A 244,552-nucleotide genomic window follows, 5' to 3' on the forward strand; every position below is an offset into this window, starting at 1 on the left:
CTGGCAATGCTTGGAGGGTACAGCAGAGCTGTCCCCCTCACCTCCAAATCTGGCGTCACCTCTATCGCCCCAGCCACATAAATAGCAGTGTTGTGCCAGCAGAGGAGGACCCCTTTTTCTTTTCCCCGGCCAAAATTAATAAATCGGAAAGTGCCTCCAACAGAGACATCGGAGGCTAAATTTTGAAAAAGAATAAATTTGCACAAATGGTGCCCATCACAGAGGGCCACCACTGTATTACAGTGGGAGGCCCCAGCCTCCACCGTGCCATCCTCTTTCAGAGCCCATCGTGAATATTTTGTCGTGGTTTTTAGGGCCACCACTTTGGCCGTGACCGCTGCTGGCAGTTGGTGGAGCGTCCACAGGTTTTCCATTCTGAAAAAAAAAAGAAAATAATAACTGATCATCAGAGACATAATTACTACAGCACTTATATATGGTTTAATTAGTCTACATGATGACAGAAATTGGTTATAAAATAGCAGCCCTACCCCTTTAGAAGGACTATGGCATCCCATCTTGTGGTATCTTTGGGGGCTGGCTGAAAGTTTTTTGCCAGATCTCAAGCTTGATGCTTGTCACTTCGCCCGAATCAGACACAACCTCCACCACCTCTTCCCCATAGAGGATACCACAGACGGTTAGGATGAGGCTGGAGTTGCAGGCCTGTTGAAAAAAATAAAAATCTAATTAGTTTTTATGAATGGAAAACAACGTTTACCAAAGGCTAATCATGCCTCCAAATAAAGCAAGTGGGAGCAGTAAAGCCACCCTAAAACACAAAGACGTTCTTAAAGCAATGCGACAGTGAGCGCCCGGCGCGCTGCGGGCGGTTGCGCGATCGGACCAAATTAAGCTCCCTGCGCACTGAGGTACACTTCAATTTTGGAAAGTACATCAGGACGTTACAAATATTTTCTAAATTTCAGCGACGGCTCTGTCACAATAATGCGACCAGCGCGGAGCAGTTGCGCGGTCGGCAGCGCGCTACGGTTGCGCGCTGCGCTGGGCGGACGCTGCAATTGCGCGATCGGACAAAAATGAGCAAATAAAGAAAATAAATCTTAAAAAAGGGATTTTTTTAGTCTTGGAACGGATTAATTTGTTTTCCATTGTTTGTAATGGGAAAAATAGATTGGGAACCTTAACCCAGTTGATCTTGGAAAAGGGAATAATAAGCAATAAGCAAGCACCATTTAAATTCCACTGCTATGAAGCCATTTACTAACCTTTATATCTGTGAAAGTCGTAGAGTGGAGCATTACTCCCGAATCGTTCACCCGGGCACTCAGGTGGGTGAACACGAAGGAACCCCCTACCTTCAACTCAATGAGGTTAGCCTCCCGCCAAAGGCCAATTTTGACAGCGGCTTCATCCTGCGGTAGTTTAAAAAAAGTATGTGTGCAAGGTGCTACAACAGGGGAAGTACAAATGGCTACTTACTTTTTTAAGTGTCAAAGTCCGAAATGGCGCAAGGTTGTTCCCTCTCTGGCGCACCATGCGGATTGGACGCATCTAAAGTGGAGCAAATTGAGATGACAAAAAAAAAAAAAAAAAACATTTGGTACCTTAGTACTAAACAGAGGATTTCAATGATATTGTGTGTGTGTGTGTGTGTGTGTGTGTGTGTGTGTGTGTGTGTGTGTCGGTTGGTGGGTGGGTGGTTGGCTTTGCATGCGCATGCATGTACATTATTGCACATGCATCATGTCTTCACAGGTGTACACAAATACATGTGTGTATATGTGCATTTGTGGGTGCAGGTAACTTACATCGGTTATTACGCCATCCAGTGACACCATCTCCTCAGGTAGTTTATTCACTACCTCCTGAGGAGATGATGCCACTGACTTGGGGTAGACCAGGGCCCTGACCTCTTCTTCCAGCTGTGGGCTGGTTTGCACTTCCGCCGCCATGAAAATTTTTGAGCCGGGTTTGGTGAGGAGCCCTTGGCCCCGTTCGTCCACACCAAAGTTTAAAAAAATGTAACTGTGTCCCTCTGTGACGAGGGCTGCCAAGTGTTCAAACAGAACTATTTTATAGGCTTTCTCGTCGTCACAGAGGGCAACAGTTACATTATTGTGCTGGCCGTGCATGGACAAGGTGCCATCAGCTGCATAAATCCAGCTCTTCGCACGCAGAGCACTCCTCATTGCGACTACTTTCGCGCAAATCATATTTGTCGCCATTCTGAAAGAGAAAAAAAAGAGAGAAATTGACTTGTTTCGTTTGTAGATGACAAATGGCAAATTATTCATTTAATAATAACTATTATAATACATCTGACTGACTTTGCGATTAATTTATTAACTACACAAGATATCATTGCCATATTAAAATAGGATAAAAATAAATGAATGCCACGTACAATAAAAAAACACACAATTATTTAAATGTTACACTGAAAAGAAAGAGTTTCCCAGCAATGATTTTTAACATCCACCAGATGTCAGTGCAGAGTGACAAAGTCAATAGTTCATGGGTGTGTAGCATATCAAGACTGCTCCAAATTAACACTGGGCAATGATTCAATACTACTGATCTTACTCGGTCAGTACATATCAGTGCTTACAGTTACAATGTCATCTGCTATATAAATTTGGAAGCACATTTCATAATGGCGCCTGTGCATTTTTTTTGGGGGGCTAACCTAAATCAAAGATTTTAATAAAAGAACACTGTAAAACATTTTTATCCATTTACGTGTGGCGACTACGAGGTGTCGTCTGAAATAAATGAATTACGCGTCGTGTATCTTTCCAGAAATGTCGTTAAAGTGAATACATAATGGGTGTGGCGCGTCCATCTTGTTAGATGGCGGCAAATGCACACGGCGGACGATAGTGTATAATACTTAAACGCAAGAGCAATAAAATGGGGAATCCTCCGTCATAAATAGGAACGCCAAACAAACATGTATTTTCGACTGACTAATTAATTACTAATTACAAGTTCATTTGCTATATGCGCATTTCGTAATGGCGGCCGTTTTTTTTTTTGTTTTTGTTTTTTTGCTCCACGGAAACCGAAGATGTGAATGCACGAACTCCTTAAAAGTCCGTCCTGAGAACAGGAGACTATTTTTTCTATATGTACAGTAATAACATTTAATAGTACAGTAATTGAACTGTGACGATCGTAATTAACTTCAGTTTGAAGTGAGGAAGTGCTACTTTCCGCATTATCGCAACAATCCTGGTTAAAATTTAAGCATATACTCAGGGTCTTTAATAAAGTTGTGAGAAAATCTCGGTTTGGGGGTGAGATTTCTGAAAAGCCACTTACCTTTCTCGTCTTCAAGCTGATAATGAGACCGTGTGCATCAATTATTCCCCACCCACTTTTCGGCGGCGCGAAAGTTCTTTGCGAAGTCTGAAAAGGGAGTGTAACTTTGTCGTAGCGTCAAAACTTTATTACACACAGAAGAAAAACACAGAGCGGAACACCGCTCTAAATTCGTGTGAAATATGATTACACAATTGAGTGAACATGTGCATGTTTATATTTACGTGAACTCAATGCTTTTAGACCCCCCCTCCTTAAAACGTGAAAAATGGTAGCGTCCACTTTAAGTAAAGACGGAAAAAAGACGAATAGGTAAACACGCGTAAAATCACGCGATACGCGACGATACGATTGAGTGGCGATGTTTCAGAATCTTTAGAATAAGGTCATGATAGTAATAAAATAGTTGTACAGTAATGGTAATAACTAATCGCCATCGGTTTATGAGATTTCCGAATATTTTTCAAAGTATTTCAATGCAACATGATCAGTACAGTTGCGAAGATAAAATAATATACAGTATATCAAGTTAGTGAGTAGTGTGAAAGTAATGAATGAACATGCAGAGTTTAAATAAAAAATAAGTATTTAATTACAGTTTCATATCAACACGGAAAAGACCTATTTTCTATTAAAGAAGGAAATCAATAAATGTAAATTATGAATAATGTCATTCAAAACAGGTTCTTTTATACGACAAATCACAACATAAGTTGTCAACATACACTTTACACGTTTCTTTCTAAACAAGAATGGAAAAAAAACAGTTGCATGGTGCTTTTTGGAACAAAAATACAGTATGATATTTGTTGTTTTGGGCAAATAACTCTTCAAAACGAAAAAAATAATAAAAAAATATATAAAATGTTTTAGTGACTCAATAAATACTAAACATAAAAAATGACAAACAAGAACGTATACATTGGACTTGACTTGTATGTGTTGAAATTAACATGTAAATATTGGAAACACAAAACATAATAAACATAATTTAAGGCAAAGAAATATAGAAAGGCCAACAATTGTGCAACTCAAAACAGTGAAAACTTCTAAGTTCAAAGCAGTGTCTATAGACAAATAAATGAATCAACAACAAATAAATAAATAAATAAATGAGAACAGAAAACAGACTGTATACTATGAGGCCTCGCAGAGGGACAGCTTCCGACAGTTAAAGGCTAAGGTGTTATTTGTCTGCATGACTGGATGCTTGTAGAACCACAGGCAAGACCCATGAACATAGTAGAAAAACATGAAGGAGGTGTTGAGGAGAAGCGGTAAGATTAAAGAGTGCTTCCTGACAAATTTCCTTCTTGGCTACTCACAGAAGAATCAGGAGAAGTCATGTGTGTTTGGGAGTTTGTGTTCCATGATGCAGGCCTCCCTTGTACAAGTCTTCTTGAAATGCGTGGCTCTCGCTGTGCTACAACATAATATCATAATCAATTCATGTTGAGGAGAAGCGGTAAAATTAAAGAGTGCTTCCTGACAAATTTCCTTCTTGGCTACTCACAGAAGAATCAGGAGAAGTCATGTGTGTTTGGGAGTTTGTGTTCCATGATGCAGGCCTCCCTTGTACAAGTCTTCTTGAAATGCGTGGCTCTCGCTGTGCTACAACATAATATCATAATCAATTCATGTTGAGGAGAAGCGGTAAAATTAAAGAGTGCTTCCTGACAAATTTCCTTTTTGGCTACTCGGAAGAATCAGGAGAAGTCATGTGTGTTTGGGAGTTTGTGTTCCATGATGCAGGCCTCCCTTGTACAAGTCTTCTTGAAATGCGTGGCTCTCGCTGTGCTGCAACATAATATCATAATCAATTCATGTTGAGGAGAAGCGGTAAAATTAAAGAGTGCTTCCTGACAAATTTCCTTTTTGGCTACTCACAGAAGAATCAGGAGAAGTCATGTGTGTTTGGGAGTTTGTGTTCCATGATGCAGGCCTCCCTTGTACAAGTCTTCTTGAAATGCGTGGCTCTCGCTGTGCTGCAACATAATATCATAATCAATTCATGTTGAGGAGAGGCGGTAAAATTAAAGAGTGCTTCCTGACAAATTACCTTCTTGGCTACTCACAGAAGAATCAGGAGAAGTCATGTGTGTTTGGGAGTTTGTGTTCCATGATGCAGGCCTCCCTTGTACAAGTCTTCTTGAAATGCATGCAATGATGCAATGATGCAACTGTTGCCCTCTGTGACGACAAGAAAGCCTATAAAGTAGTTCTGTTTGGTCTGTTAGGTGGGTTCTCATCAAGGTTGATTCCCAGGGTGGCCGAGCTCCTGTCGAGACAAACGGAGCACGTGGAGCCACAGGCAACATGAAAAACTAAAAAAACAAACATTGAGTTTCTACACTTACATTACAATAAAGTAATATGTCATGCCTACCTCTGGCCTCGATTCTGGGGATGAGCTTCTTCTTATCGTGGCTACAAGGCAGTTAGTTACAGGCTTGGCTAGATGTGGTTCAGCCACAGCTGAACACATTTCTGTCCCTTCTCGTTAAACTCTGCTAAATCCGATGCTGTGCAGGGATGTTCCAGCAGGGGGCACATGAGGAGGTGTTGCATGGTCTGCGGTTCAGTGCCACAGTCACACTCGGTGTTCCGATCATCCAGATGTCCCCATTTGGCGAGAGTGACTTTTGCACATCCAACACCAGATCTTAGTCTATTTAGGCATTTCCACGTTGCATAGTTGGTGTCTGCTCCTGGGGGCATTGCCTCGCTTGCCTTAAGCTCCATTGTAGTTTCTGGTGGAAGATTGTCAAGTCTTTCTTCCCACCGAGTGACTCTTTCACTGCCTAACTCGGTGTTCTGAGGGGTGGGACACTTTTCAGAAAACTTTTCCTGGACTTAAGGCGGCTTTTGGCTGGTACATGGCCGAAGAGAGGAAGTCTTTGGTCAGTGGACTGTGGATGAGCCGCTTTCGCCAGATAAAAGAAACTGTTAAAATACAGAAGAGTGAAATAGCAGCATTTACTGTCTTTTGAAAGAAAGATAAAACATGTCTCATGATGAGAAACTTACCTAGTCTGTTTTCTGTTCTCGCCTCATGATTATGACGTAGAAAAAATATAATACATAAATAACTGAAATAAGTAATGTGAAAAACAAATAAAAATAAATAAAGTTTAAAAGGCCTTCCTAGAACTTATCTTTAAAATGTGATTGTAAAATCAGAAATCTAAAAATGTAAAAAGTTAAAAAGTCTCCCCTTAACTCGTCTAAGATAGTTTAAAAAAATGTAAAAGTTGCAAGTTAAAAATTTAGAAAGTTAAACATTTTAAGTTAAAACTTTAAAAAGTTAAAATGTTACAAGTTAAAAAGTTAAATCAACTTGAGTTAAGGGAAGGCTTTTTGAAAGCTAATTTAAAAAGTTTAAAATTTTAAAAAGTTACATCGAGTTAAGGGAAGGCTTGTAGAAATTTTCAAAAGCCTTGGCCTTCCCTTAACTGAACTTGAGTCCACACCAACCCCCACTCCATCTCAACATACAGGCCCATCCTCAACTTACCACCACAGACATGAGTTCAGCTACATCAACTGTCCTTGTCTTTACATGTATGACCACCTTTACTCATGATACTTTTTAATCACAGTTTCATGTATGGCTTTACTCACAGTTTGTTTCCATTTATCACTCATATGATTTGCCTGGGACCATTTAAAAATGATAAAAGTGAATCCAAGTTAAAAAGGCCACTCCTCTCCGTCTCCCCTGCACTCACTCTGAAGCATGCTTCTCGTGTCAAGCCAAACCTTTGCCATCGATAACTATTTTCCAATTCAATGTTTTCTCCATTTGTAATGCCAGCCAAGCAACAGGTTTATTGCTAGCACCAAGCAGAAACCTCAGTGTACAAAATTGGGGTGGATTTCATTATGTTTGCCACCAATTTATATTATCAGTATAAAGCTGCTTTTGCAGCTATCGCTATCCACATGGGTCGGTAGTTATTTTCTATGTGGAAATTGTGAGGCTTCTGCCTAATGCCAACATTACGTTTACCATTCTGAGCCACCTTGGCCCCAGATCCCATTTCATCTCAAATCAACAAATCACCCACCACATCCCACCACTAATATTATACACTTACGCCATTCAATGTCTGTCCTCGTTGTTTTTCCAACTACTGAAACACATGATTTAGATTTGACTTACCTTTCACTGGTCAAAACACAGAAAACCGGATTGCGATAGCTGTTGTATGTTCGCACGACACCTGAATAAAGAGCACAGAGGTCGAGAGAAAGAAAAAGAGGTCAAGTAATGAGCACTTCCACTCCGGATCCCATCTCTCCTCAAGTCAACAAATCACCCACCGCATCCCACCACTATTATTATACACTTACGACACCATTCACGTTTCGATTTCCATCCTTGTTGTTTTTGAAAATGCTGAACCGCACGATTTAGCTGTGACTTACCTTTCACTGGTCAAAACACAGAAAATAGGATTGTGATAGCTGTAGTACGTTTGCAGGACACCTGAATGAAGAGCACACTGAGGTCGAGAGACAAAAATGAGGTCAAGCAATGTGTTTTTGTCAGTGGTAGCAGCGGTTATGAGTTGCGTGTAACCTTTTGAGCGAAACAAATCAAGAATGGGCTTGAATGAGGCAGATAGCATATCTTCATTAAAATCTCCACATACCAAGATCTGATGATGGTCCATTACTTCAAGGTACCGCAAGAGATTTCCCAAGCTTGGCAGAAAGGTGCGCAGACTGTTGCGTGGAGGCCTGTAAACGGCAGCAATCAACACATTGAGGGGAGCTTCAAGTTTCACCACAACAAATTCAATGTCAGTCACACCCTGAATGTATTTCTTTTCCTGGGCTGCGATGTGACTTTTGACACAAATACCTACGCCGCCACCAAGTTTTGTTGCCAAGTCAGGACAGTTTGTGTAAGAATCACTTCGGTTCCTGTGAAACATCGTGTAGCCTTCCAAGCAAGCACGTCCATCGGCCACTGATCCTTGGAGGTGTGTCTCTGTGAAGCACAGAACATCAGCAAAAAGCAGTTCGTGATGAGACACGATATCTTGCACGTGACAAGACAGCCCTTCGGTGTTATGATGGAGGACAACCAGGTGATTTGCCCGACCTACCGACGGCATCACGTGAAGGAGGGGCATGACGCTCTCCAAAGAATCCTCTGCCATCTCAGCAAGAGCAGCAGTGATTAGTGGATTTGCATGAAGTCTTCTCTCATCCATATGCAGAATATGCAGACCACTGAGCGAAGTCACTCTACTCAGAGCTACGTACCCCATGCCGTGTTCGAAAACACCTTTCAGCGAAACTGCAGCCTCTGATGTTGTCATGCCTTGTACCTTATGGATCGTGCAGGCAAAAGCAAGCTTAATGGGAAACTGTCGGCGCACCGCTGCACCCTTCTTCAGCTTGTCCTCCTGTCTGTCAATGTACACAGGGTTAGCAGCACGTGCTGTCTTACTCACATCAAGTTCCAACCCAAGTTTCTGGACACGTGCTTCGTTTGGATAGTTCACCAATTTGACAACTTTTGCAAACATCCCATTGCACAGACCTGATTGAACATCAACGTTGCGTGTGATCATAACACGAGCACCCAAGGCAACTTTGATTGAGTCCGGGAGCTCATTCTTAGCGCCTTGCACAGGGGAAGCTTGCCTTGCCATTCTGCCAGTTCCTTTGTCTTTCTTGTAGTCATCTGCGTCAATTTGCACAATGTCCTTATGAAGCAGATTCAGCATCGCAGAGTTATGGCCATCCACCTGTTTATTGGTGGCAAAAACATGCAGAATATGCTTTGGACACATTTCTGGGGAAGTGTACCTCGTCGCAAGGAGAGCTCTGTCCAGTTCCGACAGTTCATCAGACTTTTCTTTGACGCGGAGTCGGTTCAGCAGTTCAGCAAAGGCGACATCGTCTTTCTGCCTCATGATGTCGCTGAGTGTGATCTTTGTGAAGTTGTCACGCCAGTGGTCCAGCCGCGTGGGATCGTACACGCACAGAGGTTTGGACTGTCCCACAGGAGGGAGCTGAAAGAAATCTCCAACAGCAAGAACAGACATGCCACCAAAAGGTAAATTAATTCCTTAGATTTGTTTCAACCTGGCATTCACGTAGGCAAAGAGGTCTTTTGACACCATGGAAATCTCATCGATGATGAGTATTTCGGCGATCGACAGGTCGGCTCTGACTTTGTCCAGTTTATTGCCCAGGCCATGGTACGGGGGTTTGAGACTTCTCGGCAGTTTGAGTAGGCAATGCAAAGTTGTCCCGGAAATGTTGAATGCCGCCGTGCCAGTGAAAGCCGCGAGAACAACCGTTTGCTTGGAAATGTCGGCCTCCTCAGCCAGTCGTGGTAGTCTCTGCAGTATTTTGGTAGCCTCTGCGTGGATACACTTGATCAGATGCGATTTGCCGGTCCCGGCGCCACCGTTGATGTGGTAGAAGAACTGCTCAGTCGGCTTTGGGCTACACACACGTTTTATGCACCAATCTCTGACCTTGTAGAAAACGGACGCTTGCTTTTGGTTCAGGTTACGATACATGTCGCGTAACACTGCGGGATCGATGGCAGCAGCCTCTGTCACGATGGACATTTGTGTTCTTTTGGACCTGACGTTATAGTCCGGGACATTTTCCTCCACGTTGTCATTCGGGTCCTGTCTCGCGTTGATTTCCTCAACGCATTCGAGTCTTTGCAACTCACTCTCGGGAGCCAGGTGGCACCATTCGTTTATGACGAGCCCACTGTCCTCCACCTCTTGGATGGCATTGTCAATGTCTCGACTGTATTTCTCATACCTTTCTCTGTTCCTTCTGACAATTTCGCACACACGCTCCACAGAGTCGTTATATGGTAACTGTACACAGGCGTGATCGTGAAACAACTGATACGCGGGACAGCGTTCAGATTTTAACTGGCAATCAGCAAGCACGATGAGGCAGGTACAGCTTGAGCAAGGAGCAGTAATATTCCTCCGGATCCTTTTGTTCAGAGTATTTGCAGTATTTGATGACCGCATGTTTTTCTGTTCTTTTCTGGACAAACCCCATGTCGTTCAGCAGAGGCAAAACATTCTTACCTTTGACTTGTTTGCCATAAACAATTCTGCACGTTGATGCAAAATCAGCCAAGCACATTACTTCAAATTCCTCTGTTTGAGGTCTGCGTTTGTATTTGTCTGGCAGCCCAGTCATCCACACTTCATGAGATTCCTGCGTTTTGCCCTCAAGGAGTGAGAGAGGATAACTCATTTTCAGCGCATTGTCACTCGGTTGTACAAATACCACACTGCGGGAGGACTGTTTCATATGCAAGCCGCATGCGCGTGCGACACATTCCTGAGCACTCACTTCTCTTTTCTTGCAGTACGCTTGCATAATTTGCTTCATTTCATCGCTCTCGTTGACATTTTCGCTGCGGGAGTTTTCAATAACCGATTTCAGGTATTGGCTCAGACCGTGTTCAGCTTTGCTGATGTAGCTGCAGATGTAGGCGATGCAAGAGTAGGCATTCAGGATGTATTGGATGTCCAGGTTTCCATCCCACGCAAGAAGCAAATGGCGGTTGTAGTTGTTGACCCAGCAGTCCTTCGGTTCTCGCTTAAGCACGACAGAACTCGACGAGGCCGTCATGTGCAAACAGTTCATGTACTCGTCACCGGTGAGCTTACATTTAGCCAGTAGCTGAGGCAAAGTCAGGGATGACGTTTCAGGCTCATTCAGCAGACTTAGCACGGGAACAAGCTTGGCATTTGACGCCAACCGATTCTCCTTGTGTTGATCTCGATTGTCGTCGTCGACGGGCGCAGGTCTGACGATCATCGTTTCATCGCACGGTTGTTTGGGGAATCCAAAGCGGCAATTCGCACCTTGGTGTTTGACACACGTTTTGGAGTGACTTTTGCTGTGCATCTGAACCTCTGTGACCTTTTTGTACAATTCCGGTTCCTTCTGCGGGTCCGGCAGCTCAGCCGAGATGTAGCGAGACACAAAATGACAGATGGCTCCATCTGTGGCTTCCTCAAATACAGGGGCACCTCGAACCCAGATGAGGCAATGAATGTGAGGACTTCCTCTGTGTTGAAACTCCAGTCGGTAAAAGTAGTCGACGACCTCACCAATCGGTCGCGCCGGAGAGAGGATCAAATCTCTGAACAGAGCTTCCACACGCTTGTCAAACATGCGCATCGTCGTCACAGGATTGCTGCGTAGAATCTCACACTTGGTTGCCCAGTCAAGTTGGGCGAAATTCACTACTTCACCTTGTTGCGCTTTGATGGCAGTGATGACCTCTTCCCAACGCATTTCGGCAGCAGAAAATGTGCAGAAGAACGTGGGTGTGCCCAGCTGCCGGATCATAGCAAAAAGATCTTTGGTGGTTCTCTCCCAATAGGCTGGCGTACCTCTCAGTGGTGTCATGAATCGGACAGCATGTTTGCTGCGCACCAATTTCTCAACTTCACGTTTGTCCTGAAGCATGGCATTGTTTATCCTTCGACCATCCCTGGTAAAAGGCTTACCTTTGCGTAGCTGTATTGTCATGCTCGACGTTGCCTGGGAAATTTCAGTCACAAACTGGGCAAAAAACAAGTAGTTGGTATCTCGAGCAAAACGTTCATCCACACATCACAGACGCGTTTTGAAATATTTGCTTGGTGTGAGTTTTATTGCTCTCTGTTCATCAAGGGTGTTTTGACCAGTGGGAAACTGCACTGGAAAAGCCATGGCCTCAAGTTTGGGAGTCTTGAAAAAGCTTACTGGGTTGTTTCTTTCTGCAGGAGCAACACAATAAATGCCCTCTGTAAAACTCATAATTTCCTCTGACACATCATTTGGTCGGAGACATGATTCAAGTATCACTCCACCATTTGGTTGATCACCGTCTTCCGCATTTTCTGGTTGCTGTTTGTTACCACTGTTGTCATCTTGTGAGTCACTGTTCATCCCACACAGAGCATCACTCTCAAATCTGTATATCTCCTCCAGAGCTTCCTCATTGTACTCACTGTCGCTCATTTCCGCTTCATCGGAGCTGCTCTCATCGTCAGTGAGGGTTGGGTCGCAAAGGTCCGCATCGTCGCGAATAGTTATGTTTCTGTACTGTGGATGAAGTTGTTTCAGTTTCATCAGAGCACTCATTAGCTTGGACCAAGTGACAGTTTGAAAAAACTGATGGCCTTTGTAGCAAAGCCGTCTCTTCAGTTTCACTCTCAACATCTGTGACTTACTTCTTAGTCTCGGCAAGACATTGACCGTCTCTTGTACTTCGGATGGCACGCACACCACATTTCCACGAATGGCTCGTTGTTGACCTTTGGGAAGAGGTACGATTTTGGCAAATGATATGCATTTTGAAATGAGGTGTCTCTCCAGTATGTTCAATCCACACAGTTCCTTTGGAATATCAGAGAGTGTGAGATTGTTCGCAACAGCAAATGCAGGCATTTTACCATCTTTGAGGTGAGGACAGCAAGTGTGACATATCCACTCCAGTTTTCTTTCAGCTGGTACGCTGCACGAGGCCTGACATTCATCATCACAAATATGGACAAATTGTCCCGTGAGACAACTTGCAACAACATGTCTGTTTTTCTTATAAAAGCTACGTCGACAAGGGCGTACTTGGTTCGGAAACAATGCTCTGTGGCAAACAGTGCAGACAAATGTGGGGCCATTCTTAATCTGGGCTTTGAATAGCTCAACAGCTTTCATAATCACACAGTCATTTCGCTCCCTACATAGTTGGTTTATGACTTTGTATTTTTGTAAAAGCGTACTTACTCTGCGTATTGTTTTAGTCCTCAGTGAATCAGATTTTGTTTTCATTATGCGCCTCATGATTTCCTGATGTTTGAATCGGAATTCAGGGTTGTTTAAATAACGGCGTGTAATGTAATAGCGCTGCCTGTTTCGAAACCCAACATCGTCACGGTAACGTTCTGTGATGTACGAACGCTGTCTGTTCTTAAACCCAACATCGTCACGGTAACGTTCTGTGATGTACGAACGCTGTCTGTTCTTAAACCCAACATCGTCACGGTAACGTTCTGTAATGTAAGCGCGTCGTCTCATCGTAAAACACTCATCTGTCCTATAACGACGTGAGAAACGGGAACGGTTTTTCTTCTTAAACTCATGATCCGTCTGACAACGTTGTGTAAAATAGGACTTTTGTTTGGAACAAAAACGCTTGTCCTGTTGATCACGGGTCCTAATATAACCCAATTTCCTTTGTCTTACCTCTGCATTTTGACTGTACTGTTCCTTCTCTTTAGAGTTCTTCATCATTCTCTTTAGTTCCTGTTTTTTACGTCTCACTTCAGATTTTTCTTTTAACTTTTCCTGTGCTTTTATTTGTCGTTGGAACTTTGCCCTACGAGATTTTGGAATTTTTGACACATTTGGCAGCTGTTTACCTGTTGTTGGGAAAACCGCTTCACTGTCGTTATCGATAAATTTTTGGTAGTGACGTTCACCTGAACACGGTGTAGTCTCGCTCGTCTCAACACATGAGAGAATCTCAGCAACAGGTCTGCTTCATCGATGTTCATCACGGGAGGTAACTGTGTACATGGCGCCATCTCATGGTTACTTACGGGAACTTCAACAGGTTCAAAGCAGATCGGTACAAGCTCATACGGCTAATTACCAAAGCATCTCAAGCTTGTATAAACCTCCGTCAACTTATCGATCAGGTCGGACACACGTGAAGAGCATCATGACCGCTGTCCCATTGTCAGCATGGAGGCCATCTCGTCCTCTAGAGTGGGGATCAAAAAATCCATACCTGCCTTGGTGGTCTCGGAAAACAGCAATGCACGTTAACCGCATAATCAGAAGCGCATAATTGACCTCTGAGGTCAAGCACTGGAGTCTGTCACGAAGGTTCAGAAACAGCTCATCTCCGTAGAAAGAGGTGAACAAACCACCCATTGACTGACTCTTTATTAAGACATGCTGCTTAGAAAAACCACGCACAATCCCTGGAAGTTCATCAGCCGTCAGCAATCTGTCCAAGAAGCATCCTTGGGCTTTCAATGCAGCAACAGTACATGTATACAGTTCATTGCCAACATTAAGAACAGCATCAAGGTCAGAGCTGGTCAGGTGATTGAACTCCTGGAAGAAAGCCAGAAATCTAACAGAGTTAGCCACACATTGACTGTTTCTGAATTCTCCATATCTCGGATGAGCTTGGCTGTGAGATGCCAACACATACGTTACCAAATGAGGTTGCACAGAAGCCGTGGCTGCAGCGGGAATGTCAGGCCCAGTGTCACAGGAATCAGTCTCAAATTGTGCAATATTGGCACGGTGATGAACAATCTCAAAATGTGCATCAAGGGCACGTTCAGCAGTTTGACAAAGTGGATCATGGCCACGTTCGTCAGTTTCAAAGTGCGGATCATGACCACGTTCAGTTTGACAAAGTGGATCATGGCCACGTTCGTCAGTTTCAGAGTGTGGATCATGACCGCGTTCAGTTTCAAAATGTGGCTCAAGGCCATGTTCAGGTTCAAAAAGTGCAGTATTGGCACATGTGTCAGGAGTTTCAAAAAGTGCAGTATTTGCACGTTCGAAGTCATTATGCCGGGTAGGTAAGGTTGGATCACTGCATGTAACTGGTGGCGGGGAGCATCGACGTTTGGCACGTCGCTCCCAGCTCAACTTTACAGCCTGGGATCGCCTTCCTTTCCTCGGCATGTCAAGTTCTCAAGGATGTGAGATAGAAGGAAGACAGAAGACAAAAGATAGAGCAGCCACAAGAGAGGCTATAGGGGGTCAGCCACAGGTCCCTGGAGCGTCACAGAATACAGGTCCACGGAGCGTCGCAGAAATACAGGTCCACGGAGCGTCGCAGAAATACAGGTCCACGGAGCGTCGCAGAACCACAGGTCACGGAGCTCTGCAGGAAAAAAAAACATATATCAATAAGCTACAATGTAATTAGTCATGCTTTCAATTTACAACTAACTCAAAGCAAAATTACATTATAATTGATTAATTTATTTATTAAAAGAAGACATTACATAACATTGGAAAAATCAGACGCAAAACTGTTTTAGCTGTAGTTTTAACTTGTATACAAGAGGCTTATTAGTGAGAAGAATGTGGTACAAATGAATTTGTGGGTGGTATAGCACATCTTGAAAATATTATGGCACAACGTAATGATGTACAGTGACGGTTTCTGTCGCACTAGAGTTTATGAGATGGAGAAAATGAAACTTTGATTATGGCGGAAGCATGTCTAACTTACAGTATACAATGTTACCGCAATGTACAAATGTAAACGGTACAGTGACCCCAATTATAACATAAAAGAATGCTAAACTAATAATTTGCTCCTGGATGCTTCTTTTGTATCGGATCAGGTATAAGTAATTTTGTCATCCAACACCTAGGTTTTGAACTTCAGTGTTCACTACTTAACCAAAAGCACAATAACAATACATAAGCATAGTAATCAAAATTAAACAAACCATTGACTAAAATACAGAAACAGTGGCCAAATTTAATCGCGATTTCAAAACTATCATCACAGGAACTTGAAATACAAGCACTTTATAATGATGATAACATAAAATTGACTGACTGAATCATGCCTCACCTTGGAAGTAGAGTTATGTCCTGCAGGGAAAGAAATAACAGAAAGGGGAAGAAAATAATTAAGTGACATTTCCACAATGCTTTGAATGTCTTTTATGATTACAAATACTGAGTTGAAAATACCAAGATGGAAAAAATGAAGCATTGATCAAGGTGTTAGCATTGCTAACATACAGGGAGACAGTGGTAGCTCAATATACAAATGTAATCGGTTCATACTTTTACAATGACATACTAGGATAATCGAGCAAGAAGGAAAAAAAATGACAAGACTGGGATGAGATTTCAACATCATCACGAACAGATTAAGTCACGGTGCCGAAATTGAAAGTCAATATTTCTTAACTAGTCAAAAACAGCTTTTAATTATACAGTAGTCACAATGCACAACTGTAGTACTAATGATAATTCATCATCATATTTTTTAATGTTATTTAACTTTATTCCAAACTTCAACACTACAAAATTCGACTACAAATGCGTTTCAGACATTAACTGATACGTTTGGTTTTACGCAAGCCGTACAGGCAGCAACGCATAAGAATGGGAATACCTTAGATCTGATATTATCCCGAGGACTTGCAACCTCAAATATAGCAGTACTGCCATACACTAGTGTTCTGTCTGATCATTACTTAATAAAATTAGAAATTTTAGTTCCTTGTCAAAGACAAGAGAGCAATCAGAATTATAGGAGCCGTAATTTTAACTCCATGATTGCAACTGCGCTATCTGAGTTACTGTCGCCAGCAACCGCCATATTTCCCGCATACATCGGCTCTATTGATAATCTTACAAATGAATTCAATGCGACATTGTTAAATGCCATCGACTCTGTGGCGCCGCTACGTCTGAAAACTCGCCGTAGATTGCCTACTCCGTGGTTCACAGATGAAACACGTACGCTTAAGCAATTATGTAGAAAGCATGAGCGCAGATGGGGTTTAACCAAACTTGAGGTTTTCCATCAGGCATGGCAGGACAGCCTCCTGAAATATAAAGATGCGCTTATCTTAGCAAAAACTCGTTATTTTTCGCAAGTTATTAATCTCAATAAAAACAATCCTAAACACCTATTTGATACAGTGGCTAAGCTGACACTACGCCAGCCGACCCCCGATAGTTCCTTCCACTCAGCTGATGAGTTTATGAAATTTTTTGCTCAAAAGACTGAATCCATTAGGGACGAGATCAAGAATACCATTCCAATCGATCAGTCGAGACCGCCGTTTACCAGCGCTGATGATCATGTAATAACCCTCTCAAATTTTAAAAGCGTGTCCCTTGAAAGGCTTACACAATTGGTTAGTGAGGCTAAACAAACAACATGTTTACTCGACCCTCTTCCAGCCAAACTACTTAAAGAATGATTTCAAATTTTAGGACCGTCCGTCTTAAATATAATCAATCTGTCTGTCTCCTCTGGTATAGTGCCAACAGCCTTTAAAACGGCTATCATTAAACCGTTACTTAAGCGACCAAATCTTGACCCGGACTGTCTCAGTAATTATAGGCCAGTTTCAAACCTCGAATTTATAGCAAAACTTCTTGAAAAAGTAGTAGCGCAGCAGCTTATTGATTACATGGTCGCCAATAATCGATATGACTCTTTTCAGTCTGGTTTTAGAGCTAATCATTCCACTGAGACAGCACTTGCTAAAGTGACTAACGATCTTCTCATAGCTATGGATTCAAACACTTCATCTGTATTGTTACTACTCGATCTTAGTGCTGCCTTCGACACTGTAGACTTCGATATTTTATCAGGGCGTCTTAAAAGTTGTGTTGTTATTTCAGGGTCAGCACTAGGCTGGTTCCATTCCTATCTATCAGACAGGACGCACCGAGTGGTCCATGGCAATACGTCCTCTGAGCTCTATAATGTTACGTGTGGTGTCCCACAAGGATCGGTACTCGGACCAATTCTATTTAATATTTATATGATTCCGCTTGGGGACATAATACGTAAATATAATATTAGTTTTCAATGCTACGTGGATGACACCTAATTATATATGCCGTTATCGATGAAAGGTTCCGCGGGATTGTTGTAATCTTGAGGCGTGCCTTGCGGAGATCAAGCAATGGATGTCTCTCAACTTCCTTCGTCTTAACCCAGATAAAACTGAGATGTTGATAATTGGTCCAAGTCGTTATCAACACTTATTTAAGGAAACCACTATAACTATAGATAACCGTATTATCACTCTGAGCGATACTGTAACTAATCTCGGGGTAATATTTGACCAAACGCTCTCCTTTCAAAAGCACATTAAGAATATAACCAGAATTGCGTTTTTTCACCTTCGTAATATTGCAAAGATTCGTCCGATCCTCTCGACCGGTGATGCGGAAACTATTATACATGCGTTCGTCACATCGCGCCTGGACTACTGTAATGTATAATTCGCTGGTCTTCCTAAGTCCCGCATCAAAAGTCTACAGCTAGTACAAAATGCTGCTGCAAGGCTGCTCTCACGGACAAGAAAAGTTGATCACATTACCCCAATATTAGCCAACTTACATTGGCTCCCAGTCCATTTAAGATGTGACTTCAAGGTTCTTCTATTAACCTATAAATCACTGCATGGCTTAGCGCCTTCATATCTCGTCGACCTAGTTGTTCCTTATGTTCCGTCTCGTAACCTTCGTTCGCAAAACGCTAGTCTTTTAGCGACACCGAGGGCCAAGGGTCTAGAGCATTTTCTATTCGGGCTCCAAAGCTTTGGAATGCCCTACCAATGGATATTAGAACTGCTACCTCAGTAGAAACATTTAAGACACGTTTAAAGACACATTTCTATGATATGGCCTTTAGTTAACCTGTAGTGGCCGATTCGGCTGGAGTTTGTTTTCTCTCCCGAAACATGCAACTGCATATTGGCCATAATACAGCATTGAGGCCGCTGCAACCCCGGTTTCAATCTGGTTAATAGCAGAATAAACTTGTTGCAGTTATTTTTTATTCACCCTCAACAGTCTTACGTTGGACCATGACAAATTTACATACACGCAAGCTTACAGAAAATGACAACTTCCCGTGGGGCTAGTGGCTTGTTCCTTGCTCTGAACAGACAGCCAACTAATCAAGTCCTAACCAATTCCTGTGTGTGTAGGGGGGGGGGGGGGCAAAGGAACCAATCAGATGGCCCGAATCCATGCATGGCCGATGACGGCAGTGATCAACACAGTGATATTTGAGAAGTGAAATGAAGTTTATAGGATTTGCAGACTGTGCAATCGTTATTTAAACAAAAGTAGGCAGGTGCATACATTTGGAAACCCCAACAGAAAAATGACATCAATATTTAGTAGTTCCTCCTTTTGCAGAAACAACAGTCTCTAAACCAGTGGTTCTTAACCTGGATTCGGTCAAACTCTAGGGGTTCGGTGAGTCGGTCTGGTTCAGCAGAGCCTCCACTGCGGAGGTCCGAACACACCTGATTTATAAATTCGTGATAACGCATATCTGAACTGGTCTCGCAAAGGCAACAGCAGAAGTCCTACTGATTTGCTGGTATGTCATTTGTCGTGAATTCATGCATTGTGTTGGTTTTATTTTTTCTTCAAGATTCAAGAGTTTTTTTATTCGCCATGTTTGAGCGTGCCAAACAAGGAATCTGACTTCGGTAAATCACACCCGCTGTTCAACATTTTAACAACACTCAGGACATGTGAAAAATGGCAAATATTCTCAAACATCCCCTGATCTTAAACTCCCAAAAGGGCAAGGAAAAACTCAAAACTGTCATGTCTCGTCCCCAGTTTTGTGATGTCAAAGTCAAAGTCAAAGTCAGCTTTATTGTCAATCCCTTCATATGTCAAGACACACAAAGAAACCGAAATTCCGTTTCCTCCATCCCACGGTGACGAGACATACAAGCAGACGACACAAAATAAAAACAAGAAGGCACAAACAATAAATAATAAATAAAAAATAACAAATAAATAAAATGAGCGATGAATAAATAATAAACCAATAACCCAATAAATAAGAGGAGCAAAACTGAGCCAGTGTGCATACAGCAGACAGTAAGCATAGCGCAAAGAACAGGACGCTACGCAGAAAGGGGGAGCGAGTTCAGGATCCTAACAGCCTGGAGTATGAAGCTGTTGGAGAGTCTGGTGGTGCGGGAGCGCAGGCTCCTGTACCGCCTCCCAGAGGGCAGAAGATCAAACAAAGAGTGAGCGGGGTGACTCACATCACTCACAATCGCGGTCGCCTTGCGGGTGAGATGGGAGGTGTAAATGTCCTTCAGGGAGGGGAGTGAAGCACCAATAATCTTACCAGCCGTGTTCACTATGCGCTGCAGGGCCTTCAAGTCGTAGTCAGTGCAGCTGCCACCCCAATCAGCAATACAGCTGGAGAGGACGCTCTCAATGGTGCCGCGGTAAAATGTAGTCATGACGGCCGGAGAAGCGCCCGCTCGCCTGAGTTTCCGAAGGAAGTACAGGCGGCGCTGGGCCTTCTTCGCCAGTGATGCGGTGTTGGTGGACCAGGAGAGATCCTCACTGATGTGCACCCCCAGGAACCTGGCGCTGCTCACTCTCTCCACCACAGCACCGTCGATGGTCAGCGGCAGGTGTTGGGCGTGACCCTTCCGGAAGTCAACAACAATCTCCTTGGTCTTGTCGACGTTCAGCAGGAGGTTGTTGTCCCTGCACCACGTGGTCAGAAGGTCAACCTCCAGCCTGTATTGAGTCTCGTCTCCCTTGGTGATGAGACCCACCAGAGTCGTGTCGTCAGCAAACTTCACTATGCGGTTGTCGCTGTAGGTGGCAGTGCAGTCATGCGTCAGGAGGGTGAAGAGCAGCGGACTGAGCACGCAGCCTTGGGGGGCCCCTGTGCTCAGCGTGATGCTGGCGGAGATTTTGTCGCCAACACGCACCACCTGTGGCCTCTGACAGAGGAAGTCCAGTAGCCAGTTGCAGAGGCAGGTACTGAGGCCCAGCTTGTCAAGTTTGCTGATGAGACGTTGTGGCACAATGGTGTTGAAGGCAGAACTGAAGTCCACAAACAGCAACCTCACATACGAGTCCCTCCCCTCCAGGTGGGTGAGGGCCGAGTGGAGGGCAGAGCAGATGGCATCCTCAGAGGACCGTTTGGCTCGGTACGCAAACTGGAAGGGGTCAATGGTGGGGGGGAGAACGGATCGGATGTGCTCCATGACAAGCCGCTCAAAGCACTTCATGATGATGGGCGTAAGTGCCACGGGGCGGTAGTCATTGAAGCAGGACGGAGCAGGTTTCTTCGGCACAGGTACGATGGTGGCAGCTTTGAAACACGACGGGACGATGGCCTGCTGCAGGGAAGTGTTAAAGATGTCCGTGAAGACACCCGTCAGCTCACCAGCGCAGTCCTTCAGCGCTCGACCCGGGATGTTGTCCGGTTGTGTATAGGTTGTCGTAGTTTCTGTGTGTCTGTGTGCTCGACCCTCCCTTCCTGTGTGCCCTTGATTAGTGGAATCACACGCACCTGCCTCTCGTTACCTGTGTTGTATTTAAGTTCTGTTTGCGTGTCACTCGCCGTCGGAGCATTGCATGTGTTGTGCGGACAATGCACGTGTCACTGTCATGAGGTTGTTTGGTTCCTGTCTTTTGTTTCACGTCTTTGGCGGTCAGTCCTTTTGGTTTTGTTGTTTAGACACGTTAGTCTGCCGGGTCTGTCCTTTGAGTTTGCTACATTAAACCCTGGTCCAAGCTGCATTTGGTCGTCCTCGCTCCATTCCTCTCCGTTCGTGACAAAAACTCCAGCTAGGGGAAATGAGAAACCTTGAGAAGAGACCACAGATGGGAAGGTCCCTCTTCCAGGATGACCAGGCTGCAATGGATGCAGAGAGGACACATAGTACAAACAGTGTAGACAAATTCAAAAAAGGTGTGGAGAGCAGGATGTTATTGCACAGTAATGACTCTGAGACTCTAAGAGTGGTGTGAGTTCATCAGAGCAACAGCTGTCTCTGTGTCTGCTGGTTTTGGCGTACCGAGCTCTGTAATGCCGTCCGGAGGGGAGTAGTTCAAACAGACTGCAACCTGGGTGAGAAGGGTCTGTAGAGATGTTCCTTGCACGTTTCCTGGTCCTGGACAGGTACAAGTCTTGGATAGATGGGAGGTTGATTTCAATGATCTTTTCTGCAGTCCTGATTGTCCGTTGCAGTCTGTGCTTGTCTTGTTTGGAGGCCGATCCAAACCAGACAGTGATGGAGGTGCAGAGGACAGACTGGATGATGGCAGTGTAGAAGGTCTTCAGAAGCTCTCGCGGCAGGTTGAACTTCTTGAGCTGTCTCAGGAAGTACAGCCTCTGCTGGGCCTTCTTCCGGACAGAGTCTATGTGGCCGGTCCATTTCAGATCCCGAGAGATTGTGGTTCCCAGGAACTTGAAGGTGTCTGTGGAGAGAATAGTATTACTGCGGATAGTGAGGGGTAAAAGTGGTGAAGGGTCTCGCCTGAAATCCACTGTCATCTCCACGGTCTTGAGCGGGTTCAGCTCCAGATGGTTTTGGCTGCACCAGTGGACCAGCCGCTCCACCTCCTGTCTGTACGCAGTCTCATCACCGTCCTGGATCATTCCGATGAGAGTGGTGTCGTCTGCATACTTCAGGAGCTTCACAGGAGAGTCACCTGAGGAGAAATCATTGGTGTAGAGAGAGAAGAGCAGTGGGGAGAGGACGCACCCCTGAGGGGCTCCAGTATTGGTGGTCCGGGTGTCAGATGTGATGCCCCCCAGCCTCACACGCTGTCTCCTGTTGGTCAGGAAGCTGGTGATCCACTGACAGGTGGAGGCAGGCACCGCAAGCTGGATGAGCTTCTGTTGGAGGATGTCAGGAGCGATGGTGTTGAACGCCGAGCTGAAGTCCACGAACAGGATCCTGGCGTACGTTCCTGGGGTGTCCAGGTGGTGCAGGATGTAGTGCAGTCCCATGTTGACCGCATCATCCACTGACCTGTTTGCCCGGTAGGCAAACTGGAGGGGGTCAAGCAGGGGGCCCATGACCTCCTTCAGGTGGTTCAGCACTAACCTCTCGAAAGATTTCATGACCACAGATGTCAGTGCGACAGGTCTGTAGTCATTCAAACCTGTGATGGCGGGCTTCTTGGCCACTGGAACGATGGTGGAGCTCTTGAAGCACGAGGGCACCTCACACAGCTCCAGAGAACGGTTGAAGATCCGTGCAAAGGTGGGCGCCAGCTGCTCAGCGCAGACTTTCAAGCAGGAAGGTGACACGCCGTCTGGGCCCGGTGCCTTCCTGGTCTTTTGTCTCCGGAACATCTGGCGCACTTCCTCCTCGCGGATCTGGAGTGCGGGCGCGGCCTCTGCAAGAGAGAGAGTGGGTGACAACGATGATAGAGGTGTGGACAGGGCCGTTGTGGGGAGAGGTGAGTATGTAGATTGTGCTGCAGGAAGTCCCGTTTTGTGGGAGAACCGATCAAACCTGCAGTAGAACTCGTTTAGCTGGTTAGCAAGCCTTGGGCTCTCCACAGGACGGGGGGTTCGTTTCTTGTAGCCCGTGATGCTCTGCAGACCTTTCCACACTGTTGAGGGATCAGGATTGGCAGAGAGGTGTCTCTTCAGGTTCTCCCCGTAACACCTCCTGGCTTTCCTGACCTCTCGGTTCAGTGTGTTTCTGGTCTGCCTGAACAGGTCGCGGTCGCCGCTCCTGTAGGCCTCCTCCTTGACTTTGCGCAGCCTCCTGAGGTTCGGTGTAAACCAGTGCTTCTCAAATAGTGGGGCGCCCCAAGGGGGGCGCGGTGCAATACCTGGGGGGGCGCGTGTGACCCTGGGGAACAGGCTTTTTTTTTGGCAGTACTAGAATAAAGTGTAATTGCGCATTTACTACAATAGGCGGCAGTGGCGCTCTCATTGTTACTTCTGTCACGTTTGCGACAGTGCAACATTTTACGACTTACAAGACAACAGGTTTGCCTTGGTTAGCAGTGTTGAGTCAACAGAAAGCTCCGACTGCGTCCCGTCTATAGCCTCCGTTATTCAACATAACCACCAACATGAAAAAGTTTTTAACAGGGATGAAAAGAAAAGCGGAGAGAAACAAAGATAATGAAACAAAAGAAAGTCAGCCGAAAGCTAAGACGAGGAAATACGACGAAGCGTATTTAGCGCTTGGCTTCACTGTGAGTACAGTTGGAGACGAGGAAAGACCGATGTGTCTGCTGTGTCTAAAAATGCTCGCAGCGGACAGCATGAAGCCAAATAAATTGGCGCGTCACTTAAATACGTTACACCCCGATCACGCCGATAAGCCACTTGAGTTTTTTCAGCGAAAACGTGCTGAATATGGCCAACAGTCATCCCGTTTTGTGAAGGCTACTTCAGTAAACCATCGAGCGCTGTTAGCATCATATAAGGTGGCGTACCAAATCGCGCAGTGCAAAAAGCCCCACACCATAGCAGAGGAGCTAATACTGCCTGCAGCATTAGACATGGTCTCTGTCATGCTGGACGACGCCAGTGCAGCAAAACTAAAAACTATCCCTCTGTCCAATGACACTGTCGCCAGACGTATAGATGACATCGCTAACGATCTTCAAGAACAGCTGGTAGATAAACTCAAAGACAAACGTTTTGCCTTACAGTTTGATGAAGCAACTGACAGCAACAAAGACTGTCTGTTTATTGCTTATGTACGTTTTGACTTGTCAAACTCCCTGTGTGAGGATCTACTTCTTTGTAAATATGTCCGAGACAGAGCCACAGCTGAAGAGCTCTTCAAAATTCTGGACTCCTTTTTGACTGAGAATGGGCTAAAGTGGGAGAACTGCATTGGTGTTTGCAGTGATGGTGCACAAACCATGGCAGGGAAGAGAAAAGGACTTCGGGCACTCATCAAGACAGCCTCACCTCATGCTGAGTGGACACACTGTATTATACACAGAGAAGCACTTGCAACCAGGCAACTTTCCCCTGAATTAAGTGAGGTTATGACTGACATCATAGGTGTAGTCAATTTTATAAAGACCAGACCACTAAAAACAAGAGTCTTCTCTGCCATCTGTGAGGAGATGGGAGCTGAACATCAAGCTGTGCTCTATCACAGTGAAGCAAGGTGGTTGTCACGAGGAAAAGTCTTGTCCCGAGTTTTTGAGCTCAGAGAGCAAATAAGAGTGTTTTTGGAGCAGGAGCACAAGTATGAAGTGGCAGAAAGATTTTGTGATGAGAAGTTCCTGGGAAAACTGGCCTACCTGAGTGACATATTTGAAAAGCTAAATGAACTGAATCTGCAGCTTCAGGGGAAAGATAAACACCTCCCTCAGGTCACAGACAAGATTAGCTCTTTCACCCGAAAGCTTGCAATGTGGGGCAGGCAACTTGATGAAGGAAACACCGATTCATTTGAGAACCTGCATGAATTTGTGGACACCAATGACTATGATGCTACCTCAGTGATTCCACACATTAAGCAGCACATTTCTTCACTGATGGGATTCTTTAAAAAGTACTTCCCTGAAAACAGTTCCCAGTATGACTGGGTGAGAGACCCTTTCAGTGCACCAGCTCCAACTGGTTTCAGCTCTGCAGAAGAGGAGCAGTTCATTGACATGACGTCTGACTCCACATTGAGACTGAGGTTTACATCACAGACACTCTGTGCATTCTGGCTGAGTGTAGAGAGGCAGTATCCACTCTTAGGGGAGAAAGCTATGAGCATTCTGCTTCCTTTTGCAACATCTTACCTTTGTGAGATTGGCTTCTCTGCTGTTGCTGCACTGAAGACCAAGTACAGGTCCCAGCTAAACATTGAGCAGGAGCTGAGAGTTGCACTATCATGCTTCGAACCTCGCTTCGAAAAGCTGTGCACTGCAAAACGTGCTCATTGTAGCCATTAAACCTGACTTCCTCCTCATTTTGATGAAAAAAAGAAAGAAAAAAAGAGCACAAATTGTTTAATTCACCTTGTTTTGTAGGTTCAAGTGTTTTATATATTGTGCTCCTGAGTTAATGTTGCTGAACTGAATATAAATAAGTTATTATTTTTTTAGTTTTTGTAGTTTATTAGTTATTATAATTATTAAATATTATTTATTGATTTGATTTAATTTTGCAATGGTGCAATTAGTTGGTCAAACATGTTTACAGTTTAAACAAGGATTTATTTATTCTTAATTTCAGGCATTGATGCACTTAAAATCTTTTCTGTTGCAGACTTAAAACACGATTTGATAAAGTTATTCTTTGTAAGTTTGACCATATGTCTTTCTTTTTTTCTTTAATGTTAATAAGGATAAAATGTTATGCAGAGATGGATAGTCACGGTGGGGAGTGGGGGGCGCGAATAGTTTTCTTCTTGCTAGGGGGGGCGTAACAGAAAATAATTGAGAAGCACTGGACTATAGTAATCTCAACACAGTATTATACCGGAAATTAATTGTAATCCACTTATCAAAAGCTTACCTTCGCGAATGCCTCTGGGTGCTTCCTCTTGAGATGGCGCTTCAGGTTGGCCTGCTGATTTGCGCCAACAGAACCCATCGATAACCATGCATTACATGTATCGTTTACGATGCACACGGCCTTCTCTTCTTGCACATCAAAATACGTCCACACATGACTCTTTCTGGATGCCATGATTATCCGAGGGACAAAATAGCTAATTATATATGCACAACGAACGCAACTGCTTTCACACTGGCTGGTTCGGCTTATATAGGATCCCTTGCTGAGAGCGCGGACGTAAAAGTGAGGCGACGTTCCAATTGAACGTCGGATCGCTAACATTTTCCCTGAGTTGTGCTAGTTCATAACGTAGCAGGGCTGTGGACAGTATTCCTACGCGCATTCTCAGCAGCATGATGAAAATAAAATTGAACGTATTTTTTTTATTGTCGGACTCGGTGGACTCGGTCAAAATCAGCACCGAGTCCGAGTCCGGCAAAAATGACCGAGTCCGTCCGAGTCCCCGAGTCCACAGCCCTGGATACTATTTATAGTTACTGAACAGAGTAGAGTAGGCTATTAATTCTGCTGCTGCTGCTTCTTCTTCTTCTTCGATGACTTGCTTGGAGGGCGCCTTTGTAGAGTTTCTCCACCGGCAGCCTGTGGCTTCGATGAGGGACTTTTGCCTGGGGCAAGCATCGGGCTCGGGTTGGCCACGACCTTGGGGACTGACACGACGGGGATGGTAGGAGTCGGTGAGGCAATTGGAAAATGCGCTGTGGGCATTTTGCACATGAAGCTGTTGACTTGGGCGCAGGACATTAGCTTCCATCTTCCAGTCTGAAAGAAAACAATCCATTTCAGTGGGACGCAAAGCTCTTCTTCTTCCAAATGCTGATTTGTGCACGCACCTGCCGTAGCACAGCCACGCAGTGTTTGCCGAGGCCGACGCGCTGGCTGGGTTCTCCTGGGGCCCAGTGGGTGAAGGTCACCTCGTGGCGGTCCAACCACACCAACGTGCCGGCAAGCGCCAGGTCGTTCAGTCCGGTCCACATGTCGCTGGTTTCTGCAGAGGACGGATGGGAGGGAACAGAGCTCTCACTCGGTTCTCAGATATTGCACCCATCGAGTCGTTCTACGGGGACTGTTGGGAATTTAAGGTTGGGGTGCGCACCGAGGTTGGAGACGTTTTTCACCGACGCCTGCTCCACCTCTGAGCGGATGGACACCAGATCGGCACCGAGACTACGGCAGACGAGTTGCGCATCATCCCATTTCTTTTTGCCCTCAAAGGTTTTGTAGCAGAAACCGGCAAACTCCTCCCAGTCAGGCGCTGAGCATCTGGGCTCTGCAGGTGAGATGCCGCCACGTGGCGTTTAGTTGCCATCAACAGTTGGGGAAATAGTTTTTCAACTCACCTCCGTCTCCAAACGTGTGCGACACGCCCAGTGGGTCGACCAAACTGCAAATAGTAAAGCGATAATTAGCCGGTGGCTCTTCATGGGACTTTTCCGTGAAGGTCGCCCACTCACTGTCTGGAGGTGATCCCGTTCCCGGTGGAGCCCGTGTAGACTTGCTGTTTGGGAGCTCTCATCACGATACAATCTCCTCCGATGTCGCTCCGGATGACTCCGGCGTGAATAGCGGCCGCGCAGATGTGCGAGCCCTGCATTTACACAAAGTTGCAGTCACAGACAAGAAGTAGACCGACCGACCGACCGGTGGGGTCAGGCAATCCCGTACCGCAGAGTAGACCATCAATCCAAAGACAAAGTGTTCCTCTTTGTCACAGCCCGGGGGACAGTAGAACCTGCAGAAGACGCACATGTCGTGAAATTGACGACAGGCGCTCATGAAACATTGTGTCAAGCGTGACTCACGTCATCGAATCGGTCACGTGGAGGCTGTTGAACGTTCTGGCGCAGGTCGTCTCATCTGTCGGACAAAAGGCGAGAGTTTGTGGCACGTTTGGGGTTGTTGTTTTGGGCAACCAAAGCGGCCGCGGATTGCGTTGCTCACCGTCATGTGCGCATCCCAAGATGTCGAAGCGGAGGCCAAATTGGGGAAGATTCTCCAGCGGCAGGATGCGGACGTACTGAGCGAACGCGGGCGTCTCAAGCAGGTGAGTTCCACTGCCGATGAACTAGAAATACAATGTTTCCTGGTTTGTTGTGACAAGTTTGGAGGTTGAGGTCGACTCGATTGTCCCTCGCGCTCACCTTCCCGTTTGGGTGCTCGGTCCACTTCCTCCACTTAACGCTCAGCTTCATCTCAAGATGGATGTTCCAGGAGCTAGTACTAGCGCCATCACAGCCCTGGGTCACGATCCCCGTCACCTTTCTCGTGTTACCGAGGTTCACCTGGATCCAACTGCCGATGGCTGGAGGGGGGGGGGGGCATACATGAGAACGCTCAGGAGACCCAAGTGCCAAGCTGTCAATTTTCCACATACGAGCTTTTGACGGCTTCCAGCAGGACTCTCCATTGAGGCGGGCTTTTTCTGGGGTGGCGTCTTCCATTGAGGAGGAGGCTATGAAGGAAGAGTCTGCGACGCTCCCGTCGGCGATGACCAGACTGTCGAGACATACTTAGGACAGCCAAAAGTCAGTTGAATTTGACACAGATGCTTAAAGGCCAAATAAAATACAAATCTGGCCACCGAGGTACTCCTTGCATGGGAATTTGAAGAGTCCTAGATTCAGTGCAGAGTGGAAGATCACGAGACGTGAAACCCACCTTTCTGTTCACAGCTATAGACCATCTGCAGATATTTGGAGGAGGAGGCAGGGCAGGACTCGTCCTCCAAAAGCTCAATGTGGCATTTTTGCTGGCTGTTGCACATTTTCCTGTAGCGAGGGAGGATGCCTTCCACTGCGCAGTACTCTGAAAGTTACAACACATCAGCAAGTCTGTGTGGGGGCCTGACGAGCATTGATGCAGCTTGAATTTGGATTTGAGAATTTGAAATTGAGTTCAACAAGACAAAGTCGAACCAAACTAGCATCTGTCTCTTTCTGCATACAGTCCCATTCTGGCATCTGGACGATTTGCAAGCATTGGATCATTTTCAACAGCAGGAAACCAAGCAAAGCACGCTGAGTGGGCCTTCAGAGGTAGGCGGACAAATGACTCAATTGGAATCATCAAAATGATGGATTCTCAGCTCGTACCGTCATTGTATGAGTCGCCGTCCGCCAAGCAAATATCCCAGCTCCGCCGACCGTAAAAGGCAGACTGGATGCTGATGCGACCTTGCTTCTGACCCTCAGCCTCACATACCAGGTCAGCAGAACGGTCGTTGCAGAGAAGGGTCTCCTTAAATCCTGCAAAAGCATCGTCGTGTCATTTTTTTTGTCTCGCATCCTTCGAAGCCACCGTTCAAGGATACGTACCGTCATGAGGCCGCGGCGGTTTGGCCGTGTTTCCTGCAAGACAAAAGTCAAAAATGCGAGTCGGCACGTTGTGAAAATCGGCCGAGCGTCGCCACGTCTTACCTCTTTTCTTGCAGACATAGCCTTTCTTCTTCCGGCAATCGTCAAACTTCCAGCGGCTGTTGCTTGTGAGTAAGGAAAGACAGGACGCACCAGAGAGGTCACCGGGGTCATCTGGAAGGAGACGACAGATGCTCAGCTCCGTACCTCCGCAACGTCGCAGACAAACGTTGGTTGGGTTTTGGACCCACCTCCGTCCATGACGATGTAACCGAACGGGGATCCGTCAGTCCACCCGCTGCCGTCTTTCGTGACGTTGTTGTTGACGCCCAACCACAGAGAGGGAGCGCTCGGCAGAGAAGTGTACAGATCTTTGGAGGTAAATGATCAGATGTGGAACAAGAGATTGAAACATTCCACGTTGGGGGAATTCAACAGCCCTCATCGCGACCGGACAGACGGACAGACCTACATTGTATGAATGCCTGTTCTTGTGAGTCGGTGATGCTGAGCAGGTCGCCTCCGCGGCGGAGGCAGTCGTCTCGCGCCTCCTTCCAGGCCTTGATGAGCCTGCGTTGGATCAGGTAGCAGAAGTCGGAGGAGGTCCGCTCCCGCCACCAGCCGCACTTTGCGCTCCGGCCTGCAAACGAGAGTGGAGTCACTCGAGGGCAAACGAACGACAAGAGACCACACGTCGACTGCCGAGTGGGACGCCCACCTGGCGGCGGAGGAAGAGGAAAGTTCTGGACCTTGGCTGCAAGGAAAAGAGAGGACATATTAGCGCTCTTAGATTTGCCTTAAAATGTAAAGTGCATTATAAATTAAATGTATGATTTATTTATTTATTTATATTTATTTATATATTTATATATTTATTTATTTATTTATCCTTTAATTTATTATTAGTTGTTTACTATATTTATCATCATTATCATTATATTTATCATCATTCTCATTCTCATTATCTTTGTTATCATTATTATAATTATTATTATTTATTGAAGTGCAAAGTGAGTGATTGTCTTTTGCGGACCTTTTTTACAGATGAATGGCCGAATATTGGTGCAGGGCCAGTCTTCAAGTTGTCCAGTCAGCGACAGCACACAGCAGTCACCACGTCCTGCCGGCCCATTTGGGACCCACGCGATGTTGTTCTGCGAACGAGAAGCCAGAAGGTTTTCCAGTTTTCCCTGGCCGGGTCATACCAAAGACTATAAAAATGGGACCCATTGCCTCCCTGCTTGGCACTCAGCATTAAGGGTTGGAATTGGGGGGTTAGATCACCAAATGATTCCCGAGCGCGGCACCGCTGCTGCTCACTGCTCCCCTCTCCCCCAGGGGATGGATTAAAATCACATGGGGATGGGTTAAATGCAGAGGACAAATTTCACCACACCCAGATGTGTGTGTGACGATCATTGGGACTTTAACTTTAATTAATTACCGTTTTTTGCCATGTATAATGCGCAAAATTTAACTAGTTTATTGTCCTACAATCTGGGGTGCGCATTATACATGGGTACAATTTAAAAAATTTTTTTTTTTTTTTACACGTCAGCTATATAAAGAGCGAGAGTTCAGTTCTCTACCTAAATGCGTATTACAGGTAATATTTCATTTCACAACACTTTGCCTTGTTCCTTTCTTCTCTGCTGTTCACTTCAAACACGCTCCATACGAACACAATGCTCTCGTATCAGACGCTTGCTCAATCACCTGCTCGTTTGCTGTCACAATGTACCCTACACAAATCCGAAACATTTGTTGCGGCTCCGAGTCACGACGAGGGGCAAGTTTTGGTTTCCAAGGGTGTTTTTATTCCTCTTCAACTTCTCTCCCATACAGAGCCGCCTTTTTCACATGTCCGCACGTCACTTTCCTCTCTTTTCATTTTCAACCTAACTGATCGCGGTGGTGCCTTTCTGGGCAGTCGGAGAAATCAACGCCAACAAAAAAAATACATCCAGCCTAGTTAAGAAATCACCAGAAAGATCACCATGACAATTGTGAATAATAAATAAATAATTATTATATATATTATTATAATAATAAATAATTGTGATAAATAACTGGAACATCACTCAAATATTGGTGATCCCGTTGAGAGTCTCACATATTTCTTCGCTATCGAGTTTGCTACTGCATGCGCAGTGATACTGACCGGCAGAATAACATCCGGTTGTTCCCAAAGATGATCTTTTTTCTGAAATAATTTTACGTTTACGGACTTAAGTAACCCGGCCGGGTCATACCACAGACTATAAAAATGGGACCCATTGCCTCCCTGCTTGGCACTCAGCATTAAGGGTTGGAATTGGGGGGTAAGATCACCAAATGATTCCCGAGCGCGGCGCCGCTGCTGCTCACTGCTGCTCACTGCTGCTCACTGCTCCCCTCTCCCCCAGGGGATGGATCAAAATCACACGGGGATGCGTCAAATGCAGAGGACAAATTTCACCACACTCAGATGCGTGTGTGACGATCATTGGGACTTAAAAAAAAAAACAAAGAAAAATTGGGTGCGTATTATACATGGGTACAGGCTTTTTTTCCAGCATCAACATGCCATTTTTAGGGTGCGTATTATACATGGGGGCGCATTATACATGGAAAAAAACGGTAAAGCACAATTTTAGTTTCAGACTCAAACTTTCCCAGTCATTTTATTCTCCCAAAAGTCCAACTTTGACCTGTGAAATTCTGCACTTTGATCATTTATGATTTCATTCAAGTTTTCCAGTAAATGACAATCTTAGAATCCCACAACGTTGTCCTCGTTAATGCTCCAGCTGATTGACACCTTCAACATTGTTCTCTTTGTGTAAGAGGAACATTCTGGTCCAAATTCTAAATCTATCAAACTTTGCTCTGCTAAAATTTGTCCTCACTTGGACCTTTTGCCCTCCGATACGACACCTTCATTCTGGGCCAGTGACAACTTTTGCAGACTGCTCTATAAACCTTTCACTTACTGCAGGTGTTGAGTCGCTCCACTCAAAGTTGCCCTTGTTCTTCTTGAGTCCCACCCAAGATTGCAAACCTTCTACATATGGCGCGTGAGCTTGAGGAAATCAGAAGAAGCCATTTAGCACAAGAAGAGCATGTCAGACGCTGTGAAGCGCTGGCTGGCGGACGATTATTGCTGGCCAGGTCAGTGTGTCCTGGCGCTCGCTCACCAGCCAAGAATTGGCGCTCGTCCCATGAGAGGACGCTGGTCAGGTGACCATTCCATTCTTGGCAGAAGTCCTCGGCCTCCTTCCAAGTGCTCTCGCTCCCCTCAAAGTGATAGCAAGAGTCCTTGTGCAGGAAGTCGCCATTGTCGCAGTAGGAAGCTGAAGCCGGCAAGAAACATGGATTACAAAACCACAAGGGGACACTGCAGGTGTGAAAAGAAAGAAGAAACGTCGCTGCCACTCACTCTCCACTCGATTGTAGCCTAATCCGTAGTCTTTGTAGGAACACAGCCGTCCCTCCGGGCAGGCTGCAGGAGAATGAGGTGATTGTGTTTTTCTCCTTTGAGCGTCAACATGGCAAGGGACGTGCACACTTACCGTCGAGCGGCCGCTCGCACATGTACGCCAAGGAGGATCCGCACGAGCCATGTCTCCACTTGCCAGGCTGACTGCCTCCGTGTGCACCTTGGTTGACGTACGCGCAGGAACCAACGTCGGCGCTGTCGGGAGAAGTCGTGAAAAGCCAGAGACACATCCGACAAACGTGCTGCCAATTTGAAGGCGGCGGCGGCGGCGATATGTGCGCTCTCTCGAATTCTGCAGACGGGTTCCATAATCTCGCTATGTGTGTCCCGCCTGGCAATAAAAGGATGCAAAGAGGTGACCCTTCTTACATTCTTCCTTGACGCGAGTCCCAGTTGGCATAGGTCGGCGTCGCAGCGGTGTCGTCGAACAAAGACAGGCTTTTTTCTCCCGCTTCAAAAAACTGACACCAGGCCTGGTTGCATTTCTGCAGAGTCCAAACTTGTCAACAATGGCGTACCAATAGCGAGTCAACAGTTGCTTTCCTGCGCTTCCGTCTCACCAGATTGGAGCGTCCGATCCAGAACGGCTTGTCGCCCATTTGCTCCTTCACAAAGATTTCCTCGTATGGCGAGGTGATGGAGATCAGGTCGCCGCCCTCCAAGACGCAGTCGTAACGAGCCCCCAGCCAACCGTTGGTGGTCGCCATCTTCTTGTAGCAGTTGGAGCCCAAGCGGCACCACCCTTTGTTCCTTTCACATCTCTGAACGACTGAGGACACACATATTGGGATTATTCTGACGTCATAGCGCCATGTTTTTTGTATTCTTCGGCATTTGGCGAAATTAAGATATGCGACAAAGTAGCGGACCACGCCTTCATTCAGTTTCAGGATGTCACTGACATCAGACAAAAAAAACTAACAATCGCCATTTTGGTCTTCTGATCTGATGACACCCATTTGGCAGAATCACCCGAGCACCTTGTCTTACCTCTTCTCTTGCAGACGTAGCCGCGCTTCTTCTCGCAATCGCCAACTTCCCGGCCGCCCTTGCCACCGAGTAAGGAGTTGCAGCGCCGGCCGGAGGGGTCACCAGGGTTACCTGCAGGAGACCACAGACTTCTCCGTTCCTCCCCGGAAATGGACATTTTTCGGCCAGGTTTTAGACCCACCTGCGGCGGCCAACTGGACGTAACTCGGTGAGGAGTGGTCAAACTTCTTGCTGCCGTCTTCGACAATGGTGTCGCTGGCATCCAACCACATAGAGGAAGCGTTTGGCAGAAGACCTTTGGGTCAAAGGTAAACACGGTTGAAACATCTTACAGGCGCACGTGCAAAACGCTTCACCGCAATGAAGTGCGGGAGACGTCTGGCTCGTGTCCTTGTCGGTGGGGGCTGGCCACAAGCTTATTTTTGGTCTTTTCTTTGGAACGAAAGAAACTTGGCAAAAAGTGAGTCGGTGGTCCCTCGATGTGACTTTCTTCCGCATGGATTCTTTCATCAAGCACACTAGACAGCCTACCTTGGACGAAGGTGTGATCCTGCGAGTTGGAGATGCCGAGCAGGTTGCCTCTGAGGAGGGCGCACTTGTCTCGTGCCTCCTTCCAGGTCTTGGTGGGCTTGGAGTTGATCAGGTAGCAGAAGTTGTCAGCGGGGTTTTCCTGCCACCAGCCGCACTTTGCGCTCTTGCCTGCAAGCGAGACTCGAGTCACTTGAGGGCAAACAGGATTTTGCACGTGGGCTGCAGGGTGGGACGCCCGGCCACCTGATGCTGAAGTCAGCAGCGCCAGAAGAGACTCTCTGGCCTTGCCTGTAAGGACGTGAGAGGGATCAAGCATGAGAGAGCAACCAGAAGACAAAGGGCAAATGAGAGGTTGTGACTTTCCGACCTTTTTGACAGATGGATGGACGAAGGCCAGTGCAAACTTGGGTCTCAACTTCTTCTTTACCATTCATTTGTGGGCAGTCGTCTGAATATTGAGTGAGGATCCATGTGACGTTGTCCTGCAGAGGACACAGCGTGCGTGTTTGGTTTCGCCGCAGTTGCTCAGATGAGCTCCCGCTAAATTTCCTTCAAAGTCACCTCTCACTGATTCAAATCTGTTTCCCCCCCATCATTCCCAACGTTTCCACAACCAATAGAAATTGTTGCAGTATTCCAACCTGAAGCTTTCCAAACCCCTAAACTGTTGATTTTTACTCCCCTGTAATATGAATGGCGCACCTTTTGTTTTTTTTTCTTTTTCCTTGTATATCACAACTAAGAGCTTCAGATCAGGGGATGCTTTGAGAAAAATGGTCAATTCAGACTGCTTGTGATTTAGAGCTATATAAATAAACTGGACTTGACCTGACTTGGCAATTCTACGTACGCCACTAAGCTAAAAGACATTTGTCACTCCTTGCAACAAATTCAAATCTATTTGACAGGGAGAGCACTCTTGTCAGGTTTTCTTCACTCCTTATTCATTCAACTCGGTTCTACTGAAATGACACTTTTTAAACGTTTTGCCCTCTCACATGACAGCTTCATTCTGGCCAATTAACAGATTTTTGGACCTCGATCTGTTGCACCCGTGTCACTTACTGTAGATGATCCGTCGCGCCACTCCAATTGGGCTGTGCTATTCTTGAGTCCCACCCAAGAATGAAATCCTTCTCGCTCGTGAGCTTGAGGAAAGCAGAACAAACACTGGTGGTGAAACGTTGCGGGTGGATTGCTGGCCTGCTCAGTTTGTCTTGGCGCTCGCTCACCAGACAAAAATTGTCCGTCAACCAGGGAGTGGACGCTGGCCAAGAGACCTTTCTTTTCTTTGCACAAATCCTCAGCCGCTTCCCAAGTCAGGTTCCTGCCCTCAAAAAGATAACAAGAGTCCCTGTACAGGAACTCACCAGCGTCGCAGAAGGAAGCTGAAACCCAAAAGAACCTCATTAGAAAAGCACAAGGAGACAGTGCGGGTGCGAGTGTAGAAAGAAGGGTCGCTGCCACTCACTCTCAACTCGACTGTAACTGTAACCCAAATCTCTGAAGGAACACGGCCATCCGTCCGGGCAGTCTGCGGTAAGATGACGTGGGAGGGTTGCACATTCGTCCCTGCTTTCAGCGTCAACATGATAACGGACGTGTGGACCTACCGTCGGGCGACCGCTCGCACATGTACACCAAGGAGGATTGGCACGATCCACGTCTCCACTTTCCAGGCTGACTGGAGAGGTGCACACCTTGGTTGACGTACGCGCAGGAACCAACGTCGGCGCTGTCGGGAAAAGTCGTAAAAAGCGAGACACACATCCGACAAACGTGGTGCCAATTTGGAGGTTTGACCCTTTTTTTCTGATGAATACTCACCAAAACCCTGTTGTATTTTTGACCTGCTCGTCACATGCTCACACATATTTTGGAAAGGGACCCCTCCAAAATGTTCCTCCTGTGCATCTTGCCTGACACCGAACGCAAAGAGGCGACCTTCTTACCTTCCGTCTTGACGCGAGTCCCAGTTGGCGTAGGTCGGCGTCACAGCGGTGTCGGACCAAGTCAGCCTCTTTTCTCCCGCTTCCAAAAACTCACACACGTCCTCGTCGCAGTTCTGCCGAAACCAATCCCGGTTGTCAATTAGTAGCGAGCCAACAGCCGCTAGCACTTTGGTCTTACCAGATTGGAGAGTCCGATCCAGAACGGCTTGTTGCCCATTTGCTCCTTTACAAAGATTTCCTCGTCCTGGGAGGTGATGGAGACAAGGTCGGCGCCCTCCCAGAGGCAGTTGTGACGAGCCCCCAGCCAACCGTTGGGGGTCTCCATCTTCTTGTAGCAGTTGGAGCCGTGAGCACTCCAACCATTGACTGCGTCACATGTTGTCTTGGGATTGATTAATCCTGATGAAACAGCAAAGCTGCCTTGGTCATTTTCCAGCATTTGGTGAAAAGCAGAAATTGAGCAAACCGACAAGAATGAAGTTGGCCGAATTCACTTTTTGCTAAATTGCGTCGTCACCTGCATGACTTGACTTGGGCATTAAAGGCCATTAGCCCGAGAGCATATAGTCACAAGAGGTAAACAAGGCTTTTTCTTTTTTTTTTACACGAGATACCGTGTTTTACCATGCATAATGCGCAAAATTTAACTAATCTATTGTCCTAAAATCTGGGGTGCGCATTATGCATGGGTACAACAATTTTTGAAGAAAATCTCCCTCGAAATAAAAGTTCAAATCACACCTTTCTTCTTGTTTGTTGTCAATCGCGCATCGCATTCAGCCATCCTGCCCAACACACTTAGTCAGTAAAATTCATAATTGCCGACACATCGTTTGATGCAATGGTGAAATCCTTGATGGTGTGTTATTGTCAAATATTGTTTGTTTTTTAATCTCCATCGCAGACCGGATATCATATGGAGGCCGCCATTATAGTATGCACAGAACGGATGCGCAAGCGCAAGACACGTCAGCTATATAAAGTCAAAGTCAAAGTCAAAGTCAGCTTTATTGTCAATCCCTTCATATGTCAAGACACACAAAGAAACCGAAATTCCGTTTCCTCCATCCCACGGTGACGAGACATACAAGTAGGCGACACAAAACAAAAACAAGAAGGCACAAACCATAAATAATAAATAATAAATAAAATAAAATAAAATGAGCGATGAATAAAAACAGACCAATAACCCATTGAATATGAGGGGCAAAACCGAGCCAGTGAGCATACAGCAAGAACAGGACGCTACGCTGAAAGGGGGAGCGAGTTCAGGATCCTAACAGCCTGGAGTACGAAGCTGTTGGAAAGTCTGGTGGTGCGGGAGCGCAGGCTCCTGTACCGCCTCCCAGAGGGCAGAAGTTCAAACAAAGAGTGAGCGGGGTGACTCACATCACTCACAATCTTGGTCGCCTTGCGAGTGAGATGGGAGGTGTAAATGTCCTTCAAGGAGGGGAGAGAAGCACCAATAGTCTCACTAGCCGTTTTCACAATGCGCTGCAGGGCCTTCAAGTCTTGGTCAGTGCAGCTGCCACCCCAGACAGCAATACAGCTGGAGAGGACGCTCTCAATGGTGCCGCGGTAAAAAGTAGTCATGACGGCCGGAGGAGTCCCCGCTCGCCTGAGTTTCCGAAGGAAGTACAGGCGGCGCTGGGCCTTCTTCGCCAGCGACGCGGTGTTGGTGGACCAGGAGAGATCCTCACTGATGTGCACCCCCAGGAACCTGGCGCTGCTCACTCTCTCCACCACAGAGAGTAGAGAGTTCAGTTCTCTACCTATTAGTTTCAATTCACAGTTTAATTAACAGTTTCAATCAGCAAATAACAAAATGCGTATTATAGGTAATATTTTATTTCACAACACTTTGCCTTGTTCCTTTCTTCTCTGCTGTTCATTTCAAACACGCTCCATACTAACACAATGCTCTCGTATCAGACGCTTGCTCGATCACCTGCTCGTCTGCTGTCACAATGTACCCTACACAAATCCAAAACATTTCTTCGCTATCGAGTTTGCTAGCGCATGCGCAGTGATACTGACCGGCAGAATAACATCCGGTTGTTCCCAAAGATGATCTTTTTTCTGAAATAATTTTACGTTTACGGACTTAAGTAAGAGTCAAAATTTGGGTGCGTATTATACATGGGTACAGGCTTTTTTCCAGCATCGACATGCCATTTTTAGGGCGCGTATTATGCACGGGGGCGCATTATGCATGGAAAAACACGGTAATCATCAAACAGTTTCAATATCTTATATACTTTCAAGGACTTTTGCACATGTGGAAAAACGGAGGAAATTCAGTCCACTTCTGTTACTCGGACCCTCGGACAGAGACAAGTTTGTTTGTTTGTTTTTAACTCAAGTGCTGCCCACAGGGTGGCGCTACACGTCAAAAGACGCAAAGGAAGACGTCTTGACAAGTCGCGCCTCTTTTTTTTTAACAGAGGTACTGGACAATTCAAGATGACTCTTTTTTTCTGGTCCCTACCCCAAAAATATTTCATGCCCAGTTGCACATTTTGTAACGCAGGGTAGGCTAGTTAGTCAACATTTCAGAGAAAAAAAAAAAACTGGCTGCAATGATGCTCCTATTTCAATGCCTTCAATGTTTTCACATTTCAGTGGCGCAAAGTGACAACATTTCAATGGGGAAAATGCACTATATGCAGCGTATGGGGCGCTGCGCCAGAGGGGGCCTCCAAAGCGATAGGAAACACGTTGTTTCGACTCTGTATTCTATTCGAGTATGTTTTCGAAAAAAATCCGGTGCAGAGCAGAAGCATTCGAGATCCAAGCCCCAGTGTCAGCTGTGACAGTGATCAACTTGCAGTAAGGAGCAAGTTATTTTGGCAAATAAAACCATTCCATCCATTTTCTATACCGCTTGTGAGTGATTGAGATTGACCATCAACCCCCACCCCCACGTCCCTGCTCCTCATTTGGCCGCCCCAGCTGATAATAAAAAACTGCATTCAACATTGGCAAACATATTCTTCTTCAACAAGAGCCAACATATTGGGCCGTTAAAATTAGCTGATCACTTCTGATTACGTGTGTCAAATGAGCAGGCTGACACGCCATGTTTTGGGCTGTGGAGCCAAATGCAGGCAAGCAGGGCTACTCCCCAAACCACTGGCGGTCCGAGACGCATTTCCCGAGGGGGTATCTCAGGACTTGGCAGGTTAACACGCAGCCACATTTCTGCATTCAACGCATGTCAAATGTTTCTGCATTGCGCAGAAATATACTTATAGTTGACTCTGAGTGCAACTCAGGCTGCTATAAATCATTATTTAGCTAATGGAGTAGTCACCTATGGCTTTAGTCGCTATTAAATGGCAGCATAGCTCAACCGCCGGCAGCTGATCTTACATAAGCCTCATTAGCTCACAGCCTCAATTCTTTACGCGATGAAAGTAAAAAAAAAAAATCGTCATGTCATTTTCGTCTCGCATCGTTGGAAGTCACCGTTCGAGGAGACTTACCGTCATGAGGCTGCTGCGAAGGTTTCGGAACGTTTCCTGCAAGACAAAAGCCAACGAAGCGAGTCAGCACGTTGCGAGAATCGGCCGAGTGTCGCCACGTCTTACCTCTTTTCTTGCAGACGTAGCCTTTCCTCTTTCGACAATCGTCAAACTTCCAGCGGTCGTTGCTTGTGCGCAGGGAAAGACAGGACGCACCAGAGAGATCGCCGGGGTCATCTGGAAGGAGACGATTGATGCTCAGCGCCGTTGGTCCGCAACGTCGCAGACAGACATCGCTTGGGTTTTGGACCCACCTGCGTTCATGTGGATGTAACCGAACAAGGATCCGTCAGTCCACTCGCTGCCGTCTTTCGTGATGTTGTTGTTGACGCCCAACCACAGAGAGGGAGCGCTCGGCAGAGAAGCGTATAGACCTTTGGAGGTAAATGGTCAAATGTGCAACAAGAGTTGGAAACATTCCACGTTGGGGGAATTCAACAGCCCTGATTGCCACCGGACAGACAAGACAGACAGGCAGACAAGACAGACAGGCAGGCAGGCAGGCAGGCAGGCAGGCAGGCAGGCAGGCAGGCAGGCAGGCAGGCAGGCAGGCAGGCAGGCAGGCAGGCAGGCAGGCAGACAGACAGAGACAGACAGACAGCCCACTTTGTATGAAGTCCTGTTCTTGTGAGTCGGTGATACTGAGCAGGTCGCCTCCGCGGCGGAGGCAATCGTCTCGTGCCTCCTTCCAGACCTTGGTTGGCCTGCGTTGGATCAGGTAGCAGAAGTCGGAGGAGGTCCGCTCCCGCCACCAGCCGCACTTTGCGCTCCGGCCTGCAAACGAGAGTGGAGTCACTCGAGGGCAAACCTGCGACAAGAGACCACACGTCGACTGCCGAGTGGGATGCCCACCTGGTGGCGGCAGAGAAAGAAGAAAGTCTTGGACCTTGGCTGCAAGGAAGGAAGAGGGATGATTATGAGCGAGCACATAAAAGTGGAGTGAGTGCTCGTCATTTGCGGACCTTTTTTACAGATGAATGGCTGGTTTTTGGTGCATGGCCAGTCCTCAAGTTTCCCAGTCTGCGACAAGGCAGCACAGTTACCACGTCCTATCGGCCCGTTTGGAACCCACTCGGTGTTGCCCTGCGGACGACACGCCAGACGTGACTTTGGCGCGTTTGGTCTTGCTTGCCACCACATTTGAGTCCTTTGTTCTCCCACTAATCAATATTTTCCTCAAAACCTTTCTCACCATATAGCCGATTTTTCGAGCCGCTTTGTGGTCGTTTGACAATTTTCTTGCAATTGAATCACAGCTTGAGTTTCAGACTCAAGTTTTTACAGTCATTTTATTCTCAGAAATGTGCAACTTGGACCTGTGCAACTTCTGCATCGATGACTTGTTTTTTCACTTCTTTCAAGTTTTCCTGAAGATTACAATTTTGTTCTTATAATTCCACCACTTTGTCCTTGTTCTTGCTCCAGCTGATTAACACCTTCAATGTTGATCTCTTTTTGTAACAACATGATGAGCATACTTGCTCCAAAGTCGAACTTTTGTTCCTCCTAGTTCATTGTTCTGCTAAAATATGCCTTTTGTCCTCACTTGGACCTTTCGCCTTCCAATCTGACACCTTCATTCTGGACCAGTGACAACTTTTGCAGACCGCTCTAAACCTTTCACTTACTGCAGGTGTTGAGTCGCTCCACTCAAAGTTGCCCTTGTTCTTCTTGAGTCCCACCCAAGATTGCAAACCTTCTACATATGGTGCGTGAGCTTGAGGAAATCAGAAAAAGCCATTTAGCACAAGAAGAGCATTCAAACGTGACAGACATTGCGAAGCGCCGGGGGACAATTGCTGGCACAGGCAGTTTGACTCACCAGCCAAGAATTGGCGCTCTTCCCATGAGAGGACGCTGGTCAGGTGACTGTTCCATTCTTGGCAGAACCTCTCGGCTCCCGCCCAAGGGCGCGCCATTCCCTCAAAATGATAGCAAGAGTCCTTGTACAGGAAGTCGCCATTGTCGCAGTAGGAAGCTGAAGCCGGCAAGAAACATGGATTACAAACCCACAAGGGGACGCTGCAGGTGTGAAAAGAAAGAAGAAGCGTCGTTGCCACTCACTCTCCACTCGATTGTAGCCCAATCCGTAGTCTTTGTAGGAACACAGCCGTCCCTCCGGGCAGGCTGCAGGAGAATGAGGTGATTGTGTTTTTCTCCTTTGAGCGTCAACATGGCAAGGGACGTGCACACTTACCGTCGAGCGGCCGCTCGCACATGTACGCCAAGGAGGATCCGCACGAGCCATGTCTCCACTTGCCAGGCTGACTGCCTCCGTGCGCACCTTGGTTGACGTACGCGCAGGAACCAACGTCGGCGCTGTCGGGAGAAGTCGTGAAAAGCCATAGACACATCCGACAAACGTGCTGCCAATTTGAAGGCGTCGGCGATATGTGCGCTCTCTCAAATTCTGCAGACGGGTTCCATAATCTCGCTATGTGTGTCCCGCCTGGCAATGAAAGGACGCAAAGAGGTGACCCTTCTCACCTGTCTTGACGCGAGTCCCAGTTGGCATAGGTCGGAGTCACAGCGGTGTCGTCGGACCCAGTCAGCCTCTTTTCTCCCGCTTCCGAAAGCTGACACCAGGCCTCGTTGCATTTCTGCAGAGTCCAAACTTGTCAACAATGGCGTACCAATAGCGAGTCAACAGTTGCTTTCCTGCGCTTCCGTCTCACCAGATTGGAGCGTCCGATCCAGAACGGCTTGTCGCCCATTTGCTCCTTCACAAAGATTTCCTCGTATGGCGATGTGATCGAGATCAGGTCGCCGCCTTCTAAGACGCAGTCGTAACGAGCCCCCAGCCAACCGTTGGTGGTCGCCATCTTCTTGTAGCACTTGGAGCCCAAGCGGCGCCACCCTTTGGTCCTATCACATGTCTGAATGACTGAGGAGACACATATTGGGATTATTCTGACGTCATAGAGCCATGTTTTTTGTATTCTTCGGCATTTGGCGAAATTAAGATATGCGACAAAGTAGCGGACCACGCCTTCATTCAGTTTCAGCCTGTCACTGACATCAGACAAAAAAAACTAACAATCGCCATTTTGGTCTTCTGATCTGATGACACCCATTTGGCAGAATCACCCGAGCACCTTGTCTTACCTCTTCTCTTGCAGACGTAGCCGCGCTTCTTCTCGCAATCGCCAACTTCCCGGCCGCCCTTGTCACCGAGTAAGGAGTTGCAGCGCCGGCTGGACGGGTCACCAGGGTTACCTGCAAGGAGACCACAGATGCTCAGTGTTCCTCCGTTCCTCCACACCGACCAGGTTTTAGACCCACCTGCGGCGGCCAACTGGACGGAACTCGATGAGGACTGCTCAGACTTCTTGCTGCCGTCTTCGACCATGGTGTCGTTGGCGTCCAACCACAAAGAGGAGGAAGCGTTTAGCAGAAGATCTATGGGTCAAAGGTAAACAAACACGTTTGAAACATCTTACAGGCAAAACGCTTCACCGCAATGAAGTGCGGGAGACGTCTGGCTCGTGTCCTTGTGGGTGGGGGCTGGCCACAAGCTTATTTTTGGTCTTTTCTTTGGAACGAAAGAAACTTGGCAAAAAGTGAGTCGGTGGTCCCTCGATGTGACTTTCTTCCGCATGGATTCTTTCATCAAGCACACGAGACAGCCTACCTTGGACGAAGGTGTGATCCTGCGAGTCGGAGATGCCGAGCAGGTTGCCTCTGAGGCGGGCGCACTTGTCTCGCGCCTCCTTCCAGGTCTTGGTGGGCTTGGAGTTGATCGGGTAGCAGAAGTCGTCGTTGCCGGGGTTTTCCTGCCACCAGCCGCACTTTGCGCTCTTGCCTGCAAGCGAGACTCGAGTCACTTGAGGGGAAACAGGATTTTGCACGTGGGCTGCAGGGTGGGACGCCCGCCCACCTGATGCTGATGTCGGCACCGGGAGAAGCGGAAGAGAATCTCTGGCCTTGCCTGTAAGTACGTGAGAGGGATCAAATATGAGAGAGCAACCAGAAGACAAAGGGCAAATGAGAGGTCGTGCCTTTTTGACAGATGGATGGACGAAGGGTTTCGCAAGTGTCCATGTAAACTTCACCGTCACTCGACAATTTGGAGCAGGTATATGGTGTTGTAGGAAGATACAATGGGACGTCATCCTGCGGCGGGAGGGAGGGAGGGAGGGAGGGAGGGCTAGGAGGGAGGAAGCAGCGGGTGGGCGTGACTTGAGCGTGTTAGGTGTTGCAGTTGTTCAGATGGCCTCCCAGCAAATTCCTCCAAAGTCACTGTACTGATTCAAATCTCTCCAATTCCTTTCCATCACCTCTTTGTCACAATCACAATTGTTGCCATATTCAGATTGAAACTTTTCAATGAGAAAATGTTACCCTGTAAAATGAACGGTGGTGCACTTTGATTCGACTGATTACTTTGTTGTTTTTTTCCTTCTAAATTATCATTTGAATCCTCATCAAATGAAAAAAAAACTTTTTCTTGTAACATGACTCAAGTCACAATCAAATCTATTTGACAGGGAGAGCATTCTTGTCACGTTTTTCCTCCTAAATCAGCACAACTTTGTTCTGACCAGCTCAGTGGCCTTGTGGTAGAGTGTCCGCCCTGAGACTGGAAGGTTGTGGATTCAAACCCCGGCCGGGTCATACCAAAGACTATAAAAATGGGACCCATTGCCTCCCTGCATGGCACTCAGCATTAAGGGTTGGAATTGGGGGGTTAGATCACCAAATGATTCCCGAGCGCGGCACCGCTGCTGCTCACTGCTCCCCTCTCCCCCAGGGGATGGATTAAAATCACATGGGGATGGGTTAAATGCAGAGGACAAATTTCACCACACCCAGATGTGTGTGTGACGATCATTGGGACTTCTTCTTCTTCTTCTGCTCAAATGACACTTTTGCCCTCTCACATGACAGCTTCATTCTGGCCAATTAACAACTTTTTGGACCTCGATCTGTTGCACACGTGTCACTTACTGTAGCTGATCCGTCGCACCACTCCAAGTTGCCATTGTTCCGGCTGAGTCCCAGCCAAGAATACCATCCTAGTGGCCGGTGAGCTTGCAGAAATCAAAACAAACACTTGTTGTGAAACATTGCGGGTGGATGGCTGGCCTGGTCAGTTTGTCTTGGCGCTCGCTCACCAGCCAAAAATTGTCCGTTAACCAGTGAGTGGACGCTGGCCAGGTGACCTCCCTTGTTCTTGCACAAATTCTCAGCCGCTTCCCGGTTTGTATGTGTCCCCTCAAAATGGTAACACGAGTCCTTGTACAGGAACTCGCCAGAGTCGCAGAAGGAAGCTGAAACCCAAAAGAAAAATTCGATCATAAATCGTTGGAAAAGCACAAGGAGATAGTGCGGGTGCTGGTGTAGAAAGAAGCGTCGCTGCCACTCACTCTCAACTCGTCTGTAACCGTAACCCAAGTCTTTGTAGGAACACGGCCATCCGTCCGGGCAGTCTGCAGGAGGACGACGTGATTGCAATTCCTCCTACTTTCAGCGTCGTCAACGTCCCAAGAACGGTTCAGACTCACCATCCGGGGACCACTTGCACATGTACGCCAAGGAGGATTGGCACGATCCATGTCTCCACTTTCCAGGCTGACTGGAGAGGTGCACACCTTGGTTGACGTACGCGCAGGAGCCAACGTTGGCGCTGACGGGGAAAAGTGGGGAAAAACGAGACACACATCTGACAAAGGAGCTGCCAATTTGGAGTTTATTTTCCTCTTTTCTGTTCAAAAGAAAACAAAGGCTGCTTTCTAACCTGCTCACACATTTGTGCAAAGGGGTTCCAAAATGTTCCTGAGCATCTTGCTCGGCCGACACTGGTGACCTTCTTACCTTCCGTCTTGACGCGAGTCCCAGTTGGCATAGGTCGGCGTCACAGCGGTGTCGGACCAAGTCAGCCTCTTTTCTCCCGCTTCCGAAAACTCACACACGTCCTCGTCGCAGTTCTGCCGAAACCAATCCCGGTTGTCCATTAGTAGCGAGCCAACAGCCGCTAGCACTTTGGTCTTACCAGATTGGAGAGTCCGATCCAGAACGGCTTGTCGCCCATTTGCTCCTTCACAAAGTCTTCCTCGTCCTTGGAGGTGATGGAAACAAGGTCGCCGCCCTCCCAGAGGCAGTCGTAACGAGCCCCCAGCCAACCGTTGGGGGTCTCCATCTTCTTGTAGCAGTGGGAGCCGTGAAGAGTCCATCCGATTTTTGTGTCACATGTCTTGATTGATCCTGATGAAACAGCAAAGTTGCCTTGGTCATTTTTCAGCGTTTGGTGAAAAGCACAAATTCCGCAAAGAGACAAGCATGCAGTCGGCCGAACTCAGTTTTTGCCAAAATGCGTCTCACCTGCATGACTGACAAGAATATAATATGAAATCAATAAAGTGAAACTTCAATGTTGTCCAGAGGCTGATATCAACCGGAGTAAAATTCCCTGTTTAGCGTGCAAAAACGTTTTGGGTCAAATTGGCCAATTTGATTCTGAAATAATCTATCCACAAAGAAATCAACAAAGCACATTTCCCTCATCAACCATTTGCAAGATGCTGAATCATTTCAAGGACTCTTGCACATGTCAAAGAAGGCAGGAAATTCAGTCCGACCGACACGCTTTCATCGCAAACAGCATCTAGTAATGCGGCCATAACCTAGTGCGTGCACTGTCCCTTTTTTTTCCATTGGGTTTTTATTTTTGGTGTGTACATTTTTCACACAACCCAATCGATTACACATGGATCGGTAGTATTATAACTTTTACGAATGAAACCATTGATTTGGAAGCAGTTGTGTGGCCTTGCAATCCCTTGCCACCCTCCCCCTCTGCTGTCCCTCCTCTTGCCTGCTGGGAGCAGGCAAGAGAGAGGCGGCGAGGGAGGGGCGGGCCTGAGCAGAGCAGAGCAGAGCAGAGGGCTGCTCTTCTGGCAGGCACGCAGGCACAATTAACGAAAGAAAGAACCCCGACCTGACCCGACACGCCTCTCAGCAGCAAATAGACATCACGTGACAATAACGGCGCCCCAGTACCCATTGAATAGATTTGAGATGGAAGTGATGGAGCTAGAAAACGGGAGATTCTTTTTTTTTTTTTTTCTTGAGAGTGCTCGTGCGCCCCCACGTGTATTGTGTGCCCTGAGGGGTCGCCCATATTGCCCATAGCAAAAAGCGGCCCTGCGTGGGACTCCCACCTCACCTGATGCCGATGCCGGCGCCGGAAGAACCGAAAGAGAATCTCTGGCCTTGCCTGGAAGGATGGGATCAAATATGTGAGCGCAACCAGAAGACAAAGGGCAAATGAGAGGTCGTGACTTTCCGACCTTTTTGACAGATGGATGGACGAAGGCTATTGCAAGTGTCCATGTCAATTTTACCATCCCTTGCCAAGTTGGAGCAGTCATATTGTACTGTAGAAAAAGACGACGGGACGTCATCCTGCGGAGGGAGGGAGGACACAGCGGACGTGACTTGAGCGTTAAAGGGAAATGTACTTTCGGCAGTTTGCAAACATATTTGATTAAGGCTGCATTAGACATATATAATCATATCAATATAATTTCTAGTGTGCTCGTGTGGTGATTAATAAGTGGAAAGGAATGTGCAGGCTACAATGAATTTGTTCTCTACAAAGTATTGTGGAACAGGATGTCCAGACAGGGAGGATATCTCAAGGCCGGTGAGGAACAACTCGTCTTTGTGGTCCAGACACCTGTGCTGAGCAGGGGAAAAACCCAAACGAGGAGGAGACGACCATCGACCATCGACCAATCACCACACAATATTTTGCATGCTTGAATATTCATATTGTGTTTCTTTAAAACTGGGCAACCCGGAAGAATGTGTTGTCTTTTGATGGTCACAGAAGGCACACTAGTTTTTGTGTTAAGGACCCGAGACCCAGGCGCCTGTATTAGTTTGCTTTGTCAGGATTAAACAATTGGTAAATTCGGCCTAATTGATTTATTGGTCTTCTCTTTGACAGAACGAACTCGCAAAATTGTTAGGTGTACCAGTGTGTGGATTAGGACGTAACGATTCATGTGTTAAGTGTTGATCGTAATTTGGAGTCAGATCAATAACTAAAATCCGTAGCCTAACAGCGTGTTAGGCGTTGCAATTGCTCAGATGGCTTCCCATCAAATTCCTTCTGTTGGATTTTGGTCCACAATTTAGGGAGCGCTATCTGCGCCTCACGGCAAAAGCCATTGCCAATCACCTGTTATCCAATTCACTCACTGCGTGCTCGTTTAATTTCTTCAGATTTAGGAAAATGCAAAGACACTGAAGCAGAAATTAGACTTACACAGGTTGGTTGAGTTCAATCATAATTCTTGTTAAGAAAGCTCTGTTTTCAGGAAAGTACAATACAGCGCTGGGCCTTTCAAGAGCAGAAAGTCTCCATTCAGAAAAGGCAACGTTCAAGGTTCTTTGGTCAGCTTATATTCAGTTGGTGTGGGGCGCGTTTGATGGGTGATGAGTCGTTGGGGTGGGGCGAGTTCGCAGTAGAGTTTGATTCCATGGGAGTGGGTGCTGGTTATGGAAGATTCGGTGTGTGTGTCTTTCGGCCTTGGTGATCATCTTTGGCCGAGTCCTTGGCTGTCTCCTTCTGGCACCAGCTGGTTTTTTATCTCCGAGTGACCTTCCTGTAAACATTCTTCTCCATCCTTGCACATATGCTGTCGTACCTCATTCTTTCACTTATCGAAAAGCTGGCGTCCCGCATGAGGCGACATATGACGTTTAGTCAAAACACAAGATATAATCAAGTACTGAACGGTCAAGACGACTCTGGCCGTGTCCATGATGTAGAGAACAAACATCAGGCATGCATTACACAGTTCCTTAAGGGTCATTAAGCTATTTAAGCAACATATCAAAAGACATTTATGTTGCAGTGCACAGAAATACATATTGAATCATGAAGTTGTAGCAACCTCTGTTATTATCTTATATCAAAGAATGTCTAGTTATGTCTGCTTTATTGGTTGATTCCATGAATATACTTGTCTGCTTGTATACTTTATCCAAAGAGATGTGAGCGTATCTGGTATTGTGGCTAGGCGGGTTTTGTGTCTTTTGCCCCTATTCCTTCACTTCAAAGTCACTTTATTGATTCAAATCTCTCCAATTCATTTTCATAATCTCTTTCTCACAATCAGAATTGTTGCCATCTTCCAAACGTTTCCCTGTAAAATGAACGGTGCACTTTGATTCTACTGATCACTTGATTGCTTTTTCCCTCTAAATTATAATTTGAATCCTCATAAAATAGATAAATAAATAAAAAACTGTTTGTCTTGTAACATGACTCAAGTCAAATTCAAATCTATTTGACAGGGAGAGCATTCTTATCACATTTTTCCTCCTAATTCAGCACAACTTTGTTCTGCTCAAATGACACTTTTGCCCTCTCACATGACAGCTTCATTCTGGCCAATTGACAACTTTTTGGACCTCGATCTGTTGCACACGTGTCACTTACTGTAGCTGATCCATCGCTCCACTCCAACTTGCCATTGTTCCGGCGGAGTCCCAGCCAAGAATACGATCCTCCTTTCATGAGAACTTGAAGAAAGCAAAACAAACACTTGTGAAACATTGCGGGTCGATTGCTGGCCTGGTCAGTTTGCCTTGGTGCTCGCTCACCAGCCAAAAATTGTCCGTCAACCAGTGAGTGGACGCTGGCCAGGTGACCTCCCTTGTTCTTGCACAAATTCTCAGCCGCTTCCCGGTTTACTTCTCTCCTCTCAAAATGGTAACACGAGTCCTTGTACGAGAACTCGCCAGAGTCGCAGAAGGAAGCTGAAAACCAAAAGAACCTCATTAGAAAAGCACAAGGAGACAGTGCGGGTGCGAGTGTAGAAAGAAGGGTCGCTGCCACTCACTCTCAACTCGACTGTAATTGTAACCGAAGTCTTTGAAGGAACACGGCCATCCGTCCGGGCAGTCTGCAGAAAGATAACATGGTTGCGCTTTTCTGTTTTCATCAACATCCCGAGAAGAGACAGACTCACCATTCGGCGACCGCTTGCACATGTATGCCAAGGAGGATCGGCACGATCCATGTCTCCACTTTCCAGGCTGAATGAACCCATGTTGGTTGACGAAGGCGCAGGACTCAACGTTGGCGCTGTCGGGGAAAAGTGGGGGAAAATGAGACACACATCTGACAAACGAGCCAATTTGGAGTTTATTTTGCTTTTTTCTGATAAAAAGAAAACAAAAGCTGCTTTTTAACCTGCTCACACATTTTTGGAAAGGGGTTCCAAAGTTGCTGTGTATCTTGCCTGACACAGAACGCAAAGAGGTGACCTTCTTACCTTCCGTCTTGACGCGTGTCTCAGTTGGCGTAGGTCAGCGCCACAGCGGTGTCGGACCAAGTCAGGTTCTTTTCTCCCGAAAAGTCACACCAGTCCGCATTGCATTTCTGCCCAAACCAATCCCGGTTGTCAATCAACTACTTGTAGCGAGCCAACAGCCGCTAGCACTTTGGTCTTACCAGATTGGAGAGTCCGATCCAGAACGGCTTGTCGCCCATTTGCTCCTTCACAAAGATTTCTTCGTCCTCGGTGGTGATGGAGACAAGGTCGGCGCGCTCCAAGAGGCAGTCGTAACGAGCCCCCAGCCAACCGTTGGTTGTCGTCATCTTCTTGTAGCAGTGGGAGCTGTGAGGACTCCATCCGTTGGTCGTGTCACATGTTGTCTTGGGATTGATTAATCCTGATGAAACAGCAAAGTTGCCTTGGTCATTTTTCAGCATTTGGTGAAAAGCAGAAATTGAGCAAACCGACAAGAATGAAGTTGGCCGAATTCACTTTTTGCTAAATTGCGTCGTCACCTGCATGACTTGACTTGGGCATTAAAGGCCATTAGCCAGAGAGCATACAAGAGATAAACAAGGCAATTTTTTTTCATGAGATAATCATCAAACAGTTTCAAGGTGCTGAATAATTTCAGGGACTATTGCACGTGTCTAAAAATGGAGGAATTTCAGTTCAATTGTTTCATTCTGACCCTCAGACAGAGAAAAGTTTGTATATTATTCAAGTGCTGCCCACGTCAAGAGTCCACATCCAACTTTTTATTGTTTACATCTATCGCCAAAAGATACGTTTGCAATCTATATGCAAAGGAAGACGTCTTGACCAGTCACGCCTCTTTTTCTTAACACAGGTACCTAACAATTCAAGCTTCCTGTTTTTTCTGGTCGTTACAAAAAAAAGATTTCATGCCCAGTTGCAAGTTTTTTTCAAATTGCGCCATCTGCATGACTGACTAACATAACATTAAATTGTCACGGACGGAATGAGTGGAGCAAGGGCGACCAAATGCAGTTTGATCCAGGGTTTATTGAAGTGAAAAGGGGGGGGGGGGGGGGGGGGTGAACAAGACACAGGCGGGATGGAGATTCACGGCCAGCAGACAGACAGACAGACAGACAGACAGACAGACGTGAGAAATAACATTCACAAAAAAATCAACAAGGCACATTTTTCACAAGATAATCATCAACCAGTTTCAAGATGGTGAATATTTTCAAGGACTGTTGCACATGTCTAAAAACGGAGGAAATTCAGTCCACCTCTGTCATTCTGCTACTCGGGGAGAGAAGAGAAAAGCTCTCTCTCTCTCTCTTGCTCTCATTTTCTGCCCACAGGATGGCGCTAGAGGCCAACAAATTCCACATCGAACTTTTTATTTTTTATTGTCATCAATTACCAAAAGATACTTTGGCAATCTATGCAAAGGAGGACGTGTTGGAATTTCATGCCTCTTGTAACTTGGCTACAGAATAACCTCCGTGACTATCACTTCCTCTAAACGCCCCACCCGCCCACACACGCTCCAGTGCAAAGGCGCCTCGCCTCCTCGAGAGCGCGCTGGAGCGCGATTTTTTCCATTTGCCGCACACTTGACACACGTTCAAATGTATTAAAGCCAATAGTGGTGCTATTGTGTCGCTATATACGTAGACAGACTGTAGCCCGAATGACGTTTTTGTTGATTTTGTTTCGAGGGATAAACAAACAAGTGCCACGTTAACATCAAAGTGGATCAAATGATATATTCTCTCCTCTAATTGTGTCCGTTGGATCAATATTGCATGTCCTATTCGATATAAAACCTTGTTTGGTGGTAAAAAGAGAGCAGGGGGGGGGCTCTGGATACACTCCATTACTATTAAAATGATTATTTGATCACTTATGCTTATCGTCTCATTGAAAAGCACACTGATAAACGACTTTTTTTTTGCAGACCGGACATGGTGATTCCCATTAAGTACAAAATCGGCTTATTTCCAATGCAGTATGTGAGGAGAAAAACGGAGGTTGCCTTTCAAGAGAAATGAAATTGTGTCGTCACTGGGGCTCTTTTACTCCCCAAACTCACAACATATTTCTCAAATGTCTATGCTGAGGACAGAGGCGTAGCCAAGCCGGGGCGGCGCCCCGGTTAGGACTCCCTGCGCCCCGGTTGAAAAAAAAAAAAAAAAAAAAAATCAAGCTTTTTCGATTCTTCATTTTCTTGCCGTTTTTTTCTTTCGGTCATGCGCGAATGTGCTTGCGCTATTCTATGTGCGCGATGTTATCCATTCACCGTTTGCCTCCCGGACCCGGATGTTGTTTTAGCGATCAGCGAACGTCGTGGGTGATGTTCGATTTTTTTTCCTGTGGGCGTGCGCCCCTACTGGAAAAATTCCTGGCTACGCCTCTGGCTGAGGAGTTGCTGTATCAAAAGATATCATCCTCCCTGTGATATTGGGGTTCTCGCATGTTCATATTTATCAATTACAATCATTTTCTTCTGCTCTGTCACTTCAGTTAAGGAATCATTTTAAGATTCGGTTTCCTCGCAAACTTCTTTCTCTAGAATTGCCGTGCGCATTTGAGGGAGGGAGGGAGGGGGGAGTCGGGTTGGAATGCGCCATTGTGTCTCGCAATCAATGTCAGCTTGTTAAAGAGGTATAGAAACAGGTCAAATGAAAAGAAAGAAGACTGAGATAACTCCAGGGGAAACACAAGGACAAGCGCTATGTTACATCCATTTTAAAACAACTCCATTTGGGTCCAAAAAGTGGACCGAAGTTGGGCCACAAAACCAAAGCAAACTCTTTTGCGCAGAACAGTCCATTTTGTAGAAAACTGTTAAAATGCCAAAACAAGTCATAGTTGAGACCAATTCAGCCATTTTTTTAACCCAGCAGCGGATCCGCACTGCCACCCGAACCATTCATGCGTCCTTCCAAAGTTACAATTAGAGCAGAACAATCGCACAGTTGGACATTTTCTTTGGCGTACTCACCGACGGTGCAGCTGTACAACATCCATATAACGCAAGATAGGACCAGCGCCAGGCGGACGGCCGGCGGGGTCATCGTGGCTTCGGAAGCCCACCAGAGATCTCAGGGCTATTGAACGCACGAATGTCGATGTGGTGCACGCACTGGCTCCGCTCAAAACAAGAGACGGCCGCTCCGCTCCCTCGCTCTCTCGCTCGGCTGCCTACTGCTGCTGCCGCTGCTGCTGATGCTGATGCTTGTCGGCCCCCACCTTCTTGACTTACGCACCTTGAAGAGCGCGTTCCTGCGGAGACGTTCTATTCTTGTGCACGTCTTTGACTGAGGGAACGCGATATCATTTTCTTTCGTCCAGACTTTATGACACCACTATAGTTTCATTCGGGATGAGAAAACAGGGGAAGCAAGCAAAAAAAGAGGGACATACTTTGTGGTCATTTAAACCTACGTTTTGAAGTGAAGCCAAGTAAGGTGGAAACGTATTTTACTCGACATCGGTCAAAGTGGGTTCAGCTCATAACAACGTTGGCTGACTGAAAGATCAAAAACATTGGTTCACTCAATCAGCTGACATTTTCTCATCACTTGTGTCACATCAGGGCTGCTTGCAAAAAAGTCAAATGAGCAGCAGGTTGACATGTCATGTTTTGGGCTATGGAGCCAAATGCAGGCAAGCAGGTCTATATGGCTTCCGAAAAGGCACTGGAGGTTTTAGACAGTTTTAGACAGTTCGGATTCTCTGTCACGATCAGTCTCCGTTCGTTTCCTTGTTTTAAAGTTAAGTTAAAGTTAACGTCCCAATGATCGTCACACACACATCTGGGTGTGGTGAAATTTGTCCTCTGCATTTAACCTATCCCCGTGTGATTTTGATCCATCCCCTGGGGGAGAGGGGAGCAGTGAGCAGCAGCGGTGCCGCGCTCGGGAATCATTTGGTGATCTCAACCCCCAATTCCAACCCTTAATGCTGAGTGCCAAGCAGGGAGGCAATGGGTCCCATTTTTATAGTCTTTGGTATGACCCGGCCGGGGTATGAACCAACAACCTTCCAGTCTCCGGGCGGACACTCTACCGCTAGGCCACTGAGCTGAGTTTTATTGTTGCCATGGTTTCTGTTCGCGTCGCCCCTACCCTCCTGTGTCTGCTCACAATCTATGTCATTGCCGTCACCCGCCTCTCGTTACCTGTCTTGTATTTAAGTCCTGTCTGCGTGTCACTCCCGGTCGGATTGTTCTCGTCTCATGTTTGCTTGTTTCTAGTCTCCACTCCATTCTGTTCTGTTCTAGTGTCGTCGTGTCCTGTCCCTAGTCGAACCTCTAGTCTATCGTTTGAGTTCTTCAATAAAGCCTGGTCCAACCTGCTTTTGGTCGCCCAGCTCCAATCACTTCATGACATTCTCTCTTTTTCTGCATTCCCCACATGTCAGGTTTTATGCATATCGCATGAAACACATATCTTAATGCGAGTTTCAATTCAGGCAGCCACCAATGATTCTTTGACTAGTCAACCATGGTAGTCACTATTAAGTTATCCCATCTCACAGCAGCCAGCAGCTGCTCTTGCATAACCGTTATTACAAAGTGCTCAAAGTCTTTACGAGATGTGCAAAAATCAAATAGAAAAGTGCATTCAGCTTTGATGGAACTGTACAGTTTGTACTCGCGTTCCTGACACGCTTTCTAAATGATGGCGCTGTGGTCTGAACGTCTTGAGCACTAAATGCATTTGAACATGCAACCAACAACGACTGTACACACTTGCACTGTTGGCAACGTTCATTTTCGACACAAACAGGTTGAAAGGTTGGTTTTCAAACGAATTTGGTCAGTTCATAGTTCATAATTGAAATTTTATCAACTAAGGTCATCATTCCCAAAATAGAAACGTCCTCACTCTTTTCTTCCCGCCTTCCCAACTTGCTCCCACATCTGCAAATGACACAAATGACATGCAGGTTGGGACACGTTCAGAAGGTCTCGTTTTCTTTTCTCTACCACCGCTCTTATCCTGGAGCCTGAATTTGTTCCAGAAATATTTCCAATAAGATGCTGCTGATAACAAATGCTTCCAGCACAGTGATGCTCAGGCTGTCTTGCTTTCATTCAATTCCAAAGCTACTTTGCCACCAGGCAAAAAAAACTAGCAGCAAGTATTCATTTTGCAACAAACGTTTCCATTTTGCAACAAATGTTTCCTTAATATGGATAGGTGTGTCTGTGAGTTAGGTTTCGTTTCCTTTTCTCTGCCTCTTCCCTTGTTTCCAGCAAAGTGATACCCAGGCCGTCTTGGTTTCATCCAAGGTCATTCATTGGTGCACCGTAGCTGCTGTGCGTCTGGAGCGGATGGCGCGCTATCGGGCGGACCGGGCCATTGTACGAGGGGGAACATCGCGTGGAGGTGGACTGTGCGTCTACATCCGTGAAGAATGGTGCCGGGACTTTGTTGTGGGGTGCCAGCACTGCTCGCCACTGGCGAAGCTTGTGATCTCCGGGCTGTTGGGGTCCTGAACTCTCTCCCCGTTGTTTTACTTGTGTGTTAATCGTGTGCTGTGTCTCGTCACCGTGGGATAGGGGGAACGGTATTTCGGTTTCTTTGTGTGTCCTAGCATGAAGGAATTGACAATAAAGCTGACTCTGACTCTCTGACTCCTTGCCGTCCTGAATCATGCTGCCTTGGTGGGGGTCCTTTCAATGCCTGGGAGGGGAGCGCTCATGGTGTGTGTGTGTGTGTGTGTTGCTCGTGTGCACGTGTGCGCGCGTGCGTAAATTTGTAAATTTTGTAATATTTCTGACGAGATGCTGCTGGTAACAAAAGTCAAAGTCCGCTTTATTGTCAATTTCTTCACATGCCAAGACACAAAGAAATCGAAATAACGTTCCCACTATCCCACGGTGACAAGACATAGTACACAATATACATACAAGTAGACTACACAAAAAAAATAAAAACAAGAAGGCACAAACAATGAATAAATAAGAGTGATGAATAAATAATAAATAAACAAATAACACAATAAACAAGAGGAGCAAAAATGGAGCATGCGTGCATACAGCAGACAGTCAGAATATAGCGCATAAAGTACAGGACGCTACGCAGAAGGGGGGAGAGAGTTCAGGATCCTAACAGCCTGGAGAATGAAGCTGTTGGAGAGTCTGGTGGTGCGGGAGCGCAGGCTCCCGTACCTCCTCCCAGAGGGCAGAAGATCGAACAAAGAGTGAGCGGGGTGACTCACATCACTCACAATCGTGGTCGCCTTGCGGGTGAGATGGGAGGTGTAAATGTCCTTCAAGGAGGGGAGTGAAGCACCAATAACCTTACCAGTCGTGTTCACTATGCGCTGCAGGGCCTTCATGTTGTATTCAGCGCAGCTACCACCCCAAACAGCGATACAACTGGAGAGGACGCTCTCAATGGTGCCACGGTAAAATGTAGTCATGACGGCCGGAGGAGCACTTGCTCGCCTGAGTTTCCGCAGGAAGTACAGGCGGCGCTGGGCCTTCTTCGCCAGTGATGCGGTGTTGGTGGACCAGGAGAGATCCTCACTGATGTGCACCCCCAGGAACCTGGTGCTGCTCACCCTCTCCACCACAGCACCATCGATGGTCAGCGGCAGGTGCTGGGTGTGACCCTTCCGGAAGTCAACAACAATCTCCTTGGTCTTGTTGACGTTCAGCAGGAGGTTGTTGTCCTTGCACCACGTGGTCAGAAGGTCAACCTCCAACCTGTATTGAGTCTCGTCGCCCTTGGTGATGAGACCCACCAGAGTCGTGTCGTCAGCAAATTTCCCCATGCGGTTGGTGCTGTAGGTTGCAGCGCAGTCATGCGTCAGCAAATGTGTCTATTTCCAGCACTCTCGGGTTGTCTTGGTTTCATTCAAGATTATTCAATGATGCCTTCATCGATTGACTCTCTGTGATTCCACAATTGTCATTTTCAGTGACATACACTCACTCGTGCACGAGAGCACCGAAATGACCGTCCGGGTCACTTTTACGTGGCACCTGCATGATGGCATCAGTTGGCAACAAGCAAATACCAAAGCTACTTTGCCACCAGGGACAAAACAAGTATTAATTTGGGAACAGACGTTTCCTGAGTAGATTTCAATTTTTTGGTTTCTTTTTGTGCCAGAATGCAATGAGGAGTGCCCAGCTCAGCTGCTGTTTAATTGCAAAGTCCTTTATTTGCCTTTAAAATTAACAACATCAACAAAAATACACACACACATTTCCACTGCATTTCAGCCCTGCCACAAAAGGTCAGAAGGTCTATGGCAAACAGGCGTTGCACTGGAGATCAAGAGGTGGAATTAAACCCGCAACCCTCCTAACCGTGAGGCGGACGTGCTAACCAGTGCTCCACCCTGGATTTGAAATAAACCTTACCATTCAGATTTTTGTTTTTTGTTTTTTTTACTAAAAAGCCTCTATACATCAGTGTTTCCCAACCAGTTTCCCAACTGGTGTGCCGTGAGAGATGTTCAGCTGTGCCGTGGGAAATTGTCCAACATTAAATACCGAGCGCATTGTAAACAGGATTGCCAAACCACAGGTCAGTCCGCGCAAGGCCTGGTCAGCCACTTGCTAATCGTGCATGCGCGGCAAATCGGAGAATCTTGAGATTTCATGTTGTGGCATCAGCACATACTCTGTTTATGTGTGTGTTGCTGTTAGTGTTGGCTCGTGAGTGAACGATTCGTTCAAAAGAACGATTTGGTTTTCAGTGAACGAGAGCGAACGAATCACTTCCTAAAGTGAAGTGGCCTGTGATTAGGTACACCTGAAAATGGCGGTGTACCTAATAGAGTGTCTGAATGACGTCAGACCAAACTGCCAATCAGAAAGTGGGGGTGAGGGCGGCTGTGGCACGTTTCACTTTCATTTAAACTTTGACCATGATTTTTCCCTAATGAAGTGGCCTGTGATTAGGTACACCTGAAAATGGCGGTGTACTTAATAGAATGTCCGAATGACGTCACAGATCAAACAGCCAATCAGAACGTGGGGGTGAGGGCGGGTGTGGCACTTTTCACTTTCACTTAAGCTTTTTCCCTAATGAAGTGGCCTGTGATTAGGTACACCTCATAGACACTTCAATAAATAAATAAATAAGTGTAGCGAACGATTCGGTGAACGATTCCTTTGAACAAATCTTTTGAGTGAACCGATTCTAAAGATCCAGTTCACTTAAGAACTGGAATGCACATCACTAGTACAAAAAAGTGCAGACGGCCAAGGGCTGCCAGGTCGAAATAGTTGACTTGTTAGTGACACGGGCTCTCGCTCGGAAAGAACTTGGTTCGATCCCAGGTGTGAGCATATACCTAAATGCGCTTTTAGAATTGGAACCTCGCTACGTACGCATATGCAAACAAATGTAAGCATTTATGTGTAAATACATAAGGTGGCCCGCTGGAGCAAACCAATGGATCACGCCCACTACGTAGGGGGTGGGGTGGAATCCAGTAGTGTAAGGGGCGGGGTGAAGAGAGTTAGGGTTCCAAAGTGGGGTTTAAAGCTAGGATTAGGGGCGGGCCACATTATGTATGCCCTTGGCCGTCTGCACTCATTTGTTCTAGTGATGTGCATTCCATTCTTTTAAGTGAAGTGAATCTTTAGAATCGGTTCACTCAAAAGATTCGTTCAAACGAATCGTTCAACAAATCGTCCCCCCCCCCACACACACACACACTGATCCTTTTTCTTTTTTTTTTTTATAAATCAAATAATCAAAAATCATGGTCAAAGCTTCACGGAGAGTGAAAAGTGCCACACCCGCCCTCACCGCCACTTTCTGATAGGCTGTTTGATCTGTGACGTCACTCGGACATTCCATTAGGTACACCGCCATTTTCAAGTGTACCTAATAACAGGCCACTTTATTAGGGAAATATCATGGTCAAAGGTCACAGGTGTCAAGCTGATCACCAAATGATTCCCGAGCGCGGCACCGCTGCTGCTCACTGCTCCCCTCTCCCCCAGGGGATGGATCAAAATCACATGGGGATGGGTTAAATGCAGAGGACAAATTTCACCACACCCAGATGTGTGTGTGACGAATGACGATCATTGGGACTTTAACTTTAACTCTAGTCCTCGGGGCCGCATTCCAACATGTTTTCCAAGATTCCCTCGTTAAGTGCACCTGCGTGAAAAGTTTTAGCTCCTGCAAAACATGAAAATGACCAAAATCTTTTCACGCAGGTGTGTTTAACGAGGGTAACTTGGAAAACATATCGGAACGCGGCCCCGAGGACTAGAGCTTGACACCTGTGACCTTTGACCATGATATTTCCCGAATAAAGTGGCTTGTTATTAGGTACACTTGAAAATGGCGGTGTACCTAATGGAGTGTCCGTGTGATTCCCTCGTCAAGTGCACCTGCGTGAAAAGTTTTAGCTCCTGCAGAACGTGAAAATGACCAAAATCTTTTCACGCAGGTGTGTTTAACGAGGGTAACTTGGAAAACATATTGGAACGCGGCCCCTCGAGGACTGGAGGTCGTGTCGACCTTTTCACTGGTTTAAGTGAAAAGTGCCACACCCGCCCTCACCCCCACTTTCTGATTGGCTGGTTGATCTGTGACATCACTCGGACACTCCATTAGGTACACCGCCATTTTCAGATGTACCTAATAACAGGCCAGTTCATTAGGGAAAAATCATGGCCAAAGCCGAACTGAAAGTGAAAAGTGCCACAGCCGCCCTCACCCCCACTCTCTGATTGGCTGTTTGATCTGTGACGTCATTCGGACACTCTATTAGGTACACCGCCATTTTCAGGTTTGTTCGCGAAGATTCACGAGTGAGTGACAGACAGCGTTGCTGCTATAACAGCCGACACACGTTATGCCGACATTGAGATTTAATTTTGTATTTGTTGGATTGTAGTTGATGGTACAGCCCGAAAAGGAAACGTGGGTCCCCCTTCTCATGGGCTCACCACCTGTGGAAGGGGCCAAAGGGGTCGGGTGCAGTGTGAGCTGGGCGGCGGCCAAAGGCAGGGACCTTGGCGGTCTGATCCCTGGCTGCAGAAGCTGGCTCTTGGGACATGGAATGTCACCTCTCTGGCTGGAAAGGAGCCCGAGCTGGTGTGCGAGGCAGAAAAGTTCCGACTAGATATAGTCGGACTTGCCTCCACGTACAGTTTGGGTTCCGGTACAAGCCCTCTCGAGAGGGGCTGGACTCTCTTCCACTCTGGAGTTGTCCACGGTGAGAGGCGTCGAGCAGGTGTGGGTATACTTATTGCCCCCCGGCTGGGCGCCTGTACATTGGGGTTCACCCCGGTGAACGAGAGGGTAGCCTCCCTCCGCCTTTGGGTGGGGGGACGGGTCCTGACTGTTATTTGTGTCTATGCACCAAACGGCAGCGCAGAGTACCCACCCTTCTTGGAGTCCCTGGAGGAAGTGCTGGAGAGCGCTCCTTCTGGGGACTCCATCGTTCTACTGGGTGACTTCAATGCTCACGTGGGCAATGACAGTGAGACCTGGAAGGGCGTGATTGGGAGGAACGGCCCCCCCGATCTGAACCCGAGCGGTGTTCTATTATTGGACTTCTGTGCTCGACACGGATTTTCTATAATGAACACCATGTTCAAGCATAAGGGTGGCCATGTGTGCACTTGGCACCAGGACACCCTAGGCCGCAGTTCGATGATCCACTTTGTAGTCGTGTCATCGGATTTGCGGCCGCATGTTTTGGACACTCGGGCGAAGAGAGGGGCGGAGCTGTCAACTGATCACCACCTGGTGGTGGGTTGGCTCCGATGGTGGGGGAAGATGCCGGTCCGACCTGGCAGACCCAAACGCTCTGTGAGGGTCTGCTGGGAACGTCTGGTAGAATCCCCTGTCAGGAAGAGCTTCAACTCCCACCTCCGGCAGAGCTTTTCCCACGTCCCGGGGGAGGCGGGGGAAATTGAGTCCGAGTGGACCTTGTTCCGCGCCTCCATTGTTGAGGCGGCCGACCGGAGCTGTGGCCGTAAGGTCATTGGTGCCTGTCGTGGCGGCAATCCCCGAACCCGCTGGTGGACACCGGCGGTAAGGGATGCCGTCAAGCTGAAGAAGGAGTCCTATCGGGCCGTTTTGGCCTGCGGGACTCCGGAGGCAGCTGACAGGTACCGGGTGGCCAAGCGGAACGCGGCTTCGACGGTTGCTGAGGCAAAAACCCGGGCGTGGGAGGAGTTTGGCGAGGCCATGGAGAATGACTTCCGGACGGCTTCGAGGAAATTCTGGTCCACCATCCGACGTCTCAGGAGGGGGAAGCAGTGCAACGTCAACACTGTTTACAGTGGAGATGGAGTGCTGCTGACCTCGACTCGGGACGTCGTGTGTTGGTGGGGAGAATACTTGTCCGGGCTCTCCCTGAGAGATAGGGTGAGAAGTTCGGTCATCCGGGAGAGACTCGGAGTAGAGTCGCTACTCCTCCACGTTGAGAGGAGCCAGATGAGGTGGCTCGGGCATCTCATCAGGATGCCTCCTGGACGCCTCCCTGGGGAGGTGTTCCGGGCATGTCCCACCGGAAGGAGACCCCGGGGACGACTCAGGACGCGCTGGAGAGACTATGTCTCTCGGCTGGCCTGGGAACGCCTTGGGATCCCCCGGGAGGAGCTGGATGAAGTGGCTGGGGAGAGGGAAGTCTGGGAGTCCCTCCTGAAGCTGCTGCCCCCGCGACCCGACCCCGGATAAGCGGAAGAAGATGGATGGATGGATGGCTGGATAGTTGATGGTGTTATTATACCGAATGTGTTTGAATAAAAGGTTGAAAAAAAAATCCGTTATGCCGACATGTTATTTTGGGGGACACCAACTCATATAACAACGTGTGGCGGCTGTGGCTCAGGCAGTAGAGTGGGTCGTTTAGTAACTGGAGGGTTGGCGGTGCGATTCCAGCTCTGTCACATGTCGTTGTGTCCTTGGGCAAGACACTTCACACACCTTGCCTCCAGGTCGCCATTGTAAACGAGGAAGTGTTCTCAATTGGCTTACCTATTAAAACATTTAATAAAAAAAACAAAAACTAAAAAAAACACATTGTCATATAAAGCAGTTAACCAAATGTCTAATTTTTATGTTTTAATTGGCGAATAAAAAAAACAAGAAATAAAACACCAGACAAGTTTTAACATAAATGTTTATTTGAAAATAATAATTATACTAAAAGTAAATTTCAAACCAGCAATCTAATGTGAATTTGCAGTAGATATATTGGATAACAATATTTAGGCGTATATATGCATACACGTTATTTAAAAACTACTACAAGTGTTATAAAATCAAGATTACCCAAAGAGAAGCATAATCTCCCCGTTGTTGCATAGCGGCACATCCCTTCATGCAATAAAGTTAGCCGTTAGCTTGGAGAAAACGTGCATAAAAGAAGTGGTGTTTTAGTGAGTGGTTCTTTCTTTCCTTGGCATTCTGGTTTACATAGTTCACGCCAGGAGACGCAACACATTCACTGACTGATCCGTTGATGCACGGGAAGGCAGTTCACCCATTAACTCGTTCGCGAACGGGAAAGTCAGGATTCGTTCCCTCACTGATCCGTTCACGCGATGAACTGGAAATGCAAATCACTCACTCACTGACTCGTTCACTCACAGATCCGTTCAGTTGGTGAATGGGAAATGCAATTCACGACTCGTTCGTGAACGGGAAGTTACGTCGTTTTCTTCTTCGTTTTAATTTACGGCGTGGTGGCACCAGCTTCAATGCGCATTACTGACACCTACTGGTTGAAGTCATATGAACTGAAAAAAGAACGAATCACTTTAGGAAGTGATTCGTTCACTAACCCTAACACTTGTATTTATATTCGCCAATCAAAACATAAAAATCTGATATTTGGTTAACTGCATTATATGACAATATATATATATATATATATATACAGTGCCTTGCGAAAGTATTCGGCCCTCTTGAACCTTTCAACATTTCGCCACATTTCAGGCTTCAAACATAAAGATATAAAATTTTAATTTTTTGTCAAGAATCAACAACAAGTGGGACACAATTGTGAAGTGGAACGTAATTTATTGGATAATTTAAACTTTTTTAACAAAGAAAAAACTGAAAAGTGGGGCGTGCAATATTATTCGGCCCCTTTACTTTCAGTGCAGCAAACTCACTCCAGAAGTTCAGTGAGGATCTTTGAATGATCCAATGTTGTCCTAAATGACTGATGATGATAAATAGAATGCTCCTGTGTGTAATCAGGTCTCCGTATAAATGCACCTGCTCTTTGATAGTCTCAGGGTTCTGTTTAAAGCGCAGAGAGAACCATGAAGACAAAGGAACACACCAGGCAGGTGCGAGATACTGTTGTGGAGAAGTTTAAAGCCGGATTTGGATACAAAAAGATTTCCCAAGCTTTAAACATCTCAAGGAGCACTGTGCAAGCAATTATATTGAAATGGAAGGAGTATCAGACCACTGCAAATCTACCAAGACCCGGCCGTCCCTCCAAACTTTCATCTCAAACAAGGAGAAGACTGATCAGAGATGCAGCCAAGAGGCCCATGATCACTCTGGATGAACTGCAGATAACTACAGCTGAGGTGGGAGAGTCTATCCATAGGACAACAATCAGTCGTGCACTGCACAAATCTGGCCTTTATGGAAGAGTGGCAAGAAGAAAGCCATTTCTCAAAGATATCCATAAAAAGTCTCGTTTAAAGTTTGCCACAAGCCACCTGGGAGAGACACCAAACGTGGAAGAAGGTGCTCTGGTCAGATGAAACCAAAATCGAACTTTTTGGCCACAATGCAAAACGATATGTTTGGCGTAAAAGCAACACAGCTCATCACCCTGAACACACCATCCCCACTGTCAAACATGGTGGTGGCAGCATCATGGTTTGGGCCTGCTTTTCTTCAGCAGGGACAGGGAAGATGGCTAAAATTGATGGGAAGATGGATGGAGCCAAATACAGGACCATTCTGGAAGAAAACCTGTTGGAGTCTGCAAAAGACCTGAGACTGGGTCGGAGATTTATCTTCCAACAGGACAATGATCCAAAACATAAAGCCAAATCTACAATGGAATGGTTCACAAATAGACGTATCCAGGTGTTAGAATGGCCAAGTCAAAGTCCAGACCTGAATCCAATCGAGAATCTGTGGAAAGAGCTGAAGACTGCTGTTCACAAACGCTCTCCATCCAACCTCACTGAGCTCGAGCTGTTTTGCAAGGAAGAATGGGCAAGAATTCCAGTCTCTCGATGTGCAAAACTGATAGAGACATACCCCAAGCGACTTGCAGCTGTAATTGCAGCAAAAGGTGGCGCTACAAAGTATTAGCGCAAGGGGGCCGAATAATATTGCACGACCCACTTTTCAGTTTTTTATTTGTTAAAAAAGTTTAAATTATCCAATAAATTTTGTTCGACTTCACGATTGTGTCCCACCTGTTGTTGATTCTTGACAAAAAATTAAACTTTTATATCTTTATGTTTGAAGCCTGAAATGTCGCGAAATGTTGAAAGGTTCAAGGGGGCCGAATACTTTCGCAAGGCACAGTATATATATATATACATATATATATGTATATATATATATATACATATATACCGTATTTTCCGCCCTAAAAGGCGCACCGGATTATAAGGCGCACCTTCAATGAACGGCCCATTTTAAAACTTTGTCCATATATAAGGCGCACCGGACTATAAGGCGCATAAAATAGAAGCTATACTGCAACAAACTGAGGTTGACTAGGGTTGCGGTATGCATCCACTAGCCAATAACCAACGAGCCCTCTGTAAACAATCGCGTTTCTCAAACGATCTCCTATAAAATGATCGGAACTGACTAAAGTTCGATCTAACGCATTGGTACTACTTACCTATGTTTCCCTTCCATATCGATCCGTAGATTTACTCGAAACATTAACAGAGCAGCCTATTTTCACATGAAATAGCCTGGTACGTATAGCAGCTATCGTTATAGCATTAGCCATCCGCAAAGTCCCACGAGCCTCAGCTCGCAATCTCCCATGAGCCTCAGCAAAGTGTAAACAATCGCGTTTCTCAAACGATCTCCTATAAAATGATCGGAACTGACTAAAGTTCGATCTAACACATTGGTACTGCTTACCTATGTTTCCCTTCCATATCAATCTGTAAATTTACTCGAAACATTAACGGAGCAGCCTATTTTGAAATGAAATAGCCTCGCGGGTACAACAGCTATTCGGTGACGCCCCCTGACTACAGTTACCGTAATGTTGGGAAGCGATGCGACCTTGTAATTTACTAGTCGTACTAAAACGTACTGAAACATTTTGGCAGAGCACTGTGTACAACCAATATGGATCAACAAATTCATCAATTGATCCATATATAAGGCGCACTGGACTATAAGGCGCACTGTCGGCTTTTGAGAAAATTTTACGTTTTTAGGTGCGCCTTTTAGGGCGGAAAATACGGTGTATATATACGTATGTGTGTGTTTTACGTTGTTATATGAGTTGGTGTCCCCCAAAATAACAAATGTCGGCATAACGTTTTTTTTTTATCAACCTTTTATTCAAACACATTCGGAAAATAATAACACCATCAACTATAACCCAACAAATACAAAATTAAAACATCAATGTCGGCATAACGTGTGTTGGCTGGTATAGCAGCAATGCTGTCTGTCACTCACTCGTGAATCTTCGCGAATGACTAATCAGCAGCGAGCGATAGATGGAGGAGGGACTATACGAGTCAGTGACGTAATTTCACGTTCACGAACGAGACGAGTCAGTGACGCAACTTCCTGTTCAGTGTGTGCGTGTGTGTGTGGGGGGGGGGGGGACGATTTGTTGAAGGATTCGTTCAAACGAATCTTTTGAATGAATGTGATTTTAATCCATCCCCTGGGGGAGAGGGGAGCAGTGAGCAGCAGCGGTGCCGCGCTCGGAACCTTTTGGTGATATAACCCCCCAATTCCAACCCTTAATGCTGAGTGCCAAGCAGGGAGGCAATGGGTCCCATTTTTATAGTCTTTGGTATGACCCGGCCGGGGTTTGAACCCACAACCTTCCAGTCTCAGGGCGGACACTCTACCACTAGCCCACTGAACTAGTTGCTGTGTGCTTTTACTAACAGTGACACTATGACGGCTGTGGTGCGTTTTCGGTCCGATGGAAATCAGAGCATGTAGTTCAACGGGAGAACATGGATTGTTCATTTTTCACCAACGTAAAATACACAGTCAAGTCGAGACACCTCGACTGTGATAGCCACTCAGCCGCTGTTAGAACAGCAGAGCAGGGCCGGTTCTAGGAATGCACATAAGAGGGGGCAGTCAGAAATGTGAAGGGGGAATGTTCTTTTTTTTTTTTTTTTTTACACATTTTTAACACTGTTAGTGTTTTCTTCACGGCAGTTGTTAGCTGTGTGTCCAGATCTCAACCTGGAGAAGTGGATTGCACTCTGTCAGGCCTCTACACTAAGACCTGTCCAGCTTGGGTGTCCCACCTGAAGATTAAAGCTTCTGCTGGTATTGCTCTTAGGGTCACTGAGGCACGCAAACCCCCTGACCACAATAAGGTGGCAATCTCTCAGAGGGGGGAACATATAATATGAATGTTATATTAACTATTATTTGAGTTGTCGTTAATTATTAGTTATATCACGGGTCATTACGACGAGTTTGGTGGAGTTTTTACTGCTTCTTCCAACTCCTACCGCACTGACTGTAACTTGACACTCTCTGGCTGCGTCTTGCCTCATTTGCATACTCGCAGTGATTGGATGTTTACAGAGGGGCGCGGAGTCCTGACAGCAGGCTGTGTGAGGACACACACTGCACCGACATGAGAGAAGAGAGGGGGCTGATTAACGTGTGTTTCTATCACTTCTAAAAGTTTGATTCGAGGGGGCAGGACATTTTTTTTAGGGGGCGTTGCCCCTTCTTGCCCCTGCGTAGAGCCGGCACTGTCTCCAACTCTTCCTCTGCCCCTTTGAGAACTTTGGAAGAATATCGTTGTATCTTCATTTAGATCATTATGAAATACATCAGAACATCTGCCTTTCTCAATCGTCGCAACACAAGCAGTGTCTGATTCCACCAAGTGTTTCCTCACCCAGTTGCCTAAGTCGGGGGGGGGAACCAGTGAGGAGTGCATTTTTAAGATGTTGCTGATAAGCACTCTCAGCTGCATCATCGAATGGGATGCCACTGTGCACCCAGAATTCTTCTTCAAATCTCAATTGAATGGCAGCCTCATCACTTTTTATCTTTCTATTTTTTGTCTTTTGAATTTGTTCCCTTCTCTCTTGTGAAGCTTTCAACCACATTCTAGCACAATTCAACTCTCTCTCTTTTCTTTTCTTTTTCAGTCCCTTTGTCGTCCTATCTACACTTGTGGTGAATGGTCTTTGTTGTTTCGCTGGTCTCCAAAAAACACTCGGTGGACGATGGCTGGCCCAGGGAAGCACTCCAGTGACACACGGCTGATTGGGAAAAGATTTTATTCAACCGATGTCAGAGTGATGTCTCTCCAAACGTTTGAGTGGCCCCAAAAGCAAAGATGTTTCAGCCCTCAACAGCAAAGATGTTCGTCCCAAAAAGCCCTTCGCCTCTCTTCCTCCTGCTCTCTTGTTCTCCCCCCTCTCATTTGTACCTCGTAAGACAACAGCTGCGGTTCGAGTCTGACTCTACTGGTTACTTCCGATGCCCTTAAAAGGGCATGGACAAAGGTCTTCCTGGTCACGGACGAATGGCCCTTCCATATTCTAAGTACCGTTTTTTTCCGTGTATAATGCGCCCCCATGTATAATACGCACCCTAAAAATGGCATGTTGATGCTGGAAAAAAGCCTGTACCCATGTATAATACGCACCCAATTTTTTTTTTTTTTTTTTTTTTTTTTTAAGTCCCAATGATCGTCACACACGCAGGGAGGCAATGGGTCCCATTTTTATAGTCTTTGGTATGGTCTTAACTAGGCTGGATGTATTTTTTTTTGTTGGCGTTGATTTCTCCGACTGCCCGTAAAGGCACCACCGCGATCAGATGAAAAGAGAGGAAAGTGACGTGCGGACGTGAAAAAGGCGGCTCTGTATGGGAGAGACGTTGAAGAGGAATAAAAACACCCTTGGAAACCAAAACTTGCCCCTCGTCGTGACTCGGAGCCGCAACAAATGTTTCGGATTTGTGTAGGGTACATTGTGACAGCAAACGAGCAGGTGATCGAGCAAGCGTCTGATACGAGAGCATTGCGTTCGTATGGAGCGTGTTTGAAGTGAACAGCAGAGACGAAAGGAACATGGCAAAGTGTTGTGAAGTAAAATATTACCTGTAATACGCATTTTGTTATTTGCTGATTGTATTAAACTATCACATTCATTGTCAGTCAAGAAGAGAAGAGGACTATTATCCCTTCTTTGACGAAATGACCAGTGCACAGTACAAACACACTATTGTCGGTCAGTCCTGTTGTTGGTTTTGTTGTACCATGATTTTCTTAAAAAAAAAAAATAAATAAATAAATAAATTTAAAAAAAAAAAATTAAAAAAAATTTGTACCCATGTATAATGCGCACCCCAGATTTTAGGACAATAAATTAGTTAAATTTTGCGCATTATACACGGAAAAAAACGGTACCTACACATTACTGAAACTAGAGCTTCTCTGTACCGCAAAAATAGCTTAGGGTCTTCTCACTGCTGCTAGGTCGCCATTTAAGGGGACATACAGAGACGCATAGAATCCAAATTACACTACACACTCTCCTCCAAAACATCAACCACTATCTTCCACACTTCAACTTCCAACTTCCCTTCTACTCCATACTTTTTCTTCCACTTCGGCATGTATTGCATACAATTAAGAAATTTACTCGCCATGTACTTCTCATCTCCTTCAAGAGTTAGGGATTTACCGTTTTTATTTCCCATCTTAATTTGGTATTTTAGGTTTATACAATTTTTTTCAAACATTTTTCTTTTCCTTTTCTTTCTTTGAGGATCCTCAATGCAGGTTTAAATTGACCTTTCAACAAATTACTAGCCTGTGTTATTGCCGTGGATCAATGCTCGAACTGCTTTTTAGTCAATTTGTTCTACCAGTCACACTCTAAACCACACAACTTCCAGCGCTTTTTATTTTTAGGCCTATCCAGGATGGGTGTAAAACCCTCCCAAAATCTACGCCCTTCTTCAAGTAGGAAAAAGAAACTCTGTCTTTTTTTTCTTAGCCCGTTCCTTCCACTGGGACTTGAACCCAAGCTGTTCTTTGGCCGGAAAAACGCACAAAGAAAAATCTACGCTCTTCTTTGATTAACAAAAAACAAGCTCCGTGTTTCTTAGCACGTTCCTTCCACTGGGACTCTAACCCAAGCCCGATCCCTCAGCTTGGAAAAACAGACAAAGAAGAATCTACGCACTTCTTCGATGAACGAAAAAGAAGCTCTGCTTTTCTTAGCCTGTTTCTTCCCCTGGGACTTGAACCCAAGCTATATCCCGTGCACCTTTAATTATTTATTTATTTATTTATTTTTTACGCGTAACTTTAGGGCTTTAACTTACCTGTCCCCTGGTTCGTTGCACTGCCGGATCCCGTCAATCCACCTCTGTCAGACCTAAGATGCTGGCCCAGCGAAGAAATTCTCTTCCCAGGACTTTCTTTTCCAGGTCCTCCTAAAGGACGCTGGCTTGTCGACAATGCAGCACGTTCTGCTCCGTCAGCCAGATGGCGGGTATGAGGATCAAAATGTTAGGGTGGTGCTCACTCTAACTTATTTTGCAAGAACCACACAGGAGACCAAGTCCTTTTTGACACCTGCAGGTGGAGAGTCCATTCGTCGCTGTGTGTACAGCGATGATCGAATGGAGGTCTGACTCTGGCGTCATGCAGGAGCATTTTTATTGAGAGAAACAGAGTAGGGTTGAGAGTGGGGGTGTGGGGTTGAAGACCCTGGCCTGCTGATCAAAGCATAGCAGGGGGTCTTTTACGACGTTGTGTAAACAAGGCAACTTTGATTGCTTCCTCTGCAGCGAGTCAATCAACTGAAAAGATCTTAGCACTTTGTTCTACTACTTTTGTTAAGACAGGACAAGCTAGGTAAATTATTACAGGTTACATTCCAACATAATCATACGATGAAGATAATCTGTAAACCCTAACAGTTCCTGTGCGTACATCAACCAAGGTGTGCACTACAATCGTCATTGGCGTACATTTGCGAGCGGTCGCGGTGTATCTTTGCTTCCCCACCCCCCCCCCCCCCCTCGGAAGAAGCCGGCAGTGAGTAGAGCACCAACAAGAATGTTTCAAACTCTTGTTGCACATTGTACCATTTACTTGCAAAGGTCTGTACATTTTTCATCCGAGCGCTCCCTCTCTGTGGTTGGACGTCAACAAAAACAACACGAAAGACGGCAGCGGGTGGACTGACGGATCCCCGTTTGGTTACATCGTCATGGACGGAGGTGGCTCAAAAACCCAACCGATGTTTGTCTGCTACGTTGCGGATGCACGGAGCTGAGCATCTGTCGTCTCCTTCCAGATGACCCCGGTGACCTCGCTGGTGCGTCCTGTCTTTCCTTACTCACAAGCAACGGCCGCTGGAAGTTTGACGATTGCCGGAAGAAGAGAGGCTACATCTGCAAGAAAAGAGGTAAGACATGGCGACGCTCGGCCGATTCTTACAACGGGCCGACTCGCGTCTTTTGCTTTTGTCTTGCAGGAAACACATTTAAGGAGATCCTTGTCTGCAAAAAACCTTCTGCTGACCTCGTATGTGAGGCTGAGAGTGAGAAGCAAAGCCGCATCAGCATCCAGCCCGCCTTTTACGGTCGGCGGAGTGACGACGTTTGCCAGGAGGACAGCGACTCATACGACGACTACTCATTCGACGACGACTCATTCGACGACAGTAAGAGCTGAGAATCCACCATTTTGATGGTTCCAATTAAGGCCTACCTCTGAAGGCTCATTCAGCGTGTCTCCAAACAATTTCGGCATGCTACGGAACGTAATGAAAATGAAGCAATGCTTACAAGCCGTTCAGATGCCAGAATGGCTCTGTATGCAGAAACAGAAAGATGCTAGTTTGGTCAACTATGTCTTGTTGAGTATAGAGGAGTATACTGACTCTGTTTCCTCTTACGTCGCGAAGTGCATTGATGATGTGACCCACTCGAAATACATCGTCACTCGGGCTAACTGGAAGCTGTGGCTGACTGGGGCTGTCCTCAGGCTGCTGAGGGCCAGGGACAAAGCCTTCAGAGCGGGGGATGAGGCTGGCTTGAGGACAGCGAGGGCCGACCTGTCCCGGGGCATCAAGGAGGCGAAAAGGGCGTTCTCTGGCAGGATTACCGCCCACTTCAAGGACAGCAAGGACGCACGGAGCCTTTGGCAGGGCATTCAGACCATCACGGACTACAAGCCCGCGCCGCAGAGCTGTGAGGGCGACATCCGTCTGCTCAACGATCTCAATCGCTTCTTTGCTCGCTTCGACGCTCAGAACAGCACTTGCCCGCTGAAGGCCCCTCCTCCTCCACAAGAGCAGCCCCTGTGCCTCTCTGCTGATAGCGTGAGGAGGGCGCTTGCCGCTATCAACACTCGTAAGGCGGCGGGCCCTGACAACATCCCGGGTCGAGCGCTGAAGGACTGCGCTGGGGAGCTGACGGGTGTCTTCACGGACATCTTCAACATTTCCCTGCAGCAAGCCGTCGTCCCTTCGTGTTTCAAGGCTGCCACCATCGTACCTGTGCCGAAGAAACCTGCCCCGTCCTGCTTCAATGACTACCGCCCCGTGGCACTGACGCCCATCATCATGAAGTGCTTTGAGCGGCTTGTCATGGAGCAAATCAGAGCCATTCTACCCCCCACCATAGACCCCTTCCAGTTTGCGTACCGAGCCAAACGGTCCTCTGAGGATGCCATCTGCTCGGCCCTCCACTCGGCCCTCACCCACCTGGAGAGTAGGGACTCGTATGTGAGATTGCTGTTTGTGGACTTCCGTTCTGCCTTCAACACCATTGTGCCACAACGACTCATCTGCAAACTCGCCAAGCTGGGCCTCAGTACCTACCTCTGCAACTGGCTACTAGACTTCCTCAGTCAGAGACCTCAGGTGGTACGTGTTGGCGACAAGATCTCCGCCAGCATCACGCTGAGCACGGGGGCCCCCCAAGGCTGCGTGCTCAGTCCGCTGCTCTTCACCCTGCTGACGCATGATTGCGCTGCAACCTACAGCGCCAACCGCATGGTGAAATTTGCTGACGACACGACTCTGGTGGGTCTCATCACCAAGGACGACGAGACTCAATACAGGTTGGAGGTTGACCTTCTGACCACGTGGTGCAAGGACAACAACCTCCTGCTGAACGTCAACAAGACCAAGGAGATTGTTGTTGACTTCCGGAAGGGTCACACCCGACACCTGCCGCTGACCATCGACGGTGCTGTGGTGGAGAGAGTGAGCAGCACCAGGTTCCTGGGGGTGCACATCAGTGAGGATGTCTCCTGGTCCACCAACACCGCATCACTGGCGAAGAAGGCCCAGCGCCGCCTGTACTTCCTGCGGAAACTCAGGCGAGCGTGTGCTCCTCCGGCCGTCATGACTACATTTTACCGTGGCACCATTGAGAGCGTCCTCTCCAGTTGTATTGCTGTTTGGGGTGGTAGCTGCACTGACTACAACATGAAGGCCCTCCAGCGCATACTGAACACGGCTGGTAAGATTATTGGTGCTTCACTCCCCTCCTTGAAGGACATTTACACCTCCCATCTCACCCGCAAGGCGACCACGATTGTGAGTGATGTGAGTCACCCCGCTCACTCTTTGTTCGATCTTCTGCCCTCTGGGAAGAGGTACAGGAGCCTGCGCTCCCGCACCACCAGACTCACCAACAGCTTCGTTCTCCAGGCTAGGATCCTGAACTCTCTCCCCCCTTCTGCGTAGCGTCCTGTACTTTTGCGCTATATTCTGACTGTCTGACGCCACCCCAGAAAAAGCCCGCCTCAACAGGGAGTCCTGCTGGAAGCCGTCAAGAAATCGTACGTAGAAAATTGACCTCTTGGCACTTTGGTCTCCTGAGCTTTGGAATGTCTGCCTCCTCCAGCCGTCGGCAGCTGGATCCTGGTGAACCTCGGCTACAAGAGAAAGGTGACGGCGATCGTGACCCAGGGGTGTGATAGCAACAATACTCGCTCCTGGGACATCAAACTTGAGATGAGACTGAGCGTTGATAGGAGGAAGGGGACCAAACACCCAGACGGGAAGGTGAGCGCGGGGGGGCCAATCAAGTCGACTGTGACCGCATCCTTCAATCTTGTCACAACAAACAAGGAAACATTCCATTTCTAGTTCATCGGCGGTGGGACTCATCTGCTTGAGACGCCCGCAATTGCTCAGTACGTCTGCATCCTGCCGCTGGAAAATTGTCCAGAATTTGGCCTCCGCTTCGACATCTTGGGATGCGCACATGAGGGTGAGCAACACAATCTGCCGCTTTGGTTGCCGAAAACAACAATCCCAAAACATGCCACGAACTCTCGCCTTTTGTCCGACAGATGAGACGACCTGTGCCGGAAAGTTCAACATCCTCCGCTTCACCGATTGGATGACGTGAGCCACGCTTGACACAATGTTTCATGACCGCCTGTCGTCAATTTCACAACATGTGCGTCTTCTGCAGGTTCTACTGTCCGCCCGGGTGTGACAAAGAGGAACACTTTGTCTTCGGAACGATGGTCTACTCTGCGGTACGGGATTGCCTGACCCCACCGGTTGACTTCTTGTCTGTGACTGCAACTATGTGTAAATGCAGGACTCGCACATCTGCGCGGCCGCTATTCACGCTGGAGTCATTCAGAACAACATCGGAGGAGACTGCATTGTGATGAGCGCTCCCAAGCAACACGTTTACTTGGGCTCCACCGGGAACGGGAGCACCTCCAGACAGTGAGTGGCCAACTTTCACATAGAAGTCCCATGAAGAGCCACCGACTAATTATCACTTTACTATTTGCAGTTTGAACGACCCACTGGGTGTGTCTTTTATGTTTGCGGACAGGGGTGAGTTAAAAAACTATCTGTTTAGGTCACGCCAACTGTCGTGACGACTAAAACTCACACAGGGTCTCGCCTGCAGAGCCCAGATGCTCGGCACCTGACTGGGAGGAGTTTGCGGGGTTCTGCTACAAACATTTTGACGACGAAATGAACTGGTCTGATGCTCAACGGGTCTGCCGTGGTATTGGTGCCAAACTGGTGTCCATCCGCACCGAGGTGGAGCAGGCGTGGGGGAAAGTGCCTCTAACCTTGGTGCGCATCCCAACCTTAAATTTCCAACAGTCTCCGTAGAACGACTCGATGGGTGCAATATCTGAGAACCGGATGAGAGCTCTGTTCCCATCCGTTCCTGCAGAAACCAGCGACATGTGGACCGAACTGAACGACCTGGTGCTTCCCGGCACGTTCGTGTGGTCGGACCGCCACGAGGTGACCTTCACCCACTGGGCCAGCGCGTCAGCCTCGGCAAACTCTCTGTGGCTGTGTTACGGCAGGTGCGTGCTCAAATCAGCATTTGGAAGATGAATAGCTTTGCCCTCCACTGAAATTGATTGTTTTCTTTCAGACTGGAAGATGGAAGCTAATGTCTTGCGCCCAAGTCAACAGCTTCATGTGCAAAATGCCCACAGAGCATTTTCCAATTGCCTCTTCGAAGCCACAGGTGGCGTCGTAGAGTCCACCTCGCTGTGTCAGTTCCAAACATCCCGAGACCAATCGAAGTCCATGGAGAAAATTGACAATACAAGCAAGACATCGAAGACGAAAATTGAATGCCCTTCCTACTCTGCTCAAAATAAATAGTATCACCATTTTAACAAAAAAACACGAAAACAAAATAAATGTCACTGACTAAGATCGACAACATAGCTGTACAGCTGCTGCGAGAAGGCCTGGAGAGCGAACTTATCTTATCATAAGTGTTTTTGGCATTTAGCTTAGCTGTTATTAGCCAACTAGATGTCGTGTCCAGATGCAATGTGAACAAGAGTGCTATGTTCACTAAGACTCGACTCTACTTGGTTTGTCCTTTTCTCTTTTTTTGCGCGCTTGACAACTTTGACTGCCTTTTTGTAACGTTACTGACTCAAAGAGCAAAACACATTGTACAGAAATTCCAGTGCTTTCAAAGAGCCCAACAAAGACAACATATTTAATGCTTAAACTCATAAACTTTATTTTATTTTTCAAATAATAATTAACTTAGAATTTCATGGCTGCAACACGTGCAGTAGAAGTTAGGAAAGAGCATGTTTACCACTACGTTACATCACCTTTCCTTTTTATAACACTCAATAAACATTTTTGGAAGAGAGGAGACTACCGTAATTTTCGGACTATAAGTCGCACCGGAGTATAAGTCGCACCAGCCATAAAATGCCCAAAAAAGTGAAAAAAAAAACATATATATGTATATAAATCGCTCCTGAGTATAAGTCGCCCCCCCCACCCAAACTATGAAAAAAAACCGCGACTTATAGTCCGAAAATTACGGTAATTCTCTTAGCTTCTCATGTGTAATTATTTCCCATTCTTGCTTGGTGAACCGCATCAGTTGTTCAACAGTCCGGGGTCTTCCCTGTCGTAATTTATGCTTCATAATGCGCCACACATATTCAATAGGAGACAGGTCTGGACTGCAAGCGGGCCAGGGAAGAACCTGGACTCTTTTACTTCGCAGCAGCTCTGTTGTAACACGTGCAGAATGTGGCTTGGCATTAAATAAGCAGCGGCATCCATGAAAAAGACGTCGCTTGGACGGCAGCATATGTTGCTCCAAAATCTGTATGTACCGTAATTTTCGGACTATAAATCGCTCCGGAGTATAAGTCGCACCAGCCATAAAATGCCCAAAAATGTGAAAAAAAACATATATAAGTCGCTCCGGAGTATAAGTCGCATTTTGGGGGGCAATTTATTCGACAAAATCCAACACCAAGAACAGACATGAACGAGCAACAACAGGCTAAACGATACGGTATGCTAACGTGACAAACACAAACGAGGAGCTGAGAACGGGCCTGACGTAACATTCAGTTATTTAAAAAAAACTATTACATAAATAACACGTTTATAAAACCATCTGTGTCACTCCAATTCATCAAATCCATCGATCGTCCTTTGTCAACAATGCCGTGTGCAATCAGCATCGTGCACACTCTGTGCACAGCTCCCCACTAGCTGCAGCCGCCGAAAACCTCCCCTTCTCTATAAAAGTGCACAAAGTCCGACCGATGAAGCCGAAAATAGTCAAGCCGAACGCGTGGAGGTGCACTCGGGTGTCACGCTGCTGTTACCCGGCCCGCCCCGGCCCCCTACCCCGCATCCCCCTGCCAATAGGCCGAACCAACCGCTAAAGGTTTTAGCCCGTCTGCTCGTGATGAATTCAAACTTAGGTTTGTGCGCTGTTGTTAAATGATTTCTCTTTGTCCCCCGTGCTGCTTTTTTGTCAAGTTTGGGGGTCTTCAGGAGCACCATGCACCACGGGGGCCGCCACTGCCGGGAGACGACATGTGGGCTCAGGTGCATCAGGTGAGCGCTCTAATTGGCTGCGATCATGTTTCATCACGAAACCCGCACGGCAGCAACGGCAATCGTCACGACACGCTCGCTTAAGTGCGACTTGAAATCCCCTCTTAGCAGCAGAGGGGACACGCTGGCAAGATGCTTGCCAGTCAGCTAAAGCGACCGCGCCATCCGCTCGGCGAACACTCTGTCATCCAGCACACTGCCGCGTCGTCGTCCGTGCACCTGCCCAACCGCTCGTCCAGCGAAGACTGGCCCAGCCCCAGTAAGAGGAAGAAAAGTTCCGATCAGGTAACACAGAACTTCACATTTTGCGTCTTTGCTCTTTCACACTCACATTTCCACCTGTGCAGGTTTTGCATCCTGGCCAGCAGCGCTTCCCTGGACCGGGCCAGGCTTTGCTATCTCAGCCCCATCACCCCAAACCGGCCTTCTGGAACCCACTTCAAAAGGACAACAGTACTTGGCAGCCTCCGAGCTGCGGTCGCAAGGCATCTTTGGAGTTCCAAGGCCGAATTGTGAGAGCGTTTGCGCCGATTGCTGCTCTCATTGATCTGAACATGACACCAAATATGAATCTCGCCTTCTTTCTCATTCAGGAGGCCCACAAACAAGCACTAAGCGGCTACCCCCAAAAGACGCCCCCGGCCACCTCCTCTCCTTCCACCGTGTCACCTCCCGTCAACTCGCCGCCGGGCTACAACCCGGCTTGTGTGCCTCCTCTTCCTCGAGACTGCTTTCAACCTCAGGCTGTCAACCAGCAGTCCCCCCACTCCTCCTATCGCAGCCCCTCTTCCAAACCAGCTCCCCTCTGTCACACCAGGGAGGCCCACGGCCACAGAGGCCATCTCACTGGGGCGCCGGCCCCCAGCAGAGGGGACGGGGATCAACATCGGCACGCTCAGTCTTCACCAGCAAAACCCCCAGCCGGCGGCGGCGGTGTGCCTTACAGCCACTTTCAGCCTCACCCAGTTCTGGGGCAACGTGTGCCTCCCCCACCTCCCACCAGCACCACCACAGTACCTCAGCAGAGTGGGCTCTATGATGTGTGGAGGTACCAGAGTAGGTCCAGCAGCCACCCCGTGGTAAGTTGTGGTAACACCAAAAGTGAATCGACTCGGTTCCTACAAATGCAAAATGGTTGAAATTTTGCATTGCAGTGGCTGATTTTGTGTCGATAAATACTGAAATTGTGAAACCAAGATTGTATTGTTTCATCCGATCCAAATTCTGACGTTTTCTTGAGCCAATCACAAAAAGGAGTCATGTCACCTATGACAAAGATCTGCAATCGTATTTTGCGCTTGCGGCTCTCTCCCAAAATGTTCAATGGTGAAAACCATCAGAAGCGCAAAATCCGGAAAAAACTGATGTGCTGAAATTGTGATTTTGATAGTGTTGATGTCGTCCCCCAGGACGCTGGCATCCCCAGACCTCCAGGACCGATACCTCATCACCAGCAGAGCCACAATCAGGGTCCAGACAGTCAGCATCAACTTCACGTCGGCCCGGCCCGTCAGCTCGACCCGCACCTCTGTCATCACCGCCAATCGCTCCTCCTGCCACGTCGGTGGCTATGGTAACAGCAGTGTCTCAGACGGCAGTTGCCAGGTGAACGGCGCCAGCAGGAACTGGCAGAGGAGTAACGAGCCGGCGCCCCAAAGCTCCATCGGAGGTCCCCATGGATGTCCCCCCGGCCCTCAGTTGAGTGCCAGCCAGTTTCACCACGAGGTACGAGGAAGACTTCAAGAAAATGGACCCTCCAGTGGGAAGACCTCCTTCTACACGCAGGCGACGCACGTTCCGATGTGTTCCACATCGTCGTCTTTGTTCTCCTCAGGGCTCCCCAGGACGGGGGACAGCGTCATTACGAGCAGAGCCTCCAAGGCTGTTCCCATTTCTCCTCCCGTGTATTTCCCATCTTCCGGCCACCGGCAGGTCTCCTCCCAGGCGTACTGCCAGCGGCAGAACCATCCGGTTCCCGCTTCGAACCCCCAGTCCATCGTGGAGGCGCTGGACAAACTGGACGCGGAGCTCGAGGGCCACATGCAAGCTGAAGAGAGGAGGAGGAAGGAGAGAGAAGACGGAGAGCGGCGCAAGAGAGACTTGGAGATGAAGCAAAAGCAGGAGGAGGAGAAAAAGAAGGAGGAGGAGAGGAAGAAGAGAGAGCTGGAGAAACGCTCTCTGCCCGCGCTCCGAGAGCCCCCCAAACTCTATCAGGCGTTTCCTCGGGAGAAGCGCTCGGACAGTTCTCCGTTCGAGGAAGAGCCGTCGGAGTTGTCCACGCTGCTCCCCGATGGCCTGGCCAACATCATGGCCATGCTGGACGAATCCATCAAAAAGGAGGAGGAGATGTACACCGAGGGTCTCCTGGGTACGTTTGCGCCGAGCGCCCCCCACCCCGTCAAGGCTTACCTCTGCGCTCCTGACCTCCTCCCGGTGCTCAAGCGTCAGCCAAATCAGGAAGACTTTGGGGCTAACCCCCACGCCAGCCCGCCCGTGCTCAACCGCCAAGGCTCACTGGCTTCCCCGTGCAGCCGGACGTCTTCTCTCAACGAGGAACTGGAGGAGGAGGAGGATTACCTGAAAACATCTCTGCAAAACACACTGGGAGTCAGGAACAGCACCTACCGCCACAGCGACCTGGCCAAACTTTACGGTCTTCCCGAGCAGGAGAAAAGCGAGGCGGATGACGATGAAGACGAGGAGGAGGAGGAGGCCCCGTCGTGCTCCCCGCCACCTCAAAGACCCCACCTCCACCAGACAGGCGTCAACAGCACGTTCAAGTCCATGAATACGGCCCTGGAGAGACAGAAGTACGCGTACCGAGGCGGACCTTTCGGGAGACCCCCGCCGTCAATACCGAGTCAAATATTCCTCGTCGCTCTCGCTGGGTTCCGACATTTGCCGCCAACAGCACGGCGGCTCACCCACGTCCGATTCCACTAATGCTCCTTTCAGTCCAGCCGTAGCTCCTCCAAAGTCCTCCCCGGCGCGTCCGCTCGAAGACGTCAAGGTGGAGCTCGTTGATGAAACCATCACAGTGGAAAGTGTTGCCCGAAAGGAGATCTGCCGTAGCGCGTTACCGCGCCATCAAAGAGGAGCATCGTCTGACCACCATCTCCGAGTCGTCGCTGGCAGAGCTGACCGACGGAGCCAAGGTGACGCTCTCTCGCGAGTCGGACAAGCTTGCGCGTCACGCCAAAACTGAGGACAGACACAAGCCGGAAAAAGCGAAGGAGCACGGCGAGAAGGAGCGACACAAGGACAGAGAGCGGGAGAAGAAGAGGAAACACGGCCACAGCCACAAGCAGGAAGACACAAAGGAGAGGAAGAAGCACTGAGACAAGAGGGAAGAGGCGGTCTTCTCCTCCTCCTCGTCTTCGTCGTCCTCCAGCAGCGACCGCAGGCGGCACAAGGAGGGCAAGAGCCACAAGGACAAGAAGGACCGGCGAATCCTCTGCGACCTCAACCTCCAGAGCAAGGAGGGAAAAACTTGCAGACACCACGACTCCGAGAAGAAGAAACGCAAAGACGCGTCCGGCGCCGGCGAGGGCGAGCACACCGAGTGGAGGTCAAAGAAAAGCGAAGATTCGTCGCCGGACTTGCTAAAGCTGAAGGCTCTGTCGGACGGACCCCCCAAGGAGCTGAAGATCCGACTCATCAAAGTGGAGAGCGGCGACCGGGAGACCTTCATCGCCTCCGAAGTGGAGGACGAGAGGATTCCCCTGGAGCAGATAAGCATCAAGAACACAGCCGCTGAAATCATCCGATCTTGCAAGTCAGTACTCCACATGGGACCCACAAGTTGCAAAAATCGGCACACCCTCAATAACGCTCTTTTATTCTCTCAGGGGAGCCCGAGTAAAGGGGAAGTTCAGGGAGTCTTTCTTGCTGCTTTCTCCGTCAAGCCCATCATGACCTCGGAGGAGCCCATTCCCAGAGAGAAACTCAACCCCCCCACACCTAGCATTTATGTAAAACCATTGCCCAGCCATTTGACTACACGATTGATTACACAATTCTAGCAAATTGCAGTCACTCATTCTTTTTCTGGTTCCATGTAGCTGGAGAAAAAGAGGGACGCCTTCTCTCCCGTGCTGCTGCAGTTCTGTACAGACCCAAAGAATCCCGTCACGGTCATCCGAGGACTGGCCAGATCTTTACGGATCAGTAAGTTTGCACTCGTGCGGGTCCCCCCCCCCCCCCTTCTCGTAACGCTCCTCGTCTCGTTTGACAGACTTGGGTCTGTTTTCCACCAAGTCTCTGGTGGAGGCCAACGCGGAGCAGGCGGTGGAGGTGCGGACTCAGGTGCAGCAGCCGGCGGATGAGAACTGGGACCCCAGCGGGACGGGTCAGACGTGGCCATGCGAGAGCAGCCGCTCGCACACCACCATCGCTAAGTATGCGCAGTACCAGGCGTCCAGCTTCCAGGAGAGTCTGCAGGTAAGGCGGCGCCGGTTTGGCTGGCGATGGAGCCGCCGCTTGGACGCAATGTCACAACGCCGTGTGTTAGGAGGAGAAAGGGAGCGATGAAGAGGAGGACGGCGACGATGACGAAGAAGAAGCCGCTCAGCAATTCGGAAACCCCAAATAAGGACAACAACAACGCCAAAGAAACTAGCAGGTATGTTTTGCTTTTCATGACCAAGCGCAACTGGGTCGAAGAATTTAGAGAATTCAAGTAGACATTGCAGTGTAGTAGAATCCAATTTTCAAATTGATAAACCCACAATGAGTGGGAAAAAAAACAAGTTTTTTTTTTTTCTCTCAATTGTTTAACATGTAAAAAATGCAGTTCATGTATTTATATATTGTTGTTTGATTTTGACTTTATGGTTTACTGAATTATGTTTGCTCCACGCTTGTTCGGTAGAAATGCTTAAAAGAAGGTTTGTTTGACAATTTAACAGTAATTGAAGTGCATAATAATAATTTAATTAGTTTAATTGGATTTTTTAAATCAAATTACGGATTAATTTGCCTTTAATTGTAGCATTAACAAGACCAAAAGGTTTCTATATAATACATTTTTATGATTCGGATTTATTGCTTGTGTTTCCTAAAAAGTATGCACCAAGAGGCTCTTTAACCAAAAATAATAATAAATCACAATGTTAATTTGTTTATTTTTCCCTCCCCCCTTCTCACTGTCCACACAATACTTAACGGCGTTCTTCTCCACAGCGGCGAGCAGGAGCCAGTGGGGAAGATCATAAAATTTGGCACCAATATTGACCTGTCGGATCCCAAGAGGTGAGTTCTGCGTGCTGCTGGAGCTTCCCTCCTCTCGGACGACGACAACAAAAACAACATCAATGGTCTTTCAGATGGAAACCGCAGCTGCAAGAGCTCCAAAAGCTGCCTGCCTTCATGTGCGTGGCATCCAGCGGCAACATGCTGAGCCATGTTGGACACACCATCCTGGGCATGAACACCTCCAGCTCTACATGAAGGTCCCGGGGAGCCGAACGGCAGGTGAGCCCTCGCTCGCCCATCTTGACCGTCTCGCTGACCAAATATGTCGCCGCAGGCCACCAAGAGAACAACAACTTTTGCTCGGTGAACATCAACATCGGCCCCGGAAAGTGCGAGTGGTTTTCCGTGCACGAGAACTACTGGCAGGCCATCAGTGACTTTTGTGAGAAGTGAGTCGCTGAGAAGATGACAAACAAATTCCGGAATTGGAATCCAAATAGTAATTCGGTCTTGGTCGTGGTTGCCGCAGGCACGGGGTGGACTACCTGACGGGGTCCTGGTGGCCCGTGTTGGAGGACCTCTACAACGCCAACATCCCAGTGTACCGTTTCATCCAGAGGCCGGGCGACTTGGTGTGGATCAACGTCGGGACCGTTCACTGGGTTCAGGCCATGGGCTGGTGCAACAACATTGCCTGGAACGTGGGACCTCTGAACGGTAAGAGAAACGCGGCAAAGCTGATGGAGGTGAAACCGGGCCTGCTCAGCGCTTTGGGCTCTCTGTGCAGCGTACCAGTACCAGCTGGCCCTGGAAAGGTTCGAGTGGAACGAAGTCAAGAAGGTCAAGTCCATCGTACCCATGATTCACGTGTCGTGGAACGTGGCCCGCACACTCAAAATCACCAACCCGGACACCTACAAGATGATCAGGTGAGGATTACTTTAGGATTTTAATGTTGACTGCACTGAGTGGGAAAAAATGAAGGAGGCAAAGTCTCAACGCCTTTTTCTCTTCCCATTGTTCCATGGTCAGACATTGTCTGCTGCAGTCCATGAAGCACATCCAAATCCTGCGTGACCAACTGGTGGCTCAAGGCAAGAAGATCTCCTACCAGGGCCGCGTCAAGGACGAGCCGGCTTACTACTGCAACGAGTGTGACGTGAGTACCCTCCAAGTTACACCCTCCTCCTCTGTGTAGCTCAAATAAATAAATATACAAGTAAATAAATTAAATTAGAACACCATAATGAATGAATAAATAAATAAACCAATACATAAACCAATAAATAAATAATGGATAAATATAAACGAACAACTAACTGAATAAATGAATAAATGAATGAATAAACCAATACATAAATCGATACATAAACAAATAAATAAATAGATGGATACATGAACAAACAAATAAATCAATAAATTCATTATTTTAATCATTAAATAAATGAATGACTAAATAAAACATAAAAATAACATTTTATATATATTCAAATAGTCCTGTGTAGCCTTGTTGTGTTTATGCCCTCTAGAGGCCACCACTGCAAACTACAAACACAAAAATGACCAGCTCCCCCATTCCATCATGTGGCGTATTATTTTTCTTATCATCTTTTTGCTTCCATTCCAGGTGGAAGTGTTCAATTTGCTGTTTGTGACAAGCGAGAGCAGCAGCAGGAAGACCTATGTGGTGCACTGTGAGGACTGCGGCCGCGAGCGCACCCCCAACCTCAACAACGTGGTGGTGCTGTAGCAGTACTCCATGGAGGAGCTCACCGGTACGTACGATTCCTTCAGCCTGGTACGCCGACTCACGCACACCGCCTCGGTCGCTCGTTTGCCTTTTTCCTCTCTTCTAGGCCTCCTCTTCCTCCTCGTCATCGTCGTCACGGTGACAGGAGCCCCCCCCAGCCGCAACCAAAACTCCTGCGAGTCAGGACAAAAGAGAAAAACACTTTCAATGTTGATTCTTGGAGATCGTCGAATGGGTTTGTTTACTCCTTTTTTACTGTTTACAAATCAAGACGCAGCAGTTTACGCCTCTCAGATGGTGCTTTGATTCTTTTGCTTCTCTCCTTGTCTTGAATACATTTGTACATGTTGGGTTTGAAAATAAAAATAATTTATTTGTTTTCTTAAACTAGATTCACCTAGATATATATACCACATTGGCCTTGTCACTTGTATTTAGGAAAGAAAATGAAAAAAAATACTAATAATAGAGAATATGGAAGGTTTTTCTCGAAAGCATTAAGAATTTTGAAAAGTAAAATCGTTCGGGATGCTTCAAGACATACGGGTTTTCATTAAAAAAAAATTAGGGGCGGGGTTTAATTTTATTCTTGTGTTCTTCTATTTTTTATTTTTAATGAATTGTACATTTACCGCTCCTGGAAATGATGAATATTCAAAGTTGTTTTTTCTTTCTTCATTTGGTTGATGCTGACCTACTTGTTTTGTTCCAGTGTGTCCTCTTGAAGAGGGGAAATTGTACATTTAATTTAAAAACATTCCCTCTATTTATTGGATAACAGAATTTCACAGCCTTTTTTACTTCAAAAAACAAAACAGGGCTTTCCGGCATTTTAATGCTGTCCTTTGATGATGATGATGCAGTTTTTTTGTTCCCACTTCCGATGTGTATGAAACGATATTACGTCACATTATTTGTAGACTAAAGACACTGCTTACGTAGAATTTGTACGATCTTTTTTGGGGAACTTTTCAATGACACTTCAGTGATTTTTGTTTTGGTTTTTATTCTACAATCTGGCAAAGATGTCAATGGGCTAGATCAGGGGTGGGCAAACTACGGCCCGCGGGCCACATCCGGCCCACGGGACCGTTTAATCCGGCCCGCCAACCCTGAATTAATTGTATTATTAAACTTTTTTTTTTGTCATTTTGCCTGCAATGACTGCGTTTCCCCAGTAGATGGGGAACCGCTCGCCTGCGCATTTACTACCGGAAGCCGTGTCAGAAAGCTCGGTGCACACTCACAAGTGCGTGTACGTACGTACTCAGTAGTACGGACATGGCGCACTCGCGCTCTATTTGTATCAGTCCCGAATTTAGAGCGTGGGCTGTTACGACAGCATTCTTGTAATTCGCTCGCTGAGCTTTCAGATACAATTTTACGCTAATGCCACCCACAAACCTTCCCCTGGAATCCTTCCATTAAAATGAGTGGCCCGAAGAAAAGAAGTGAGTGCCGAATGTTAAAAGAGTGGCCAATTTGGCTCGACGTACGCGACGTGACGTTCAGCCACATCAACCCGTCACAGATCGAGGTAAACGGATCTCTCCTAAGAATTGCCACAACAAATTTTACTCCAGACTATGATGCACTAGCAAAAAAGGGAGACCAACAACACTGTTCCCACTGAAAATGAAGGGGAGGCTCTCAAGTTTGTTGTAAAAAAATGCATTTTGAATATGATTTGTACACATAGCAGGGATTGAAACTAGCGACCATTCTCATTTTCAAACAATGCAGGATGCTCAAGGACATTGATGCACCACCTGTTTGCGACTAATCTTAACCTGTAAAGTTCTTAAGGCTTACTTTAAGGAAGTGTTTCCCGTTTCCTCACCTCTGTTATCAGGTGAGTTAAAACTGCTCTGATTTTCAGATACCCCTCACCGTGTTGCCGTTTTGATTACTTTATTTGGATGTATGCTTTCACCGATTCTTCAAGATGATATATTTGGTCAGAATGTTTGCTGTTTGATGTGATCTCATAAGATAAACATTTTTCATTAATCTGACCTGCAGGCACTGAAGTGATGGAGACTGTTATTCATAATAATAGTGTCGTATTTTATGAGAATCACTGATAGCAGTTTTTTAGTGATTTTGTTTTTTTTAATGCTGTTAATAAATGCATTTGTTTTCAAAAAACTTGTTTGGAATATCCATGCTTTACTACCTACTAAAGGCCAAAATCTTTTATGCAATGACCTTTACAGGTCGCTTATATTACTTCACACAAACACTACGTCCATCTGCTCCTGGTTCGGCCCTCCGGTCCAAATTTAGAACCCAGTTCGGCCCGCGAGTCAAAAGGTTTGCCCACCCCTGGGCTAGATGGTGCTAAAAATTCTCTTTTTGTGTTCTTGAGAATTCTATTTTTCCTGTTGCAATATTACACTTTTCCTTCTTCTTTGTGCTCATTAATTTATAACTGCACTGTGTAGAAAGTTTGTGCACACACACACACACACCAAACTGAGCCAGACTTGTCTTGAAACACTTTGTGAACTTGTGTGACATCATGACTATTAATAAACCGAGACGAATTGTATAACCCACCTGGTTACCTCTCACAAAATGGAATGATTGCAACATGCACTTAGTGAGATAGCGTTCCCTCCACTCTGAAAAGTGATCTTCACTTTGGATGATCGTCTGCTGGGATGGCAGCTTTAGAGTGCCTCATTGTCTGCAGACATTGCAGGGAGGCAATGGGTCCCATTTTTATAGTCTTTGATATGACCCGGCCGGGGTTTGAACCCATAAGCTTCCAGTCTCAGGGCAGACACGCTACCACTAGGCCACTGAGCTAGTTGATGGTGTTATTATTCCGAATGTGTTTGAATAAAAGGTTGATTAAAAAAAAAGTGATGCCGACATTTGTTATTTTGGGGGACACCAACTCATATAACAACGTAAAACACATTGTCATATAAAGCAGTTAACCAAATGTCAGATTTTTATGTTTTGATTGGCGAATATAAATACAAGTGTTAGGGTTAGTGAACGAATCACTTCCTAAAGTGATTCGTTCTTTTTTCAGTTCATATGACTTCAACCAGTAGGTGTCAGTAATGCGCATTGAAGCTGGTGCCACCACGCCGTAAATTAAAACGAAGAAGAAAACGACGTAACTTCCCGTTCACGAACGAGTCGTGAATTGCATTTCCCGTTCACCAACTGAACGGATCTGTGAGTGAACGAGTTAGTGAGTGAGTGATTTGCATTTCCAGTTCATCGCGTGAACGGATCAGTGAGGGAACGAATCCTGACTTTCCCGTTCGCGAACGAGTGAATGGGTGAACTGCCTTCCCGTGCATCAACGGATCAGTCAGTGAATGTGTTTCGTCTCCTGGCGTGAACTATGTAAGCCAGAATGTAGATTTACGATTTGCCAAGGAAAGAAAGAACCACTCACTGAAACACCACTTCTTTTATGCACGTTTTCTCCAAGCTAACGGCTAACTTTATTGCATGAAGGGATGCGCCGCTATGCAACAACGGGGAGATTATGCTTCTCTTTGGGTAATCTTGATTTTATAACACTTGTAGTAGTTGTTAGGTTTAATTCGCTTACTGAATAACTGTTAAGAGAAGAGCAACAGCAAACAAACCACAAGTGAGACAGAATATTAAGTATTTTCTCGTGAGGAGTGCAGTACAGATAGCTTACAACAATCTCACTACACTAAATATCTGTGTGCACTCCCGCTCTTTTTATTGGGATTTGCCCTACCCACAATCGTGAGACAAAAGCCCCTAAAGGGGAGGGGGAAAGCATGTGGGCTTTGCCTCGTAAGGAAAAATCACTAGGTGTTTACATACTGATAAGAACATGTGGAAAAAGGAATTTGAGTGGACTGGATAGAGAAGAAAACCTTTGACCTCTAGTCAAAACATAGCAAGGGATGCTTTACGACATTGTGTAGAATGGGACAAGCTAGGTTATTTATTACTGGATACTAGGGGTGTAACGATTCATCGATACACATCGATTCATCGATATAATGCTCTACGATTTATTGGCATCGATGCTAAACGTAAACATCGATTTATATCGCCGTGTTTGACCTCGGACATTAGACGCGACTTTATTTTGAAATCCAGTTCATTGTTGCTTGCTTCCTCTTTCCGGGAGCAGTACGCGGCGTGTTGTGTTGTGAGCAGAGCAGGCACGTGAAAGGGGAGCCGACAACTACGCGGCTCCTGGGCTGGTGCTATGGCTAGTGTCCAAGAAGACGAGGAAATTCGCTCCCCTTTGGGCTTCAAGTCATTCGTTTGGAAGCACTTTGGATTCCAAAGAAAAGATGGCTCAACGGACAATTAAAATTATTGGAAATAAATAGTTCAGTAATGCACTTTAAAGTTAATGGTATTACAAAAAAAGAAAGAATATTCATTTTTCTTTACTTATATGAGAAAAAATATAGGAATTTGATCAAGTTCAGTGTTAAAATAAGCACTTTGTATACTACAATACTCTTGTAATTTCCTAAATAAAGAGTTTGCAGTACCTTGTTGATTTTGCGTATGAATTGTTATAAATCAGGATATTGTTCTATATTTGTTATTTAAAAAAAATAAAATTAATAAAAATATCGATCGTGGAGCACTATATCGTGATGTATCGTGAATGAATCACAGCAGGCTTTAAGATATCGGCAAATATCGTATCGTGGTTCTTTGTATCGATATGATATCGTATCGTGACAAAACCCGCGATTTACACCCCTACTGTTCCCTCCTGTTTATCATAAGTTCTCAGAGACCATTTTATCACCTAAAAGCGGCCACTTCAAAAAGATTTTCAGCCGTAGGATCACAATTCATAAGAACAAATTTACACTCGGGAGGAGATTGAGCCTTAATAATCAATGTCAGAGTCGGGAAACAAATAGGACAGGTTTACCACAGGAGCTTCAAAGATGGAGCCATCGCTAGAGCGACAACCCTCGTCAGTCGCAAAGTCGTCCCCTTGGAGCAACGGAAAAGTCTCAGCTGCTGGAGAGATAGCAGTTGTAATTAATCTGTTAATTAGAGACCGGAGACACGGAATACAACAACATCCACACAAGGTCAAAACAGCAGAAAAAACGGCAAGGGAGACTAGGACCGAGGAAACCAGGGCACGGTACTTTCCGAACACATTTAGCCAGTCGTTCCAAACCTCCGTGTTCACCCCACTGTGTTCCTTCATCTTCCCATTCAAAGTCCTCAGGCCCTCAAGAGCCTGGGACAGGCTTCCATCAGCGGCAGTATTATTTGGAATAAACGTGCAGCATTGCTCACCAAACATGGCGCAGACACCGCCCTCTTTTGAGAGTAGCATGTCAAGGGCCATTCGGTTTTGGAAAGCCATGAGGGAAGTAGCGGCCAGTTGGGAGTGGACCGCCTTGAAACCCGCCTCGGTCCAATTTCCAAGCCTCTGCACGTTGTAATGGATGTAGTTGATCCTGTCGACATTTTTGTTAAGAGTACACCACCAACACAGGGCGGATTCAAAACCAGCTGCTATCTGATTCACCAGCTTATACTCATCCGGTACTCCTCTGGGAACACCAATGGCATCTATGTATGTTGGATCTGTCGCGCCCTGCCATTCGGCGCTTCGCTTCGTTCTTAACCAGAATTTGGGTACCATAGACTTAACAAAAGATCCCAGATCATAAGGAGTCATGGGTATCAATTGAACAGGAAGCAAAAGGGTCACCAAAGCGCAAACTCCAGAGCTATTCAAAGGCAACCTATCATAAAGTTTGTTACTATTACACCAAAACCAAATATCACTACTAGAGATGCACCGATCCGACTTTTTCAGTTTCGATACCGATACCGATGCCGTGGCTTTGCGTATCGGTCGATACCCGATACCGATCCGATATTATGGTTGACTTAACAAGCTACATACCTCTACATGTGGAACAGAAAAGACTAAAGACAATGGCATCAGGCATGACTACACAGTTCATTCCTAAGACAAAATGTAACAAGATAAAGCAGATTCATGCAATGAACTATTTATTTGTAACAAAAATTGTGCAACAGCAGCAATAAAGTGTATCAGCATTTAAATTCAAGTAAATTAGGATACAAACTTCTTAAAAAAAAATAAAAAATACAAATGTTGCAGCTGAAACTGCACTGGGCAAATATAGAAAGGGTGATCAAGCACACAGTAACCAAATATTAAAATAAATAGTAAACATGTAAACATTAGGTGCCGTTCCACATCACTCATGACCTGTTGATGCTCTAAATGCTCATTTAAGCAGCAATGAGAAGTGCTCCCTGAAAACAAGCTCCGCTTAGTACTAGTACTATAACTGGCAGTACTACCACCACAGCTGGCAACATTAGCTTTGCGGACATTACAAACTGCCGGCGAGCTAGTTGGCGTGTTCAGTTTAAAGTACCTCCACACAGCTGACTCTTTCGTTCGCTCCATGTTTGCGTTTGTTTAGAAAACTCTCGTGGCATGCGGCACACGTGCTGCTGACGTATGACGTAGCCCGCGTCCCACGGCACACGTGCTGCTGACGTATGACGTAGCCCGCGTCCCAATAGATTAAGGAAAGGATCGGCTCACAGATCGGCTGCATTTTCCGATACCCGATCCATCAATTCTGTTGATATCGGGGCCGATATCCGATCCAGATATCGGATCGGTGCATCTCTAATCACTACGAGCAATGGGCAAAAAAGGGGCAGTATAATTTATCAGGGAAGAACACATTGGTGCAGCTAGAGCACCCAGCTTCACACCTGTACCAGGCAGCTTGATGCACGTGAAATTACCCTTAGCTACAGTGGAAGAAAAAAGGGGTTTATTTATCGTCATGGGAGAAACAGGATAAATCCTATCCCATATAAAACAATCATGAGTAGGTGGTATGGATGAGTTCAACATTAAAACAACAGCACACTTTGGAACAACGTTTGCAGGTATAATTTTTAAAAGGGGTCTTGGTCCCATACACACGACGCAACTGGTGTTAGCCATCTTCGCGGCTTGTTCAGTCATAAGGAGCCAGTTGTTAGTCTGACCACTTATTCCTGTGGAGGCCATGAAATAGGTATCTATATCAGTGAGGAGCACACTCGTGATCTTCACTCCAGCTGTTTTAGTATAATCATTCATACCGGGACGGTCGGCCACCGACATAGTTTTGTTAATGCAGATTACGACAGGGAAATGAGGATCAACACCGGAGGACCAAGCCCACAACTGAAACCCCCAACAGGAAGTGTTAAACAAAGTGGCATTTGGAGGCCGAATTTGGCCATCAGGGAGTGCAAAGGTCAAAAGGAGGCTTGTGCCTTGGTTCTTTAAAGTTACTCGCTTAGCAAAAAACACAGCCTCTTTACTGGATCCAGAGGGCCAATATTCTAGCGCTTGTGTGGTGACAAGGGTGCTCCAGTCAGTGCTAACTGGGTGACCAGTTAAATACCACCAATATCCGAGCCATTTGTCCCCAGTAGTGGGGTGGCCATTTTGAAAACCCTTCATAGGTAAGGTAATAGTGGAAGATGTATTAGGAGCCACAGTGAACATTAATGAGTTATTGTAAGTCCAAGACAAAAGCCACGGTACGCAAGTCGGAGCGTGGATAATGTTCGGTGTGCAGACAACATGATCAAAAGGGGATTGGGTGTCACGCTTACGTCTAGCAGTCTCATCCCATGAACTATATTGGTTAGTATGAGTGCTAGCCAGGTCATTGTTTTTCTGATGAAAAGAGGCTAGAGGCTCATAGCACACAACCCATGCTACTACAGCAACACACGTGAGAACAGTCATCCAGAAGGACTATAAAAGGAGTCAGGTCCAACGTGAGTCCAATCAGAAGCCGCCAATGCATCTCTGGCCATAAATCCCAAACTTTGCCATGTGGCCGTGAAAGGCCGAAACAATGAGATGTGGAGCGGAGTGGGAGACATGTGCAATTTCTGTATCTCAGAGGGAGCCGGCCCTATGACTACACAGGCACGGCTTTCACCATCATGCAGGAGGAAAGATGTCTTCAAGGAGGCAGGCGTAACAGCCTCAAGCATGTTTTCGTAGTTGTGATCAGGACCAGGCGTGTCTTTATGCCACATGGTTACGTGCAGGTTGGTTGGGTCCATCGCCTGTTCAGGGCAGCGCAAAAGGGTGCCTGCTTGGGCTAGAAGAGGGGTTCCAAACTGCACAACTTCTGCATCAGTCAAATCCAATGAATAGAAATAATAGCAATGAAACTGGCCAAATATCTGTAATTGGTGTCGCCTTTTGACAACGATTTTGTCATTAAGGGGCACAAGGGAAAGACTAAGTGCAGTGAGAGCATCTCTTCCTAGTAAATTAACAGGGCAATTGGGCATCAGCAAAATGGGAATGCAACAACTTCCCCCTTCTGGGTCCCGTATCCAGACTAGACGAGACTGGGGTACTGGGGTTGTCAAACCATTCGCTGCTCTCACCCAGAAAGTCTTTCCTCCTTCTCGCACATCCGCAGGTATGTCGCGACACGTGGTCACACACGCGCCTGAGTCACACAAAAACGTTATGGGAGTCCCATTTACCATTAAAGTTATCACAGGTTTCTCTACATTGTTCATCAACAAGTCCTGAATGTTCAAATCTACATCAGCAGGGGGAGCTGTCGTCAGGACAGTCTTGTCAATTTTCTGTTGACCATCGGTTAGTCATAAGGGAGGATTAGCCTGACCCTTATGGGGATTCGGACAGTCTTTTGCTATATGGCCCTCTTTGCCACAAGACCAACAAATAGGAAGTCGGGAGCCATATCGCTTTGACTGACCCTGGGCGGGCTGGCCGCTTGGGTCATAATCGAGAGCACCACGATTATACCCTCCTCTGCCACGGAAATTCCCACGACCGCGCCCTCTCTGGCGTGGTTCGAAGGTTCTGTTTTGATAAAACACGTCAGATGAATCATCATTTGCAAAAAAGATGGTGGCCACTTTCCCTTTTTCTTTTCCCTTTTTTAAATTGACAACTTTTTCAGCGTGTATAGCATGATCAATAAATTGTGGCAATGTAGAGGTTGGGAAAGTAATCATATGTTTAGCAACCCAGCTCTGGATTGCTGGCCGTGAATTTGCATGTAGAGCATTTTTGAGCTGTTGGTTATAGACATCAGTTCCAGGCTCCAAACCACTATTGGCTTTGAACACCTTCTCCAATCTGTGTCTATAATCTTCAAACAACTCATCCTCTTTTTGTTTGGTTCGGCCAATATCTGTATAATTTGCTCTACGTTGAAATTTTATTTTGATCCTACCCAATAGTTGGTCAATTTGAGTTTTCAATGGCACCCCATTATATTCTAATGGTCGGCCTTGGTCATCAAAAGGATTCCACCCGCCCTTGACACTGGCCCAATCTTTGGTCAAGGTTGCCATAAAAACCTGCTGCACCTCATCACCTCTCAAGTTATAGGAAGCAATGAGTTGTATTATGTCGGTGCAGTATTGTTCAACGTCTTCAGAAGGCAATGGTATTCCCTCTGTAGCTGATTTTACATCAGCTTGTGTCCATGTTCTGTATACTAAACTTGTGGGTCCCCCGTCATCATGAGGATTTGCTACTTGAATCATTGGGTAGGCGTCAGCTACTTCCGCTCCCATGTAGCTTGGGCCGCACCTTGCCGCGGGGGCCGAGGGAGAGGAAGCTCCTGACTTCACGCGGCTCCGCGTCACCATGGCATGAGCAGAATCACTATACTTTGGAGGATCATCTGCGCTTGGCAATTTGGGGTACAAAGCCGGAAAGGATGGTTCGCTTTGGCGTCCCACAACATCTTTCTTTGTAATTTGATCATCCTTCTCATCTTCATTTATCACACCCTCAGCCACGGCCCTCAAGCGAGGCCGCGCTGATGTCGTTTCATCATCTTCCTGCCTATGCAACAACAAGCTCTCTTTGGATTTGTCGTCACTTCCCTTATTCTTCAATTTTCCTTTCATTTGTCCACATTTTCTTTTCTCAGCTTCCAATTCCCATTGTACTATTAAATGATACCCATCTTTATTCTTTTTATTCGCGCCACACTTGGCTTTAATTGATTGCTTGAGGTTGTTTAATGATTTTGAGCTCAACTGACCATCAAAGTTGTAAGCGGTTATCCATTTGTCAAGATAGTTTACATTTTCTGGGTCGACCCATTCCATTAATTTCCAATCCTTGCATTTTAATTCATGTCGGGGTAGAGACTTTCGCTTACTATTTAAGTTTCCCATGGTTTATTTTTCTAAATTTTGGAGTTGGTAGTTTGAATGGCACCTACAGTGTCCTAAAACCAACTTTATTCACAGGACAGTGGTTAAATATTCGATGTGTGGTAAGTCTCCTTTCACCTCCCCGAAGGGAGCGGAGAGTTCTTGCCTCTGCACCCACACAAAGCCACTGTTTACAATCCTGTGTGTTTATATAGAGGAGCGCTCAAATGAGATCACTCTCAGTCAAACCGTACACAAACACACCACGCGCGTTTTTTTAAAAAAAAATTTTAGGAATAACAGAGGAGTCCGCATTCCCACTGTGGAATTTAATTAACGTGTAAGTTAGGGGGCTCCACAACGCCCCTGCGGAATTTAACTGCTCCTATTTGCCTGTACTTCAATAGAAAAACAGAGGAGTCCGCCCCTCCCACTGCGGAATTTAACTAACTTGTAAGTTAGGGGGCTCCACAACACCCCAGCGGAATTTAACTGTTTCTAATTGCACTTGATAGGGTCTAGAATTCTCAAGGTTTTAAGTGACCTCTTGTCACTGCTCATTCATTCCTTTTTAGTAGAATTAATATTCCTACTCACGGTCTGCTGATTCTCCTCCTCGGATGATCTCGTCAACCCTCCCGGTGTCCAGCCGGACTGATCGAGACAGTCCCGTCAAAGGGCTTTTGTTTAGCTCGGCCGAGGATTTTTGCCTGCGTCGAAGAGTCCGCTGGACCCGCCAGGTGTGTCGAGACCCCGGAACGAGCCCCCAATTTCTGTTAGGTTTAATTCGCTTACTGAATAACTGTTAAGAGAAGAGCAACAGCAAACAAACCACAAGTGAGACAGAATATTAAGTCTTTTCTCGCGAGGAGTGCAGTACAGATAGCTTAAGAAGCCCGCCATCACAGGTTTGAATGACTATAGACCCGTCGCACTGACATCTGTGGTCATGAAATCTTTCGAGAGGTTAGTGCTGAACCACCTGAAGGAGGTCACGGGCCCCCTGCTTGACCCCCTCCAGTTTGCCTACCGGGCAAACAGGTCAGTGGATGATGCGGTCAACATGGGACTGCACTACATCCTGCACCACCTGTACGCCAGGATCCTGTTCGTGGACTTCAGCTCGGCGTTCAACACCATCGCTCCTGACATCCTCCAACAGAAGCTCATCCAGCTTGCGGTGCCTGCCCCCACCTGTCAGTGGATCACCAGCTTCCTGACCAACAGGAGACAGCGTGTGAGGCTGGGGGGCATCACATCTGACACCCGGACCACCAATACTGGAGCCCCTCAGGGGTGCGTCCTCTCCCCACTGCTCTTCTCTCTCTACACCAATGATTTCTCCTCAGAGGTCTCTTCTGTGAAGCTCCTGAAGTATGCAGACGACACCACTCTCATCGGACTGATCCAGGACGGTGATGAGACTGCGTACAGACAGGAGGTGGAGCGGCTGGTCCACTGGTGCAACCAAAACCATCTGGAGCTGAACCCGCTCAAGACCGTGGAGATGACAGTGGATTTCAGGCGAGACCATTCACCACTTTCACCCCTCACTATCCGCAGTGATACTATTCTCTCCACAGACACCTTCAAGTTCCTGGGAACCACATTCTCTCGGGACCTGAAATGGACCGGCCACATAGACTCTGTCCGGAAGAAGGCCCAGCAGAGGCTGTACTTCCTGAGACAGCTCAAGAAGTTCAACCTGCCGTGGGAGCTGCTGAAGACCTTCTATACTCCCATCATCCAGTCTGTCCTCTGCCCCTCCATCACTGTCTGGTTTGGATCAGCCTCCAAACAAGACAAGCACAGACTGCAACGGACAATCAGGACTGCAGAAAAGATCATTGGAATCAACCTCCCAGCTATCCAAGACTTGTACCTGTCCAGGACCAGGAAACGTGCAAGTAACATCTCTACAGACCCTTCTCACCCAGGTTGCAGTCTGTTTGAACTACTCCCCTCCGGACGGCGTTATAGAGCTCGGTACGCCAAAACCAGCAGACACCGAGACAGCTTCTTCCCCCAGGCTGTTGCTCTGATGAACTCACACCACTCATAGAGTCTCAGAGGCATTACTGTGCAATAACATCCTGCTCTTCACACCTTTTGAATTTGTCTACACTGTTTTTGCCATTATTCACATGTCCTGAGTGTTGTTAGTCACCTATATGTTGAACAGAGGGTGTGTTTTACCGAAGTCAAATTCCTTGTTTGGCACGCTCAAACATGGCGAATAAAAACTCTTGAATCTTGAATCTGAATCTTACAACAATCTCACTACACTAAATATCTGTGTGCACTCCCGCTCTTTTTATTGGGATTTGCCCTACCCACAATCGTGAGACAAAAGCCCCTAAAGGGGAGGGGGAAAGCATGTGGGCTTTGCCTCGTAAGGAAAAATCACTAGGTGTTTACATACTGATAAGAACATGTGGAAAAAGGAATTTGAGTGGACTGGATAGAGAAGAAAACCTTTGACCTCTAGTCAAAACCAGCTCAGTGGCCTAGTGGTAGAGTGTCCGCCCTGAGACTGGAAGGTTGTGGGTTCAAACCCCGGCCGGGTCATACCAAAGACTATAAAAATGGGACCCATTGCCTCCCTGCTTGGCACTCAGCATTAAGGGTTGGAATTGGGGGGTTAGATCACCAACTGATTCCCGAGCGCGCCACCGCTGCTGCTCACTGCTCCCCTCTCCCCCAGGGGATGGATTAAAATCACATGGGGATGGGTTAAATGCAGAGGACAAATTTCACCACACCCAGGTGTGTGTGTGACGATCATTGGGACTTTAACTTAACTTTAACTTTAACATAGCAAGGGATGCTTTACGACATTGTGTAGAATGGGACAAGCTAGGTTATTTATTACTGGATACATACATTCCAACATAATCTAACGATCAAGATAGTTTGGAAAACCCTGACAATGATGGTCACTTGTAGGTTCATCTGAGGTGCAAGACAGCAATGAGGCATGTTGTTTAACAAAGTGGTCTTTGTTAGAAAGGAACTGTCTCGGTAGATGTCTTCTTTTTGCTGAGTTGTCAGCTGCGTCCTGTCTGACCCAGCCGCAACCTCTCTCCTGACCCAGCCGTAACTTTTCTCTTCTGTGGTACATCATAAAAACAGCAAGGCCAAACAGCAAGCATATATTGCAGTAATATTGCGGTAAAGCATTGATTAGAGAACGCATGATAACATATATATACATTTTTCTAACAGTAGTTTTTAAATAACGTGTATGCATATATACTCCTAAATATTGTTATCCAGTATATCTACTGCAATTTCACATTAGATTGGTGGTTTGAAATTTACTTTTAGTATAATTATTATTTTCAAATAAACATTTATGTTAAAACTTGTCTGGTGTTTTATTCCTTGTTTTTTTTATTCACCAATTAAAACGTAAAAATTAGACATTTGGTTAACTGCTTTATATGACAATATGTGTTTTTTTTTCATTTATTTTTTTATTAAATGTTTTACCAGGTAAGCCAATTGAGAACACTTCCTCGTTTACAATGGCGACCTGGAGGCAAGGTGTGTGAAGTGTCTTGCCCAAGGACACAACGACATGTGACAGAGCTGGAATCGCACCGCGAACCCTCCAGTTACTAAACGACCCACTCTACTGCCTGAGCCACAGCCGCCACACGTTGTTATATGAGTTGGTGTCCCCCAAAATAACATGTCGGCATAACGGATTTTTTTTTCAACCTTTTATTCAAACACATTCGGTATAATAACACCATCAACTACAATCCAACAAATACAAAATTAAATCTCAATGTCGGCATAACGTGTGTCGGCTGGCATAGCAGCAACGCTGTCTGTCACTCACTCGTGAATCTTCGCGAACAAACCTGAAAATGGCGGTGTACCTAATAGAGTGTCCGAATGACGTCACAGATCAAACAGCCAATCAGAGAGTGGGGGTGAGGACGGGTGTGGCACTTTTCACTTTCAGTTCGGCTTTGGCCATGATTTTTCCCTAATGAACTGGCCTGTTATTAGGTACATCTGAAAATGGCGGTGTACCTAATGGAGTGTCCGAGTGATGTCACAGATCAACCAGCCAATCAGAAAGTGGGGGTGAGGGCGGGTGTGGCACTTTTCACTTAAACCAGTGGTGTCGATCTCCAGTCCTCGAGGGGCCGCGTTCCAATATGTTCTCCAAGTTACTCTCGTTAAACACACCTGCGTGAAAAGATTTTGGTCATTTTCACGTTCTGCAGGAGCTAAAACTTTTCACGCAGGTGCACTTAACGAGGGAATCACACGGACACTCCATTAGGTACACCGCCATTTTCAAGTGTACCTAATAACAAGCCACTTTATGAGGGAAATATCATGGTCAAAGGTCACAGGTGTCAAGCTCTAGTCCTCGGGCCGCGTTCCAATATGTTTTCCAAGTTACCCTCGTTAAACACACCTGCGTGAAAAGATTTTGGTCATTTTCATGTTCTGCAGGAGCTAAAACTTTTCACGCAGGTGCACTTAACGAGGAAATCTTGGAAAACATGTTGGAATGCGGCCCCGAGGACTAGACTTTACACCTGTGACCTTTGACCATGATATTTCCCTAATAAAGTGGCCTATTAGGTACCGTAATTTTCGGACTATAAGTCGCACCGGAGTATAAGTCGCACCAGCCATAAAATGCCCAAAAAAGTGAAAAAAAAACATATATATGTATATAAATCGCTCCTGAGTATAAGTCGCCCCCCCACCCAAACGATGAAAAAAAACCGCGACTTATAGTCCGAAAATTACGGTACACTTGAAATTGGCGGTGTACCTACTGGAATGTCCGAGTGACGTCACAGATCAAACAGCCAATCAGAAAGTGGCTTTGAGGGCGGGTGTGGCTTGACCATGATTTTTGATTATTTGATTTATAAAAAAAAAAAAATAAATAAAAAAAAAAAGGATCAGTGTGTGACCGGTTCAACGATTTGTTGAACGATTCGTTTGAACGAATCTTTTGAGTGAACCGATTCTAAAGATTCACTTCACTTAAAAGAATGGAATGCACATCACTAGTACAAAAGAGTGCAGACGGCCAAGGGCATACATAAGGTGGCCCGCCGCTAATCCTAGCTTTAAACCCTACTTTGGAACCCTAACTCTCTTCACCCCGCCCCTTACACTACTGGATTCCACCCCGCCCCCGACGTAGTGGGCGTGATCCATTGGTTTGCTCCGACGGGCCACCTTATGTATTTACACATAAATGCTTGCATTTGTTTGCATATGCGTACGTAGCGAGGTTCCAATTCTAAAAGCACATTTAGGTATATGTTCACACCTGGGATCGAACGAAGTTCTTTCCGAGCGAGAGCCCGTGTCACTAACAAGTCAACTATTTCGACCTGGCAGCCCTTGGCCGTCTGCAGTTTTTTGTACTAGTGATGTGCATTCCAGTTCCGGTTCACTCAAAAGATTTGTTCAAAAGAATCGTTCACCGAATCGTTCGCTACACTTTCTTATTTATTTATTTATTTATTTATTTACCTCGTGTAGTGTACCTATTGAAGTGTCCATGAGGTGTACCTAATCACAGGCCACTTCATTAGGGAAAAAGGTTAAGTGAAAGTGAAAAGTGCCACACCCGCCCTCACCCCCACGTTCTGATTGGCTGTTTGATCTGTGACGTCATTCGGACATTCTATTAAGTACACCGCTATTTTCAGGTGTACCTAATCACAGGCCACTTCATTAGGGAAAAATCATGGTCAAAGTTTAAATGAAAGTGAAAAGTGCCACAGCCGCCCTCACCCCCACTTTCTGATTGGCAGTTTGATCTGACGTCATTCGGACATTCTATTAGGTACACCGCCATTTTCAGGTGTACCTAATCACAGGCCACTTCACTGTAGGAAGTGATTCGTTCGCTCTCGTTCACTGAAAAACAAATCGTTCTTTTGAACGAATCGTTCACTCACGAGCCAACACTAACAGCAACACACACATAAACAGAGTATGTGCTGATGCCACAACATGAAATCTCAAGATTCTCCGATTTGCCGCACATGCACGATTAGCAAGTGTCTGACCAGGCCTTGCGCGAACTGACCTGTGGTTTGGCAATCCTGTTTACAATGCGCTCTGTATTTAATGTTGGACAATTTCCCACGGCACAGCTGAACATCTCTCACGGCACACCAGTTGGGAAACTGGTTGGGAAACACTGATGTATAGAAAGGCTCTTTATTAAAAAAAAAAAAAATCTGAATGGTAAGGTTTATTTCAAATCCAGGGTGGAGCACTGGTTAGCACGTCCACCTCACGGTTAGGATGGTTGCGGGTTCAATTCCACCTCTTGATCTCCAGCCTCGTTGTCATCAACATCCACACCAATGTGCGACACCTGTTTGCCATTGACCTTCTGACCTTTTGTGGCAGGGCTGAAATGCAGTGGAAATGTGTGTGTGTATTTTTGTTGATGTTGTTGTTGTGATAGAGTTAATTTTAAAGGCAAATAAAGGACTTTGCAATTAAACAGCAGCTGAGCTGGGCACTCCTCATTGCATTCTGGCACAAAAAGAAACCAAAAAATTGAAATCTACTCAGGAAACGTCTGTTCCCAAATTGATACTTGTTTTGTCCCTGGTGGCAAAGTAGCTTTGGTATTTGCTTGTTGCCAACTGATGCCATCATGCAGGTCGGACGGTCATTTCGGTGCTTTCGTGCACGAGTGAGTGTATGTCACTGAAAATGGAATCACAGAGAGTCAATCGATGAAGGCATCATTGAATAATCTTGAATGAAACCAAGACAACCCGAGAGTGCTGGAAATAGACACATTTGTTACCAGCAGCATTGCTTCCCCTGTTTTCTCATCCCGAATGAAATTATAGTGGTGTCATAAAGTCTGGACGAAAGAAAATGATATCGCGTTCCCTCAGTCAAAGACGTGCACAAGAATAGAACGTCTCCGCAGGAACGCGCTCTTCAAGGTGCGTAAGTCAAGAAGGTGGGGGCCGAGCAGCAGCGGCGGCAGCGGCAGCAGCAGGAGGCAGCCGAGCGAGCGAGCGAGGGAGCGGAGCGGCCGTCTCTTGTTTTGAGCGGAGCCAGTGCGTGCACCACATCGACATTCGTGCGTTCAATAGCCCTGAGATCTCTGGTGGGCTTCCGAAGCCACGATGACCCCGCCGGCCGTCCGACTGGCGCTGGTCCTATCTTGCGTTGTATGGATGTTGTACAGCTGCACCGCCGGTGAGTACGCCAAATGTCCAACTGTGCGATTGTTCTGCTCTAATTGTAACTTTGGAAGGACGCATGAATGGTTCGGGTGGCAGTGCGGATCCGCTGCTGGGTTAAAAAGTGGCTGAATTGGTCTCAACTATGACTTGTTTTCGCATTTTAACAGTTTTTTCTACAAAATGGACTGTTCTGCGCAAAACAGTTTGCTTTGGTTTTGTGGCCCAACTTCGGTCCACTTTTTGGACCCAAATGGAGTTGTTTTAAAATGGATGTAACATAGCGCTTGTCCTTGTGTTTCCCCTGGAGTTATCTCAGTCTTCTTTATTTTTATTTGACCTGTTTCTATACCTCTTTAACAAGCTGACATTGATTGAGAGACACAATGTCGCATTCCAACCCGACTCCCCCCTCCCTCCCTCAAATGCGCTCCCTCCCTCAAATGCGCACGGCAATTCTAGAGAAAGAAGTTTGCGAGGAAACCGAATCTTAAAATGATTCCTTAACTGAAGTGACAGCAGAAGAAAATGATTGTAATTGATAAATATGAACATGCGAGAACCCCAATATCACAGGGAGGATGATATCTTTGGATACAGCAACTCCTCAGCATAGACATGTGAGAAATATGTTGTGAGTTTGGGGAGTAAAAGAGCCCCAGTGAGGACAAAATTATGTATAATTTCTCTTGAAAGGCAACCTCCGTTTTTCTCCTCACATACTGCATTGGAAATAAGCCAATTTTGTACTTAATGGGAATGACCATGTCCGGTTTGCAAAAAAAAAAGTCGTTTATCAGTGTGCTTTTCAATGAGACGATAAGCATAAGTGATCAAATAATTATTTTAATAGTAATGGACTGTATCCAGAGCCCCCCCCACCCTGCTCTCTTTTTACCACCAAACAAGGTTTTATATCGAATAAGAAATGCAATATTGATCCAACGGACACAATTAGAGGAGAGAATATATCATTTGATCCACTTTGATGTTAACGTGGCACTTGTTTGTTTATCCCTCCAAACAAAATCAACAAAAACGTCATTCGGGCTACAGTCTGTCTGCGCATATAGCGACACAATAGCACCACTATTGGCTTTAATATTCGCAACCACACATTGCGTTTTTCTCCAATAAAAAAAAATAAAAAAGGGGGGGGGGGGCAAATACATTTGAACGTGTGTCAAGTGTGCGGCAAATGGAAAAAATCGCGCTCCAGCGCGCTCTCGAGGAGGCGCCTTTGCACTGGAGCGTGTGTGGGCGGGTGGGGGGTTTAGAGGAAGTGATAGTCACGGAGGTTATTCTGTAGCCAAGTTACAAGAGGCATGAAATTCCAACACGTTCTCCTTTGCAAAGTATCTTTTGGTAATTGATGACAATAAAAAATAAAAAGTTGGATGTGGAATTTGTTGGCCTCTAGCGCCATCCTGTGGGCAGAAATGAGAGAGAGAGAGAGAGAGAGAGAGAGAGAGAGAGAGAGAGAGAGAGAGAGAGAGAGAGAGAGAGAGCGAGAGAGAGAGAGAGAGAGAGAGAGAGAGAGCGAGAGAGAGAGAGAGAGAGAGCGAGAGAGCTTTTCTCTTCTCTCCCCGAGTAGCAGAATGACAGAGGTGGACTGAATTTCCTCCGTTTTTAGACATGTGCAACAGTCCTTGAAAATATTCACCATCTTGAAACTGGTTGATGATTATCTTGTGAAAAATGTGCCTTGTTGATTTTTTGTGAATGTTATTTCTCACGTCTGTCTGTCTGTCTGCTGGCCGTGAGTCTCCATCCCGCCTGTGTCTTGTTCACCCCCCCTTTTCACTTCAATAAACCCTGGATTAAACTGCATTTGGTCGCCCTTGCTCCACTCATTCCGTCCGTGACAATTTCATGTTATGTTAGTCAGTCATGCAGATGACGCAATTTGAAACAAACTTGCAACTGGGCATGAAATCTTTTTTTTGTAACGACCAGAAAAAACAGGAAGCTTGAATTGTTAGGTACCTGTGTTAAAAAAAAAGAGGCGTGACTTGTCAAGACGTCTTCCTTTGCATATAGATTGCAAACGTATCTTTTGGCGATAGATGTAAACAATAAAAAGTTGGATGTGGACTCTTGACGTGGGCAGCACTTGAATAATAAACAAACTTTTCTCTGTCTGAGGGTCAGAATGAAACAATTGAACTGAAATTCCTCCATTTTTAGACACGTGCAATAGTCCCTGAAATTATTCAGCACCTTGAAACTGTTTGATGATTATCTCATGAAAAAAAATTGCCTTGTTTATCTCTTGTATGCTCTCTGGCTAATGGCCTTTAATGCCCAAGTCAAGTCATGCAGGTGACGACGCAATTTAGCAAAAAGTGAATTCGGCCAACTTCATTCTTGTCGGTTTGCTCAATTTCTGCTTTTCACCAAATGCTGAAAAATGACCAAGGCAACTTTGCTGTTTCATCAGGATTAATCAATCCCAAGACAACATGTGACACGACCAACGGATGGAGTCCTCACAGCTCCCACTGCTACAAGAAGATGACGACAACCAACGGTTGGCTGGGGGCTCGTTACGACTGCCTCTTGGAGCGCGCCGACCTTGTCTCCATCACCACCGAGGACGAAGAAATCTTTGTGAAGGAGCAAATGGGCGACAAGCCGTTCTGGATCGGACTCTCCAATCTGGTAAGACCAAAGTGCTAGCGGCTGTTGGCTCGCTACAAGTAGTTGATTGACAACCGGGATTGGTTTGGGCAGAAATGCAATGCGGACTGGTGTGACTTTTCGGGAGAAAAGAACCTGACTTGGTCCGACACCGCTGTGGCGCTGACCTACGCCAACTGAGACACGCGTCAAGACGGAAGGTAAGAAGGTCACCTCTTTGCGTTCTGTGTCAGGCAAGATACACAGCAACTTTGGAACCCCTTTCCAAAAATGTGTGAGCAGGTTAAAAAGCAGCTTTTGTTTTCTTTTTATCAGAAAAAAGCAAAATAAACTCCAAATTGGCTCGTTTGTCAGATGTGTGTCTCATTTTCCCCCACTTTTCCCCGACAGCGCCAACGTTGAGTCCTGCGCCTTCGTCAACCAACATGGGTTCATTCAGCCTGGAAAGTGGAGACATGGATCGTGCCGATCCTCCTTGGCATACATGTGCAAGCGGTCGCCGAATGGTGAGTCTGTCTCTTCTCGGGATGTTGATGAAAACAGAAAAGCGCAACCATGTTATCTTTCTGCAGACTGCCCGGACGGATGGCCGTGTTCCTTCAAAGACTTCGGTTACAATTACAGTCGAGTTGAGAGTGAGTGGCAGCGACCCTTCTTTCTACACTCGCACCCGCACTGTCTCCTTGTGCTTTTCTAATGAGGTTCTTTTGGTTTTCAGCTTCCTTCTGCGACTCTGGCGAGTTCTCGTACAAGGACTCGTGTTACCATTTTGAGAGGAGAGAAGTAAACCGGGAAGCGGCTGAGAATTTGTGCAAGAACAAGGGAGGTCACCTGGCCAGCGTCCACTCACTGGTTGACGGACAATTTTTGGCTAGTGAGCGAGCACCAAGGCAAACTGACCAGGCCAGCCATCCACCCGCAATGTTTCACAACAAGTGTTTGTTCTGCTCTCCTCAAGCTCACATCCGAGTACAACGTTATTCTTGGCTGGGACTCCGCCGGAACAATGGCAAGTTGGAGTGGAGCGATGGATCAGCTACAGTAAGTGACACGTGTGCAACAGATCGAGGTCCAAAAAGTTGTCAATTGGCCAGAATGAAGCTGTCATGTAAGAGGGCAAAAGTGTCATTTGAGCAGAACAAAGTTGTGCTGAATTAGGAGGAAAAATGTGAAAAGAATGCTCTCCCTGTCAAACAGATTTGAATTTGACTTGAGTCATGTTACAAGACAAACAGTTTTTTATTTATTTTTTATTTGATGAGGATTAAAATTATAATTTAGAGGGAAAAAGCAATCAAGTGATCAGTAGAATCAAAGTGCACCGTTCATTTTACAGGGAAACGTTTGGAAGATGGCAACAATTCTGATTGTGAGAAAGAGATTATGAAAATGAAATTGGAGAGATTTGAATCAATAAAGTGACTTTGAAGGAATTTGATGGGAAGCCATCTGAGCAACTGCAATGCCTAACACGCTCAAGTCACGTCCGCTGTGTCCTCCCTTTGCAGGATGACGTCACGTTGTCTTTTTCAGCATCTGCCTGCTCCAAATTGACATCTGATGGTAAAATTGATACTACGAGTTGCGGTGAACTTCGTCCAGCCATCTGTCAAAAAGGTCGGAAAGTCACAACCTCTCATTTGCCCTTTGTCTTCTGGTTGCGCTCTCATATTTGATCCCATTCTTCCAGGCAAGGCCAGAGATTCTCTTTCGGTTCTTCCGGCGCCAACATCGGCATCAGGTGAGGTGGGAGTCCCACGCAGGTACGCTTTTTGCTATGGGCAATATGGGCGACCCCTCAGGGCACACAATACACGTGGGGGCGCACGGGCACTCCGATTTCTAGCTCCATCACTTCCATCTCAAATCTGTTCAATGGGCACTGGGGCGCCTTTATTGTCACGTGATGTCAATTTGCTGCTGAGAGGCGTGTCGGGTCAGGTCGGGGTTCTTTCGTTCGTTCTTTGTGCCTGCGTGCCTGCCAGAAGAGCAGCCCTCTGCTCTGCTCTGCTCTGCTCTGATCTGCTCTGCTCTGCTCTGGCCCGCCCCTCCCTCGCCGCCTCTCTCTCGCCTGCTCCCAGCAGGCAAGAGGGGGGACAGCAGAGGGCGGAGAGGAAAAGCAAAGGGGGAGGGTGGCGAGGGATTGCAAGGCCACACAACTGCTTCCAAATCAATGGTTTCATTCGTAAAAGTTATAATACTACCGATCCATGTGTAATCAATTGGGTTATGTGAAAAATGTACACACCAAAAATAAAAACCCAATGGAAAAAAAATGGACAGTGCACGCACTAGGTTATGGCCGCATTACTAGATGCTGTTTGCGATGAAAGCGTGTCGGTCGGACTGAATTTCCTGTCTTCTTTGACATGTGCAAGAGTCCTTGAAATGATTCCGCATCTTGCAAATGGTTGATGAGGGAAATGTGCTTTGTTGATTTCTTTGTGGATAGATTATTTCAGAATCAAATTGGCCAATTTGACCCAAAACGTTTTTGCACGCTAAACAGGGAATTTGACTCCGGTTGATCTCAGCTTCTGGACAACATTGAAGTTTCACTTTATTGATTTCATATTATATTCTTGTCAGTCATGCAGGTGAGACGCATTTTGGCAAAAACTGAATTCGGCCGACTGCATGCTTGTCTCTTTGCGGAATTTGTGCTTTTCACCAAACGCTGAAAAATGACCAAGGCAACTTTGCTGTTTCATCAGGATCAATCAAGACATGTGACACAAAAATCGGATGGACTCTTCACGGCTCCCACTGCTACAAGAAGATGGAGACCCCCAACGGTTGGCTGGGGGCTCGTTACGACTGCCTCTGGGAGGGCGGCGACCTTGTTTCCATCACCTCCAAGGACGAGGAAGACTTTGTGAAGGAGCAAATGGACGACAAGCCGTTCTGGATCGGACTCTCCAATCTGGTAAGACCAAAGTGCTAGCGGCTGTTGGCTCGCTACTAATTGACAACCGGGATTGGTTTCGGCAGAACTGCGACGAGGACGTGTGTGAGTTTTCGGAAGCGGGAGAAAAGAGGCTGACTTGGTCCCACACCGCTGTGACGCCGACCTACGCCAACTGGGACTCGCGTCAAGACGGAAGGTAAGAAGGTCACCAGTGTCGGCCGAGCAAGATGCTCAGGAACATTTTGGAACCCCTTTGCACAAATGTGTGAGCAGGTTAGAAAGCAGCCTTTGTTTTCTTTTGAACAGAAAAGAGGAAAATAAACTCCAAATTGGCAGCTCCTTTGTCAGATGTGTGTCTCATTTTTCCCCACTTTTCCCCGTCAGCGCCAACGTTGGCTCCTGCGCGTACGTCAACCAAGGTGTGCACCTCTCCAGTCAGCCTGGAAAGTGGAGACATGGATCGTGCCAATCCTCCTTGGCGTACATGTGCAAGTGGTCCCCGGATGGTGAGTCTGAACCGTTCTTGGGACGTTGACGACGCTGAAAGTAGGAGGAATTGCAATCACGTGGTCCTCCTGCAGACTGCCCGGACGGATGGCCGTGTTCCTACAAAGACTTGGGTTACGGTTACAGACGAGTTGAGAGTGAGTGGCAGCGACGCTTCTTTCTACACCCACACCCGCACTATCTCCTTGTGCTTTTCCAACGATTTACGATCGAATTTTTCTTTTGAGTTTCAGCTTCCTTCTGCGACTCTGGCGAGTTCCTGTACAAGGACTCGTGTTACCATTTTGAGGGGACACATACAAACCGGGAAGCGGCTGAGAATTTGTGCAAGAACAAGGGAGGTCACCTGGCCAGCGTCCACTCACTGGTTGACGGACAATTTTTGGCTGGTGAGCGAGCGCCAAGACAAACTGACCAGGCCAGCCATCCACCCGCAATGTTTGACAACAAGTGTTTGTTTTGATTTCCGCAAGCTCACCGGCCACTAGGATGGTATTCTTGGCTGGGACTCAGCCGGAACAATGGCAACTTGGAGTGGCGCGACGGATCAGCTACAGTAAGTGACACGTGTGCAACAGATCGAGGTCCAAAAAGTTGTCAATTGGCCAGAATGAAGCTGTCATGTGAGAGGGCAAAAGTGTCATTTGAGCAGAACAAAGTTGTGCTGATTTAGAAGGAAAAACGTGACAAGAATGCTCTCCCTGTCAAATAGATTTGATTGTGACTTGAGTCATGTTACAAGAAAAACTGTTTTTTTCTCATTTGATGAGGATTCAAATGATAATTTAGAAGGAAAAAAACAACAAAGTGATCAGTCGAATCAAAAGTGCACCACCGTTTATTTTACAGGGTAACATTTTTTCATTGAAAAGTTTCAATCTGAATTTGGCAACAATTCTGATTGTGACAAAGAGGTGATGGAAAGGAATTGGAGAGATTTGAATCAGTAAAGTGACTTTGGAGGAATTTGCTGGGAGGCCATCTGAATAACTGCAACACCGAACACGCTCAAGTCATGCCCACCCGCTGCGTCCGCCCTCCCACCCTCCCTCCCTCCCTCCCTCCCGCCGCAGGATGACGTCCCGTTGTATCTTCCTGCAACACCATATACCTGCTCCAAATTGACGAGTGACGGTGAAGTTTACATGGACACTTGCGAAACCCTTCGTCCATCCATCTGTCAAAAAGGTCGTAAAGTCACGACCTCTCATTTGCCCTTTGTCTTCTGGTTGCTCTCTCATATTTGGTCCCTCTCACGTCCTTACAGGCAAGGCCAGAGATTCTCTTCCGCTTCTTCCGGCGCCGACATCAGCATCACGTGGGCGGGCGTCCCACCCTGCAGCCCACGTGCAAAATCCTGTTTGCCCTCAAGTGACTCGAGTCTCGCTTGCAGGCAAGAGCGCAAAGTGCGGCTGGTGGCAAGAAAACCTCGCCAACGACGATTTCTGCTACCTGATCAACTCCAAGCCCACCAAGACCTGGAAGGAGGCGCGAGACAAGTGCGCCCGCCTCAGAGGCAACCTGCTCGGCATCTCCGACTCGCAGGATCACACCTTCGTCCAAGGTAGGGTGTCTCGTGTGCTTGATGAAAGAATCGGAAGAAAGTCACATCGAGAGACCACCGACACACTTTTTGCCAAGTTTCTTTCGTTCCAAAGAAAAGACCAAAAATAAGCTTGTGGCCAGCCCCCACCCACAAGGACACGAGCCAGACGTCTCCCGCACTTCATTGCGGTGAAGCGTTTTGCCTGTAAGATGTTTCAAACGTGTTTGTTTACCTTTGACCCATAGGTCTTCTGCCAAACGCTTCCTCCTCTTTGTGGTTGGACGCCAGCGACACCATAGTCGAAGACGGCAGCAAGAAGTCTGAGCAGTCCTCACCGAGTTCCGTCCAGTTGGCCGCCGCAGGTGGGTCTAAAACAGGGGTGGGCAAACGTTTTGACTCGCGGGCCGAACTGGGTTCTAAATTTGGACCGGAGGGCCGAACCAGGAGCAGATGGACGTAGTGTTTGTGTGAAGTAATATAAGCGACCTGTAAAGGTCATTGCATAAAAGATTTTGGCCTTTAGTAGGTAGTAAAGCATGGATATTCCAAACAGGTTTTTTGAAAACAAATGCATTTATTAACAGCATTAAAAAAAAAAAAAAAATTCACTAAAAAACTGCTATCAGTGATTTTCATAAAATACGACACTGTTATTATGAATAACAGTCTCCATCACTTCAGTGCCTGCAGGTCAGATTAATGAAAGATGTTTATCTTATGAGATCACATCAAACGGCAAACATTCTGACCAAATATATCATCTTGAAGAATCGGTGAAAGCATACATCCAAATAAAGTAATCAAAACGGCAACACGGTGAGGGGTATCTGAACATCAGAGCAGAGTTTTAACTCACAAACACCTGGTAACAGAGGTGAGGAAACGGGAAACACTTCCTTAAAGTAAGCCTTAAGAACTTTACAGGTTAAGATTAGTCGCAAACAGGTGGCGCATCAATGTCCTTGAGCATCCTGCATTGTTTGAAAATGAGAATGGTCGCTAGTTTCAATCCCTGCTATGTGTACAAATCATCATCATCGGTTTAAAGTCCATGTTCCAGGCGCCGCTGGGTTGGACTGGATTCTCAGTATGGCTTTCTTCCACCGGGGACAGTCCATGGCCATCTCGTGGTTGAGAGTCCTATACCGAGAACATTTTTGGAGCAAAACTTTTTACAGCCGGATGCCCTTCCTGACACCAACCCAAGGGGAAATTGATTTTCTGTAGGGATGTATGTGTACAAAATTACTACAAATCATATTCAAAATGCATTTTTTTACAACAAACTTGAGAGCCTCCCCTTCATTTTCAGTGGGAACAGTGTTGTTGGTCTCCCTTTTTTGCTAGTGCGTCATAGTCTGGAGTCAAATTTGTTGTGGCAATTCTTAGGAGAGATCCGAGGTGTTGGTCCGTTTACCTCGATCTGTGACGGGTTGATGTTGATGCTCATGTGGCTGAACGTCACGTCGCGTACGTCGAGCCAAATTGGCCACTCGTTTTTAAACACTCGGCACTGTGTCCACCTTGCTTTTCCTTGGGCGACTCATTTTAATAGAAGGATTCCAGGGGAAGGTTTGTGGGTAACTTTAGCGTCAAACTGTATCTGAAAGCTCAGCGCGCGAATTACAAGAATGCTGTCGTCACAGCCCACGCTCTAAATTCGGGACTGATACAAATAGAGCGCGAGTGCGCCATGTCCGTACTACTGAGTACGTACACGCACTTGTGAGTGTGCACCGAGCTTTCTGACACGGCTTCCGGTAGTAAATGCGCAGGCGAGCGGTTCCCCATCTACTGGGGAAACGCAGTCATTGCATGCAAAATGACAAAAAAAAAAGTTTAATAATACAATTTATTCAAGGTTGGCGGGCCGGATTAAACGGTCCCGTGGGCCGGATGTGGCCCGCGGGCCGTAGTTTGCCCACACCTGGTCTAAAACCTGGTCAGTGTGGTGTAACGGAGGAACACTGAGCATCTGTGGTCTCCTTGCAGGTAACCCTGGTGACCCCTCCGCCCGGCGCTGCAACTCCTTACTCGGTGGCAAGGGCGGCCGGGAAGTTGGCGATTGCGAGAAGAAGCATGGCTACGTCTGCAAGAGAAGAGGTAAGACAAGGTGCTCGGGTGATTCTGCCAAATGGGTGTCATCAGATCAGAAGACCAAAATGGCGATTGTTAGTTTTTTTTGTCTGATGTTAGTGACAGGCTGAAACTGAATGAAGGCGTGGTCCGCTACTTTGTCGCATATCTTAATTTCGCCAAATGCCGAAGAATACAAAAAACATGGCGCTATGACGTCAGAATAATCCCAATATGTGTCTCCTCAGTCATTCAGACATGTGATAGGACCAAAGGGTGGCGCCGCTTGGGCTCCAAGTGCTACAAGAAGATGGCGACCACCAACGGTTGGCTGGGGGCTCGTTACGACTGCGTCTTAGAAGGCGGCGACCTGGTCTCCATCACCTCGCCATACGAGGAAATCTTTGTGAAGGACCAAATGGGCGACAAGCCGTTCTGGATCGGGCGCTCCAATCTGGTGAGACGGAAGCGCAGGAAAGCAACTGTTGATTCGCTATTGGTACGCCATTGTTGACAAGTTTGGACTCTGCAGAAATGCAACGAGGCCTGGTGTCAGCTTTCGGAAGCGGGAGAAAAGAGGCTGACTGGGTTCGACGACCTATGCCAACTGGGACTCGCGTCAAGACAGAAGGTGAGAAGGGTCACCTCTTTGCGTCCTTTCATTGCCAGGCGGGACACACATAGCGAGATTATGGAACCCGTCTGCAGAATTTGAGAGAGCGCACATATCGCCGCCGCCGCCGCCTTCAAATTGGCAGCACGTTTGTCGGATGTGTCTCTGGCTTTTCACGACTTCTCCCGACAGCGCCGACGTTGGTTCCTGCGCGTACGTCAACCAAGGTGCGCACGGAGGCAGTCAGCCTGGCAAGTGGAGACATGGCTCGTGCGGATCCTCCTTGGCGTACATGTGCGAGCGGCCGCTCGACGGTAAGTGTGCACGTCCCTTGCCATGTTGACGCTCAAAGGAGAAAAACACAATCACCTCATTCTCCTGCAGCCTGCCTGGAGGGACGGCTGTGTTCCTACAAAGACTACGGATTGGAGAGTGAGTGGCAGCGACGCATCTTCTTTCTTTTCACACCTGCAGCGTCACCTTGTGGTTTTGTAATCCATGTTTCTTGCCGGCTTCAGCTTCCTACTGCGACAATGGCGACTTCCTGTACAAGGACTCTTGCTATCACTTTGAGGGAATAGCGCGCCCTTGGGCGGGAGCCGAGAGGTTCTGCCAAGAATGGAACGGTCACCTGACCAACGTCCTCTCATGGGAAGAGCGCCAATTCTTGGCTGGTGAGTCAAACTGCCTGTGCCAGCAATTGTCCCCCGGTGCTTCGCAATGTCTGTCACGTTTGAATGCTCTTCTTGTGCTAAATGGCTTTTTCTGATTTCCTCAAGCTCACGCGCCATATGTAGAAGGTTTGCAATCTTGGGTGGGACTCAAGAAGAACAAGGGCAACTTTGAGTGGAGCGACTCAACACCTGCAGTAAGTGAAAGGTTTAGAGCGGTCTGCAAAAGTTGTCACTGGTCCAGAATGAAGGTGTCAGATTGGAAGGCGAAAGGTCCAAGTGAGGACAAAAGGCATATTTTAGCAGAACAATGAACTAGGAGGAACAAAAGTTCGACTTTGGAGCAAGTATGCTCATCATGCTGTTACAAAAAGAGATCAACATTCAAGGTGTTAATCAGCTGGAGCAAGAACAAGGACAAAGTGGTGGAATTATAAGAACAAAATTGTAATCTTCAGGAAAACTTGAAAGAAGTGAAAAAATAAGTCATCGATGCAGAAGTTGCACTGGTCAAAGTTGCACATTTCTGAGAATAAAATGACTGTAAAAACTTGAGTCTGAAACTCAAGCTGTGATTCAATTGCAAGAAAATTGTCAAACGACCACAAAGCGGCTCAAAAAAATCGGCTAAATGGTGAGAAAAGGTTTGAGGAAAATATTGATTAGTGGGAGGAACAAAGGACTCAAATGTGGTGGCAAGCAAGACCAAATGCGCCAAAGTCACGTCTGGCGTGTCGTCCGCAGGGCAACACCGAGTGGGTTCCAAACGGGCCGATAGGACGTGGTAACTGTGCTGCCTTGTCGCAGACTGGGAAACTTGAGGACTGGCCATGCACCAAAAACCAGCCATTCATCTGTAAAAAAGGTCCGCAAATGACGAGCACTCACTCTCCACTTTTATGTGCTCGCTCATAATCATCCCTCTTCCTTCCTTGCAGCCAAGGTCCAAGACTTTCTTCTTTCTCTGCCGCCACCAGGTGGGCATCCCACTCGGCAGTCGACGTGTGGTCTCTTGTCGCAGGTTTGCCCTCGAGTGACTCCACTCTCGTTTGCAGGCCGGAGCGCAAAGTGCGGCTGGTGGCGGGAGCGGACCTCCTCCGACTTCTGCTACCTGATCCAACGCAGGCCAACCAAGGTCTGGAAGGAGGCACGAGACGACTGCCGCCGCCGCGGAGGCGACCTGCTCAGTATCACCGACTCACAAGAACAGGACTTCATACAAAGTGGTCTGTCTGTCTGTCTGTCTGTCTGTCTGTCTGTCTGTCTGTCTGTCTGTCTGTCTGTCTGTCTGTCTGTCTGCCTGCCTGCCTGCCGGTCTGTCTGTCTGTCTGTCTGTCTGGCCGGTGGCGATCAGGGCTGTTGAATTCCCCCAACGTGGAATGTTTCCAACTCTTGTTGCACATTTGACCATTTACCTCCAAAGGTCTGTACGATTCTCTGCCGAGCGCTCCCTCTCTGTGGTTGGGCGTCAACAACAACATCACGAAAGACGGCTGCGAGTGGACTGACGGATCCCGGTTTGGTTACATCGTCACGGACGGAGGTGGCTCAAAAACCCGACCAATGTTTGTCTGTGACGTTGCGGAGGCACGGAGCTGAGCATCTGTCGTCTCCTTCCAGGTGACCCCGGTGACCTCTCTGGTGCGTCCTGTCTTTCCTTACTCACAAGCAACAGCCGCTGGAAGTTTGACGATTGCCGGAAGAAGAGAGGCTACGTCTGCAAGAAAAGAGGTAAGACGTGGCGACGCTCGGCCGATTTTCACAACGTGCCGACTCGCATTTTTGACTTTTGTCTTGCAGGAAACACGGCCAAACCCCCGCGGCCTCATGACGGTAGGTCTCCTTGAACGGTGGCTTCGAAGGATGCGAGACAAAAAAACGACACGACGATGCTTTTGCAGGATTTAAGGAGACCCTTCTCTGCAACGACCGTTCTGCTGACCTGGTATGTGAGGCTGAGGGTCAGAAGCAAGGTCGCATCAGCATCCAGTCTGCCTTTTACGGTCGGCGGAGCTGGGATGTTTGCTTGGCGGACGGCGACTCATACAATGACGGTACGAGCTGAGAATCCATCATTTTGATGATTCCAATTGAGTCATTTGTCCGCCTACCTCTGAAGGCCCACTCAGCGTGCTTTGCTTGGTTTACTGCTGTTGAAAATGATCCAATGCTCGCAAATCGTCCAGATGCCAGAATGGGACTGTATGTAGAAAGAGACAGATGCTGGTTTGGTTCGACTTTGTCTTGTTGAACTCAATTTCAAATTCTCAAATCCAAATTCAAGCTGCATCAATGCTTGTCAGGCCCCCACACAGACTTACTGATGTGTTGTAACTTTCAGAGTACTGCGCAGTGGAAGGCATCCTCCCTCGCTACAGGAAAATGTGCAACAGCCAGCAAAAATGCCACATTGAGCTTTTGGAGGACGAGTCCTGCCCTGCCTCCTCCTCCAAATATCTGCAGATGGTCTTTAGCTGTGAACAGAAAGGTGGGTTTCACGTCTCGTGATCTTCCACTCTGCACTGAATCTAGGACTCTTCAAATTCCCATGCAAGGAGTACCTCGGTGGCCAGATTTGTATTTTATTTGGCCTTTAAGCATCTGTGTCAAATTCAAATGACTTTTGGCTGTCCTCAGTATGTCTCGACAGTCTAGGCATCGCCGACGGGAGCGTCGCAGACTCTTCCTTCATAGCCTCCTCCTCAATGGAAGACGCCACCCCAGAAAAAGCCCGCCTCAATGGAGAGTCCTGCTGGAAGCCGTCAAAAGCTCGTATGTGGAAAATTGACAGCTTGGCACTTTGGTCTCCTGAGCGTTCTCATGTCTGCCCCCCCCACCGCCCTCCCCCCCTCCAGCCATTGGCAGTTGGATCCAGGTGAACCTCGGTTACACGAGAAAGGTGACGGGGATCGTGACCCAGGGCTGTGATGGCGCTAATACTAGCTCCTGGAACATCCATCTTGAGATGAAGCTGAGCGTTAACTGGAGGAAGTGGACCGAGCACCCAAACGGGAAGGTGAGCGCGAGGGACAATCGAGTCGACCGCAACCTCCAAACTTGTCACAACAAACCAGGAAACATTGTATTTCTAGTTCATCGGCGGTGGGACTCACCTGCTTGAGACGCCCGCGTTCGCTCAGTACGTCCGCATCCTGCCGCTGGAGAATCTTCCCCAATTTGGCCTCCGCTTCGACATCTTGGGATGCGCACATGACGGTGAGCAACGCAATCCGCGGCCGCTTTGGTTGCCCAAAACAACAACCCCAAACGTGCCACAAACTCTCGCCTTTTGTCCGACAGATGAGACGACCTGCGCCAGAACGTTCAACAGCCTCCACGTGACCGATTCGATGATGTGAGTCACGCTTGACACAATGTTTCATGAGCGTCTGTCGTCAATTTCACGACATGTGCGTCTTCTGCAGGTTCTACTGTCCCCCGGGCTGTGACAAAGAGGAACACTTTGTCTTTGGATTGATGGTCTAGTCTGCGGTACGGGATTGCCTGACCCCACCGGTCGGTCGGTCGACTTGTCTATGACTGCAACTTTGTGTAAATGCAGGGCTCGCACATCTGCGCGGCCGCTATTCACGCCGGAGTCATCCGGAGCGACATCGGAGGAGATTGTATCGTGATGAGAGCTCCCAAACAGCAAGTCTACACGGGCTCCACCGGAAACGGGATCACCTCCAGACAGTGAGTGGGCGACCTTCACGGAAAAGTCCCATGAAGAGCCACCGGCTAATTATCGCTTTACTATTTGCAGTTTGGTCGACCCACTGGGCGTGTCACACACGTTTGGAGACGGAGGTGAGTTGAAAAACTATTTCCCCAACTGTTGATGGCAACTAAACGCCACGTGGCGGCATCTCACCTGCAGAGCCCAGATGCGCAGCGCCTGACTGGGAGGAGTTTGCCGGTTTCTGTTACAAAACCTTTGAGGGCAAAAAGAAATGGGATGATGCGCAACTCGTCTGCCGTAGTCTCGGTGCCGATCTGGTGTCCATCCGCTCCGAGGTGGAGCAGGCGTCGGTGAAAAATGTCTCCAACCTCGGTGCGCATCCCAACCTTAAATTCCCAACAGTCCCCGTAGAACGACTCGATGGGTGCAATATCTAAGAACCGAGTGAGGGCTCTGTTCCCTCCCATCCGTCCTCTGCAGAAACCAGCGACATGTGGACCGCACTGAACGACCTGCCGCTTGCCGGCACGTTGGTGTGGTCGGACCGCCACGAGGTGACCTTCACCCACTGGGCCCCAGGAGAACCCAGCCAGCGCGTCGGCCTCGGCAAACACTGTGTGGCTGTGCTACAGCAGGTGCGTGCTCAAATCAGCATTTGGAAGAAGAAGAGCTTTGCGTCCCACTGAAATGGATTGTTTTCTTTCAGACTGGAAGATGGAAGCTAATGTCCTGCGCCCAGGTCAACAGCTTCATGTGCAAAATGCCCATAGCGCATTTTCCAATTGCCTCACCGACTCCTACCATCCCCGTTGTGTCAGTCCCCAAGGTCGTGGCCAACCCGAGCCCGATGCTTGCCCCAGGCAAAAGTCCCTCATCGAAGCCACAGGCTGCCGGTGGAGAAACTCTACAAAGGCGCCCTCCAAGCAAGTCATCAAAGAAGAAGAAGAAGAAGAAGAAGAAGCAGCAGCAGCAGAATTAATAGCCTACTCTACTCTGTTCAGTAACTATAAATAGTATCACACTGGTAATCAGAACAGTTTGTAATTCATACAGTAGCTGCATTTAGCTTAGCTGGTATTAGCTAGATGTCGTGTCCAGATGCAATGTGAACAAGCGGGCTATGTTCACTAACACTCGACTCTACTTGGTTTGTCCTTTTTTGCTTTTTTTGCACGCTTGACAACTTTGACTGCCTTTTTGTAAAGTTACTGACTCAAAGAGCTAAACACATTGTTCAGGAATTCCAGTGCTTTCAAAGAGCCCAATCTTGAAGCTGGAATGAAAGTCCAAAGTCGGTTATTGCTCTCGTTCATTGTTTTGTTATTATTCGTGTCGTGTTGTCTGGTCCTCATCGCCCTTTAAAAAGCGAGCCCAGACTTGACAGCTTTTTGTTTTATTCTAGTTAAAAAAAAAAAAAAAAGTTTCCATAGATTGTATGATGACAAATGATGAATTTTGAATCATTAGAGACCTATGTTACTGCCAATGATGTCTGCGACTGTAGAAATGTCACTGGAAGGGCAATCCGGTATTTTTCATCATTTTCTATGGTCTGTTACCGCATCTACAATCCACTGTCAATTTATATCCAATTATTGCATTTTTGATGACTGATTGCAGTTTTTGACCCGATCACTACCGTCAGAAAAATGTTGGCTTTCACTGTCGTTCTCTCTACGGTACGTTATTGCATTTACAATTCACTGTATATCATGTAGATTTTTCGATCACTGACTGCAGTATTTTAATCAATCACTGCTGTCAGAAAAAATTTGGTTTTCACTGTTGTTGTAAACATTTCAAAATAAAAGCAATTGATTACGATTCAGGGTTTCTTTCTTTTTCTACATTTTTTGACTGATTCAAACCGTGGTAACTAAACTTTTCGGTTCATCCCTACCACACATTTTTGCTAAATTTATAAACAAAAGTCACATTTTTTAAATAAACTCTCAATGTATTTGGTTGAATCAAATTTGAACCCGATCTTGGCCTGGTGAGAGCGAATACTATCAAAAGAATGTCAGATATTAGCAGCTTTAACATTTTGTTTTGGGTAAACGGCAGATTCCCCCGGAGGTGCTCCGCTGATGAAAAATGGGTAGCGCTACACAAGAGCGCTTGAATATTGATGTTTGCTGCGGGCCTTGCTGGATGTTCTTCCACATGCTCGAAGACTGCTTGAGCACACAATGTGAACACCTTCTGCGAGAAGACGCAAACAGTGTGCCAATAAGTGGTTAAAACACAATAGGTGCTCAGTAGACCAAAATCTGAAAACTACACTGATAGTCTTGAAAGTCACTGACCGGTCCTGGTGTGTACATCATATGTAGCCACATACAATTTTATTAATTACTCATTCTTATTTTCTATTCTGAGTATAACGAAAAAACATTGAAAATCAACGTAGCCACTTGGGGGCAGCATTTAGCTGACAGAAATCTCTATCTTCTGTGTAGAATGACAGCTTCTGAGGAGTCAAGAATATATGCGTGGACTACTTTATATGTTGTTGTCGTTGGATAGCAAATCAGCCATAATTCAGAAGAAATCGGTGAAAACGTAGCGCAGAAATCAGACAATCCATACAAACACGTAGGAACGAGCTGACCAGTTGACCGCCAAGATGGCGGCATAACACAAAATCACGTGATAAAACCACGTGACTGCAAAGCCTCTATATAGTATATATATATATCAAGTATATTCGTCAAGTGCGGAAAAAAAATAAAAACATTTTAATATCACGCGATCGACCAATAGTGGCTTGGCGATCGACCGGTCGATCGCGATCGACGTATTGGGCACCCCTGTTCTAAACGAAATGGCATATTGACAAACACAGAGGCATTAAAGCGTGTGGAGGAAATAACTATGCAGTATGCACCAATGGTAAATTCAAACACCCATGGCCCCGCCCCCTTTCCTCCCCTTCAGTGCCGCTTCCGCCACAATCTCCCCTCGACATCATGCTAGTATACGGTTGGCTGGCGCCGTCGCCGACCAGAACACTGGCTCCATCCTCGCCAGCCTCTGCTCGTCAGGTCATCAAATACTTCTAACGTTACGCCATCTACTGGTCAGTTACTGTGATGTATGTTTTTTTTTTTTATCTCTATATAGTTATATCCAAGAAACCAAAATGTTTACGCTTTCATCAGCAAAATATTTTGCAAAAGTGTGAGTTTACATTTGCTGAAGGTGCCCATGTGTAGCCTGTACTAGATTAGAAGCACAACTGAAACAACAAAGACACTAAAAAAAAAAAATAAAATAAAAAAAGGGAAATGATTACATATCGAGAGCTCTAATTGTAATCGTTGTCTTTACCTACGAATAAAGGTGAATTAACGAAACCTCTCGGTATCTGTGTCATATATTTAGAACCAGATGAGCAAAGAAACACAACGCTCAAGTACTGGTGTGTCCACTCTGCGTTCTTTTGAGGGGATTTTTCTAGTGAAGCTGTTTAATTATGGCTAACCCTAGATCTTCTTTTAATCAAACCACATAAGTGAGGAAAATCTGCTAGCTTAATGCTAACCTACAATGCAAAGGATCCTGAACTCTCTCCCCCCTTCCGCGTAGCGTCCTGTACTTTTGCGCTATATTCTGACTGTCTGCTGTATGCACACTTGCTCCGTTTTTGCTCCATCTGCACTCTGCTGGGATGAAGCCCCCATATTGTCCTAATTATAAACTGTTCAAAAAAAATTCATATCTGTTATGAGATTTTTTGTTTGTTTGTTTGCAATAACCGTCTCGCCACTCCGTAACATTTAAAGCTTCCCTAAGCCCTTTTCCCAAAAGATAATTTCATCTTTTCCGATCATAACAACAGGACATCAGGTCCCACTTGGAGGAAAGGACTTATTTTGACACTGTTAGAAGTTTTCATATGAACCAAATTGCCATGATATGGTGGGGGTCCCTCAAGGGTCAATCCTTGGGCCCCTTTTATTCAGCTGCCCTTGGGTCCAAATCATCACAATGCCAATGTTAATAGCTTGATTAACCAACATTCCCTTCAACTAAAAAAAAAAACAACAACCCCAAAACCAAGGTATTGTTTTGAGCAATAAAGAAATAAGGATTGCGGTAGTAGCTCGCGAGCTGAAAAAGTTTAGGCACGCCTGATCTAGTCAACCTCTATTGCATAGGAAAATAATAGTTTAAGAGTTACTGACAAAAAAAACATGATCAGAGTGACACAGCAAAACACAATTTTGGATTATTTTATATTATTTTGTTTTTCTATAATATACTTTGAAACAGTTTGCGTATTTCTTTCTGCTAACGAGGAGAACCCATGATCATAGTTATGGTCAGGGACGTGCGGTCAGGGGAGGCAAGGCACGCCTCCCCTGCCATCATGAAAAGGGGAAAAACAAATTCAATTGTTCGTATTATAAAGTAATTTTCCTTTTAATTTCAATAATTTTGTATCATTTTGAACCAAAATCGCTGAATTTTTATAGTTATTTTAAAACCAAAGACAATTCGCTCAGAGGACCCAGCGTCCTGTCTAGCCTCCTCTGAGGATTGCATAATTACACGGCTGCCTTTGTTGACAGGCTATGCAGTTAGACTGAACTGCTCTCTGTCTTCATGTCGCTGTTTAAGTGTTCAAACACTGTGGCTATATTAATTAATTTCCGTAGTTAAGATGGTGTATATAATATCTTGTGTTTTTTGTCATCTATCTGTAACGTCGTGTTTCCTTAGATCAGGGGTCACCAAACTTTATTAAACCGAGAGCGACTTCCTGGGTACTGATTAAGGCAAAGGGCTACCAGTTTGACACACACTTCTGAAATAGCCACTTTGCTCAATTTGGCTTTCACTATGTGTTATTATTGTTATTTCCAGTTCACATGTAAGTGTGATTTTTAACAAGAATAGCAAAAATACAGTCAAACCTTGGTTTTTGACCACGATCCGTTCCAGAAGGCGGTTCGACAAGCGAAACGGTCGAATTCCGAATCTATTTTTCCCATTACAAATAATGGAAAGAATTTTAATCCGTTTCAAGACAAAAAAACCCTGCCTTTTATAAGCATTTTTTCATTTGCGCATATTTGTCCGATCGCGCAACTGCAGCGCACCGCCAGACGCGCAACAGTAGCACGTCGCCCACCGCGCAACTGCACCGCGCTGGTCGCATTATTGTGACAGAGCCGTCGCTGAAATTTAGAAAATATTTTTAAAGTCCTGATGTACTTCCAAAATTTAAGTGGACCTCAGTGCGCAGGGAGCTTAATTTGGTCCGATCGCGCAACCGCAGCGCGCTGGGCTCTCACTGTTGCATTGCTTTAGGAGCGTCTTTGTGTTTTAGGATGGCTTTACTGCTCCCACTTACTTCCTTTGGAGGCATGATTAGAGTTGTTGCAATCCTCAGAGTAACGAGAATGTAATAACGAACGGAGTCAGTGGGCATGCGGGTCCTCTCGGCTCGCGAGATTCGACAATCGAATTTCGTTTGACATCCGGAGCAAAAAATTCTCGAATTTTTTGTTATAATACTGATTTGTTCGAGAACCGGGACGTTCGAAAACCGAAGCGCCACTGTGCAACAAGTTAACACCAACTTTCGACGAGGATGGGATTTGAACCCATGCGGGCAGAGCACAATGGATTAGCAATCCATCGCCTTAACCTCTCGGCCACCTCGTCTTGCTCATCCATTGTTGACAATACACGTTATGTACGTTGTGCCAAGATACTTTGTGAATCCTGAAAATCCGACGAGGATGTGATATGAAATGATGAGTGGAGAGCACAGTGGAGTAGCAACCCATCGCCTAAATATCTCAGCCATCGCATCTCATGCATGAGTTGTATGGGCGACATGATATGGCATGTACGGTGTAGTATAAACCAGTGGTCCCCAACCTTTTTTGCACCACGGACCGGTTACGTGTCAGAAATATTTTCGCGGACCGGCCTTTATATAAATAAATATATTTATATATTTATTATTTAAATATTTATATATATAAATAGGATGAAATAAAATGATACGACTGGCATAAAACCAAATATAAACCACATTGAATTAGTGGGAGCACCGAGCTCTTTTCTCAGAAATGAGCCGTTCCCATCTAGGCGTAATCGGAGACAATGACACCCGAAGTGGTTAAGGTTTGTCTTTAAATGCAGGATGCTTGGTCTCCATGTGCCGAAGCAGGTTTGAAGGCTTCATTGCCTCGTTAGCTAGCCTTTCGCCACATATGCGGAGTGCACTTGGCGCGTCAGAGTCACCTGTGGCGATAAATCCATATTTTAAGTAGGACTCCAGAAATGTTCTTTTAAATGCAGCTTTCCTTTTCTTAGAAGTCGTAGCCTCTTCTTCTTCAGTGTCCTCATTGGACGTTTTTCCCTTTCCGAAGAAGCTTTCCAAACTTCTCTGTTTCTTGCTCATTTTTGCTTGCCTCGCGGGCTTGACTGTGGTGACATATCACGTGACCGAGACGAGCGCCCTGTGTCAAGAGTCCTTATTTTTCAGATGCACCGACAGATGTAATTGGGAGAGATTCGCCAAATTTTTTATATTTTTCAAAATAAATTCTTACTCATTTTTGCTAGCTTTGCGGCCATGATCGTATAGTGGTTAGTACTCTGCGTTGTGGCCGCAGCAACCCCGGTTCAAATCCGGGTCATGGCATAATCAAATTACTTTGAAGAATTTCTCCCTTGCTCACTATTGCTAAACTGCCATCTTTTGGACAATGACGATTTTCCACACAAGTTTACGGTCAATAGCCGTAACTTGTAGGGCGAGTGGCGCAATGGATAAAGCATCATGGCATATTCAAATAATGTCACCCATTTTTTTTTTTTTTCATTTTTGCAAAAGTGTTACACACAAGCTTACAAGCCACATATTCCCGTAGGGCTCGTGGAGCAATGGGTAACGCATCTGTCTACAGATCAGAAGATTCCAGGACTCCTGGCCAGCTCACATGCCATTTTGTGGTCAACATTAGCTATGTGTAATTTATGTGAACTTTTGGGTTGAAGCAACTCACAGACACTGTCAACAAATAGTCTTTCCAATTTTGTCTCCTCTCAAGTCTTAGGGATCATCGGATCTGCGTAGTTATTGGATAGTTCCACCAACATTTTAATATCAACATTCATTCATGGTCGTGGCTGAAGATCCTAGAGAAAAGACCCTAAACATGCAACTGCATATTGGCCATAATATAGCATTGAGGCGGCTGCAACCCCAGTTTGAATCTGGTTAATAGCAGAATAAACTTGTTAGTTATTTTTTATTCACCCTAAACAGTCTTATGTTGGACCATGACAAATTTACATACACACAAGCTTACAGAAAATGACAACTTCCCGTGGGGCTAGTGCAGGTATGGGCAAGCTACGGCCCGCGGGCCACATCCGGCCCACGGGACCGTTTAATCCGGCCCGCCAACCCTGAATAAATTGTATTATTAAACATTTTTTTGGTCATTTTACCTGCAATGACTGCGTTTCCCCAGTAGATGGGGAACCGCTCGCCTGGGCATTTACTACCGGAAGCCGTGTCAGAAAGCTCGGTGCACACTTACAAGTGCGTGTACGTACTCAGTAGTACGGACATGGCGCACTCGCGCTCTATTTGTATCAGTGCCGAAGAACTCGGCCAAAGATGATCGTCAAGGCTGAAAGACGGAAGGAAAACAACAGCCCCCACACACATCGAATGCCCATAATCAGCACCCAACCCCACGGAACCAGCTCTCACCGAACCAGCACCCACTCCCATGGAATCAAACTCTACTGCGAACTTGCCCCACCCCAAAGACTCATCACCCATCAAACTCAGCCCACACCGGCATGTACAACTGAATATAAGCTGACCAAAGAACCTTGAACGTTGCCTTTTCTGAATGGAGACTTTCTGCTCTTGAGCATGGTCGCACGAAAGGCCCAGCACTGTATTGTACTTTCCTGAAAACAGAGCTTTCTTAACAAGAATTGTGATTGAACTCAACCAACCTGTGTCAGTCTAAATTCCGTTTCGGTGTCTTAGCCTTTTCCTAAAACTGAAGGAATAAAACGAGCACGCGGTGAGTAAATTGGATAACAGGTGATTGGCTATGGCTTTTGCCGTGAGGCGCGGATAGCGCGCTTCCCAAATTGTGGACAAAAAATCCAACAAATGGTGACCGTCCGACGTGATTTCTTCAGAAGGGAAAGTGCATGCTCCAGGAAAGATTCTTCCTTCTCCGCTCTTGCTCAACAATATTGCAGTCCGATCGGCACAAAAGGTAAGGAGGAACCCCTTTTTTTTTTCAATAAAATCTCCCAGTTCAGCAATATTGTGGAGTGAAAGCAGAGTAAAATTAAAAATGAATAATTTTAGCTCTGTGTTCAGGAATGGTGGTTGTATATACATTTATGATTGTATGGATGATTTCTTTTTGAAAAGAGAAAGGTGGTGAGGCACTGAGGACTTTGTCTGATCAGCGAAGGGCGCTCACACCGCTGGAACTTGTGGGATGCCAATGGCTAGCATATGGGCACCGGAGTGGCTTCAATAGTAGACGCTTAGGGACTTTGTACTGTTGCCTAAGGTCAGGGTCGATTAGATCGGCCAGGCCACCAATACGAGTCAGGGACTTGTGAAAAAAAAAAAAAAAAGGTGAAGGCATCGCTGATATAGCAGGACGGATGCCTGGCGACCTTAATAGTGCGACCTTAGAGACATATTGTTGTCTAGGGCGAAGGGTAACTGGGTTAACCAGGTCGCTACATAATTGTTGAAGTGTGTTTATGTTGATATTGTGTGGAAAGCAGGCTTGGCTGTCAGATGGGACAGCGACGCAGCTGGAGACGTGAGTGATAAGTTGTGGTGCTGCTGTTCATGGGGTGGAAGGGATGATTTGTGGTTCATGAAGAACAATAAGTTGATTTGTATAAAATTGTAGAATTTTTTTTTATTTGGCATGTGAGTTGGAGTCAGAAAAATGGCTTAACAAGAATTTGATAAAGAATGTATATATAAACTTAGCATGAAGGTTGTATCCCATTGTGCGGTGGGGTTAAACTGTAACCATTTTTGTTTTCAAAAGGGTGCTTGTGAACAGTAAAGAGGAGTGCTTGTGCAATTGAGGGGGATGGTTATTGGTTTTTATTCAAAAACAATATTTTTTGCCAAATTACAATAGACTGACATGTGCCCATTCAAATGGGTACCACCAGAAATTAAACTGCATTGATAAACGAGGTCTTAAACGTGATTGTCTGTCTGCATTCAGCATAATTTCTCTGTTTATGTGAACATGTTCACATATGTGTCGGTATAAATTATGTGACAGTATGACTGTTGCACGGAGTATGATATAGGCAGTTTTCCGTTGCGATATTGATATTTTAACAGAGAAAGAAAGCTCCACTTTCGCAGAGCATCAAAAAATTGAGATAGATTCTTATTGTTCCTCCCCACGGAAATCTTGAGTAAAAGGCCAAAGATTTATTCGATCTGAAGAGAAATAAGAGTGAGCTGATAATATAGGGAAAAGTTTATGTTTAATGTATCATGATATAGTGAGAGCCCTTCTGGTTGCTAGCAGGTCTTTATTCTCCCACCCTAGAAAAGCTAAGAACATCAAGCCCGGGTGGAATAAATGGGTAGCTGGCCACCATGCAGAGGCCAATGAGGCCCACAAGGCTTGGGTAATAGCTGGTAGGCCCAGACAGGGACCTGCCCTTGAATATAAAAAGAAAATGAATGCCAAATACAAATATGCATTACGGTGCATAAATAAGCAAGAGCAGGCCCTAAGTGCTCACTCTATGGCTGATAATCTGCTTAATAATGATGTGATTAATTTTTGGAAAGAGGTCAAATCCCTGAACAGGGCTAAAGCAGCTCTCCCATGTAACATAGAGGGGTTAACAGATCCTGTGAGCATCGCTGACCTCTGGAGGCAGCATTATTCAGCACTATTTAACAGTGTGAAAAGTGAGCCATATCATGTAGGCATAATTGAAAAGGAAAGTATTTGTTTTAATCGTCATGAGGTGTCTCTTGCCATAGGACAACTTTCTGACAGAAAAGCCAGTGGTCTGGATAACATCACAGCAGAGCATTTAAAGTTAGCTGGCCCCCGATTGACAACGCTGCTGTCTCTCAGTTTCTCAGGCTTGCTGACTCACGGTACTCTACCTGACTCCATGATGTCTATAGTTCTGGTCCCTGTTATAAAAGACAAGGCTGGTAAAGTAGGAAGTATTGCTAACTATAGACCAATAGCTCTAGCTAGTGTACTCTCCAAAGTTTTAGAAAAATTACTTCTTGACAGATTAAGTGTGTATATGTAACTACCACCGACAATCAGTTTGGCTTTAAGCCTAAGCACAGTACGGACCAATGTATCTATGCTCTGAAAGAAGCAGTTGAAACATAAAAGGCAGGGCTCTACCATGCTTGTTGGGTTCATTGATGCGTCGCGAGCGTTTGATTGTATCCATCATTATGAGCTTTTTAATAAGCTAAAGCTTAGGGGTGTGCCTAAATGCTTAATATGCATCATAGTCTACTGGTATACAAACCAGAAAATGCAAGTTAAATGGGGGAGCACATTATCCACCCCTTTTCGGGTGAGTAATGGCATCAGACAGGGGGGATTCTATCCCCTGCCCTCTTTAACTTATACATGGATGGCTTGTCTAAGCAGCTAGGAGGTTGCAGTCAGGCTGCATGATTGGAGACATGTTAATAAACCATTTCATGGATGCTGATGACCTTACCATACTTTCACCCCCGGTCCATGGACCGGTACCGGTCCGCGGAGCATTTGGTACCGGTCCGCACAAGAAAGAAAAAATAATTGCTTTATTTCCGGAATGATCTTTTATTTTGAAGATCGACCGGATTCTCTCCTACATCTCGGTCACGTGAACGCTAGTTTGTCACCCACAAGCTAGCAAAATGAATAAAAAACAAACGTCTTTGAAAAAATTCGTTGTGACGGGGAAAAGGCCCAGTGATGAGACAGAACAAGAGCCGACGACTCCCAAGAAAAAGAAACCCGCATTCAACAGACTATACCAGGAGTCCTACTTAAAATACGACTTTATTACCACAGGTGACGCTCACGCACCGAGCCCACTTTGCATAATATGCGGCGGGCATTTTTCCATTTCATTCGCTATATATTTGTTTTTGTGTTGTATCTGAATCTTATTTGTTCATTCATGTTTAAACGTTACCATAGCGACCAGAGTCAAAGAGTGTTCGGGGCACAGTGGATATTACTTATTGTTTGCACAATGTTACGACGCTGCTAGTAAAGTTGCATTGAAGTTGTTTTTGTGCCAGTTGTATCATTTTAATTTATTGTATTTATTCTAGGCGGCTCGGTGGCGCACTGGGTAGCACGTCCGCCTCACAGTTAGGAGGGTGCGGGTTCGATTCCACCTCCGGCCCTCCCTGTGTGGAGTTTGCATGTTCTCCCTGGGCCCGCGTGGGTTTTCTCCGGGCACTCCGGTTTCCTCCCACATCCCAAAAACATGCTTGGTAGGCCGATTGAAGACTCCAAATTGTCCCTAGGTGTGAGTGCGAGTGCAAATGATTGTTTGTCTCTGTGTGCCCTGCGATCGGCTGGCAACCGGTTCAGGGTGTCCCCCGCCTACTGCCCGATGACAGCTGGGATGGGCTCCAGCACTCCCGCGACCCCCGTGGGGACTAAGCGGTTCAGAAAATGGATGGATGGATGGATGTATTTATTCTCCACACCTTAAAGGCCCGTAGGCCCTAAAAAAGAAATTTCCAAGAATAAGAAAACTGGATTAAAATCAAGGCAGAATATCCCGAGATCGCCACAAAAGCAATGAAAACCCTGCTTCTCTTTCCAACATCGTATTTTTGTGAAGCGGGATTTTCTGCGGTTACAGCAACCAAAACAAAGCTACGGAAGTAATGGTGAGTTTTATTTTTATGCGCTTCGTATTTGTTTTTATGCCAGTCGCTTCATTGTCTTTAATCGTATTTATATATTTATTATAAATGTATTTTTTATCTATATCTCTCGTGTCGCAAATAATTGAGGCTTTTGACGTTGCTGGCATGGTTTGGAGTGTAATTCACCTCCACTGCGATGGTGGCGTTCGATATTTGACATTTGAATATAAATCTGTCATTTTACTTTAGGAAATAAAAGTTGTTTTCTAGAAATCCATACTTGTGATGTATAAGGAACAATCGGGAGCATTCTTCAAAAAGACAGACCTACAGCCAACAATATGGTTTTGATACGTTCTGTTGGGTTTGCAGCTTCGTAGTCCATTTTCCTTCAGACACAACTCGACACGATGGTGGCGTTTTGTATTCACTTCTTTATTGTTCCTCGCACACTCTCATTTGTTTTCACCTGCGCTTCTTGGCGCGCTTCCTTTTATTTACTTCCTACTTCCCGTTGCCGCAAACAAGGTAAAAACCAACGTAAAGTGTCCAGAGTACATAAAAGAGAAAACGTCTCGTCACTGCAGTAAACACAAAATACGGCATAAGACACCGAACAAATGACACAATGACATATATAATAATAATAATAATATAATGAGAGCACAAATAACTCAACAGGATGTCTTCTTTATTTGGTGCCACACTTGAATGGCGTTGAAAGATTTGCCCTCAATTGAGCGGCACCTTCTGCTATGCTCGTTTTGGCCACTTGGGGGCAGTATGATGCGAACAAATAATTTCACAACTGACTCGGGCAGGCAGTTGCAGTAATGTTAACTCATTTTGACAAATAAAAAAAAAGGGAACGTATGCCTCTAGTATGTCCAAAGTCCGGCCCGCGGGCCAAATCCGGCCCCGGTCAGATTTCATACGGCCCGCAGCTTTGGTCTTATAATGTATTATTTATGTCCCGCCTGGACTGTCAAACTGAATAAAAAAAAATCATGAAACTTGAAACTGTAAATTCCTCCTATTACCAAAGGGTGGCGGCACCACCCCTCTCCGCTCATTTCTGCCATGGCGACTGCAAATAAAACGAGGAAAGTTGACATTGAGGGCTGTCGCTTTCAAGAGAAATGGGAATTACAATACTTCTTTACTGAAAATCAAAGCAATTTTGATCATTTGTAAAGAGGCGGTTGTCTTGTTTAAGTTATTAGTGTCAATCAATGTAGTCTTGATTGACACTAATAATGTAGTTTTGATTGACACTAATAATGATAATAATAAAAACAATAATAATAACAATAATAAACAAAGCTGCCGAATTATATGACCCCATTGAGTATAGACCTCTATAGAAAAGCGCAATATAAATCGACAATTACGATTTTTGCATAATTAAAACCATCAAATTGAAATTAAAAGACAAATTCACATGCAGTGCAGTATTTAACCCGAGGGTGGCACCAAAGCAACGTTTTTTGGCCAAAATGCCCAAAACCCATTGTCGTCGATTAGTCAGCCCTCTACAACACTAACAGTCAATGGAGCACGAACTTTTAAATAACTGTAGCTTCTCAACACTCTCAAAGACTCTCAAATAACCCGATTTTTAAATGACTTGGTTTGTCGTGTAGATGTCAGATGTATACTTATTTTATTGCTTAACCAAAAAACATCGAATAATGAAAAGGCAAATTGACATGCAGTGCAGTGTTTAACCCGAGGATAGCGCTAAAGCAACAATTTTTACCAAAAATTCAAAATTTCAATACGTAAGGACTAAAATGTCCAAATAAAGACCAGGCATGTAACCAGAATTAGTAGACACACATTTATTTAGTTAATCGGCCATAAATGAATAAAAATAAAATAAAAAATACAACATAATTTAAACATGCCAAGATATGATGCATAAATATTTCTATATTTCATTATTTGTATTTTTTTGTTTTTGCTATTTTTATCTTTGGGTTTAAACGAAACAAATTTGCCATATCTTTGCAGATACACCTGTCAGCGGAACGAGGAGGGCGGGCGAGAGGGTGGACTTGTGACCCGGACCGGGTTGTGACGTGACAGCGGCTTGGGCTGGAAAAGGCTGATGATGCAGGGAGTCCATTATTGGGCTTGGAGGAAGCGGAGGATTAGAACAGCAAAGAATTTCAATAAAAGAAGTGTCTGTTTCAAAGGGGGGGCGGTGTGGTGGAGGTGGGGGCATTAGGGGGTTCCCCCTTATTGTCCCAGCAGTGATTGAGAGCAAGAGGAGGGGAGCGAGTGAGCTGCCGGCATTGTAGTCGCTGCTCCTGTGTAGGTGCTGCTTATTAGAGGAGATGGCTGATGACGGGGGTGGAATTTTTTTTTCTAGGCAGGAGGGGGGGAGCTGTTGACTCTTCATCTTGTGTGAACAAAGTCCTTTCCATCCCCGCTGTCCTGGGTTCTCCTTGTTTACGAGTGCCATGAATCCCCGACCCCCCCCGCCTCCTCCTTCAATGACACCAACCTGCAACGCAGCACTTTGTGGGGCATAAGTGGCCTTTAATTAGGACGCCTCAGTGTCCGGCTCAAAAGTGGCCTATCACCATGCCCCCCCCCCCCCCACAAACATTGGATGGAGTGTTTGCTGCTCTCATGAAAAGGGTTTCTTTAGCACCAAGTGTTCTTGTCTCTCTTTGTTTCTCATCTTAAAGGGAATTCCAACAAAAGGCAGAGATATGATCCAACCAAACACTTCCAGGATGTGTCGCACAGGAACTCTATAAAAAAAGGACATTATTGAGATTAACAGCGTAACCTGCTTGCTGGACACTTTATTAGGTCAAAAATAGCTTTATGGATATTTATGGTTAAATTCACATTTAATATTTTAATCAAATTTGATGACGTGACATATTCTGATTACCTTCTGAGTCAAAGTGCTATCACGGTCATGTTGGCGAGCGCCATTACTGCTATCACATGACTCATATTCGAGTCATGTGATTTACGAGCGACATAAAAACTCCTTTTGGGAAGATGCCGAGAACCTTGCAACACGAAGGCCTCATGGAGCTTGGCGGGAACCGATTTTATACATATTTATAAACATAATATACATACATGTGTATGTATATTCATACACTGTATGCCCTAATTGCATATTTTGTTATGGTGTCTTTGTGACTCCAACCATCAGTGACAATTTCCTTGACATTCTTGGCCATGAAAAAACGATTGTGATCCCGGTTCCGAGTTTGCCGACAAAATGAGTCATTTCTTGGAATCTATTGTGCGAGGAGCTTACGGAGCTGAAAGGAGGCGAAGGGGTCTCAAAAAAAGGCAACGAATAAAGCGGAAAGATGGCAGCGGAAGGGGGGTCGAGGCGTGTTCACAAAGTTTGTGGCTACAGCTCAGTGTGTGTTGATAGCCTCCTAATCCGAGTTTTATTGGCTGTCTGTGTCCAGCCACGCTGTTGGACGGAGCGGTGGGGATGGGGAGGGGCGGCAGGGTGTGTGTGTGTGTGGGGGGGGGGGGGGGGTCAACACATGTCCTCTTTTGTGCTAATACGCTGATTAGGCCTGAGAAAGGGCCGGACCTACTTACGGCCTTTCTCAGGTCACCGTAGAAACCAGCCCAGTGGGGGACCTCATTGACACCCCCCTTCACCCCCCCCGTGGCAGCCCCTTCTCGAATGTACGCCGGGCCACGGGCTAGCAGCGTGTGTGTGAGCGAAAGACATCGGTTGGCTGCGACGTTGTTGACCTTAACCGCCGGGGCCGCTTCCAGCCACGTTGGCCCGGAGCGAGGAAACACGCTTCCAGTGTTGTCGGGCGTCCGACCGCAGACCGCGTGGCCTGGGCCCCGCGCTCGTCAATCAAAACCGTGTCGTGTCACATTCCCCTCGTAACCAGCTCGTCATCCAAAAAAATCCCAACGCTGAGCTCGGCACATTTCTGACGCTGTCGTAATAACGCGACAACGCCGGTGATGGAAAACAGATCTGCGGGCTGCTGGCGTGACACATGGACATCCTGGATGGGACCCCCGCCACCCCGTTCTGTACCTCCAGTGGCAGGTCCAGTGGTTCTTCTTCCTCTTTGTTGTCACATAAAGGGCACTCTGTGTGAGTGAGGAGCCTCCAAGGGGGGAACTTTACCGCTGACCTCCACACACTCTCCTCACTGGGTGTGCCATCGAACAACAACTCAACTCAGAATTTTCCACAAAGAAGAACCAGAACTTAATCGAAAGTAGACCCCGCCCCCCGCCTCTGTGAATTGAACCTGTCACAATGAACAACCAGAACCACTAAACAGAACCAGACGCATTGACCCATCTTTTATGATAATGCGCTCGTCAACTGGGATGACGTGGTCCGAGTGGGAATGAGACCTTCGGGGACGGGAGCCGTCGGCGCTCCGGTCGCCATCTGGCGGTCGCCGGGCCGCCAATCAAAAGGGCGTCTTCTTTCAAGAACCAAAACGCGCGCTCCGCCTGCAGGTGGGGCAGAAGAAGCTACGCAAGGGTGAGGCCTTGTTTTTTTGTGACACATCAACATTCCTGTGAGGCACTTTGAATCGCTCGTCATTTGAAGACATGTCTAAGCGTTAAAAAGTCCTGAACGCATCACGACCTCTGCTACTTGGATGGGGATCTCAAGAACAAGAACAATCTCCTTTTCTTCATCCTCTTTTCATATATATAACAACAACTGCAGGCATATATTCTTTATCATCTGCAAAGAACAACTAATATTACTTCGCCTTCCTGAGGACCAGCGCCACGATAAGTCTGCATTATACTGCCTCCTGGTGGCCAAGGCGCCTATATCAGTCGGAGCAGCGCAATGTCTAATGACAGGACTTGTACATTTCCATAACAGGCGAAAAAAAAAGTCTGCCAGGAGGAAGCGCCAAGCAAGTCTTGTTTTGCCGCGTGCGCCATCGCAGCCGCGTGGCGCGACGGGACAGGACGGGACGTCTAGTCGTCTGGCGTGGTGCGCCTCTCCTTTGATGCTGGCTATCTTGTTGCTATTCAGGCTGATCAGTTTCCTCGTATGTGAATCGGATGACTCCAGGCCATCCATCACAAGCCACCCACCCTTCACTCTCCCGCCTCCCCCTCCCTCCACCTATCAGAATGACAATGGTGTTGATGTAAAAAAAGAAAGTGTCGCCTTTAAGCTGCAGCATGTCTGGTCGCCGTCGCACTTTATGGCTTTATTGTGGCCCCTTTCATGCCCCCCCCCCTCATTGGGGCAGGCAACAATTTGGAAAATTCACTGTATACATTCTGCACCTTACCCCCCCACCCTTGTTCGGCGGCGTGCGGCGACATGCGCTCGCCTGCCGATATCCGGATCAATTAGTCAGGCCGCAACCTTCTCGACATTTTTTTTCGGGGGGTGGAAACAAGTTACCTTCCCCATATTCCCCGCCCACTCTGCACATGACTGGAGGATGGGTATGGGGGGGGGGTGATTGACAGATGGAAAGGAATAATATTTTTTTTTTCGTAACCTAGGGCCATCTCCTGCGATTGGCTTGCCAGCTGACATCTCCAACCCCCCCCACTTCACCTCCCTCCTCCTCCCCTCCCTCCCATTTAATATTGGGCCTGTGGATGAGGCATCCTGAGGGAGAAAAAAAAAGTCCAGCGAGAGGAAGACATCTACCTTTGGGAAAGAAGAAGGAGAAGAAGAGAGGGAGGGAAGGAAGGAGAGGAGCGTCACTCACTTTTCTTTCTGGCAGCCACCAGGAGCCTCGCACACTTTCCCGGCCTGACACGAACAACAGGACGCTGCTTCTTCTTTTCGACATTTTCAATTGAATCCTCCTCTGTGTGTCGCTCCTGAAAATTTCCCCCCAAAAAATTTTGAGGGAAAGTGGAGCTTCCATGCGTTGAAGCTCGCAACCAGGCTGGCCTCATGGATTTGTACCTGATTGGATATTTGCTGTGCGTGTGGCTGTGCGGCTCGCGGGTGCTCGGAGGCTATCCCATCTGGTGGTGAGTACGACGCGCCGCCGGCAAGCCCCGACAACGTGTGCGGCGTTCTGAGAAGAAGAAAAAAAACGTGTGACGCCGCATTGACAAAACATAGGGGCCAAAAATTTCTTTGGCAAGATGCAAAATATAAATTACATTTCAAAAAGACAATTGAACTCAATTGCAAGAGAAATTCCAGAAAAGCACAAACTGAATTTCACCCAAAAAAAAAGCAATTCAACTCAAAAAGTCAGAATTCCATAAAGTATGTTGAATTTCCATGAAATTTTAGGAACATGCATTTGTATTATTGAGCAAAAAACGCACTTTGTGACAAAAAATTATTTCTGAAAAGTGTGTACCTTACAAGAATTTTTTATCGTCGCTATTTTCAAGAATAAAAAAGTTGTCCGGTTACAAGTAAAAAAAAAAAAAATTCTGAGAACAACTCAAACTTACAAGAACAAAAAAAAAAAAAGGCTTTTCTTCAGGACACAACACGCCAATTTGGCCGTTGAATTCTTTGTTATGGTTACAGCTTTTCACCTCTAATGACAATTCTGTTGAACTTTGGGATTTTTTGGAAGAATGATTTGTGTGTATGTGTGTGTGACAGAGGCGATCTGGCAGTGTCCGTCCAACTTGTCAACGCTACTACGCGTTCGGTAGCGCAGCGAGCATGTGGCGACCGTCGCGCAACGCCAGCGCGCTCTTCTGCTTCCATTTAGTGCTTGGCGCTGGCTTTGCGAGGCCTGCTCGACGCCCACTGCTGGCTGCGGTGAGGACCACCGCGCAACAGCCACAAAGGGGCTTGGCTTTCTGACCGGCGAGTTTTTTTCCCGTGGGGGGGGGGGCTTCGATGTGCTTACGTCACGACGGTATCGCATTCCCGAACAAAGCGTGGGGTTGCCTTTGATTGGGGGGGGGGGACAAATTTTTCGCGCCGTGGCTCCAGGTGACAGCGCAGGTGTCGTCGCATACACCCCCCTACTAGAGTTGGGTTTCAGTGAGTCGCCCGGCGGGCAGCGCTTGACGGAGGGGCCGTAAATTGTGAGGGAGCAATGAAGATGCACATACGAGCGCTCAACTGGCCTCGTAAATTCCCAATCAGGAATTGCTGCGGGGATTGAGACGACAGCAAAACATCTCGAGAAGCTCGAGGGCCTTACGAGCGGGTTTTCCATCATCAAAATCGGATTTGAGGAGTCATGATCTGGAGGAGGGTCACGCATCCGTGAATACACACAGTGTGACCCAAAGCATCTTAAATGGAGCTGAAGAGTCCATCTCTGGGTCTCAGGAATGTCATTATCTGACACCCCCCCTCACCCCTCCCCTCCCCAAAAACTTGGAGGGATCGCTTTAAACGATTCCCAGAGCGAACGCTCGGCGTGAAAGGATTGAGGATGTCGCTGTTATTGGCAGACGTGCGCTGAGCGTAGAAGCAAAGTGGGCGGGAACGTTCCTCGGAGGCCGAGGTTAAAGTTCACTAGCCTGCAGACAGGTGCAATTCCGACTCGGACTTCACACTGCATGCAAGAACAAAAAGTGCAATATTTTTTTGTGGGTCTACTTGTGATAGAGAAGCCTTCATGTGGCTTTTTGGAGGCGACGGCAACATGAAGGTGAGCCCTTCACAAGCACATTTCAAAGCAAGCGTAATCTGGCCCGTCATCAAAGCAGATGCACAGCGCTCACGTAGGAAATGACAAAGTAGACCCCGACTCAGAACCCCCCACCCCCCCCACCCGCTCCCTCCAGCACGCATGGCTATTAGTGGCACTAAAACATAGGCCGGACCGGTTCCTCAAAGGAAAACCTCGGAGGCCCAGAGGCTACAAACTCATTAGAACTCAGCGCACATGCAACATTTAAAGTCTTCATTAGCTGGCCCATCTCACCTGTTAGCGCCTTGGTGATGAGCACATGAGGTCACATGGCCAAAGGTGTGCCGATCACGCCCGTGCAGCACCCCCGCCCCCATAAGACGCCATGTCCTCATCTGCACAAACAAATTCCACAATCACACCTGAAGATTCCACAAGCTCTTGTGTGAGTTTTGATTTGACTGATTAGTGTTGACGTTTTGGAGTATGGAGCCAACAAGTTAGCATTAGCGCTAACGCTAAAAGCACTGCAGACCTGATATTTTGAGTTGCTGCAAAAAAACAAGCGGTTGCTACGCCTTGGGCTCCTGCACCACGCTTGTTTTATCCGCACCTCGGCGAAGGCGTGAGCTGGCAAAAAGAGCTTTCAGCTTTGATGGCCCCGCGGCACGGAACACGCAGCTGACTAAACTGAAACTCTCTGAAGTTGTTCCACTTGGAGTTTTCCGTTCTATCCTCACCGAAGAGGGCCTGCATTCCAAATTGGTGCTTGTTATTGTGTTATATATATATATATTTTTTTATGGAGGACCGCAAAAGCATAAATCAGGCCTAATGTCTCCGATGGTCTCGGCGGAGGGTTCACAAGTTTACGTCGCGTTCATCTTCCCTCTCGTGACTGCAGGGCGTCCTCGTCCCAAAGCTGCACTCCGGCAGCGGCGGCATGAGTTCCCGACAGGTTGGAACAACTTTCAATGGTCCTGTCATTTTCTTTTTTTTTTTATCTGATCAGCCGGAAGCTGTTGGACTACAAATCAAAAGTGTGCCGGAGAAGAAGTCGTCAACACGAGAAAAGCCGCCAACCATTCGTGGCCCACTTAGAGTCTCTCCGCGGACCTTCTTGAGGGATTCGGCAACAACACTGCGACGGCGGCGCGACTGCCGAGTTTTCGCTTAGTGATGCGAGCGCCTGCGGGCGAATATGACAAACACCCGCTTATGCGTCCGCGTTGCGAGGTAAACGTGAGTTGACTGTAAATAACGTCCCCAAAGTCATCCGGGATGGGAGACTCCAGGCTAAATGTAACATATGCTAGCTTGACTTATTCACGAGACAAGTTGGTCTGTGAGTCTTTCATTGATTTCCTTGCAGTCGTTCCAATCAGAAGGTCACCTTCGCCAAAAGATGCAACCAAAACAACAAGTTCCTGTTTCGGGGAAGTAGCTACTTGGAAATGTTTCTTCTTTATAAACAAACAAAATGTGTGTTTTGTTTTGGGGGTGGGGTAGGAATAGAATTTCAAGTCATGATTCTGTAAGTTAATGGACTCAATTAGCCAAGGTGCTACTGTACTTTCACATGGGCCCACTTAGATGGCTACAGAGAAAATCCCCAACCAGGTTGTAAAGCCCCCTGGGGCCAGAAGAGGCCCCATGCGGGACTTGCCGGGGCACGCACCTGCCAAAGCCTGCAGTTGGCTGCCGCCGCCGCCGCCGCCACCGCCACCACTCTTTGCCGTTTGTCCCAACGCCTGCAGCAGATTCCCCCGGATGGCTGGCTGCCTCTAAGGAGGTCTGTCGTTCGCCGCCCCGGTCGGGACATGTTGCTCACGGCTTACGAGAAGCCGGGAGAAGCAGGAAGCAAGGCTCAGGTGGGCGGGACCAAAGCCATGCTATCTTGACTCCGCTCGTGGCCCCTTAGGGCTGAGACTCATTCCTCATCCGTCCTGACACAACGTCCGAAATCATATCAGAATCTGTTGGGGGGGAAAAAACAAGACAGCTGCTAAAACGTTCTAGCTCAGGGGGGCGGTGGGTCTTCACACTTGACTTTGTGATCTGAATTTGTAACTATGACATCAGCTCTTTGGAAGCATTCAATTGTTCTTGCATGTCTGGATGAAATGATGTATTAAGATCCCCGACATGTCAAAGACTCCCATCCAACCCCTGACTGATTGATTGAGAAACATAGCCTTGGTCTTCCAATAAATAAACAGGAGCTGTCAGTATTGGTGACTCACCATGAATGTTTGCGCTGTCAGAGTTGAAGGAGTCTGCTGTTGTGGTGCGGCAGGTTTCCATCCCACCCCACCCTCTCACCATTATTGGGAATGCAGGAAGTTCATGGAGGACACAAAATGAAGCAATTGGGCTTACAGACACAATTTTAAAAAAATGAGCATAATCAAATACCTGATTTCCTTGATTTGTTGGTAGCGGCTGACGTTGTTGCTGTCCCCCCCCCCAACCCAGGTCGCTGGCCCTGGGGCAGCAGTACTCATCTTTGGGCTCCCAACCCATCCTGTGCGGCTCCATCCCGGGCCTGGTGCCCAAGCAGCTGCGCTTCTGCCGCAACTACATCGAGATCATGCCCAGCGTGGCCGAGGGAGTCAAACTGGGCATCCAGGAGTGTCAACACCAGTTCCGCGGGCGCCGCTGGAACTGCACTACCATTCAAGACAACCTGGCCATCTTCGGACCGGTGCTGGATAAAGGTACGCCGACCGGCCTTGTGTGTTTGTGTCACGGTGGGGTGGGAGGGGGGTGACTCATGCGTGGCGGCGGGTTCAGAAAGGCTATTGCAAGCCGTTACAAAACCTCCACATGTAGCAGAGAACAGTTTGCAGCCTGAGGCACAGGGCTGCAAACTGTACTTCTGCTGCCAAAACACTAACTGGGGCAATTACAATAATAGACACCTTTCCAAGCTGCAGCCAATGCAGACACAAGCACCGACACATTCTGCTCACATCCAGATTTGTCCTCTCCACCTTTTGCCCGTTTACAGCTCACTGTATTAATTATTAAAGAGGTTCCCAGTCAAGCATCACTGAAACACTGCACACATTCATCAGGTGGCTCACATACGGAATATTAAGCGTCCGGGATAGGGCGACAGTGGGATGAGGCCTTGGAGTCGTTGGTTGGGAAGGATGCTTGTGTTGCCGCCGATTGGGAAAGAATCAGATTGTGTGTGTGTGTCACAAGCAAATGAATGTGGGCAGCGCAAGCAGTCCAAGCTCCTCCGTCAACTCAAAAGGAGAGCGGGGACCCAAATGAGATTACAGGCAATAGAAAAGGGCCGGGGGGCTCCGCTCAACCCCTACTGTGCATGAAGGCCGGTGCGCGCCTCACACAGTCCGGCTCCCACGGACGCCCCATTCACACGCCCTTTTGACTCTGTCATGAACAGGCTAAATCTCTCCCAACCTGGCCTGGATGTGCTCTCGGCGGACATACCGAGGTTGGAGCCTTACGACGTTAAGGGAGTTTAGGGAACGCCAGAGTGGGGAGGTGGGGCTGCCGGTCGCTGGGTTCTTTGTGTGGATAACACAGTGTGACACAATGGGGAATTGATGAGCACCAGCGCCAGCCTTACCCATGAGCACGACCCGGTTGGGATCCAACGGAGTGGGTGGCAAACTCATGCTCTTGGAATTTCTGGCTCTACCTGACCCCCAGCACCACTACAGGGTATCTTCCAGTGCGTCATGGCAGAGCCACAGACAACAAGTGTGCCGCGATTATGAAACAATGGTGTCGCCTTACATAATGAGCCGCTGCCTTCAAAGGGGGCGTCGGCAAAGAAAATGGGCTGACGTGCTGCTAGGTTTCACCTGAAAGCCTTGGGCACTGGGGTAGAGGGGGGGTGACAACATTCCTGAAACACTATCCAGATGCAAAGCAGCACACCTCAGGGATGACAGGAGGTCATGAGATCCCACTGAGCGCTCAGGCCCCCCTGACACCGCCACAAAGGGCTGATGTCACTGCAGGGACTTGGCTTTTTTCAGGAGTCCTCGCTCATCCCGAGGTAAACAAAGTGTTTACTGTCCTTTATCGTCTAGTGAGATGTGGAGAGAAGAGCTCATCATGGGGATTCTCGTTAACCATCTAGACTCTCAGATATCTTTGAGGTTACGATCTAGTGGGGCAATGAAAATCCTCAAGTGAGCATCCTCTTTGTCCTGATCAGAGTTGGGTCGAAGGAAAGTACTTTGAATAGCAGCGTCTGGATTCTGGCAGAGCTCACATTTGCTCTTGACCATGTTTAACACGATTGACACACTCTATCCCTTCTCTCTCTCTCTCCCCTCCCCGCCCGCGCCTGTTTGCCGCCCGGCCTCCGTCTCCCGCAGCAACCAGAGAGTCAGCATTTGTCCACGCCATCGCTTCGGCCGGCGTGGCCTTCGCCGTGACGCGATCCTGCGCCGAGGGTACGTCCACCATGTGCGGCTGCGACTCCCACCACAAGGGACCGCCCGGGGAGGGCTGGAAGTGGGGCGGCTGCAGCGAGGACGCCGAGTTTGGCGTGCTGGTCTCCCGGGAGTTCGCGGACGCCCGGGAGAACCGACCGGACGCCCGCTCGGCCATGAATCGGCACAACAACGAAGCGGGACGCACGGTAAAAAAAATATCACAAATCTCTTCCCTGATAAGAACATCAAAATGGTAGAAGAGACTGTCAAACTCTGATCAAACGTCTGCATGCACAAAAATGGATTCCTACGTGGTGACTTCTCACCACGATCAAATCCGCTGATGAAACTTTTGTCTGCGAGTGTCAAGTATGCATGACCGCAGGCCTTGGAATGTTTCTATCTCAGATTCCATCTCTGTTCCAGAGTAGTATCATCGCATTGACACTCAAACAATGTCGTGTTGTGTGTCGCCCAGACCATCCTGGACCACGTGCATCTACGTTGCAAGTGTCACGGCCTGTCGGGGAGCTGTGAGGTGAAGACGTGCTGGTGGGCCCAGCCCGACTTCCGCATGCTGGGCGACTACCTGAAGGACAAGTACGACAGCGCCTCCGAGATGGTGGTGGAGAAGCACCGCGAGTCCCGCGGCTGGGTGGAGACCCTACGCGTCAAGTACGCCTTCTTCAAGCACCCCACCGAGCGCGACCTGGTCTACTACGAGGGCTCGCCTAACTTCTGCGAGCCCAACCAGGAGACGGGCTCCTTCGGGACGCGGGACCGTGCCTGCAACGTGTCGTCACACGGCATCGAGGGCTGCGACCTGCTGTGCTGCGGTCGCGGGCATAACACCCGGACTGAGAAGCGCAAGGAGAAGTGCCACTGCATCTTCCACTGGTGCTGCTACGTCAGCTGCCAGGAGTGCCTGCGCGTTTACGATGTACACACGTGCAAATGAACCAACGGGGGTGGGTGGACTGGACTACGAACCTTTCGGGGTTCTTGCACGGCATCCCGCCTATTTTGTAGCCAACATCCGGTCCCTGACCCGGTGGACGCTTCTGACCTTCCCCTAGCTTCACCTCCCCCATTGTCTTTATTTATTTCCCCTCTGTGCCAATCACATGTACAGTAACACACAGATGCAGTCAAAAACAAACAACACAAGACTATTTGCTTTGGAAGTTTAAGAAATGAGTGAAATTTCAGGCTGAACCTAAAATGCACTTCAATCTCTTGAATGCAACTTGGTTCATCATGAAAATTCACCCCAAAGCTAAATTCTTTTTTTGCAGCATTGGACTGCTTTTAAAACTAAATCAACCTCTTAAAAACAAAAAAAGGTGACTTGAGCAGGGTGGCCTGGGGAAGCGGGCCAGGCCGAGCCGAGCCGGGCCTCAGCGCGTTAACTACTGAAACGGGACTGCGGGTGTTCAAAACTACTGAGCGGATGAGAGACGCTAACGCGGCCCCCGCATTGCTGACATATTAGCATTGGGCCGGGACTGCAGGTATGCAGGAGGGAGCATGTGTGCGAACAGGCAAGCTCATTCCACATTTCAGCCAAACTCCACTCTGCAGAATCGCAACAAGGATTTCTGTTTTGTTTGTTTTTTCTACTAAACTGGTTGCGACGCAAGCGATCGGAGATCCTGCCGCAATCCGGCCGCAAAGGCGAGAAAGCACAAGAATGATGGTGGTTTTTTTGCAAAAAGGGGAGGGGGAGTGGCTGCAAACCTGCAAGATTTGCAGACATGTATTCAACATAGTGGAGCAAATGTAGCTGACACGTGCGCTAGCTTAGCTTAGCATCTTCCCACACACAGGCTTCCTTTACCACCCGCTATATCCAAAGTTTTGTACAAATGTTGTAAAAGTGAATAATTCCCTCTTGATTTTATAATCGTAAATGTTATGTTTTTATAAATATTATTTATTATACAATGTATATATATGTATGACTGAACCAAGATTATATATTTGAACGACAACGCTGTTTTGGAGGGCTTTTTTTTGCATCTCAGTGACTCTCACTCATACTCTCGAAATATTTAAAAAAAAAAAAAAAAAAAAAAAAAAAGACAAAACACTGTTTTAGTCTGAGGATTAATTTATTCATAAAACAAAAAGGTAAGTCAACAGCATAAGACATTGAGGCGTGCAGAATGATCTGGAGCACAAATGTCTTCTGTTTTTCAATAAAAAAAAGCTCACTGATCATCAACAATTACAATATACACAGATCCAGTTCATATCGCTCTTCCACAAAAAATTTTTGTGGTGTGTAAGAGACACGTCAAGACAGGAGGACGTTGGTCTTTATCTAGAGGCAAAAACAAGTAGACTTTATCTGAGTCACCATCATTGTGTCAGTAACAACAAGACTACAAATCATTCAGTGCAAAATTGAAACGTTTTTGGGCTTCTTACCTGTTGTTTTTGTGGCTTCTCTACATTGGCACAAAGGAACCCAGTCTAGAGAAAGAAATGAGGACAATATGGCGGTATTGTGAGGGTTCAAAACAATTACGATGTTTGAATTCAAGGGCCGAGATCACAAAGCAAGTTTTGTACAGTCGACGTCAAATTAATTCAATCCCAAAGGAATTAAAGGAAAATCTCTAGTTAGCTGCCTATTTCTGAAAATGTGTCAAAGCGAATCATTCTGTATTTCCGTCTCACTGCTCCCCCCCCTCCCATTTTTTTGGTTTATTCCCTCTACACAAAGAATCCATCTTCCAGGAATTTTACAAGCAGAGTCAGACTGAACGTTGCCTGCTTTAGTGCTTCGCGCCCCTGAGCTCGCCCCGAGCCCAAACACTTACGGTCCCTCATCTCGCAGCAGACTCAAGAACTTGCTAACTCTGTAGTGGGCGTCCATCTACAAAGCACACAAAAGAGGAAAAAAGTAAGCAACTTACCGTCGCCATCGATCCTCAACGACGCGGAGTCGTTTGTCCATCCCAAAATTGCACGAGGAAGTGCTTGTTGGCGTGGCGACGAAAAATAAATTCTCGGCGAGTCCCAGCACACCTGAGTTCTCAAACCTTTTGGGGTCTACACTTTTAGAGCGTTGCAAATCCTTGGAGTCAAACCAAAATTCTCAACAAAAAACGTATCAAAACACGACGAGAAGGCCAAACCGCGAGCCCCTGCGGGCCATATGACAAACCTCCGGGAGGGGGCTGCGTCCCCGTGAATTAAAGTCATATGTTGGTTCAACCTGCCTCGCTCGAAGCCGCCGCGGGAGACTCGGGGACTTTTGGCAAAGTGTCCCCGTGAGTCAGGACACGTGAGCGCCACTTGGACGTTGAGCGTACTGGAAGTGGTGACCGAGAAGCGTTTGCAACAAATCATTAGGCAAAGCCGCGCACATTTTTCATTGGACTCAACACATGGCGGTTTGTGAGCAGCGGCGGCGGCGAGGACGACACTCTGGCGACCAGATGTGGAGGACGAACGCCCGGAGAACACGACGGCGAGCGCTTTCGAGCGCAGAGGGTGGGACGCCCAAGTCCTTGGCGTGCGACTTGCCGCCACTGACTTTATCGCAATCATCTTTTATCGACTATAATTCAATACCGCTCAAGAGCCAAACGTGTATGCACAGTTAATATAAAAAGTCTACACACCCCTTTACAAATGCCAGATTTTTGTGTCATAAAAAATGAGACCAGGACAAATCAATTCAACACTTTCTCCACCACTAATAGCTATATCGTGAAAACTGCAATTAAAAAATCTTTTGGGGAGTTGAATCAAATCCCGTTCATGCTCGCGTACCTGTGCGGCCATCTCAATGAGGATGATTAACTTCTTGATGCCGATCCAGAGGCGCTGGCCCTTGGTGGCGTTGGCGATGGCTGCCCTCTCCTTCTCCTGGAAGCTTCCCAGCAGCTTGAGAAGAACAAACATCTCAGCCACGAGTTTTAATATATTCGTGCATGTGTGCGTGTGTGTGTTACCTCCAGGGCCTCGACCAGCTGCTCGCCGGTGGAGATGTTGGGAACGTGGACGGTGGTGCTGAAAGCATTGAGCATCTCCATTTCCTGGAGGACGTCTTTGCGACTGCTGGTGCCTATGATCAGCAATTTACGACCCTGAAAAGACAGTTGAATATTTTTCAAGTTGTTGCATTGTCAATTTTTACTCATTTTGCTTCATACAATACGGGGCTATTTTTCTTTATTAAAAGCAAAAACACGTGTGGATGATTTTTGGTGGTCTGACAGTTAAAAGTCATTTCAATTGGTAAATTGGAATAAGCTTGAAGGTGATATTTGAAGCATTGGCGCGGCAGAGCAAAACGTCGCCGTGACGGACGTGTGAAGCAGAGCGGAGGAGACGGGCGAGCGAGGGCGAACGACGCGAGGACGACAGACAAACATGAGGCGAGAAGAAAGAAAATAATTGTCGCTGCGCTAAGCCGGCGAGCTGGAGGAGGACCAGCAGAAGGAGCGGCAGGAGAGTGGCGAGCAGACAGGGGGATTATGGCCGCCGGCCGCACCCCCGCAGCGTGGGGGGTTGCCACGCTGCATGCAGATGAGGTGCCACACAGGCGGCGGTGCTGCCAGGTCCCGGATCTCTCACAGAGGCCATTCTCCTCCATGTCGCCCCGGCCCCCGGCGCCCCGCTGGGCCCGGCGCTTCTCATGCACATGCGGCTATACAGAGCGCCGTTCGTTCATTGGCAAAGCCTGCAAGCGGCCGCGGGCGCAGCCAGAGAGAGGGACGGCTCTCGGCCGCGCCATTCACTCCGAGCACAACAAACACTAACAAGCGTCCCCGAGCACAACCGCGGCTCTCATGCCACTCGCAGCCGGGCCGGGTCGCGCCGCAAGCGCAATCTGCTGCCCTCTCTCTGCCGCCGAGGGAAGTTACCTTGGGAGGAGGCTTCTTGAGGAGGACCAGCAGAGCCTGCAGCACCAGGTTGGAGAAGCGAGGGCCGATGGGCACGTAGTCTGAACTCGGGAGAAGAGGGATGGCGTGAAAAAAAAAAAAGTGGGATGTCACGAAAGGCCTCGATGGCCGTCCGCGTACCCAGCAAGCGCTCGATGTCGTCCACCACCACGCAGCTCAGCTGAGACTTGTAGGCGTCCTCGAATATCTGGCAACGGCGGAGAATTCAGAATCCATAAGACACATTTGCACCGGGAAATGAATGCAAATGAATTTACCTTTTTAATGGCCTGGCATTTGGCGATCTCCGAATGTCCGATCATCTTGTCAGGCGAGCAGATCTTGATGAAAGGGAACTGCGAGTCTTCGGCGACCTTAGCCGCCAACGCCGTCTTCCCGCTGTTTGGCGGACCTGAGTGATCAAATCCCAACAGACGTCCGTCACGGGTCCGAGCTGAGCGCAAGCGTGTGCCTTACCCTCCAGCAGCACGGACACCAGCGGTGTATGTTCGCTGTTCTTTGTCTGCTGCACCAGCAGCTCGCCGTCCTCCAAAACGGCCGACACCGGGTCACCCCAGCGGACGATGCCGTTCATGATGTAGCTGCCGTAGTCCTCCTGGTTGGTGCCGAACGCCTGCGGACGAGTCGGCACACTTTTGAATTTCTTGACTATGCTTTTAAATGTCTTGTGAAGATTCAAATTAAGCAGTCAAGTATTTGTACCACTGTTGTCAACTTAGAGACTTGAACCGTACTTGATTTGAAACCTCCAACTTACAGGTTTGATGTCGTTGTTGAGCGAGGCCATGAAGTCCATCCTGCTGACTTGCAGCTTCTCCGCCGTATCAATGTTGACCTCCACTGTGTTGCTGGCCTAGCAAGCACACACACGCGCACACACTAGTGAGATGTGCACATTACCAGCACACAACTACACAAACAGAGCGCAAAGGTCAGCCGGAGAAGACCCAGGCGATGAATATGAGCTCACACGGGGCACCAGACGTCTCGTCCGTCGTACGTCAACGCCCGCTAATATCTGGTGCGATGTGTGTGTGCAAGTGTTTTGTCAGCTGTGTAGACTTGAACTTTATAATGATTGGGAGACATTTTCTCAGGATAACACACACACAGCACACAATAATTCATACATTCCACCTGTTAACCTACAAATTATTTATCTATATATATATTTTTTATCTTAAATTGCTCTTGTACGTCTTGTTTTGTCTTTAAACGAAACTAGGACAGCTCGTTCGAGCCTCAATGTCTGACCTTGATGTGTCTGTTCATGGCAGTGGACTGCGCCGCCCTGACCAGGCCCTCCAGCTCAGCCCCGCTGTAGTTTTTGGTCTCCGCCGCCAACTCCTTGACGTCCACGTCGCCGGCCATCAGCTTGAACTGCCGCATCTTTGCCGTGTGGATGTTGAGGATCTGAAGGCGACCCTTCTCATCGGGCAAGCCTGAAAGAGGGAAGCGGACGCTATCATGCCCAGCCCAGCCGAGCGTCATCCCTCCGCGCGCTTACCGATCTCCATCTTGACTTCCAGCCTTCCAGGTCGCAGCAAAGCCTCGTCGATCAGGTCTGGCCTGTTGGTCATACCTGGGGAGGCCATGGACCAGTCAGATGCAGTACAGCTTGTGATAAATAATAATAATAATAATAAAAAGCCTAACCGACCCCACCACAAGATGGCGCTAAAGCAAAACTTTTACATGAAGTGTTGATGTGTTACCAATGACCAGGATGTTGTTGAGCTGCTCCACGCCGTCCATCTTGGAGAGCAGCTGGTTGACCACCGTGTCGTGCACGCCCGTGCTGCCCGCCATGCTCCCTCGCTGCTTGCAGATGGCGTCGATCTCATCCAAGATGATGATGTGCAGGCCGCTGTTGGCGCCCAGCTAACGAAAAAATAATAATTAAATGCAAAGTTTGACATGATCAACATAAGTGGAGATGCGTTTTGTAAACATTTTGTTGGCATCACTTCGAGTTTCGGGGCTGCGACTACTTTCGTAAAGTCGACAAGAAAATTCTGAAAAAGTCAAATGTCACGCTTCTATCATCCTTCGTCATTACTGGAGAGAGTCAACAAGCCGAGGGGCTTTCCCCCCCTTCGCCGTCCGCACACCTGTCAGAGCAGCATTTAAAGCAGCTGCGAATGCGTGCGTGAGGGCGAAGCGCCTCATTAGGTGGTGAAGACTGAGTTTCCAGGCGAGTGTCCCATTATCCAAACGGACCACCGCCTGCCCGACCCCTCCACTTGCACGCCACGCTGAGGAGTGATCATCATCACGCTCCGCCGAAAGGGCAGATCTGTCCACTCCGAGCGAAATGACTTCTTACGTGTTTGGAGGGAACTGACGTCAATGCATGTGTGAAAAGCAGAGGAGAAAGTGGATGGAGATCTCACCCTCTTCTGCTCCTCCTCGGCGTCGGCAAACAGCTTGCGCACGTTGGCCTCTGACTCGCCCACGTACTTGTTGAGGATCTCGGGGCCGTTGACGATCTTGGGCTCGCGAGCGTTGAGCATCTTGCCGATCTGTCGCGCCATCAGCGTCTTGCCGCAGCCCGGCGGGCCGTAGAGCAGGATGCCCTTCACGTGCTTGCAACCTGCACCCACGAGAAGGGAGAGTCCATATCTAAACCACAAGCCAAATTTCAAGATAGGTTCATTTCACAACACACTCGCATGACGTCGGCCTCGGTGGACAGTGTGGCTTTCATGGCCGGCCATTTGCACCTGCGCCGTGGCATTTGGGCTAATTGAGAGGCCCGCTGATAAACATCTGAGCTGCCATTTGCACCCGCAGAGTGAGGGAGGCAAGGAGTGGCCAGGTGGAAAGTGGTCCTCGGCGGGAGTCAAACTCCCTCGTATTCGCGCCCAAAATGCTGCAGATGCCCCCCGCCAGGCCTTCCTTCTGCTGTCAGCACCTGTCCTCCTCATGCAGGCCAATTAGCTCTTTACCTTTAGCGGGACACACTATCAGGGTTTAACATCTCATCGCGGCGGCCAGCTGGACACAGCCAAAGGCAGACTCCTGCGCACTGGCGCTTGGCTAAAGGTCAGCAGCAGCGGTGTGTGTGTGCATGCGCGTGTGTGTGTGTGCGCACACTCGGCGGAAAGGGACCAAGACCCACCACAAAAAAACTCAAGTTAAAACTAAAGCCAATTAGCAAATCGGCAAGGGTTCACTGAAAAAAATTCTCCTTAGAACGGGTCCTGACAAGCCTGAGGATCGGGACTGATGTGTCAGGAAGAGAGGCAGATGAGTCAAAAAAAATTAAAAAGTTGTGAATCATGTGACAGCAGCCGCCAGACGCGAGCCTGCGTGCAACTCGCCAATTACGACATTATGACACATCCGCCTTCAAAGGTGTCTTCGCCCCTCATTTGGATTTAAGGATTTATACACCCCATGAATGGATTTGACATCATAATCCGGTGCTGACAGAAGTTACTCTAGCTCAAATAATTTAAATAAACTATTTGTTCAAGTCTGCCCACACATGCACTATTATTTTACCTGTCATGTACATGCCTGAGCAACAGGTGGCGCTAAAAAAAAAGAAACTCACCCATCTGTTCCACGATATCTGGAGGGAAAACGCGCGAGGCAAAAGCTCGTCGGAAGATGTCGGAAAACTCCTTATCGAGGCCTCCGATGCCCATCTTCTCAAAGTTCCAGTCAGGACTGATGATGGATTGGTGAGACCCTCTGGTCTTGGATTTCCCTGTGAGGCGGTTGCACAAACATTTATTATTACCACAGGTGAGATATTTGTGGTGTTTGTTCTGGGAAAAGTCTACATGTGAAATTGGCGCCCCCTTGTGGCATTGTAGGGAATTGTCATTCCTTCCACTTATTCCTTCCTCCCTCATTATTGTATGACATAATTAATTAATTTGTAGCTGAGTGTACAAATGGCAAAAGCGATAGCCCACCAATCAGCGTCATGGACGAACTCTCGGCTTTCTCAAAGATCACCTGACTGTTTGGCAGCAACAAGCCAATCGAAATCTGAGGGAAAGATGCATTGTGATTATTGATAACGTGATGCCGGGAACATTGTGAAGGCATCAAGACATTAAGGGTGGGGGGAAATAAAACAATTAATAAAAAAAGGACACCTTTGGTTTTTTAAGCGAGGTCTGGTCACCCTTGAGGATGCTGGGGTCCATACCTTCCATATCTTTCACCAGCACATCAAATGGCTTATCGCCAAATTTAAACACAAACTTTTTAAGAAAGAAAAAAAACAAATCAGTCACACAAAATGATCGATATATTTCAGTGAGTGTCACGGACAAACGTCTGCTACCTGCTGTCCTGCGGTGAAGGCCTGCTGGTTAAACTGCTGAAGAAAGTCGTTGGCCATCACATCCGAGTCGTAGGGATTGCTGTCAGCGTTCTTCTTCTGCAGGAAGTCGATTTCCACCGTCATGGAGTCGATGCATTGCTTGGACTTGTCAAACGTGTAGTTGGAGACTGCGTGATATATACAATTTTGCTTATTGGAAGTTTGTTATTCGGGATTATTAAGGAAAGCAAACGATTCAGCAGGAAAACTTGATTTTCTTTTTTTGCATTGTATGACTGTGTTATACTGCCCCCAGGTGGCCAAGATGCGCATGTCTTTTTCACTCACCTTCTACTTCTTGTCCGATAGACAGACCGGCCCATTTTCTCTGTATGATGGGGAAAAACAGAGAACAAGATGGACTTTCATTGCTTTAAAGTCACAATACTGATGTGTGAACGGCTTGGGAAGCAGATTTCAAGTCCAGCAGAAGAAGAATAGAAGGAAGAGAGGGTTAGAGAGTACCTGTGGGCTGGTGAAGAAGCAGCGGCCAGGGTTAGAGACAGCCCAAGAGGAGGCCACGTTAGAAGGAAGAGAAAGCACTTTGTTATGAGCAAGAGTCAGCACACACAGTTTGATTGGACCGTACCTGTGGGAGACTGAAGGCGATGCTGCCCAAGTTGACGCTGGGGTGCGTCTTCAAGGTGAACACGTACTTGTGGGTGAGGTTGCGCACAGTCACGTGTCTGAGAGGAAGGCAACAGAAAGAAAATGTTCTCAATTGTCAAAACGGTTTGGTTAAAGAATCGGACATATGTCTAACAATAAGAACTCACTGCTCCAACTGTGGCTCCTTCTCGTTGATGACGGCACAGTTGGTGAGGGACAATTTATCCGTCGGGCATCTCGCCGCTTGCATCAGCTGACAAAAGATTTGTAAAAAACATTAAAAAGTTTCGACTACTAAAGTTGAGTTAATGATGCTTAGTAGTGACGTCATGAGTTTCTCCAATCAAACCGGAAGTTAATCCTTGCTGGCGATTCAATATACCAACCAAACTCGACAAACGTCTCGTGATAATCAGAAAGAATATTAGATGTTTAATGTTGAGACTCAACACAAAGAATATACCAAATTGAAACACAAGGTCCATACGTAGCAGCAGAAATTGAAAATGTTTGCTGACGTAAACAGTCACGGCTCAAAATAAAGTTTAAAAGCAGTTAAACCTTCTCGCAGGCTTCTTTTGAGGCAAACAAAACAATAGTTGCCTTTTGAATGACAAGTGCTTCTTGCCACCACAGCCTTTTCACTCATCTTTTTTTTAACACTTTTAACCTCCCCCGTTTGTAACATTGGTGCGCTGATTCGGAGATATTGGAGATATGCTTACCCTCGTCGTCATCTTTGTGTTGAGATTTTGTTTACGACGATTAAGTGCAAGGAAAGTTTGTCTTCCGCTGACAGAGCAAGCAACGGCGGCTACATATCGCGAGATGAGTCGAGATCTTTGTGGTCACGTGTCTACACGTACTCCTGACGTCACGGCAAACAGTAAATAAATTATTCTTTCATGGCAGTTTTTATCATTTTAAATATCCACATGCACTTATACTGTTTCCCCGAATGCATTTTATTGTTTAATAAACTCATAAATATTTAACAATGACGTTTAGGGTTTTTTTTTAATGACAAGAGTGGCCAAGATATTCCATGAAATTTAAAGAGGCAGGAGAAATATCTTTAAAATACAAAATATTTATTTCGAAAATGTCTTTGTAAGAGAAAAACAAAACAACAAAAAAACATACAAATTGTTTGGTTACTAGCATATCACGGTAATGCTAGAAACTAACAATGGAGAAGAGCAGAGTGGGGGATGCTGAGAGGCAAAAAAAAAAATGTTTTGGCCTGATGGGACTCTATACGGTGCAACCCAACAAGAGGCAGACAAGCGCCAGGGAACATGGCACTCGTGGTGAAATTTCCTCTCGCCTCTTCTATAAACATACATGAGCATTCACGGTTGGGGGCAGGCATGTGGCAACCATTATTTTTTTTGTTTTTTTACAAAAACACAAAACCAAAAGCAAATATAGTGAGTTTAATACACTTCTGAAATACAGCGGGGATTGAAACTGTTGGCAATGATATGAATGAGGGGGGTAAAACCAAAATTTTGTATTCCAACCTTCCCCAAAAAGTCAAGTGTGCTTCTGAAAGCCACAGAGAACATGAACAATAAGGAACAGGGAGGAAAAAAAACAAAACAAAACTGTCATTTCTGCACTTTAGAAAAGAGCTTGAAGAGGTTCAAGTGTTATGCACTGTTCTTCTTTTAAATCTTTTTATTGTGGTTGTACAATAAGATTCCCTGATGGCCTGGCTTGGCCGCTGAGTTTAAACGAAATATCAAAATAAAATAGGGCCAGGGGGGAAAAAAAAAACCACACAAATGTGATACTGTCCATTGAGGGAGAGAGGTGAGGTGTGTCTGATGGATGGTGGTGGTGGTGGTGGGGGGGTCCTGTTTGCCGCACTCGAGTCATCTTCTCCCTTGTCCCCATCTTCAAATGTTACATAAGCTGCTCAAAAACACACGCACGCTTCCCTCCAGGTCACGGCCGCAAGCCTGCTCTGTGGACAGAGATGGGAAAAGACACTCAGCATCTACTTGACATATGTAAAATGTTGCTTTTAAACACGTGGCTCACCTATGTCAGCTTCTTGGCTTTGTTGTAAAGTGAATCGACCACTTTGCTCATGTTCTGAATGGTTTCCAAGGCGGCTTCGTACGTTTTGTCCACGGGCGGCTCCTCAAAGATGATCAGCACTCCTTCGCCCTGGTCCAGGATTCCTGAGGCCGCCCGGTCCACACAAACAAAACAGTCAACAATTGGACATAATCCATTTAGTGAGTGTTGTAGCCTGATGGAAAACATTTTGATTGAATTTTGTAGCTCGTGTCAATTCATTAACCAAACCAAATAACTGTGACCTTACCGTGAAACTTTTTATCCAGAATCATCTGTGACAGCTTGCGCTCTACATCCCCCTATAAAAAAAGATGGATAATGAATCAGTCAAGAATTTAACTGCTGCTGATAGATTTAAGTTACCTTACCTTTGGGAGTTTGATAAGAGATGATACATGTTCTATCTGGAAGGAAAAGAAACATATAATAAAACTGCTTGAAAAAATAATCCTCTACACGATTCTACGTGGCGGCTCACCTGAACTCTGGAGAAGGGCTCGATGACTCGGATGAGGTTCTGTTCCAGCAGGTTGTCGTACAGCTTGGCCAGGTGCGTGTTGATGATGGGGTCGTCCCTCAGCTCCGCTCTGTACTCTGTGAGGGCCTGCGGGAGGGGATGGGGCGTAAATCACAGCAACACCTCACGCGGGACACGAGTGGAGCAACCCAAGACTTTTGATACCTTTTCAAAGTCTGCTAATGATCTGTTCTTGCTGGCCTGGGCCACGCATTTCAATGCGTCTGTCTGCAAGGAGGGAAAGCGACAACTGACGCGTACAAACCAACAAAAAAAATGAGTCTGGATGAGCGGAAGAAGCCTACCTGGCGCCCGGTGTATCGTAGGCCCAGTTTCCCGCTGATCAGAGATTGTACCTCCTCTGGTCTGCAATGAAGGAAAAAAATGAAAATTTAAAAGCCGGACAAGAGAGACGCCGATACGTTTGAGCATCTGCGTACGAGCTGAGGACAATCTTGCAGAGGAGCATGTATTTGAGGGCGGTGATGGCTCGCGGGCTGTCGATGGAGTCGTAGCCCTCAAAGGCCTCGAAGAAGTAAGAGTAGGCCGTCTTCCAGTCCTTCTCCTCGGCCGCGTGGATGATCCCTGGGCGCGTCACAACAAACGTTCTACGTAGAACGCAAGGATGGGCGATTTATAAATAAAGAGGGGTTCCCACCTGACTGCATGTCCAGCGCCGCCTGCAGCTTGGGAGGACAGTAGATGGCGTTGGCGGTGGTGCGTGCCGAGGTGAGCGCGGCGCGGGCCTTGGGCAGGTTACTGAGGGCGTGGTACGTCTTGCTCTCCAGCAACTGCACCTCCACCAGCAGGGCCTTGTCATCCATCTTCTTCAGCTCCAGCAGCAGCTGAGAGCCTGAGGAAAGAAGGCCCGTGCCAGCGCCCGTTGAGAACGACCAGAATGATGGAAAAAAGGCGGATAATAGGCAAGCACCCACCTAGCGCCAGGGCCTCCTGGTACCGCTTGGTGTCAAAATAGAGGGAGATCAGTCGAGCCTGAAGGCACGAGAAGAAAACATGAATCACATCAATAGCCGCCCAAATGAAGCTGAGATACAGTATTTCTTCAGGCACAGTCACAATTCATTTTTTTTTTTTTTTGTCTTTACTTCAAGGGCTTGTCGCAAGAAGGTCCTCTTCTCGGTCTTGGCCCATTCAATACATTCCAGACACAGGTCCACCTCTTGACCTGTGGCTGCCTCCATGTCCAGGAACAAATCCAGCAGCGAGCGCACCAGCCGTGCCGCTTTGGCCTTGCTGATGGAGATCAGGAACGGCCGCACAAATTTCAGCAAGCCGCCGAGTTCTGGGGACGGCAGGGCGCATCGTTAAACAGGCATTAGACGACACATTGCTGGAGTTTCCAAGTTCACCTGCCGCCTGTCCCGTCTTGGCCAGCAGCGTTCCCAGCTCCAGGATGCTCTGCTCTTTGACCCTGACCGCTTCTTCATCGTTCTCCTGGACGTCTCGCCTCACTGCCAACGCCAAACCGTTACAAACACACCCTGGTTATTTTTTACAAATATCATCATCAGATTTTCAGGCAATAACTGTTGCACTTTGACCTGCGTCTTATTTTAGACAAGCATCTGTATTAGCGTACAGCATGTGAGTTGAAACACGAGGTGAGCTCGATGACAGCTGAAGTCCGCTGCTGTGACAAGGCAATTTGAGGGCAACCTCGCCGGTGTTTACACATGACATACATGAAACTGAGTACACGCTTTAAAAACACGCACACACCAAACTATCCGAAATAAATGTTGGCGAAGCGCTGTCGTGTCATTGCGAAGAACATTTTGTACCTATAAAAACAACAACAAAACATGTCACATCCTCACCAATCACTGTCGCGGTGACGACAGGCTAGCGTCGCTAGCAATTTAGCAACACCGATAATCGAATGGCACATATAGAAATATCAACGAGCAGGTTGGTATGAGTAAATAAACATGTTTATAAAGAGTCAAAACGTGACTTGCATGAGACGTCAGGCCTGTTAGCAGAGCGGCTAACGGGCTAACGTCCGTCCAGCACCCACTCAACAGTGAGTCAGCACCGCACAACCGGCTCGCTGCTACCCGACTAGCCCCCGTTCGCGGGCGACAAAGCAGCAAGAAAACGCCCCCCCATGTGGCAAAGCGGCACCGCCAGCCTCCAAATAAAAGCATGACTCGTACCTATCGAGTGCAGAATGTTGATGGAGGCGTCGCGGTCCGTGCTAATGAGAGACTGAGCTCTCTGAAACTCGACCACTGCTGCAGCCGCCATCTTCCTTATTCAAAGTGTAGCCTGAATGAGAAGTACGTGCCGGATGTGACGTCATGTGGATGGGTGCATGTCGGGAAATGAAGTTCGCTTCGATGTTTACTGTATCTGTATGCCTTTATTGTACTGCCCCAGGTGGCCAAGTTTGGCACACCTTCTTCCATTTTAGGCAAAGCCCTTCCTTTCTCCCATGCCTTATTTACATCTCGGCGAGAAATGTGTATTTTTTTTGTGGTGGCTGGAACAGATTTTCCCCTCTTTATTTCTATGGAGAAAGATGATTTGCAATTCACGAGCCAGATTGAATTAACTAACTCAAGGCACCCCTGCAGTAACAATAAAAACGAACGATGTTGAATAATACGCCATTCTAGTTATAGATACAATATACATTTCATTGCATTCATAAGTGAAAATGACGCTATGTAATATCTCATGTTATTAAAATAATACAACCCCGTGGCAGTGATAACTTCTTTTGGTTAAGTCTAGATTTTAGATTCTTACAAGAAAGAAACCAAAAGCAAAATTTTTTTTTATCTTTATGGTTGATCAAGTGCAATATGTTTTATGACCGTATCTTGACAATCAATATTTGCTATTGAGGTAAGACGTGTGTCAAAACACCAAATGAGCACATTTCCTATTGATTTTGCCCTCGGGGCGGGTAGATTAGTGCCAGTGTGCCTCAAATTGGGTCAAACGGCAACGTCCTCCAATCACCGGACGCTTGGTGGTGCGTTCAGGTGCACGTTGCACTCTATACCGCGCCTGCGGGGCTCCGTGCATGCACTCGTTCTTCGAGTGGCTGCGTGGCGTGGACACTCTTCAGGAGGACCACCGCCTTTGCGCCATCACTGCACAACACAACAAGACACGACACTACACTGCACATCAGCCAGCTCGCAGCATCATCACGGCCAAGAGCAGCAGCAGGATCCTCATCCGACATCCTCGCTGCGCATCCACTCCGTGATTTGCCGTCGATTTTTTTTTTTTCAAATATTTTACCATTGAGGATTATTGCTTCTCACAGCGGCTTTTAAACGAACGGAGATGCTCGTGAGTCACCGTTCATGAGGGGAAGACGCTCGTCTTCGTCGTTGCGCAGTCATTCGGAGAGCTGGTAAGCTTCATCATATTCATCTTTTTGCTTGGATTTTAATCTGGATTTTATCAATTTTTTTGACGTGAGGATGCAAGAATGTCTCCTTTCACTCGTATGGGTGTAATTGCACGGTGGTGGCTATAAATAGCCTCGTTTCCACGCGCGAGCTCAGCTTCAGGACCACGGACAGCATCCGCGAGCCGGAATTAGCATTGAAAATTCGTCATACTATATGACCATATTATACTAGGTTTTGGGTGCTTGAATTGTACATTTTATCACGGATCACGGTGCTGAAATGATGCACAATGGTGGACTAAAGGTTCGGCTTGGTTGGCATACTGCAGTGAGAACGATTAGCGACAGACACTCACCTCCTCGTTTCATGAAAATGATATCCCATATCTAATACAATACTAATAAGACCCAACTAGACCTTATGGGCGCTGTTTACATTCCAGGCGTCCATTTTAGTGATAGTGCACTATTCAGTCGCTGGCCATTAATTATGCAGTTGTGCTTTTGAAATATGAATTTACCGTAATAGGGAGTGTTTTATTTTTGTTATTTTTACATTGTGGCTCAGTCAGGAAAAACATATGGTATATTGTTGAGTGTGATTATCTTCCATTATCTCTACGGCAAGATTTGCACGCGCGTGTGTGTGTGTGTGTTTCTAAATGAATCACTCCAGCGCTGCTGCAGAGTCCAGTCAGTGCTGCTAATAACCCTCAGGGACAAAAAAAATAGGAGTGAAAGGAAATATATATGTATAAAGCCAATTCTCAATTCGTTTTAGCTAGCTGTATTAACGGGAACAGCAATGTGATGGAAGAGTCTAGATGCCATTGAATGTAGGGTGGTAAACATCTCAAGATGATACAGAGAAAGGTTAGGAAGTTCAGAGCCAATTAGCAGTTAACGGCTAGCTGCTTGGTCCCTAACTAACAGGGCTTCGTTTCTGTATAAGCAATGTATGGTCGCCTTGATTGGTCTCATCATTGATCTGATTGGCCTCCGGCAGCTGCCATCCGCAGAGTGAAAAACCGAGCGACAAGACAGGGCGCTCGCCGTCCCCTCCCGAGATCTTGCGTCGTCTCCTCGCCGCCGTCGCCATGGGAACCGTGCTCTCCCTGTCGCCCAGCTACCGCAAGGCGGCCCTGTTTGAGGATGGGCCGGCCACGGTGGGCCACTACACGGCGGTAAAGAACAGCAAGAACGCCAAGGACAAAGGCCTGAAGCGCCACTCGCTCATCAACGTGCTGCCGTGGAAGCGCATCGTGGCCGTGTCGGCTAAGAAGAAGGGCTCCAAGAAGGTGCAGCCCAACGGGACCTACCAGAACAACGTCAGCCACCTGAACAATGAGAACCTGAAGAAGTCGCAGTCGTGTGCCAACCTGTCGTCCTTCGCGCAGGACCAGAGCACTCCGAGCAACAAGGCCTCCAACGACAACTCCTCGGTCAAGAAGGCCCCGGCCCCGGTGGTGGTCGCCGCTGCCCCCGGGACCCCCAAGCGGGTGATCGTGCAGGCGTCCACCAGTGAGCTTCTGCGCTGCCTGGGCGACTTCCTATGCCGGCGCTGCTACCGCCTCAAGCACCTGTCGCCCACCGAGCCGGTTCTGTGGCTGCGCAGCGTGGACCGCTCCCTGCTGCTGCAGGGGTGGCAGGACCAGGGCTTCATCACGCCCGCCAACGTGGTCTTCGTCTACATGCTGTGCCGCGACGTGGTCTCCTCCGAGGTTGCCGGCGAGCACGAGCTGCAAGCCGTGTTGCTCACCTGCCTCTACCTGTCCTACTCCTACATGGGCAACGAGATCTCCTACCCGCTCAAGCCCTTTCTGGTGGAGAGCTCCAAGGAAGCCTTCTGGGACCGCTGCCTGTCCATCATCGACTTGATGAGCGCCAAGATGCTGCAGATCAACTCGGACCCACACTACTTCACGCAGGTCTTTGCCGACCTCAAGAACGAGAGCCAGAAGGAGGAGGAGCGCAGCCGCCTGCTTATCGGCCTGGACCGGTGAGGAGGGGGGGGGGTGCATGCAATCTAGTCTTTGAAAATGGCTTTTGACTTAAACCCCATCGAGTATTCTGAGTCTGAGCTTTGTTCCTGCAGGAGGGCCATCGCCTGACTGGCGTTCGTCGTCATGCCACGGCCATGAAATCCTCTCTCCCAGTCTATGCGGACTCGCGTGGACTTTGATGAGCCCGGGACGGAACGTCAGCTGCGGCGTTAAGGCTTGGGGATTTTTTTTTCTTTTTTTAAGGAGGGGGGCCGGCGTTCTCTCGGAGCAGACAAAGCAGTGAACGCTGGGACAGATTTGTTACGTTGTCGGACTTTTTCTCAACCAGAAGACGGTGACTGTATTTTTTTTTCCCCTATTATGACAATTTAGTGGATGTTTTCACACCTGTGTGGAGCTTATTTATTGCTTTTTCTTTACGGCTCTTCTGGAAAAAGCTCATTTTCTTTGTAATACTTGATGATGATGGTTAGAATGACATGTTTTTTGCACGTGTGCCAGCGACTTTAGCGCAACGTCGTCTTCTTTGGACTTGATGATCTGCGTTCGTGTTGATTTTTAGCTCTGCCTGCTAAGCTGATTTTTTTTTTTGCTACTTAGCGTGCTCATCATGGACAGTTAAGAGTGCCATATCCTCCATCACGCTCTCCCTTCCACTGATATCTACTCACTCGAATGACTTTTAGCGGCTCATTACACGTCAATGAACATTTTAGCTTGAGCTTATCATCTTTGGTGGGGAATGAAGATTGCTTCTGGTTGAGTGTCAGGGATTTATCGCGGGTGACGCGCAGGAATAATCGGACCAGCACCACCGCCACGATGTCAAAACAACAGGAATAAAGTGGAGTGAAAAGTCAAAAAAGTGCTTCATTGGGGAGACTGGTTTTTTTTAATTTTTTTTTTAATCTGTCCTACTCAGCTGCTTAGACACGCACAGGGTCGATTTTGTGTGCCTTTTGTTTTTATTACCCGAACAGTTTTGAGTTTTTATATTTAAGAGGTCACATTTCTCCCCTGTATTTTATTGCCAGCATCAAATTTGATGAGTATTTGATAGTCAATCGACAGAGGGAAGGCTTACAAGTGTGCTTAAAAGGGGAGGTCACATTTGAAGATTACGACGGAGGCTTTTATGCGCATCATTGAAAGATAATACATCACTGGAGTCTACCGTGTTTGAAAGATTCACCCCCCCCCCCCGAAAATAATTGTTTATTTTATCTTCCTCTTCTACTTCAACTGTCCTGTTTAGCGGAAATGTGCCCACAGAGATAAACAAAAGCAAAAAGCACATTTCAACAACAAAATAAAAAGCATATTTTTCATCCACTCACATCATCGAGTCAAGATTGAAGGAAAAAAAAAACTTGGAAAAACCTGATGATTTTGTGTCTGTTGTTGCGTAACTTGTAGATAAATAGTGGCGGTGCGAATGTGTGTGCGTGTACAGACCATTGTGGGAGGAGGGGCTTATTAAAATCTTACATTTTTCAACAACAAAAAACAGGGGGGAAAAAAACAGTTGTTGTTCCTGATATCACGTCTCGGTTCCGCTTATTTTCATTTATTTTTGTACTGTGATGAAGATAAAATCCAAATAAAATGCACTGATTGTTCCACTCGTGGGTGGCTTTTTTGCTTTCCGTAAAAGCGCTAGGTAATCAATTAGCTCGAACAGTACTAACCAGTCAGCAGCGTCAGCCAATTAAAGGGCCCGCCCGGCGGGACGCGACGTTGTCATGGCGATAACGAGTGAGATCCGATATCACTCGAGTCATCGGGGAAAACATTTGTACACGAGACTGCAAAAGTACTGCATGTTACTGTTTATTGCTATGAGAATATGACAAATGTAAGCAGAGAGGATATCAAATGAGGCACGTCAGACACAATAAATAACCAACGGCGAGCAATTTGGCGCACGCGCGAGCGATGGCGAGGGAAGACGCGCAGTTGGCACACATGCAACACGGGAGGGAGGGGGGTCATGTGACATGGATGCTTTCCAACTTGGGATTTTGGGGAGGGAGGAAGGAGAAAAAACTTGGCATGATGGCGAGTCACTTCCAAGGCTGATATATATAAAAAAAAAAAAAAAAAGGCCAACGGTCAAGTCGACGACCTTTGGCTCCCTTTACGACTTTGTCACAAATCGAGGGCTTTGGATTTTAGCACATCGGGATTCTCTTAGCGTGGATATTTTAAATACATTTAACTTTTAATTTCCTTAAATTTCGGACGTGCTCAACACAGCCCAACTAAAAAAAAAAAAAAAAAAATCAACAAACGCCTTTGGCATGGACAATCATTTCAAATGAACACTTTTAAACCCTTCGTTAATTTATACCCAACTTATTCTCAGAGTGACAACAGAACAAAGTCAATATTGCACTCGGCAAACAAAACAAAAAGAGAAAAGAACATGTCTCGAGTGGATGGATCCAGCAGTGCGAACTTTTCAACGCTGTGATTGGACGATTCAGTAAACCGGGCCCAGAACAAACTAACGAGTCAATCACCTTCCCGGGTTGCTGGGGGGCTTCGTCGTCGCCGGCCGCCGATCAGTTAGCGGGGACGGCTAGCACGTAGCCGGAGTGGCTCTTGGTGAAGTCTGGCTGCGACTGGTTGATTTTGGGCTCCACCACCACCGTGCACTTGCGGCCGTTCATGCTGCAGTGGATGGGACTGTTGACGTTCACCTGCAGCTTCCTACGCTCGCTGTCGCACAGAAAAACACAAACACATCACCTGATGACAGCGACTTGTTACACAACCACAACAAGTCTCTGACACACACAAAATCATGAACACAAACACGCCTCCCACACGGCACGCCTCCACAGAGCCACTGCATCTAGCTTCAGTCGGAGCGTAGGGGAAAAGTCGCTGCTGGTTACCATGGCAACCTCCACCAGCCCAACTCCTCCATCTGTCATGGCCGCCAGCCAAAGGTACTTTGTGTGTGTGTGTTAGTGAAATGCCAGAGGGATGCTGTGTTTGGCGTGAAGGGCAAACACTGTGAGGATTACACACACAAACATACACACACACACTGGTCTCGAAATAAATCAGACAATGAAATCGCAACGTGTCGATAAACAGAATTTAGAACAAAAAGCTTCTTTTTAAGGTCACACGGGATGATCTTTGTCTCCCGCCTGAGCTGCTGTGACCTCCCCCAAGGCAGACTTTCACTTGACTGGGCTCTCAAACTAGAAAATCAATTCTTTCCTTCCCCCCAATCGCATTTTAACCACCAAACATCCCGTCGCTGTTGTTTGACTTTGCAGCATGAGCTCACGTTTCACAACTTTGGACAGGGACCAACAGTCTCTCCCCCTCTGCTCTCTTAACTACAATTACAAAGATTCAAGGCCAATCAAAAGGTTATAATCCCCGTGAAGGATTAAGAGTGCAGATTGTGGATTATTCCGCATTAGTTTGATTTATGCGCAGCTAATTAGCATGCGTGTTTCTACTGTACACGGCGCGCGAGTCTGACAAAGGGCACGTGAAGGACGGAAATGCTAATTAGAAATTCATCCTACTTGTTATTTGTGTGTTTGTGCTGACTGAGCAAAAAATAGAGCAAGTTGGCAAATTCAAATCTCCCAGGGAGACATTTTGTGTTTCATATTGGCGAAATTCAAGGAAAAGGGATTTTTTTTTTTTTTTTTTTTTAATGGATTCAAATCTTTTTTTTGTTTGACTCCACAGCATGTTTTTGCCACCTCGGGCAGTTACACTTGCAAACAGCAGAAGGTGATGTTTTTTGATGAGCGTCATTGGCTTCTTATTTTATTCATGCATGGTGGAGGCTGCTCACGTGTTGCCTTCTTAACCTGTTTGTCGTGACTTGGTCGCGTTTAAACAACAAAGAGGGCAAAAACAAAAGGGCCGACACGTGACGTGACCCCGCGGGAGCTTGCGACATGTGGAAATCGAGTGGCCGTCTTCCAGCGGGTGAACGCCGCGTGCCAATGAACAGCTGTTGCCGGGAATCCGCACGGGCTGCGCTTAAACAAACGGGCCGCCTCGGCGGATGAGTGGGAGGTGAGGCAGAACCGGAAATGCATAAAAAGCGCCGGCATCTGTCTCTGGAGGGGGACGGTCACACTTGGCAGATGGCGGCGGCGGCGGGGGGTGTCGAACGAGCTTTTGTGCCAATGTGTTGCCGCTGTTACTGTTACTCATTGATCAGGAAAATCACATCTACTGAAAAAATAAAGAATGACACCTTGCTTATGAAAAACAAATTAAGGATGCCCCTACTAGCTTAATGCTAGCATATGATGAAAAACGCCATTAGGTGGCTAACAATTAGCAATGACAGTCATGTCATTTTCCCTATTTAAAAAAAACAAAACACATTATATATACTTTTGTAATATAGAAGGAAGCTGGCGGACCAAACGAAGTCTCTACGCTGAAGGTCGTCAGACGACAGAGAAAGAAAATGACACACGTGAGGCTCGCCAAGGAGGCGGCGGCGCTATAGCATGGCAAAGGTGTCCGACGTGATGGACGGCGCTGAGGAAATGAGGTCATCAGGCGAGCGTGACACGCAAAGAGCGACGCTGGAGAGGTGGCGGACGATGGAGCTAATCGTACTTGGGCGCGTGGGGGGGGGGAGGTAGAACCACTGTTGCTGGGCGGAAGGTGCGCACCCGTGGAGGTCACAGAGAGGAAGATGGCGGCCATTAAAGATGGACGCTCGTAAAGTGTAAGGTGCGGGTCATAGCGATTGAATGATGTCACTGTGCTGACCTTAAAATGTTTGGCCACAAAAGTGAACACACCCCCAACATGGGAAAACTCGGAATAAATAAGACGGCTTGCTTACTGATCAGACAAACATGGAAGCAGCCGTCGTCATGGCAACTGCATCCGCAGCGCACCCGGAAAGGAAACGAGAGGAAAAGGGGGGGTGGGGGGGCCAAAAGACGAATGGGAAAGAATGTCAGGTGAAAAACAAAAGAGGAGAAGGGGCGCAGCTGGTGGCTTGAGGGAAGAAAGGGAACATGGAGGGGGAAGAAAGAAAAGGGGGATGGGTGAGGAGGAGAGGCAAAGTGGATTAGGAAGCGAGAGAGCGGGGCGGATGGGGGGAACGGGTAAAAGGAGGGACGAGTGGAGAGAGAGGCTGATAGGCAAGGATGGAAATAGACAAAAGGAGAGAATGCAAGATGGAGGGCGAGAGCAGAGGGGCGGGACTGACAGTGCTCCAAGAAAGTAAGAAGGAAAGGCGAGGCCAAGGGGGATGGCGGAAAGAGGAGTGCATCGCTTGCATCAGTAAAGAAGAAAGTCTCGATTCAGCAGAAAGCGCTGTGACCTTGGTGAGGAACAGCAAATCAACTCTCTCTCTCTGTGTGCGTCTATGTGGCTCGCCCATTCGGGTGCAGGCTAAAATGCACTTCCAAAAGTGCTGACATGCCCCCCGTTTCAATCTTCACCTTTTAGGTGCAATGTGGAACGGACTTTTATTGTATGGCGTGCCGGAAGAATCCCACGGTACTTTAAGGCACCTTAATCAATGAAGGTTTGCTGATCGATCATAATAATAAAGCAGATGGTTGAACCGCTTCTCATTTAGGTGTACCTAATAAAGTGTTTACGAAGTGTGAATGGTTTTTCAATTGCGATGGGCTCCATCTTTGCCGTAACCCTAACGAGGACAAGCGCTACCCCCCCCCCACCGCAACGAGATTTTGACTCCTCCGACTTCCTATTGATCGATTGCTTACAGAGCTACGTCCCGTCACTTCAGTCCACACTGTTCTTCTCCAATACACATAAAATAAAAGCGAGAGAAATGGGGGAGGCTGTGTGTGCTCTAAAAATAGTCAGCTGCTGCAGCAGATCTTTAAATATTTCATATCCTCCACAGAAATGAAATGGGGGGAGTCAAGTGAGGCTGAGGTGGGGCTGGGATTGGAGGAGGGGAGGGGGGGGTCACATGAAAGAAAAACAAATGTAGCTCCTTGTGAGATGTCGCTTACTTCAGTGTGAGCGTCTCGGCGGAAGCTATGGCCTACAGCAGCTCCTTGCCAGTATTTTCATTTGGCATTTATGTGTGACCAGCTGAGAATCTACACAGACGCTACTTTTTCGTTGACAGAATAAAATTCCTCTCACTCTGCTGCTAGCTGGCTAACAACAATGCTAATGTCATGCTAGGAGAAGGAGACACGTTACCTCTTGAAGTGGCTGAGCAGGGCACCCACTAGTTCCCCGATGCGGCTCTCGTTGGCGGGCACCAGGCCCTGCAGGCACACCACCAGGTCCCGGCTGTCCTTGGTATGGAAAACCACTAACTGGTCCTTGCCCGGCGAGACGCTCATGCCCGTCACCTGTCAAGGTAGAATGTTGTCGTGTCAAATATGAGTGCAAAAGCATCCGCGACATTCCTTGCCCACATGCATTACAATACAGCTTGTTGTTTAATAGAAACTTGTTTTTTTTAGGTTTAGTCTTTCTCTGGTAGGTTTGGACCTCATAATGTGACAGAAGACAAGATTCGGTGAGTCCAAATACTTTTGAACAAAAATGGCCACACAGCAGGAAAGAAAAAAGGTAAAAGGCAGAAAAAGGAGATGAACGACTCTCTCCGGGAAAGTGAAGGAGGAAGAGCGCCGTTTGCCGCCAGACATCAGCTGATCCGCTCGGTCGCCATGGCGACACCGTCTCCTGGGATGTTGGCATGACAACGGCGGGAAAGGAACCGAGACGGCACCCATGTTGTTTTTGCACAGGTGTTAGCTTAGCACTTAGCGCCAATATTCTTTAGCACGTGGAAGCGAAATGAAAGCATCGTACGTTGTAAAGGGGGATGCTCTTCATGGGTTTGTACTGCTTGAGGGGATCCATCTTGTACAGGTGGCGGTCGGTGATAAGCACGGCTCGGTCCTCCGCCTTGTGGAAGTGGTTGATCTGCGAAAAACCAGAATTGTCATTCCGGCTTGGGGGGTGCCGAGGTCGCCGTTGCGTGTTTGCCAGCCACCTTGCGTACGTTGCAGGCAAAGAGAACCCGCATGAATTTGTCTTTGCGCTGCAGCTCGCTGGAGACCAACGTGAAAGACGGCGTGCTATCAGGGGTGTCTCGCTTCTAGAAAAAAAACACAAAGGTTTGAGATCTGACGTCTCTGCATGGATAGCAGTGCCGCTACTCACCAGGTAGTTTCCTTCCCAGGCTCGCTGTAGTCCCAAGTCCACCCTGTGGCCTTTGAGGGCCTCCAGGCAGGCCACCTTCGCCCTCACCTGCAGGGTCTCCTCTGCACTGAGGCCCTTGATCATCGTCCAAGCCCACCACCTGCAGAAAGGGAGGAAGACAACAAAACATCTTATTAAAGTAGTGGAAAATCGACCGCAAAGTTCTCGCTGAAGGGAATGAAAGAGGAAAAAATAAATCCATTCCCAGTGTGAGCACAAAGAAACCTGCTTCAAAGGGCCGCATCTGGAGGAGAAAACTAACCTGAGGCCTTGTCAGTCTCCAGCGGTTTAGGGGTCAACCCCGCCGCCGCCGCCAGCTTTGAAAAAACACCAACCGAGAAGCTGCATTTTGTTTTCTTTGCGATAACCGCCCCCTCGCATGTACCTGTTGTAGATGTTCCTCAGCGCCTCCTCGAACTTGCGCAGCACTTTGGGCGGCGTGGGCCACTTGACGCGACGGCCGAGGTCCCTCATGGAACGCACGTTGTGGAAGCGGCGGTTCAGCTCGCGGATGTACGACTTGACCTTGTAGTGGCGGTAGGCCTGAAGGATGACCAGGGCCGCCCGCATACGTCGGTACCGGATGCGGGCGATGGTGCCCCTCCAGATCTGGCGATGCCAACACACACACATATAAGTAGCAAATGAAATTAACACTCATGATAGAGATCATGAATATTTCATTGCGTAGGTGACTGGCGGCAAGGAGGAAGCGCATTTCCAGCGCATGAATATTAAAAAGGCGCAGGAGGTGGTCTTCACCTGATGAGCTCGCTGTCATAATTGGAGAGGAGGATGAGGAGTCACGTTGCCTACGGCTAATCTGTCTCATTCCCGACACTGCTAATTATCCCGGCGAGATGAGGTACCGCCGCATTGACAGGCGGGAATTCATTTTTCTGATTTTAATCGTGCCGCCGAGGAGGTTTTGTTCTCATTGTCACGCGTATATGACAAAAAGGAGACATAAAGCATTTTTAAAGTAAATCTGAGATGTCTGCGGCACTCATCGTGATATTTTATTAAAAAAAAATGCTTTGCTCTGCCCTGTGTTTATCCAAGCAGATCACTAATTAAAGCTGAACGCTGTGGGAAGTGGTGGTGGGGCGGGGGCGGGCGCCATGGAGGTCAATTGGAGGGGAGGGGCAATCAAATAAAAGAGCATCAAGTGACGATAAATCACATTACTGTTGAAATGTTCTCATTAAGGTGGGGGTTGGAGGGGGGGGAGGGTTCTCACGCTCTCGTGCGCTCCAACATGGCGGCGAGACAGCACCCTGGGGACCGAAGTTAAAGTTAAAGTCCCAATGATCATCACACACATCTGGGTGTGGTGAAATTTGTCCTCTGCATTTAACCCATCCCCGTGTGATTTTGATCCATCCCCTGGGGGAGAGGGGAGCAGTGAGCAGCAGCGGTGCCGCGCTCGGGAATCATTTGGCGATCTAACCCCCCAATTCCAACCCTTAATGTTGAGTGCCAAGCATTGTCTAATCAGGCCCCGTTGAAGACCCCCCAGATGGCGCAGCCCTCCATATTTACCCATAAAAGGGAGAGCTTTAACTGCGCTCTTGTCAGGATTTACAATGGCAAGAAAAGGAATTGACCGGTTCCTTCGGCACCCGAGCTAAGGCAAAGGTTCCCGCCGCACAGTAACAAAATGATCGGTCTGGAAGTCACGTCAAGTCTCCTTAAGCTGGGTTTGACTTCCCAATCTACTGAATAAAGACCATTTGCGAAGGAGACGGCGACAGGGAATTTAATAAAAAAAAAAAAGTCTTGGACACGCTGACAGCTAATGCCCCGAGAGCGGAGAAGAAGGAGAAAAGGCTTTGGAAAGCAATTAAGGTGGCGGGTGAGGTGGGGGGGGGGTGTTGAATTCCCGAGGGGAATCTATGGGACACGCTGCTTTGACAGGCACACACTTACTGGGATGCGCTCTGGTGCACTGGAATTTATTAAATATTCATTTTGGTCACATGGGGGAAGCACATCAGTGGGCCTTTCTTTCCAAGTGGACCCTCTCACCTTCTGCAGGAAGAGGATGATCCTCAGGAGCACCTCGGCGCGCTGTTCCTCCAAGTTGAAGAGCGTGCGCGGCGTGCGCACAAATACTTTGGTCTTGCCGTAGGCCACGTCGTCGTCAAAGCGGCAGCCCTGCAGGAGCTTCTTGACCGCCTCCTTGTCTGAGGGAAGGTCGTGGTTGGGCCACGTGAACTTGGAGATCATCTTGTACCTGTGAGGGTGGGACGCAGGATTAGGCACACCCAATCAAATTGGCGCAACGCTTTTGCTTGTTATGGTCACAAATTCTTATGTATTAGGTATTTTATTAAGACACCTGGGAGCTGTATGAAAATGGGGATAATAAGTCTGGGTGTAATAGGGCAAAGTCAGCCTTAGTCGTCTCACTTAGTGCCTGATGTGAATGATAGCGCCTCATTGGCCGCTTCCCGTAATGAGACGTGTGATTCACAACTGTTTCGAGTCCACGGCGGCTCAACCATGACATCACCTGACACCGCGAACAAAGCAGGCGGCGCCGGCGCCTTGAAAACATCTGACGCGTCCTTTCCTCGACATTTAGCAGGCTGAGTCAGGGCCCGAAGCTGTGATGTAATCGAGGTGACCTCATGCTGCCCGGCCGGTGGGTGAGCGTAACAGATGGAGAAGCCGAGACAACAAGTGCGCTTGCATTTTTCACAGAGTTGCTTCATATTTTTATTTTTTTTACCTATGCAGGAATCTGGGGTAGGTCTGTCTGTAGGCAAAGCCGGCGCGGCGCACGCGCACGTTCTCTAGCAGGCCCAGGTACTCCACCTGGTGGCGGCAACGGTCGCGCTCGAAGATCAGCGGCGACTTGACATCATTGGGCTTGATGCAGCGGACATAGTAGGGCTCCTGCAGACGGGCGGCGAATGAGCAAAAGAGGCGGGGCCTGGCGGGGTGTTAAAATCATCACCTTGCTGGCCAGGTTCTCCACCAAGGAGATCATGGAGTTTTTGAAGAGCGTGGCGGCGGTGAGCGGCCGCTTGGTGACCTCTGTGATGCTCAGCTTGCCCTCGGGCCACATGGCCTTCAGCACCGGGTTGGAACTGGACGCCCAAAAAAAAACCCAGGTTATAGAATGTGGTTATTTTTCTTCTGACTTGAAGCAGACGTGATACCTGTTGTAGAGCAGCCTCTTGAAGTCCTGAAACAAAGTGTCTTTGTTCTTGTCGATGAAACCCACCACAGAGTAGCTGCACGGCGGGGGGGCGGGTCAGGTAAGAAGCACAAACACATTATTGCTACAAGTTAATCCTATTAAGTGAGTCCGGTTGCGCGATAGCAGGCCTGCTCTGGCGGCGCTAAGTAGCTGCTAAGGGATCAATAGAGACCACCACTCCCCCCCTCCCTCTCCTGGGAGGCTCTTGAACAGCACAAATGGGCTGGAGGCGAGCGCGTTAAGAAGGCTTAGCACGTGTGATTTCTTCATTTGGTTGTCATCGAGTTGATGATGTCATTGAAACACTTGTGCGCGTACTCACCTCACATCGCCGGCGTAGTGTCGGATACGAAAGTCTCGGTCAAACTCCAAACTCTTGTCGGTCGGTGAGAGCTGGACAAAGACAACAGATGATGCGAGTTTGTTTATTATGATTGGATGATGACACCGTGTTTTGAAAATAGCTTGAGAGGTCATCTATTTGCACATTTGAATACATTTTGGCCCCATTCGACACTGAAAGTAGATAAAAGATGATGATGATGTCATTCTCTCCGTGTTCACCCGAGTGTTCAAGCTGTCGCAGAAGAGCAAATTGCAAAAACGGCAACACTGCTTTAGTGGAGCGGAAAGTGGCGGCGGCGGGTGAAGACCGGCGAGGAGAGCCGAAGCCTTTCAAACGAGGCCACGAGAGATCACGAGGGAGCGAGCTGGATGCCGGAGTGATGGCAAGGGAAAGAGACAGCGCAGAGAGAAAAAAAACCCAATGTGTAAGCGGAGGTGTGATGTCGGCGAGGAAGCCTGACGGGAAATAACAACGGCCAACCGACACGTCACACAATTTGACCTTAAACGAGATCTGGAAACAATTAATCGGTTAGCGATTACTTTGAAACTAAACAACCACTGCGCTAGTGGTTAGCATGAAACACAGTTGGCCCGAGTCCCGTCAGCCCTCAACTGGTGTGAAAACCCAGAAGGCTAACACGCACTTGGCACCGGTTCACTAAATGTGATGGCACGTGTGTGTGTGTAGACGGAAAGTGATAAAACAAGGTCAGGATAACGAGCACATAAAGTAGGGAAGGGAGGGGCATCGCCGTTGAGCAAAGAGGACACTTCAATGACATCATCGCAAGGCGCATAATAAAGTTGACATCTTAAATGCACCGAGTGATTCTTTTTTTTTTTTTTAAACTGTAGACCACAAAATATCCAATTTAGTTATTTGTGATCAAGGAAGTGGAATTAATTACTCAACAAGCTCGAGTGGGCGGACAAAAAAATAACAAAAATGCTAGCATGATTTTATTTAATGTTGAATTCCACCTTTGTAGGTGACCTTCCTGACAAGCAGATGTTTACCAAGCACTTACATCTGCACTGCCCCCCTCCCACATGACATCATCCATTGCTCTCACATTTCTCTTCCTGACAGCTGGCGCCCTCTAGTGTTCTAACAGCTCAGTGGCCTAGTGGTAGAGTGTCCGCCCTGAGACTGGAAGGTTGTGGGTTCAAACCCCGGCCGGGTCATACCAAAGACTATAAAAATGGGACCCATTGCCTCCCTGCTTGGCACTCAGCATTAAGGGTTGGAATTGGGGGGTTAGATCACCAACTGATTCCCGAGCGCGGCACCGCTGCTGCTCACTGCTCCCCTCTCCCCCAGGGGATGGATTAAAATCACATGGGGATGGGTTAAATGCAGAGGACAAATTTCACGACACCCAGGTGTGTGTGTGTGACGATCATTGGGACTTTAACTTTAACTTTAACAGGAAGTTTGCAGCTGTGATTTTGCGTACCTTGCGGCTGGTGTAGTGGGCGTGCTTGGCCAGCAAGACGTTGAGTCCCTGAAGGAAGAGCTCGTCGGTGACTTTGCCCACATTCATGCAAGCTTCGTCCAGCACGGAGATGATGCCCTTGTGCTGCTGCTCCACCAGGTCCACAATGATCTGATTGTTGAAGTAGTCGATCTAAACGGGGGGCAGCGTGACGTGATAGGCAAAAATTGTTTCTGGGATCTGGGCCAAAGTGAAAGTGGAGCCATACGTGTTTCCACGGGATGCCTTCTCGCTGGTACTCCTCCTGCTCCTGCTTCAGCACCAGCTGGATGAAGAGCTGCTGCAGTTTCTCGTTGCAATAGTTGATGCAGAACTGCTCGAAGCTGACGCCGGCAAAGAAAGAAAAAATAGTGCTTTGCCGCCGCCTTGTCAAAAGTGTTGCTGGGGAACATCTCGAACCTGTTGTTCCGAAAGATCTCAAAGCCGTAAATGTCCAGCACCCCGATGACCGTGTCCTTCCCGTGGACCCTGGCGTTGTAGTTCTTCACCTCGATGATGTCATTGATGCATCCCACGATCCAACAGAAGAGCCGCTCATACATGGCCTGATTCAGGGACGATCAACGGGTGAGCAGAAATTAAAAAAAAAAAAAAAAAAAAGCTCACCTTGGCAAGGGCGTCGCGTCCGTAGTTGGCCTCCTGCGCCGTATGCTGCTTCTCGATGACGTCGCGGCCCGTGGCCACGGTGCGGAAGAGCAGAGCCTTCTCCACGTTTTCCTGCTGGGTGGAAAGCAGCTCAGACATCACCGCCACCAGCGTGGTGTCCTCGATCAACGTCACGTCTCCGTCCACGCCGAACGTCAAGTTCCCCTGAGAGAGAGAGTTTCATTCGTCAAACAAGCTCAGAAATGGAAAAAAAAAGGGGGCGGGGCGTTACCAGGTGCAAGATGGTGGCCAGGATCTTGTAGACCGTCAGGACCTCGTCCCCGGTAAAGCCGATCACTTTCATGGCGTCGGCCACGGCTTTGAAATCGGCGCCGTCGTTGATGCACGACTGCAGATGGCCAAGCGCGAGATGATGGCGTGTTCTTGATGATGTCACGCTTGCGCCCGATTACCTTCATCTGGCCGCCCACTTTGATGTAGTTGTAGCGTTTGGGGTCCCTTTGGATGTGCAGCGTACGCAGGAGAGCATCGGGTGCGCCTTTCAGGAGCTTGACCAAAAAAAAAACACGTCACAAAGTTTTTTTTTTTTTTTGAATAAGTAAACAAACTGACCTGATAGAAGGAGTGAAAGCTCCTTTCTCCTTCTTGCTGAAAAATCACTCTTGACTGGCGAGGAAAAACAAACGGCGTCAGTAAGACAGACGCTAATGAGTTTCCATGTCGAGTGGGCCGACCTTCTCCAACAGGTAATTGTTGATGTGGCCGCCGATGGGGTCTCCCTTGAAGTCAAAGTTGATGTCCATGTACTTGCCGAATCGGCTGGAGTTGTCGTTGCGGTTGGTTTTGGCATTGCCGAAAGCCTCCAGGACGCAGTTGGACTTGAGGAGCATGTTCTTCACCCTGCAAGGAGGGGGGGGGGGGGGGAGTCGGTTAGCCCGCTTGCCGCTCGCCAGCTGGCGTTATATCTCACTCACCTCTCGACCTCGGCCCGCTGGTTGGGGTTGGTGATAGCGGCAATGTACTGCATGATGTACTTGCTGGCTTCCGTCTTGCCGGCGCCGCTTTCCCCTGCAACAAAAGTAATGGGACACACCATTTAAAAAATATATATATATATTTAATGACTCAGCACTATAGACCCTAAAGTGTCTTTAAAAATATAATACACATTTATCTTAGTTTATATGGCAGACCTCGAGAAGTGCAGTGTAGTTCCATCTCTGACCACAAGGTGTCGCTTAATCACCTTGGTGGTCAAATTAAAGTGTTTTGGACAGTGTGCTTTTTCATTGGTAGTTAGAGAACATTGAATGCCACGTTGCACCTCATGGTGTACCTGAGATGACAATACATGTGTCTTTGTTGCGTCTCTTCATAGCTTTGTAGGCCGCGTCGGCGATGGCAAAGAGGTGCGGTGGCCTCTCGTAGAGCTCGCGACCTTTGTACTGCTCCACCACGTCACGGCCGTAGATGTCCATGGAGCGATACGGGTTGACAGACACCACCACCTCGCCGATGTAACTGTAGATTCGTCCTTTCTCAAACCTGAAGACCAAAAGCAACGTTTAAGAACATCCATTAAATGTAAAATTGCTAAATATATTTATCTGCAGCCTTTTCTAAGGCATGGTGCATTTAAACTTCCGGAGTATTTTTTTTACCCCATTATCACGCAAGCAATAACTATTCACTTTATTGAGTAGGATAAACTGTTAATATATAACAAAGAAACAATGGAAGTCTTTCAGGTTAGTCCAAGAGGATGTGGACCACAAAGTTCAGTTTATTGTGTAACCTCGCGTCTCACAAAGTCAGCTGGGATAGTCACCAGGTTAAAAATAAATAAATAAATTAAGAAAAGGTCTGCTGCATCTTCATCATTTAAGAAGCTCTCTGTGGTCTTTCCTCACTCTCCTCCAGGCCACCACTTGACCTCCTTCCGTTTCCTTCCTCTTCCAAAAAAGCAATCGGATCCCAGATGGTGGACGCAGAAGAAGAATGGACTCTTTCTTCACCGCTCTCCCTTTGACAAACGAGCCGGGCTGAGGGCTGCTGGTGACGTCTTTTCACAGTCTTGTCACTGAAGTGATGATGCTAGGTTAGCTAACATGATCAGCGCTCTACAACGCCTCCATAGCAGCCGGAGCAGAACAGGAGCATTGTTGGGCTACGCTAACACGCTTCCCCACTCAAAGCTCCCTTGTGGCTTGGCTCGCCGCCACCGCCGGGCGGCCGCCGTGCGCCCGCTCCATTGTTACGGCCTCAATCGGAGGCAGAAAACGGTTTAACATTTGACTTGGTGATGGAAGGAAGAGGGAGGAGGAGGAAGGAGGGTGGTGAGGAAAAAGTCATAAAAGAAGTCAACCATTAAAAAAGATCCGCCCAGGCCAAACTGCTGCGTGCGGTTTTGACTTTCTATCTTTGGACTCGCCAATCCAAAAAAAAAAAAAAAAAAATGTTCACACTGACAAAGTTGTTGGTCCTTGTTGGCGTGCATTCATCACACACGTGTGGTTTCAACTTCAGGGTCACATCAGGCATTATAAAGAGCCAGGAGATAATCTGCATGCGTTCTACTTCATCACAGTCGCTCCCGTTTGGAGTCCGAAGGGGCTTAAGCTGATCTCTGCCCATCCGGCGCGGATGACGTGATGCCCGTCAGAAAAAAAACAAAAGTTGTCATCTCCAGCTGTGCCTGCACTCTACAAAGCTAATTATGCTCGCCCAAATGTTTAGAGCTATTCTTTTTTTTTTTTTGGTGGGGGGTGCAGAATAACACAACACGAGCACAGCTAGTGTTTACATAAGAACGGTAATGTGGTTCAGATTACTCAGGCTCGTATGGAAATTCTTGCGGCGAGACCGGACCGTGGCAGGCCCGGCGGGCAAGAATCCGTCTGTTGTCGAGGAGAGGCAGGAAATCTGCAGGCGGGCCCAGACGGAGTCGCAAAGCGCCATCCGTTGCCAAATCCCGACTATATCGGGGAGGTTGTCTGAGAGGCGGCCCGTGCGAGCTATCGGGGGCGCTTTTGTTGCTAAGGAGGCCCACGGGAGAAAGTAAACAGAGCCGCTTTAGCTGATAAGACGGGTACAAAAGGACAAGGCCCGCCCGGGTCACGTGATTACTTTAATGACATTGTGTGGATGAAAAGAGGAAGGTGGTCCTTAAAAAAAGCCACACAGGGAGCAACAGCGGGATGGAAACGCCGACTTTCCTTCCTGTACTCCTTTAAACTCTCCAAAGTTCAAAGGTCAAATCACTCCAGGCTCTCACAAGGCCATGGGCACACACGTCTGCGAGTGATTCATTCCAGAAATGCCATTCCACTGGAAGAGCAAGTGAGAGAATGTTGTCGAAACCTCGCGGCGGCTCCTTGGTGAGGTTTACTCGTGCCAGACGCGGCCGGCCCCGCCCCCTTCCCGGGACTTCCTGCGAGACTAAAACAAACAGGCGATCCTGTAATTATTTGCTTTGCGGGCCGCTGCCTTACAAAGACATTGGAGAGCGGCATCCAATCAGGAAGGAGAACCCTTATCCCGCAGGCCATCTGTCCCAAAGGAGCGGGCAGGGCTGCACTCTCACAAACCGTCCTTTTCCAAAGCAACATGGCGGGCGTGGAGTGACGGGAAACCTGGCCAGAAAAGTTATTCCGAGGTTGGACTCGCTCAAACTGAGGCATGGGTGTGCACTCCGGGCCCATTTCCCGTCTTGATTGTCACCAGACCAGAACCGCTGAACTCCACAGCCGTGCCCACCGGGTCCCTCACACACATGCTGGCAATACGGGGAGAACAAGAAAAAAATAAAAGCGCTCCCGCTTGGTGACGCCCTCAGCAAATAACAAGCCGCACACGCCACCGCCGGGGCGGAAAACGAGCAGACAGAACCTGGCAAGAGGCGGGAAAATGAGGCCCGCGTTGGCTTGCTAGCTGTCTGGCTACTGTGCGTACTGTCGAGCTCTGCTTAATACATCAACAAGCGCTCTCGAAATGTTTCCCACAAGACGTTCATTCATTGTCTGGGTATCAAATGATAATCTTTTGGATCGTCGCAATACATCAATTTGATTCATCTCTCATTGCACTGAGCTGCAATGTGATACATGATGTGATTGTCTAAGATTGTTTTATAAGCTAAAATAAGTGAACGGCATTTTTGATTTGAGTTCAACGATGGCAATATTTAAAAGTATTTACAAACACAATAATTAAAAGTTTTAAAAACAAAATACAGAATTAAAAAGTAGCTTGTTCTACTTGTGTGCAACATAACAGCCAAATGCTGTGTCACCATGTAAAAAGCTTTACCTTAAGGACACTTTAAAGACTGCTTAAAGACTTTAAAGAGACTGCAGCAACAATAACGAACGTTTTGCATTTTTTTTTAACTGATATTAAAATAATCATGGGGAATATCCTGCTAATGCATTAGCATTAAACTCAGGTACATCAAAGCCAGCAGGTCAACCAAATTATACTTTCCCGACGTCAAACTTAAGAGGGTCGCCCCTCTGTGACGTCACACTACTAACTGGACTCTCCCAAAATGGAACTTCCGGCAGGTTGTTGGCCTGAAACACCTGTTGCAAAAACAAAAGCTAAAATATCGCTCACCTGAGCTTGAGGTTGGCCATAAAGTCCTCCATGGTCACGTTGTCCAGAAGAACAAAGTCAGCCATGCCGAACTCGAGGCTCTCGTGTTCGGCCATCGTTTCGCTTTGAGTTTCCTGCGAACCCCCAACGTGCGTCCCCAGGTGAGCCGTCCCTACTCCTCCTCACTGCTCGACGCAAACTTTCTTCTCGCTCATTTTCGAATGAGCAAATTGTGCAAAGGTTTTGTTTAGGTGTCCACAGAATCGACCATGTCAAGTTTACAATTGCATCCTTGTGTCTTGGTCACTGGCACACAAGCTCAAGGCGGACGGGCTGATCCTCCTCGTGGACGTCCGAGAGACTATCGCAGCCAATAGGAGCACAGCTTGCTCACCTCAAACCACGCCCCTAACATGAAAGAGGACGTTTTTTTTTGTTATTTTTTGTCAGCGACATTCTCTTTTACAAAGCACCGTTCCCAGTCTACGCTTCATACTTTGGCGATGACTGAGAAGTAGACCACGCAGATGTGGGAGGAGGAATTTTATGGGGTGGGAGCGCCTGCAACTACGTTTGCCCGTCACCATAAAAGGAAAAAAAGTAGGATTTTCCCTCTGACTTAAAGCGGTCATTTACTGGATGGGCGAGAAGTTAAAAAAAAAAAAAAAAACGACTGGATCAGCAAAACAACTTGTCAATACTGGTGCAATTGCGCCGTCTTGTGGTCAACTGAGGAAAATCCTCCAACAAAAGTAAACAAGCTGCGCTCTTGTACTTCATGTTACACAAAGTGTATATAAATAAAAGAAACTGCAAAATAGCTGCAAGCTTCATTCCTAAATTAACTCACTGTTCTTTTGCATTGCACAAGTGTGCCCACCCTCTCAGAACTGCTATCAGTGGTAATGGTGTTCTTTTAGTGATGATCAGAGATGCAAGTATGGCGAGTGGAGGAGCTCTGCTTGGTCTCACGCAAAAAGATAACAACCAGGAGGAGGAGGCGTGACCATGTGCAGTCATGCTTGAGATGACATTTCCGCGGCTTCACACTTACTCACCGTTGAGTGTGTCATTCATCAGTAGCAATCACCGGCTCCCCGTGTCACATTCACTCTTCTCCTGAACTGTTACACTTGCTCTTCAACAGTCATTGGGTGACACAACCAACTGGATGCCCGCCGCCACATTTGGATGGAAGCTGCCATCCACTGGTTAGCAAACTGTCAAGTGAGCCTAAAAAATACTGCTTTGACTCAATTTAGTTGTATTTCACTTTTTGGTTTTATATTAACTTCTATGTCATATTTACAGTATTTACAAACACATCAAGCTAAGAGTGCAGTTATAAAAATAAGATTTGGACTGGACATGTCAAAGCACAGTCTGCTAAAAAGAATAAAATTGATAACACAATGGCTGCTGATAGCATCAGATGACTGTTTGTTCAAAGGCGTGCATGAGAAAAGGGCTTTGGGGTCCTTCACAGATGTTTTTTTTTTTTCTGTCTCAGCACCTTCCTTGTTCTGACCCGACAACTCCATTCGCCGGACTCCCGAACCTCCCCTGACCATCCGTGGCAAAAATGACACGCTACTGCTAAGACAAGTGAGAGCAGGCACTTGTCTGATTGGTCAATGATGGCGGGAGGGGCGGGGCTAAAAGACGTTCAGGAGGGCTTTTTCGGGACGCGGCGGGAGGGAGTGGTTCAGATGGCCAGGACTTGGCTTCACTTTCCCACCTTGTGGTTGCTCAGGTCCAGCGGTTCTCTGCTGGGGATGCACCAGTCGTCCGCCTCCTGACTGACTTTGTAGTTCCTCAGCGCCGTCTTGTTGTACACCGGCAGCCTCTCGATGGAGTCCGTCGACAGCGCCTGGAAACCAGTTTGACACATTCCAATATTCCACCCCAAAAAAAAAAAAAAAGCTCTTGAAGCTGACCTTCAAGTAGATGATGGCGTCGGTTCCATGACCCTCCATGGAGTAAAGCTGCAGGTCGCCCTGGAAGTACTTGGCGTAGAGACGCGAGATGGGAAGCCCGTAGCCGAAGCCGGCCTGTGTGCAAGGAAGAACGTCTTTTAAAAAAAAAAAAAAAAATTCCTATTGGAAAAGGCCGTTGTCACGTAATGTGTTGGACGCACCAGCGGCGGTCGGGCGTGTTCTCCCATCTGCGGTGTGGGGGCGGTGGAGTACATGTAGCTGAAGAGATTTTCGATGCGGCGGAAGGGAACGCCGCCGCCCTTGTCGCTCACCTGCCAAGAAGGAAAAACAACTTGCTTTGACTTTGGAGTCAGCTTCTCTTTTGTTTATGTTCCTTGTAACCACGGCGACGCACCTTAATAGACATGTCCTCTCCTCCGAGAGACACCAAAACCCGGATGGCCGGCAGCTCTCTGTTCTCGTGGGTCTCGATGGTCGCCCTCATAGCGTTCTGATGACGACAATAAAGACCATCGTTAAGCGATGCTATTGGTCAGTATCATGAGGATGAAGGATTTGTTTACCTTGAAGAGCTCGAACAGCATGTGATACAAATGCGACGGCACATACACGATGCTGATGGGCTGCCGTGTCTTCTTGACTGAGCAGGGGACAAAAAAAAAAAAACAATCGCCATTTAAATGTCATCAACCACGGCAGGCTGATTATCTCCGTCAATATTTGTCCGGCCCGCTCGGCCATTACTTTTGCTCGAGTGCTGCTAAACTTAGCGGCAGGCCCTCCATGAAGGGGCGGGAGGGGGGTTCCATCTGGCCCGAGCACTTTGCGTCGAGTGTGTACACAAGCAAAGCTTAACCTGTTTATTCTTGAGTTCAATTCCTTATATTCCTTGAATCCGTTCAAAGAAAAAAAAACAACAATGCTCCAAAAAGGATCCCAGACGCCAGACGAAACGTGGTCACGTCATTTCCATCAAGCAAGTGGAGATGATCAAATTTGAGCTGAAGTTTGTGATCGAGGAAATGGACAGACGACAGCACTCACTGTTGATCTCTTGTAGAAGAAGCGGAGGCGAGTGCAGATAGTATTCTTCACACAGCATCTTGGCGCTATGAAAGGCATCTGAAAAACAAAACTGATTTTTTTTAACAAATACATTTAGTGAAACCCAAATAATAACACCGTCGTCTTATTTGTGCTTCACTGTACACAAATTCAAGTCTTTGCATTTGTTTCCAGGGTAAAGTACCCTTAGTTGCCACAAGAGGGCGACAAAGACAGCGACCCGCTGGCATCAATTTTTCACAAACTAAAAACAAGGCCAACATTTACCCTGCACCACGTCGCCCACCTGGCAGTGTGGGTCGATGCTGCCGATGGTGTTGGGGTGTACCGGGTTGGTGGTGCCGTCAAAAATGAGAGCTGGCGAGACACAAAGAAGAGCTTTCAATACATCCGGACTCACAGGGTGGCGGGATCCGTCGTCACGGTTACGCACTGTGCTGGTTGATGAGCATCCGGATGGAGATGCGGCTCATGTAGAAGCGGTCCAGGAAGTACTGGATGTTCTGATTGGTGACGGCATCCTGCGGGAAGACTTCCTTGTATTCCATGACACCCTGAGCCATGGTGGGCACCACATCGTTGTGCCGGTTCCGAATGGTCACCAGGGCGTCCACGAACCTGGAGGACGAGTAACACGTCGAATAAATAAATACATTTGCAAAATGGATCAGACGACCGGACGAAATGGGACTTACTCGCCGAGAACTTTGTGGTCATCCGGGTTCTTGTGGAGGAATTCAAGGATCTCCATCAAACTTTGAACGTACCTGCCAACGCATGCAAGGCAGGAAAACGCGGTCACATAAGGAGAAAGTGGGCTGAAGTTCACAGCCGAGGAGGAACCCCCACCCTTTTCTCTCCCCCTCCCCCAAGTTTGCAGTTGCTGCTCCAGCTGAAGCGAGCACAACTTGGTCAAAGGCTGCCGTTGTTATTCCGAGTGTGTGACGTAAGTGGACGGTGTGTTGAAAATTGAGGTGAGGTGAATCCATTGAGTGTCTTCTTTCTTTTTCTATTATTTAAAGCTGCTAACGGCGTCTAGTCTACAGAATAATTAAGAATCTAGTTCAAACAAGACACACAAACACTGACCAGCTTTGCACGGTTTGTACGGAGGGCGTGGTGAGCAGCTTGTCGGGCAGCAGGTTAATCTCCTTCATGATGTTGGACAACCGCACTGGCAGCTCCTGCCTCAAGAAGGCAAAGGAGGTTTTCTCGCAGGCGTTGATGGATCCTGCGTGGACATACAAAATGGCATCACTGTAAGTGTCAGGGAGTGGAAAATATTTATTTTAGTTGGAATGTCATCCAAGCAATAGTTATAAGCATGTCAGGTGACCACATCTTTTGTTACCATTGGGAGATTAATTCTTTTTTTTTTTCTTTACAACGCCCTTAAATGACATCATACATGAGAGTACTTTTACAAACAATTCTGTGGTGGCCTTGACGTCACACAAGTCATACACATAATATGTAGGCGTCTAAATCGTCCGAGAGAAATTCCTGAGATCTCCGCCTCTTTCCATATCTGACGCAATAATGAAACCAAGTGACCAGCATGCGGGGCAGTCCAACTGCGGCACATTGAATTAAATGACATTTTTTCGCACATGCAACACAATCTGCAATGCAATGTCGGTTGCATGCATCTCAATCCGACCGACACTCACCGAAGTCGAGAAACTGCTTCATGGAGAGCGGTGAAGGGGAGAATTTGGAGAAATGCTCGATGTGTTTCGGAACACTCGCCAGCGCGGCGTTTTTCATAATATAGCGAACGAACTTCATGTTTGATTCTGTACCAGCTGGTCTCGGCTGCCGAAATGCTGGTTCTGGCTGCAGCAGAATCGCTGCTTGTCTATCGCTGAAGCGATAACGGCGAATAGCCAACCGGCGGCCGGGTTTTTAATTTATCGACCAAAAGAGCCAATAGAAGCTGCGGAGCGCAGTGGCGAGTAGCCAATAGGCGGTGAGATTGTTTTTATTTACACCCTGTTGGACCAATAGAAGCTGTGAAAGGCGGGGTTACGTTGTCTATTTATTTTCCGGGTGAACCAATAGGAGCTGCGTGGCATGATTCGTTATGTGTCTGCATGGAGCTGGACAGCGTCACCTTTGACCTACTTTGGTGTTCAGAAACGTTGACAAAGTCGTGCACCCGTATATTCTCGTTTAACATCTGGATATCTAGAATGGAACAGAAGAGTTTTTATTGTTATTGTATAGTGCAGTTATAACGAAAATAGGGTGGAACTCTCACAAGTGGTGGGAAGTGTACGTGGTAATAAACATGCAAAGGCAAAGTGATGTTCTCAGGTGAACCCAAGTACACGTTGCTTGCAGCACGTCTGCTCTGTTCAATATTTACGTAATGTTTTGAAAAGTCAACAAAAAGAGACAAAATACTCAGAAACATTTTGTCTGGTAGTGAAACCCGGCCATGCATGGACTTCATGGGCCGAATAGGCGGGAGAAGATTCCGTGGAAAATTGCCAGAGTTGGTTTTGAACCGAAACGCTTCTCTCAGGGAACAATGTGTTTCGTTCGACATCACACATTCGTGTTATGTAAACTGATGCTGAGTCGGGATTGTCCTCACAAAGCCGTCGCCTTGTTGTTGTTCATCGAAACATGAGTGAGCGCGCACACGCAAGCACATATAATCGTTGTCATGTAACGTTTTGGAGTCAAGTCAAGTGCCCTAACCGTTTTTTTCTGTGCCGTGGGCCACTTTTTCAACTGTACAACCAAAAATTCTCCACTGGGCAGAATGTGTTGAGGAGGGGTTATATTACAACACGCCACCCCCTCCCCACACTAGTAGTTTTCCGTCAGCTGGCATTCCTACTACGAGCTGGGCCATATTATGGACCGGGTCAGTGGGGGCAGCGCCCAGAGCCCAGAGGTCTCAGGACCCCGGGAAGGGAGGCTAAAGCGATGCAGATGCCGGTGCTAGTGCCAATTGCTATGTCAGAGGACCTCTATTCTCTGAGGGCGACAGTACTTTCCAAAACATCCGCCCACTATCAATTCACATGGTTGCGCAGTCCAGTGCCTTACGTGTATGTGTATTCCTGCCCCGCAGCATGGCTCATGAGAAAGTGAGCCCAATTCATATTTATATAAATTATAATAATTATATTATATTATATTATATTATATTGATTATATAGATTATATAGATTATATTATAAATTATATTATATTAATTCTATTATATTATATTATATTAGACTTTATTTTACTCTAATAGACTTTATTTTAAAATGGTTTAAGCATGTGCTTCAGACTATAACCACGAGAGGGCGACAAAGCAACTCAAAACATCAATCTACCATCAATTTACATGGTTTTGCAGTTCATTGCCTTACGTGTAAATGTATTTTTGCCCTGCAGCATGGCTCTTAAGAAAGTGAGCGCTGAGAAGAACGACGTGTGCGATATAGGCGTACTAGTTTACGGTACTTCATTGGCTATATTTATATTTATATACACTCACACACGCCTCAAATTGGAGCGACATTCCGCGCGTTTTTCTTTACACACAGAAAGTCCATTGTTTTAATCTGGGCGATTTAAGGTCAATTTGGACATTTTGCAAGGAGCACTGTCATCTAGTGGAATAAAAGTAGAATGCAAGAATGCCCCTTCTGGTGCGCTTTCTTTACTGATGCTAATTTTTGACTGAGCGCATTCTGACATCTGAGCAGGGGTGTAAATCTGTGATCTTTTCTTGACAACGACGCCAGGGATGAATCAGTGAGGATAAGGGGATGCGAAACATCACAAGGCAGCAGGTTATATAGCGGCGCTTACATAAGAAACACCCACCAGCGTGTTATTTATTGTACACGTTGCCTGACTGGCTGGCTTGCCTGCTTGCTTTTCCCCCAAAATAAAACCAACAAGTCCAAAAGGAGTAGCTGACAGAACACTCAGTCTGCCATTTTGGTTCGATGCTGCCATTTTAGGGTCATTGTGGTCATTTCCCTTGTTTTGAAAATTCAACCCTTAAAGTCAATTTTACTATACAACATGAAACGTGGTCGGGATGACAATCACAAAAAAAGTCCCGACAATCTATGCCCCATCTGAGTTGACATCATTACTTTTGTGCAGACTGCATAATAATATTATAATGAAATACGTCCTTCGTCATTCTTAATGAATGTGGCGTCATCACCAGCAAGAGAGACTGACGCTGCTATTCGGGCGACATCATCAGCATCATCAGCATCCTCCTCCTCCTCCTCCTCATCCTCATCCTCATCCACAGAGCGCGATGTGAGGCTGAGTCGCGCCGCACACGAGCGACTACAGGCGGCGTGCTTGTGCTTGGCTCTACGGTCGCTTCCATTCTGCCACTCCGGAGAGCGAAGAGGAGAAAGAGGAGGAGGAGGAAAGAGCGCCTTTTCTCGCGCCTACGTGCCCGCTTGGCGCACGCCGCACCCGGCCATGGCCCTGACAGCGGATCGGTCCGCGACATCAGAGCGTGAGTTCAAATTGCATCCCGTATCTTTGCTCGTGGACGCGCAGCCATGTTGGCTTGCTGTTGCAATATATACACTCGTGCACACACGCACGCGCGCAGACAGCGTCATGTCCCGGTACAAAACGTTCCAGTGTGTATTTTTTTCTACGTGCTTTTGGAACATGGTTACAATATGAGAAGCACAAGCAGGCAGGATGATATGAGGAGGATGGAGAGGAGCACTCTGCAAAAGTATAGCCCACGTTAGGCACTGGAGTAGTTGCAAAAGGCGCTCAAAACAGTCTTGAACGTCACAAAGTTGAGTACAAATATGAACTTTGCAAGCATGAAAGCTGACAAAAGATAAAACAAACAAAACTCAACTCAGCATCTGAGCAAATCATAGAAAACCCCGAAAAGTGGTCAAGGACGCCCTCTAGTGGTTAGGAGAAGAATAGCAAGGCCATCTGAGCAATCTTTTTTTTTTTTTTTTAAATCAGTGTTGTCATCGCAGAGGATTTGACAGCTTTTATTTTGAGCCTCTTAATGCCATCTGAACATTTACGTGTGCGAGTCTGTGCGGTGTTGACGCAATCAGGGTGAGAAAATGGCTATCTAAGCAGCAGATGTGTCGACTCTGTGGAATGAAGCTAAATCATACCCCAGCTGTCAACTAGCAGGCCTTGTTCTTGTTGCTCAGGTGCATTTCCAGTTTTTTTTTATGCAGCCCCGCCGGGCAGGGGCCTTGCAACTCTGAATGTTACTACGATAGCAAGCGCTAACAACGCTAAACATGTAGCAACGACTTTTGCAAAGACTTTTTTTGGGAGTGACTCCAGCGCTCGGCGGAGCCACGGGGCTGAGCTTTGACACAACATACGAGATCATTTATCTCACTCTGCAGCATCATCACCTCTGGGCACACGACACACGCTCGCTCTCACACATACAGCACACACGCATGCGCAGAGGAAGTCAGGTTGGTTGTTTAATTTCACACTTAAAGGCCCAAATGATTATTTTCGGTGTCGTTGGTTTTTATGTGACGTGCAGCCCAGACAGTGGCAGTCAGGCGGCTTGTGTTGTGCAAAGAAAGTGCTGACGCAGGCGTCCAAAAGCGACTCTTTGATGATTTGTGGAAACAACACCTCCGCCGTTGGCAGCTCGAGTGGGAAGACGCTCGCGTGCATACTTTGGATTCGCCGCCGCCGCCTTTTCACAAGGGCAGAGCCGTCGAGGAACGGATAGCATGTCTACCATGCCATTATTTGTCCAGATGTTCGATCAATGCATGACGAGCTCTAATCTGATCTCCACCAAGTCTCATCCGATTTTCCGAGAGCGAATTTCCAGGAGAGAGGATGCCGGCGGGCCGTCTGAAAGCCTCCGCTGACACCTTTATGAGTTACCACCGAGCCGAGGCGCTCGGGCGGTGCAACCTCCCGTCACCATGGCGACCCGGAAAGAGGACAAAGTAGGCAATTGAGCGGGCGGGAGGAAGGAGGAGGCGAGACAAAGGAAAGCCAGAGGAGGCAAGGCCATTGCTCAGGCAGCAAAGAAACTCCCGAAGGCCGAACGAGACGTTGGAATGCAATGACTTGGACGGACGCGTCACATGACCACCAAATGTGTAAAGTGTTATGTTGGATATAACTTTGGACGCTGGAGCCAACAAAAATATCTTCCCCCTGTGGTGCTCCCGTTTTGCTTTCTACTATTGGTAGTCTACTTCCAGAAAATCCGCCCATGCTCAGCAGGGATCTGCTCAGTCTTTTTTTTTTCTTCTGCTTTGCAAAAAAATATGCAGGTAACCCACTTGCCTGTCGCCGCTTGCCGGGCTGCCCGCATTCCCCAATGGAGCGCCTAAAAATATCTACTCGCGCTTCCCAGTCGGTCCCAGCAACGTTTCGTTACGTTATTGTGGCTGGCTGGAATGAAAATGCGGGAAGTAGAGACAGAGTGTGCTGATGGTCCAGTCTAACATCTGGATAAAGTTCAGTAAGTTGCAAGAGAATCGTGATGACACCGTCTAATATCCGGAATGAAATCAAGCGGACATCACCATCCAGCCGATGTCGCCGCTCCTTCAAGCATTACCCTGTCACGTCATTAGCGCTTTGACTGCTCACGCCATCTCGTGATAAAGACACAGCGGGCCCGGTGAAAAAAAAAAAGACAGCCGGGTTGCCGTGGTTACCACAATAATAGCAAGTGACACCGAGAACAATCGACAGTCTAAAATCCATTTTTACTTCTGCATTTTTTTCGAGTCAATACACTCACAGGTCAGATTCCCCTCCTCCCCCTAGAGACCACCTTCTGCGATCACCCCCCACTCCCCCCTCCCATCCACCTCTCTGTGCAGCGTAGAGGCACAACGAAAGCGCCCTTGGACAAGGACGCCCGCAAAGGCACACGTGCAACCTCAACACACACACGCGAGCAATCTGCATTCAAAGCTGTGACTTCCTCCAAGTTGAACATCAGCGGCATCTGCTCACAACCATGCCTAATGCATGAACGACATAGTACATACATACATAAAGCGTGTGTGCGGGGGCGTGTGCGGAGGCGCCTGCTTACGTGCGAAAACGTGTCACAAGGAACACAAGAGTGCAGTCAGTGTGAATTTGCTTCTGAGGAGAACTTTCACGCACGCACACGTCAGCCGCTTGCTTTTGCGATTGGCTGGCGACCAATCCAGGGTGCAGCCCGGCTTGCCGGGACAGGGCACGAGCGTCGTCTAAAACGAACAGATCATGGAAGGGATTCCATTTGTGTGCCCGCAAGCCATGAAACAACATTTGACGGATTCACTTAATAAGGTCAGAGAGGCGCTGCGTATGGATCTGCTGGATTGGATTAGCACATCGATACTGGAGCCTCCGTGTTCCAAATATACACACCCGGTCAAATATTTGGCAAACAAAGAACGTCTGGAGCGATTTATCTCATTATACAAACAACGATTCTGATGAAGAACGAATAGTCGTCAAGGGTCATTCGGCTAGGTCGCATCCAGTGAATACGACGTTTCTGAGTTACGCCACATCGGCCGGCATGAGTTCGCTGCGAGGTGGGCCCGAGGGGGGGGGGGGGGGGGGGGCGCAGATGGCCTGATGCCGCACCGGCGTGGAGGACGCAGCAGATGAAAATAGCTCCGGGGGCGACGGCTGACTCACGGCGCTAAGTGGCTGCAGCAGCGGGAAGTCACTGGCACTACGTGACCAGCCAGCCACTCTCAGTGTTGTCATCACAGGTGTTTCTCCTCATCGGACCAATCCTCTTTTATCTCATTTACATATTAGCAGTGGTTCGGTCGGTCTACTTACAAAACTGATTTCGCGATCGGCCTGTTCCCCACAAATACTCGACATGGTCAAGAGTCTATCGAGTCCGTCCTGCCAAATTTAGTAGGCCTAGATGTGCTTGTGTCTCCTTTGAAAGCAAATTGGTTCATATTTAATGAGAGTGTGTGTGTGTGTGTGTGTGTGTGTGTGTGTGTGTGTGTGTGTGTGTGTGTGTGTGTGTGTGTTCAGGTTGAGGACATGCAGTCTCTGTTCGGCGGCGGCGAGCTGGGCCTGCTGGGCGGGGCCGGCAACAGCGGCGGCGCCGGCCTGAAGGAAGACGGCTGCGGCGGTGTGGGATGGCGCTCGCCACCCCTCAGCTCCGACAACGTCTACTCACCCTCACACTTTGCCCTGATCGCCGCCTACCAGGACATCAAGAGCCGGCTCGGCGGCCTAGAGCGCGAGAACAGCAGCATCAAGAGGAAGCTGAAGCTCTACGAGATTAAGGTGAACGCACTACTTCCTGTTTGGCTTTGTGTTGGCAAGCAAAAAATAATTGTTTACTCTTATTAGGTCGATTATTTTTAAATTGACCTTCCACGGAAAGGTCAATAGATTTCCAAGGAAACCTATGTAGATTGACGGTGGCCCAATATGCTGCTGCCCTCTAGTGACTGGGCGTCTGACTCATACCTCAAATTATGAGTTGTAATTCAAGACAAAAAGCATTTTCGTCACCTCGTTTGCATCCTGATGGAGTAAATCTCTATATTTTGGCCGAATGACCCATCACGCTCTCTCCACTTGTAGGCGGAAAAAAAACATTACAAGCGAAAACGAGCCACGAGGTCGACACATGACTCAGAGCAGATGGAAGACGCTCAACTTTGTGACTCATCACAACTTCTCTTCACACCCTCCGAAAACATATTTGGCCGGGAACAAACTATGGGCCTTTTGAAAAGAAAGAAATAGTGTTGATGAGCAAATGGTATCCCACCCACCAGACGCTGACTACATTTTCAGTCTGCAGGTTATTGGCTCCATTTCAATGCAATTGAATTCAATTGAAATGTTGCAACTTCAGCACCGGACAGCGCCGCGGCTTCACCGAGGGTTTCGCTTTCACTAAGTGAGATGAGCCCCGTGCATGTGGGCGGTTGCCATAGCAACGCCGTCTCAATCTATCACCGCGCGCACGACGTCGTGGTCATCGTAGCCTAAGATGCCCTCGTAAACAAAAATGGCGTCTTCGTGGAGGACTTCTTAGAAAAACACCTTTGTTCATTTCCACACTCCGAATCGAAAACGGGCCTCCCTGTTTTCTTTTAACGTTCTGCCAGCTTTCTTTGCTCCCTCCTACGCTATTCCATTACGCTCGCTCCCCCCCCCCCGGAATTGCTGCACGCCAAGCCGCAAGCAAAAACTGCCATTGACTCACAGTCAGTCCAGGGGGGGGTACGCCGCCTCCGGCCCAAAGTCAGGTTCTAAAGAAATACTACAAAAAAAAAAACAATGAGTGGGTTTTCAGTCAGTTTTCCTCAAGACTCAGATCCACCTACTGGGAGAAAGGGGATTTTTTTTTTTTGTTTACTCCCTCGACAAGAGCGCCACGCGTAATCCTGTTACCAAGTGTGCTCAAAGCCCACAGAGACTGATGCGCATTTAGGGGGGTGGGATGACGCTTGGAGTGTACCTAAAGCCCCCCCCCCCCCCCCCCAAAAAAGAACATTTCGAGCTCAAGCAGTACTTTCTTTTTCTCAGAGTTGAGCGTTTTGCTAGTGTCGCTCCCGGGAGGCCCTCGGTGCCTTTCGCTGTTTAACTGAGCAAAGACAGTTTGGCTAAATGGAAAAAGGTAGTTAAACTCAGTCCTCGTGCAGCCGTCGCAGAAAGGAAATAAAATTTAAAAAAAAAACGCCCAAAGCTGACGGAAGGCATTCTAAATGCAAATGCGCTCGTTTATGTTGCTTACATAACACGTCGCTCATGTCGGCAACGAGCCCCCACTTTAACTCTCCGGATGCACTCATGTTGCAAACAGAATTCATCCATTAACTCAACATGCATACTTTAGTTCTTTCTTTTTTTTTTTAACACACTGGATTCATCAGAAAATATTCAGCATAGGAATGAGCTGCTCAGTTTGAAGTTGAAATGATTTGAATGGATAATAAAATCCTATAAATAGGAGGTAAAAAAAAAAAGTCGTAGTTATCCTCAGTTTAACAATATTTTTTTTACTCTCTAAAGAAAATGTTGCCGTTGCAACACGTGTAAGACGTGGTTTTTTTTCACCCCCGAGCTCCGTCAATGGAGCTCGCAGTCACAGCGTGTGAAGTCACACTTGAAATAAATAAAATACATCCAAATAAATCAGCCATCCGTTTTGGATTCGGCGCGTCCTAACACATTTCCTGCTGTGTGTTTTCAGTTCCCTATGATCAGCGAGTTTGCCGAAGACGCCAATTCGTACTGCTCCTTTGAGAGCAAAGAGACGGCGTTGCTGCACTCGGAGAACGACAATCTGCAGCAGAGGGTCAACATCCTCACGCATGAGGTGGGAATGCAAGTTTGAAATTGGAATAAAAAAAGAACCATGAATGAGCCAGGCAAGGGTCAGTTTGTTATATACGTAGAGAAAATTGTAATTGCCTATAAATGCCAAAAGATGGCGTTAAAGTACGTAAAAAAATAATAAACAAAGCTACGGCCTGATAAAATAGTCCCACAAGTCTGTTGTAGTTTCAAGTCTCCTAATGAGGGCGCGCTGCAAACAAGGCAAAGCGTCCTGGGACGCCTTTAAGTCTTGAATCTGATGAACATGTTGGAGCTGCTGCCTGCATGTCCTAAAAGGACTCTTGCGTAACATCTCCCTCGCTGCATTGTTGGCCTGTTTTCCCCCCCCCCCTTTTCTTCTTCTTGGTGGAGAAGTTAGACAAAGTGGAGTAAAAGTGTGCCGTTCCGTCTCGTCTTTGCCCTCGCAGTTGCAGAAGAGGAAGGAGCGCGAGGAGCAGCTGGAGGATGTGATTCAAGCCTATGAGAAGATCCACATGGAGAAGAGCAACCTCCAGAGGGACCTGGACAAGATGGTCTCGGCCCGCTTGTGTCTGCGGCATGGCGGCGTTGTCGGCTGTGATCATGTGACCTTTATGCTTGCAGACGGGTTTGGTGGAGAAGCACGTGGAGCGCATCCTGGGCCTGGAGGCGGTGCTCCGGCAACGAGACAATTCTGTGCATAAGCTCAACTTGCAGCTGCACAGCAAAGACATGCAGTACCTGCAGCTGCATGCAGGGCCCGACGCGCACAGTGAGTGCGAGAGCTCGCCGACACACACACACATACATTTGTTCATCTCGTTTTTGCGAACGTCGGTGCAGTGCTGGACTGCCCAGCCATGACGCTGCAGAGCTCGCGCAGCCTGGACACGCTGTCCGACCTGAAGGTGCAGCGGCTGGAGGCCGAGCTGGAGGGGGCGCGGCACGAGGTGCAGGGGGCGTGCCAGCGAGAGGAGGAGCTCAAGGCGCAGTGTCAGCGCCTCAAGGAGGACGTGAGGCAGCTTCAGGGCGGCCAACGGGACAGGGTGAGCGACAGCGCGTTTTTAGCTAGCTTCAGGAAGATGCTAAAAATAGAGCAGCTAATATGAGTGCTGTACTGATGAGCCAAGAGAGGATGGACGGTTTTATACTGCCCCCAGGTGGGTGAGATGGTCACACCAGTTGGAGCGTCATATTTCGTATGCTTCCCAGAATCAATCCATTCATAGAAATAGATTCCTCACGCTTTCGTGCGGCTGATTTCACGCTCTACTTTGGCAGGAGATGTCGTCGCCGTGCAAGCAGTGCGACGTGGAGTGGATCAAGAAGGTGGGAGATGAGCAGTAAGTCAGGGAGGGAGGGGCTGAGAGGGGGTGCAAAGATGGCCCGAGACAAAAAGTCATACGTGTCGCAGTCATTTCACGATTGACTGGAAAATCGAAACAAAGATGAAATTGAAAGAGAAACAAGAGACAGAATCGACCGCAGCCCACTTGAGGTGGGAAAAGCCAACAAAGGGGAGAAGAATAAAAGTAAAGGGTGAGCGTGTGTGTGCCACTCGTCTTTCCGCTGTGGCTTGGTTTTACTCACTGCTTTCACATCCTCCCACTGAGAGCTCCCCTCGAAGCCTTCTTGTAATTTGGAGCATTTAGTGTAAACGGCACAACTCTTCACTCAGAAGATATTTCAGCATTTTTATGAGCAAATGGGAATTGCGGAGAAAAAGTAATATATTGGACATTTTGCCGTGGAAACAGAACTTGCACATCAGACTTATTTAAGCTATTTTAAACATTTGTCTGTATCTTGTAAATATAATTTTTAACACCATTTTTCACTTCCTGCAGGTGTCCCTGAATTTATGTCTAAAACTAACATTTCTTTTTTTCAGGTGTCTCAATACTTTTGTCGCATTTCCTTTGCATTCCAGTAATATTTCCAGACAACAAAAACAATCACCTAATCGCAGTTCTTGAACTCTTATTGTAATGTTTTAAGATGCCACAAGATGGCGCCAAAATCAGAGGAGCTACGTTTAGCCTAGATTCGAAACGGATATTAAGGAGAGTCTTCACCCCGCGTGCATGTACACTACCGATGCATCTTGCAAAATCATCTTTAAGGCAAATGAGGTCACGAACGAGAAGAGGCCCATACGTGCGTCTCCGTTTCTAGGGTCAACCTGGCGCTGGCCTACACGGAGCTGACGGAGGAGCTGAGCCGCCTGCGAGCGCTGAGCTCCAAGCAGATGGAGATCCTGAGGAAAGCCTCGCAAGAGCAACACAGTCCGGGTGAGTCGTCCGCAGAGACACGACAGGATGCATCCATTTTGACACCTCCGCCTTTCTGATGCCACACAACTTGTTTTCTTTTTCAAGACAGGAAACTTGTCAGATATCGAAATTCTCAATCGCATTTGAAAAACTGATGCAATTTGTGTTAACGGTGTGCTTGCAGTCCAGCTGCACTCTCCCATCCACCACCAGCGCCACTCGCCCGGATCGCAGCGCCACTCGCCCATCTCTCAGCGCCACTCGCCGGTGGCGCCGCAGCCGCCCGCGCACCACTCGCCCATCCAGCAGCGGCGCTCGCCCGTGCTACAGCGCCTCTCGCCCGACACGCACCGCCGCTCGCCTCTGCTAGACGTGGGCGAGGCGGGCCCGGCCTCGTACTCGTGCCGCCCGGCCAGCCAGCACCTCCGCGCCAGCTTCCAGGGCCGCCGCAGCTACTCGGAAGTGACCGACCCATCGGCCTACCAGTGCCCGCCGCGCTTCTCCCTGGACCCCGTGTCCACGCTGCCTAAGCCCCGCCCCTTCATGGAGGCCTACTCCAAGCAGACGTCCCAGCACTCGCAGCACAGAGGGGCGCCGTCGCCCCACCAGGGTGGCGGCGGAGGAGACCACCCCAGGGAGATGCCCTTTCCCCTGCGCTTTGAGCCGCCGCCACCGCCCTCCGCGCAGGCCGCGCCGCCGCCCCCACCACCGCAGTCCTCCGAAGATGAGGAGGAGTGGACCTGCCCGCATCCCATCAGCCCGCCCAGGACGCTGGGCGTGCTCCCCGCTGCCGTGCCCGGAGGCCCTATGAGGGGTTCGGCGCCCTGCTCGGCCTTCCCTGCCCCTCGGTGCCCCAACGCCCCGGGCTGCCACCCCCAGCCCGGCTACATATCGGCCGAGCACGCTCAGTCGTGGCCCTCCATCAATGTGAGTGTTGAGCCTTGTTAGCGTGTTGCTAATTGAGATGACATGAAAGACATACAAAAGAGGTTTTATAGACACCTCGGTTGACGCTAACGTTACCTCTGGCGTTTTGCTTAACGTGGGCTCATATAGAGCGTGAGTAAGTCGACATTATCGACTCGTTGGGTCTATTTCACACGAGCCCGAGCGGTCGCGGCGACTCATACGAGAGCGAACGAGATGCGTAAAGACGGCCGGCCACCGCGACGGGCGTCTAACCGGCCACCTGTGTCACTCGGCAGCTCTGGATGGAGACGGAGGAGAGCGAGGTGCGGAGCTGCCCGCTGTGCCAGCTGATGTTCCCCGTCGGTTACCCTGACGACGCCCTCATCAAGCACATTGACTCCCACCTAGAGAACAGCAAGATCTGATCGCCATGGCGACCGGAGGACCAATGTGAGAGGGTAGCAGGGATTTTCTTTTATTTTTATTCATTTATTCTAAATAATGAAGTGGTGTTGGAAATTTTTCAGACAGTAAATTTCCATGGAAATTTAAACTGAGGATTCTTGAAATTTTCCAAAGTGGAAACTTTCTATGGGAATAAACTGGAAATTTTGTGTAGTTTTATGAAATTTTATTTTTAGGATTTTGCGCCCCCTTGTGGAGATTAGTTTTTTTTCAGCCGAGAGTCAGCCGTAAATTTGGTAAATTTATTCGTATGAATTTCCATTAATTTCCATGGGAAGTTTCCAATCCTACAATCAAGCAAAATGGCCGCTTCTTTTTTTTTTTTTCCTGGTGCACGGCTCCATCTTTTGGATTTGTGAGTCCCATCCCGTGCTTTTTCTTGGGCTTTTTTGCTGGAGGTCCAAGTGGCTCTGCATGTTGGTGTCACCGTCACAGTCCGAGCTTTAAAGACGATCCGTACAGCATGAAATATGAACATTTGTACTCATGTTATACCTTTTACGCTTGCGGCCTATTTTTTTTCTTTTTTAAGTATCTTAGCACTTTATGCTAGCTTTTAGCCTCTGCCGTGTGTCTGTCTCCAGGCCCCTAATATACATTATAATATAATTTATATTGTAAATCAGTCAAGGCAGAAAACAAACACAATTTATATTTTTGCATCACGTTTGAGCCTGGTGGAAACTCACACTGTACAGAAAAACACAGACGAGGTGCACTGGGTGTCTGCCTAAAATAATAAATAAATAGAACAACACGATGTCGGCCAGACCGCCCGTCTCAACAACAAACAGCAAAAAAAAAAAATAACCAGGAAAAAAAAATGTCTGAGGAGGAACTCCTTCTTGATCTGCTGGCGAACTTTGATAAGACAAACGTTCACACTGATGTCAGCTCATCTGAGGTTTTATCACTCACATGAGCACGTCCGGCCTTTTTTTTTGTGTGTGTGTTTTCGTCACAACGCCGTGTCAGCAAAAAATGATTACAGAGGTTTAGTAACGCGTACTGGCGTGAAGATCCCAAAGTAACCAATTGACATTCCTGCACTTTCTGCTGTTTGAAAAGATTTTTTTTTTTGAAAGGACTACTTTGTTGCCATGCGCGTCGCAGACTGATGACATCACAACTGATGATACGAGCAGAAGATTTGAGTCCCGATGTTGTCATACTGGCGTAAAAACATTAAAATTGTTATTCATGATTTAATAATTGGGAAAAAAAACACGCTGATAAACTACAAATAAGCATCTTCCACCCAAAATCTTTTTTTTTTTTTCTTTTCTCACGTTGACTCAGGAGAACTATAACAAGAATGCCAAGCAGAGGAACAATTCATGCTTGTCCACCATGTTTGCCCCACTCAGGAGACAAAAAGGCTTTTACTGATTGTGATGTTGTTTTGCAACACGACACAATGCTGCCAGTGGAGACGTAACGAGACATCTCGATGTCACCTTTTTTTTTTTTTCCTGTATCTGTAAATAGTCCAACCAAATAAACTTGCACTGAAACTCGCTTCCTTGTCTTAATTTAATTTCAATTGAAAAAAACTTCACAAGTTTCTACTTCACATTTTCACACAATTGATGTATTTGGGAATAAGTGAATATAAAAAGTCTACACACCCCTGTCCAAAGGCCAGAGGCTCGCAAATCTAAAGTGGGATTGTTGCTTTTTGGTGCATATTTCCGTCAAGTGCTCAACGACCACACACACAACTCTGGATGCATTTTTCTCGCACTAAATTTGGTTTACACATTTTAAAAAGGCGGGCCGCTAACCTCAGGAAGAGTACAAAATGATCAAGATTACTGCACCACAAAACCACACGGGAGGATGTTGACCTGCAAGCATGGAAACGTTCCATCAGCTGAACACTACACCCACGACGCACTACACACATAGGTCAAAGGTCACATTTGATTTTGAAGACAGAAGAGCGAGCATGTTTGCATGTTAAAAGTGTTCCTCCGCCCACTAGGTGGCCACATAAACCACATCAACCGCACACAAGTGCTGTGCTGTCAAGATACTTAAAAATAAATTAAAAAAAAAACCTTTTTGAGAATCAGGGTAAAGGAAATATTACATAAATTCATTTAAAAGAAAACTAATAAATTTTAATAAAGCTAATGTATATTTTTTTTAAATCAGTGAACATTAACAGGCGTATCCAATTTCATTTACAGACCAGAAAAGAAGATCAGAGCAGAGATTCGAACCCTTAACCTCAGAGCTGAGAAGCAAACGTGGTCAGCGATCAAACATCGGAAGTGAACGTGACATTTTCCGTTGATACATGAGCGGTGAGGCGCTGTAGCGGTGGCAACGTGTTCATTATGTCAGCTGGCACAAGGCCCGGATGCCCGATCGAAGGGCCAACCAGAGAAGGCCATGTCAAGGAAACACGCAACGCAAACAAAACCAACAATAGTCTTAATGGTGCCATCATACTGCACACATGCACATGTTCTGACATCATGTGGTTGTGGTAGTGGGGGGGGGGGGGGTTCAATGGCATCAGGCAGAGGCGGTGAACTGTATTTGAACCCGTGACCTACGTAAGGAACCCGTATTGATGACTGGCAGCATGTTTGCTCGCATGGCCTGCGGGGATGGAGGGGGGCACCACGTGGGAGGGAGGGGTGGCCGCCCAAGAGGAGACGACGACGTTTAAGTCTCTGGGTTAGCCAGCTAAGCTACATTATACCTATTGGGGTTAAACCGATTAATCGACGAAGCAACGATTAATTGTTTTTAAAATAATGTCATCGCTGTATGTTTTTACAGTATAATAGTGGAGAAGTAAGAAGTAGATGTATGAAAGGTGGATATGACCGCAAAGACAGTCAATAAAAAGTGGCGGCGGGGCGTCACTCCCACACCTTTGATGCAAAGCTCGCGTGGCAGGTACTCAATCTGTCAAATGGAGCGTTGGCGCCCTGAGGTAGTCGCAAGGAACACGCACAAAGGTTTTGTGAGCATGGAAGGGCAGCGGAAAAATTCTTGCTGGGCTTGATATGGGCTGAGCCAATACGGCGACGGCTGTCAGTCTCCACACAAAGAGCTCCACGGCCGTCATCATTAGCCGCCTGGCAGCGGGCGCCGGGGCCTTCTCGTTTCTTCCTCGCAGGCGGCGGTATCACAGCTCCGATCTGTCACCCCGCGCCCGCCTTAATGTGTGAAAGCAAGACGTGTTGCGCCTATTAGCACGTCTTGGCCAGGCTGGCACGCTGATCCCCGGTCCCCGGGGACCCCGGCAATATGGTGCCGCATGGTGACCGCCCGCCAGCCCCGGCCGCCGCTGTCACAACACATCACGCCTCCCCGCCCGCCTTTCTGTCACAAGCGACGGCCCGGGGGGCGGCCTCCACGGTGCGAAACTTTTACATGGATGCCAGGGAAGCCAAATCATTTGGGATTTGACCAACAGGAAGTGAGGGCAGAGGTCAAGTTGGATGACATATGCTAGCTAGCTAACCAAGGATAAGCCAAGACGTCCTGTTTGTCAGCCAACACATCATTTCATAGAATATACCAGATAGCTTTAGATTCCAACATGTCGCCACAAATGCCACAAAGCTTACGCCAGGCACAAAAGGTCATGTTCATGCGCTGCTGTCTGAAAAGTCCAAAGGTCCGAGCCCGAAGCCACAGTGACACCGTGGCTCTGGGCGCTCGCCGGCCATCACCGCTGATCCTCTGTGCCAGGGCCACAACGCTGCCCGCCGGGCACATGGCGGCACCGTGGCGGACGGCGGGCAGGTTCTGACCTGAAATTAAACAAAAAGTCTTCACGCCAGAGGTGACGCCTGGACAGTAACGGATATGTAGTCACTGTGCAAGCAAGCGAGGTCAACGCAGGGATGAAACAGGGCGAGAGGAGGCGGGCAAGGGTGGGGGGGGGCACGACTTCATGTGATCTGTCGCAGCTCCACGGCCGAGTGACCATGCGCGTATTAACACTGACGGGAGCGAGAAGTGACACATGCCGGCCTTCGGGGGCCCTGACTATACGCCGCAAACGTCCACGTGCCATCACACGCCAAATCCGACTCACACCTGCACCGTTAGTATTATTAGAAACAACCGGTAGCAGGAACAAACAAAGTAACCTTGCTACTGTATTGCAGTAGATTTTTCAGATAACTAATATTGTGCTGGACACAGCAGTAAAATTAGACACGCACAAGGAGAAGACAAGAGGCTCTAGAATTGAGCCTTGGGTCACTCCGCCTAAGAAGAGCAATGCTGGTATATCTCTTGGCATTAAAAAACACATTTTCCGTCTTGTACAAGCGCAACAAGCGGGCACATTTTGGTCCCGGCGACGGATGAAAGGTGTCAGAAAAAGATGCCCGAGCAGATTGACGTCACTCTGAGCAGCGGAGGGCACGCGGCGGTCACTGGGGGGCAAGGAGGCGGTCAACGGGGGCTGCAACAACATCCCGAGGAGGATGAGAGGGGAGGCGAGGATGGTGAGGAGGGGGTGATGGTGTTGATGGTGTGGAAGAGGGCAGGGCAGGGCTGAGGTGGGGCGGGGCGGGGGGGATTCGTAGCTGGGGCCACGCCGCCGTCATGTCAGATGGTGTCAGGGGCAATCAACGTTACTTGTAATTTTCTGAACAATTAGAGTGCTTATATTGAGAACGCTCACCAGCTGACAAACACTGGCTCAAGGACTTCCTCACAGCTAACAGACACATGTGAGAACACACACACATGCATGAAGCTACACACTCGCACAAACACGTATGCATTTGAAAGAATGCTCACTGCTCACTTTTATCTTGGAAGACACAATCTACATAAGCAACATTTTATTTTTTTCAGGAGTGTGTGAGAGGTAATGTCTCTGGCAGGCCCTAATATGGATGTGTGTGTCAAGCTTTAACACGTTGAGTGCGTTTCAGGCTCTAACACGCTCTTCTGCTCCTCGCAGGACTTTTCACAAAGCTTCAACATCTCACACAATACGCACACACACACACACACACACACACATGTCCCCGTGACGCCTGTAGTTGCCGTGACATCCACGCAAGCGAGTCTCTGCCCACATCCTGTCCGCTCGCATCGACTGGTCGCTCGTCATGGGCCGACTCCCGTCTCCACCTCGCCCGGACAGGAAGCACGTTAGGACCGGCAAACCCGGGACGAGACACAAATGAGGACAAGCCGAACGTGACTTCATATTGCTGGCTCCACCCACAAGGCTTACCGGCTTTTTTGTTACGTCTATTATTATTCATTTTTTAACTGCGTTCTGAGTTGAACAATTGCTGTTTACATGGATGAGAGGATGATAAAGTTGGAGGCTCAACAACACAAAGATCATCAGCCCCTCCGTCACGCATGTATAAATACAACCCCTGACCCCGGGGGCTCAATTCAAACCAGCAAGACTCCGACCCCCCCCCCTCTTTGTGCTCCTTGTCCAGATCCTTCACACAGGCCTCCTCCAATCACCTCCTCCTCCTCTCGTTGTCTAATTAGGATCTCGGGCCTCATTGGGGCCGCCGCCCTTGGCGTCTGAGGGCACCATGGCTGATTCCATCTGACGTAACAAGTCAATGCCACGGGGACAGATGCTAATTTTAATTAATTAAATGGAAGGGTCAGCTTGTTAAGAACAAGGACCAGAGGGGGGGGAGGGGTGGAGGGGGTGATTTGGACCAGACAGAACTTTCTTCCTGTGGTCCCAAAAGCAAAATGAAAGACAGGAGTTAAGTGATGGCGCTGAAAGTCAAAGCTCCAAAAATGTGGTTGACGTCAAAAATAAACAAGAGTGTGACACATTTGTCTTAATATTCCCCAGCCCACCCTTTCAAGCCACCTCCACCTCCGCCGTGACTCCGCCCCCCTGACCTAGTTTGGGCATTTGATCCCAACTGGAAGATCAGCCCCTAGAGGGGGCGCCGTGTCAACCCGCTGCCATGTCAATTGCTGCACAAAGGGCAGCCTTTGTCACTTCATATTTTCGAGGCTTTTCCATTGTTGTTCGTGGGGTACCCCCCCCCTCACACACCCCGTCCCCAAAAGAACTCATGAGTTCAGGATTTATGGATCTACTAAATGTCATAACCAGAACATTTTTGTCGCCGTGCGTGGTGGGTCTGAAAAAGTCGAATACTTTTGCCGCCGCTGTTTTGCGGGTGTCCATCAGGTGGCTAGCGGATGACTCAGAGTGGCGGGGCGTTTTAGCGGCCTGTCCTTTGATGAGGCCCGGCACAAATTAGCGCTATCTTTGCCGGCGCCACTTACTATTTCACAGCAGGAGAGTGAGCGCCGCTTCTGGCGGGGAGTTGGACCTGGCATCACGGCGGCGGCGGCGGTGGCCGCTGCGGTGCCGCCGGTCGGAAGCCATCACACGCAGCCGGCCTAATGCCGCTGATGAGAAAGAGGCCGCCCGGGGGACCCGAGTGGCCCCCGGAGGTGCGGCCTCTCGGCGTCAGGTTAACCCGAGCTGACAGACGGGCGGCGTGGACGTGCACGCGCTTGCACACGCAGAACGTCGCGGAAATAGCCGTCGCTGTGACCATGATAACGACATTTACCCCAGAGGTTCATAAAGTTTTTGGGTCCAGCCACGCGAGTTGTGAGCTCGGCGACGGAATGAATAATACGTGACGGGACTCCCGTGATTCATAGGAAGCAATACGGAGGTCGCAATGCTGATGATTGTTTTGCTGCTCCGATAAAGTTTTTAGTTGGAGGCGAAAGAAAAAAAACGCAGCGTTGATCTCTTGGAATGTCGTCCACCAGCGAGCCAGCTCCACTGGCACCAAACCAAAATGCCTCGGACCCCCGCCCCGACAGTGTAACTCATCCCGCCACTCTCGCTGAAACAGGAGAGCCGCCATCTCGACTTCCTCCGCCAAGCTCGACATTCCCGCATTCCGTCGCATGGCCTGCTGCCGTTTGCCAGCCGGCTGTCCGGACCAGCGTTCAGATTAGAACAGTGACGTCATTACGCTTACTAGAAAACACACGCGGGAAAATCAGAGGCTCTTTCAAGACACCGTATCAATACTTTTACTTTTTTTTTATCTTTGATGAAGAAACTTGCAGAAGGAAAAAGCTGTGGAGCAAACGAGGCAAGCGAGCACGTTGTCACTTTGGCTGGCATCCGTCGACGTGACGGGTGCTGACTGGAGCCCTGCGTTTGTCAGGCGAGGTGTCCGCAGTCAAAGTGCCACGGCCCTCCGTGTTGACACTCATTAGTGAGGGGGCTCGTACGCGGGGGCCAGAGGGCGGCGAGCAAGGCGAGAGGCCGCATCCCGCTAAAAATAATTCATTTCTCTTGATTGATTCAGATCGCGCTCGACTGATAGCCGCGTGATTCGGAAGGCCGCTGATCGGCAAGACCTCCGGTTGGCAACTTGTTGGCAACCCGAGTGGTGCTCTGAGGGGCCGGCCCGCCTCAACGGATTTGGACCACACACCGCTCGCTTAGCGATCATTTGAACGGAACCAGAATCTGAAACTCTGGCACTGTTATTGAGTGCCATTTTCACAATCTCAAATGTCAATGAACACGATAGAACGCTAACCGTTGTTAGCCTACCGAGCATTTCATGACATAATAAATAGCTTTTGATCCAAAAAGGTTCTTTGGGTAAAGTGTCAGTGTTCAGAGTCACATGAGTGACATCATGATGGAAAGCTCGACTGCATGATTTATAATGTGAGGTCAAGTGGAGGTCCAGAGTGACCCACTGCACTGGATGTAGCATTGATTAGCCGCTAATAATAGCCGCAGGAAGTGGCAGCTTGTTGCTTGCTGAAGAATACATTTGCACTTTGCCAAGACGCACCGTGTGTGAACCCTGCTAAGTGTTCTGTTTTTTTTTTTCTTCATTTCTTAACATAGATGGAGTCCCCCCCCTCACCCACCCACCCCCAAGCCTTCTTCACACCCGACCTGCAGATCGCGAGGAACATATGCCGCGTTAACGACAAACCCGTGCCAAGCTGACACTCCGACAGGCATACCGGATACTTCTAACGAGAGAATTTACGTGACGACTGATTAGCAGCTACATCACAGGAGGAGGCCCAAACACCATGCAGATACCACAAAGTTGTTAAAAGTCACTCAGCTGGATGAAGCTGCACCAAACTTAGCATAGCATGCAAACCAAAGCAACGCCGGCACATTGATGTTGATTTAGGGACTTTTTGTCAGGCGTGCCATAAAGGCACGATGTGGATATTTATGGCACAGGAGGTGGCAGAGGAGTTTTTGTGCAATGGAAAGGCACAGCTGACTTAAAACATGAGTGAGGAAGATGATATGAGGGGGAGAAACAGTCATGAATGACTAAAGGAAAGAGTTTTTCTTGCCATGGAAAATTGGTGGTCGTGGTGAATGTGGAAGATTATCAATATGCAAAACATTTTTTAAATTGGATTCATTGAAATCATCTTTAATAACACTGACTGGTCAGCAGCAACGATGGTGTCTCCAAATTTTGGCACCAATTTCAAATCCTATTTTTCTAGCACATCAGGGTTTTGAGATATATTCATGTCTTGAAGGAACTGAATATATTGAAGAGATCTTTGTTTGACTCAACTAAGAATTGGATGAAGACGTTTGTTGACACAATTGATGACTTCTTGTCATGCGCGTGCACGCGCTGCACAGGGGGACACACCTCCGCAATAAGGGCGCGCGCGCGCGCTACACATCCCACACATGAGTTTGCACAGAGAGAGTGCTGCCAGTCAGTCAGTCGGTCGGTCGGTCGGTCGCAAAGTCAGTGACAAAGTCATCGAGGGAGTCGTGCAGTCGGTGTTGCAAGGGTCCCCGGTGGAAACTCGGGAGGAGACGCTCGCTCCCGCGTTTGGATGCGCACGCGAGCCTTATGACTTTAGTGGGGGCTGCAAATGGGCGGCACGGGTGGCAACCTCTACCTCAGCATGTTGACCGGCGCCACCGAGGCGCACAGCCTGGCAAAGAGCCCCGAGGTGAACGGACACCTGCACCGCGGCGGGGCCAAGGACCCGGCCGAGCTCAAGATGGGCATCCAGGACGCGCGCTTCTATTACCAGGACTCCCTCGCGGGTGGCCAGGACGCCCTGGCGCTGCAGTACCACTCGGAGCAGGCGCTCGGCGGCTTCGGACCCGCTGCGCAGCCGGCACGCTTTTACGCGCAGACGCTGGGTGGCTGCAACTATGCTGGCGCGGGCTCCCCGCAGAGGATCGTCGCCCGGCCGGGCTACGGGGACGGGTTCCCGGCGGTGGGCAAAGACGCGTATCCGCCGTCGCCGGACAGCTTCGGGGGGGCGGCGGCGGCGGGCTACCAGCGGGCCACCGCGCTCTACCCGCTGCCCGGCTTGCAGCTGTGCGGCAAGACGCAGGCGCTGCTCAACAACTACCCGCTGTGGGCCAAGTTCCACAAGTTCCACACCGAAATGATCATCACCAAGCACGGCAGGTGAGCAATTCCACGTCACAAACACACTTGATCCAACTTTGTTGACAATTAACACTTCTGAAAGTTGACTTCTACGTACTTGATTTTAATGAATGATGATTGTATGTTTTTTGATTGTAAGTATGTTTTTGAGACGCTTCTATATGTTCCAAATTGTGCAAAAAATTTCAGACATTCTCAAACATATTTGTAATATTCAACGTGTTATCTGCATGTATAAAATGATGGAATTTTATATTGAGGGACATGCATACGAATTTGACCAATCATTTAATATTCTTCATAATTATTCACAAAGTGACTAAAATAAGTTGCTCCACTGTTTACTAAAAGTATAATTGATGAAACAAAATTATATAGTTTTTATTTCAGAATTGTTTTAAATCCTAATTATTGCACTATTGATGTGGTTGAGGCATATGTCAGCTTGCTTGACAGAAATATTTGATCATAATCATAATATTTAAAATAACAGCCCCAGTGTTTATTGCTAAACATTAAACTGATATTGAGACATTTAAATTACATTTTAGTTTGCAGTTGGCTCGCAGTGCTTTGCATTGTTAAATTCGTCACAGACATTATCCAATTTGAAAAAAAAAGTTTAGTGACATTGAGTTAATTCCCTGTTTAAAAAAATAATTATAATTAATAGAAGACTGCAGTTCAAAAGGTGCCACAGAGAAATATTTAATATTCTGCATTAAAAAGCTCTCAAGGTAAACTGAGTTGCGTCGCTGTTCAAATGCAGTTCAAAAGGTGCCACAGAGAAATATTTAATATTCTGCATTAAAAAGCTGTCAAGGTAAACTGACTTGCGTCGCTGTTCAAAAATTATACAATATAAATCATATAATCATGATGATCATATTTAGACACTTGTTTGGCATGCAGTGACAAAAAACATTTGATCTCTTTGGTGTTTGAAGATTTCAACTTGACTTGGAAATTCAATTTACATCCCAATAAAAATATTCATATTCATTTTGCACAGTTACGTCAAATTATTCATTCAACTTCACTAATTGGAAAAAAGTAATGTTTTGATGCTGGCACCATTTAATTTCATGGAGATGGCACTTTTTCATTGAGTTTCAAATTGTTTTTTTTGTAATTAAGTTCTACATATTTTCAAAGCCTCTTATTTAATATCAACACGTAGTCAAACATTATTTCCCCACCTGTGACAATGGAAAAAAAAAGAAAATATTTCTAGGACAACTGCAAGACTTTGGAGGAACAAAAATGACAAATTTTCATTTTTTTGCCTTTGACTGGCTTCAGTCAGGTACTGATTCAAATATGGAGGAGAGAAGTTGAACAAATCTCCAGAGATGGTGAAAGTTCACAAGGTGAAGCACCTTTGAAGCCGCTTTGAGCCTTTGCAGCTCCTCGGCCAGTGCACATTTTTAATAAGTCCCAAAAAAGAAAAATCATTTGTGAGTCCATCACAAGCGGTTGCAGAAGAACCAGCACCTCCTTTGCACTTCTGCGTTCCATCGTATCTTCAGGGAAGGACGACGACTCTTTTCTACCTCGCTAAGTGTCAAAATAAAACTAAAATTACAAATTTTTCTCCACTTCTTACTAAGGCTAAATAATTAATTGAATTCAAATTGACAATGTAATGTATTGGAATGCCATTTTCAAATTGCAATTGGAAAAATGACATTTATAGCTTGTGTCATGGGAAAAATACTTGTATAATTTATAAATATGTATTGCAATATTTACAAAATAATACAATGAGGCGACGAACCATTAATATGATTTTTTTTAAAAGCCTGTTGAAGCAAACCAATAAATACTTTGATGTGGCCCATGATGAAATACTTGAAGTTTGATCCTTCTCAGAGAAAAGTTCAAGATCAAACTCTAAAATATGAAGGGGGAAAAAAAAGAAAAGATTCTTTTTTAGGTGTCTTCCCACAAGAGTTTCATATTCAAAGTGGGGAAACTCAAGTGGGTTTCTTTTCTATTTCAAGTCCTAACTGATGATAAGCAACATGTCAGTCATCATGATTTGAAAATATTTCATTTGAATATTAGGAAATCATCGAAAAAAGAAAGCAGAAGTGCGACCATGTCGAGTTGTGACAGTCATTTCCTGTTCACGCTTCATCTTTGCAGAAATGGCGCCCGAGCGTGCAAGCGAGCGCCTCGTCGGACAGCAAAGCAGGCGCTTTCTCGAGTCAACAAGTTTCGCAGACGCCCAAACTGATTAGTTAATTTTACAATAAGCGGTCAAAAAAGATCGGCTGCAAACTATGTCGTATCATGTTTTAAAATCTACACGCTAGGACTGGCACAAAAATTCTATTAGCGTCTATGGTGGTGCCAAAGCACTAAATTTGTCCTGGACAAAAAAATTCCTCCCCTAACGTCATCATAACCACAGAGGCCACAAGGTGGCACCATAGCACTATTTTTGTTGGAAAGAAGTCTCACCTTTAAGGGGTCCCTGGACCCAACAGGTTTGCGAAGCCCTCGGACTAAATATAGCATTCCGTGTTGGTGGCAGCTGCAGACTGCCACGTCGCGGTCACAGACGATCAGGCGAGCGTACGCGCTGACAAGAAGCCGACCTGAGCTCCTGTCCACATACATCAGCAGGTGCACCGGTGCGCAAGAGTCGCCCCCCACCCCTCGACCCGACGTCCGCTTCCTCTCCCATACATTCGGCCCTATGCCGTACCAGCCAAAATGCCAGTACCGGACTTCCTCCCAGGACTCGCTAGCATCCGCGTTGACGGATGAACCGCCGTTTGCTGTTAGCATCAGTACAGTGGAAGATTTCCAGATTTGATTATCGAAGAATCACCTTCCAAGACTCTCCAGAGTGGATTGCAGTTACATTTGTGATTTAAAAATATATATTAAAAAATGAACATGCAGCACTATAGTATCATCTAGTGGTCAACAGTGAAATTACACCCAATACAAACCAAACCCCAAAAAACTGGCCAAGCGTCTGACTCTAAAATGGCCGCCCCTCAGGTGCCCGGCCGACACCCGACAAACGCTTTCCTGCCTTTACACACCTCACTTGTTTTGATGCCGCCAAAGCGCCTGAGGGAACAATTATATTCATTTGCATAAGCGCATTTCACATTAAGCTAAACAGCATTGTCAACATGCAGGAGAGCCACACACATTGTGTATTTGAAGCAAAAAAACATCTGGATGAGAAGTCAAAGAAATGTTTTGCTGGACTTACTGGAGTGAAGCAGCAGGAGGACACCAGAAGACCTTCTTTTAATCCAAACAAAGTGGCAGGTGAAAAAGAAAACATCCAGATAATCCAAAAATACGAGTCGCTAGGATGAGGAAGCAACCAGACTTGAAGCAAACTGGGTAGTTAAGTCATCAACAGGCCCAGGTGGGCTGAGAATGAATCTGATTGGCTGGCAGCAGAGGGAAAGGGGAGGGGCTAAAGACCTGAACCTTAAATACTGTGGGGCTTTTTTCAGGAGGATGTTCCCGTTTCTCAGCTTCAACATCAGCTCGCTGGACCCGTCGGCCCACTACAACGTGTACGTGGACGTGGTTCTGGCCGATCAGCACCACTGGCGCTACCAGGGCGGCAAATGGGTACAGTGCGGCAAAGCCGAGGGCAACATGCCAGGTACTCTCATTCGCTTGGCTTCCACGTGATGTTTTTGGACTTTTAAGTGATGTTGTGATCGACGCAGGGAACCGGATGTACGTGCACCCGGACTCGCCCAACACTGGCGCCCATTGGATGAGGCAGGAAGTGTCCTTCAGTAAACTCAAACTCACCAACAACAAGGGCGGGAGTAACAATATGGCACAGGTAAGAACCCAACCCTGCATTGTTTAGTTTTAGATTTAGTTTTGATCTTTTTTTGATGTTCTTTTGCACAGATGATCGTTCTGCAATCCCTGCACAAGTACCAGCCGCGTCTGCACGTGGTGGAGGTGAAGGAGGACGGCAGCGAGGACGCCTTCCACGCGTCCAAAGCGCAAACCTTCGTCTTTCCCGAGACGCAGTTTATCGCCGTCACCGCCTACCAAAACGCTGACGTGGGTGAAAGTTTCGAAGCATGAAATTTCACTGTCTGGAAAATGTCCAATTTTCTCTTATTGTTTTTCTCCCTTGTAGATAACACAGTTGAAAATCGACCATAACCCCTTCGCCAAAGGTTTCCGCGACAGTTACGACACGTGAGTGCAGTAAGATTTCTTTAGCGTGGATTTTAAAAGTCTACACACCCCAATCCAAATTCCATTTTTTTGGAGAAATATTTCAGGGGTGTGTAGACTTTCTATATGCATTACCATACTGTATCATTATTCAAAACGATGCACGTTTAAATGCGCTTTGCAATCATGTGTTAAAACCGATGCATCTGCTTCAACAGACTAAGCACAAAAAAAGAAGGACAAGATTAAATAGAAGATAAGATTCTTGTTTTCATTGCGGTCAAACAGACAACACGTGATGGAACAAGATAACACGACAAAAATTTCTTTTTAAGAAAATTACAGAAACAAAGTCCATTTTTTTCCAAGTAAAAGTTTTTCCGTGCCCTTTGTGGAGATAGTTGATAGATGTTTGAGGTTTTGAGGCAGGAAGTCACAAGTTTGCTAACCTCCCCCCCTTCCCCTTCCTCCCCCACCCTGTCGCCCGCCTAGTCTGTACGCACCGCCCGACCCAGAGCGCCTCACCCCCTCCCCCACGGAGAGCCAGCCACTCCTGCCTGGAGGTTGCTACCCTTCGGGGTACCTGCCGGACCCCTACATCGGCCCCCTGCCCCAGAGCCGTTTCTACGGTCGGGAAGCAGCGCTGGGCGGCCAGCAGCACAAGGACGCCCCCTCCAGCCCGGGGCCGCACTGGTACTTGCCGTCCCAGCAGGCCGTCACCCCCAACCGGCTGGACTTTGCTTCGTCCTTCGAGGGCGACTTCTCCGGGAACACCCTCTACAAGCCCTTCCCTCTGCAGACGCCTCCGTTGCCGACCCTCAGCTACTACCCCGAGCACCCGTTTGCCTCCAGCAGCGTGTCCACCACGGCGGGGTGGAGCACCACCCGGGCCCCGCCTCAGTACCTGGCCAGTAAGCCGGCCCCCAGCCTGGCTTGGTTCCGTCCCATGTCCTCGTCGCCCACGGCGCCCGGTAACTCCAGGCTGCACGTAGCCCCCCTCCACCCAGGCCCGTTGGAGCCCCTCCCCCTTGCCGACAAGGTCAAAGACGGGGCGGGGGCCGAGCAACATTGGCTGGAGCCGCCCTCTGTGAAGTCGCCCGACTCGCTGGACTCGGCCCCGTTTGAGGGCGGCGCGAGCGACGTCAAGAAGAGGAGGGTGTCGCCCTACACGTCCAGCACTGAGAACTCGCCGCCGCCCAGTTGCGAGGCGCAGATGTGTGACAAAGACGCCGATTACTTTGGCTATTATGCTCACTGAGCCACACCTCCCCACCACCACCACCACCAGACACCCGCTTCGCTAAGCAATGCCACGTACTGGAGTACACGCTTTGTCCTCGTAGAATTACTCTGGCGCACTGGTAGAACAAGGGTTCGAAAAAAGAAGGCGGAAACTTTTTTTGTGCTGACTTTCAGTATTTCAGGATGCCAAGCGGCCATGACTAGTTGGAAAAAAAAGTGAAGAAAAGTCATTTTTCAACAACACTCTTTTCTCGTATTTCATTCCGGAGAAGACGCCTTTATTCTAACAAAAAAAAAGCTTTGTATTATAAAAAAATAATTTTTGTTCCAGAAAAATGTGACTTTTTTTTCCTTTATCATTGCACCTTTTGTTTACCTTGATTCCTGCAGTGATGTCATATTTATCCACGACAATCATATCAGAGCTTTTTAATTGGCCTCACGCTCAGGTAGGGAGGGAGGAGTCAATTCTGGGTGACCATAGTCTCGTTACATTCAAAGTGTGAAAAATTCAATTCCGTCCCCCACCCTGAGGTCAAAAATAAATCAGAACATTTGGAGGCGGTGACAGAGCATAGAGGTGGATCAATGGTTGGCGACAGTTACCGTGATCTCCCACGGTGCGTTCGAGGCCAGTGGGAAAGAAGAGCGTTGCAGGCTGCGGTCCCTTCTTCTTCTGTGGTCCCCCAAAAGTGGGTCACTCACACACCTGGAGCCAAACAGACACTTGTCACCGCTGTAAGCAGGAAGTAGAAAGTGACCACACAGACCCCGGGGGGGAAGGGGTGGGGGGCAATGTCTGTGTGCGAGAGAGCCACCAAGTCACAACCGCAAATGACAGAACCAGTTCCAAAGGTATGAGTCGAAACTGAGCATCTTCAACGTGACTGATGTCTCATGCCGAGGTCACAGCGAAAAATAAATGAATCAAATAAAACGGGGTTGATGTGCATATTTGAAAGACAAACCAAGCAATAACCATCCTGCCAAAAAGTGAGATTTCTAAAAGTGTTATTTATTCAAGGTGGCACAATTGAGTAATGTTGTACTGTTGCTTCTTATTTTCTATTCAAATAAAAGCTTAAAGGAAACATAGTATGCATTTTTCACCCCCATACACACACACACACACACACACACACACACACACACACACACACACACACACACACACACACACACACACATAAAAGTTGAAATATCAGTGATCCAATCACGGCCGTTCTCAGCCGACCACGAGCGGCTTTTGTTTGTTTTTGTGCGCGAACGTCACCACAGCGTGACACACGGGAGCTTTGCAAAGCCGGGATCCTCTCGGAGTTTCCAGTAAGTCTCATTTGTCAACCACACGTCGCGCCCGCAAGAGTCTTTGGCTTTTCTGGAACGACAACACAAACAATTGGTTTCAATTTTTCATCATATCTGAAGGATGGGTGAACTGACTTGAAGAACGCCGGGACGTGCTCCTCTCCTTTCTTGCCGAGCTCCTTCCTCCTCTCCCTCTGCAGCTCCTCGATCTCGTCTTTCTTTCGGTCCGTCTCCTCCACTAGGCCCTCCTCCAGCATCCTGCTCACGAGACAACGAGCGGCGGCGCGTCAGCAACGTGGCTACTTCCTGCAAACCGCTCCCAGTTTGTGTTTGCGACTCCTCTGACCTCTGGTCGGGGCGCAGGCGGCTGTCAGTAGGGGGCAGCAGAGGTTTGAGGTCTGCCGTGAGCTGGTTGAGCTCCATGGCAAAGGCGGAGAAGCCGTAGTAGATCAGGTGGTCTTTGGGTTGAGGGTCTGAGGAGGCGACACAAGCCGAGATGGGAGGAAGTGAAGAGAGGACGCAGTGGAAGATGCTTAAAAAAAAAAAAAAAGCTCACTTGGCTTCCAGACGCATTTGGGGGTGGGCAGCGTGTCACAGAAGATCCCCTCATGCCAGAGACCTCCAAAGCGGTGGATGACGCTGCCACTCTGGTCCAGTACGGTGCCCTGGACCTCGTTCTTGTTGGCGTCCGAGCCCCAGTAGCGAGACTGCAAAGGAGGGGGACGATAAAGCACAAACAAACGGGAGGGGGGAAAACTTTTAATGGTCAGCCGCCCACCTTGACAAAAGTGATCTTGCAGGTACACGCGTTGCTCTTCAGGTTGCGGATGGTGACTTCCCCGTAATGTTCCAGGTAGCGCTGCTGACTCAGCACGTTGTGGATGCACGTCACCACTTTGTTCCACTCGTAGTGATCTCCGTACCTGACGCCACAGCGACGAGCTCGTCAAGCAAGCAAACCTCTGCTGAAGTTCTCCAGACGTCACGCTTACCTGGGAACGGTGACGTTCACCATCCCGGTTGGCACGATCTCCAGCGACTTGCCCCAAAATTTGTTCTTCCACCTCTGGTCTGTTTTGAGAGATCAAGAGGAGCAAAGATGAGCTGAAGGCCTGGCGCCGCTTTCACTTCTACCATCGGCAAGTGTCACCTTGCCAGAAGGAGTAGTTCTCGGATTCTGCGTGGCAAGCGGAGATGGGCGGGTGGTGGCACACCTGATTCATAATGAGACATCAAAATTAAAGTGTGGCCTAAAGTGTGGAAGATTGCGTGGGCAGATTATTGTTTGACCTGCTCGCTGATGAAACGAAAAGCGCTGTCTTCCCGCACGCACTCGTAGGTCTCCCCCAGAACCGGGTTGAAGGGCTTGTAGCGGTTTCGGAAGGTGGCGGTGGAGTAGCCCGAAATGGCGAAGGCGGCAATGTAGACCTGACGGAGAGAGAATATTTTTTGCCTTTTGCTGACTCTTATGTTTTTCCCGTGGCGTACCATCCTCTGGTAGGGGTCGGCGGTGGCGGCGGCGGTGTCGAGCAGCTGGCTGTACTCCAGCTCCTCGCACAGTCGCTGCAGCAGGTTGACGGGCTCGTTGAGAGCGGCCGGCATGGACACACGAGCCAGGTCCTTGCCTGCGCCGCAACGTCCACGCTCATTTGTCATTTTTTGCCAGGCGGTGTGAGCTGGAATGTGCCACGACCTACCGATGTTGTTGTAGAGGATGGCCATGAGGCCCACGTGACTGTTGTCAGGACACGGCGCGGGAAGCGTTGTTCGCTGGCCGTTGCTCTTCGGAGCCACGCTGTGAGGAGATCTGGAAATGCTGGCGCGGTACTTTCGGGTGGCGGATACTGCGGGAAAGGTCGACCCAAGTGAGGTTACGTTCCACTTACGACGGAATGTAGTCAATTTGCAGATGACTCACGATGTCCTTCCTCCGGCTCGGAGTTGGACGTGCTACCGTCGCTGAGTCCCGACTCATCTGACACGTCAGAGGAACTCCCAAACAGGAAGTCATCGCTGGCGTCGAAATACTCGGCCGTCGACTCGGCCACCGAGGGAGGCCTGCGGGATGATCGCCTCCCCGCTGCCACCTACAGGACGACGCGAAGCAGATCGGGCTAGCGCACATTTGGTGGGGGGGACCTTGAAAAGTTTCACCTCATCCGTGTGGGAGTTGTCGATGTCGTTGTTTTCCCAGACTCCCCGCAGCTTCTGCCGCTCTTGGCACAATGAGTGGTGGACCGTTTGGAGCGTGGCCAAGACTGAAGATGAGAAGAACCTTTGTGACTCAACTCAAACTGTTTCATTGAGCTTCAACTATTGTGTGCGCGAGACCTCGCCGTGAAACAGCGCAGATGTCCTGCTGGATCTTCTTGCCCTCTGCAGATGAGGCAGCGTTAAGGGGGGTCAGCTGCGAGTAGACGTAGTCCGGGATGGATGGAACGGAGGCGCCCAAGTGGGAGGAGCCGCTCAGAGGGCCGGAGGATAGCTGGAGAAAAAAACAAAAGCACAGCGTTCAATTCGTCAACTCCACCAAAATAGTCTCACAGTTTAGTACCCTGTTTCCATTTTCAAAATGGTAACAAAATAAGCACTTTTTTGACCAAGCTTGGGTGACTAAAAGGGGCAGAGCTAGACAGTGCCCCGGTGTTGATTGGAGGACACGGAACGTTCACAAAACTGCGCACATCTCAGGATCTGCCCACTAGGAACTCACCGATTTTGTCATCCTACGAACAGGCTTTTGGAATGGAAAGATGACAAGTATTTTTGACCTGTGTATATATAACCCCCCTTCCCCAAAAATCATACATACAGTATACAACATTCAGTTCCTTCTAATTGAAAAGTTGTGTCCCAATACTTGTGTCCATAGAAGACTGCTCACCATTCCCAGTGCTTCCACTCTGGATAGGGTGCGAGAGTGACCCCACACTTTTCCTGGCTTTTGCTTCTTTGGCTTCTCCAGGGAAATATTCTGGATTCAAATGAACCAAAATATACAATCAGGAGTTATTAAAAAAAAAAAAAAAAAAGGGGTACACGGGCAGGCACCTGTGAGCTGATGATCCGCTGCAGTTCCCCGTTGGTGAACGTCTGGCCCGCCTCCAGCAGCTGCAGCCTCTGGACAAGGCGGTTCAGTTCGGAAAGGTCTAAATTGCAACGGTTCAGTTCTGGAAGGAGGATTAGTTTAGTGAAGCAGCATGCGGCTCTCAACAAAACGTTTGAAACGAACCTTGAGCGCAGACATCAGGAGGCGAACTCTGCTGCAGCCACGCCGACACTTTGCTGTCGACAGCATCCTTGGCGGAGCTCGGAGGGCAACTCTTTGGCCGTCCGCCGAGGAAGGCGGCGTCCAGCGTGAGTCCGTTGTGGGCGCCGCCGTGTCCCGCCGCCGCCGCCGCTGCCTCGTTTTTCTTGTACGAGCGATGCGCCTGTAGCTTGGTCACCCAAATGTAGAAGAGCTCGTGGCTCTTTGCCTTCAATTGCACGAGAAACCTTCTTTAGCATCAAACACATGTGAATGAAGTTATGAAACAAAACAATCACCTTCATGTGATACAAAATGTCTCCTGCGTCCAAATCGATCCGGTTGGACTTCTTGTTGATGGACATGACAGCGCTGCTGATGTCCAGAGAGCCCTGCACTCTTCCTATGGACACCTGTTAGCATTTTGCGTTAGCATACATCCTAAGAAGCACTGATGTCATTTCATCATATGCACTTACATCTTGTTGATTTTTACAATATCTCAAGATCCCTCCCTCCAGTACAAAGTAGCGCTGTACGAATAAAAAAATATATAAAATTAGACTGAAAAGAAATGTTTAAAGAGACATTTTTGAAGGGCCAGTTATCTATTTAGTCACCTTGTGCCAGCCTTTAAGCGGCCACTTCCTCCTCTTGAGAAGATAACCTTCACAGACGCCCGGAGTGCTCATCTCTTGAGGATGCTCCCCCGCGGCATTCGCTTCCACTTGGAAGTCGTCGACCACTTCCCAGTCTTTAATCAGCTGGAAGAAAGAAACCAGTTGGTTGCCCCGTTTCGACAAAAGTCGTTTTTCCAACCGTCACCTGTCGCGAGTGTCGAGACGACAGAGTGCTGCTGCTGCGGGATGGCGGAGCTTTGTTCCATGTGGGCGACGACTTCTCCAGGCCGCTCGCCAACGACTGGCTGCGATTTAGGGCCGAGGAAGTCATTTGGGAACGGCTACGATCTGATGCGACGCACCCCGCCAACCACCTGCAGGGACCACAACAGTGTGACGTTTAATTTTCTGAGTCAAGACATTTTGTCTTCAGCTGAGAGAAGCACTAAAGAAGACACGACACGTGCCGCAATTAGCATGTCCCGGCGTTTCCCCGGCCGACTGCCAGGAGGATTACTAACTTTGTCCTAATTGGTTTTTCAAGCAGACCCTTTTTAGCAACACGAGTAGCTGCACACTCCAATGCAAATAGAAAATTCTCACCACGCAGCAGACAATTTTTTTAGGTGGTTGGGAATCCCTGATATTGAAAAAATATGTTTTGTGGAGACAAAAATAGTGAGACACAGCTCTTCCAACACAATCCATAACTCAATCAGAGGATGGACTAGTTTGAAGTTAATTTTTGCTATGGACTACATAGCAGGTCCCGTTGACCTTTGACCTCCCAAATCATCTCCCAAGAGGTGCACATGCTCTCTTCAGGTCCTGTGTTACATAAACGGGATGAGAGGATTTGGCGGTGAGCTCGCAAACACACAACCCTCCACAATAATTTTTTTTAACTTCAACAAGGCCTGGCTTGATTGCTTTTTCTATAACTCCCCCTCAAAATAAAAAAAGATTAAAATCTGAAATGAAACTTTTTTTTGTGACAAACATAAATGTTCATTTCCTAAGCCCCCTCAACGAGAAAAAGTTCCTCATCGCAAGTAAACACGGCGGCCCAATCGTTTGCCGTCACCCTGGCCAAAAACAGCCGCTTTGACCTTTCTGAAGATGTCAGCGCTTTCTTTTCAGCTTGCGGTCGGTTGAGATAAGAAGATATCCTAGCACCATCTCGCCGGTACACCCCACAAAATATTTGGGCGATAACATCCACTCTTGAGCGCTTGGGCTGACTGGTGTGATGAGGTCAGTGGAGAGGATTTCATCTAAAGCCTTTAAGATGACACCGCACCCCCTCAACCGCAAACACCCCGTCAAGTGACTCGAGCACATGAAAATTTGTGATCGCTTGTGCTCCTAATATCTACAAGCAGTGATGTCACTCGCACTTTGATATTCATCCATAATAATAATTCCAACATATGATATTCATCATCTAAACACTTTTTCCTTTTGATTCTGATTTATGACTCCTACCTGGATTTCAGCTGTGTGAATCATGGTCCATCCATCACAAGACTCTGGAGTGTGTGTGTGGGGGGGGGGGGTCTGCTATAAGAGAACCAGAATCATCAGGTTCGTCCGGGGCGGTTGTCGGCCACTTCCACACGCACGTCACTCACTTTGCTGAATAGGATGCGCGTCAACGAGGACGCGTGCACCAGGACGTCCTGGACGTGATCCGTATTAGTGGGAATTACAGCAAGCGGCCCGCAGAGGAGCAGGTGGGGAGGGGGTGGGTGCCGGTGTGTGTGTGTGTGCGTGTGTTACACCACCCTCTTCACGCTTGTGCACCTCAGATTATCAGACGCTAATCTGAGGATTAGCGGCCTAGGAGCTGCCGTTGCTTGTGCCCTTGTTAGACCACACCACCTACAGGCCACATGGTATCATCACAAGTCAATTTTGCAGTTTCTATGCAGCACGTTTTTGGGTGTAAATTCTCATGTTTTCAATCAAACTGGATATTAATTTATGATATGATATTATTATTTTGGTCATCACTCAACTTAAAAAAAGCAACAGAGGCTTCAAACTGTTTAATGCCACTTGCAGTTGAAGTATAAATATGGAAGTCTCAAATGTGATCATAACATGTCTACTTAGTACAAATAAAAAATGAAAAAATTCAACTCACAGTCACAAAAAAACTTTAATGTAAATAATGATAATTGAGACCTTCAACGTCATCTCACGTGGTTTCCTGGGCTTCAGCCTGCTGCGCTACATACTGCTGCAACAGCGCCGTCAGGTGTGTGGGGTGCTGCCGCAGCAGGGTGCTGGTTTGCGAAACCATCACGCTCAAGGCGCTCACCAGCTCGCCCTGGACCACGCTGACTGACGGCAGCTTGGCGTAGCTCGCCACGCCCTGCGCACTCAGCAGCGTGTTCTCCACACACGCTCCTGTAAGAGACAATTTAAAATTTCAAAAGACCGCCTGAATGCTTCAAACATTTTAAATAATCAAATGCTGGTACTATAAAACGGTCCAGAGACTTTGACTCAAAAAAATGAAAGGTACCTAGTAGAATCATTTGCGGGCTGACCCGCAGCGTGGACAGCATTTCTTTCACTTTAGGCTCTTTGCTGACAAACAGCACGGTGGGTCCGATGAACAGGGGAGCCAAGTTGCTGTAAATGCTCTCGCTGAGGAAGGAACGCATCACCTGCACACGAGCACGGAAGGACATTACGTGACAGTTTTTGAGCAAAGGCAGACACTGTGGATTAAAGCAACATAATCTAATAACAATTCTCAACAACAACGTAGAGCCTAGAGCTGAGTTTTTACATCCTGGTTGTTGTATTTGTTTACCTGGTTGGGGAAGAACTTGACCTTAATGCCATGCTTGTGGAACCTGTTCTTGAGCATCATCATGTCATCAGAGGTGGAGCCATTATTCTGTGCCACAGCCACCATCTTGCAGTCACGGAAGACCTCCTCCAGGTCTTGCTTCAGCAACTTTATCAAGTGACTCTCCTGGACACAAATAACTTTTAGTGATACGTCCTCTTGAGCTGCGTAATGGTGACATCATGTTTACTCAAAAAAGATTGTTACCTGCTCCTGGACCACGACTGTTTCAGGTGGGTACGCGCCGGGGGGAGCCGGCGGCTTTGGGGGAATGTACTCTGTCACAGCCATCAGCTTCTGTTTAAGGAAGTGCATCGGTTTTCTGTGGCGGGTGACAGCCTTGGAGCCATGCCGAATGGTCTGAGTTAGGGGGAGCCATCCTGGAAGATAAATAAACATTTACATGACCGCCGGATAGTGTCTTCTTCATCTGTGGTGACAGCAATGACGTATTAAAGGGGCGACGGAGTAGTATCTTCATCGATAAGTACAGTACATATGTGTATAAAGACAACTACTGATTAAAAAGGTCAGCAATGAGTGAATTATTCCGAAAACTACCGTAGTGCTACCGCCTGTAGTAACAGCAGTAATACTACAACATGCTATGAGCTAAACGGTCATCAGTTAGCTGCAATTTAGCAGTAATTTAGCGATCGCCGGGGTGAAAAAACTGTCAATATAGATTTTTTATATCATAAAAGCTCGCATTATCGCTACTCCGTTACGATGAAAGCTGCAGTGAATGCGCGATATAAATAAAGATTATATTGTATTACCTGTTTTAGGTAGTAATTTTGCACACAAGGTCGCCGCCATATTTGACAGGAAGTGTATTGCGGAAGTGACGTAATGCCACGCTCATAATAGCGGTGATATTTTTTATAAGTGTAGTAGTATTAGCAGACCATGACTAATACACGGAAATACCACAACTAAAGACTTCCACATTTCTTTTTATGAATCCTAATGCTTTTCTACATGTCCGCGGTCATCCTTTTTGAAAGTCATCAAGACGATAATCCATGAACCATTGGTTTGGGTATGACATTGCGTATACAGTATTATTTTTCTGTCAACCAACTGCTGAAGCTAAACGAAGTTATACATTAACGTCAGTAACAAAACTTACGCAATATTTTTGCGTAACGCTAACTCGTTACGTCACATGTGCGACAGGCATGAGGCACATACTGTCATTGGGACCGATTGTATTATTTATTCGAGCAAATCGCACATTCCTTTCGCCTCCGACTGCGTGCAAACCAAGGGTCTTTGCACATTTTTTTTGCCGACAGTCGACGCGTGACAGCTCCAGCATGGATCTCAGTGACATGAGGAAGAAATACAAAGGAGACGAGGAGGTGAGCATTGCAATAACACTGAAGTCGCTCTTATGGATATCTTATTGAGATCCCAAAAGTTGCGTATGTCTCCATTAATGCACATGCACGCTCTGCTACACTAATGAGGCGTTGAGGGTCTGTAGGAACAAATGAATGTCACTGACAGTAGAATTGTGTTCATTTCAGTGTTTTGAGGAGAACCAGCTATCTTCTCTGGACCCAATCAAGCAGTTTGGAAGCTGGTTCGGTGAAGCCACCCAGTGTCCTGAGATTGGAGAGGCCAACGCCATGTGCATCGCCACGGCAACCAAGTGAGCAACCTCTTGCATGCATGTTCACAACTATGGTGAAACCTTTTACTTCAAAGTAAGTTGCGACTTTAAAAATAAATACTCAAGTATAGATACCTGAAATCTTTTTTCGCCTGTGTCAGAGACGGACGCCCGTCGGCCCGCATGGTTCTGCTTAAAGGTTACAGCGACAATGGATTCCGATTCTTCACCAACTACGAGAGCCGCAAGGGAAGGGAGCTGGTTAGTAGCTGCGACCTTTGACCTTTTGCATCCTCCAATCTCACCGTAATCATGCTGCCGTTCATCCACAGGAGGGCAACCCTTACGCCTGTCTCGTCTTCTACTGGGAGCCTTTGAACAGACAGGTGAGACAAAATCTCCTCTCTCTCTCTTTGTGTTGATCGATTTCCGACTTTTGTCCCCGGCAGATCCGCATTGAGGGCGAGGTGGAGCGAATCCCCTACCAGAGCTCTTGTGATTATTTCCACTCACGGCCAAAAAGCAGCCAGATCGGGGCGGTGGTGAGCAGGCAGAGCACGCCGGTTCCCAACAGAGACGTAAGAAGAACCAAAAGCAACACGCTCCTCAAACATTCATTTTTCACTGTAAGTTCATCATGTCGTTTTAGTTCCTGAGGGAGAAAAATGCAGAGCTAGAGGAAAAGTATAAGGACACACAAGTGCCAATGCCAGACTACTGGTGAGTAGCATTTCATTGCCCGGATTATATTTGACATTCACAGAAGCTGCTGTTCTGTTGTTTACCATGCATTTTCCATCCGTCCACTAGGGGGGGCTATATGGTGAAACCCCAGCTGATAGAGTTCTGGCAGGGTCAAACCAACAGGCTCCACGACCGCATCGTCTTCACAAAAGTGGCTGCAGACGCTGAGCTAGGCGAGCATCAGCGGCGTGGAGAAGGTTGCTGGGCTTATCAGCGACTCTCGCCGTGATCGCCCGACATCGGCGGCATCGAACCGCAGAAGCTTCATCCTGACTTTACTTGAGTGCTTTTTATTCTCCATAATGAGCAACATTTAAACACAGTAGTCGAGTAGGCCCAAGTGTTCATCAGAAAGGTACTACTTGTAATGCAAATAGAAAATAGTGAAAATTAATCAATAATTGACGCCTTTAGCAGCCCAGGCTAAACTTAGCTCCTTCCCAAAATACAAGCATGTCTCTCAGTTGGGAGGTGCCACTCCAACATACTTCCTTGACACCAATGACAACTGTCCTACTTAAACAAGGTGATGGTGCTATCATGTGGCATCCAAATAAAAAGCACAAGCAACTCCACTAGGTGAATTTGTCAATTGCAAAGTATTCAGCTGTCCTCTGGGCTTTGTCAAAGTGCCGCTGATTGTGTCCACTGTGAGTAATTAGACATGTTTCACGTTCATGAATAAATGAATGGTTTGCTAAGAGTGGCGTCAGTGAGCAATTTGTTGCCAGCAGGTGACAGCAGTGCCATCTTGGAGTAGGACTTGCCAACCAGTTGGACATCGTCAGGTGGGCAGCAGGAAATAATCCAATTACATTTAATCAGTCTAAAAATGACTCGTTTGGATTTCCATGTGTGTCTCATCAGTACATGTTGGGTCGCATGAGGTTTTGGTTTAATGGCGTGCTATAAATAGTGTGTCTGGAATACAGCATTAAAGGATGACGTGATTTAAATTTGCAGGAAATTTTAAAAAGTTGACATTTCAAAGCAGGAACTGCATTGAGCACGCGCACAGGTGGTTTGGTTTGCCCCCCTCTCTTCACGCGGTGGCGTGTGCAATATCGCAGGCGCATTAGAAAAGAAGGTAGAGAGAGCATCAGCTCCGCGTGCAGGTTCGGCGTGACGAGCACGACACGGAAAGTTTCCACGCTCCGTTCCTCTGCAGCTACTGTAAGTCTGATCTTTGTTTTCTTCTTTTGTGTAACTTGTACAATTGCAGTGCGTGATTTACCTTTATTGTGAATTATTTGTGAATTGTGAGAAGAGATGTGCTCACGCAATTCCTACTCCTCGGGCAAAGATTGAAGGACAATGCCCGTCTTATTCCAAAATCTAATTCGCAGGAAGACAGCCTAAAAGCACTTTCACATTCAAGACGCTTCTTAAAGTATTTTCTTGACAGTATATTATTACCTGCTTGAAAATTGTTTTGAAAGGACACATCTTCATTTATCTGTCTCGAGACTTTCGCTAACTGATAAATAGGATTCCATTTATGTTCAATTTCCGGCTCAAGATGCAGCTGGTACCATTGAGAACGGCAATTATGCCGTCACGTCTTTTCTTGGAGCATTTTGAAAGCCAAACGTATCTCTCTCTCCTTTCTCTTTCTCTCTCTCGCTCTCTCTTGCTCTCTCTCGCGCTCTCTCTTTCTCTCTCTCGCACTCTCTCTTTCGCTCTCTCGCTCTCTCTCTCGAGCTATCTTATCCAAACGTTTTACTGAAACGATTTATTTTGGATTTTATTCAGCCCGACATGATGATTGAGCGCATTTGAGCCCAGTCAATAAATAATGTCTCAAAGTTATTGGCATTGTCTTTTTATAATCGACTGAATGTGGTGTGCATGCTTTACAGCAAATGCTTCATATTTGTGTTTTCACCTTCAGTGTGCAAGAACAAATTAATCACAATGGCTGCAGCGGGAGACATCATGGCCGTGATTTGTCTGACGCTTGTCAAGCTGCCCATGATTAGTTTGGTTTTGGACCTTTTTATGAGGAAAGTCTTATAAGCATGAAAGACAGACCATTGCAGAATGTTTGTAAGCAATGGCAGAACGTCAGTGTCTACCAATAACCTTGAAACTTCAAATCAACTTTTCCCATTGAAATGAATTAAAATGCTGTTAAGCCCAAAATCCAAAAGATTGACCAAAGGAAAAAAGAAAAAAGTGTGACCCGGGCCTACGCGTGACCTCACAATCAAAAGGTCAACGTCACGCCCAGACCTTTGTAATCATGGCATGAATGGATGAATCAAAAATGAAACGCTGCAATCAAGATACAATGAGTCTTTTCTCTCGGGGGCATATAATTACAGATTGACATGGGCGGCGGAAAAGTGTTAGAAGAAACCTACCACAAGTGGTTACAGTATAAGGACGACTGTATCAAGATGATTGAAAATGAGCCTCTACCTGAAGGTATGGAGATGTTTGGCGTATCTTGCAATGAGGCATGTAAATGTCAAATGGAAATTTACCTTGTCTTTGTCTTGCCTTTTGGAGATGGCTTGTTTTGCAACAGAACCTTTGATAGATACGCCTGCTGGCCAGATGCTCCTGCTGGATCTCTTGTGAACATCTCCTGTCCTTTCTACCTGCCCTGGTATGATCAAGGTATACAGTTGTAGAGAATTGCAATTTGAATTGTTAGTAAGCAAAATCATTTTGTCATTTTGTCTTTTCGTTTCAGTGTCTCACGGCGTGGTGCTGCGCCACTGCGGCACCGACGGTTTTTGGGAGCGTGATGAGAAGGGCCACGTGTGGAGAGATAAGTCCCAGTGTGAAGAGGAAAAAGAGGTGGCATCCCAGGAGGTACAAAAGTTGGGAAAATTGTCTTCTGTCAACCAGTGAATGGCATTCCTGAACAGATTTGTAGCTCTTTATAATTGACACCATTCCAAACTAATATGCCGCCATCTAGTGGTTGACTGTGGAATTACACCACAAGGTGGCAACATTTGGACCAAAACAGAGTTATTCACTTTACAAAAAAAGACTTTTATATTGGATGTGACACAACCTGTTCTGCTGACTAAGATTTGTTGGAATGTTTTTCCAGATGTGGCTCAAAAAAATGATGTTGAGCTTCAGGACGTTGTACACGGTGGGCTACTCCCTTTCTCTCCTCACTCTCGTTACTGCTCTTGTTATTCTACTGAGCTTCAGGTAAACCACCAAACAATTTTCAGTCCTGCTATTGTTCTCCAGAAAGCCATTTGAGCATTTATTTGATTTTCAAAAAGGAAACTGCGTTGCACGCGGAACTACATCCACGTCAACCTCTTCCTGTCCTTCATCTTGCGAGCCGTGTCCGTCATCGTGAAGGACACCATGCTGGAACGACACTGGGGACGTGAGATCGTGAAACCCGGCGACGTGAGCGAGATGCTCAGTCATCAGGTGGGCGTGGCTTCTCGCCATCGGTCAAATATGAACTGACATTTCGCTTTTTTTCCGTTTCCTCAGGCTGCTATCGGTTGTAGGATAGCTCAGGCGCTGATGCAATACTGCGTGCTGGCCAACCACTACTGGTTCTTTGGAGAAGCCATTTATTTGTACTCGGTGCTGATTGCCTCGGTCCTCATCGACAGTAACAAATATTTGCCTTACATCTGTCTCGGCTGGGGTAAGCATCGTCGATGGTGATTACTATAGAGGAGCAGGTAAAACAACAGATTTTTATGATGTAGGAACTCCGCTTCTCTTTGTGGTTCCCTGGGTAGTGATGAAGATTCTGAAAGAAAACAAAGAGTAAGTGAGCGAGCGTACATGGCCGTTTAAAGCGGAATTGACTCATGGTTGTTTGTTCCTAGATGTTGGGCTGTCAACGAGAACATGAACTACTGGTGGATCATTCGTTCGCCCATTCTTTTTGCTTCGCTCGTAAGTACGAGACTCGGGACGCTCGCCCCTCGCCACGCCCAACTCAAAACCGTGTTTTTTTTATGCACTAACTACAGATCAATTTCCTGATATTTGTGAAGATTCTGAAGGTTATTCTATCCAAGCTACGAGCCAACAACCAGAGTGACTATTACAGTTACAAACGCCGGCAAGTCGTGAAGAAGATGTAGCTCGTAATTATAATGCTGAATTTAACTTTGAAACCGCGCTGCTGTTTATTTCACCCAACTAGGCTCGCCAAGGCGACGCTGACCTTGATTCCCTTGTTTGGCATTCATGAGGTCATCTTCATCTTTGTCACGGATGAACAAACGGCAGGAGTTCTGCGCTACTTTAAAGTCTTCTTCTCACTTTTTCTCAATTCGTTTCAGGTAGATCACCACGGCTGCTTAATGTACTTCACAATGTCACAGTCAAATTGAATTCTTTCATTTTTGCAGGGCTTTCTCGTGGCGGTTCTTTACTGCTATGCAAACAAAGAGGTTGGTTTGGTTTTTTTTCAACCCATGTGGAGAACTAGGCCAGAATTCTCACATTTCTATAATCAAACTCAGACGCTAAATCACTCCCATCACTTTTGTTGTGTACAGGTGAGGGAAGAGTTGAAGAGGAAAGTGCGCATCTGGACGACAGAAACACGGCTCGTGTGCTGTGGACAGTGACTAGCCGGCGTCAAAACCCGCGTGAACACTTTTTCTATCGCCACAGTGCCAGAAAGTAACAGATCCTCCGATAGCCCAACGAGTTGGCCATCGCCCACCGCCGACAGTTCCCTTTTCCAACGTCACATTCAGAGGGCTGACCAGTGTCACGAGGCCTCACTGCTACAATGTCCCGCAGCTATAACGGGCGATGCCGCCCCGCGGCGTCCAGATGGCCATGACGCCGTGCTGGTAATATCAACAGGCATGCAGGTGTCGTTCCAAATTCATCTTCAGGACCCTGTGGAGCTACTTCCACATGTTGCTGATTTAGAGTCAGACTAAACACTGTAATTATGGTTCATTTGAAAATATTGTATGATTTGTTTTTGGAAGGGGTAAAATCGTCGTTGTTATTTAACATGTCTTGTCACTGGTTATAAAGTCTTGTGATAATGTATTTAGCAAGCTCTTAATTGTTGTCTCAGTGAAACTAAAAATTGATTATAATTTAATGTGTGCTCGTGGAAAGGGTTTATACAATTTTGTGTGAGTTACAGATTATGTTTCTCTATTGTTTTTTTCCTTATGTGTTCATTCAACGAGTTGTTTTAGTTGGAATCCAACGGGAGTAACTGTTTTCTGTGAACTACATTACCCATAAGCGTTCGAGCCACTTTGACGTTTGTACGTCATGACGTCAGCTCGTTCGCTGGCAACGGCGGAAAACGGAGCGGGAAGGACAAGATGCTTCGATAGTTGTCAATTCTTTTTTTTTTAATTCGTTTGCTACTCTTAAAAACATGGACTACTTCTTGATAAGTACTTTGAAGTTTATATAGTTTAAAGGGACAAAAAAAACACGTGTTCACAGAGTTTCTTGTGTGTTTAGCACTACTGTATGTTCATGTTTGCTAATGTGCGTAAATGTACATGAAAGCTATTGGGCGAGTTGTCCTTACTTTGGGTAAGATTCCGATTCCGTACAATTCAGTCGACGGGTGCTTTGGAATTGATCCCTGTCAATGGCCGCCAAAGGTACGAAATTTGTGGTTAAAATGAACTTAGCTTAATGATATCTGATTCTTTATCATTTTACTTACACAATAGAACAAAATGACTGCCTTGGATATTACACAATGGAATAATTTTGATTTCTGAAGTACTGCCTTGATGTCTAATTCGCCAATTTGTGCTTCTAGATGATTGGCAGCATCCTTTCGTCAACATATTCAAACATTTCCGACTTTTGGAGTGGCAAAAGGCATCCAAAGAAGGAGATGTAACACTATACAAGGTAACTTTTGTGTCTGATAATATGATTAATGATATGAATGACAAAGTGAGCGCAGGTGTATACTATATCATCCCTGAACAGTTAAGTTGTCCCATTTTCTTACTACTATCTGTCTATTTTCCCCATTTGTTTACCACTTTAGGACAAGACCCTCAAAAGTACAGCGATTCGAATCAGGGGTGCCGTACCTGACAACAGTTGCATACGGATTCCTAAAAACACGCACCAGTCTCTGGGTCTAACGGGACGATATTTCTACGTCCTCTTCAAGCCCAATCCTGGAAAACCATTTTTGATCGTCCTGGATGTCACAGCAGAGGTACTCTAACAGCTGTTTAACTCAGAAGCTGGTACCTCAATTGATACCCTGTCTCGCTCTTTATGTGGCGTGACACAAAGGATGGCCGCGTGATTCGCATCTCCATCTCCAACATGTTCAAAGAGTTCAAGTTTACCTCCACGTCGCTTCTCTTTCCGTTCCAGTGCGGATCTGAATTTGATTGGATCACCAAAACGGCCAAACGTAACATACGACTTTGTGCATTATTCCCAATCGCACGTCTGTGCTTTGAGACTTGTTGTTGGCTTGGTTAGGTTACAGACCTCCAGAAGCCCCCAGGGTCCTCTGGACCTGCCTGACGATGGATCTGCAGCATACACTCGCCACCTACCTCAACCATCTCTCTTACTGTAGCCTTAAAAGCGTCAAGCTCTGCGCCTACATGTCTGTTAAAAACGCTTTTACCAGCGACCTGCTGCTGAATCCCGGTGAGACTGCCAGCATCGTCATCACATAAATGAAACAATGAATGATATTAGGACGACCCTCTCAGATCTCCTCGTCCAACAGAGGTTTCCTACCGTGATGCAAAGCTGATGGGCCTGCCCACTTCCGACGGCGCTGGACCTATGCCCAGAGAAATGATGTTTCCTGTGCCCAAGGGTTCCACCTGGCAAAATTGCTACAATCATATCAGGTGTGAATTTATCCAGAAACCTGTTTTTCCTCAAATTGTGGATCAAAAATTATTTTTAGAACCTAACAAATTTACCTCATGTCATGGTGGAAGACGGCGATGAACAAAAATGCATCATTGTCGCTTCAGGTTCCCATTAGAAGGAGATTTGAACTGTGGTATCATACGAAAAGGTCCTTCCAAGATGGCGACCCGTGAGTAGGGAAAAATGTTACCGATGTCTAAATGTTTCTTTTGGAGCGTCACATGATGATGTGATATATTTTTAGCAAGCCTCATGGAAGATGAACGCCAATCCCAAAACCCAGAATTAGTAAGACTGATCATCAATAGCCCGCTACTTGCGGAAATCGTTTTCAAATGTTGCTTTCCCGTCAGGTGATCATACCGCAACTACCTGAAGTCGTCACCGCTGACAGGAACGAGCCACGGCCCGAGCAGGAATCGACGCCGTCCAGTCGACGCTCTACTCCGCCGCCGATTGTGACTGAGGAGGACGAATTCAGCCAACTCGAAGAGGAGGTGAAAAGTAAAAAAAAAAAAAAAAACAATTTCATTGCTGTAAATGGCCTGTACTTATCAGTTTTATCTTGTCAGGTTGCTGAAAGCCCAAAGGAAATTCAGGTACGACGAGATGCTCAACAGTAAATGTAGCAGAAGCGAAGCACTTTGCATTTAGCGCTTCTTTTCTTCTCACAGAAGCTGTTGCCTGATCCGATTCTCCGGCTCAAGAGTATCATCGGTTTTGGAGGAGTCACCGCCAAATGTGTAGGCTTGATATTTGGCATTGTTGTTATTGGGCCTATTAACATATTTTACGTTTTTTGTTTTAGGCTTTATGGACCATGTCGGGCGATTCGGTGGTCTATCCATGTCACGCCATTGTGGTCTCCATGAAGATCGACTCTAACGAGCAGAGATTCTTCATTGGCCACACCGATAAGGTAAAACGGCAAAACTTTGGTATCCAACTCGGCCGTGACTTTGACTTTGTAGTCAGCAAATTAAATTCTAACTTTGTCTGTGTGTCAGGTTTCTGCTCTGGCTTTTAATGGCAACACTACATTGCTGGCCTCCGCGCAAAGTGGACATTACTGCGTGGTTCGCATATGGAATTACCTCAAAGGAAATTGCATGGCTATGCTCAGGATGCAATCTCATTCAGTCACGTCACTAAGGTAATCAGAGGCTAAATGGGGATCTCGCATATATGCAACAGAGGCAAGCAGTCTGTTGACAGTAATTGCCTGCTTTTCTTTTCAAAGCTTCTCATACAGCGGCACCATTCTGTGCGGCGCCGGAAAAGACAGCCGCGGCAAAACGGCAAGTAGCTGTCAAGCGTAATAAACCAGCTTATACTTAGATACAAAAAGAATTTCAAAAGTATGGCGCTCTTTGCTGGTTATAATTTCCAAGTAAATTGCGTGATTGCTTTTTTTTTTTCATCATGTTTTGTAGTTGGTGGTCGTATGGAACACGGCTAACGTTGGCAACGGCGGCGAAGTGAGTATCTTTGCCAAGACCAAAATGGATGTGGACATTAAAGCCATGAAAATTGCCAACTTTGATGAGACAAGGTAGTCTCCCTCCCATCCTCTCACAACCCTCTTCAATTGTGGAAGTTGTAAATGCGATCTGGTTTTCAGGCTGGTGTCGTGCGGTCACGACAGCATTCGTCTGTGGCGGGTACGCAAAGGCACACTGCGCTCCTGCCCGGTCAACCTCTGTGAATACGGCCCGCTGGACTTCACCGACGTGGCCTTTGAGGAGGGAGACTCGCCCCAACAGCATCTTGACGATAGGCTGCTGTCAGTGAGCCATCTGCAAAGTGTGTCCGTTTCGTAAGGCTTCAAAGTTGTTTTTCCCCGGCAGGTTTGCCAGCTGCAGGAGCGGCCACATTTTTGAAATTGACTACGCCCGAGTTGTCATTAGAAATGTCAGATGGTTGTTCCCTGTGCAGCAGCAGGAGAAGTGGCCTCTCAACAAAGGTAGGTTTGGCCATTCCTGAGGTGCAATGCTTGCCCTAACAACCGGCCAACAGAGAGGAGATGATTTTTTTTTTTATAACAAAAGCACAACATGTCTAAAGTAGCAAAAAAAAATAACGTTAAATCCCTGCTAGGAAACTGACGGCAGGGGTAGAATAATTTTCACATTGAAAGGTACTCACTTGGTGGAAGGCAGTCATGAAGTCATTGGTGCTAAACATAGCTGTAGGTGGATTGCACATTGTGCTCATTTATATTGCGAAAAGTGGATATAATTAACACCTTGGAAGCCTGCGACCCTTGTGGTTTTTTGTAAGCGAAGAGAAAATATCATTTGCACCTTAAAATGAAATGTTCGTGAAAAAATATATTTGAAGAAAAATCAACGATCCCCAGTTTGAAGGATTTTTTTGTTTTTTGACTGCCAAAATTGAGTGCATGTGTATGCTTGATCAGCTCCTGGCATCGCCATCAACAGCCTGAGTGTGTGCTCAACCTTCTGTGCCACTGGCTCCGAAGATGGCTTCCTGCGGCTTTGGCCTCTGGATTTTTCCGCTGTCGTCTTGGAAGCTGGTAGGTAGCAAACGATGTGGCATAAGCTTTGACTTGAGGAAATCAGGCCATCTTAATGGCGTGAATGCCCAGCAGAGTGAAAACAGCTCGCGCAGCTGTCAACATCCAATGAGCCAGAAGTCAAAACGCTTTCATCAACGTGACCCAGATGCTAAACAGATTCTCATTTCAAGCGAGACGATCACTGACTTTCCAAACCATTTGCTTTCTAGAGCATGAGGGCCCCGTGAGCCTGGTATCTGTGTCATCAGACAACACGCGCGTCCTGACCGCCACCTTTACCGCTAACCTGGGGTTCCTTGATGTGAGCAGTCGGGGTTACAACACGCTGATGAGGTCGCACACGGGCGCCGTGCTCGGCTTCAGCGTGGACGCCATTCGCCGGCATCTCACCACCGCCTCGGCCGACGGCTCCGTGCGCATTTGGTCCATGGACTCCTTGCAGCAGGTCGAGCTTTGACGTTTGAAAGCGATCCGTCTTTGTTATCAATATGTTATGACAAATGACTCAAGGTCTTCCCGTGTTGTTCGCAGATGTTTGACTTTGTGTCAGAGGATAAACCATGTTCGGTGGCTTTTCACCCAAGCGAGCAGATCTTCTCCTGTGGCTTTAGCTCGGGCGTCGTCCGAGTCTTTGATATCTCCTGTGGCAAGCTCTTGGCCGAGCACGAGTAGGCGTGAACACGTATTTGAATTGAAGCATCCATTTCCAATAATGATGCTGATCGTGTTTGTACGTCGACACATGGCAGCCACCACAGAGGCGAAGTGGTGGGCCTCGCCTTCTCCCCCGACGGCGACTGCATGTACAGCGCTGACTCCGAGGGCTCCCTGGCGCTCTACAACTCCTGCGACAATGACAGCCACGCCATCCGAGTCGTCTGTGCGTATACAAGCTCGCCCACCAACGCTACCAAGATGATTTTCATACGTTGACTCGCTGACGGTTCAGGTGGTGTGGTGGCCCGAGGCAGCGGGCGCGCTCCGGATGCTCTCACGGTGAGCTGCGACAGCCGCTGTCTGGCTTTCGTTGGGCCCTCAGAGTACACCATCACCATCGCCGACGCGCTGTCACTAGAAGAGGTAGCATCCGTCTCGCAGACCAAAATGTTTTGATTGAACCCGAACCGTGCAATGTTAACGGACGTGTCGTTGCCTCTTGTTTCCTCCTTCAGTCGCTCCGTCTGGATGTGAGTATTTTGGATTCGGAGAGCACCTTTCTGGACTCGGCCATGAAGGTCTGCTTCTCCTCAGCCTCCCCCGAGCATTTGTTGGTAGCGACGTCTGCTAACAAAATCCTCTGGGTCAACACCAAGACGGGCAGTCTGCTCCGGCAGGTAGCTGATTTAATTAGTGACTTCAATTTTTTGTTCCATAAATGGTCTGATTTATTATAAAAAAAATCCGCGTGCATGTGTGTGACAGGTATCCAAGGTCCACAAGCACTGGTGTTCCTCTCTGGCTGTGAGCAACGACAGAAGATATTTGGTCACGGCGGGACATAATGCAATTAAAGTGTGGGATTATAACATGCATTTTAGTATGAACTCGCAGGTACAAAAATAAAACGCACCATTTTTTGTCCTGTACTGCCATATTGTTAAGTGGTGCTTTGACATTTCAGGTGAAGAGTACTCAAACGTGTTTTGTTCCCTCAGACGTTTATAGGTCATAGTCAGCCCATCAACCAGGTGAGCTTTACCCCTGGACAACAAGGCGTGGTCTCAGTGGGGGACGCCATTTTCCTTTGGGACTTCCTGGCACACACGGCGGACTTTCCGCATACCTTCCGGTACTAATCGCCATCATGTTCAATTCTTGTCTATAAAATGGAAATGCACATTTTTGTGATGCATTGTCTCTACCCGCAGATTATCGCCGGGCTTTCCGTCAGCCTCAGGTACACTAAACGTGTTCGATACAAACCTCAGGAGTCAAATGCCGCCCCGCATGATCTGATTGGTCGTTTCAATTGATAAGCAGCGGATGAGATGCCTCGAGAAAGGGCACCGCTACCCGCGTCTCCTCCGCCGCCACTGGATGCCAGCGTCACAGACTCCACCGAGGTTGAGCTGGACGACGGTAATGTGATGCAGTCGTGCAGTAGCACGAGCCGCAAAAATGAATTTACCCTCATTATCCCTGCAGACATATTTTCTAACTATTGAACTAAAAGTGTCAATGAATCGAACCGTTGAGAGCACCGTAAATGATAGCAGTGGTGCCCTGAGAGCATTGCCAAGCTTGAGGCCGCTTGTTGCTTAGCAACAGATGTATAATAGCCATTGTCTGGATTTGAATTGAATCAGCACACAAGGTTCGCACCTTGTAAGGATGAAGCGATTCAGAAAATGCATGAATGGATGGCTTATCTTAGCTCAAAACACAGGTGTACTGAATTTTGTGTCTTTGTTCTCCATCTTTGAGACTTGAGCGATGGACTGTCAACTCCACTAGTAGTCACAGCCACCGATTCAGAGCCGAGCTCTCATTTCGATCCCGCCACCACGCCCTTCTTGAAAATCACTGAACTCGCCAATAGCTTCAGACTGAGTTGCAAACTTCCAAGCCATGGTAGGTCTCCACCTTCACAATTACGTTAAGAATAAAATAATCAATGACGAGCATGATCTTTGCCATTTTGTAGATTTCACTGGGAAGAAGCCGGTGCATCCAGATTGTTATCGACACTTCATACCGCGATTTAAAAATTCCACTCGTGATGAGGTCAAACGTCACCCTTACATACAAAAATGTCTTGTGTAATATTTTTTTTTTGGACTATTTGAAATATTTTCTTGCATCCAGACGGCTGTGACTCCTCATCCAGGCAAAGCGGGCATGACACTGAAGTCAGTAATCGGTTACAATGGCAACGGGCGTGGCAACCTGGTTTGGAGCCCTGACCAAGGTTGTTCAAGATTAATGAGAAGAAATGCAAGTGTAGTGCAGCTCCTCTTCTCACAGGAACCTTTTTTCTGCTTTCCGGCAACTCTTTTTTTGGTCACAGGTTTATTTGCATACTCATGCGGGGGTGTGGTGGTGGTGGAGAATGTCAACTCGGGGCATCAGAGACATTTGCAGGGCCACGGGGAAGAGATCTCTTGTCTTGCCATCTCAAACGACGCTCAGGTAGGAAGACACTGCCAAGATCTCACCATACTTGGAGTATGTTGTTGGACAATGATAGCCGACAGAAAACCGGGGCTTCTATTCAAACGCTCGTCCGTGTGCCCAAAGCTACACGACAGATTAAATGGCTCCGCATGAAAGTATCACCATAGAAGAGCAAGTGAACCAGAGGGCCTTCTGACAATTTTCTCAGCAGGACTCTCGCTCGTATTTTCAGGCTTCTTTGGGTTTTCAAGCCTTGCAGCCTAATCACCGAGTGGTGCGCTAGGTGCCTCCCAGAACACACTATGTCTCCAATTATCTGGATAGAAAAAAAGGCCTCACGGGGCAGAAGGGCTTCTATTTTTAACTCAATTTCACCCTGAGAGAGTGGGATGGGGGCGGGTGAATTGCCGTACAGTAACTTATTTTGTCTGGATCTTTTATACTGCCATGAGCATAGCATACAGTATATTAACATTCAAAGATGTTCAGTTTGATTAAAAAAACAGAAATGCACACATTTTGTCAATGATAATTGTTCCAAGAGGCAAATGATTTCTTTTTTGTCCGTGTTATAATTTGTCCAGATTTTGGCCTCTGCCGCAAGCAAAAGTGCCAGCGAGAGCCTCATTCGCATTTGGGCCCTCCAGAGTGGTGCTTGTCTCAATACCGTTTCCTACCACAGAGGGGCAGTGCAGAGTCTCACTTTCTCCAAAGATGATCGCTTTTTCCTCTCCGTAGGTAAGTTGGGGGGGGAAAGGACCGAAAACATTGATCGAGGCTTCACTGTATAGTCCAAATGATATTTTACCACGAAATCCGCTTTTATTCGCTACCATGTCAGGAGACTTCTCAGATCCATCAATGGCCGTATGGTGCGGCGCCACCTTCCGGATGCTCTCCAGTGAGGGTGTGTTGGGGCCGATCCACGACGCAGCCTTCAGCCCCTCGGCGACCGGCCAGCTGGCCTGCGTAGGCAGCCAAGGGGTTTACTTTGGCCTCTTCACCGACAGCGGCCAAGATGGTGACCTCAAAGTACGCAACTGATGATCCACCGTTTATTTTCTTCTGTATTAAAACTTCATACGTGGCCATGCATTCAGCTCCAGAGAGCGAGGGCACCAGTAGAGGTGGGCGACGTGGAGCTGACGTCTCTGTCTTACCATTCGGACATCTTGCTATTCACCGCGACCAACAGAGGACACATCTGCGCTTGGGACATCAAGACACAAAGCTGCTTTATGACATGGGAGGCCGACGAGGGCGAAATTGGTAAGTATAGTTTGGCGCTGTGTCAGGAAATGGAAAAATAGGTACAACACTTTGTTGTTTTGTTTTGTCTTTCCAAAGGTGTGTTGCTGTGTCGAGCAAACAGCCTATTGACGGGCAGCAACACCCACTGGCTGCGACTGTGGGAGGTCGAAGCTGTGCCGCGGCGTATGAAGCTTCTGGCCAAGAAAAAAGAGTGCTTGTGATTCCTCAAATTGAATTAAATGACATTGATTATTCATTTAGAAAGTTTACATAATTTCTGAGAATTTTGTATTGTCCCCTGCCACCCCATTAATTGACCAAGGCTGCGCCGTGTACTTTTTTTGACCAAAACAGGACGTCGGTGGTGCTAAAGCAGGAGATCATGCTGGACGGTACGGCAGTCAGCGCCGCCTTTGACAACACGATGGACATGGGCATTGTTGGAACCACCATGGGAACATTGTGGTACGTCGACTGGTCGGACAACAGCAGCATTCGCCTCGTCAGCGGCCACAATGATAAGGTAACAACGTCGCAGTCGTTACTCAAACTTGACTTGAACCCGAAGGGACACACACATAAGCCTCCCCTTACTCGGGCTGAGTGCAGAGCTCAAAATGACGAGGAGCGCGCCAATCATATTTAAACGGCTGAGAAACACCACACGGCAAAAGGCTGTCATTAAATTTAATTCCGTCATTAACACCCGCTTCGAGTAGAGCACTCGACTGAAAATCAGCTGGCCGGTAGTTCCTCAATTATTAACACAATCGCTTTTCTTACTGAACGTGAAAACTCAATGTGTAATCGAAAGCTGTTCTGCGGTGCAGGTGAACGATTTGGCCTTTCAGGCGGATGAGAGCCACTTTGCCACTTGCAGCCAAGATGGTAGTCTGAGGGTTTGGACGAGCCCCACCAATGAACTAGTGGTGCAGTTCCAGGTGCTCAATCAGGTGAGGACTGGAAAGAAAATCTTGTTCTTCTTTAACACTGCAATTTAATATGCAGAATTGAATTTCAGTTCATTTGCTGCTTGCTATTTCAGTCGTGTACGTGTGTGTGCTGGAGTCCGTCTCCGGGCGTACAGCGTGTGCGCGTGGCGGCGGGCTACAGTGACGGCACCCTGCGTGTCTTTCGCCTCGCCTCCGCAGAAATGGAGCGCAAGTTGCATCCCCATCGCGTCGCAGTCACCGCCATCCAGTACTCCGCCAATGGTGAGTACCTCTCACGTTATTTTCCGTCCTGATAGTCTCTCGTTTGGTCCATGAAATATTTGGATGATTTAATTGTTTTAACCCAGGTGATGTGATCCTGTCTGGCGGCAAGAACGGTCTCATAGCTGTCAGCCGCGCCCTGGATGGATCAACCATCCGTGTTTTCAGGGATCACAAAGGAGCGGCCATCGCCACCATCCAGTGTGTTCGTGAACAGGTCAGATTCTAGCCAGATGGCTATGCACAATGTAGGAAACATCTCATGAGGCACCTTGATGGATTCAAATGCTGAAGTGCATGTGCTCATCACATAATCACACTCTGCAATCACATAAGAATAGTGAGAAACATCAAGAGGATGCTTTGAGTTTAATGGAGTCAAGTATGATGGAGACATTTTTTTTCTGCCGCATACAAGTTTCACCTCTTCAACTCTAATTAATAGTTGTTAAAAATGGGTTGTTCTTGTGAACCACCACTTCATTCTCCAGCAAGAGTGCTGTTATCAAGGGTTTTTTGTCAGCTTCTCTTTGGGAGGACAAAAAAAAACAACAGGCTGGCAATTCCTTTGCTCAGCTCTCACCCAAATTATGCAAGGCTAGGGATGGTTTATGACACATTTTGAACTTGTTTAAAAGAAGAAGACAAAACGTTTGCTGGAATTCTTCTCCTGGCATTTTGTAACATTTGTACCCCCTAGCAATTTGTTCCTCTTTCCAGTGTAAGGACTTTGGATTAGTGGGGAACGAGCTGTGGTTGGCTGCCAGCGTTGACAGGCGCGTCAGCGTCTGGGCGGCTGATTGGTTCAAGTGCAAATGCGCTTTACTCGACTGGCTCACGCTTCCGGCTCCTCCATATTGCCAGGTACGCTCACGGTACAACAAGGAAAAGAGCAGAAAATGCCACGCAGAATGTCAAGTGCTCCAAGTGAGTCATGCAAAATGAGTCATTCCAGTCTCCAGAATGGATGTGTCATTGTTTTATAATGATATACACGATGCAATATCACAGATGAATGAATTTCCATCCTCGTATCGTATTGCAGGATGACAGCCCACCACCAAGCCTGGCGGCCTTCTGCCCAACAGACCCCGGCCTGCTCATCTACACGGGTTACGGAATTGAGAAAGAGCTCATTTTCTACAGCCTCTACAAAAAAACGGTATCTGCTGTCTATTGTGTATTTTGTACCTGAGCCTGGCTGACTTTGTATATATATTTTAATATGTCTTTGAATAAGATCATCAAAAAGATCGCTTTGCCTCACTGGGCCACATGCTTCAGCCTCTCCTCCAAGAGTCAACTTATAGCGTTGGGGTCAAAAGGTAACGTGCTGCCCGGTAGTCGCACGCGCTTCTTGAGTGTTTGACACCTGACCTCTCCTCGTCCTCCCAGAGCGGGTGTTGAAGCTGATCGATTGGACCAGCGGCAAGTTCCAGGACTTCTTAGAACACAGCGATTCGCTGCAGACGTGTCGTTTCTCGCCTTCAGGGACACTCCTCTTTTCTGTGGCTCATAATGAGATTCTGCTGTGGGAGGTGAATGGCCTCTGAGAAGGCGCTGCTGTTGTTTTTTTTTCTTCCAAAGTTTAAACCTTGTAGGTTTATGTGCCTCGACGTCTTAATGCCTTCTCATCTTTTATCTTTGTAGGATGAATTTTGAGTAAAGATAGTTAAAAGATTTTGACACTTTGCGGCAAATGTATTATTTGAAAATACAGATTAGACATTTTCATTTTATTCTTGAATGTACGTATTACCCAATAGGCAATTCTTCTTTTTGTTGCTCCTCAGAATTTGAATATAAAAATGAGAAATATTTCATGTTTCAGAATGTCTTTTTCATGAAAGGTGAATCCAGAATGTTGTCTGTAAACAAAGCGCCGAGTGCATGAGATTTATCAATTACATTTTAGTTTTAAAGTTAAGGCCGGTTGTGTAATTCTAATTATGTCCAGCAGACGGCGTGTTTTGCGCGCTTCTCTTCCTTTTGAACCGGAAATGTACGAGTTCACCTTGTCCAAAAAACGAAGTAGAGAACAACGTAGAGGCGAACAGTTGAGAAGCTTTCGCCGAAGTTTTATCATTCCAATGAAAAACAAATGTCCCCGTAGCACAGCGGCGTGTCTGGCTGGTTTTCGAACGGGAAGTCAACATGAAGCAGGACGTGAGGATACTTTTGCTGGGGGAACGTGAGTACAGAATGGCGCTCTATGACAGCTGACAAACTGTTAGCCGATTAGCATATATTAGCCTTGGGATAATAGTGTGGTTTTCGAGCTAAAACAAGGGAATGTTGTATGAAATGTTTTTGTGTAGACGTGAATAGCTTGGCAGTTTAACGCTAGAGTTGGTTGGATTTGAAAAATGATTGACCTAAGGCTGAGTTGTCAAACTTTTGCTGCATGTGTTGCCATAATTGGTTCAATTTATTCCTTTTTAGTAGTTTTTTTTCCAGATAGCTCTGCTTTGTGAACACATTCGCTCAGACATTGTTTTAAGTTGAATTGAACGTGCTGTATAGCTGTAGAATCAATATCAAATTTATTTGACTCTCTTTTCCACCCCCCCTCCGACCTTCCTGGTCAGCCATGGTGGGGAAGACTTCCCTCATCATGTCCTTGGTTGGAGAGGAGTTCCCCGAGGAGGTCAGTGTCGGCACAATTCAGCCTCTCTCTTCCAGAGTGTAGTGTGTTGGGACTTTGGCACGCATTCTGTTTGTCATAGCTCGATAAGATCTATATGCACTGATCAATGATGACTCACAGGTTCCGTCTCGAGCTGAAGAAATCACCATCCCGGCTGACGTCACTCCAGAGAAAGTGCCCACACACATCGTGGACTACTCGGGTAACTTTATAATAGTAATTGTATGTTAATTAGGAATTTGCTTCCTATTATCATCCAATATCCTTGGCAGAAAAAGAGCAGAGTGATGAGACCCTTAGGGAAGAGATTCTCAAGGTGAGTACACGGGTAATTGTATGAATGCTAAAAGAGAACACCCAAGGATCACTTTTTTTTTTTTTTTTATTTGAAAATGTCATCCCACATAGGCCAATGTGATATGTGTAGTCTATGATGTCACCAATGAGGACTCGATAGAGAAGGTATTTTTGACACTGAAGCGCTTTCAATTCTTTTCATATTCATCACAAAATTCCAATTATGTTCCATGTTTTTTTTTTTCCCAGATCAAGACAAAATGGATACCTTTAGTCAACGGCAATGCAGAAAAAGGAAACAAGTATGCAGCAATTTTGGGAGATGTCAGTGAGAGGTGTTGTTTAATTTCATTTTATTAATCACAGAGTTCCAATCATCCTCGTGGGGAACAAGTCGGATCTGCGCTCGGGCAGCTCCATGGAAACCATTGTCCCCATCATGAACCAGTTCTCTGAGATTGAAACGTGCGTGGAGGTGAGTTTACCTTCTGCAACTTTCATTCAAATATTTACCCGTGCCCGAGCTGTGCGTGCACTGCACTGTTTACTTTGTTTCCCCTCAAGTGCTCAGCTCGCAATCTCAAAAACATATCAGAGCTGTTCTACTACGCACAGAAGGCAGTCCTTCACCCCACCGCCCCTCTGTACGACCCTGAGGATAAACAGGTCGGCTCTTTTTTTTTTTTTTAATACCTCAATCATTAATTGGTGTTTAGCGACTTAATTCTTTCCCACTCCGCAGCTCAAACCTCCGTGCGTCAGAGCGCTCAGTCGAATCTTTTACATCTCCGACCAGGACAACGATCGTATCCTCAGCGACGCTGAGCTCAACGCTTTTCAGGTGATCATCTCACGCTTTCATGATCCAGTTTGAAGCAAAGCTGATTCACTGAATGTCTGTTTTCTTCTTTTTTACATCCATTAGAAATCTTGTTTTGGAAATCCGCTGGCGGTGCAAGCCCTAGAAGATGTGAAGACAGTTGTGTGGAAAAACACTAGTGATGGTGTGCAGGACAATGGCCTGACCTTAAATGGTAAATAGTTTTTATTTTTTACGCTGTGTTGTAAAGTTAAATACTAAACAACCAAATATTGTAAATTTGTTCTGCCTGTATTTCACGTATTTTTAATTGTAAGGATACCAACAAGTTATTTTATTCATTGGAGATTTTTTAAAATGAATTTGACAACTAATCGGTTGTCAGAGTTTTGAAAAATTCTTATTGATTGAGCACTACTAAATAGTCTTCATTGGGTGTATGAAATGTAACACTGTTCTTTTCTCTCCCCCTCAGGTTTCTTGTTCCTTAATACATTATTTATCCAACGAGGCCGACATGAAACCACATGGACGATCCTCAGGAAGTTTGGTTACGATGACAACCTCGAACTGACTGACGACTACCTTTACCCCGCGTACGTCAGATGACATTCCTCTCGTCTTTTTCTGTTTTGTGTTTGTGCTCACTCGCTTCGCGTCATTTCTTACGCTTGTTTTTAATCACGGCAGCCTCCGGGTTCCTGCGGGCTGTACCGCTGAACTCAATCATTTGGGTCAGCAGTTCCTGCAGCGGCTGTTTGAGAAGTATGATGAAGTGAGTCATGATCTCCGTTGATAGTTCTTCAAGGTCTAAAAATGACCATCGTAAATCCCTTTATCTAATTTTTATTGGTCACTTGTGCAACTGAAACAGTCTTGCCTTCATTGTAGTTAGTGTGCTGCCCTACTTTTTATGGAACCAAAGCACATGTTTGCAAATTATTATTTTTTGTTTAATATGTATTTCCCCTTTCAGGATAAAGACTCTGCGCTGTCCCCAGCAGAGCTGAAGAATCTGTTCTGCGCTTGTCCTTACATGCCGTGGGGCGCCGAGGTCTACGCGACTGTCCCGACAACCGCCGAAGGTTACATCTCCAATCACGGCTATCACTGTCAGTGGAAGTACGTGCTGACTTTGTGGGATTATTTTCAGCATCGGTGTCGATCATTTGAGCTTTTTCACACACTTTCTTTTTTTCCCTTCACCTCCAGGCTTTCTGCTTACCTGGACATCCACCGTTGCCTGGAGCACCTCGGGTACCTGGGCTATCCGATCGTCACGGAGCAGGAATCGCAGACTGCTGCGGTCACGGGTGCGCCGATCGAGATATAAATGTTGACACAATAGTTCCAAGAATGTTTCCCAACCATTATTGAGTCACATATTGAACAGAATGAATTCAAAAATGACCAGTGGGATTAATTGAATACATTTTCATTGCAGTAGTAGCCCACGTTATGATGTTCTGTCAACATTTAGTCTTTGCTGTTGTTGAAACGTGCAGTAACAAGAGAGAGAAGCGACGACCTGACAAAGCGCCAAACGCAACGCTCGGTCTTTCTGTGCAAGGTGATCGGACAGCGGGGGACCGGCAAAACGACCTTTCTACAGGCCTTCCTCGGCCGCAGCGCCGTGGTATGACGCCATCCGGGATCGTGAACGGCTAAGCTGCGTGTCACTCTGGTGTCTGACTGTTGCATCTCTTTACTTGACTAGAACAACCCCGGTAGCGGCGACGGCGGCGCCTTTTCCCCCTTCGCCATCAACACGGTCCAAATCAGCAATCAAGAGAAGTCCCTGATTGTAAGTTGCCCCGCCCTCACCTTTATGGCACCATTAGCAATGTTGACCGTGCTCATTACACGGTGCAGCTCCATGAGGTGGACGTAGAGGCGGACTTCTTGAAGGAGTCAGACTCCCGCTGTGACGTCGCCTGTCTCATGTACGACACCAGCGACCCGCATTCCTTCGACTACTGCGCCAGCATATACAAGGTAATTCCTTATCATCTGGTTATCTAAGATGAACTGGGGACCTTGTGTGACTGTTCACTGTCAACGGATTGTAATTTGTTTTGATTCAGCAACACTACATGGAGAGCGACATCCCATGTGTGTTGGTGGCCTCTAAGCAAGACCTGCCCGAAGTCAAGCAATTCCACGGAGTTACGCCAGCTGAGTTCTGCTTCAAGCACAAGCTGCCTCCGCCGTTGCCTTTCTCCCACACGTTTCTCAAATCCACCACCGAGAACATCTTCACTAGACTTGCCTGGGCCGCTGTGTACCCGTATGTCACACGTCACAACCCGCCGCTGCCCGCTTATGTTTTGTATGACAAGAAAGAAGCCCGGCGGAAGCCAGTTGTGGAGTCTTTTGCTTTAATTATGGTGCCACGTTTTTGTTGTCAAGTCTGACCTGTATTGTGTTTCTCCCCCACAGACACCTGAACGGCTCAGGCATGAGCAACACGTCCTTCTGGCTGAGAGTGGCGTTGGGCTCAGCTGTGCTTGCCGTTGTGGGTTTCACTATTTTCAGAGTGGCTGTCAGACTGAAATGAGCCCGAGACCCAGCTGAGTTTTGCATTTGATTGATTGTTGCTCCGGCCATACACATTAAGACTCCCAATTGAGTAGTTGTGTGTTTTGGCACTCTCCTCGTGTCAAAACAGTGCTGAGATCCTTACAATTCCTTCTTTTGCCATATGCATCTTTTTTCTGCCTTACCTTTACCTGTTTGATGCATTGATTCCACAGATGACAGTTTTATCAATTGGCTGTAAATGAGATTGAAATGTTTTTACATGCAGTGTTACCTAAGCAGAATTCAACGGCAATGCCAAAACTACCGGGCCACATTTCCAGCAGCTATCTGGAGCCCCAGAATTTAATTTTGACCACAGGATGGTTACGCCTTATGTTTGCCTCGCTATTAAGCTGCAACTGGTGATAGCATGTTAAATGCACCTAAACATTCATACCCCTTTTCCCCTGAGGATATATTCAAATGACCTGGATGCCCTTCTGTATTTTTGTAATATTAGGTTTTTCATAAAGAGTCAACTGTTCTTAACATGCTCAATAAATGAACACAACACACCATCTGACTGCAGGAGTGCATTGGAGTGTCGTGCTTACATTTACAGAAGCTGGCATCTCTCTTCGGCATTTCCCCGTAAGGGTAAAACGTCCTTCAAATTAATATGATTATTATTGATATTTTTTTTAGACTAATTTGAATTTTCCAGGTTTTATCCTGTCAGCTGTTAGTGACAGTTCCTCCAAACCGCCATAAGAGGGCAGTGTCGGATTTTTGAGAGGCCGGTGGTCTTTGCTTTTGGACGCATCTTCAACTTGAAGTCAGACTAAAAATAAGGTAGGTGTACTTAATGATAAGGTATTTCCAAATAGTAATTTTTATCATAATTTCCCTAAAACGTTATTATACACCGTAGACAGTCCTTTTACTTTATTCATCCTGTGTGGGAAATTAAATTGACCCAGCAACAATATCTGCACATAACCACTGTATTGGGCATGAGCTCCCGTCACAAAGTGTCTCATTAAAAAAAAAATACAGCTCTGGAAAACAAAAACATGTTTTGATATTTTGACTTTTGTTTGTATAATCTTGGCAAAAAAATGCTCTGAATTACAATGTTTGTGTTTGAAATGTGACTTAATTGCAAGAAGCAGGTAAGTTGGTTGCTTGGCCATGGTTTTTTTCCCCCCCAGAGCTGTACAAGTCTGTTCCTAATAAAGTGGCTGCAGGCTGCAAAATGTATTTCCATGATTCATCATGCGTTGCCCATACAAACACACTTGATGTGACCTCTTAAAAAATATAGTGTAAGTGTACCTAATGAAGTGGCTGCTAGTGCGTGATGTTTATAGCCCCGTTAATTGGTACTTTTGCAGCATCCGCCCTCATTTATGAACATAAAAAAAAAAAACTTTTCAGACACATTTTCTTCTGTTTTATTGAATGTCGTTATAAAGCAATGTTAATTAAAGGCTACGGGTTTCGCTCAATGAGATGGATGGAATGCACGGATCCGCTACAGTTAAGCACTAAGACCTCCACGACGTCACTACATAGGGACCACAAATGTCACTATCGCACAAGATGGAGTCAGTAAAGTAAAGGCTGTGATCATTTATTACACTTGTCGCAATGCTTGCAATGTGTTTGTCGAGTTGATGCTGGTGCAGGTGAGAGTTAGCAGAAGTTTGCATGGAATCTTACAAAAATAATACATAGTATACCAAAAGGTGTCCTTTCAGGAATATTTACACAGTCCGGTGGCATAGTGTCCCTTCACTTCCTTTTGCCCCCTTTAGCGGCCTTCTTTGCGGGCTTGGCTTTGGGCTTGACTGCCCTCTTGACCACTTTGGGTTTGGGCTTGGGCTTGCTCACCTTAGCCGCCAGGGTCTTCTTCGGCGTCGCCGCTTTCTTCACTTTTCTCAGCTTGCCCCTCTTGACCGCGGCCGGTTTTATCTTCTTGGCGACCGCTTTCTTGGGCTTCTCCGGTGCCTTGCTCACCTTCTTGGGCTTGGACACCTTCTTGGCAGGCTTAGGTGGTGCTTTGGTGGCCTTCTTGCTCTTGGCCGCGACCGGTTTCTTGATGGACTTTTTGGCGTCGTCCGGCTTGGTGAGTCGGAAGGATCCGGACGCGCCGATGCCTTTGGTGTGGCGCAGCATCCCGGAGTTCACCAGCCGCTTGAGGGCCATCTTGATCTGGACGTCGGCATTGTCGCCCACCTTGTAGTTCTTGCGCACGAACTTCTGGATGGACTGACGGGACGCTCCGTTTCGACTGTCGTCGTGCACGATTGCCGCTTGGATCATGTCCGAGTATTTGGGATGAGAAGCGGGCTTCTTGGGCTTAGGCGTTTTCTTGGCTTTCGCCGGAGATGCCGATGTCTCTGCCATGGTCCTTTTATTTGTCGTATTTTTTTTTTTTTAATTTGTTGACAAGTTCAAGCTCAGACGCACTAAAACTCGTCCACGGCTCAGCAATAAAACGACACGCACCAAAACAAGCAAACAAAAAAGCTTCGCCTTAGGAAAAAAAAGGAAAAGACCCAAATGCGTCACTTTTCCTTGTCAAAACTAATATCTGTCGTGTCTGCGGAGGCAGACGAACCTGTACGGATGATGTCTTAAGTGTCTAATTCCACAAGCGCTCCGACGGCGCTATGAAACCTTTCTGCGGACGTGATTGAGAACAGCAACTGCCAGCAGCTGATCTAGCGGACTCCATGGATCTCGCACTGTCCCGTTTGTGTTTTTTCATCCTCCAATTCGCCTCAAATATAACAACTGCGCGTCGATTCCGACCCACGCAACACAACAGGCCGGTAGCAGAGGCATTGGGCTTCCCCGGCACACCTTCGCTGCGTGTCGGCATTCCCGAAGAACAACTTTTATTCCGCGAAAACCCTCTGGAAGTAATACGCGTCGCCAACAATTTTGCACAATTCGTCTTAAATTGACCCGAACAGACAAAACCTCCGGCAAAATCTTGTCATGCATATGAAAATTGAATCTATGCTCTATCGATTGCACGCAATCGGTTCGGTCCACGGTTACGTTTTCGCTTTTAAGACATGCTTACATTTTCCCAACTAACACACTCCGGCCACTGACTTCAAGTGACGTGGTCCAGATTATTTACTGTTAAACCTCGTATAAATGTAATGTCACCGTGTCCGAGTCACAGGTGACTCTCCTGGGGATAGCGAGGGTTTGTTGGTGTCACGTCACGATGATTTTGTCAGCCCGGTTCGCTGTTTTTGCAGCGATTTGTTTACATGTGTCACTATGGCAGTCGGCGCTCCTTGTCCATTGTCAGGAAAGTTGCCAACACATCCCGACGTGACATGCTGCAGTCGTGGGTGCAACAAATATTCGTTTTATTCAAAGTTGCAATGTGAGGGGGGCTACTTGGTTGTGCAGATGTGCAGCCAGCTGCAAAGCGAGGCTGCAGCCCCAAAGTGAAGTCTTTGAGTATGAGGCGCTGCGCTTCTTTTGTTTCGGAACTGGCGCATCAGTCAATAACACTTTGGACGTGCGTCTTTTCTCCAACATTTCAAACATTCTGCTATCTTTTGGCAGCGCGATCAGCATTCATATCCGTAGATGTAGTCACATCTCAAATTTTTATTGTCTTTTTTTTTTTTTTTTTTTTTTTTTTTACTACTCCTCGTAGCGCCATTTTGTCCCAGCTCCTGTTGTGCATCTCGCCCTCCCGAGACGTGACTCGATCGTGCGTCATTTGACACACTTGAGTCGATCATCACTTTGAATTAGTAACTCCAATGGTTGGAGGGAACAGAAGACAATCACCTGTATGCTTTTGGCGAAAGGTGTCCACTTGCTGATTTTCTTGTAAACACAAACATGTGCAGATATGATGGATGGTTGGAATTTTAGTGGTGGGTTGTATTCTTTGGGAGTTGTGCACAAGCGCACCATCATTAGGAGGAGGGGATAGTGATGATGATGATGATGCCCTGTTTATCCACACTAGCCCACTGTGGCTGCAGTTGCATAACAATAGCAGCATGTCTTGACCACGTCACAGAGCGATTGCTATCCTAATATTTTGCATTTAAGCCTTGATTGAATTTTTTGCCTCAGCTTGATGAACTCGGTTCTGGCCGGTAAAGGGTTGCTGTTGGACAAAAATGCAGTCTCTTCTCCCCGGCCACCCTTCTGTTGACCTTTTATTTATTTGTTTATTCATTTAACATTCGGTGTGGCGCTAGATTTTAATGAAATGCATTTGTTTCATATTCAGTTGTGACATTCTAACTACATATATATTTGAATTATATACTGAGAAATTAATTTACATTTTCTTGGCGAAATGGGGGGAAACAATTCACGAAAAGATCACTATGATATTGGTTGACTATATTTATGCTCGTGACATGTACTCCATAGTTACTGTAGCATAATGTCATTTTAGCCGCATTAAGTCCTTCAGCTGGCTCAAAGCATTGTGGGTAAACGTCACCCACCACTACTGCGCCGAAGGCCTTTGTGTACTTGATCATATCAGACTTTGTTAAAGTCTTGTCATTTATTTACCCTCGACAAGTCAGATAAGGAAAATTGAAAGAGAAAAAAAAAAAAGTGTGAGCCCATTAAATAAGTCAATACTTTTCTAGAAAAGTGTTCCAACCTCTTAAAAGTAAATGTGAGTAACGCATACAGTGCTCATTTATTGAGGTATTAATTCAGTACGCTCATGGGCCAGTTTATTAGGTACACCCGCACAATGTAAAGCAACCCAATGCTACATTTAGCTCTAATCCCAACGCTAACCTTTGCCCATTTAATACTGAAGGATTTAGTCAGCCCGAGAACGTAAGGGTTTGACCCTTGCGGCGGGGTGACGCAGCATTAGGTACACCTGCATAATCTAATTACAGCCACTACAAAAACTGGAAAAATTATGACATCATCGAACATCAGTGTGGTCCTTGCAAGGGAAAAAAATTAACATCTACAGTGCCTTGCGAAAGTATTCGGCCCCCTTGAACCTTTCAACATTTCGCGACATTTCAGGCTTCAAACATAAAGATATAAAAGTTTAATTTTTTGTCAAGAATCAACAACAAGTGGGACACAATCGTGAAGTGGAACGTAATTTATTGGATAATTTCAACTTTTTTAACAAATAAAAAATTGAAAAGTGGGGCGTGCAATATTATTCGGCCCCCTTGCGCTAATACTTTGTAGCGCCACCTTTTGCTGCAATTACAGCTGCAAGTCGCTTGGGGTATGTCTCTATCAGTTTTGCACATCGAGAGACTGGAATTCTTGCCCATTCTTCCTTGCAAAACAGCTCGAGCTCAGTGAGGTTGGATGGAGAGCGTTTGTGAACAGCAGTCTTCAGCTCTTTCCACAGATTCTCGATTGGATTCAGGTCTGGACTTTGACTTGGCCATTCTAACACCCGGATACGTCTATTTGTGAATCATTCCGTTGTAGATTTGGCTTTATGTTTTGGATCATTGTCCTGTTGGAAGATAAATCTCCGTCCCAGTCTCAGGTCTTTTGCAGACTCCAACAGGTTTTCTTCCAGAATGGTCCTGTATTTGGCTCCATCCATCTTCCCATCAATTTTAGCCATCTTCCCTGTCCCTGCTGAAGAAAAGCAGGCCCAAACCATGATGCTGCCACCACCATGTTTGACAGTGGGGATGGTGTGTTCAGGGTGATGAGCTGTGTTGCTTTTACACCAAACATATCGTTTTGCATTGTGGCCAAAAAGTTCAATTTTGGTTTCATCTGACCAGAGCACCTTCTTCCACATGTTTGGTGTGTCTCCCAGGTGGCTTGTGGCAAACTTTAAACAATACTT

The 244,552-nt window shown here is 47.2% G+C and overlaps 21 protein-coding genes, 7 long non-coding RNA genes, 3 other non-coding genes and 1 pseudogene across 44 annotated transcripts in view; 13 read left to right on the forward strand and 19 right to left on the reverse strand.

Moving 5' to 3' along the window:
* Positions 1-3,401, reverse strand: part of LOC119137919 — a 13,924-nt gene extending 10,523 nt beyond the window's left edge. The window contains exon 1 of the long non-coding RNA XR_005101027.1: positions 3,391-3,401. This is a non-coding gene — a long non-coding RNA (uncharacterized LOC119137919). The remainder of the gene's footprint in view (positions 1-3,390) is intronic.
* Positions 1,061-2,333, reverse strand: LOC119137904. Its single transcript, XR_005101011.1, has 3 exons — positions 1,773-2,333; positions 1,444-1,515; positions 1,061-1,376 (listed from the first exon to the last, which is right to left on the reverse strand). It is a non-coding gene; the product is annotated as an uncharacterized LOC119137904 (long non-coding RNA).
* Positions 3,402-4,991: 1,590 nt separating the features above from the next.
* Positions 4,992-5,446, reverse strand: LOC119137920. Its single transcript, XR_005101028.1, has 3 exons — positions 5,361-5,446; positions 5,173-5,270; positions 4,992-5,082 (listed from the first exon to the last, which is right to left on the reverse strand). It is a non-coding gene; the product is annotated as an uncharacterized LOC119137920 (long non-coding RNA).
* Positions 5,447-11,924: 6,478 nt separating this feature from the next.
* On the reverse strand, positions 11,925-13,990 carry LOC119137892. The gene is made up of 2 exons (XM_037277494.1): positions 12,516-13,990; positions 11,925-12,387 (listed from the first exon to the last, which is right to left on the reverse strand). The coding sequence occupies exons 1-2, from the start codon at positions 13,573-13,575 to the stop codon at positions 12,332-12,334; spliced, it is 1,116 nt and encodes a 371-aa protein (XP_037133389.1). The 5' UTR covers positions 13,576-13,990; the 3' UTR covers positions 11,925-12,331.
* A 12,855-nt stretch (positions 13,991-26,845) lies between these two features.
* On the reverse strand, positions 26,846-27,384 carry LOC119137901 (low affinity immunoglobulin epsilon Fc receptor-like). The gene is made up of 2 exons (XM_037277509.1): positions 27,199-27,384; positions 26,846-27,127 (listed from the first exon to the last, which is right to left on the reverse strand). The coding sequence occupies exons 1-2, from the start codon at positions 27,340-27,342 to the stop codon at positions 26,867-26,869; spliced, it is 405 nt and encodes a 134-aa protein (XP_037133404.1). The 5' UTR covers positions 27,343-27,384; the 3' UTR covers positions 26,846-26,866.
* A 12-nt stretch (positions 27,385-27,396) lies between these two features.
* Positions 27,397-29,799, reverse strand: LOC119138406. Its single transcript, XM_037278416.1, has 12 exons — positions 29,775-29,799; positions 29,680-29,712; positions 29,458-29,610; positions 29,024-29,170; positions 28,740-28,874; positions 28,507-28,667; positions 28,307-28,430; positions 28,168-28,222; positions 28,031-28,097; positions 27,820-27,953; positions 27,706-27,749; positions 27,397-27,635 (listed from the first exon to the last, which is right to left on the reverse strand). The coding sequence occupies exons 1-12, from the start codon at positions 29,797-29,799 to the stop codon at positions 27,397-27,399; spliced, it is 1,317 nt and encodes a 438-aa protein (XP_037134311.1).
* A 958-nt stretch (positions 29,800-30,757) lies between these two features.
* Positions 30,758-32,975, reverse strand: LOC119137933. The gene is made up of 3 exons (XR_005101040.1): positions 32,895-32,975; positions 32,691-32,779; positions 30,758-30,872 (listed from the first exon to the last, which is right to left on the reverse strand). It is a non-coding gene; the product is annotated as an uncharacterized LOC119137933 (long non-coding RNA).
* Positions 32,976-32,995: 20 nt separating this feature from the next.
* Positions 32,996-33,913, reverse strand: LOC119138407 (secretory phospholipase A2 receptor-like). The gene is made up of 5 exons (XM_037278417.1): positions 33,757-33,913; positions 33,566-33,681; positions 33,270-33,391; positions 33,137-33,199; positions 32,996-33,015 (listed from the first exon to the last, which is right to left on the reverse strand). The coding sequence occupies exons 1-5, from the start codon at positions 33,901-33,903 to the stop codon at positions 32,996-32,998; spliced, it is 468 nt and encodes a 155-aa protein (XP_037134312.1). The 5' UTR covers positions 33,904-33,913.
* A 9,492-nt stretch (positions 33,914-43,405) lies between these two features.
* Positions 43,406-47,528, reverse strand: LOC119138408 (secretory phospholipase A2 receptor-like). Its single transcript, XM_037278418.1, has 11 exons — positions 47,483-47,528; positions 47,359-47,409; positions 46,186-46,397; positions 46,008-46,120; positions 45,698-45,819; positions 45,560-45,622; positions 45,308-45,463; positions 44,071-44,121; positions 43,825-43,995; positions 43,460-43,592; positions 43,406-43,409 (listed from the first exon to the last, which is right to left on the reverse strand). Exons 1-11 carry the CDS (start codon positions 47,523-47,525, stop codon positions 43,406-43,408), a joined length of 1,119 nt encoding a protein of 372 aa, XP_037134313.1. The 5' UTR covers positions 47,526-47,528.
* A 23,301-nt stretch (positions 47,529-70,829) lies between these two features.
* Positions 70,830-71,067, forward strand: LOC119138382. The gene is made up of 2 exons (XR_005101137.1): positions 70,830-70,878; positions 70,956-71,067. It is a non-coding gene; the product is annotated as an uncharacterized LOC119138382 (long non-coding RNA).
* A 3,153-nt stretch (positions 71,068-74,220) lies between these two features.
* On the forward strand, positions 74,221-104,189 carry LOC119138409 (annotated as a pseudogene).
* Positions 104,190-105,360: 1,171 nt separating this feature from the next.
* LOC119138410 (macrophage mannose receptor 1-like) lies at positions 105,361-112,002 on the forward strand. The gene is made up of 17 exons (XM_037278419.1): positions 105,361-105,378; positions 105,518-105,626; positions 105,700-105,750; positions 106,724-106,935; positions 107,001-107,113; positions 107,302-107,423; positions 107,499-107,561; positions 107,658-107,813; positions 107,898-107,980; positions 108,498-108,612; positions 108,692-108,742; positions 108,818-108,988; positions 109,216-109,332; positions 110,963-111,073; positions 111,295-111,503; positions 111,579-111,634; positions 111,852-112,002. Exons 1-17 carry the CDS (start codon positions 105,361-105,363, stop codon positions 112,000-112,002), a joined length of 1,908 nt encoding a protein of 635 aa, XP_037134314.1.
* Positions 112,003-112,183: 181 nt separating this feature from the next.
* LOC119138373 lies at positions 112,184-113,573 on the forward strand. Its single transcript, XR_005101127.1, has 5 exons — positions 112,184-112,333; positions 112,439-112,527; positions 113,075-113,195; positions 113,269-113,307; positions 113,386-113,573. It is a non-coding gene; the product is annotated as an uncharacterized LOC119138373 (long non-coding RNA).
* Positions 113,574-121,606: 8,033 nt separating this feature from the next.
* Positions 121,607-121,688, reverse strand: trnas-gcu. The gene has a single exon. It is a non-coding gene; the product is annotated as a tRNA-Ser (tRNA).
* A 919-nt stretch (positions 121,689-122,607) lies between these two features.
* Positions 122,608-122,679, forward strand: trnah-gug. The gene has a single exon. It is a non-coding gene; the product is annotated as a tRNA-His (tRNA).
* A 2,726-nt stretch (positions 122,680-125,405) lies between these two features.
* Positions 125,406-125,517, reverse strand: LOC119138871. The gene has a single exon (XR_005101274.1). It is a non-coding gene; the product is annotated as a U5 spliceosomal RNA (small nuclear RNA).
* A 4,232-nt stretch (positions 125,518-129,749) lies between these two features.
* LOC119138370 lies at positions 129,750-137,980 on the reverse strand. Its single transcript, XR_005101124.1, has 5 exons — positions 137,744-137,980; positions 137,179-137,476; positions 135,795-135,895; positions 133,644-133,961; positions 129,750-130,685 (listed from the first exon to the last, which is right to left on the reverse strand). It is a non-coding gene; the product is annotated as an uncharacterized LOC119138370 (long non-coding RNA).
* Positions 133,794-141,912, forward strand: wnt3 (wingless-type MMTV integration site family, member 3). The gene is made up of 4 exons (XM_037278306.1): positions 133,794-133,914; positions 137,976-138,217; positions 139,862-140,127; positions 140,400-141,912. Exons 1-4 carry the CDS (start codon positions 133,835-133,837, stop codon positions 140,877-140,879), a joined length of 1,068 nt encoding a protein of 355 aa, XP_037134201.1. The 5' UTR covers positions 133,794-133,834; the 3' UTR covers positions 140,880-141,912.
* A 101-nt stretch (positions 141,913-142,013) lies between these two features.
* On the reverse strand, positions 142,014-150,622 carry LOC119138246 (vesicle-fusing ATPase-like). The gene is made up of 22 exons (XM_037278162.1): positions 150,517-150,622; positions 149,959-150,044; positions 149,772-149,868; positions 149,471-149,510; positions 149,144-149,310; positions 148,953-149,060; positions 148,767-148,842; positions 148,400-148,555; positions 147,234-147,433; positions 146,556-146,721; positions 146,348-146,422; positions 146,095-146,282; positions 145,598-145,693; positions 145,297-145,453; positions 145,098-145,231; positions 144,961-145,027; positions 144,802-144,881; positions 143,887-144,021; positions 143,705-143,818; positions 142,747-142,802; positions 142,352-142,396; positions 142,014-142,244 (listed from the first exon to the last, which is right to left on the reverse strand). The coding sequence occupies exons 1-21, from the start codon at positions 150,526-150,528 to the stop codon at positions 142,372-142,374; spliced, it is 2,235 nt and encodes a 744-aa protein (XP_037134057.1). The 5' UTR covers positions 150,529-150,622; the 3' UTR covers positions 142,014-142,244; positions 142,352-142,371.
* A 243-nt stretch (positions 150,623-150,865) lies between these two features.
* psmd11b (proteasome 26S subunit, non-ATPase 11b) lies at positions 150,866-154,714 on the reverse strand. Its single transcript, XM_037278273.1, has 13 exons — positions 154,574-154,714; positions 153,767-153,868; positions 153,503-153,699; positions 153,332-153,389; positions 153,055-153,249; positions 152,837-152,981; positions 152,702-152,762; positions 152,562-152,624; positions 152,358-152,483; positions 152,248-152,283; positions 152,127-152,178; positions 151,838-151,980; positions 150,866-151,760 (listed from the first exon to the last, which is right to left on the reverse strand). The coding sequence occupies exons 1-12, from the start codon at positions 154,662-154,664 to the stop codon at positions 151,838-151,840; spliced, it is 1,269 nt and encodes a 422-aa protein (XP_037134168.1). The 5' UTR covers positions 154,665-154,714; the 3' UTR covers positions 150,866-151,760.
* Positions 154,715-155,389: 675 nt separating this feature from the next.
* Positions 155,390-159,159, forward strand: cdk5r1b (cyclin-dependent kinase 5, regulatory subunit 1b (p35)). 2 transcript variants are annotated; one of them, XM_037278309.1, is made up of 3 exons: positions 155,392-155,787; positions 156,794-157,786; positions 157,883-159,159. In XM_037278309.1, exons 1-3 carry the CDS (start codon positions 155,738-155,740, stop codon positions 157,896-157,898), a joined length of 1,059 nt encoding a protein of 352 aa, XP_037134204.1. In that variant the 5' UTR covers positions 155,392-155,737; the 3' UTR covers positions 157,899-159,159. The 2 variants fall into 2 exon arrangements, with proteins under 2 accessions (XP_037134205.1, XP_037134204.1); XM_037278310.1 differs by lacking the exon at positions 157,883-159,159 and having other exon boundaries at positions 155,390-155,787; positions 156,794-157,790.
* A 445-nt stretch (positions 159,160-159,604) lies between these two features.
* Positions 159,605-175,747, reverse strand: myo1d (myosin 1D). Its single transcript, XM_037278103.1, has 22 exons — positions 175,272-175,747; positions 171,994-172,202; positions 171,632-171,725; positions 171,392-171,557; positions 171,270-171,323; positions 171,110-171,205; positions 170,929-171,045; positions 170,658-170,861; positions 170,451-170,596; positions 170,260-170,374; positions 170,013-170,183; positions 168,530-168,600; positions 168,167-168,241; positions 167,962-168,094; positions 167,734-167,900; positions 167,028-167,235; positions 165,385-165,608; positions 164,961-165,099; positions 164,791-164,895; positions 164,607-164,720; positions 163,986-164,140; positions 159,605-160,511 (listed from the first exon to the last, which is right to left on the reverse strand). Exons 1-22 carry the CDS (start codon positions 175,364-175,366, stop codon positions 160,355-160,357), a joined length of 3,015 nt encoding a protein of 1,004 aa, XP_037133998.1. The 5' UTR covers positions 175,367-175,747; the 3' UTR covers positions 159,605-160,354.
* Positions 175,748-176,512: 765 nt separating this feature from the next.
* On the reverse strand, positions 176,513-180,130 carry pdk2a (pyruvate dehydrogenase kinase 2a). 3 transcript variants are annotated; one of them, XR_005101112.1, is made up of 12 exons: positions 179,923-180,130; positions 179,342-179,483; positions 178,948-179,019; positions 178,686-178,870; positions 178,520-178,609; positions 178,232-178,309; positions 177,751-177,827; positions 177,582-177,677; positions 177,388-177,498; positions 177,188-177,301; positions 176,809-177,120; positions 176,531-176,763 (listed from the first exon to the last, which is right to left on the reverse strand). XR_005101112.1 is itself a non-coding variant. In XM_037278276.1 (11 exons), the coding sequence occupies exons 1-11, from the start codon at positions 180,038-180,040 to the stop codon at positions 176,977-176,979; spliced, it is 1,227 nt and encodes a 408-aa protein (XP_037134171.1). In that variant the 5' UTR covers positions 180,041-180,130; the 3' UTR covers positions 176,513-176,976. The 3 variants fall into 3 exon arrangements, 1 of the variants encoding a protein (XP_037134171.1); XM_037278276.1 differs by having other exon boundaries at positions 176,513-177,120; XR_005101113.1 differs by lacking the exons at positions 176,531-176,763; positions 176,809-177,120; positions 177,188-177,301 and having other exon boundaries at positions 177,446-177,498; positions 178,539-178,609.
* Positions 180,131-182,454: 2,324 nt separating this feature from the next.
* Positions 182,455-193,714, forward strand: tbkbp1 (TBK1 binding protein 1). The gene is made up of 11 exons (XM_037278178.1): positions 182,455-182,744; positions 186,263-186,520; positions 188,445-188,570; positions 188,998-189,102; positions 189,173-189,320; positions 189,392-189,594; positions 189,830-189,891; positions 190,724-190,839; positions 191,006-191,748; positions 192,027-192,188; positions 193,281-193,714. Exons 2-10 carry the CDS (start codon positions 186,272-186,274, stop codon positions 192,153-192,155), a joined length of 1,881 nt encoding a protein of 626 aa, XP_037134073.1. The 5' UTR covers positions 182,455-182,744; positions 186,263-186,271; the 3' UTR covers positions 192,156-192,188; positions 193,281-193,714.
* Positions 193,715-200,893: 7,179 nt separating this feature from the next.
* Positions 200,894-207,363, forward strand: tbx21 (T-box transcription factor 21). The gene is made up of 6 exons (XM_037278222.1): positions 200,894-201,641; positions 205,112-205,266; positions 205,334-205,455; positions 205,527-205,685; positions 205,765-205,826; positions 206,298-207,363. The coding sequence occupies exons 1-6, from the start codon at positions 201,091-201,093 to the stop codon at positions 207,061-207,063; spliced, it is 1,815 nt and encodes a 604-aa protein (XP_037134117.1). The 5' UTR covers positions 200,894-201,090; the 3' UTR covers positions 207,064-207,363.
* Positions 207,364-208,041: 678 nt separating this feature from the next.
* osbpl7 (oxysterol binding protein-like 7) lies at positions 208,042-214,126 on the reverse strand. 4 transcript variants are annotated; one of them, XM_037278126.1, is made up of 23 exons: positions 213,854-214,126; positions 213,708-213,782; positions 212,428-212,596; positions 212,223-212,366; positions 212,082-212,135; positions 211,902-212,015; positions 211,588-211,831; positions 211,407-211,525; positions 211,240-211,329; positions 211,069-211,092; positions 210,687-210,840; positions 210,510-210,613; positions 210,274-210,442; positions 210,053-210,199; positions 209,844-209,980; positions 209,646-209,783; positions 209,506-209,569; positions 209,348-209,426; positions 209,134-209,278; positions 208,912-209,062; positions 208,702-208,828; positions 208,487-208,613; positions 208,042-208,425 (listed from the first exon to the last, which is right to left on the reverse strand). In XM_037278126.1, exons 3-23 carry the CDS (start codon positions 212,551-212,553, stop codon positions 208,381-208,383), a joined length of 2,502 nt encoding a protein of 833 aa, XP_037134021.1. In that variant the 5' UTR covers positions 212,554-212,596; positions 213,708-213,782; positions 213,854-214,126; the 3' UTR covers positions 208,042-208,380. The 4 variants fall into 4 exon arrangements, with proteins under 4 accessions (XP_037134021.1, XP_037134019.1, XP_037134018.1 ...); XM_037278124.1 differs by having other exon boundaries at positions 208,491-208,613; positions 213,708-213,779; positions 213,854-214,120; XM_037278123.1 differs by having other exon boundaries at positions 208,491-208,613; positions 213,854-214,120.
* A 238-nt stretch (positions 214,127-214,364) lies between these two features.
* mrpl10 (mitochondrial ribosomal protein L10) lies at positions 214,365-215,996 on the reverse strand. Its single transcript, XM_037278348.1, has 5 exons — positions 215,865-215,996; positions 215,293-215,465; positions 215,047-215,211; positions 214,753-214,897; positions 214,365-214,634 (listed from the first exon to the last, which is right to left on the reverse strand). Exons 1-5 carry the CDS (start codon positions 215,902-215,904, stop codon positions 214,423-214,425), a joined length of 735 nt encoding a protein of 244 aa, XP_037134243.1. The 5' UTR covers positions 215,905-215,996; the 3' UTR covers positions 214,365-214,422.
* pnpo (pyridoxamine 5'-phosphate oxidase) lies at positions 215,181-218,022 on the forward strand. 4 transcript variants are annotated; one of them, XM_037278341.1, is made up of 8 exons: positions 215,209-215,318; positions 216,384-216,449; positions 216,618-216,742; positions 216,865-216,964; positions 217,036-217,089; positions 217,153-217,281; positions 217,353-217,423; positions 217,514-218,022. In XM_037278341.1, exons 1-8 carry the CDS (start codon positions 215,268-215,270, stop codon positions 217,674-217,676), a joined length of 759 nt encoding a protein of 252 aa, XP_037134236.1. In that variant the 5' UTR covers positions 215,209-215,267; the 3' UTR covers positions 217,677-218,022. The 4 variants fall into 4 exon arrangements, with proteins under 4 accessions (XP_037134237.1, XP_037134236.1, XP_037134238.1 ...); XM_037278343.1 differs by lacking the exon at positions 215,209-215,318 and adding an exon at positions 216,007-216,127; XM_037278344.1 differs by lacking the exon at positions 215,209-215,318 and adding an exon at positions 216,010-216,349 and having other exon boundaries at positions 216,394-216,449.
* A 1,189-nt stretch (positions 218,023-219,211) lies between these two features.
* On the forward strand, positions 219,212-222,577 carry LOC119138278 (glucagon receptor-like). The gene is made up of 13 exons (XM_037278255.1): positions 219,212-219,421; positions 219,772-219,874; positions 219,959-220,069; positions 220,146-220,267; positions 220,515-220,621; positions 220,699-220,855; positions 220,922-221,081; positions 221,146-221,206; positions 221,269-221,338; positions 221,416-221,507; positions 221,592-221,730; positions 221,800-221,841; positions 221,950-222,577. The coding sequence occupies exons 1-13, from the start codon at positions 219,296-219,298 to the stop codon at positions 222,019-222,021; spliced, it is 1,362 nt and encodes a 453-aa protein (XP_037134150.1). The 5' UTR covers positions 219,212-219,295; the 3' UTR covers positions 222,022-222,577.
* A 115-nt stretch (positions 222,578-222,692) lies between these two features.
* Positions 222,693-234,242, forward strand: wdr90 (WD repeat domain 90). Of its 5 annotated transcripts, none has more exons than XM_037278037.1 (43): positions 222,693-223,038; positions 223,203-223,297; positions 223,440-223,616; positions 223,685-223,820; positions 223,892-224,065; positions 224,148-224,274; positions 224,404-224,468; positions 224,544-224,587; positions 224,653-224,796; positions 224,872-224,898; positions 224,974-225,042; positions 225,108-225,218; positions 225,307-225,452; positions 225,540-225,597; positions 225,733-225,851; positions 225,921-226,082; positions 226,147-226,262; positions 226,719-226,835; positions 227,048-227,283; positions 227,370-227,506; positions 227,588-227,718; positions 227,788-227,918; positions 228,011-228,172; positions 228,261-228,389; positions 228,494-228,627; positions 228,707-228,735; positions 228,816-228,917; positions 229,263-229,409; positions 229,483-229,562; positions 229,644-229,746; positions 229,846-229,967; positions 230,537-230,690; positions 230,794-230,984; positions 231,053-231,221; positions 231,300-231,420; positions 231,558-231,726; positions 232,034-232,156; positions 232,249-232,417; positions 232,504-232,634; positions 233,138-233,281; positions 233,463-233,579; positions 233,658-233,742; positions 233,813-234,242. In XM_037278037.1, exons 1-43 carry the CDS (start codon positions 223,026-223,028, stop codon positions 233,968-233,970), a joined length of 5,274 nt encoding a protein of 1,757 aa, XP_037133932.1. In that variant the 5' UTR covers positions 222,693-223,025; the 3' UTR covers positions 233,971-234,242. The 5 variants fall into 5 exon arrangements, with proteins under 5 accessions (XP_037133932.1, XP_037133934.1, XP_037133933.1 ...); XM_037278039.1 differs by having other exon boundaries at positions 231,300-231,414; XM_037278038.1 differs by having other exon boundaries at positions 228,819-228,917.
* Positions 234,243-234,404: 162 nt separating this feature from the next.
* On the forward strand, positions 234,405-239,289 carry rhot2 (ras homolog family member T2). Its single transcript, XM_037278219.1, has 19 exons — positions 234,405-234,608; positions 235,006-235,064; positions 235,185-235,266; positions 235,337-235,380; positions 235,473-235,526; positions 235,611-235,663; positions 235,728-235,836; positions 235,926-236,027; positions 236,104-236,202; positions 236,287-236,395; positions 236,657-236,777; positions 236,872-236,956; positions 237,158-237,303; positions 237,394-237,494; positions 237,687-237,817; positions 237,899-237,985; positions 238,054-238,176; positions 238,266-238,468; positions 238,621-239,289. Exons 1-19 carry the CDS (start codon positions 234,572-234,574, stop codon positions 238,736-238,738), a joined length of 1,863 nt encoding a protein of 620 aa, XP_037134114.1. The 5' UTR covers positions 234,405-234,571; the 3' UTR covers positions 238,739-239,289.
* An 850-nt stretch (positions 239,290-240,139) lies between these two features.
* Positions 240,140-241,365, reverse strand: LOC119138339 (histone H1.0-B). The gene has a single exon (XM_037278360.1). It carries the CDS (start codon positions 241,108-241,110, stop codon positions 240,496-240,498), a length of 615 nt encoding a protein of 204 aa, XP_037134255.1. The 5' UTR covers positions 241,111-241,365; the 3' UTR covers positions 240,140-240,495.
* Positions 241,366-244,552: the final 3,187 nt, after the last annotated feature.

The sequence above is a fragment of the Syngnathus acus genome, chromosome 19 (genome assembly GCF_901709675.1).
Source record: "Syngnathus acus chromosome 19, fSynAcu1.2, whole genome shotgun sequence".
Taxonomy (NCBI): domain Eukaryota; kingdom Metazoa; phylum Chordata; class Actinopteri; order Syngnathiformes; family Syngnathidae; genus Syngnathus; species Syngnathus acus.

Coding starts and splice junctions, on each gene's coding strand:
- tbkbp1 (XM_037278178.1), top strand. CDS start 186,272: ATGCAGTCTCTGTTCGGCGGCGGCGAGCTGGGCCTGCTGGGCGGGGCC. Junction 189,321..189,391: donor TGCAGGGCCCGACGCGCACA/GTGAGTGCGAGA, acceptor ACGTCGGTGCAG/TGCTGGACTGCCCAGCCATG. Junction 189,595..189,829: donor AGGGCGGCCAACGGGACAGG/GTGAGCGACAGC, acceptor CTACTTTGGCAG/GAGATGTCGTCGCCGTGCAA.
- LOC119138278 (XM_037278255.1), top strand. CDS start 219,296: ATGCTTTACAGCAAATGCTTCATATTTGTGTTTTCACCTTCAGTGTGC. Junction 220,268..220,514: donor AAGAGGTGGCATCCCAGGAG/GTACAAAAGTTG, acceptor ATGTTTTTCCAG/ATGTGGCTCAAAAAAATGAT. Junction 220,622..220,698: donor GTTATTCTACTGAGCTTCAG/GTAAACCACCAA, acceptor ATTTTCAAAAAG/GAAACTGCGTTGCACGCGGA.
- LOC119138410 (XM_037278419.1), top strand. Junction 105,751..106,723: donor GGCGCCAACATCGGCATCAG/GTGAGGTGGGAG, acceptor CTGTTTCATCAG/GATCAATCAAGACATGTGAC. Junction 111,504..111,578: donor GGATCGGGCGCTCCAATCTG/GTGAGACGGAAG, acceptor TGGACTCTGCAG/AAATGCAACGAGGCCTGGTG.
- rhot2 (XM_037278219.1), top strand. CDS start 234,572: ATGAAGCAGGACGTGAGGATACTTTTGCTGGGGGAAC. Junction 235,065..235,184: donor GAGAGGAGTTCCCCGAGGAG/GTCAGTGTCGGC, acceptor GATGACTCACAG/GTTCCGTCTCGAGCTGAAGA. Junction 235,267..235,336: donor ACACATCGTGGACTACTCGG/GTAACTTTATAA, acceptor TATCCTTGGCAG/AAAAAGAGCAGAGTGATGAG.
- osbpl7 (XM_037278124.1), bottom strand. CDS start 212,553: ATGACTTCCTCGGCCCTAAATCGCAGCCAGTCGTTGGCGAGCGGCCTG. Junction 211,093..211,239: donor GAGTGGAAGCACTGGGAATG/GTGAGCAGTCTT, acceptor CCATTCCAAAAG/CCTGTTCGTAGGATGACAAA. Junction 210,841..211,068: donor TTCGTAGGATGACAAAATCG/GTGAGTTCCTAG, acceptor TTTTTTCTCCAG/CTATCCTCCGGCCCTCTGAG.
- cdk5r1b (XM_037278309.1), top strand. CDS start 155,738: ATGAGGGGAAGACGCTCGTCTTCGTCGTTGCGCAGTCATTCGGAGAGC. Junction 155,788..156,793: donor CGCAGTCATTCGGAGAGCTG/GTAAGCTTCATC, acceptor GGCCTCCGGCAG/CTGCCATCCGCAGAGTGAAA.
- tbx21 (XM_037278222.1), top strand. CDS start 201,091: ATGGGCGGCACGGGTGGCAACCTCTACCTCAGCATGTTGACCGGCGCC. Junction 201,642..205,111: donor ATCATCACCAAGCACGGCAG/GTGAGCAATTCC, acceptor GGCTTTTTTCAG/GAGGATGTTCCCGTTTCTCA. Junction 205,686..205,764: donor CCGCCTACCAAAACGCTGAC/GTGGGTGAAAGT, acceptor TCTCCCTTGTAG/ATAACACAGTTGAAAATCGA.
- LOC119138246 (XM_037278162.1), bottom strand. Junction 147,434..148,399: donor AGATATCGTGGAACAGATGG/GTGAGTTTCTTT, acceptor TCGTGGGTGCAG/GTTGCAAGCACGTGAAGGGC. Junction 145,232..145,296: donor GGTGTCCGTGCTGCTGGAGG/GTAAGGCACACG, acceptor TTGATCACTCAG/GTCCGCCAAACAGCGGGAAG.
- pnpo (XM_037278341.1), top strand. CDS start 215,268: ATGTTTACTCAAAAAAGATTGTTACCTGCTCCTGGACCACGACTGTTT. Junction 216,450..216,617: donor AATACAAAGGAGACGAGGAG/GTGAGCATTGCA, acceptor TGTTCATTTCAG/TGTTTTGAGGAGAACCAGCT. Junction 217,424..217,513: donor GTGCCAATGCCAGACTACTG/GTGAGTAGCATT, acceptor TCCGTCCACTAG/GGGGGGCTATATGGTGAAAC.
- LOC119137901 (XM_037277509.1), bottom strand. CDS start 27,342: ATGTGGACCGGACTGAACGACCTGGCGCTTGCCGGCACGTTGGTGTGG. Junction 27,128..27,198: donor GCGTGGCTGTGCTACGGCAG/GTGCGTGCACAA, acceptor GTTTTCTTTCAG/ACTGGAAGATGGAAGCTAAT.
- LOC119138407 (XM_037278417.1), bottom strand. CDS start 33,903: ATGGCGACCACCAACGGTTGGCTGGGGGCTCGTTACGACTGCGTCTTG. Junction 33,682..33,756: donor GGATCGGACGCTCCAATCTG/GTGAGACGGAAG, acceptor TGGACTCTGCAG/AAATGCAACCAGGCCTGGTG. Junction 33,392..33,565: donor GACTCGCGTCAAGGAAGAAT/GTAAGAAGGGTC, acceptor TTCTCCCGACAG/CGCCGACGTTGGTTCCTGCG.
- mrpl10 (XM_037278348.1), bottom strand. CDS start 215,904: ATGGCGGCGACCTTGTGTGCAAAATTACTACCTAAAACAG. Junction 215,466..215,864: donor AAAATTACTACCTAAAACAG/GTAATACAATAT, acceptor TTTATCTTCCAG/GATGGCTCCCCCTAACTCAG. Junction 215,212..215,292: donor CAGTCGTGGTCCAGGAGCAG/GTAACAATCTTT, acceptor ATTTGTGTCCAG/GAGAGTCACTTGATAAAGTT.
- LOC119138406 (XM_037278416.1), bottom strand. CDS start 29,799: ATGTCTGCAAGAAAAGAGGTAAGAC. Junction 29,611..29,679: donor ACCGCCGCGGCCTCATGACG/GTACGTATCCTT, acceptor ATGCTTTTGCAG/GATTTAAGGAGACCCTTCTC. Junction 28,223..28,306: donor CTTGGGATGCGCACATGACG/GTGAGCAACGCA, acceptor TTTGTCCGACAG/ATGAGACGACCTGCGCCAGA.
- myo1d (XM_037278103.1), bottom strand. CDS start 175,366: ATGGCCGAACACGAGAGCCTCGAGTTCGGCATGGCTGACTTTGTTCTT. Junction 170,862..170,928: donor TGGCCACCATCTTGCACCTG/GTAACGCCCCGC, acceptor TCTCTCTCTCAG/GGGAACTTGACGTTCGGCGT. Junction 164,896..164,960: donor CCTGGGAAGGAAACTACCTG/GTGAGTAGCGGC, acceptor TTTTTTTTCTAG/AAGCGAGACACCCCTGATAG.
- wdr90 (XM_037278037.1), top strand. Junction 223,298..223,439: donor GAGATGTAACACTATACAAG/GTAACTTTTGTG, acceptor TTACCACTTTAG/GACAAGACCCTCAAAAGTAC. Junction 231,421..231,557: donor GCCAAGAAAAAAGAGTGCTT/GTGATTCCTCAA, acceptor TGACCAAAACAG/GACGTCGGTGGTGCTAAAGC.
- LOC119137892 (XM_037277494.1), bottom strand. CDS start 13,575: ATGATGAAGAACTCTAAAGAGAAGGAACAGTACAGTCAAAATGCAGAG. Junction 12,388..12,515: donor TGTCTTGCCGAGACTAAGAA/GTAAGTCACAGA, acceptor CTTCATCCACAG/TACAGAAACATAACTATTCG.
- wnt3 (XM_037278306.1), top strand. CDS start 133,835: ATGGATTTGTACCTGATTGGATATTTGCTGTGCGTGTGGCTGTGCGGC. Junction 133,915..137,975: donor GGAGGCTATCCCATCTGGTG/GTGAGTACGACG, acceptor CCCCCAACCCAG/GTCGCTGGCCCTGGGGCAGC. Junction 140,128..140,399: donor ACAACGAAGCGGGACGCACG/GTAAAAAAAATA, acceptor TGTGTCGCCCAG/ACCATCCTGGACCACGTGCA.
- LOC119138408 (XM_037278418.1), bottom strand. CDS start 47,525: ATGGACACTTGCAATAGCCTTCGTCCATCCATCTGTCAAAAAG. Junction 47,410..47,482: donor TCCATCCATCTGTCAAAAAG/GTCGGAAAGTCA, acceptor CCATCCTTCCAG/GCAAGGCCAGAGATTCTCTT. Junction 46,398..47,358: donor GGCGCCGGCATCGGCATCAG/GTGAGGTGGGAG, acceptor CTGTTTCATCAG/GATCAATCAAGACATGTGAC.
- psmd11b (XM_037278273.1), bottom strand. CDS start 154,664: ATGGCGGCTGCAGCAGTGGTCGAGTTTCAGAGAGCTCAGTCTCTCATT. Junction 153,700..153,766: donor CAAGACGGGACAGGCGGCAG/GTGAACTTGGAA, acceptor TGCCGTCCCCAG/AACTCGGCGGCTTGCTGAAA. Junction 152,179..152,247: donor CTCTTATCAAACTCCCAAAG/GTAAGGTAACTT, acceptor CTTTTTTTATAG/GGGGATGTAGAGCGCAAGCT.
- pdk2a (XM_037278276.1), bottom strand. CDS start 180,040: ATGAAGTTCGTTCGCTATATTATGAAAAACGCCGCGCTGGCGAGTGTT. Junction 177,499..177,581: donor GAGAGGACATGTCTATTAAG/GTGCGTCGCCGT, acceptor CCTTCTTGGCAG/GTGAGCGACAAGGGCGGCGG. Junction 177,121..177,187: donor ACGCCATCATCTACTTGAAG/GTCAGCTTCAAG, acceptor ACTGGTTTCCAG/GCGCTGTCGACGGACTCCAT.
- LOC119138339 (XM_037278360.1), bottom strand. CDS start 241,110: ATGGCAGAGACATCGGCATCTCCGGCGAAAGCCAAGAAAACGCCTAAG.